The sequence below is a fragment of the Dromaius novaehollandiae genome, chromosome 14 (genome assembly GCF_036370855.1).
Source record: "Dromaius novaehollandiae isolate bDroNov1 chromosome 14, bDroNov1.hap1, whole genome shotgun sequence".
Lineage (NCBI taxonomy): Eukaryota > Metazoa > Chordata > Aves > Casuariiformes > Dromaiidae > Dromaius > Dromaius novaehollandiae.
In genome coordinates this window covers 17,592,453-17,865,223 of record NC_088111.1, presented here as the reverse complement: position 1 = coordinate 17,865,223, position 272,771 = coordinate 17,592,453, and the positions used below count along the sequence as shown (strand labels likewise).

Here is a 272,771-nt window from a genome sequence, read left to right as displayed (position 1 = left end):
TTCCTGGGAACGCTTAAAACACTCTTGTGGAGTTATTCCCATGGTAAGCATTATCCACGTTGCTTTCATTGTACACTCTTAAATGCCCAGTTTGGGTTTCAGTGCTCTTGCCAGGAGTTATTTTTCTTTCTCTCTTTGACAGAGAGGTGGGTGTGTTACAAAATGTGCTGTCTTTGAATGCTGCACTCGTACCTCCTTGGCGGTCGGGTCTGGCCAGCGTGGTGTACGGGGCCACGTAACATCCTCGAGGCTGTTCTGCGCAGCCCGGTGTCGGCAGAGCTTATCCCCGAGTAACAGGCCTGACTCCTAGCAGGAGCGGATGTCGGAGAACTACCTGGAAAAAGTGCAGCTGGGATTTCTTTGGTCTCAACGGGGATTGCCTTTTTGTAGATTGAACGGCATCTAAAGAGAAGTGCCTTTTTAAAAATATGCTGAATAATTGTTTTCTTCTGACATTCACTTTCTTTGCTGGTTGTGATCCTAATCGTTAATATTCATGCGTGCATATGTTTTAAAGGCTCCTTGAGTCAGGATTGCAACCAGATGCAAATCAAAGCGCTTGTTTGTGTGTTACTGAGAGTTGTCTATAGGTTCAGATAAATAAGGGTTTATATTTACAGTCTTGCAGGCAGTGAAGTGTTTTGAGAAATATGGTTTTGAAAATCTGCTAATGCAGCTTGGACAGTTTAGTGCTGCTATGCAAGCGTGCCAGGATTACAGCTTTTGTCACATAAATTTCTTACTCTTTTCCATCCTCCTTTCTGGTCAAAAGCCCTACCGTGCTGGAACACCTCATGAGAAAAAAGCTTTTGAGCATTTTTAAATATCGAATGTCCATCTGTAAGAGCAAGAAGAACAGTGTTCTTTGTAATAAAAATCAGTTAAAACTTTTTTTTAGCCGAATCTTAGCTACAAGGGCTATAATTTCATAATGTTCCTTTTGTAAGTTCATCTTGCCTGCTGCTGCCCTGCACTGCTCATATATTATTCTGGACCATGCAAGCAAGAAGATTCAAGCCTTTTTCTCGGTACTTTATAGTGGTTTTATTCCACGGTGCTTCCCCCACACACACGCTTGTAGGCAAAATATGATGACCTTGGAAACTTTTTCCAGCCTGCCTTTTTTAACCTAAAATTGCAGTGGAAGTGTTTGCTCAGCATGAATGATAAGCTGTATGCATTTGTTTGGGCCAGCCGTATGGTCTTGCTTGTGCAAGCCTAGATTTGCTTGTGCAGATAAAAAGAATACATAGATAAAAATCACTTTTTTTCTTTTTAATTATTTACAACGTGACTGTTGTCTCAAACTTCAGAGTGGCCCTTCCTATGCTCACGGCACCTTACAAGAAGGACAGGACCATCCGCCAAGACATTGCAGGTTCCTTCTAGGTGTGGCACGTTTTGGGGAAGCCGGCAAAGGGAGGACATGAGGTGACGGGACAGACTGTAATGTGAAGATTGCAAAAGTGTTCCATGTAGAGATGCAAATTTCTAGGCTTTTTAGAAGATTTTAAGTTACTTTTGTACACTAGGAGAGAGCCAGAGTCACCCTGTAGTCTTTCAGCATCCATCAATTGGCAGGTGCGCAGTGACCACTCATGGCCAATTTTTAACCTTATTCATTCTCTGTTCATCTGCAAAGCATACGGTGACCTTATGGTTTGTTTTGTTTTTCTGATTGATAAAGTTTTATTCTGGGTGTTATCAGTGATGGCTTAAAAGTTGGTGGACAGCCACCGATTGCTGTCTGAACCAGATGTCCACTGAGGAAAATCAATCTGTAGTCAGATTGTTGATTTTAAGTCATAATCCAGTGCAAAAAGCAAGTCAAAAATCAATTCTTGTACTATGGCCATATACCGGCTCATGATACAGCCTGCTTTGGACACCTCTGCACGTCACGCCTGTATGCTGGTCTTGTGGCAACTGCTCGTTTGGGGAAATAACGCGTTGCTGAGTCTTTTCCAGCAGCTAAACCACGGTAAATCCATCGGCAAGTCATCAGCAGGTGACCAGACTTGTCTAGGGCTGCTCCAGTGCTCGCTTTTAGCATAAGCATGGCTTAGGCCTTAAGTTTGTTTAAAAAAAAAATAATTGTTTTGCTTATGCCAGCTTGCTATAATTATTTTATTAACCTCGTCTGGTGGGTTTCTGAAAGATTTTGTAGATCTTGAATTTCAACGCTTTATGGTTGCTGCGGTTCCACAGAATGAGTCTCTTTTTTAAACAGCTAAGCAAATGTGAAATGGTTGGTGGAGGAGGACACGCTTCCTTCGAGGTGTCTGGGTTGATTATATCGATTGCATTATCAGTTTAGGTAGAGTCTGGCCCAGACACTTGAGCCTGTTTATTAAAATTCAACCTTAAAACCTGTAGCGTGGTTAGCTGAACCTGCCCATACAAGAAGATTTAAGAAATATGATTCATTGGGTATTCTAACAGCTGCCTGATTGCTTGTATAGAGGACAGTGTTTGTGGGTAAGCTGATCTCTTTATCCTGTTGAAGAAATCAGGTTATCGCTGTTGGCTCCCTATAGCATATTCTATGCAGCAGTGTTCAGCCATTGGTCATTTTTAGGCCTTAACTGATGTTTAAGTAAAATATATTGCTTCCTGAAATGCAATCTGAGATTTCTAAAATGAGTTATCCCAGGCCCTTCAGTAGCTCTTGTGCTGGTCATCCGCTTCATCGCAGCAAAGGAGGGTGGAAGTGGAGCTGATTCGATGTCTGTCTTTACTGCTCTATCAATTTCTTTGAGATAGAGCAGTAGTTCATGACTTCCGTGGTAGATTTTTTAGCTTAAATTGTGGTATAATAGAAATGAGTTTGCAAAATGGGGGTCTAACCAGTGAATTGCTGAAGTCGTGGTTGTTAAAACGAAGGAAACGGATGACCAGGTAGTATTCTGCAGCCAGAAGATCTCTCTTGCAATGGCACCGGGAGCCTTCACTGTTCTCACAGCACAGAGTGAAGCTTAGTCTAGTTTCAGTTCATTAAACCACAAAAACATGTCTGAAATGTGACAAGGAAATTGAGAGTAAAGCCTGAGCACACTTGATATCATCAGCAATATACTGCAGGGGAGCGTGCGTGTTACAGGGTCTGTGCACTGCTTCCTATCTGAAGATTTCTGCTTCGGCCTCGTAGTTATATTATGCTGCTAAGGAGATAAGTTTGAAATGCCAGACTGTGGTTGCAAACCAGTGATTTTACTTGTAAAATTCTTAGTCGGAAAATGGTTAAATGTCATAAGTAATCCTGCCTTTGATGCCTCTGGATAGTGTGCATGCGTCCTTTCTAGAGGATGCACTGGGTGTTTTTTTTATAACTTTGCTTGTTTGAACACATCATAATTCTGCTTTTGTTGCTAAAATAATACTGTGCTTTGGTTCTTTCCTGAACTTCGCTGCACCTAGTGAACCGGAACTGCTCCGGGGAGTCACTGCAGTAGCGATAATCTCTGTGCTCTGCTGAGGAGCACAAAAGGACGGCTTTCGTGACCCACGCAAGCTGTCTTGAAGGGACCCGCATCTTTCTGTGAGTGTAATTACTAATTTAGGTGTTCACTGTCATGTCTTCTTAGGTCTTGGGCAGGGAGGGTCTCTGAAAGACATCCTGCTAATTCTTAAAGTAAATAATGTTTATGGTACTTTAGTGCACATGCATGCACGTTAGGTATGTGTATAATTAAATTAGTCGCAATTGAATGTCCTTGAAAATGATCTACAACACTGTAAAACAATTGTAAAATCCAATAAGGAAGAAAATACAGCTCTTAAAGTGTAATAGCTTGAGGTTTTGTGTGTGTAATTTATACTATTAAGTAACTGCACAAAATTGGAAGCAAAAGTTTCCAAGGTAGAAAAGGATGGGACAGTGTAATTTAGTAGAGGGAGCCAAAGCACAATGATGTTGTTTTGTATTAGCAGTTGCTTTAGTATTATTATTATTCCCTATCCACTGGCTATTTGGTAGCACTACAGAAGTGTCCTGCTGGGAGCACTTAAAGCCAGCAGGTAGTAGTTTTGCGTTTTGTGTTCTCCCGCAGTCCCTTTTCGCTTGGAATAGTTGCCCCTGTCACAAGCGCGAGCTGGAAGATGGAGCTGATGCTTGCTTTAGCAAGGCTGGGTAGGACGTGATCAGATCGAAACCTTGATAAGCGGGAGGCGGCTGCGTCGTGAAGGGCTGTGCGAAGGGCTGTGCGTGTCTTGCACTGGTGGTGGCAGGAGACGTGGGGATGGGAAGGGGAACTAGAAGCAGCCTCAAAAAATTAGGAGGCCGGGAGGGCGCTGTGCTGGTTAGAGATCTACATTTTGTACTAATTTACAGTGTGGGGAGGCTTTATGGGCTGGTAGGTGTTAGCTAAGATGTCTTCAGTGTGAAAAGCCTTTGCTGACATTTTTTAGCAGTGCAGGTATTGAAGGGAGGATGGAACAAGAGTGGGTGTCTGAATTCAGAATGTGACGGGGTACAGAGGGTGAGGAGTAACAGCTCCTTAGCGGAAAGAGAGTCCCTCCTGTCTGAAAGAAGAGGAGAGACGTTGCGGTGGGGTTTAGACCTGCGGAGAGGCCTTCTGGGTGTTCAGCGGGACAAGCGTTGTGCTGCCTGCTGCTGAATGAGTTCTCTAATGTTCGGCTTGGTGGTGTAAGCCCCATTTTTCAATGTCAGGAGGAACTGTTGCAGTGCTGCCTGCGGGATGGTTAAAGTCACCGTTGTGACATTGCAGCTGCAGTTAGTATCTTATTTAAAAAAAAAAAAAAAAAAAAAAAAAAAGCTTTGTAGCAGGTTTACCTTCATTTGTCTCAGAGTTGTATCTATCTCCAAACATCTTTAAAAAGTCCGCAACAGACATAATCTGCCCCCCCCCTTACAGTTATCATCGGCATGAGATGCCATATTTAGAGCATCATTGGTATGATCAATACTCTGCTGAGCTGCTAATAGCAAACTTTAAAAGGTTAACAGCTTGCGTTTTTATGGAAAGCCATTAGAGAAAAGCTTTCCTCCAAAAGAAAGACTCACTTTCTTTTTAAAAGCATTTATTTATGAAAGCAAAGCCTGACTGAATCTCTCCTTCCCAGCGAAACTGATGTTTTGGAATTGTCTGAAATTTATGACAATCCTAGATTGTAGGTTTGACCTTGAAGGAAGAAGATGGCAAATAGACTCTGAGAGATCTCTTCTGAAGAAAATTTAAATAGCTTTATAAAGCACTTTAATATTTTCCAGAATGGTCATGTACTTTTTAATGGGGAGCAGGGTATCATCTTTGGTCTGATGCAAACCAAAATTAGTGATGATTAGTCTATTAAAGCAAATGTACAATGTCTAAATTGCAATGCAAAAAACCCCCCTATGTCAAGTTAATGCAGCCCCAAATATTTATTTATAATCTATATGCTGTCATGTTTATTCTTTACGATAAACATATTATACTGTTTTTACTCAGTTTTTCTCCAGACCTGGGTGGGTAACTCATCCCAGCTGAATGTTTTAGTCACAAGACTACAGACTAAAGTTGCTACGGAGTTCTGTTTTCAGTAGCATGGTACAAAGATTTTTCTTCTTCAGAGCCTTATGAGGTAGGTTGTTTAAACTCCAGTTCATTCTAAGATGCCATAACTTCAAATATCTCTCTATATTTTTTTTCTTAATTTACAGAAGTCAGGTAATGGTTCTCATATCTTAAAATATAGTTGAACGATAGCCATGGAATCAGCTGGTATCCCAAAGTTTTGTAGAAAGCCTTTTTGCTACTCTGATGGATGGAGAATGTTTCTGAATGTGCAGTTACTTGGTAACAAATTCTAATTATTTCTCTCAAACAGGTAGCTGTAATCTCTGCTGTGAATCTGTCGCTTTCCTAGCTGCAGCAGATGGGTATTGATGCTTTGGACTTCATAAATGAATGGTATGAGTAGGCATCTACACAGCTCTTGCTTGATGACTATTATAAAAACACCTTTAATAAGGTTCATGAGACAAAAAGGGGGATGGTAAGGAAGTAGAGGGCTGTAGAGGCTGATATCTGCCCGGTCCTTTGTGGAGAGGACTCAACTGAGCAGCATACCCAGCTCCAAGCTGTTCTTTTGTTTTTGTTATCTGGGTCCGTTTTAGGGTAATTCGGCTTCGGGGGGGGGGGGGGGGTCCAAACAGTTCTTGAGCTGGCACAGAGGGAGGCAGTGGGAAGGCAGCTGTGGCTGCGAGAGCCTCCCTCTTTAGGTGGCAGTGAAGGTGTGAATTGCCCTGTCGATTCCCGCAACACCCCCATAGTTATTTGCAGAGTGTAGCAGGAGTTGTTATCGGCACATCTTTGGGGAGGATCAGCTGTGACATGTCTCTCCAAGCTGCTATCTTGAAAACTGACTCTAGGGTTGGAGTATGGGTGTCCTAATGGGATACAGTAATCTGCAGCTATCAGTGCCTTTGCATTTAAATGCACTTGCTTTCTCTCAAGTATTCGCTAACTTCTTCAGCTAACCAAGTTGTGACAGACTGCAGCATCTTTGGCTGGAGGTTTTGCTGAATCTGGCAGCTAAAATCCTTTGTGTGCAGTCTTAAGTTATTAGCTCAATCGTAGCATCCAGGAAACTGCAAGCAGTGGAACTGGTGTAGATAGTGACGTGGCAAATTTCACCTGGATTGTTTTCAGTGAATTGGGAAGCTTTTCGTGGTAAAAAGCTCACTTTACCTGCTCTGCAAACAGGTTTCATAGAAACATACATATTTTTTTCTTCAAATGGTTGTGGAAGAGAGTAAATGTCATTCCTTGAAGGCTTTCTCTGGCCCTGAATACACTGTGGGAGGAGGAGGAGGAGGAGGTCGGATGGATTTTATGACTTGTGAAAATGAGTGGGAAGTATTTCTATCTTAATAAGTTAATGTTTTGCAATGTCTTATAAAGGTGAGCCAAACTGCCAGGCTTTACCCAGAAAATGTGTAGTAAATTTGGCTAATGATGGTCCAGGCTTTGTGACTTTCTGTGAAAATTTGCTTTTGGCCCAAATGGCTACGTTTCAGACCAGACAGAGAAACAAAGTTTCAGTAGTTAGTCCTTGCCAGGCAGTGCCCAGATTTCCTGCTAGTGCTGCAAGGATGGTCACTGACTTTCAATATTGCTAATTGAAAATAAACAGCAGGTTTTTTCAAAGGGGGCGGTGGGGAACAGCACTTGCTTTTCTTCAGTGTGATCACACTGTAGAGCTGTGGAGTAACTGCTGCTGGACCGAACGCTGTCGGTTCTGACTCGCTCTGGGGTTTGATCTTGTTGTACATGTGAAGTCCTGCACAGGACTGACGGATCCTCTGAGGCAATCGTTTATGTATTTGTGTTGCTGCTTAATATTGGGTTTCTTCAGCATTACTCGCTCAGACCCAGGTGGTATTTTCCTGTTCCTTCATCCTTTTCTTCAACATGGGCTCCTAGAAGAAAGAAAACTGCATATTAAAGTGAATGATAATACTGAGGCTCAGCTGGGAATATTAAAGACAGGTACAGCTGCAGGTCTCACAGTACTACTTCTGTCGTGGTCTTGCTATAGATGATCCACTTTCTGGAGTGACTAGATGTGACTATATGTCTAGATGTGCGGTAAGCTTCCTCTGCAGCTGTCTGGTAACTAGGTCGTCACGATAAGGAGGACACATGCCGTCGGTCTGTCTGAAAGGTGGGTAATTACAGCGTGCTGCAGAAACGGTTAACTTGAGGAATACCCAAGGGCATGAGCAAATGCAGAATGTTCCTGTCTCCCTTTTAAGTGGAGCCAAGAGCTAGAACGGGGTGCGCTTGGCTTGGCGCGGCTAGCGGGGAGCACCCCGGGGAGAGCCGGGAGTGCTCCTGTTTGCAGAGCCGCTCGTGGGCTGGGTTCTGATTGCTTCAGACAACTCGTGCTGCTCCACCTTCCCTTGGCAGCGCCTCTGGAACAGCAGGGAGAAGTCAAGTAGGAGAATAAAACAATATCTGAGGTCACGCTGTTTCCTTCTGCCCCAAATTGGTCCTGGCATCTAGTCAGCTTCAGAGCATATAGACCTTTTTCCATAAAATCCTGTTTGGAGATGCCTGTTAAATGTCAGGTGACTTCTTCCCCCAACCCTTCCCTGTCTCTGGCCGAAAGGGAAAATTAGATGTAGTGCAGCTCCGAACTTTGACAAAATAATACAGAGCAAGCGTTTGTCTAGAAGAGTAGTACACCCCTTTCCTACGTGGTGACTAGATGTGTGACAGATGCACCGTGTGACAACTCCATCCACAGCTAAAACATGCCTCTGGCAACCAAACCGTAATGCTAGCTTTGTGCTGTTCCCTTTTTTCCTTTGACACTTTGAACACTGTGATGGTGATATTTTATATTAAAGATTTTAAGTGCATTCCTAAGAATAGGCTCTTAAGTAATGTCATCTTCAAAACCTCAGTGCCCAGGCACTATAAAGTCTGTGGAGGATACGTCAGGTGTTCAGTACTTCTGAAAACTCTGCAACGTACTTCCAAAAGTAGGCTCATAAATCTTGCCTTTTAAGAAGAGCTGACTGTTGTACATGAAAATTCTTGACATCTCTCGACTACTCTTCCTAAAGAAGTGTTGAGTTAACTATGCTAAAACAATCAAGTTGTAGCGCACCTGGGTGAAGAGCTAACGGGACTTTGTGAATTGAGACAGTCTGGGTTGGTGGAGGAGCGGGACAGGAGGAACAGTGCTTCTGGTACGAGGAATGCGGCTTCATCGCGTCGATGTGACCAAACTCTGGCAACTGCGCTTGGGAGGTTTGGTGTCTGAAACTGCTGCTCAGCAGCGGAGCGAGTCCCACCAACAAAGAATTGAATTGCAGGGATTTACTGAAACATGGGATTTGTACGTCTGCTTCTAGTTGGGAACAAGTAGGCTAGGAAGGAATTCGCGATGATATGCTCATCTGGGAAAGAAATGTACAGAAATGGTAATGTGGCTATAGCCTAATAGCATTTAAAAAACTCCACTTAATTAAAATCTTTAAGGTGAGACTCTCATTCACAGTGTTGCTGTTGTCTAGGAAATGGTGACTGATAGAAGGAAGAAACTGTTTAGTCTTTGGAAGGGTCAAGTTGAAGGTGAAGCTTACCGTGCAAGAGACTGTTTTCAAAGAAGCACATACAAATGGATTAAAGAAGTGATAATGGATGTTTGATCTTGCTTAAGATGACAAGGCTTTGATTTGATTGGAGCTTATTTTAAGCCTATTTCCCACTAACAGAATGCTTTTTGCTGAAATGCTCCCTTGATTTCTAGAGCACGTCTTTTTTTACAAAAAAAATGAAAAGGGGGAGAGGAAAGGTAAGATGAAATGCAGCGTTGTTTTGCTAGGTAATTGAAAATGCACAGTGTCCTACAGAACGCCTATTGTCAGTTGTTAGGAGAACAGAGCCGAATTAATTTTCTCGTGCTGTCGTATTGAATTCTTGGTCCTCCTGGGGTGTTAATCTAATGTCAGGCTATTTGAGGAGATACTCTCCTGCTACTTGGCTCTGGCACTTGAGGAAACTCGGTGCTGTATGTGGAAACAGAAACCAGTGGTAGAGGTGCATGCTGTTTCTGCAAGTTCTCACTTGCTAATTTCTCCACAACTAGTCTTTTCCAAGAACACTGCTTGTCATGGATTTTGTTTTTGTTTTTATTTTTTGTTTGAGGAAGATGTTTCGGTTCTCTTTAATGAGTTGCTTTGCTTCCATGCAGAAGAAGAATTGTTCTTGGGACTTGATGCATTTATTATTGATAGCATGAGTTGAAAACGTTAGAGGAAGTCTGGTAGCATAATCTCTTTCATAACAACACTGTTTTCTAAGGCTGTTTTAAGAGTTAGATCTTAAGGAAAGAGCAGAGTGGATGGAGAGGCTAAGCCAAGTGTTGAGCTACTGCTAGAATAAAATTATCCCAACTCCAGAGAGATACCAAAATAAATGGAATGGTCTACTTCCTGCAAGCAGCATTTAGCAGTCACAAAGCTGTAGCAACCTTGCAACTGCTCTATGCTCGTCCTGTTTTTCTAGGACTTCAGTACACTGATTAATTCCAGTAAAAGAGTTAATTTCAGGGGGAAAGCATTCTTCCTAAGTCGAACAACAGAATACTCATATCACTTTCCAGAATTGTGGATGTTCACTAATCTTTCAAGCCGCTTCTTCCTGGGCACCATCAGTGGCGGCGTGGCTGGGGCTCCACGCTCAGGCTGATAGTAGGTGTCCGAGTCCTGCTATCCAGGCTTGCATACCCCGTGCTTTGTCTTGTTACCATTATATGTCTGAAAGCCTGTTCACCTGACCTTGCTGTTTTTGAGAATTTTCTTCCTGGGGTGAGCTAATTTGCAATTGCTAAATGCCACCAAAGAAAAGAAAGAACCGCTCTGAAGTATTTCCATTAGTTAATGCAGTTGAACAAATGGACTCTAAAAATCATCTTCAAAGCTTTCACTTTCAGTGAGCAAATCTTGTTGCTACTTGACTCCATTCTACAGTTTAAACTCCAGATTTTACTTTGCCCTATACTTGGACTTCACTATTTTGTTGGCTTTTGCTTGCACAGATGGCATGAATGATATTGACCTCCAAGTGCTTTGTTTTATGGAGAAATCACTTACACTTTAAATGGAATGCAAGTCAGAGCACCAGTTAGCTTTAACTTTTTCCTTTAAATGTTTTTTCCAGGCATCTGAAGAGGCCTCACTACGGGCTTTGGAGAGTTTAATGACAGAGTTTTTTCACAATTGCACAACAAATGAACGGAAACGTGAAATAGGTGAGTTCATACCATTTTTAATGAATGGTCCCATTTGCTTTCTGCTGCTTGCATATATCAACAGATGTAAGTTGGTGGTCTTGTTAAGCAAAAGTAGTGGATGAAAGTGCTCTACTTGATATCGAAATGGCATCTTAACCTCTCTTGCATATGACCTTGAAGAATGGGAGAATTCCTCAAGAACACTTGTTGCATGGTCTGGGTTTTAGGGATCCTAGGAAAAGTCCTGTTGATAATGTATCAGTGGTTGTTTGCTCTTCTGGGCATGGAAAAGTACCCTCTTACCCCAGAGTAATAACTTGGCTGTCGTATGAGAAGGATGTCTTCTCTGCCATACGTTGTTGGGTTGCCTGTCTTGGAAAAACTTTGCTTTCTGCCTAGAGATGGAGTGTAGACTTCAGATTCTTCCTATATTAAGAAGGGAAAGCAGAAGAATGTCCTAGTTAGTGTGCAATTACAAGTGGACACAAATAGTGAGGTTGTGTTTTGGTTGGCCTTATTAATTGTGTTCTTCTGAAAACTGGCGGAGAACTCTTACAGGTGCTCTAGATGAGCTTCCTGCCTCTGTGGTTAATGGGCATAAATAGGCAAATAATCTGGCTATTTTGCTTTTCCTCTCAGACTTCTGCCGTCTCTAACTTTGGTACCAGAAATATGATCAGCATGAAAGATGTCTTCTAGAAAGTTGGAAGAGGAAAGAATAAGCAACTAACCAATGATTTTTTTTCCTCATTGTGGAGATTACGAGGATGAATCTAAATCAGGCCTTCCTTTTCAGTTAGTATGAATTACATGTATAACAAATACCATTGCTATGTTACCACCACCACGACATGTGAGTCAGAAAGGAGGTCAGACTCATCTGCACTACTGATTTCTGGATTCGCAGAGTAGTTTTTCCAAGTTTCCTAGTTCTTGCAGGAGCTTCTGGGACATAGGCTGTATTCCTTCAAACCTTACTGCGTAACTATTTGTTAAAGCACAGTCTCATTTTATAATTGCTTTGCTCCCCATAAAAAGTTTCTTACTCGAAACTTGAAATGTCAGAGCTGTGGAAAACGGAAAACCCTTCAACATTCCCTGTTCTCTCCAGCAAGTTGCAGGAAAAGGCAAAGATTGCATTCGGTTGGCCTGTAAAACACAGTCCACGCAGCTGCTTTTTTTTTTTTGCGTGTTTTGCACATAGTCACTTGTTGTGAGATGACCAAGTCCCATATCTGCTCTCTGAATCTTCAGAGAAATCTATGTTATGCTGACCTGCAATAAAATTAGTTGCTTTTGGAGCAATAGCATTAAAACAAGAATGTTTTAATACTGTATGTCACCTGAAGTCCTCCCAGTCTTTCACAGTGACCTGGTGTCCTACCGTTTGGCTTTTATAGGTAAAATGGTAATGTTGCCTGTTGTTCAAGTTGTCTGATATTTCCCCGTCATAATTTAATATTTTGTATGTAACTTGTATTTTAATATTAAGCTATTAGTCTAGTGTAGTACCAATGTCAAAACTGCATTTTCTGAAGTGACGTGCCCATTTTGTTTTCACTAAAGTCTGTAGTTAGGCCGCTTTTAATACCTTTGAGCATGATTATTCCAGGTTGTTTGAGTGACCTTCTGAAAATGGGGTTTCTTCCAAGCTCCGTGTGCTATGTGTATGATGTCTTTGATCTGTTTACAGCTTACGCATTTTAATATATTTTTTTAATACTTTATTTTTTCAGAGGAGCTTTTAAATAACTTTGCCCAGCAGATAGGAGCCTGGAGATTCTGCCTCTATTTCCTGTCAAGTACCAGGAACGACTACGTAATGATGTACAGTTTGACTGTGTTTGAGGTAAGCTGTATGCTGTTGCCTGCTTAGTGCTTTTTCTGTGTCTGATGCAATTTTTAGTTGGCAATCGATTGTATTTAAAAATGTTTGTCTAAAACGGCAGTCCTAATAAGTACAGCGATAAAGCTTGCTTTTATTGCTCTCTCCTAAAGGGATTATTTAATGGCTGGTTTAGGGTAGGAGAATATGAATCTCTGCACACAAATTGAAGAATTACTTTCCTGGCTTCTCTCAGTACAAATTACCTACAATTTCAGAGGCTGCTCGAGTCTTCTGTACAATGCTTTTAAGAGTGTTACTGCCTTCATACTTTTTTAGGGTCAGAAATGAATGCATGGTTGCCTGCTACTAACTTCTGCAAGCTGTAAGGCTAAGAGGAAAGGCAAAGTTACTATTATTTTCTGACATCTAGTAGTTGCGGTTGATGGCTCTGTTGCGCTATGTCCAGCAAGTTTATATGCTAGCTGTTGAGGGAAGGCTGCTCTTAGACCACATCCCACTTCTTACCTATTTATAAAAGAGAACAAAGTTATGGTTAGAAGCCTGAATATTGACCTTTTTTTTGTATAGCTATTTGAAGAAACAAAAGTATTTTGTGAACAGTTCCGTTTGCTGAACTGATTTCTCAGTGAGCAGCGCAGTCTTACCCTGCTGAAGCGCAGTGGGTCTGTTCTGGGACGTGGTCAGTGTCAGGCCTTACCTTGGTCCATTTATAGCCTTTTCATTGGGCTCCTGGCTGGGTTGGCAGTCTGAGCCTTGCTCCAGATTCAAGGTTTTTGTTCCCTTTCCTGTGGACCACTTTTTAGATAGTGCAAGCAACTCTGTACTTAATATAAGTTGTGTTGTTTTCACAGATGATGTGCCCAGGTTGTTGTTTCTGACTTCTTGAGTTAAAAGGCTCACTTTATTTATGTGGGGTTGCATAGGGAGGGAGTCTGAAATAATCTGCAGACTGAATCTGGATTACCCCTAACCACCAGGCCATCCTCCCTCTCAAAAGGGGTAAGCGTGACAAAAATGGCACAGGAGTTTGTTCCATCCTCTGGTGAAGGATGTTGCACGGTAGCAGCCTGCAGCAATTGGAGAATTTTTCATGAGGAGGAAAACATGTTTGGTGCCTGAGCCTCTGCTGCTCTGGAAGGAGGGGAAAAAAAAGCACTGAAAAAATAATTGTGCCCAGAACTAAGCAGAACAAAGAAATCACTGTCCAAGTGTAAACTGAGGGAAATGAGTCCACAGCTTAGCTGAGAGATTAGAATCTCTCAACTGAGAACCTGGAATTTCTGAAGTTAACTATTGTAGTGCTGCCTGATCAAATACGTTAGGATTGAATTTATCAGCAAAAATATCTATATGAACACAAAGATCATCCTCAAAACTTCCTGAGAATATTCTATTTTCTAGAATGTCTAAAAAGCAACAGCAGATCTATAATAAAAATCCTCATGTCTCCCTGCCCAGATGAACAATTTTTCCATCTTGCTTTTGGAAAAGTTTCTTTCTTTTTTTTTTTTTTCCCTTCTTCTCCCAAAGTATTTGATAGGTTCAGAAAGCTGTGACTTCAAAGTCAAATGAGTAGGACAAAATTCTGTGGGCATTAAGCATGAATAGCAATGCTGAAGCACTCCATCATTTTTATTGGAGCTTCTGAAATTCTTGTTCTGGACTTGCAGTGAGGAACTTTTGTTTGCTTGGTTTTGTGGATTTAAAAAAAAAAGTTGTTGGTTTTAAGCAGTGCTTCTAGACAGTATCTTCCCAGCCCTCAAAACAAAAAGCAACTTATTTGAGGCACTTCATTTATAAATATCAGTGAAAGCTCTATAATGTGAATTGGAGTTGTTTGTACCATAATTACAGCCTGCCATTTTCTGCAACAAAGCCCTTCACTGCACAGGGTTTCTTGGTTTCAAATTCTCCAAACCATGTGCCTGCAAATGGGTATGGATATTGCCTCAGTAGCAGGCCTCCTGAATAAGTTATCCTGAGAGGCTCAGCTACTAATACTCCAGAGGCCCTAAATGGGATTATAGCGTTGCAGGAAAGTAATTTTGCAACTCTGCCTTCTTATGGATTGTGTCCATTTTCCAGTGGGCTAAAAGCTTTCTGTTAAAGTGGTATCCTGTCACTGCAAAGTTCTTGAATCGTGAGGTGACCTCCCAGCTTAGACCTTCAGGAGACCTTCGCTGCATCAGGTTCACCCAAAGCAGAACTTGCTTCCCCTTTGTTTCTGTGTCATATGGGGTTATACTTTCCCCTTTCAAAGGGTCCAGGGTTGAAAGATGGTGGAAAGGCTTTATTTTATATGTACATGAATTAGTTCTGCATGACCTGGAGCTGGTTAAATTGATGCATGTCAGTTGCTGTCACTTGCCAGTTAATCAAAATGCTGGTCTATTGAAAGCTATATTGGTAATAGTTCCTGGAACAGTGAAGCCCAAATCTTGTGAAACTGCTTAATGTTGGAGGCACTCTACAAATCTGTCATTGTTCCTTTTTCTGTTGTTGTTGGAGCTTGTATCTGTACACTGCGTGGCTTACAAGAGATGAGTGCTGTGAGCTTGAGATGTCACTGTCCCAGTTTTGAGTACCCCATTAGGTAGCAGCAAAGCTTATTCCAAGTTACAGCTAATGGTGCAGGGCTTGTGCCTTCTATTCAGCTGCTGTTGGTCTGCCTGGCTTTTATTGGCTTAAACAACCCCTAAAGGTGAGTTGATGCAAAGGTGTCAAGAACTGTACCAAGCTGCTGAGCAGTTGTAACATCTTACATTTGTGCTCTTTGCCTGGTGAGGCCATGTCAGAGCTCTGTGTCTGTTTGAAGTCAAAAAGAGAATTTTCTGTTTAACCTGCTGATATCTTCTCGTTTCCTTATCTGCAGGTCTGCCCATGGCAGCAGAGAGAGCTGAGCTAATTCAAATGTAGATGCTTAGGTTTTAAGTCATCATGCTCGGTCAGGGAGGAGCATGGGTAGATGTGTGGCTATTGAAAGCTATAGCCTTTTTCCTGTCTGTGTGTTGTGGCAGGCAGCAGGAACCATGGGCCGTATGATGGAGCAGCACTACCTGGTTGTCTATCCCTGCATTGTATGTCTGAATTCTCTCAATGAGAGAGCTGTTAAGGAAGCTATGATGAAGTGTGTTAAGATGCTTTTCGTGCAATATACCTAGTATCTTTGGGTTAAAGTTATCCTATTCAGACATCTAACCGCTCAACTTCAATGAAGCATTTCCTTTCGGCCTGTCTAAGATGTGCTCATTTGGGAGGCCTGTTTCTTTTTCCAGAACCTAATCAATAAGATGTGGCTTGGGGTCCCATCTCAAGATAAAATGGAGATCCGCAGCTGCCTGCCCAAGCTTCTTCTAGCTCACCACAAAACTCTGCCTTACTTCATCAGGAACAAGCTCTGCAAAGTCATTGTGGATATTGGCCGACAAGACTGGCCAATGTTCTACCATGACTTCTTCACTAACATCTTGCAGGTAAGAGTGTATCTTTGGAAAATATGCTGAAGTTTGTAGAAGAAAAAATCAGTTTAATTTGTGGAGAGACATTATGTTGTTTCTTTGAATAATGACTTCTCCTGACAAAGGCTAAATAAGAAACAATTACATGAAAAAAGTTGTAGGTTTTTCTAATTCCTTTTTACTTAGTTTTTCAAATAACTTGTAGCTTCTTACACATCCCCCCCAGTGTTATGTTGAGATTAAATGGAGCCATCTTCTGACACTTGGGGACATTTGTTTAATTCCTGGTGCTATATTGACTACTGGAAGAAAACCCAGAAGGTGGCTCGATGGCAGATCTGCTAATGCTTCCCTGCTGGCAGAGCAGTGTAGACGTGCTGCATTGTATTGCCAGTGTGCTACGTGAGCTGACAAATTAGCTCTCATGAGTGTCGCTGCAGCAGCCTTAATACATCAGAGCCCACTCCACCTCGGTGCCTGTTCTCTGCCACAGCAGCATCAGCAGAAGGGCATGTGTGCTGTAGAGGTTATCTTTATGCTAAGACACTGGCCTAGACACTGAGGACACTAGTTCCCTTGTGCTAACTCTGTTGTCAGGGTGAAATGTCTCAAACTACTGCACCAAGTTTTGCCAGCAAATGTGTCTCAGCACCTTCCATTTTAGTTACAACAGTAGTCCGGGATACGTCTGTGAGATGAGTTGAAGTCTACCAGGAACGCTGAGTAGCTGCTTTACTGTACAGTTGAATGGCTAGGTGCATGAGTAGTGTTTCCCCAAGCTTTGTGGGCTGTTTGCAGCTCACGTGGACCTGTAGTGTCCTAGCAATGCTGTTGCTGGTTCCTAAACCAGCTAGTTTAAAGCTGACTTGGCTATAGTTATACAATGCTAAAGGCAAAGGTGTGACTGAAGTCTTGGCCTGCCCTACTTCTCGTGATCTCTGTGAACTTGAGCAAGGCTCAAGAATTTTCTAAAGTTTTCCTGACCATAATTTGAAATTCTTGGTTAGCCTTCTGTGTGAAGTTATGCAGGTGAAGATCTCAGCATTTTAGCCTTTAGCTCAGATACCTTACCAAACAAATTGCGTAATACTTCTTGACAAAGGAACAATAGTGCGCCACAAGTGTCAACTGCACTTTGAATTTTAAATATTTAAGTGTAATTGTTGAAAATGTGCAGGTTGTGGGTTATTCCATTTAAAGAAAAAAGTCAGTAAAGCCATGGGTGGGTCACTGTTGAATGACTCTCAAAAAGGAAGTTTCTGAATGTAGCTGTTGGAGATTTTTTCACCTAATTCTAATGGCCAAAATTATCCTGAAACACTTTGACACCCAGTGACATAATGTCACTAACTGAATGCTGGCGGAGATTTTTAAGCGGACTCTTACAGGAAGACTCGAATGTGTGTTTGAGTTATGATTGAGACAGTGCCGCTGGTTTGAACGTTATTAGTTTGTGATCCAGCATCTTCACTGTGAAGCTGAAGTCAGATGGTACGGCCTGAGCCAAACTCGCAGCTCGCTGCCGCGGCAGCCTGACCAGTGCCAGCCTCCTGCGTTGTTCGAGTACTTCGTTTCCAGTTCTCTTAAAACTGTTCGCATTTGGCTTAAACAGGCCGAGTGTAAACTGACGTGCTGCACGGTCTTTTCTGCTGATGTGATTACATTGATTTGAATGCAACTGTGCCTACAGACAAGCTGTGAGACAGTTATTCAAATAAGTCCCAAAGTGTTAAGAGTTTATTTGTTAAGACAAATGGATCTAGTATTAATTGCGAAGTCAGAAAGTGCCAACTTTGCCTACAAGGCTCATTAGCAATGGAAGCAATAGCTTTCTGTAATCGTGTAGTGCGATATATTGCTTTTTTTTTTTTACGCTGAGTTGTTAATCTTATAATAAGTACAGTGACAACTGTCTGCACTTTGGGCTTTTTGTTTTGCCTGGATTTGCAATTGAAATGCCCTCTGAGCTTCCGCTTTCTTTTGTAGCACTTTGGAGGTTATCTAAGTGACTGCAGAGCCACTTTGGGTATCTGGCTTTCCTCAAGCACCCCCTCTTCTGGCTCGGCTGCTGAAGGAGTGTTCCCATGAAGTTCATTTCTATAGCACAGACCTTGTAAAAATGTTCTGAGAAAGCAGAGGAAGAATATTAATATTGAACTTTAAGACCCCAAAATTATGAAGAGTAGCAAAGGAGTTGCAGATAGGGCTTATTTCAACTCCTCCTTCTAAGATAATTTGAACTGTTTGATTATTTAGGATTGAATTGGATCTCAGTACTCTAAGTAGTCTCTAAAACTTTTATTGACCCGTTGGAGGAAAAGTATCTTGGGCTATTGTGCCATCATTGTGCAAAAGCAGTAATTCTTCTTAGAAAATGCTACTTCTGTGAAGGTATGAATTTGTTTAACATTAGCAATGCCATGCAGTGGCACTTTGGGAAACTTCCTGGTGTGGTCTGAAAGTATTCTGAGGAAATGGTAAATCTCTTCGTAGTTTACCAGTGTGTTCCATATTTCATTAACTTTCTTCTCTAGCTGTTTGCTTCTTTGCCAAACATCTGCTTCAAATACCTGATTTAGGGTCATGTCTGAAGAAAGAAGTACAGCGTGCTGTTTGAAGAGGAACAGGGATCTGGTTGTCTTGTTTTTTGTTTTTTTTTTCTGCTGCCCTCATTAGAACAACACAAATGTGGAAGAGGTTAATGATCACCAGGCTTACTGGTAAACTCAGATTTATGTATGGATATGGTCTAAAGCTTGGATTTTTTTTAGAGAGAGAGAGTTTTTCCCCTTTGGTTTCTTGGCCTTAGTTAAGTGTAGATCGGAGTTCAGTGATTTGAAGAGAGGGTATAGAGACAGGTTACTTTTGTGAATTTAAAAAAACAACCTTTGAAATGTGAAGTCCTGCTGCATTAATAATATGAACTAATAGTCTCAAGATAAATGAGAAATTATTCTCAGAGTACTGACAAGTCCCGGGAGATCCAGTGGCAACAGCTTCAGACACTACTGTCCTGCCTGAGGCTGCTGCCTTTATGGTCCCGTTTGAGCATAAAGCTTCAGCTTCTGCTGAGGACTGTCAGACTGATGGGGAAACAGCTTATCCTGTGCATGTTTCCGCTCTGCCAGCCCCATCCCAGGGCTGCTAATCTCTGGCTGAGGGGCTGTGGGCAAACGAGTGATAGCAAGAGTCTTAACCTGTCATATCAAAACTCTGCCCTGAACTCTCAGGGAGCTCGTGCATCAGAAGGGCACTGCGTGAAGCTGTTTGTTTACCTTCACCATGGACACCAGCTAGAACTGAAAAAGCAACCCAGACTTTTCTTAAGCTCATTATATGTGCCCTCGAGCTTGCTTTCTGAAAACCAGACTTGCGTATGTTTGGACTGAGAGCTCATGTATGGGCTTTCCTTCTCATGTGCTTTTCTAAACTGTGTAGCCTGAGCCATGTTAAGTCAGCTTGTCTCTGGTTTGGGGGGGGTCAGTATGAATAGGACTGAGGTCAGTCTGCATTATGTAATTTATGATTTAAGGATTACTTGTAATGCTTGTGATTGGCTTTATATTCCTCTCCTTTCCTCTCCCCCTGCCTGGGGTTAGTACATAGGTTGCTTTGGGTATTCCTGGCCAGCAGAAAAGAGCAACATTTTTAAAGTGAAAATAAAACTTTGTCCTACTTAAATTTGTCTCTAATATCCCAGAGTGTAATGAAGGCAAAAATCATTGCTTTCTCTGGCTCTGGTCCCATGTTTTTTGTTCACATTAAAAAGTCATTCTTTTTAGATTTACTGTGATTTCCAGTGTGAGATCTGATACAGATGCAGGGAGATGACATATCTCTTAACCGTGTTCTGTGGTCATTCAGTATTGACTATGACTGTTTATCAGATATTAGAAGGAATAAGATTTTTTTTTTAATGTCGAAACTACTTGGTTGATGGCACAGGCTCCTGAGCAGCTACAAAAGCAGCCCCGTTACATAGTGAAACCGCTGGCGCTGAGGCAGTTCTGAGAAGCGGTGATGTCTGCAGACATCAGGCAGTAAACAAGGAACAAACTGTTACTGGTAAACATGTTGGAACAGCGAATGTGGGCAATGACATTATGAAAGCTCTCTTGAAACCCCAGGGATTCCTGTGCTGTTTGAACTGTTGCAACATTACGCGTTAATGTCTCAGGAAATCAAATGCCCTCAGTTCTCTTCGCTCAACATGTAGCGCTATAAACTGTGGGAACTGATCCTGCCTTGGTCTTGAAACACTGGTGAACTGCTAATGATATTACTGATCTCGTATTTGCGATCTGATAGTTTTGCAGAATGTTATACCATGGTCATGCGGTTTCCTTTCAGTTAATTCAGTCTCCTGTGACCACTCCTCTGGGACTGATCATGCTGAAAACTACTTCGGAAGAACTGGCATGTCCGCGAGAGGATCTTAGTGTAGCCCGGAAAGAAGAGTTACGGAAGCTGCTCCTGGACCAGGTGCAAACAGTACTTGGGCTCCTCACAGGTATGAGTTAACTGCACTTGCAGCATTGAAACAAGTGTCGTCTTTCGCCATCCCTCAGATGCTATCAAGCTCGCGCTTTCGCTGTTCGGTGAAGCAAGGTGAGGGCTGTATGGTGGCTGCTTCCTACTGATTGAACACTTTCAGCTCTACTGATTAGGTGCCTGGCTCAACTTACTTACTACAAAACAAGGTTATGTAGCATAACAGATGTGTAGCTATAAGTGTACCGCCTGTTTATGAAGAGGGATTTAGATTGTGTATGTGGGCACTTAATGATTTCTTCAGGTGCATTAAGAGAAGGCAATGTTCCTTGTCAAAACACTGTATAATCATGATCTACTGAAGTTCTATCACTGTCTCCAATATGTTAGAGGAATTTGTTTTTTTAGCGGGCTATTTTAAAGAATGTCTCTTTGGCCAGGTATTTTGGAGAGCATCTGGGACAAACACAGTGTTACTGCTGCCACTCCACCACCATCCCCAACTTCAGGAGAAAGTGGTAAGGATGGCTAAACTGAGTACTTCTACCTTAGCTTTAAAGTAACTGGAAATAACATCTTCTAGCTTAAGTTGCACATGAGGCATAGTTTCCTTTCTTTACTGTCTAACCTATTGTGATAACATTTTCTTAAAGCTGTGTGTAGGCCAACAAATTTCTGGTCAGAAAGGTACATCTTACCAGAAAAAACAACTTCCACAGCAGGGAATGCTGCACTGAAAATGCCACTCCATTCAAGAGTGCACATATAGCTTCCTGTTGTCTTCAGATGGCAATAAGCTTTTTGAATTGTCAGTTCAAAATGCTGTCACATCAATGAGCTGACATTGTCATCTATGAGTTATAGCTGTAAAAGCACATCAAAAGCCAGAGGAGCAAAACTGCAGCTTGGAAAGGCAGAGAGAGAGACTGGGACTTTGTGCACATACATTGTGAAAGCTTATTTTCTACCTACTTCTGTTACAGTCTTTTTTTGCGGCTGTTTATCTGATCTGTGCTCGTTTACGTATGTAATCCTTAGTTACCTTTGAAATAGATAGCCCATTTCTGTGTTCTTACACTTTGAATACATTTCATTCATTCTTTTAAGGCTAAATAGGGACAGCTGTTGGTATAGACGGTCACCCCGAACATAAAGGTGTTCTTGATGACTACCAGTTTCTCTGGTACATTGATGTAGCGAGGACTTTTTTTACAAGCTCACCCAAGATTTGCTGTCCAGCTGTACGTGGTGTGTTTGTTCCTGCTTCTCAGAATATGAAGCAAGAAGAAACACTGTAATGCTGTGAAATCACCATTTGGTTTAAAAATTCTTATCTTGGCTCTGTCTGCTTTAAACAAGGAAAAAGGAGGGCCTTAGGTTCAGAAATCCTATGATGTCCACTTCCATATGGGGGGAGATGAAAGGCTTTTGGATATGATATTTGTTTCTCCATGGTCATACTGATACAGAGTTGTGGTCAAGGTGTACTGTGTTCTGTGAATTAACAGAACTCTGACAGGTACCTCTGACTCACTTGTCCTTAGGAGCTTAGGTTAATAAAAAGTTGCAAATCACTTCCTCGTGGCCAAATTGCACTAATTGGCTGTCTGTGTTAAGTTTTGGTGTTTTGATGTGATGTAAAATTTTCACATTTAAATTAGAATTGGACAAGAATTTCAGGTGCTTCTGTCCTAGAAGAACATAAGATACTTCCGCGTTTATATACAAAAACTTAAACTTACCTCATTTTTAAGGGGAAAATTCTGCTGCAGTAAGCAAATTTTAAAAAAACTCAATCTGGAGCATTGCTTTGCAAGAGTGAAGTGCTTGGGGATGTCAGGAGTGCTAACTTCATCCACCCTGCCAGCAAGTGCTTCACCATACTGTGATATGACATTAAAAAAGATTGTCTTACAAGGCAAAAAGCTGATTAATGCTAGTTTCAACACTGTTGGTAGCAAGTGACTCAGTGGTCAATAATGCTGTATTTGTACAAAACAGCCTGAATTGCTTGGTAAGCCAAATGCACTCCAGCAGAGTGTTATTTAATACAGTCAAATTCAAGGTCATACTTCCAGAACAGGGTACTGCACCTTGGGCAGCAGTTTCAAGAATTCTCATTCAGTGGGAGTTTTGAAGTGCTAATAACTTAAACTGGTATAATCCACAAACTCTCTGTTTTGTTGTCTGGATTTGTAATAGAAGCATTCAGTGGAACAAAGTCTGGAATCATTTGCAGTGGAAGCCCATTTGAAATGTCCTTTCAGTCCTCAGTGGATCACTGGATGTTACTTGTGTTGAGGCAGTTTCTCCTCATCTGTGCATCCAACTGATGGTGACTTTGTCTAGATAATGTTTCTCAAAGTGAACATGTGCTGAATTTCCTACAGGTTCAAAATTCTCTGGATCTTTCCCATCTCCCCCTTTTAAACAACCACAAAAGAAAGACTGCTCACGCAGCATATTTTCAGGATAATTTCTAGTAGTTCAGACTGCACCGATAATTTAAATAAGGAGAGAGTAGTTAAGACAACACAGAAATAATGGAAGAAAGCTTCAAATAAAAAAAAAAGTAGGCAGGAACTGATGAAATTCAGTCTGGAATTTCTAGAGGAACTACCTGGTTGCCCTTCAACTTCTTGAACTCCAAAATAGAGGGGCATCAAGTGCTCCACACTTCTGTCCATTGATTGCTCACTTTCTGTATTTTGTGACAGACTTCCCCCCCCCCCCCCCTTTGGTTTCTTTACTAACTAAATGTCCCTTGTGTCACTATTTGATTTGATGGGTATTAAGGTTCACAGAATGGAATAAGAGTACCAGTAGGACAGCTAACATTTAGAACTGAAAATGGGCTCTAGACTCCCTAAACTGGAGTTTGATGACAGACGAACAATCACTAGCAGTTGGGTGGCTGTAGTGGCTTTGGGGGCATTTTCCAGGGTTTATTTACAGATGGAAATGAATGCATTTTTAGAAGGTGAAATGTGTGGGAAGCATGGGTTCAGTGATATTCTGCCATGAAATTCTGCACTGTGTATGTTAGTTGTTTCTCTGTCCTTCAGATGAAATTAATGGTGTTCCAAAATAAGCCTTTGAGCTCCTATAAATCCTTAATATTTTCTGTTAGAGCCAAAATCTCTTTAGGAACTTGGTAAATCTATAATGCTTCCTTATTGATTTATTTATTTTTGCACAGGGAAACAAAGTGAAGTAGTTGCTTGCAAGTCTTGTGTAGTTTTTAAATTGTATTTAAGGACTGTGCTAAACTCATTTCTTCTACCACTCAAGCAAAAGAACTCTAATGTCCTGTTTTGGGAAACACTGGAGTTACTGGATCAGTATAGAATTTACTTGTGACTAATCGCTCAGCCTCAAAATGTTTTCTTTGTATGGTTTATCTCTTTACTTGATGAATACCTTCCTTTGGCATATTCACTCGTGTATACTAAACAAATGAGTAACAGAAGTAAATATTTGCTGCTTCGTACTCCTGCAAAGCTAACATGATCCTAGCACCCTCCCAGAGTTTTCTCCTTGTGCATGAATGCAATTGTTCCTCTAAGTTTATTGCCTGTTTACAAAGATAGCAAATATAACTTAAAGTCACTTAAACTCTGAGCTTCAGTGATTTAACTGGGTGCAAAATAGATATTCAGACCAACTGCTGTGAAGTACAGGAACTTAATTTGCAATTGTTTGCTGAGGTTGATGTGTTAAAAGATAAGAATCTTACTTCGTTGTCTGCTTTTGTGGAGTCTGCTGGAGTGGACGTTTGAAATACGTAGAAGCATGTCTACTTTTGCAAAAGCCCAGCGCGCACAGCTCTTGAATTGCAGCATACTTGTGAATGTTATGATGGGGACTCCCTTGATATTAAGGCTTAAAGTGCAGAGTTAACTAATTCAGCTGAAGTAACATGATGCATGAAAAAAACTTCAGGGGTGGAGGGGATGGGAAGGAATCAACACTAAGGTTTGGCAGGAAGCTTTGAATTTAGTGATGCAAGACATTTATCTTGATTGAAAACGAAAGCTTAAGAGGAATCTGTTCATCATTCATGCTTCTGAGTACTTTGGAAGTAGCTCAGTAAATAATATCTCTTTTTCTTATACTGCTACAGTGTTGGGTCACTTCACTTTCCATAAATTTACTCAGATTTTTTTCTGGAGAACTGTAAATTCTTTAATATGGCAAGTGCTTGTGGATTTTTAAAGGTGAAGAGGTTATTCACACTCGGGAGAAAATTATATTGAATGACATGGAGAAGGTGGATCAGTTTTCAGCTTGTGGTCTGTGGAAACAGACAGGCAGTCTAGGTGATATTGTCTACTTGGTTTTCCATAAAGCTTTCACCAAGGCTTCTTACTAAAAGCTTTTGGGAAAGCAAGGCCATCATGGGATAACGGGTGAGTCTCTGCATTGATGATTAATGAGTGAGAAGGTAGGAGGTGAAGGGTGAGTGGAAATGGCCTGCTCTTGCAATGAGGAGGAGGTCACCAGTGGAGAACTGCTGGGGCCTGTGCTAATGAACATGCTCATAAAAGCCCTGTGAAAAGGGGTCAGCAGTGAGACGAGGAGGTTTGCTAATGGCACTAAGATGGTCAGAATAGTAAGAAGAGGGCTGACTGAAGACTTGCAGGAAGATCTTGAAAGTCTCTTGACTGAGCAATTGGTAGGTGAAATGCAATACAGATAAAAGTGTAACTTGCTTTTGGCAGGGAGGAACAATACTCATGCCAAATCATGGGCTCTGAGCTGACCTTTACTATATGAGATCAACATGTTAGTGTTATGCTGGATAGTTCTACGAAAATTTACGGTCAGTAGCAATGAAGAATGGAGCGCTGCTGTGGTGCTGCGTGGGATTGTGTTTCACCTGCATCTTGAATAGCAGGTGCAGTTCTGGTCCTCCCCTTTCAAAAAGGATAGAGCAGAATCAAAAGTCTCATGGAAAGGCAATAAAGATCTTTAAGGATCTTGAATGGCTTTCATGTAGGGAACAAGAAAGCTAGTACTCTTCACTCTCAAAGAAACTGAGGGGGAGGAACTGCAATAGAGAGCTACTGATTGAGTGACATGAAGATGAATGGAAATTCTTTTTCACCGTTTCTTTGTTTTACAGGAAGTAAGAAATGAAACAAGCAGATGACAGGCTCAAAACAAAACAGGGTAGTTCTTCGCTTGGCGTATAGTTAAGCTGTGGAACTCTGTCATGGGACGTTGCATGTGTTGAAAGTTTATGTGGGTTCAGTGGGAGGCTGGATGAATTCATGGAAGATAAATATTGTTAGGCAGTGGGGAATTCTTCAAAGTTCATCTGGCTCAGGAAACCCTTGTACTGCAAGTGGTTGTAGGCTGGGAAATACGATATGTGCTTGTGATAGACTTTTGGTCACTCTGAGAAAAGGCTTTGGTCTGATTCGGTACCCTCTCTCGTATAATCCACGAGCTGTCTTATGCAAGCAAAACCACATTTGCCAAGTTTCGTTCCAATAGCGATGCACCAGAGAATTTTTGCAAGCTTACATCAAGGAGGCTCAGCTTCGTGAGGGGAATGAGTTTTATAATAAATCCCTAAAATGCACCCTGTGAAATTGCTATTATCACCTTTTCCAAAACACTGCATGTGTATGTTACTGAGTAAGGCTAGAAGGGCAGTACTGAGCTGACACTTAAGTATTTGTTTGAAAGACCCCTCCTGGCAACTTGTCTGATCTGATGTGAAATCCGAGCAAAAAATTCAGGAAAGCTTTGAAATACAAAATCACTAGGGAGAGAAGAGGTCTCCCATCTTGCTTTGCAAAGCTGTTAATCATGTATTCATCTCAGACATAAATTTGTACACTAACTTGCTGAATGGCAGAGGCTCCAAATGGCTTTTGATGTGTAGCTAGAGCTTACAAATGCATTATCTGAAGGTAATTGCTTTATTTGGTAATGCAGGTATATGTGCTTTGTTTCTTAGGTGACCTGTTAAGTAGCCTGTTGCAGAGTCCCAGTGCAGCCAAATTATTGAACCAGCCAATCCCTATCCTTGATACAGAGAGTGAATATATATGTTCCCTGGCACTGGAGTGCCTGGCACACCTCTTCAGCTGGATCCCTTTGTCCACTAGCATCACCCCTTCACTCCTCACCACCATTTTTCACTTTGCTCGCTTCGGCTGTGACACTCGGGTTAGGAAGATGTCTTCTGTCAATGGCAGCAGCCAGAACTCAGTATTGGGACAGGAGCGTGGCCGACTTGGCGTCTTGGCTATGTCTTGCATCAATGAACTGATGTCTAAGAACTGCGTACCTATGGAGTTTGAAGAGTATTTGCTACGGATGTTCCAGCAGACTTTCTACCTCCTACAGAAGATTACCAAGGAGAATAATGCCCATACGGTGAAGAGCCGGCTAGAGGAACTGGATGAAAGGTAAGAGAAACCAAACAGCTACGTAGCTGTGCTAGGGCCTCTTGCTTTCTAAAGGATTCTTTATTAATTTGTGGTCATGCATGGTGTGTCTAATCACCTTTTTTTCAGAGTTCTCTGCTGGTGGAGCCAGGCAGAAAGGTAGGTGCACAAAGGTAAGGTGCTGGCAAGGGGCTGAGTTTGCTAAGTGACCATGGTGGCACAGGTTTGTATTCTTTCCTGTCCTCTTCCTCCCCTTCCCCCCGTTCGTCACTGACTGCAGGTCTGAGGTGGCACAAGAGCTGAACCTGCCCGTCATTCAGTTGTAACAGAGCAACAGAAGAGGCACAGTGAGGTAAAGGAATTGCAGTATTCCCTTTTCTGGTTGGTATCTGCCTTCTCTGTCTTAAACTCAGACTTAAAAAGAGTGGGTAGATATTCTGCAAGTCACGACTTGAAAGAGAATAGAAATAGTTTCAAGCTCTTCACGGAGATGTGACAATTCCTGAACACTTTTTTATTTCTACTGTTGTTTTTAACAACACTGGAAGATAGCTTGGGGAGCTCCGTTCGCAGCGGTGGTGAAGGACTCCACCTCAGCAGCTCTCTTGCATGCTTGTTGACTGGAGGTGGTAGAGGGATTAGCAGCATCTTGGGAGGCTGCGTATTCCTGTTTTCCAGAAAGTTACTACCATGCTTGTTGCCTAAAACAGCTTGACTCTTTAATATCGGATATTCCTCCTTGTAGAAGTGAAAGTGAGACTTGTCTTGCTGTTTTGTTGAGTGGCTGAGCCCATGTGTTGACAGGGAGGTGATAACTTGATGTTGCCTTTCATCGCAGCCCTGCTGGCAAGCGTTTGCCTTGGGAAGGCAGGCAGACTGAAGCCAACGTTGGCAAATGATTTGTAACTGTGAATGTGCCCAGCATCTTGTTACGGATGCATGGTGATGGAAATGAATGAGTGTGGTGCTCTTGTATAAAATATTTGTTCCCAGATGCAGCAGCAAGGATTTGAGGCTCTTTTTTTTTTTTTTTTTTTACTTTGATAGCCACCCAGGAGTAAAACCCAGGAACAAATTGTGGGTTCATTTGTAGAGATGACTTGCATGTTTCTTTCTTCTCTAGAACTCCCTTTTTCATATCTTTAGATACAGTTGTAACTTTGGGATAATAAATCTAGATTAATTTTGACTTCTGTTTAGCAATGAAATCTACTTGCTGCTCCTTTTTGACTAACTCACTGTGACTTCAGTATCGCTCAGCTTCCTAAAGCAAGGCGTGATCTAGTACAGTTGAAATCTGTGGACTTTGCATATGGGACATGTGCACAGAGACCCAGTGTTAAAATTCTGAATTTCAGAAACCCTGTCGTGGAAATCTGGAAGTCCCTGTATAATTCTGTTCTCATTTCTTCTGTGGAAAATGTCAGTAAGCGGCCTTCATGGACAAGACTGTGAAAGATCTATAGCTCTGTTGGCCTTTACAGAGATCATATTGCTATATCGTTATGTTCTGCTGCTTATGCATGTTATCCACAGAGACTGACGTCTGTAAATGAGACCCCTTTTTATTCATTACTAAAGTCTGAAATAGGAATGTAATAAGAAGCTTTGGAGACAGTTTGGAAAACCCTAGCTGGCTTCTGCAGGAGCGGAGCTTTCTCTGAGCTGACTCTGTCCTCGGCACGGAAATGGCTTTGCCTTAAAGATGCGAAGACTTTTCCCTTCTTCACTTAATGGGATAGATATACTTTTACTTCCAAAACTAAAGCACTTACTGCATGAAACTCTTTTTCACTTGGACTAACAAAGTCCTCAGCAAAACTGGCACTGTTTAAACTACCTCGCTTCAGTATATTGCCATCTTTGGAGCTTGTCTGCCCTAAGTCTGTTCTTTCCCCTGCCTCTTGTGGTGGCTAATCTTCTGTTTTATTATAAAGTCAGCGTGGTTTTGAATGGATTGTACTGGCAGACTAGTCCAGAAAAAGATTAAGCTCGAACTGTCTTTCACTTTCCTGTTCGCGCTGGCTTGAACTTGATGATTTCAAGATATTTTATGGAATGGAAAATGTCTAGTGAGGTTATAAGCGATAGCTTGGAGATTGCGACTTAGGCTTTGAGACTTGTAGAACAGGATGCCAATTTCGGTGATCTCTGATCAGTGCTGCTTTAAAAAAAAAAAAGGTGTGTTTTGGTCTGGATACTTAGTTTTTGCTAAATGCTTCAATTTTGAAGCGTTTGGTCAGTAATGAAGACATGTTTAGTGATAAGTCTTGCCAAACAGACAGTGCCAAGTAAACGTAAATCTAACCTTTTTGCATATTCCAAACATTGGGTGGTTTTGTAGGCTTAGACTATCGATGATGCACCTTTTTGTTAGCTGGTAATGCTTCCAGTCTTGAGTGAGTTCTGATTTAGAAGGAGCAGTTTTTCCCCTCAAAACAGGGGTGTGCAGGAGGAGAGCAGGGCAGTGTAATAAAACCAGCCTGTTCAAGCATGTCTACAACTTCACTGCTAACCCTATTTTCCTGTTTCTTTAAAAGAAAAACGTGGAATATTCTTATTCTTTAGAACTCTTAACGTATGGGAAAGATGGGCTTCTGTGCATGCAGCCCTGTAGCTGGGTCACTGGAGCTTTTGGTATTTGTATGGTGTTGTAATGCTCTGGTCTTTGTATATGGAATGATGGAATACTTAAATGTTTTCTGTATAGATAAATGTGAAGGTGGTTTCTAACCTTGACGAAGTTCGTGTTGTGCAGCGCGTGTTCTTGGTGCACAGTAGCAGCTTACCTGCTGTGGCCTTTAATTTTTCTTCTAGTAGTGAACTCATATGAGACTCCCTGAAATTTTGATAACAGATTCCCTTTTGGATCTTCACTTTGTGCAATCCCAAGCATCGAATAGTCCTGGCTTTTGGCAGATGGTGCTTTTTAAATTATAATCTAATTCAGTCACAAAATACCAGGCTCAGTATGGAAATTTATGGATGATGGTTGATCTGCAGTGCATAAGAAACAGTCCTTTCCAGCCCTAAACTCCATGGCTGTCCAACCACCTGTTGTGAATTTTTAACACATGTATTGCTAACTCTTGCATTAACTTCTTGCTTTCAGCTGAATCTCCTCAGTGGTACAGTTTATTTGACTAACCCTATATGCACACTAGTAAGATGAGCCTTGCTATTAAATACTTATTTCTCTAAGGTGGGGGGGCTGTACTTATTTGCAGGCCTGATGAAACTCAATTATATTTATCTGAATATTAAAGTTGCTTTTGACTAGACTGTCTTTTCTGCTGTTGCAGGTATTAATGGAATGAAGGGTTGCCCATCCTGTAGGTAATTGTTGCAGGGCTTTATTTTAACTGTCCTACTGGCTATTAATTATAACTTTCTTTTTAATGAAAGGGTTTTGAGTGAATTTATCACTATTTCAATGAAATTGCTTCACCTTGTAGAGTCTTTCATGTTTTCTCAATTGTGTTTTCTTTTCTTTCCTGTGTAGCTACATTGAGAAGTTTACAGACTTTCTCCGTCTCTTTGTGAGTGTCCACCTACGAAGAATTGAATCCTATTCCCAGTTCCCTGTGGTTGAATTTCTGGCGCTGCTGTTCAAATACACTTTTCATCAGGTACACCACTGCAACATTGTTTTTCTCAGTCCTTTATCCTCTTTTTCCTACTCTCTCCTGTACAGTACAGGTAGCTTGTTTTCCCCAGTGGAGTTGATACCTAAAGATAGCCCAGAAAAAAGTAATTAACATGTCTTACCAGGACTCGTTCAATAGTCCTGGGGACTTTTAAATGATGTGATGTGCTGAGTGTGTCTCTTGGATTTAATTGGAGGAAAGTAGTCAGATGTAGTTACCTTGCATGAGTAACTTGTCTGGCATTTAACTTTGGTTCTGCTTTTATTTCTCTGCTAGTCTTTAGAAAATATTATCTGGAAAAATCTGTATCACTTGCTTGTTTTATTTTTGGGGGTGCTTTTCTTTCTCCTGCAACTGCTGCTTTTACTGTTTCTGAGGCTTTCCTTGCGCTTTTTTTTAACTATTTTCAAAAAGTTAAACCCTGTGACCTCAAATAACTGCTACCCTGCTGTGGAAGCTGTCACAGTGCGTTTCAACATGTGAATAATGACAAGGAAACAACCTTATGAAGAGCTAAAAGCTGATGCAACAAGCCATAAAATTGGTAACTGCTGAGACCACCCTTGCAATTTCTGGGTTCCTGCCCTGGTGCTAAAGCTCTTGCTCATCTTCTGAGAGTTGAGACTTGGAAATCTCCCCAGTGATCTTGTGGACATTTCTCAGTGGAGCAAGAATCCAGTGCTTAATGGAAGTTCTTCCCATTGTTCGAAGTGCATACTAATTCATTTTCACTGTGGTAAAAAACAGTCTTGCCATGGTTCATGACATTCCTTGTGAATTTTGGTGTATTTCAGCCTACCCACGAAGGTTACTTTTCCTGCTTAGACATCTGGACGCTGTTCTTGGACTATCTGACTAGCAAAATTAAAAGTCGTTTGGCAGACAAAGAAGCCGTACTCAACAGGTAAGCAATCAGCAGGCCATCAGGATGTGACGGCTGCAGCGAGATTCTCCTGGTCACTATGGAAGAACTATGAGGAACAAGCCATTATTTATGCCAACTTTGCACATGCTCAAGTTGCATGAGACACCAGTTACTTTCTTTTGTTAAAATCCTTGAACTCCTTTTGAATGAGTCTGTGTGATAATAATGGAAACTGTAATGTTTAGGGTTTTTTTATTCAAACTGAGCAAATCAAGGCAAAAAAGGTGTCACTTAAATATTTTGTGTGAACCTAGCAACCAGAGAAAGAAAGCTTTGGAGTCTAAAATAGAACTGAATATATTTAAGCAAATAGACCAGGAGAATTGGAAGATAATTAATTATTTGAGAAATCACAACGGCAGTATGTTTGGAAGTTAAGTTCTACTGACTTACCTCTATGGCTAATGGTGTGTTGTGGATTAGTTGCAGCTGTGGTTGGCAGCTCTTCCTTTGTTGCCTCTTGAAATATGTGACTGTCGTTTTATCGGAAGTCCTTTTGCTGCCGTTTTAGAAAGACTAGTGAATATACTGATATTTTGTTCAAATTTGGCAGGCTTAAAAGCTACCATGGCATGTGCCCTGTAGTGTTTCACTAACTGTAGAAGTTTTTTTTCCCCTTGAGTATGCTAAATACAAGTAAGTGGTTAGTTACTGAAAGACAGCCTGGCATCGTAACCACAAAGAGCAAATGTGGAACTAGCTTACCCCAGACGACTCTCTTCCTTTCAGCATGGGAACTGTGTTTTTTTTAATTTCTCAAGTAGCATGTATTTGCATTTGAGCTAGGTTATAATTTGTTCCTAATTTGCTAGTGTGTCTGCCTAATGCTGGTGAACACTGCCTTGGTATTCTGCTCCCCTTCTTCGTCCGGTAAACGTGCGCATGGAACTTGCGTTATCTTCGTATTAGTCTTCTTGTGATGGAGAAAAAGTCGAAGGAAACAATAGCTGCCTCTCTTGGAGATGCATCAGATCGTAAGAAACGGCATATAAGTGATTGAAACTCGTGCTGCTGTTTTGTCAGAAGTACCTGTCCTTAGCGACAACTTCTATAGCTACACCTTCCTTCATGCTTTAAGACATGTAAACGCTTCAATTTGATAACAGGGGTGTGGTTACACAACAGGAACACCAGATGAAACTTCCTGCTCTGTGGTTTCAAAGCTTTGCATTTTGTACATATTACAGTTATAGTATTGGATAAATTGGCAAATCCAAAGTTACATCATCATATTACAGAAAAGGTGGTAAGTCAGCCTCCTTGCATCGAAAGCTTCCAGCTGCTTAGTGACACAGCTGACTAGTCTGACACTTGGATTGCATCATACTCTGAATCTTGATGTCAGTAGATGTTAATGCCTAGTTTCCCAGCTTGATCTTATTTAGAAAATGACATGACTTGCCCTTGGCTCAGACCAGTTTTTTTAAGAAAGGGAGTTTAAAATGGGGAAAAAAAACAAACCAAAAAAGCCCCATCAAATCCCCAAACTTTGGCATTGCGTTAGCAGGAATGGCTGCGTGCTCAGATGGTTCTGCACTGATTTTGCAATTTGGCGTTATTCATGAGTGATCAAGAGAAAGAAGGATCTTCTGTGCTCTATACCTGCTGTATAGCTCCCGAAAGATGAGAGGACATCTTTCAGTGATGTGACTTTAGTGTTATAGTGCAAGTGGAAAAAGTGGTGGCTTTTACTTTAATGGTGAACAAGGGCCTGGTATGAGCTGCAAAAATACCTGCAATTGTGTTGAAGAAATTGATGTAGACATTGAAGCTACTTTCAACAGCAAGAGGTCTGGGGGGGGGGAAAAAAGGGACCTCTTATTTATAGACCCATTCTCTGAAAACCTAAACCCTGTGTAAGAAATAACCCATGAATGGCCCTTGTTTCACCTTAACCATCCGGCCAGTCCACCACCCTTAATTTTTCACCTCTGTTGAAGAGCTGAGACTCGTGATTTGTGCCACTGTTCCTTTATCTTATCAATTGTTCCTTTCTTTGACTAAAGATTGATTGTAAAACTGTGGCTGAATGAGATGATGCGGAAGATACTGAATTTATTGGTCAGCTGCCTTGGGGAAAGAGGATAGCGGAACAAATTGCCTCAAGAGAGGCCCCCTTTTGCAGAAGGTAGCAATAACTCTGCCCTGCTTCATCAGTTCCTTGCTGCCTACCCAAAAGCCAAGCACCAGACTGAGGCTGCTGCTGAAGCAGGAGGAGCTGCTATAGCCTCCTGTTTTGGCCTCCTCTTCCTCCATCCTGGTGGCAGGTTGAGCAGACTAAGAGGCACTGTCGTGTGCTGGGGACCGAATGGAGTTACCCAGAGATAAGGCCAGCCCAGCTTTCAGCATATCAAAATATGTGCCTGGTGTTTGCAAGCAGGACGTGTGTAATCGTTGTGCATCGGAAAAAGCTCACGCTGTTCATGTGTATGTGCTGCTATTCCTGGTAACTACTCCTGCCTTTCCTGTTTTAAAACTCCTAGGCATGTCTTGTTAAGTTCTCAGTTTGGCTCTCAGAGATATGGGGGTACTGGATATTACCACAGGCTATTTCCTTGCAGATACATTGTAATCTAAAATGACATCTTATTTTTAATCCTGGGATCTCTTTGCTTATTCCTCAACAAGCCTGTAGAGCCGTGCTGCAGGCTCTTTGCAGCGTCCCCCATTAAACAGCCATCTGTTCTGCACCTCTCCTTTGCTGGAAGGGCTAAGGAGAGAGCAATCTCTGCAGAAGTGTTTTATTGGTCTCTTGCTCTGTTTTCTCCATGGCCACAGGTACGAAGATGCCTTGGTTCTGTTGCTGACAGAGGTGTTGAATCGAATCCAGTTCAGGTATAACCAGGCACAGTTGGAGGAGCTGGATGACGAGACACTGGATGATGATGTAAGGAGCAGAGTTGAACAAGGACAGCTGCAGGTCTGGATATGAACTGTTGTATTGGTTAGGGCTGGACTGTCTTTCCCAAAACATGGTCAAGTTTTTGGAGCACAAGCTAGACAGCTGCTTCTTCACTCAATTCTGCATGGGTTTCAAGGTTTAAAGGAGCATTAAGTGTTTTTATCGTACTTAAAGTCACACTAAAAGGATATGGCCTTTGTTTTTAACTTTGTCATGGAAAAAATACAGACACATGTGTCCTGATTATTGGAGGCATTAGGTATCCATTTCCTATGATCTGGAATGTTAATGCTGAAATACCTCTGAGAACAAAAGCTTTAAGCTGTATTTGTTATTGGTGCTTTCATTTGAACCTTCTATTTCTCCAAAATCAGTATTGGTAAGCATAATCTTGATCAATATTGATGTGCTCCAGAAAAGAATAAAAGCTAAGTGGAGTAGGTGACCAGAGTGGATGAGACCAGAGTTGCTGGAAGGGCGGGTTGTACTGTATAATGGGTGCTTGTCAGCAGTGCAGTAACTGTGCTTTAAGAGTGAAAGCTTGTGGCTTATCGCTCTAGGGGAACGTATGCATGCAAGCCCACAACATAGATTGGTAAATTATTCCCCATCAGGCATCCATGAGCATGCAGTTATTGGAAGAACAGTATCCCTTCAGTATTCAGGTGTCCACAAAAGTCAAGCTCTCAAAAAGAGCTAGCTAGACACAAGCTAAAGTTAAGACAGACTAGTCTACAAAGAGCCCTCTGTTTCTGTCCAAAAGTGTAATCCTTACCTTGGTGTTTCTTCCCATAGCAGCAGACTGAGTGGCAACGGTACTTGCGCCAGAGCTTGGAGGTGGTTGCAAAAGTCATGGAGCTCTTGCCAACTCATGCCTTCTCTACACTAGTAAGTAGTTAGGACCAAATGAAGGACCGCACAAAATGAACACCAACCACTAGAGTTTGTTGCAAGCTGTTTGATAGCCACAATGAGAAAAAAATAACAGAGATTTGCTTTTAGATGCAAAAGTTTGGCAAAGGGGAGACTAAAAGTCAGGGAAAAAACTGTCTTTCTCTGGCTTTGTCAGATTTCTTGGGGTATTTTGAAGAGGGCACTGCAGTAAGCATCTGTCTTATTTGCTGGACACTAGGCTCTTTAGAAATTCCCATCTCTCCAGATGTAAATATTTGGTAACGATCCTTCACTGCTGTTTATCTTGACCTTTATATTAGGAGGCAGTGCTGTGAATTGGGCAGATGAGAATCTCATTACAATTTTACAGAGAGGGAAATCTTTGTTTAAATGAAAGGCTAGAGGCAAATGCTAAAGAAAGGGCCTCAGACAACTGGGAATTATATCTAATAAATGCAGATAAGCTTGCTTCTCTCCAACTAGTGTCACTGTTGTTGCTGAGGTTAGTGTTGTAAAAAGTTGCCTGGATTTGTAGCATTTAATGGTTTCTGAGGAGGAGCTCTTGAGGCTATGAGCCAGGGGAGCCCAGAATTCAGAGCAGTTGTTGCCTTTCCTCTGAGTGAGAAAAAAGGCGAACGTATTCAATAGGATCTCAAAGCAAATGTAGTAATTCTGCTGGAGATATGACATAGCTTGACCTCTGAACTGTATTTCCAAGAAGCAGAGAAGTTGAGCAGTTGCGGAGGAAGATGGTGCCTGACTTGGACTGCATCTTTTCTTGCTCATGAATTTTTTTAATAAGAAACATACTGGTTGAGCTAAGCACCAGAAGCGCATTACTGGAAACTCTTAAGCAGTGAGCAGAACGTTTCTGATGTGAATGTAAAAATTCCTCTGCAGCGTGTGGCATGGCGTGAGTCAGCAAGCTGCAAACAACGAATGAAACGGCTGTTTCACTGAGCGCACTGAGCATATGGGTCATATGGTGAAGAGCATGCGCCTTGCTTAAAGCAAGGCGTTAACAAGAGGAAGACTATCTGGTTTTTTTTTTTTTTTTTTAAATAGTTCTGCTCCTGTAGTTATATAAAGGCATTTGACTGTTAATTAGGCATATCACATTATAATCGTGGTAGTGAATGCTTTTGAGCCCTGCGTTTTTTCATTCTTGTACACTGGATAGTCTGGGAGGTACTCAAGTCTTACATGCGATAGTCTTTAAAATGCTGTTGAATTCAGTGGTGAGGCCAGTGGTAGCAAATATCTAAAACATAATATATGACAGCTGCCATTACTCTGTCCCATGCTGGGCAATGAATGGCTACAGTTCCTTCCACTGATGGATGGGTGAGCTTTTGTAAATCCAGCCACCTGAAATGTAGTTTCTGACTTTGCTGATAGAAATTAGGTGGAATTATGCTGGACTAAAATGCTTGGGAAATATTATTTGAGGTGGGATATCTGCAAGGAAAAGGTTAATGTGCAGTTCTGTCTTGTATGTATGGAAACACATTCAGGCAAAAGGCAAATAATGCCCTAATACATTACCACTGAAGTAACTTGGCTGGCTGAACGCTGGTTAGGAGGCTTTCTAGTCTGTGTGTACAATATATTCCACCACGTTAGCACAACCTGTGGCTCAGCTGAGTATCACTAGGAACAGGCATGCCTGCTGTCGGTCTTGAATGATGAAGTAAGGTTACTGCTCTGCATTCCTAGATCAGGACGTGTCATGACTGTTGCTTGTTCCCTTGGCTCATTTCCCCATGGGGCTTCAGCTGCTCCTGATACAGTTTGCAGCTTGCCCGCAGAGCGGCTGCAGTGCCTTCCTTCTAAACTCCGTTGTTGAGGCACTGAACTCAGCTTCTTCAGTTGAATATTTTGATCGCTGCATTTTTTGAAGCTGATGCTTATGAGTTGGGCGGATGCAGTTCAGGTGTCCTGTGCTCCAGGCTCAGGCTTTCCCTAGTTTGTACCCCTGCGTTGTTCAGTCTGGTTATGCCACGTATCACTTGTGCTCATCAGGCCACCAGACTGTGAAGTTGATTGCTGATACCTGTGGGAAAAGGAGCTGTCACAGAGGAGTCCCTTCAGTGTGGTGATCTTCACTGTTTTTATGATAGCTATCGAGACTTGAAGCTGTGGCATGCAGAATCGTCCCAGAACCTGGAAACTTGCCTTTCTTCCAAATGTCTTTTTGAAGGCATTAGGGAGAAATGAAAACCATTCTCTAACAGTGTAATTATAGTTGAGTGTAAACTGTGTCTTGCAAGTCCCAAAATCATGCTCATTCCTTGTCTTCTCTAGTTTCCAGTTCTGCAGGATAACCTGGAAGTGTACCTGGGACTCCAGCAGTTTGTGGTCACTTCAGGGACAGGTAATACCACCATCCATCACTGTAGTCCTCAGTTCTCTGAACAGCAGATTTTGAATGACAAAAATGCTACGTACCTGCTTTAGCACTGCATCCTCCATATTCCGCTTAGGGTCTGAAATTCTTACCCCAACATGAATAGTGTGTAATGGCTAAGTAGTCAGATCTTTGTCTGCTATTGGAGTCTAATAATGAGGTTTAGTATTGCTACATTTCTTATCTCGTTCTGGCACTTGAAGTTAACATATGTGTTAAGAACAGGTATGCCGCATCAAATGCTACAGTAATATGAAGTGATAATGGTTACTTTTTTTCCTCCTACTAAAACTCCATTCAGGAAGAGTTGGTCTCCTGTTTGCTTTGGGCTCAGATTTAAAATGAAGTTGTCATAATAGAAGCATTTTTATTTAGGCTTGAATTAAAACCAGATGTGATGTAATGACAAGATCAAGTATTTAGGATGTAGTAGCAGCTTCTGAAGATTTCTGTCTAGCTGGCATCTCAGGAGCCTTCACATATAAAGAAGTATAAAAAGAAATCAGTACTCTGAACTGAATAAAAATGAAAAATGTGATTTTTTTTTTTTTTTTTTTTTTTTTTTTTTTTTTTTTAAGGAGCATAGCTTGTTGCTTCTTCTTGAGAAGTGAGGAGAGTAGGAAGTAGTAGTGGGATGACTGCGAGATCTGGATGAAGAAAGATTATAGCTAAGGATGTTTTGAGTCTTCCAATATGTCCAGTAAAAGGAATCTGTTCAATCTTAAATACTGTTGTATATATAATATACTGTCTGTAACAAATTTTGTATGAAAGCAGACATTCCTTCTTGGCTCTCTTGATGTAAAGAATGGTAATTTTGCATAGACAGTTCAGGAAAAAGTACTTCCAATTTTAGGATTGTTTCACACCAGGATCACAAGCGATGTGTGCATTCTTTTTTTAATGCTGTAGTCACAGTGCATGTTAGAAGCTTTCATGGGGACTGTCTCTTCAGCTCATGAATTAGAAGAGGTAGCTTAGATGTAACTGCAGATTCAGAACTGGATGATAGGATGCTGGTGCAGATCATATGTGCATAGCAAGTTTGTTGCTGAAAATTAAGATTAAATACGGGCAGTGGAAAGAAAAGCAAAGTTCCTCTAAAACATGATGTTGCAGGCTGTATGGGGGTGTTGCTGGTTTTGAGGGGAGTGAAAGGTCTGGGGTGTTCGGAGATGAGATATACACAGCTGAGCAGTTTAACACTGCATAGCTAATAAGACTGGCAAATCCATTTATCAGTATGTTTCTTGTATTTGAGAAATATGAATTTAAATAACCATATTTCAAATTAGAAGCAAATATACCCTTCTTCCAAATTAGTTTCTGTTGCTGGAGCATTTATTGCACTCCAGCCGGCAGAGGGAGTCTCAGTAATGACCTGCTCCGTGGATCTGGAATTGCTTTTTGAGCTCAACAAATAACCAAAAAGGCTCCTGGTTTTTTAGATCTTCATTCCAAATAGAGGAAAATAAATGTGTAAAAGGCTGAAACATTTGGTAGCATCCACTTCATCCTTCAAGGAGGAATTTCAAATGTGGCCGAGTCAGAGCAGTTGAACTTGCCTAACTCGGTTTGAATGTTTCCGTCACTTGGACAGGGCTCAGATTTGAACTGTGACCCACTGCAGAGCTAATTTAAGAAGAATGCTTGTAATGTAATTAGAGTAAACTTTGCATTTCCTGTAGCTTTGTAATTAGTTTTCCCATCCCAAAGAGCTGTATTTATTAGTCACAAGGTTGTGTTTTCTTTTTTACACAAAATTTTAAAATACGAGTTTCCAGACTGCTAAGCTCTTATTCAGTAGATATTGGCACAAGTGAATATACACACTTGAGTCTTTTGGCTTCATTGCTAATGAACTATAATGTCATTTCAGGTCATAGGCTGAATATCACTGCAGAGAATGATTGTCGGCGTTTGCACTGCTCCCTGAGAGACCTGAGCTCCTTGCTGCAGGCTGTTGGGCGTTTAGCAGAATACTTCATTGGAGATGTGTTCGCTGCCAGGTTCAATGATGCTCTTACAGTGGTAGAGAGGTAGGTATGGGATGGGTAGTTTGCTGTTCCTTTGTCAGTGCAGGGAGCTACTGTCACCACTGCAGTGAATGTCATAAACAAGGTTTCTTTCTGCCTTCCCTTGTTATAATTAAACTGAGAGGCAAACAACTCAAGGGCTGGTGCCTTAGCACTGATGAATGCAACACTTAAGTTTCCCAGATGACTTTCTAACCCATAACCAAAGAAATAAATTACTATTATGATGGGGGGGTTAAATAAAATCAGTTATTGGAAAAGGTTGAGGTACTTGTTTTGCAGTGTATGCGTTTGTGATGCAATGGTAAAGTTTGATAACTTCAGAAGTGCATGTCCTAAAGCTAAATCTCTAGAATCTATTTTGTTAAAAATATTGTGAAAACTGGAAAGCAGACTTCAAGAAACTCTCCAAGAAATTTAATTAGCACTCAGTTGCAAATTACAGAGCCACCTTGGTTACATTTTTATTTCACTTCCACTTAAGAACATTGACTTGCTCCATTCTACCGCAAACAAGGAAATAGTCTCTAAATTACTTTCAGTTAGGCTAAATCTTTTATGTATATTGGCTAAATATTGACATAGACTTGCCAAGAGCTGCATTCAGATAAGATGTTCTTCTAGTGGTTTTGTAGTAGATCTGTAGTGTGTACATCTCACAGTTCCTTTGCACTACTATTTGTGTTCACTTACAGGTTGGTAAAAGTAACGCTATATGGGTCCCAGATTAAGCTGTACAACATTGAAACTGCAGTACCATCTGTATTGAAACCTGACCTTATTGATGTGTGAGTATGAGATATACGCTACAAATGGTAGTATCTAAATTCATTACCTACATGAGGTGGAGGAAGCTTTAGATCCCCTAAATTTGGGTGCACTTAGAACAGTTGCCAAGCAAATGCTTGAAAAATGTGTCTCCAGTGATTGCTAGCTAACCAGGAGAGCATTTTCTTTTAACTGTTAAAGGTTAAGGCTGCTACTAGTATTCATTGTTTCCTCAAAATGATAAACTCGGATTGTTTAAAGAAAAATATACTTGGAGTCAAAAATAAAAAGGCCCATTGTGTTAGCTCTAAAAGCAGACCATTACTCTACTGTGTACTGATGGCCTTGAAAACAGTTCTTTTGCAGTATGATTAGATGGTAAAATAGCTGTTAAATGGTGGTCTTACAAGAAACAGATCTACTATCTGTTTGTAGTTCAGGTTTATGGATTTTTTGCTACCAAAGTCAGATGTATGGCTCGCGTAAAAGATTTTTTTCTTAGTGCAGGGTTTTGAGTCCCTTGGCTTCCAAGACAAATGTATGCCTTCAAGCTATGAATCCTGTTTCTGAAACAAATGAATACCTTCGATCGAGAAGCTGACATTGAATACAAAATCTTGATGCCGTTAGTAGCAGAACACCGCTCTTACCAGCCTTTTAGAGACCTGCCGTTTGTAATGGCTGTATTGTACAAACCTGTTTGCTGCCAGCTGGCATTTTGTGAGCAGAATTTAAACTTATCTTTTTAAACATGTCAAATGCTCATTCCAGTTTGTGACTGCATGCATAGCAGCTCCCTGAGAACCCACACTTGATTTTATCATGTGATTCCGTGGACTTCTCCACAAAACTTAGTGCTAACAACTTGGGATTATTAGGAGATGATGTTGTTTTAATGGTCTGTTTCTCCCTTATGCTTTGAAATAGCTCAGGAGGCTTTTCACATCATCTGTTAGTGAGGGTTTTTCATTCCTTCCTTTTGGGTACGTCCAGTGTTGCTGAAGAAACTTGTGATCCCTTTTTTAATGCAAGTCTAACAGATACGTTGTCTAATGTTTGGAGGACACCTGTCTGTGTGTTCAGGAAGAATTGTCCTAACTTGCATTTTAACGCTGTGCCAAAAACGATATATTGATCTGCCAGTTGATTGTAATTTGACTTTACCAGCTTTCCTATACCTTTGACTTAATGCTGTTGCTCAGTGGATGAGTCCAGTTACACTGCACCTTTAACCAAGCCTAGAGGGTACAGGCTCCGGGACAAAGTACTGTTTTAGGCTATATTATTAATTCTGCCATAAGCAATGCACCTGTTCTCAGCTAACAAATGGGGAAGAGTTTAAGCAGTAAATACACTAAGGGAAGAAAATATTAAGGAAAAGGTTTGTGGTTTTGGTTTTGGTTTTTGTTTTTGTTTTTAAAAAGATAGCTTCATCTTGCTGTTCAGAGGGAAGGTTTTAAATAAAGACTTTCCCATTCTTTCCTGTTATGTGCAAATTCTACTGGACTTGGTGACTGAAAGTGAGGTGTTCAGAAGGAGGCTGATACAGACCTGGGAGTTGGCTGCCGTGAACAATCGAGATCTTAAATCCGATCACTGTGTTGGGGACATGTGCACGTTTGAGAATCTTTATTTTTTGGAGGGAATATCAGTGTTCATAGACTCATCTTTTCAATAAAATCTGCAGGATAGGGATTGGTTATGAACAATTCTTCTGGCCAGGCAATGTATTTTACAGGCTGACTACTGTGTGTAAGTATAGATGCCAAGTGGTATCCATAAGGCAACTATTTTCTAGTCCCCCATCGATCAAATGGGTATGCAGAATGATTCATGTACTGCAAAATTAGGCAACTGATTAGAGGAGTATCTGAGACTGCAGTGTCATAGCACTTGCCATTCTCCCGTCTTTTTAATTTTTTTTAATTGTGTGAGTTCTTGATTGCATTCCATTTTCATGCCTGTTTTTGCACAGGGTTGAAAAGTCTGCAAAACTCAGAACGCCACTATAAATTGCTTTTCTTTTTAATAAGAGCGCAGAACTTTCTAAATCTAAACAGAGATCCCAGACCTCTTCAGGTGCTAAAATACGAGGGTAAAGAGTTATGAAAAGAAATAGGACAGATACCATTTTACATCCTTTATCTAATGTTCACTGGCACAACAATCCTCCTAAACCAGTGTAGTAACAATTTAAAGCCACCTTCTTGTCCCACCAGGGAAACTTGATGATCAGGTTGGACTCTAAGTTTTAAAGAAAAAGCTGCCAGATTTATCTGAAAAGAGTAGCAAACCTGTCCCTGATCCGCCGTCAAAACTACATGCTGTACTGAGGACTTCTGCCCTTCCATGGCTCTTCTGTTGTATGCCTTTTATCACATGCGTCCTTCTTACCGCTGTTTTCCTCCTGCTGTGTAGCCACGCTCAGTCCCTGGCAGCGCTGCAGGCCTACTCGCACTGGCTAGCGCAGTTCTACAGTGAAGTTCACCGGCAGAACCCGGAGCAGTTCATCTCTCTCGTCTCCACCGCCCTGGAGGCAATTACACCTCTCATCAGCTCTAAGGTAACTTTGTCAGTGCTAGCCTCTGCACTGAGACTAAGCTTTCCTGTAGAGGAGCAGGAGACTCTTAAGCAATAAGATAGTGCTTGCTGTTCTGTTTAGGTGTTTAACAGTCTGCTGTGGACCATGGTGTTTGTGACTCTTGATGTGACTCTGTCTTTGAGAGCTGGATATTTGACTTCCAGAGCCACAGCAAATGTTTCATGTAAAGTGGGACTAATAGCAATGCTAGATAGCACCATGGCATAAATGACTGCAAGAGTAAGCAGCTTCTTATTAGGCCCATTAACTAAGTCTAATGATTTTATGGCTTGGAATCCCCCCTGCCCAGTATTAAGTATTAAGGAGACTTACCTGTGTTCTGAATTTTGGCCAATAAATACTATATATAACTGTCTTGCTTACGACTACTTAGTAATGGCAGCTCCCTATGCTGTCTGGTACCAGTGTTGCATCCCGAGGTTCTCTGTGGTGGTGTTGCTGAGGACACTGACCACATGCCCTCTCTGTTGCAGGTGCAAGAGAAGCTGCTGTTATCTGCGTGCCACTTGCTAGTCTCTTTAGCCACCACAGTACGACCAGTGTTCTTGATCAGCATCCCAGCAGTGCAGAAGGTGTTCAACAGGATCACAGACACTTCTGCTCAGCGGCTTCCTGATAAGGTGATTTTTGGCACAAAAACACGTGAAGAATGTAGATTAGACGTTCCTGGGAAGTGGTGCATCAGTTCTTGCTCTGTTTAAAAAAAAAAAAAAAAAAAAAAAAAAAAAAAAAAGCTGTTATCTCTGTGCACTGGATATTCAGGAATCCAAGCTGCAAAGCTTATCAATAGTGATCTATTTTCAACCACAGTATAATTAAAAAGCACAATTGCAGCACTTATATCTTCCTCTTTCATTTACTGACACAGCCCCTGACTCTACACCTGCTCACATTGTCTTTACAGTACTGACATGTTGTTTCTGACATGTGACAATCTTTGCAAAACTAGTAGCATTCTGTATTCCTCACTCCAAATTAATATTTATATTACAGAAGTACCGAAAAGTCACAATGGAGGTTGGGATACTGTTGTATTGTATACTAGCATGGAAGTATAAAGTGATGTACACGCCTACAAGCTTAATGTGTAAACCGGACAAAGAGCAATAAAGGTGGCATCATCTTTATTTTAGAGATAACATGAAGCATAGAGACTTACTGTTTCACAGAAAGACTGATAGTGCTGGGAGCTGACTCCAGTCCTGAAGTCCTGGAGCTCTGCTTCTTTCTCTTGTCTTGTAAAGCTGCTACTTCTTGCTGGGGTTCAACTTCTGCTATTGAACCCTTTGCTCAGATAGTGAGTGCTGCTGCATGTCTTGGACAGCTGTAAATGTCAGGCTGGGGTTGTGCTCTAGTATGTCAGTCTAGTGCGGTGCTCTGTAGCAAGCACCCTAAAGCTTTGTCTCTTTGCTTAATGTCTTGTTGCTTCCAGGCCCAGGTGCTGGTGTGCAGAGCACTGTCAAACGTATTGTTGCTGCCCTGGCCAAATCTTCCAGAGAGTGAACAGCAATGGGCAGTTCGCTCCACCAACCATGCCAGTCTAATCTCTGCCCTCACAAGAGAATATCGCCAATTAAAATCCAATGCCATCTTGCCACAGAGGAAAGTGCAACTGGAGGACAGTGAGTGCTGATCAATAACTATTTTGTCTCGGAAACTGTGTTTAGAATAAGGGGGGACAGGAAAGGAGCAGTTAGATTCTTCTCTTCCGTGAAGAGACTCCTATTCTATGGGTGCGTAAAGGGCACTTTTACATTGCCTGTAAACTATTCCATCAAAGCACAGTCTTCCTCAGCTGTCCAGAGGAAGAGAGATCAAGTTTGTGATAAAACTTTGAATAGCCATGATTGCTTTAACAATACTTAGCAGTCTAACACTAGGGCTGCCAGACTGTTTTATTAGAAACATTGACCAGAGGCAGCACTGGTGAAGATTACAGCTGTAGAAACTTGAAAGAGAAAATAAGATCTCCTTCAAGACTTAGGAAGTCTACAGAGGATGTATATAAGTAGGAGGGAGCCCTGCACTGATAGGGTCCAGGGACCCTTGGAAGCTTCAGTATATGTTTTGGAACTGCTATTTTGGGGGAGGGAGAGATGAGTTTGTTGGTTTGGGGTGATTTGGGGGGGGGGGGGGCTGGGTTGGGTTGGTTGCTTTTGGAGAATCACAGAAAGAATTGTTTAGAAGTCTGCAGCGTCACAGCTCTGATAGATCAGTGTGTAAACCTGATGTGCTGGTCAAATCTCTGCAGGGCAGGAATGAGTGTGGGGGAGAGGGTCATCTGAGCCCTACAGGAAGAATATCAGCAGACTGCTCATGTGGTTTCAACTGAGCCACTCGAGTTCTGCCAACTTTTGGGTTAGTTAATACAGCAATTGTGTGTCACTTGAGTTGTTACTTTTCTTGGCTAGTGTTTTTTAGCAATAGTGTGTTTGAAATAACATAGTAAACATGCACTTGGGAACATTTTATTGACAGCTTGGTGTATATGCTGTCTTGAATGCTTTAGTTACTGCATGCATGAATTTGACTTTTGCCTCTTTTCCTGCCTCTGGTGAGTCATTTTGGTGTATGCAGAAAGTATCCTCTCTCTCTCATTTTGCAGCCAAATTGATCATCCATCAGACGCTCAGCGTTTTAGAAGATATTGTAGAGAGTATCTCTGGAGAATCCACCAAGTCCCGACAGATCTGTTATCAGTCACTGCAAGAATCCGTGCAGGTCTCGCTAGCCCTCTTCCCAGCTTTCATTCATCAGTCAGGTATAACCATAGGACAGGCTTTAATGCTGTGAGTAGCTTTATGACCAACAGATAACATCCAAAGTCCTTCAACGTAGGATTGTGATGTTTGTGTGAAGTGTGTGGGTTTGCTGTGCCAAAGTGTAATGTGAATCGGTACTTCTGGGTGGCTGTTCAAATGGAAACTTGTGAATGGGGCTGAGTCTTCGATCAGGACAGGAAAGGGAGGCCTCGTACTCTGCCATCTAAGAAGTGGTCATAAAGGTTTGTCACTCTCCAAAAAGATGGAGATGCCCCATGTTCCGCAGTGAAACAAGGATGGAAGTGTTCCTGAGCACAAAGCAAGTTCTAAAATGCCCTGTCTGTCTCTAAGGTATGTTTGGCATTCAAGCTTGGAGACAGAAAGGAGGAGTAGCTCTCATCAGATTGGGTCAAACGCTTTTTCTGCAAAGGAGAGCCTGCTGAGGTGTAAACAGGCTTGTTGCTTGGCAGTCTTGTTGCCAATGACTTGAGAGGTTTTGTATCACATCAGAGTGGTTTGAAAGCCCAGGACTACTGCAGCTTCTCACGTGAAGAGCAAGGCACTCTGGGAAAATTTCCTGGAGCTAGGTGGAAGTTTCTCAGTGAAACAGGCATGTGGGGAGGGAAAACAAAGTTGAAAAATAGGAAGGATCCAAGAGAGTGTGCTGAAGCTGCGACTCCACTGAGTTGCTGTCTGGGGAGGAGGCCAGCAGCCTCATGCAATTGTGTTAGCTATAAAAGGCTGCAGAAAGCAAGAGCTGCACAGCTACAGCTTAACATGGTTATTCAATCAGGCGTGTTGGGACTGATGGAGAATTAGCTGATCCTGTAGTGCTGATCAGCTAATTGCACAACCACGTGCTGAAAATTACTTCTGAAATCATAAGGGTCTTTTCAGTTCCTGCCAAAAAAAAAAAAAAAAAAAGAAAAAGAAAAGGTTGGATTCTGTCTCTTAGCTGCTCCAAACTGTATAGATGTTTTGGATTTTCTTGTGTTTCCTGTTAACCCTGTAAAAGCAGGTATCAACTGGAGATTGGCCCAGATCATTGCAAGAGCTTTCTCCAAGTGTTCTGTGTAGGCAGACCAGATTAAGGATCTTCGCTGATAGTATCACGTTTGTTCTGGGAGTTGTTTGGTGCTGGCTGTACTTGTCGTTCCTGGCAGTTTCTGAAATGAATGAACAATCTTTAAGCCCTGTAGTACCAGCTGTTGATTTCCATTTCTAATGGGAGCCCTGCTGCTAAATTTCAAAGAACAAATGGATTTCCCTGTACAGAAGGAACAGATCTCTCATGAAAAGACTTCCTGGTACACTTCAGTGCTGCGCTAACATTTTTTTTTTTTTTTTTTGCTTTCCTGTTCTCATAGATGTGACAGATGAGATGCTGAGCTTCTTCCTCACTCTGTTTCAAGGACTGAGGGTGCAGATGGGAGTGCCTTTCACCGAGCAGATCATACAGACCTTTCTAAATATGTTCACCAGGTATTGTCCCACGGTCATCACTTTCTTATCTCTCAGGATGATTAATTGTGGTGAGCTGCTCTCACAAGTCCGTGTCCTCCAGGAGTATAATGCTTCCAACCTCTTTGTGGCCAGATTTTTGCCATGTGCCAGGACTAAATCTGAGGAAAATGATTCTGGAGTCTGAGACAACCCAGCCCACGCATATCCATCATACAGGCCACTGGGCTATTTCAGTTCTCCCACAGACGTTCTAGTCTTGGAAGTGCGTGATACTGAACTGGACTCCAGCACTGCTGATTAGCTCCTACCCAAGATCTGAGTGTGCCCTATCCACCTCTAAAAGCTCTTGATGCTGGGGGAGCATGTTTTAATCATCAGTCAAAAGCCAGCTTCCTTCTGAGGCTTAATGTACTTGGTCTGTATTAATTGGGCAAACTTAGAGGCACTATGTGCTTTCCGCTATATTAGGTAAACATGCAGATCTCTAGGTGGTTCTTATGCAGTGACTTTGTGTTGTAGGGAGCAGTTGGCCGAGAGCATCCTCCATGAGGGCAGCACTGGCTGTCGGGTGGTGGAGAAGTTTCTCAAAATACTGCAAGTTGTGGTACAAGAGCCAGGCCAAGTTTTCAAGCCTTTTCTACCCAGTGTCATCTCACTGTGCATGGAGCAGGTCTACCCCATCATTGCAGAGGTAGGACTGTTGTCACACTGGGTGGAGGAAGGGGGAGACTGGATGAGGAGGTTGTGTTCGGTTATGGAAGCAATGAGGTTTTTTGCTTTTTCCTGTAAATGTCAGTCCCTGTGCAGGGCAAACTGGGTGTCTAGACAGTGGGAGCTGGAAGCAGAGTGGGCAGAGGACTTTGTCAGGGATTGTCAAAGAATCTAAAGTTACAGATGTGCTCAAAGCAGAAGGTGGAACTCATAACAGAGTGGTGAGTTTTTAGTACTATTCAACAGTCATTGGGTTTGATGCTTTCCTTAGGAGGAAATGCTTTGATATGCTGGTGCCTTTGCTGAAAAGCACTGTCCTGGGTGGCCACCTGACAGGATACTGTTAGCAGTGGGATTCCAGCACAGGAACCTGTTTTGAGTTGTTCTCTTTTTCTTCTTCTAGCGCTCATCTCCTGATGTGAAAGCAGAGTTGTTTGAGCTGCTTTTCCGGATTCTCCATCATAACTGGCGGTACTTTTTCAAATCCAGTGTTTTGGCCAGTGTCCAAAGAGGAATAGTGGAAGAGCAGATGGAGAATGAAGCACAGTTCAGTGCCATTATGCAGGTAACTTGGTTACTCTCACAGCTGTCCAGGACCCTTTCTGTGATGGAACATATGCTGGTTGCAGCAATGTGTTAAAAATGTGGCTCATTCAGATTATCTAATGTCTTGCGTGAAGTGTTGAGTTTAAGAACTGATGAGAATCATCAAAGTACCCGTAGAGTAGCCTAGCTGCTGTTCTCGCAAGGCAGTGCCTCACCAAGGAGGGGAAAATACGAAGTGAGGATGGAATGTTAATTCCTTTCCATGCCTGCATCCTGCATGAGACCCTGTGTCTGGACCTAAAATATTACTGATGCTGACTCATTTACTGTTGTTGCAAGTCTTATGGTTAGCACTAGCATGAACTGTCGGTGCAGAAAAGTTTACATGAGACCAAGATGGTCTGTTTTTTATCTGGGCGTGTTCTGCTGTTCCATTGGATCTGGTGGGGATGGATCAGTGGGGTAATCCTCTAGGCTTTTGCTGGAGGAATAGAGAAGGGAGAGGCAGTATGCCAGCATGTGTGCAGAGCCAGCACCAGTCTTGCCAGGTTAGGGAATTTAAATTTTAAAGAGCAACAGACTGTTCCACATGTTACTGAGGTCAGAGCTGGCCAAATGAATTGCTGTGCAGTTCCTAGATGTAAGAACTGCCTACAAAGTAGCGCAACTTGCAATAAAATCGGAATGGGCCTCCTGATCAGTAGTCTTATCAGACTACTTGGTGCAGATCCCTTTACCTCCAGCTCACCTCAGTGTAAACAGAGGACTTGCAGCATGCCCTGGAAGCTCAGAGCCTAGGACTTGCCTGGCCAAGGGCGCTGAACGCCAGAGCGGAGGGCCGCATGCCTAAGCACCACACTTCAGGTGGGAGGACTTTTTGCAACGCTACCCCAACCCATTGAGGAGTGCTTGCAGGTCCTGGGTCCCTCCTGAGATGTGAGGGAGGAGGGAGCTCTTGCACTGATGTCAATGAGGTTAACTTTTCTCTTTAGCTTTTCCTTATCTTAGCATCTTTTGACATGAATGAGGCCCAAGTTAGTCCCCATGCAGGGCTGTGCATGCATCTTTTTCTTTTTCTCCTGTGGCGGTGTAAAACTACCAAACTCTCCTCAGTGTGTGGTTTGGGGGGGGCACTTACTTGTTAATCTCAGTATTAACTACATGCTGGTGGACAATTCTGGACTATTTGTTTTACTACTTGGCTCCTGTTGTTTTGATGCAGAGCTTTTATTTAATATTCTGTAAATGGTCTCTGTTGTGAGAACAGCCTGTGTTTGTGTTCAGGATGTTACTAGTTTGTGTACTGTTTTCTACTGGACATGGGAGTCCAGAACTGGCTCAGTCTTGAAGAGGCTTGGGCCACTTTTGGCCATCTAACAAAAAATGGCTAATATGGAGGTATACTATTCTGTTTCCTGGTAAATGTCTTGGAGGCTACAAGGGTGCATCAACTAGTAAAATTCTGCTGCACACCTCTGCTTGTCTGTACAGTGTTTCAGAGGAGCTCAGGGCATAAAAGATGTTTTATCCCAAAGTCTACATAAGCTACCAGACTAGCCCAGTGGGGTCCAGCAAATTTTGGGCTCTTCCCCATTTCCGTAATGCCAAGTTCAACCTTCCAGTTCTCATCTCTAATTTCTTTTTAATTTCCTGCAGTAACATGTTAAACACATCTGTGAGTTGTCTTGGTCTCTAGACTTAGATTGAAAATAAAACGTCTGCACATGTGTTCTGGCTTTGTTCATGCTCACGACAGTACTCTAGGTAGTGTCTCTGAGAAGTACCCCAAATCCTTCATGAGCAAACAGCCTGCCAAGGGCACTGCTCGCAGCATCCAGTGTTCCTCTTCAATGAATGCTTGGTCTTCTGTTCCCAGTGGACCTAGCTTAGAAAACCGTTCTGTGAATTTTGGATATGATCACATTTCCACTAAAGCTTCTTCATCCCCATGGATCTGGCAGCAGCATGGTTGATACTAAACAGCCAGTTCTTTTGTGCATCAGCTGCACTGAGAAGCAGCAGAGGCTGCTAGGATCCATGAGGGGATTTGTTCTTCTTGGATATCGGTGCAGCCCACCACCCTGCACGGTGAGGTCAATGTAGGCAGAGCCCGAGTTTTTGGCATGCATCTCAAGCCATGCAATGATATTTCCTGGTGAGAACTGTGAACAGGTTCTGTTTGACAGGAGTGTGTTTGGGGGGTGAAAATGTTCTTGTTCTGTCTGACAGACTTCATATTTTTATGGTATCAGTCCCCTCAAGTCTGCTTTTGTTCATAGGCATTTGGCCAGTCCTTCCTACAGCCTGACATTCACCTGTTCAAGCAAAATCTCTTCTACCTGGAGACACTGAACACCAAGCAGAAGCTGTACCACAAGGTGGGTCCTAGTTGACCAGCGCACGTTCTTTGCCTTGCTTGGTAGGGAACTGTGAATCACTGCCAGGAAAGCTGTGCTAGGCAAAGGGCAGTTAAAGGCTCATGTCTTCCAATCCAAGAAGGTTGGAGAAGCTACCTTCGAAGCTCCCAGTTGGCCCAGAAACTGAAGGTCAGGATTTGAGGGCTTATATACCACAGCCTGTGGTTGCTGTGATCCTGTTGGATGTATTGCTGGTCCGAGTGGCATTGCCATCTCCCTGATACTGTTGCAGTGGACACAGGAGGGATCTGAACTCTAGCCAGTCAAAGCAAAGCCTTGATATGTGCCCTACTGAAAATGAAGGAAAGCAAAGAACAAACCTAGTGACAGCATGATTTTTTTGGCCTGGTGAAGTGCAATTTTGGGTCATCAACAGGACAGTGGCTGAGTCCCTCTGTCATTCTTATCTGGGTCAGCAGCAGGGTATTTAATCTTTACTATGGAGTCACTGCTAGGGATTGTCCATTGCTGTCATGTGAGACCCATCCTCCAGACCCTCTCAATTTGACGTGTTAGCTGCTGTCTCAAAGGGCTGGAGTTGGAATCCATGGTCCTGCCCTTCTGGTTACTCTATGAAAGCAGAGCTTTCAGGTTTGCGTTTGTGGTCACAACTCAAGGACAGTCCTTCATGTTAACAGCTGGCCATTATAGGCGTTCAGGCAGCTAGCCAGATTCCCTGGGAACTTCAGATGCTTTCAGGAACACTGTGCGGGGTTAAAACTGGCTGCAGTTTGAACGGGACCTGATGCTGTTTGCTTAAATGCCAAAGGTTTAAACTTGGGTCACACGACATGAGAAAAATGAGGCCAAATTCACCCTTACGCTAAAGCAGGTATGAATCTAGCTCGTTATATCCATTTATGATCTTGGCCTCGTTCAGACTGGGAAAGCTTGCTCTGTGCGCACAAGGACTTGCAGCCCTCATCCATAGCTCAGAAGCTGCTGTTGGCAAAGTGGCCTGGTGCAGCCCTGCTCGCTTACCCAGTCTGATCTTGATGAGTTGTTACTTCTGAGGCCATGTATTAGCTGCTGGCCTGCTCGCGGGAGGATTGCTGGTGTGCAGACGTGTAACTGTGTGCTGCTTTTACTGTGCAGAAGATCTTCCGGACAACCATGCTGTTCCAGTTTGTGAATGTGCTACTTCAGGTGCTTGTCCACAAGTCGCATGACCTGTTGCAGGAGGAGATTGGCATTGCCACGTACAATATGGCCTCAGTGGACTTTGATGGCTTCTACTCAGCCTTTCTCCCTGAGTTCCTGGCCAGTTGTGATGGTGTGGACTCTAACCAGAAAAACGTACTGGGAAGGAATTTCAAAATGGACAGGGTAAGAGGGGGGAATGCTTCAGAAGAGCAAAAGTGTTCCCAGGACGTGCAGTGTTATTTTACTCCTAAAATATGTTAGCCAACAGCCAGAGGCTTCTCTGTGTGGTGTTTTGAGGCAGTACCCCTTTTGTTACAAACACTTCCATCGTTGGCAGTGTATAGCCTGGGATTTCTCACTGTAGGTAGCCAATCTGCCATCTTATCTAACAGACTGCCTTATGCTGTGGGAGTTTGGGAATACATTTCCTGGAGGGAGTTTTCACAGGAATAGACTGACATTTTCTAGTGGGATGCTCATATCCTTGCTAAAATTTAGCTACAGCTGCTTGCCAGATGTTCGAGGGTTACAGTAAAGATAAATGCAAACAGCTACACTGCTTTCAAACCCCTTGCGAGTGTGAAGCAAATGGTCTATAACCTCCCCACAGAGCATCATGGCAGCGCAGCAGGTCATGGTTTCCATCTACTGAAGTTTGCTTGTCCACCGAGTGTTTCTTCTTCGGTTGGAGATGATGGGGATTTGAGGCCAAGGTTAGGGTGTGGGAAAGGAGCCTTGAGAGAATCACTGGACTCTAGTAAGCAGTTGAGGGAAAATTAGCCCTTGTTATGGGATATCTGGGACCCAGGAGCCTTAGCAGAAGTGCACTGAGCAATTGCCACTGCAGGTGACTTTTATTGCCAGTGTGTTGTGCCTGACTGCATGTGGAGAAGGCAGTGCCATGAGTAGAGCCCAACTTTCTATAATCAGCTCTTTGCTTGGAGAAGCTCTGCAGTCTATGGTCCCTGTACGTAGGGCTGCAAAAACTGGAGTTTCCTGGGCTCAGACTCTGGAGAAAATGGTCTGTTTGTCTGCTGTGAAATATGTGGGTGCTTGTGGCCCTCTCTGTTTCTAACTTCTGCAGTAAGACAGTGCTCGTAGGTATTATTCTGTTTGCAGTACAGTGTGTTGCTTGATCTTTTCCAGGATCTGCCATCGTTTACCCAGAATGTGCACAGACTGGTGAATGACCTGCGTTACTACAGACTCTGCAATGACAGTTTGCCCCCTGGAACTGTGAAACTATAGTTACTGCACTGGACTCGTGTTTTGATCACTGTAGGGAATGGATCCGTATTTCTTTTGCCACCACATTCTCTCCTCCCTGATTTTGTCAGTACTGCAGGACGCGGCGTCTTGCACATGGGCACATGTTATAGGATTCACGCACCACGCTTCCCTTTCTTCTCTCCCAACCCAAAGGCCCCCAGTTGGAGTCAGCACTGTCTGCAGGATGTGTCTTAACGCCCAACCACAGGGCAGTTCAACTGTATGGAAAGTCCTCTCACTGGGGTTTTGTTTTACTAACGTAGCACTTTGTTGCGTCCAGAGATTACTGTGGAGTTGTCTCGAGAGATCTTGTGCGTATCAATCATGAGGCAGAAGCGCCAAAGACTACTTCAGACATTCGTACCTTCATGTCATTCCACCTTCCTGCCCCTGCCCAGCTCTCAGAGGAGGAGACTCATGATGTTGGGACTGTTTTGGCACTTCTGTCACTCCCTTTGTTTTTAAATTGCCTTGAAAACCTCCCTGCTGTTTGTGGGGATTAGAGACTTTTTTGTTTTTTTTTAAACGTTTTCTCATCATTCCATTGTGATACTAAAACAACATGCTTAATGGAAATAAAGTGCTTACTTTGTTGTTTTAAATAACTTGTCTTGGTTCCCTTGTAGGCCTGTCTGTCAGCAAGCCCAGGTCATGTTCCGTACTGTAGACAGTGGTCTCTGCAGCCCTTGCCCAGGCTCCGCACGAGTCAGCCTGTGCTCTGGGAGCAGTCTAGCTGCTCTGGAAAGATGCTGTACGTAGCTGGGGCTGATCAGTATTGGCTACTTTCTCCATTTTACCCTCGTATTTACAGCCTGTATTGCCTGTGTTTTCTATCATCCATTGTGGTGTTCTGCTTATTCCCTCCAGCAGTCTGTTGTCCCAGGTGATCAAGAGCTGATTGTAGATAGAAAAACTCCTGACATTCATGATGTTGCGTCATAGGACACCTAAGCTGGAGGCCAGCTCCTGTCCAGAATGACCTGTTATTGGCGTTTGAGCACAAGGTTAAAATCCCAGTCCCCACTCACATCGTGCCAGTTTTCATGGGGCTTACAAAGAGCCTTCGATTGGGCAACTGGGCGAGATTTTTCCCTGGTGTCAGATAGCTAGTATAAAGTGTAAAACTGGTCTTAATCCTCTGCTGTTTTCCTCCCTGCAATTATGGGGGCAGCCACAGCAAGGGTTGCATGGTGCCTGTCATTGTGAAGGGAGCACACCTGGAGCTGTTCAGATCAGTGTGCGTCCTACTATAACATGTCTGATAGACGTGGGCTTGAAGTGAGATGGCTGCATGAGGGACATGTCTGAGTGGTGAGATGGAGTCAGTGAGCACTTGTTGCATAGTTTGCGGAGTTCAAATTTTGTGAAAAATGACAACAGCTTGCAATGCACATGTTTACCATTTGAAGACAATGTTTGCTGTCTGGATAGCCTGTTTGCAGTCAGAGCCCTGCATCCAGGTCGTCTGAACTGGGGCTAGTTTGATGTTTATGGGCTTCGTACCCTGCAGTGAGCTGCTTGGGTTGGAAGACACGCATGAACCAAAGAATCCAGCCTACCAAGGACATGCTTCACCAGGTATGGTCCATTCAACTGAGCTGTGTGAACTGTTGTCTGCAGAGATCTGTCAGCTATGTGATGATCAGCTTGGAGGGGGGTGGTGATCTGTCACAGAGGGACCTCCTGACCACCGCCGGACTGCAGATCTGTGACCTAGTTGGAGAGGATTGAAGACACTGAGCTCCGTGCAAGCTAGAACTTGCAGGAGGAGCACATGGTTCAGGACAGCCTGCTCTAGCAGAAGTATTGCGTGGATGCAGACAGTGCCCTGATCAGTAGTAACCTGTGCTGCAGCGCAACACACGGAGACAGTCGCACTGTCGAGTACTGCAGCAAGGGATGGTGGTGGCCACCTGCCACCTTCTCAGCCAAGCACTCTGTGAGTGTGGCTTCCTTCAGACATGTGCTAATGGGAAACTGGTTAAGACCTACTGAGTCCTGACCTTGATAAAACAGCGTGACCCATGCCAGCCCTTCCCTGCCGCGAGTACTGTAGCTGGCGCTGCCTGGTCCCTACTGCTTGTGCTGCCAGCTGCCTGTGGAGGATGTTGATGTGTGCCGGAGGCTCATGTGAGTGCTGAGACCTAGTGATGTTAAAGTCTAAAGGCCACAGACAGTCTTGCTGGAATACTAGAGAGCTCTTGTGCATCCTTTAACTGTTTGGGAAAGTCCTCTTGCGAAGAAACCACTAAGCACTAGTGTACACACTAGAAGGGGTGCACATTGACTCTGACTGGCCTGCTGGAGCTATACAAGTTAGCAGGTCTCTCGTTGGTCTGTTACAGCATTCCCGGGGTGCAGAAGTCTCTTTCAAGAGCAAAAATGGTCTATATCCCAATGCAACAGGAGCTAGTCTTGTCCTGGCTCTGGGACATCAGCTACCCCAGGGTGTTTCTGCAGTCCAAGCAGGTCACTTGACAGTAGTGCAGGCTCTGGGATTGGGGAAGGAAAGGACTCTACCCCAAAGGACAGCTGTGGCTTGAGACAGATGCTTCATTTGTTACTGGCACAGCTCTGCTCTGAGCACGGCTCTCCAGGCTGGTGGTGATTCTGTTTCTTACAAAATCTTTGGTCGATCTGGTCGGTTTGCTAATATAAGGTGAAAGTGCATGTTTTTCCCCCTCTCTGACTTGCTGATCAAGGGCAGTGGGTTGGAAGCCATCCAAGCCTGGACCTCGCAACCTGCAAGCCCTTACGCCAAAACCGCAAAGTGCTGTTTGACCCTTGCTGTGTAGAGAAAGTCATTTCTCCTTTGCCAATCACTGACAGCGTGTACAACTTCCAAACAAGTCCCTATGCATAAACAAAAATGCTTCTGGACCTTCCTTGCCCTGGAAGAATCTGCCTTTAGTGATGAGCTCTGTCGAGGTTCCTAATTTCAGGTCAGTAGAGGAGGCAATAAGAGATCAACCTAGCTCTGTTACTGCTAGCACTGGCTCAAGCTGCTGTAGTCTCTCCACGTCCCAAGAGGCAGGGGAGGTACAGCACTGTATCCCAGGTCAGCTCAGAGCTTGATAGGCACCAATCCGGGGCTGATTAGAGCTCTTTGCTGTCCCCCTCTGTCCCTCCTGCCATGCCAAGGCCTGTAAGTGGTGGGAGAAAGTTATGCTCAAGCAAATGAGCTGGAAGAAGCCAAAGAACTGAGATTAAACATGATCCCTGGAGCTTGCTCATAATAAGGCCTTTTCTAATGGAATAAAAACTGCAACTTCTCTCTTAGCTTCCTCCTTCCAACTAAACCTACAGTGATGCTTTGCAGAAAGGCATCATCTCCCTTGTGCGGGAGCAGGGAGAGGCGTATTCACTAACACAGGGGATGGAGGGGAGAAGTCAGCATTTTTTCCTGACCAGGAATTTCCCCAGGTCTTAAGGGCCATGACCCAGGGCTGCTGCCAGCTGCTGATCCAGGGTCTGAAGGGACAAATCCATCATGTCCTGTCCTTAATGGCTTCTTTTACGAGAAAACTGCTCTCCTGGCACGTGGCTGTTGTGGAACTGGAGTCTTGCTGCGGCGTGGCATGGTGGCACTGGGGGTGGATTTGCTGAATGGGGGGCACTTTCTAGGGATGGACACTGGGACAGCGGGGCAGTATGGGAGGCGGCTGCCCCTGCTGCGAGCGCCAGCGCAGCCCCGAGCACTCGAAACCTGGCTGTGTCGGGCAGAGGGGCCAGCGCCTGCGGGTAAAGTCCATGTCCCATGGGGGCTCAGGGCCAGCCACAGCGCAGCTGCCCTTGGCGTGAGCAATGCAGTTCACTCTGGGCAAATACTGAAGGGCACCTGATAAGAGGCTGATCTATGTTTCCAACTACCTTAGTCTTCCTTAAAGTGATCCCTTCCTCCGTAGCATCGCCACTTCAGTCCCGACCGCAAGAGCAGCATGGGCACGCGGCCTTATCAGGCAGGGTATGTCGGCAGAGCTGACCGCTGCCTCGGTGCCGTGGTGGGGCAGCGTGGTGCCGAGGAAGGAGCTCGCGGAGCAGGCGGCCCCCCTGCTCGGGAGCACTGGGCTGCGCGTGGGAGCCGCGCGGCTCCAGCCAGGTGTTGTGATCCTGGGCCTCGGTGTAGACGCTGGGTTTCCGATGCACCCGCTGTTTGGAGAGTCTCTCGTGCGTCCCAGGGTCTATATAGGCATGAGAACAGCGGTTGCTTTGAGCTGCCACGTGTCAGGCACCTTCCTGGCCTCGTGGTTCAAATTATCGCAGGCCTGAAAAACAGACTCAAAGCGACGATGGTTTTCCATGAACTTGCAGATATTTTAATAGCAATGTTTGCATCAAACAGCTACCCAAGAAGCATCTCGGGAGTTCTGTACGTAGGGAAGTTCAATAAGGAGCGAGTTCCCAGAAGCTGGCCTGGAAAGAGACTGCCTTTAAAAACTAAAGCGCTGCAAGTGGAAAATCTGCTGCGAGTGTAAGCAGTGTCGCGTGTCACACCTGGGTACAGGGGTGCTGTCAACTTCGGGACAGGAACAGCAGGAGCTGTTTCTGCTTTGGCGCTGGTTTAGGGAAAAGTGAAATCTGGACTGGAGCAATACCCACCCCACCACGGGGCCTCGCCATGTGCGCGGGGCCCCGTCTCCCTGCTTCCCGTTTCTCTAGCGATGCTTTGGCAGCGGAGGGGCTCCTGGCTGGGCTTCTGCTCCTGTCCCTGCCGGCGGTGGGCAGCTGTCCGGGACGCAGCGGGGAGCGGGGCAGGGGAGCCCTGGCGCAGCGGGGCCGGCGTAGCGGCTGCGGGTGGGCCAGGGGCAAAACATGAAATACATCCGTTTCCCGATCCCCTGGGAGGGGACTCGGTCCTGGTGCTCTGGGTACCTGGGCCTTGCCTAGAGCCCACTGCATCACGGGTGCAGCCACCCACTGTGCCTGGGCACTGTGCACCCAGTGCTCCTGGAGGGACCAGTGCTGGGACTGGGGCCCTGCCGTGCCACGGTGGGTGCAGGGCTCTGCCTCTCTGAGCGGACAGTGTCACCTGTGCCAGAGCCTGCCTGGTGACAGCACCGTGCCTGTGTCTGGGGCAGCTCATGGTGGGAAGATCTGGGGACAGGCAGACAGAAAGGCATGGGATGTCCCCTGCCAGGGGATGCTTCATGTTGGGATGCCTGGGCTTGGGGGTGCCTGGGCTGGGGAGATGCTCCGTGCTGGGGTGCTCTGTGCCAGGGGGATGCCCAGGCTGGGGATGCTCCATGCTGGCATGCTCCATGCTGGTGTGATGCTCCATACTAGGACGCTCCATCCTGGCGATGCTCTGTACTGGGAATGCTCTGTGCTGGGACACTCCATGGCAGGATGCTCCGTACTGGGGATGCTCTGTGCTGGGATGCTCTGGGCTAGGGGTTATGCCTGGACTGGGGGTGCTCTGTGTTGAGATGCTCCGTATTGGGGATGCTCCATGCCAGGGGATGCTCCATGCCAGGATGCTTCGTGCTGGGATGCTCTGGTCTAGAGAAATACCGGGCTGGGGATGCTCCGTACCAAGATGCCCCATGTCGGGATGCTCCGGGCCGGGATGCTCGGTGCAGGCAGCGAGCCGCGGTGGCCGCCCCGGCGCTGGCGGCTGCTTTAAGGGGAGGGACGGAAACTTGACCCGGCCCCGGGCCCGGCGGGACCATAAAGCCGCCGGCGGGGAGGCAGAGCCCCGCTGCGGCCAGGTCCGACCCGCCGGCCCCGCCATGGGCTCCCTGGGGCGCTGCCTGGCCCGGAGCCTGCTGCGGGGGCAGCCGGGCCCGCGCCGCCCCCCCGGGCCGCCCCGCCGCCACGGCTCCGGTGAGACCCGGCCCCGGCCCCAGCGCTGCCCGCTGTCCCCGTCCTCTCCCCGAGCGCTGCCCGCTGTCCCCATCCTCTCCGAGCGGTCCCTGCTCCCCTCCATCCCACCCTCAGCGGTCCCTGCTCTCCTCCATGCCACCCTCAGCGGCGCCGCTGTCCCTGTCCCCCTTGAGTGGTCCTCTCCTCCCTCCTCCCGCCCAGCAGTGCTCCTTGTCCCCTGTCCTGCCCTGCGTGGCACCGACTGTCCCGGCCCCCTGAGCCCCCCAGCAGCCCTCCACAGCCCTGGGCCGGGGGCGCCGGGCGGGCAGGGCGTGTGGCTCACGGGCGCTTCGTGGGGGACGGTGTCCGGGGTCCCCTGTGCTCCGGGTCAGGGCCGGTGGCTCCCCTCGCACCTCCCTGCAGGTCCGAGGGGCTCCGTGTGCCCACGGGGCCGCATCCCGGGAAGCGCTGCAGCCGAGGGGTGGGAACGGCACCAGTGACCGGGACTAACAGTAAACCGCTCTTGCTTAAAATAATCTCTCTTTCTCTCTCGCTCTGTCCCCTCTGAGGGACGGGGCAGTCCCCGCGCGCTGCGCCCCTGGGGAGCTTCAGCCTCCCTCACCCGGCTGCTGCCCGGCTCCCGTCCCCCCACCCGCTCTGCTCTCCTGCGCCTTGCGGCCGGGTGCCTGGGGAGGCTGAGGCCTGCAGCGGGGGTCACGGCGCTGCTGGACCGACAGGGCCAGGCATGATGGAGACGCCGACCCCTGCCACCCCCCACCCCGGAGAGCAGCTCCGGCCGCAGGGCTCAGGGCTGCCTGGGGCTGGGGGAGCTGCTGGCCTGCAGCTCACGGGTTTGGTTTTCCACCAACGAAACGCTGAGGTTTGGGAGCCGCTTGGTGCCGCGGTTGGGCCCCGGACTTGGGCTCTCTTTGGGCAAGCAGCAGCTGTTCATGGAGCCCAGCATCTCCCCTGGCCCCGGGTGGGGGACGGCAATGGGGCTGGCGGTGGGCCCTGCTGCCGGGATGGCACAGCTGGGTACGTGGCTTGCGGAAACCGGAGCATTCCTGTCCCACTTTGGGTTCAAAGGGGCTGTTTTCCTGCTGCGGACACGTCCTTCCAGCATTCCCAAGCGCTCGCCGCTCCCTGTGTTGTCCGCTTGCAGCGCGTCCCTTGGGCCCAGCTGGATTTGTGGCGCTGAGCCCCCCCGCTAGCACAGCCCAGGGCCGCGTGCCCCTTTGATGCTCGCGGGCTGGCCGACCCTGGCGTCCCCGGGGAGCTTGGGACGTCCGCCGGGCCCCGCGTGTGTCCCTCCCCACGGCAGCTGCGGCAGCACGGCAAGAGCCGAACCGTCCCTCCCTGCCGCAGGCACCCCCGAGCTGCAGGAGAAGACGCTGGTGCTGGTGAAGCCTGATGCCGTGCAGCGGCGGCTGGTTGGGGACGTCATCAAGCGCTTCGAGAGGCGCGGGTTCAAGCTGGTGGGCATGAAGCTGCTCCAGGTACCTCCTCCCCAAGGAGCCGCTGGGGCCCTGCCGTATCCGCCATGCCCCGCAGACACCCGGCGGCTCCTCCGGCTCTGTGCCTGGATCGGGGCGGCCTTCCGCCCCAAGCCTGGGCGAGGAGGCGGCCGCTGGCGGGGTGCGGGCGCCCGACCGACCCTCACCCGTCCCTCGCCCCCAGGCCAACCACGGCATCCTGGACAAGCACTACCACCAGCTGCGCCAGAAGCCCTTCTACCCCGCGCTGCTCTCCTACATGACGTCGGGCCCGCTGGTGGCCATGGTGAGCCCGGGGGGGCCGCTGCGTGGCTGGGGCCGGGTCGGGCTGGGTGGGAGCTGCCGGCCCCATGCTGGGGTGAAGCAGCTGCCACGCGTTCCTCCCACCGCCGGCACCGACACTGCCGGGCGCCCGCATGCCCCGCTTCGGCGCCGCTCGGTGCCGGCGGGATGGTCTCGGCCTCACGCGGCCCGCAGGTCTGGGAGGGCTACAACGTGGTGAGGTCCACCCGCGCCATGGTGGGGGACACCGACTCGGCCGAAGCCAAGCCGGGGACGATCCGGGGCGACTTTGGCATGCACGTGAGCAGGTAGGGGCGAAGCGGGGCAGTGGGGGACGATGGCGGGGCCGCCCGCCCCACGCCCACCACCGCTGCCGCCGCACAGGAACGTGGTTCACGCCAGCGACTCGGTGGAGACGGCCCACAAGGAGATCGACTTCTGGTTTCACAGCAGCGAGCTGGTGGCCTGGGAGTGCAGCGACCAGGACTACACCTACGGGCCCTAGCCCGGCCGCCCCGCTGCCCTGCCGTGCCATGCCCCCATTAAAGCGGCCTCCTCCGGGCCTGACGCCCGTCTCCGTCCCCGGCAGGGGCCATGGGGAGGGGGGGCAGCCAAAAGGGGCTGCTGGGGCCCGCGGGAGCTTCCTCGGGGGCTCTGTGATGTCTCTAGGGGGCACTGGGATGCTACTGGGATGCCACTAGGGACACTGCGAAGACTTTGAGGATGCTGGGATGATGCTGGGGTACTGGGGAGAGACTGGGATGACACTGGAGGGCAGTGGGGACACTGGGATGACACTGGGGTAGTGAGGACACTGCAATAACGCTGGGGTACAGTGGGGACACTGGGATGATGCTGGGGTACTGGGGACACTGGGATGATGCGGGGGGCAATGGGGACACTAGGATGATAAAAGGTCAGTGGGGACACTGGGATGATTCTGGGGGACAGTGGGGACACTGGGATGATGCTGGGGGTACTGGGGACACTGGGATGATGCTGGGGGCAGTGGGCACACTGGGATGATGCTGGGGTACCGGGGACACTGGGATGACGCTGGGGGAAGTGGGGACACTAGGATGACAAGAGGGCAGTGGGGATGCTGGGATGATGCTGGGGGCAGTGGGGACACTGCAATGACACTAGGGTACTGGGGACACTGGGGGGCAGTGAGGACACTGGGATGATGCTGGGGGGTACGGGGAACACTGGGATGATGCTGGGGGCAGTGGGGACACTGCAATGACATTGGGGTACTGGGGACACTGGGATGATGCTGGGGGTAGTGGGGACACTGCGATGATGCTGGGGATACTGGGGACACTGCGATGACGCTGGAATGACGCTGGGGGGTACTGGGGACACTGGGATGACGCTGGGGGCAGTGGGACACTAGGATGACAAAAGGGCTGTGGGGACACTGCGATGACGCTGGGAAGACGCTGGGGGGCACTGTGGGACACTACTCGCGCCCCTGCGCGGTTGCCAGGCAACAGCTCCGCACGCCGGCGCATGCGCCGCGGCGCCTTCCGCGCGGGAGACAGGGAGGCGGCAGGACGCGCCCCTCCGGGATGCCTTGCGGCGGGCGAGGGACTACAGCTCCCGGCATGCCCTGCGGCGGCGCGGCTACAGCACCACGGTGTGCTGCTGTGGCAGGACTACAGCTCCCGGCATGCCCTGCGGCGGCGCGACTACAGCGCCAGGGCGTGCTGCGGTGGGCGGGCGGTGGGGGTGGGGCTTCCCGGCGTGCTCTGCGGGGGCGGCGCGGGTGCCGGGCCGCGCGGGTCGGGTCGGGCAGGGGTTCAGCGGAGCCGCGCCGCCATGTCGCAGGCCGGCGCCTGCCAGCCGCCGCCGGACGTCGACACGGACGACTGCCTCCGCGAGTACCGCCACCTCTTCAGCCCCGACATCCTGGCGTGAGTGCCCGGCCCGGGGCCCGCCGTGGCCCAGCAGCTGGAGCGGGCGGGCAGCCGCGGCTCAGGCCCCGGCCGTTGGCGGCCTCCGTGGCGCCCGGGGCTGCTGGCAGGCTGGGTCTCGCGCCTCCTCCGTGGCCGTGGGGGGCTGAGGCGGGGGAGGCTCTGCCTGGGCCCAGCCCTGAGCCCTCTTCTTTCCCCCGCAGCGGCAGAGTGGCACTCATCACCGGCGGCGGCTCCGGCATCGGGTTCCGCATCGCGGAGGTGTTCATGAGGTACGGCTGGGCCGCAGGGCCCCGCAGGGAAGCCGCTGCGCTGTGGTGGCGCACAGGGAGACGTCCTGCTCTGCCTCTTCAGGTTCTGTGGCCGAGCTGGCTTAAGTGCAGGATGCTGAAGGTGATAAAGGCCTCCTGTCCTTTGCAAAGGCTGTGGTAGCAAGGCCTCCTCCCTGCCGGAGCAGCTGGGGACAAGGTGGACCTGCAGTGGGGTGGGAAGCTGGAGGCAGCAGTATCTTTGTGAGGAGTATGGGCAGGAGACACTGGCAACCTAGTCTGCCCCAGGCTCTTGTAGGTTGAGGTGGGGTGGGAGGTAGAAGCAGGCCTCAGGCATTCCTGCTCTGTCACAAGGCTGCAATAGGGCTCCAGTGCCTTGTTAATCTGCCCCTTCTTGAGTCCTGGGCTTTGCACAGTTGTATCTGGCCTGGAGAAGTGATGTTAATTCCAGCAGCATTGCTGCAGCTCCCATGACTTGTGGACTGAATTTTTGGTAATCTTCAGGGGTCTGAAGTGACTCTAAGGAGTCAGCCGTGTATGGTCTTTTTCACTTGGCCCTTCTTTGCAGGCATGGCTGCCAGACCATCATCGCAAGCCGGAGCCAGCAGCGAGTGTTGGAGGTAAGTCTGTGGGCTCCAGTGGGACCTGCAGGCAGTGTGGAGATGTGTGAGCTCCTGGAAGTCTTCTGCTCTCTGCTAGAGATCGAGATGAGAGCCTTGGGATTAGCGTGTCATGTGAAATGGCTTCCTAGCACTGTCCCATCTTCTTCCTACCTGAAGGAAGCGCTCACCTCTGAACAGCTCAGCACTATCAGGGAACTGCATGAGGTGGGTGGGATGGGAGGGGGGTTAATGTAGGATTTCACCTAGGACACCTCGAGGTAGAGCTCAGTTAATCACTGAAATCACCACCCCCCTCCACCACCCCCAGTCTCGGGAATCTCTGTTATCTGTGGCATGACAGAACAGGCCGCTGAAAGCCTCATGCAGCAGGTCTGTTGCTCTGACAGAGCATTTCTATCCAAAGTTGTTCACAGGAGCCTGGTATTGCAATGCCTTCTGGTTGATGAGGGAAATGGGATGCCAAGAGGCAAGCTCTGAAGATTTGTCAGTAGGATATGACAATCTTAGGTTGAACCTGAATCTCAGCCTAGACTAGGGGCAAATCCTCCTGACCCTAGGGTTACGTGGGTTAAGTGGGGTATCTTGATCTTCAAAGTCTCAGTTATTTTTGTGCTTTGAGGAGTGGAAGATGCAGGCCTAGAAAGCAGACACTGAAAAAGCTGTATTAGACTGCAGCTGCCCTGCATGCAGCTGGGTGGGACAAACACCCACCGCCGTGTGTCTGACCCTGACCTGGTGTTTGGCTGATCAAAGTTTCTGTTCGTCACCACTGGCTTGTACTGTACCCTCAGACTGAAAGCGGCTGTGAGAGAACTTTGCAGTAATTGTACAGAGTTCACTGAAATATATAAAAGATCAAAATCAGAGCTCAGGAGTGAATTGGTATGACCAGTTGCCTCTTGGAGGTGGTTAGTACTGTCATTTTGACATCCCTCATGCTCATATCCCAGAAAACTAGCAGCAAGACTAAGCAGCCTTCCAGTCCTCAGGGACACTGGGATCTCCTGAGCGCAGGGACTGGTTTCCCAGGCTCTTGTCACTGGGTGTGCTTGTGTGGTCACCGGGGGCTCAAAATTTCTCTCAGAACAGCCAGATGAGCCTGCGCAGGAATGTGAAGTGTCACTGGATGTTGTGCAGTTACGTGGGTTGCTATTGAGCCTGTGTGTCCTCTATATTTAATTTCCTGAAGCTGCCCGGGAGAGCCACGTTTCTTAACAAATGCCTTGGAGGTGGTTCCTGGCAGAGACGTTGAGCTGCAGAGCTGGCCCCGCTTCATCTCGCGGGCAGAGTCCGCAGTGACAGTTGGTTTGCATTTGCCCTTTTGCCTAGTGAAATAGGTGAACATAGAGACAGAAGCCTGACACCTTAACGTTAACTGTGTCTGGGCTCATGCCAAAATACTGTGTTGGGTCCAACCTTTGTATTTGCCCTGCAAAAATTTTGCTCAGGATGTGCTGTTGCAATGCGAAGCCATTGAGTTGACTGGGTTTAGTGAGTTGTGGCCTCAGTTCTTGCCTGATGCTTGTTTGGATGCAACATGCAGGAGCTTCCTGTGGCACTGCAGGGCTTTAGCTTCCACAGTGCCACCAGGATGAAGTTTGCTGTGCTTGGGGAGGTCTTTCTCCTCCCCAAGGTGAGAGAGGGGGATTTTTATAAACAGAGAGGCTGTGCTGGCTGACAAAATGGAGCTGCTTCTAGGATGGGATGTGACAAGTGTTTGTGCAGGCAACGCCAGCATCTGTTGTGTGCTAACAGGGACACAGCTCCTGCCTGAATTGTAGCTCACCTGTTATGAGGTCCAAGACTCCCCCTTGCTGAAGGAGAGTCCCAGAATCTCTCCTCTCTTTTCCAGGCCTCGAAAAAGCTGGTGGCAGCCACGGGCCAGCGATGCCTGCCTCTGTCCCTAGATGTCAGGCAGCCCCAAACCATTGTGGCAGCAGTGGATGAGGCACTGAAGGAGTTCGAGCGGATTGACATCCTTGTAAATGGTGAGTCGCTGGAGTGGGGATGGGGAAGATTTGCCACAAACTCACTGCTGAGCACAGCATTTCCCTGCATGTGGGCTGTATTTTGCTAGTGTCTGGCTTTTGCTCCTGTAGCCTGGGAGCGTCCTTGGCAGCTGATGGTGTGAGCTGCTAAGGTTTGCAGAGGGAATGGTCTTGCAGAAAGCAGAGACTCGCTCTAAGTGCTTGGCCCTCCTTGCTTGTCTCGATGTGGGTCATCCCTGCACCAGCAGCCTGCTGCCCCTGCGCTGGCTGTGCTGCTGCTCTGCTGCTCTGCCCCTTTGTCAGGCCTGTTTACACACGCCTGGTTCCCTGCGCTGCTGCCCCAGCTGAGGGCAGTGGGAGCCCAGCTCATAAGCTGCAGGAGGGTCCCCCAAAAGTGCCCGTGGTCATGTGGGTACAGCTTTAGCAAAGTGCCACACTCCACTCAAACCTTAACTGCAAAGCAAGGGAGTAAAGCAGCAAAGCAGCCTTCTGGCAGGAGCTGCAGGGAGTAGAGCACTCCTTTGCTAGCGTGTGTCCCCCCCTTACCTCCTCTCTGATCTGGATTGGCTCTAGTTCAGTAACCTCTAGGTGTAGGGTCTGTGTGCACGTTCATACTTGCTCACTGTCCCTCCTGCAGAGTGCCCTGAATCCGCCTGATCCTGCCGCAGCCCTGTGCTGACTGTACCCTGACTGCTTGTTCTCCAGGTGCCGCGGGAAACTTCCTGTGCCCAGCCAGCGCCCTGTCCTTCAACGCCTTCAAGACAGTGATGGATATCGACACTGTCGGCACCTTCAACACCTCCAAAGTGCTCTTTGAGAAATGCTTCCGGGTAAGTGGCTCCTGAGCCACAGGACTCAGTGGAGGAGCTCCTGGTAAGCAGGGAGTTAAATTCAAACAAACCATACCTCACTCCTGAGAAATGCAGTGAAATGTAGAGGGCAGAAGAGCTCTTGCTTCTGGGAGCATGGTGCACAGTACCCCACTACCCAGGGCTGTGCTGTCAGGCTCTGGACCACCTCCTGGGAGTCAACCCTGCTCGGATCAAGTCCATTCCCTTTCTGGGATGGCAGCCCTTGTGCAGGAAGTGGGAGTTGTGGACTCCGAATTTTGCATGTCCCTAGGCTTTGACTTTTGTAGCACCTTTCCATGCCCTGCCCTGTGTTTCCCAAGGGAAGTGCTACCTGGGAAGAAGCCGTAAACCTCCTGCTGCTTTTCCAGCTCCTATCCTTTCCCTTGGCCCTTGCTTGTTCCATGCTTCTCCTGCCTCTCTGGAAGCTGGCTGTTGGCCAACTTGGCTCAGTGAGGCTGGATGGGCAGTGCTGCCCTGGTGGTGAGTTAGCAACTTGGAGGTGGCTGTGCCCATGTGTTACCCTCCTCTTAGCCCAGTTCCCTTGTCCCACTAGACTCTTCTGTGTGGTCCCTTGTGGTGTTCCCTGCCTAACACTGTGTCTTGTTTCCTTCCCCAGGACCACGGCGGAGTCATTGTTAACATCACAGCAACTCTGAGCTACCGTGGGCAGGCCCTCCAGGTGCATGCTGGTGCTGCTAAGGCTGCTATAGGTACCAAAATGCTTCTTGCTGGGGTTCTGCAGGCTATGTGAGGCTGGTAAGGGAGCTCGTTGTTCCACATATTGTGATAGGAACACCTCCATAGGAGAGGTACGTATGAATCAGAGTGGTTACTGTGCAGCGTTGCACATGCCTGGGATTCGGTTGAGGCTCTTCTCTCCCCTCCAGGCTGTTTTTTCCTGGGTCCTTTGCTCTTGGCCGGAGTGTCTCATTACTTTTTTGGCTTCCCTACAGTTGGTTCAATAGTCTTGGTCTGTTTCTCATTCCTGTTGCAATCTCTTCCCCTTCCCAGATGCTATGACCCGTCACCTTGCTGTGGAGTGGGGACCCAACAATATCCGAGTGAACAGCCTGGCACCAGGTCCCATCATGGGCACTGAGGGCTTCCGACGGCTGGGTGAGGCAACCTGAGACGCTCTCTGTCTGTGCATCGGAAATGGCTTGCTGGCATCTTTCTGGGGGGCTGGAGCTGCCTGGCACTGGTGGCCTGCTAATGGGGTGTATGGTGTGGTCTGGGCCATTCCCACTGGGCCCAGTTGTCTTATGGCTCAGCTGGCATGGCTTTCCAGGAGAGCAGGGAGCAACCACCTCCTCGGCTCTTAGGGTGCTGATTTTTCTGTCAAGTGGCAGCTCTTTTTGGTCTCTGTGATGCCCTGATGTAACCAGCTCCCCTGCCTGATGGTTCGGAAGTCCATCAGCAGAGCGCCTATTCAGTCGTAGAGGCTGGGAAAGCTCTGTGAGATCATGTGAACTCACCGTTGCAGCATCCAGCACGTATCCCACTGCTGGGCTTGACTCCCCCCCCCCTTTTTTTTTTTAATCCCTTTTCTCAAGACTTTCTCTAGGTTGTTCCCAGGACTGTGCCAGCATCTCATCTAGGTTTCCTGCAGCTTTCATCAACTTGTCCATGCAAGCAGTGCTGACAGGTTGCAGTGTCTGGCAGGCTGTGATGATGGGCAGATGGCCCCGTGGTCCTAGCCAATACTTTTTCTTTCACTGTTTAGGTGGGAAATTTGCCGAGAAGGCAAGCTACTTTGAGATGATCCCCCTGCACCGTGCGGGGAACAAGACGGAGATTGCCCACAGCGTGCTCTACCTGGCGAGCCCCCTGTCCTCCTATGTGACAGGCACCACCTTGGTTGTGGATGGTGGGAGCTGGCTGACCTCTGCCAACGACTTCCCTGCCTTGCTGGGTATTGCTTCATCCTCTGCTAAACTCTAGGTGACGTGCATTTCCCCCTCCGTGCGATTGGAGCAGGGCTCATGTCAGGAAGCCTCTTGCCCCATGGTGTAGGGCATGGCTGCCATACCAGAGGGTGTCACGTTACCTTCTTGCCCAAGTGCCTGGTCATGTTGTACCAGTCCCAGGCTCTGTCCCCCTGCAGGCTGCCAGCCATGCAGGCCGTGTGCGTCGCAGCAAGCTTTTGGGATCCTGGGTGACTGGGACTGGGACTGGGTCTAAGCACCCACAATACATCCCTGCCTTGTGCCCAGTCCCGGCACAAGCAGGTGAGTCTGCGCGATGGGGCCTAGGCTAAGCTGCCACATGGGCAGCACGGGGGGTCGGCTGTGATCCCTGCAAAGGCGTCCCAGGAACCCGGTGGGAGGTAACGAGACCCCTGCCCAGCGCCATTGTGGGCAAAACGGATATGTCCAAGGGTTAGTGAAGACCATAGTGCTGCGTGGACAGATGAGAGAAACCACCGCAGCACCAGGGCTCCAGGAGGTGCTGTGGGGTGTGCCAGCAGGAGTGGGTCTGCCCCATGGCAGATGCATGGCGCACATACAGCTGTGGGGGAGAAGGGGCAGAGGTTGGGTGTTAGTGTCTCTGGGCAAGGGCAGCCAGTCCAGGTCTTGAATCAGCAGCACTTGTTCTCAAACCTTCCTCTGCTTTTGGGAAGGTGGAGCAGGGTCGCCCACCACACTGTCACCAGAGCAGGCACTGAGCAATGCAGGGAGCGTCTCCGAGTTCTTGCGTACTTGCTGCATTGTGTCTGAGCAGCTTCAGCTGTCAAGGAGGAGGCCATCTTTGCCTGCAAACCCTATGCACGACCCATTCATCTCATCCTGTGTGGAGATACACATGCTAGCAACTGCCTGCGCGGTGTCCTGCCTCATGGCACTTACAAGGCAGTTCCCCCTGTTCGGAGCCAGCTCACCCCTTTCTCGTACGCACTGCAGAGTGAGGGCTGGTGCACAGCCCTGCTCACTGCTGGTACCTGCTGCTCCTACACCTGCTCAATGAAGGCTGAGCCAGATCCTTCATGTCCAAGCAAGGGCTGGATGGTGGTGTGGTGTTGGCTGTAGCAGTGGGCAAGATGAGAAGCCTGGGGGTCAACAGTCCCTAGGGATAACTTGGGAAGGGCAGGAGAGCTTGCTGGGTTTTGCTTCTGAGCCTGTGCTTGGCATAGTATCTCTTGCTGTTTCTGCTGGAGGATACTTGTGTGGACACCTCTGAGTGCCTCCTGAAGTGATGCGGTGCCCCTCTGCGCCCCAGCCAGCAAGACTGGGTGCAGGAAGTCTGACTGTTTCTGCCTCCCCTTTCCTCCTTGCCCGAATTACTGCAGCGTATGTTGCATTGCAGCTGAATTGCATGCAGGACTTGTTTTGGCAGCATACCCCTGCGGAGGTGGGAAGGGAGCTGGCACTTGGTTGCTAGGCCTGTGCTTTTCTGAAGAGGAGGACTCCTTTCACCCCCTCTCCCCCGCCTCGTTCTCTGGCTCGGCAGGCTCCTCGGGGCAGGGCAGGCTTGGCCAGGGCTGTGCGTACCGACCTCCCTGCTGTCTTGCAGATGTCTGGGCTGCAGGAGCAAACACAAATCAATGATGGAGAGCCTGGGATTGACTGATGGACAGGAACGTAACCGAACGCTGCTGCTCTGGGACATCTCGGGGTCACATCACCTAGAGTCCGAGCTGATAGCGGCTGCCTCTGTCTGACAAGCAACTGGTGATGGTGACACTGCTGATCCTGCGTCCGCCTGGGGGAGGGAGCACCAAGGATGCTGGGTGGGGAGCAAGCCTACCCCAGTTCTGTGCCGTTGTTTTCTTCCGCGCTGACATGGCTGAGATTGCAAGGATAGTGAGGGGTGTGCAGGCTGTGACATTCTGTCCAGTTTGTGTGCCCCTTCAGGTTGTTCTCCTGGCCTTTCCCGAGTTTCAGTTAGTGCTCTCCCAGGATCTCCGTCCCCTTCCCGGCCTCTCTCCTGTGTCAGAGAGCTGCCCGAGATACCCAGCAGCACCCCTTTTTGGGAGGGGGTGTACCTCAGCCCATTCTGGGTTAAGCAAAGTCGTGTAATTCCTCACTGTCACTGCTAGCTGCCACGTCTGTGCCTTATCCTTCTGTGGGGATGAGATTAGCCATGGTGCTCAGAGCATCTCTTGCTTTGTAACAGGCGCTGGCAGCTCTCCGAGGGCAGGCAGGTACTGAGCCACTTCCTGGCCCCTGGAGGGAGGAGGAATGGCTTTGTTACCTCCTGTGATGCTGGTTCCTCGATGAGGCAGTGGTCCCTTGAGGCCGGCAGGGATGCAGCTGCGGTGGCCATTATCCCAGGAGCAGAGACGGCGTGTGTAGGCCAAAGCCAACGAGAGCATCCTCTGTACCGCTGTGCGGAGAGCCTGAGATGTCCGGCTTGCTGTCAGCCCTGATCTGTCTGTCATGCTAGTCTCGTGCTGTCTCCTTTCTTAATACAGACACTACAGATGAGGGTAAATCAAGGGCACACTGAGGTCTAGCTGAAATTCAGGCCTTTCTGAATTGGCCACTGAGCTGACAAGCTGCAGGGGGCTGCAGCAGTTCTGCGCTGGGCTGCTGGAAGCAAACCCATTCCCTGTGCTGGAGCCTCGCGGGGCGCGCGCTCGTCGTGTGCTCGTGGCTCTCCTCTGCAGTATTCAGTGTCCTCCTGCTGCTGACAATTTTTAAGCTTCTCTATATAATTTTTAACTCAATTTTTGACTTCTCTGAAGTCTGTGTTAGAAAATTGCATTTCCTACTTGATTGTAGACTTGACACGTTTTGCTCCTTCTTCCAGGCCATGAATAAAGAACTTCCACACTCAGCTGTGACACTTGTCATCCATTCACCTGCTTAGGGGGTCGATCCTGCAACCTTTGTTCTGCCTTTACTTGCTGTGAGCTTGGGAAGGGTTGCTTGTTTCCCTTTTTCGCTTGTGATCTTGCAGTGTCAACAGCAAAAGGGCTAAAAGGCCAAGCCACATCTTAGGTCAGAGCGTCCTTTCCACCAGGGTCGCTATGCCAGCTTACTGCTGCATGGGCAGAGCAAACAGGCCGTCTGGGGGGCACCCTGGGGTGCTGGCTGGCACTGGCAGTCCCAGTCAAGCCCCGAGGGAGGATGGAAAACCGCTACTCCTACTTAGCAATGCTCTGTGCCACCTCAGGCCTTGGAGGCTCCTTGGCACTAGCACCCCAGGTCGGCGCTGTGCGCAGACCTACGCCCTCCTCAGCCCCAGCCCAGCTCTTGGGCGGATGGTTGCAGGCAGCTGCTGGGTTGGGGCCCTCAGTGGAGGTGCTGGGGAGGTGCTGAAGGATTCTGCGTGGGAGAGACACAGACACCCCAGCTCCTGCAGGGATGTGTTCGGACTGGGATCCTCAGGCTGTCCCAGGATTCGCACCAGCAACGTGCTGAACCAGGCCCCACCTCCTGCCCCAGGCGCCTGTGCACTGGGGAAGGGGATGCTGTTTCTTGCAGCTGTAGCGAGCACCATGGGCTGTTTCCCAGCCAGGCCTGGGGACCCAGTGCAGCTGTGATCCCAGAGTGGGTGTGTGGACCGTTATGGCCAAGATGCATCTTCCAGGAAGTCACCCGGCCCTGCTGCACTGTCCCCCGACGTCCTGTCCTGCAGTTCACTGCCCTGATGCTGAGGAGTTGGCCTAATCCCCCCTCGGGGTGCAGCCGGCTTCAGCCTCTGGCCGCAGGCTCTGGCTTTGCTCTTCCCAGGTAATTCTGGACGAATATTTTCTCTTGGAGACGCTTTTTGGTCCTAGCCACCCAGGAACGGTCTGTTCCCTCTGGGCTGCCCCCTTGTTCCCGCAGGGTAAATGTATTTGCCTGCGTCTTGTTTAACTGTGGCCAAGTGCGGCAGGGGCTGGCTGTCCCCGCGGGGCCGTCGGAGGTTTTCCTTTAGCCAGCCCCACGGTGCGTGCGGTGGGCACAGTGGTGCTTAGGGGCTTCAGCGGGCCACGCGCGGGGTGGCAGTGCCCTTCCGGGCCTTCGCGCCGCCGTCTGCCAGTTCTGCGCCTCCGATGCCTCCGCAAGTGCTCTCGCTCTCCTCCCGTCGCGGCTTTGGAGGCTTTCTGGTTGGCAGGACCACAGGCAGCCCTGCGCACCGCGAGTAATGGGTCAGGGGAGATTTAGGCTAGGGAAGGCGGTAGGTGGAGCCGGGCAAGGCGAGGAAGGTGCGCGCTCTCCGCCAGCCTCCGGTGCCTCTCGGAGCGGGCCCAGAGGCTGGCGGCCTCCGCGCGCCTCTGCAGCAGGACTTGGCCGAGGCGTCGTGCCAGGGCCGAGGCTGGTGCTGCTGCGGTGACACCAGCCGGGCCGGGAGCGCTGCCTGGGACATGCTGCCGCCTGGCACCGCACAGCGGGGTGCTGGGAGCAGCGGCAGGACAGCTGCGCCGCCCACGGCGAGCCTGGTGGCACGTGGGGAGGCCGATGGGATGCACGGTGCCTGGCGCATGGGGAGGCTGGTGGGATGGACAGGGCACGGGGAGGCTGCTGGGATGCTCAGGGCTCAGTGCACAGCGAGGCTGGAGGGATGCACAGGGCCTGGTGCATGGGGAGGCTGGCAAGATGCCTGGGTCATGGTGAGGCTGGTGGGATGCAAGCGACATGTGGAGGCTGGTGGGATGCTTGGGTGATGTGGAGGCTGGTGGGATGCATAGGACATGGGGAGGCCGGTGGGGTGCATGGGTCACGGGGAGGCTGGTGGGATGCCTGGGTCATGGTGAGGCTGGTGGGATGCCTGGGTCATGGTGAGGCTGGTGGGATGCCTGGGTCATGGGGAGGCTGGTGGGATGCCTGGGTCATGGGGAGGCTGGTGGGATGCTTGGGTGATGGGGAGGCTGGTGGGATGCATAGGACATGGGGAGGCCGGTGGGGTGCCCGGGTCATGGGGGCCGGGGGGGTGCCCAGGCCCGCTGCCCGGCGGCCCGGGGGATGCTCGGTGCGGGCGGCACGTGCTCGCGCGCGCCGGGGCCCTTTAACTGCTCCCGCGTCCGGCGAGCGAGCTCCGCCGGCGGCGGGGGGCGGGGCCCCGCCCGGTCCCGCGGGGAGGGGGCGCGCTGCAAGGCGAGTGACGTCACCGCTCCAGCTACTGCGGCGGCTACCGGATTGAGCCCCGCTGGCGGCGGCGGCGGCAGCGCCCCCCTCCCCCCTTCGCCCCATCCGGGAGCGGCCGCGGCCGCGGAGGGCCGTTGTGTCGCGGCGCCGCCGCCGGCGGGGAGCGGTCGCGCGGCCCGGCGGTGCCGCAGCGCCGAGCGCGGCGCGGGGCCGGCGGCAGGCGCGGGCGGGCGGAGCCGGCGCCGCCTCGCACAAAGCCCTGCCCGGAGCGGGCGGAGCCGGCGCCGCGCTCAGCGGTGCGGCGCGCCGGGACCGCGCCGGGAGCGCAGCGCCATCGCCGCGCCGGGAGCCGCCGCCGCCGCAGCGCCGGCGGGGCCGCCATGTGAGGGGCCATGGCCGCGGGGCATGGCCGCGCCGCCGCGGGGCTCGCCGAGGAGGCAGCGGCGGGGCGGGCGCCGGCGGCGGCCGCGGGCTCTGAGCGCCGCCGATGAAAATGGAGCCGCGTCCCCCGGCGGCGCTGCCCCCCCCGCGGGGGGAGCCGCCGCCGCCGCCGCCGCCGGGCCTGCCGCCGCCTGAGGCGGCCGGGGCGCCGCCGTGGGGGCCCGCGGAGGAGGGCGGCAGCCCCGAGCCGCCGGCGCTGCGGGAGGACGAGCCCCGCCTGCGCGCCGTCTTCGACGCCCTCGACCGCGACGGCGACGGCTTCGTGCGGGTGGAGGAGTTCGTGCACTTCGCCACGGCCTACGGCGCCGAGCAGGTGAGGGCGGGCGGCGCGGCGCGGCCCCGGCCGGTGACACGGCCTGGCCCCGGCCCCGGGTGCCCTTCCTGCCCCGCGCGGGCCGGGCGTCGTGTGGCGGTGGGTCAGGCCACGCCGCGTGACCGCCACGCGCCTCCCTTCCCCGGGCGCTTCGTCCGCGGGGCCTCTGGGCTCCCCCCGGGGATGAGCCGCCGGCCAGCCCCGAAGCGCCTCGGCAAGGCGGCCGCCCGCGGGGCCCTCGGGGGTCTCTGGCCCCCGGAGCGGTGACGAGCCAGCACGTCCCGCCGGCACGGGAGCAGGCGGGCGCTCCCCGGGAGAGCTCCCGTCCCCGCCAGCAAAGGCGGCGATGCAGCGCCGGGTCGTCCCGGGCAAAGGATGCTCACCGGTGTGAGCAAGGGGTGGCGGGACGCGGCGAGGGCAGAGCCGGCCTCGGCCAGGCCCATCCCCGCAAGTGGCACCTCGGCCGCCGCCGTGCGAGCGGGCGTCCCCAGCCTTTGTTCTCCGGGAACAAACTGCTCCGTCCCTCCCTCGGCTGCTGCTCCCGTCTCGAGGGGACTGGCCTCCGCGCAGCGGCACCCCGGGGTGCCAAACCGCCGGCCACGCTCGGAGCCGCGCTGAGCGCCGAGCAGCCCGTCCCCGATGGCTCAGGCGAGCCTGCACGGACGCTTTCTTCCCGTTTCCGCCGCACCACGGTCAGCTTGTCTTTGCTTGTGGCGGATCAGATGTGAGGTAATTTGAAGCCACCTGCTACGACCCAAAACCGAGGGACGGCTAGTAGCTGACCGGGGGATGGAAATGGATTCGTTGCACTTCTGCCTGTTGGCCTGTGTTGTTATTGCTACAAGAAACAGTGCTACATCAAAGTAGGCTTATTTATTTATTTAAGGCCTGTGGGTACCCTTGGGGAGGCTGCGTTTCCCACCCGGAGAGCCGCTTTAGCTCTGTAGCTGTCTCCGCTGTGCATGTGTTGCAGCGGCATGACAAAGCAAATCACCATGTGTGAAGGAGTGTTTTGGGTGGAGGAGGGGTTTGGAATGGTAAAAGCACCTTTTAAGAGAGGCTTCTGCTTAAAATACGCACGTAGAGGGGAGGTGCGCAACTTCTTGGTCTGCAGTTCAGACCTTGGCTAGGGCTCTGGTGCGGAGCGCGGGGCGCGGGAAGCGTCGCTCGCTGCCTCGTCGCGTGATGAAGCAGGTAGCGGCGTAACGGCACGGAGGGGAAGTTGTGAGCTCATCTCGGCAGCGCGTTCCTTGCGTCAGCGTGCGAGAGGGCTTATTCTGGGTAAAGCCACCGGCTTGCGCGTTCCCCGCTGTGGTCGGGGCTCTCTGCGCCGGTGCGCGTGTCCCCGCGGTGGCTGCTGACAGCCGAGAAAGCGGAGCCAGGCGGTGCTTTCCCCTCCGCGCTCCCGCAGGGCTGCTCGTGCTCCGCCGAGGCTCGCAGCCCTTGTCTGTGCGCCGCCGGTTGCCTAGGCGTGAGGGGAAGCGTAGCGAGGAGAGCGTTGGTCTTAGCGTGGCTCTCCGGCGTTGGTAGGAAGCAGTCCCCGCGCCTAGGAGACGAGGGCGGGCAGCCCGTGCCGCGGGAGATGCGTGGCAGGCGCCTCCTGCACTCGCCGGTCCGGCAGCTCGGGCACCGAGCACGGACCTGCCTGTCCGACCCGCGCGGGTCCCGCAGCGCCGCGTGCCTGCCTCGGGCTTGCTCGCTGCTGAAACGGCAACTGTGCCAGCGCTTCAAAGGTGCCAAAATAAGCCCGTAAAGTGCTCTGGGATTTTGCACCGAGCAAGGGCTGCAAAGTGTTAAGGCCTATCCAGATGAGGCTGTGCAAGGAGTTTTTGTACTGCTGCGGACAGTCTGAACTGACCCAACTTGCGAGTGGCTGTGTGCAAGCTTCTCGCTTCAGCTCTGCCTTTGAAGTTGCTTGTTCTTTCCTACGGAGCACAGTTATCGCTAATGTTGTCCAAGCTATGTCGTGCTTTTCATGTATCTAGATATAAAATGTGTGTATATACACCTATGCACACACTATAATATATATTTGTACATACGTGTTGCTGAAAATGCATATATTTATATAGCTAGCTCTCGATGTGCTGAACGACTCTCTCTCAGCACTGTAAGTCCTGGAACATCCTGGTGAGATTGATGTGGCAACTGCTGAGCCAAGAGGTAACGGGCACCCCGGGGAATGAAGCCTGGTACCTTTTGCAGAGGCATGCCAAAAAGGAAAAAGTAAGCTTGTGATGCTTTTGCTTGCAAGAAGACTTAATGTTAGCTCGCAGCTCAAAAGAAAGACAACACACCGAGTGAAGGCAGGGAAAGGGTTGTTGGTGGGATCTCTAAGCTTCCAGCAGATGTGTTGAGTGGTAAAGGAAGGAGTTTTGGGAAATTTCTTGACCTCTTTTGCTTTAAGCAGATGTAACTTGGGCCAAAAATGGGCCCCCTGAAAAATGAAAATCCAGCTCAGATGAAAGCTAAAGGACAGGAATACCACAGGGTGGGTAAGATGATCTAAAGGTGACTAAAAGGAAATTGCAAGAAGTCAACAAAGATTACACTTAAAACTGGAACTGGGAAGCCTGCCAGGGGCTTCCCGGGGGTGCGATGGCTCATGAGGTTATCGGGTAGCCGTTCAGTTGGCAAGGAGCTGATGAGGAGCTGCTCCCAGTCCTCTTCACCGTATCCCTCGCCTAGCGATAGGAGGTACCTGCTTCCTTCCCTTCTGCCCCTGCTTCCTCCTAACCACCACCCACTCGTGTGGCTGCGTGGAAGGTATGAATGAGGTGTTGGAACAAACTGCTAAATTTAAGCACAGCAAGTCATGGGAGCTAGCTGATTCATCCAAGGGTTCAGAGGGCTGAAGGGTTAAGGAAAGCATGTGTGTAAAACAATATGTACCAGAGAGCTGGGGAGTAGCAAATGTTGTGTTTAGCATTCGCTAAAACACCAGAGGCGTTTATGGGCTACTGAGCTCAGTGCTGTCGGATTATTTGGCTGAAACAACTATTAGCTAAATGTCAAAGGAAAGAGACCAACTGGCATTTATTCCATGAAAGATTAAATAGATTTGAATTCCTATTAGGGTTTCTTCTCTGCATGATGAAAACCATGTGTAGAAAAATTGGGGTTTTTTGGTTTGGGTTTTTTTATTGTTTTTGAAGTAGCTTGGGTTGTTGAAAGGCTGTCTTAAACTCTGTGGCTGTGTAATGGGAGATAAAGTGCGAGTATGGAGTAGAAGAGATCAAGGCATGGAAAGCGAAAGACTGCTTGCTCTTCTTTGAAGTGAGGAAAGCTAATAGGGATCAAAGCTATCACCAGCACCTTTGTCTTAGATGTGGTACAGGAAGGATGGACGCTGAGGTCCCGGTGTTTGATGCCCTCGCCCGGGGGTGGCCTTGGCCGCAGGAGACGCAGCCCCGCGCAGGCCTCTAGCCGTCCGCTATGGGCGGCCGCGTGTGTCGAACGCAGACCGCCGCACCGCTTACGGTGGTACAGCCACTTACGGTGGTACAGCCGCTTACGGTGGTACAGCCGCTTACGTGCGCCGCGGACTTGTAAACAGGACGTGTGTGTAGGGGAAAACAGGTCTCGAGGACGGCTTGACTTCTCGCACAAAACCTCCGTGGACCATTCGCTAGTAGCGTGCGAGGCAGTTCACAGCAGCACTGTCTTCATCATCTCCCCTCCTCGTACTTAATGCCCTTCCTAGGACCTGGCGTTCACCTGGAGCTGCTCCGTATGCTGTCGTAGCAAAGGGATTCCCCGTGAGCGGTACCTGAGAGCAGAGTGATGGGCAGATCCTGTGATGGAGGGGGAAGAAAAGCACTAGGATATCAGTTTAGAGAGCAAGTTAAGTAGTAGAGAGTCACGTTTTCTGTAACTTATATGTCGCCTTGTAAAGCAGAGGGTTGTATCTTCCGCTTATGTGGGTTACTCGTAGTCTAAGGCTATTACACAAGATTTCAGAAGAGCAAATGCATAATTTGTCTTGCTTGTTTTCCAGTTGCAGTATGTGTGTCTGATTGCAGTGAGACAGGAGGCAGAGCCTTTTCTCACCAGCTTTGTTACTAGCTAGAAATGGGAGAGCGTGTTGGAGGAGGAGAAACAAGTGTTTGTGATGCACGAGCAGAAGCTATCCTGCTGTCTTTCTTTTTTTATCCAGAAGATAATTGGAGATGGAAAAGCCTTTTGCACCACATGATCTTGCTACCTCAGTTCAATTAAAATAAGTCCCTACAGTTTGCTTGGCATATTTGAAAATAGGTTAGACAATACAGCTTCTCTGCTTTTTGTGTTTTGACAGAGATCTTTGGCGTCCCCCCACGCCCCTCCCAAATGATCAGCTGAAGCTTTGTTTCAATGTGCTTTGTCTCCCTTTCTTTAATATTTACATCCTTTAAAAATCTGCCCTTGACTACCAACCTTTTCCTGCTTCAAATCAGCTAATCCTTAGCTGAACTCTCCATATTTAGCTTTTAAGGTTTCCTTGTGTGATTTCTCCAGTTTTTTGCTGTGCTTTTCTGGCCTCCCATCACCTTATCAGCTTCTTGGAAAGAGGTGCCCAGCCTGACCTGGATGTTGCAGAAGGAACTGGGTCTCGGGGGTAGCAGGTACTCTGCCTTGAAAACTGCAGACAGCAGATGCAGAGACATGGATTTTATTTTTTTAATGAAAAAAAAATCTCCGAGACTTGGCAATTACTTTCTGGAATGAAGTCTGGATACTGTCAAACTGCAGCTTTTCAGTGTGCTTTTCTTATAGTTTCAAGATCTGGGTCACTTTGCGCTCAGGTAAAAGCCAAAAAAAGCCTTCCATAAAACACCAAACCTTAAGGAAGTCTCTCTCCCCCCCTCCCCCCCCCCCCAAGCTGCAAACCACTAAAACTTGTGCAGTGTAGTTGCAGACTCCTGTCTAGTGAATCCAGGCTTGTTTTTCCTTCTCAGCTCTGATGGACCCCCCCGGATCTGTTTGGAGCCCCTGGGTCAGAGCTCTTACCTCCCGTACAGCTCAGTCTCGCGGCTGCTGACCACACATGTGATCCTCCCTATTCCCCTTCTCCCACATCCCCAGAAATCGAATATTTTGGAACTGTGTCATGGGGAAACCTCAATTTTTTTCTTCACTTTGAGGAGTGTTGTGGGTCGTGTACCCCCCCGAGGAGAGGAAATACTGGCTTTGCCTATAAAGAGATTTCTCAAAGTATTGTATGAGGGTTCTTAGACCACGTAAATGTGAGCGAGGCTCTAAATTGCTTCCACCTGTGCTGCTGCTGCTGCACCTTTCAGAGGCTTTAATTGCTGTCGAACTTTGGTGTCTGCTGGTTGAGGATGGAGCTGGAGTTGCAGCGAGAGTGGTGCCGTGGGTATAGCCGGGGCGTGAGCCTGCCTCTGGACAGGCCGACTGTCACGCTCACACGTATGTGTATTTTGGAAGAGGCGCAAATCTGAAATATGTTGCTTGCATTGACTGAGGGCCCAGTTTTTTCACCATAGAAATCTGTGGCAAAACTCCCATTTGCTTCACTGAACCAGGCTTAAGCTTTTGCTCACCTCAAATAGTCGGCTGGTTTGGCTGGAAACACGCTATAGCGATTAGTCTGTCTCCTTCCTCCTCCCCTTTCAAAAGATATATCATCATCATTAATAACACATCTGTATTCTGCGGGAACTTGAAGATTGAGTTTTTCTTTCTCCCTCTGAGAGGAGAAAGCTTCCAAGCCAAAATATTTCTTGTAATATAGTTTGGGTAAGGTGGTTGCCGGTTAGCTGAAAACGAATTCTCAAATAAGTTTTCTCATTTGAAGTGTCATAAAGACTCTTTAGAGCCTCTTTTTGAACAGTGCCTGTGTCTCTCGGTGTTTGGAGAGCAGCGGGTTTTTTGTTTGCTTTTTTCTTCCCTCTTAAGTTCTGGTTTTCAGCTTGCTGAAAGCATCCCTTTTCAGAGTGGATGGGGACAGCTGGGGCGGATCATGCAGCAAACAGCTCTTGCGTTGCAAAATGGCACAGCAACAAAAAAATCCTGTGTTTGATAATTTTTATTGGCAGTCATAATGAGATTGAATTGTCCCAGGTAGATCAAATCTGGCAGGACTGTGAATACTCAATGCGATGGTTTGTCTGCACCGGTCGGGAGGAGGATGCTGATGGTAATTTTATCCGTAAGACCAGTTTCCTTGAAAAACCTTTTATTCTGCCCCTCTCCTTCAGACTGAGAGTACAGCTACTGCCGCATAGCTTGGTGATTTCCCCCTCCCCCTTTAATTGCTAATTTTGATTTTTGTGATCACTTCTCCAAATAAATACGCCTGTCCTCTTTCCCCCCCCACCCCCCCCCCCGCCAAAAAAAGGGGGGCATCAGTGTCCTCTTTGGAGAGTTTGCAAATTCTGTGGACAAAACCAGGGAGGGAGATGAGCTGGGAGCGGGGCGTGGAGGAGACACCCAGTAATCCTTGGCTGCGAGCGCGGCAAGAAGTCACCTTGCAGGCTGGGCACGGGGCGCTGCCCAGGGGTGGGACAGGAGCGTGGCTCCACGCGGTGACTCTCGGGGCTCGTGTGGGAGTTTCACATAGTTGTCGATCCATTTGGTGTCTTCATAGATGGGAGGTTGGGGCTTGGCGTCTCCACAGGTGGGATGGCTAATGTGGTAGTGGTTAGCCAAGTCCTTTTGCGGTACGATAGTCAGCCTTCCGCAGTGCCATCTCTTCTCAAAATAAGCTAGGCTTCAGGACGTGAGCAATAAAATTTGGGGTGTAAAATGAAAGCAAGGTTGTCAGAGGCAAACTTCTAATGGAGCAGCTGAGGCTCGAACATGGGAATCCCTGACAGTCCTCGGCCATGTCACCTGAAATGGGGACGTCCTTTCTCAGGCCTCAAAGAATGGTTATTGGTTATCTGGGAGGAAGGTGGTTGTGTGCTCTACACCTCTGAGGTCCTGCTCTGGCCTCTCTGGTGATCTGAAAGCTGGTTCTGCTCCTCCTTCAAGCACCGTGATGCTGAGATAGGGACACCTTGGGGACACTGTGACACGGGTATGTAGTTGCCCGTTGGACACCAGCTGCATAGATGAGCTAGAGGAATGGAGGAGGGTCGTGCTGCGATGCCCACCAGTGCCGCCGGCAGAAGTGCTGCCAGCTGCGGTGGAAGGAAGGCGGCGTGCTGCTGTCCCCAGCTCTGTGCCCAGCCCTGCCGCTCCTGCAAGCGCGAGGTGGAGCTAGGCAGGTGATTTGTCATGGGGTTACGCTTCGCGCTAGGTAGAAGTGCTAATTGCAGAGCAAAGCTGGAAAGCACTTGGAAATGCTCTTGTAGAGCAAGAAAGGTCTTTTTTTGCTGTCAGTAATGCTTGTGGGTCTAATACTAAACAGCCTATTCCCGTGTGTTGCATGGACCTTCATCACCCTGCGGTCGCAGTGCCGCGAGGCGAGAAGCGTGCGGCGCTCGGTGCAGCTAGTCCGCGTGCCGCCGGAGGCCGGGGGCGGCGTTGGGCGGCCGCTACTGTGCGAGATGGACCTTGCCGAAATCTGCACGGCTCTCAGGCTGCACAGGAGCCCTAGCAGAGTAAAAGCAATTCTTCTAAAGTTTTTCAGTGCTTCCTGTTTTTAGTGCTAAATGTTTTAAAATACTTTTTTTTTGTGCGTCACAAAAATGGAGGAAAAGGGGGGAAAAAAGTTCTTCCAAAGTTTTGCCTAGTTTTTGCCATGCTACTTGGGGCTGTACTCTAAAAGAATAAGGTAGAGGTTGATTTATGAAAGGATTTTTCCCCTTTGAGCAGAATGTTTCTAAGGATATAACTAATAAAATTGTATTGAGGTCATCTTAATTAACTGGCTGAAATATGATACTGTATCTCAATGCAGTGGTTCTTCCAGAGTCGTTCCAGTGCAATATCACTTTAGACAGTAAACACTTTCAAAGCACTTCAGAGGTGCTTGTATCATTATATAACTCAGTATAGCCAGTAATTGATAGACATTACAACAATTGCTTACAGATCTTCTCTCAATTTTATTCTTTTGACTTTTGTTTGCCACTTGTCAGGTAAGACTTGCTTTGAACCCAACAGCATTTTTCCCCCTCCCAGCTGACTTTTGATTTTGCAAAACAAATGACTTCCTATTAGCTGCAAAGCACAGCTCTGCTTGGGTAAAGAGTAATCTACCTTTGCTGGGTCACGCTTGCATTTCTCTCTCCTCTGAGATAATTGGGCTTCTAGCACTAGAAGTGTTGAATGCTTCTTTTCCCTTCCCTTTTATTTCTTCCCCCACACGGCTCCATCCTTTTGAAATCCTGTTGAGCAGCGTCCGCTTGGGTTTCTGGTGTAAAGGCGCAGGGCTGGTTTCTCGGCATGCATCTGGAATGAGCAACGCCATTCTTTGTTTGTTTGTTTTTCCTCTTATCACCTTGGAAAATGTAGATACTTCTCCGCGCTCTGGTAATGCCGTCAGACTGGTTCTGGTGTGTGTCTCTTTAGAAGCAGACTTTCTTATCTGGTAGCATGGTTTATTTGACGCTGTGGTCAGACTAGTGCTAGTTTGGGACACAGCAGAAAGCGAGTTCAAACAACTTTAAGCCTAAAATGCCATCTGACTCATCAGGCCTCTAACTGATCATTTGGCAGAAAGGCATGTTCATAGGGATGAACAGGATTAGGTAACAATTTGGTATCTTGCTACTGTGATCATATTGTTAAATGTGCCTGCTGACACAGAGAGTGAATTTGTCCTTGGGGAATTGTGTGCTTTGGACTTTCAACAACTCTTGCGCTCCCACACGCCAAAAGCATTTCCATCTCCCGTCTGACAGCAGTGTGCATTCTCAGCGCAGCGTTAAACCGACTGGAGCCGCTTTCCCGACAGCGTGGTTTTGCGCTACATCTGCACTACAGCTGTCTGGCTTAACTAGCTAAATGACGTCTAAGGCAGCGGTGCTTCTCCGGGTGTTCAGCTGACAAGTTTAGAAGTCCATGCTGTCCAGTAGCACCCCCCAAATCCTTTCAGTTTTCATTTTCCATTTTAAAAGCACCGGGTCACTTATTCACCTTTCAAATTGATCTTTAGCAAGACGCTTGTGCGTAGATGAGGCTTGTGCTGCCGCGTTGCTGGTGGAAGCACGCTTGTGATGGGCTCTGCATCGCCGGGGCTGCAGGTCGGAGCGGCAGGGGCCACGCGTACTGCGGTGCGTGGCCGGGTCGTGCAACGATGGTGAAACGCGCAGGGCGCTCTGCTCAAGCCGAGCAGGTACAGCTGGCCTGCAGGTCCAGGTTTCAAGCTTCCCAGTGTAGACAGGGCTCTAATTCCACACAGTGAGAGATCATGGATTTAATAAGGCATAAAAATTGCTGCTCAGTGCTCTCTGTATGTGTTACTCCTCCTGTTTGATAGTGGGAAGATACTGGAATACCTACAGGCTCAAAGAGAGCTTATTCTCCGTGTGAGCAGGGCAGTCATGACTGATAACCATGCCGCAGCGGGACCTGTTTTAGGAACCCAAAACACCTAAGCCCAAGGAGTAGCCCAAAAGATTAACGAGACAACGGAAAATCTGGCTTAGGCCTTCTGCATCGCTCTTGAGTTGAATGGAAATTGTCTCTTTTCTTCCTGAACTTTGGTTCATGATGGGTTTTCCCCTTCTTCATAGTCTCCGTTGGAGCTGATACGAGGCAGAAGGGATTTGCTGGGGAGAGAATAAGTTGGTAACTGCCCTATGGAGGGAAGAGGAGGAAACATGACCAAGGCCAACCTTGGGAGCAGCTTCCTCTCGAACTGCTGGATTTTATGGCCAACCTTGGGGTGATGGGATTCGCTCCGCTGAGAGAAAAGCATGTTGAAAATGAGTTTAAGCAGAATTCAAAGAGAAAATCAGTGGTGTCAATGACAGTCGGTACTTCCGCAGCGCTCTGCTGTTGTGGTTTTGGGGGCGGGCTGGGGTTTTTTCCTCTCAGTGTAGATGAGGAAATGAGATGTAAGTGTGGAGAGGCAAGTGCTCTCGTTTTCAGTGACTTTCCGTGCTCCAGGAAACCCACCTAATGGAAGAGTTGCTGGCCGTCCGGTCCTTTCACCTTTGTGCGTGTGCTGAACGATCTCGCAGCTGCGTGGTGGGTTTTCCTACCCCGTGCCCCACTGTAAACGCCTCGAGGGCGAGGCCTCCTTTCTGGGCTCTGCTTGCTTTAGCCCTGGTTTTGATCAGGGGGTTCTTCCTTCCCCTTCACTAGTGAGAAACTGCTCTGAGAAGTGAGATCTGTGGAAGCCGCTCAGGAGAAGGCGTCCAGGCTGCACTGAGCGTGCTGTGAACTGCTCTTAACCAGCTCTGGGTCTAAGGGCTTCTTGTATTAACAGCAAACCCCCGTTTTAATAGAGAACTGCTGACAACACCAAACTGACAGGAGGTGGTCTTGAAAGTACTACATTTGCTTCCTTGGTGTTACCTTAAAGCTTGGAGGTGGTTAAAGGTAAAACAAGCAATGAGGTGGTAGTGGTATTCAGCAAAAACTTTAGTGCTTGGTTAAATGACATTGGCTAATTCTGTTAGATAATGTTTGGAACAGCTTGGTAGTCATCTGTGATTTTATAATGCGTTGTATTTCCAAAAAAAGTTACTGTTCCCTCTGCTACGATATCCTTTGGTAAAGTACCAATAGTGTTACACTGAGTTTGAGTCACTGCTAACTTCTGAAAGGGATTTTCAGTTTGCAAATCGCAAGGCTGTGCTTACTTTCTTTGCTCCCCGGAGAAGGAATAAACCCAACCAGAGAGGATCTGGTGCTGGAAGCTGTATAATCTGGCAAGACTAAGCGGAGCCTGCGAAGGCCCTTGGAACCAGGTCCGACAGCGCTGCAGAAAATCCATTTGCCGGTGTCCAGTAGGAAACTCGGCTTGAGGAAAACGCGCGAGAGGTAGGAAGGAGCCCAAACCAACAGTTTTTAGTGAACAGAAGCTTTGAAGGGCAAGAAACAAATAGTGAGTGTTTAGTGCAGCTTGAAGGCACTTCTGAGAGCAGTGACACGGCGCCAAGCTTGGGATCTGCGCGGGCTGCTCTGGAGGCCTGCAGACTTGTGCAAAACGTGGCATGAAACTGAGAGCTCTTTGAGGGGTGTTTTCTTGCTTGGAAAAAAAGTATAGCTTTGAAAATGAAACCATTATTATTATTATTTTAAATGGGAAAATAATATTCAGTTCTACTTTTGCTTTAAAAGTCGATATCTGAAGAAATGGGGAAGCTTTGGCTTTCAGCGCTGCCTTTGGCTGTGGCGAGCCCTTTGCATGCCTGCATTCCTTATTTTTCCAGAGGAGTGGCAGTTCTTCACCCTGCTTGCAGTGTGTGTGGGGAAATTATAGCTGAAAAAAATACTTGGATGTCCTTGCTGAATTTTTCCCCTATGCCTGCTAAACTGATGCAGCCAGTAGCTAATCCAGGCATGGCTACTTGGAGCTCTGGGGACTACTGTGCTGGCAGGAAGGCAGTGAAAGGACGTGGAGGGAGAGAGGCAAGGCTTGTGGGAGCTGACTTGCATAGAAGGGGCCAGGGTAAGATGCTGGAAAGCTTGATGTGCAACAGGAAACTCGTTCTTGGATTTCGTGCTGCATCTCTTCAGGCTTTCTGTGGAGCATTCGCCTCTCGGTGGTCTCCGGGGGGAGCTGACAGCGGTAGTGGGGTGGCAGAGGTAGTGGGCAAAGAAAGGATGCCGACAGGGGAGGGGCGGGACTGAACGTGTGGAGAGCAAAGGCAGCTCCCCTGGGAAGCACAAGCAATTTATTTCGCTGCCAGCTGATACAAGTCTCTTGGTAATGCCTGGCCCAGTCCAAGGTGACCAACCTCCCCCTGCCTTTGGGCTCAGGCAGTGAGCTGGGCTTTGCTCCGTGCTGTGTTGCAAAGGATGTTGTGTGCAGTGCAGAGCTGGACGCACCTTAGGCAGAGACCTGCAGAGCAAAATCCAAAGCTCTTGCTCCAGAGGAGCCGAAGGGTGGGGGATGTGGTGAGCTAGCTGGGCGCTGGACCGCTGCTGGAGATGCATTGACGCTGGAGTTGTGGCGTTACGCTTGCAGGCCAGGTACTTACAGTCTCACCCTGAGCTTTCAGTGCTGTGCGTTGCATCTCAGCTCATTCTCCTTTTTTTCTGAGAATTCATCTCTGAGCCCGGAAACCATTCTGGGCTATTTTCTGTCCAGCATATCTGCTTTGTGTACTTGCCTGTGTGCAGACAGCACTTTTTGAAGACTGGTTGCCAAAGGAGGGGAATAATTTGATGCAGTTCTGAAGAAGTAGTGAGTCTTTGTGCTTTGGTCTCTGAATCACACTTGTTTATTTAAGATAATCTTAATTTTGACAGTACTTCAGTGTCAGTCTGGCTACACTGAGCTGGCTGACATTTAACTGCCTGGTGTGGGGACAGACTCATGTTTTGTATTTACCAAGGCTTTACCTCTGTAGTCCGAGAGAGGCTTTCCGTTCTTGCTGACTCTCCAGGTTTTACAGTCTGTGAGATCTGCATCTGCTCCGAGAAGTGTGAGCACCTCTTGTGTGGACAAATCCAGCATAAATATGCTGTTGAGGAGTTTCCACTCTTGTAGTGGCGTTCGTTGTCTTGTGTCCATCTATGAACTAGTTATGGCTCTTCAAGTGATGCTGCTGCTTGCCTCTAGCTTTTCTAGTTTGCTGTATTTGTGTATTGGCAGCAATTCCTGTTACTGGTTATTATGATCCTACCCGCTTTGAAGATTATAGCGTGTAAGGTATCTTTTGGAGAGGGTGAGTTAATAAAAGCAAGCCCCAAGATAGTGAGAATGTATGTTCTAGGGCATGCCATGAATTTTCCTTGTGCTACTTTCTGCCCTGCTTTGGAGGGAATGAAAACAAAATTTTCAGTTCTGGATTTATAGTCCGGACAGTCTGTTCTGTAACCAAACAGGAATACACATTTTTTTATTGCAGGGAGTTTGCATGAAACTAAAGGAGGCATTGAAAAATGCTCAGTCTTGTATAATGCCTGCTCTTGGAAGTGTGGCCTCCTAGCATGTTTTATTAAGTTACCTGTTGTCTGTTCAAATCAGCTCTAAAATCTTGTGTAGGCTTTATGCCTCAGTGCTGAATTTCAGCAGCATGTAGCCTTCCCGTCTCAGATCCTAGGGTTACTTAGGTTGCGGTGTTTGTGCCTTCCCCCAAGGGTGGCCACAGCCTTGCATAAAAATTCCTGCATTAATGTAGCAGTAACCCAGAACAAAACCTGGTTTTGGATCCAGTCCTCTGCCTCTGAGCGGTGTGTTTGAAAGGGTGGGAACAGGCTGCCTGTGCCGTTGAAAGAACAAAAGCTAAAAACCGAAGAAGCCCTCAGTGCTTTGGGGTGTGGAGGAAGAGCAGTGTATTCAAGCTTGCTTAGGCAAATGAATATACTTGTAAGGGAGCATCGCTGTTGAACTCTTTGAGCATTTAACTGGAGAGGCAGGAAATCTGGAACACCTGAGAGAAATGCAATTAAATTCTGTTAAAACTATTTCAGTGTAACTTATGTTGTTATTAATGTTTTCAGACCATCCTTGAAGTTTTCTTTAAATACAAGTTTTTATGCTTCTGTAATAAAAATGGATGGGCAATTTAGAAGTCATCATACTTATGTTTGAGACAATATTAAAAACATATAATGAAACTAGGCTCCTAAACCATGGTTAGGGTGGGGTTTAAAGGCTACCTGCTGATTTGTCTTGGAGCTGGTAAGGGTAGTCCATGCAGGCCTTCTGCTCGCTCCTGTTACACAGTATAGACTAGATGAATTTCTGCAAGTGTTTAAAGACTACTGGTGAGGCTCCTGCTCCAGTGAATGTGCGTGATCTGGACTGGTGAAGACTCCCACAGTTCAGATCAATACAGTGGGTTGGGGGAAGGTCTGGCTGGTCGTGCTGAATTTACTGATTTCTTTTGGACACCTTGGTTTTGGTTTCTTGTGAGGACGGGCAGAAAGGATCTGGGTCCTCAGGCTTTCTTGGCTGCAAGCTTATTAAAACATGTTTTTTGGCTTCTCCTTCCTCCTGTTGAATTTTGAATGTTGGAAGGAAAGCGTTTTCCTTTCTGCTCTCCAAATCCATATGGCACTTGTATAACAGACTATCCCAGCTCTAGGAGTGGTATGCAGGAGACTTACTCACCTGAATCAGCTTTGGGTTTGTTCTTGGTTCCAGTTAACTCGGAGACGTCTTCCTTCCCCTTTCAGAAAGGGAAGATAATGATGGAGCGGGAATTCTCTGCACGTTGGCCCTTGGCCATCTTGAGATGGTCCTGTGCATTGCACGTTCACATCTTTCTCCTCTGGTGCCGCCTGCCCCTGCAGGAGGAACCTGCTGATGCCTCCTACAGCAGTGCGTGACCCTGGGAGAGGCTGGCTGGTGGCATCCCGCCCTTCGTTTCAGGGACAAAGCTGCTTGTGTGCAAGACTGGCATGTCATGGACTTTATGTCACCTACTTCAGGCAATTTCTGTACCAAACAGCTTTAGTCTCGGCTGAATAGGAGGAGGGAGGAGAGGATTTGATATGCAAATGGGTTTGTTAAATTTTGAGGGTTTTGTCTCCTTCCCTGGGCGGGTAGGAAAGGAGGGAAACTTGTTCTTGTTGGTGAACTTGCTCAGTTTATTTCAGGCAAACGATCAAACTGCTACAGCTTCTTGCACTTGGTTTGTGGATGCTCCCTTCCCTGTTCCAGATCTTTACCTGCAGGCTGATAAAAACATTGGAGGGTCCCCCCTCCCCTTCCCTTAAATAGGCTTGATTTTCCTGTTGCAAGAGGAGATGAGAATAAAACAGGCCGAATCTCTCTCTTCCTCTCCTTTTCAGAAAGATTTTTTTTCCCCCAAGTATTAGATTGGTAGCAGAGGGCCCTGCGATTTTTGAATCCTTTGAGACTGAAGTGATGACAGATGAACTGATGTGCCCACAAGATTGGGGTGGATGGAGGTGCAGATTGCAGAAAGCTTCTTCTCTGAGTGTTGCTTATGGTAGACCTTTAAAGAGAAGCTTGACCAGACAGAATGTGCCTGCTGCTTTCCTTCTGGACTTTTTGAAAAGGCTCAGAGAGCAACATACTTCCACAGCAAACCTGGATAAGTGCCACCACTTACAAAATAAATAATGCAGCTCTTGCATTGCTCGCTCACAATTGACCAGTGCTTCTTCCTGTAATGAGATCTGCCCCTTGAGGATATTTTAGAGGTTGGTTAATTAGGTGTAATTGCAGCAGAATAGAAACCTGCTCTAGGGTTCTGCCTGCTCTCTGTAATGCCAGATCCTTTAACAAATTGCTCCGTCGGTTCCTATAAACATTGCTGGAACAAGTGCAATCCCAAGTTATCAACCTTGTGCTTAGCCTGCTTGGGTATGTTGATGGAGCTGCAGGAGTGACGTACTGGAAAGGGTGCCTCCGACTTTGGTACCCTGTGCGACGGTGTTCGGATCACAGCAGGGCTCTGGGAGCTGCCTCGCAGCGTAGCGACATAGTTATGCTCACGCACCGTCTGCATGTTAACGCTCTCTTTCCACCCAGCGCAGGGAAAGACGTGGCCTTAGCCCAGACAAATGCTGTGTTAATGGAGATTGATTCATTTCAGCTGATCACATTGCAGCCCATTGATCTGCAGAGTGCATGATCTAAAGAGAAGGGCTGTGTTGTGACAGCCTGTGTCTGTGGCAAGTTGTGCAGCTGCTCTGGTACGTGGCTGCAGGAGGTCCAGCGGTTTCAGCTGTAATTTGCACATATCCCAAAGATAAATGATACAGCTTCTCACTTGAGCAGCTAGCGTGGTTTTTTTTTTAAAAAAAAAGGTTTAGCCTTAAGAGACAAAGTGTGTGGGAGGGTGGTTCTTTCTTTTTTTTTTTTGTGTGTGTGTGTGTGTGTGTGTGTGTGTGTGTGTGTGTTTGTGTTTACAAACACCTGAATACCTCCTCTTTGTGCTTAACTGAAGAGTATGAGTCCAGAGATGCTGTGTCCATCCTTGCAAAACCATGAGAGGTTCTTAAGTTGAATATGCTCTGTCTGTTTAATCCCTGTGTAATACTTCAGGCCAAAGATCCAGCTAAACATAAAGAAGAGAAATCTGTCTTGAGCCCTTTCCTGCACTTTAAAGCATTGATAACTAAAAATCCCCTATATTTGGCGTAAATGCAAATGTGGAAAACTTAACTTCTGTTTTGCTGGAGTTCAGAGTTTGACTTACCATATTATTTTTCCCCTGAAGATAAAACTTGTCCAGAGTGGACTTAGCTCTTTACAGAAAAGAGCGTATTCAGAGCTGAGAGGTGCCTGGATTTTTCACGTCCCGTCTCGGTCAAGCAAGCTTTGTTGGGTCCCGTATACGCAGAATTGATCTGGAACCTGATAATTCAAAGGTTTGTTAAATGACCCTTTTCTGTGTTTAAAATAGGGCTGGCATCTACCCTGAGGTTAAATTAGAAGGCCTGTACAAATCATTATGCAGAAATTGGTCTCCAAAAAGATTTGCAAGCTACAGGCTGATCCTGCATTCTGCTTTCTGCCCCATGACCCACTGAGTTTGGGACTTGTTTTGTCTTTTCCTTTGATTGAGACTCCAAATCATACATGGGCAGAGCGGGTAAGCTGGTACGCCCAGCAGATACGGTCTGGCAGGTGTCTGCTTCTGTAAGCCCGTGTGTTGTCTCCTTGAGATCCTCCTTATCTGCAGTGCAAAGCAGACAAGCGCGGTACTGCTGGATGCAGCAGGCTGCCTGTAAATAGACCCTTGCAAACCAGGCTGCTGCAACGCAGAGACTTCAAATGAAAAGAGGCGGTTTGGTGTGTGGGCTTTTTTAAGGCCAAACAGAAGATACAGGCCAGCTTTGGGCATGGTTAAATTAGCACGGAGCCTTGCACCAAGCTGGGCTGAGATCCAAGCAGCAGAGTGCAGGCAGCAGAGGGGAGAGCGGGACAGCTGGAGAAAATGAAAAGTAGAGGCTAATAGAAGAAGCCTAGCAGTTGGATTAAAAGCAAAGTTTTATTTTCTCTTTGTAACACTTCAGAGTTTTCATTCGAGCAGAACCTCCGAATGCGTGGGGAACGATGTTAGCGTGCACTGTGACTTGCAAAGAAGCTGATTAAACAGCTACATAAACACTTTGGAAACCTTTCTGGCCTGTTAACAGAAATGTTGAAAGGCTGCATTTACTCGCTTCCTCTTCTGCATACTTGACGTCCTTGCCCACAGAAGGAATGGATGGCTGCTTGCCTTCCTCAGATTTTCCTCAAAGGCACCAGAACGAAAACAGCCCTCTGGAGCCGGAGCTTGACTAGCATGGACCCTGCTTCTCTGCCTGGTGCTGCCTTGCTCCGTGTTAAATTTGACCACAAAGGCTCCCTTTTCTTCTGAAGGGGAAGAGACAAGGGTAAGGTCTATCTGTTGGAGTCTGCTGTGATACTCATTTCGGGAGAGAATGATTTTTTTTTTTCCCCCCTCCTTCCTGTTGAGTCTGACAGCTGAGTGGGGAGGCGGTAATGAATGCATGAGGCTGAAGGTCTGTGGAGGTGGCTGGTGTCCAGGGTCTCGCTATTCTCTTTTAACTGTCCCCCCCCCCTCCCCCGAGAGCTCTGCTCCTACCTGAGCCGTGGTGTGTGTGATGGTCTTTCCCCTACCCTGGTCCCTGCCTTGTGTTCTGACAGCTCCGTACGCTCATGTCGTCGAGGGCTTGTGTGAGCAGCTTGGTGTGCTGGAACTGGCAGGGAGCAGCGGAGGCACCCGGTAGCGGGAGCTGGCTGTGGTGCACACGTGTGACCCCGCAGCTTCTCTGCGCACCGCAGCCTCGCTGCTGGAGTGCCCGCCCGAGGCAGGGGCACCCACCCCGTCCTTGCTCTGAGCAACTTTCCTCGAAGCTCCAGCTGGAGTGCCTAAACGCTCTCTTTCTAGGCTAAGCCTTTGTGTTTTTGTAGGAGTGGTTTCTATAAAGTGAAATACGAATGCGTTTTGAACTGCTCATGCAGCTGCTGCTTTTTGCAACAGCCCCCAGCCAGCTCTGGCTGCTGCCGTCAGCTCAAAACACGGTGGTGGGTTTGTGGGTGAAGGTCTTCCTCTGGTGGTTGCATTAGTGGTGTGTCTGTTGTTTGGAGGATAAGTCCCAGCCAACAATAAGTGTCCTCTCTGTGGCCCAGTGGAAAATCTGGACTGGGCTTACTGGTTTTGTGAACTTTTCCCTGAAGGAACTAGTCTGTCCTTGTTGATTGCTCAACTGGGCACAACGTACTGAGCCAGATGCCAAGTGCAGACAAATCGGGCTCTTGCTCAGTCTCCTGTGTGTTGTTTCTTATCTCAACAGGTCTCTTGTTAACTGCTTTCTCCAGTTTCTAGGTTCATTTTTCATGTAATCCGTGTGGTTGGTCCCCCTAGGGCAGTTATTTAGGTTCAAGGTAGCACAAAGTGTAACAGGAGGTGTACCTTTTCATGGCTCTTAAATACGACTAAATTACGTTCCCTGCCTTTGTGCCTTCTCCTTCCATCTTCCCCCTGCTCCCCAAAAAACAGCTATTGTCACCAGTGGCAGGCAAGAAACCAAGCCTGAGAGCAGAAGTTACCTGTTAAGCACAATAGATCTGATATCTTCAGTTTTCATCCTCAGTTTCCTGTGACTTACCTTGTCCTATAGCTCAGAAAACCAAGGAGACTGCAGAACGAATCCCTCCCAAAGAAAGGAGAGAACAATTTCAAGGCAAATGTATCTCAATTTTTGCATACCTCTGCATGTCTCAGAGCACAAGTTTGGGATGAGAGGTGCAGCCTGCTAGCTGGCCTGCCTTGAGGTGTGTTACACATGAGATCACCGACTCTGGTGGTCACTGGCAATCTCTCGCTTTCACCTCACCCCTCGAACAAACCTCTTTTTGAAGCCTGACTTAGTCTCAGTCTCTGTCAGAGCATGGATGAAAACTTCTGGCAAGCTCAGAGGCTATGAGGAACGTGTCAGCTGGCGATCGCAGCCCTCCCTTCCTTGGGAGACCAACACTTAAAACATCCACTGCGCTTGTTATATGGAATCCATCCGCCACGTGGTGGAAACGTGGAGCATCAATGAGGCTGAGAAAAAAGGCCTGGAGCTTCCTTTTCCTTTCCCCCAACCTGTTTGACAGGGGCACTTGCAGCTGGGAATCCCTCATCTCCCTGGAAAACTTCCATTGTGCAGCTGCCAAACCGTTATGTTAACTTGAATTTGGAGTTGTCACTGTCAGTTTAGGTGAGGCTTGAGAAATCATTTGCTGAACTTAAATTCTTTGCTTCGAAGCAGGGTTTTTTTGTGTTCTACATCTTGGGGAAGTTGTTAACAGACGGTGCAGCACTGATCCGTAGTGCTGGCATACGTACTCGGAGGTGGCTTGGTCAGAAGGGGTTCTTGGAGATGGGTGGTGTTTGGCAGCAAGTCTTGTTATTTTTGGAAGGCAGAACGCCCTTCCAGTATGAAGAGCTCTTGAATACAGAAGATGACATGTTAATGTGGTTGGTGTAATAAGTAGTTCTTGCTCTGTTGTTGAGATGTAAGATGACCCTCCTCCTCCTCCCCAATCTGCTTTCCTCTCCTTGTCCCTGGCAGATTTCTATAGAGGCTCCAACTAGTTGAATGCAACCACATATCACCTGCCTGCAGATCCTTAGTACTTGCTTGTCGGGAAGGCAGGCTGGATGGTGGCCGAGAATCGGTGCTCGTGTAAAATAGATGCTGCAGTGCCTTCCCGTGATCATTATCTCTGCTGAAGGGTGCAGGAATGTTCATGAATTTAGAAATGAAGATGCTTTCCTGTAGCAGCCCTATGCTTATGATGGTCTGTCTAGGCATAGGGGAGCATTTCAGGCATCTGACTCTTCAAGGCCTGTATCATGGCATGTGGGTGGATGCATGAAATTTGGAGCTGAGATAGTCAACAAGAGGTGGGAAGTGTATTTAATTCAGCCACTGTGTTCGTGGGTCAGCGTGCATGTCTGTGTCTTGGATCTTGCTTATGAGATGGCGCTAGGTGCAGCTTGCTGACTGGGCTCTTAAGCTGATGTTGCCTTGATTAGCCAGTTTTCACCTACTCTCCTGAGAGAGGTCCTGTACGGACCTTGTGCCCGTAGCCTGTTCTGGCTTTGGTCTGCAGCCTGGGCCTCATCCCTGCCACGGGAGCAGGCAGAGCTGCTTCCTCAGTTCTTACTGTGGTGTTTTGCTTCTGCGGATTTGTGTCTGCTTTCAGTTCAAGGTAGATTGACTTAAAGTAGTTTAAATCTCTAGGTTTCAACCAGGATTTAAATTAGCTATTTAAACTAAGTCATCCTCTTTGCTCTTAATCCTCTGTGTTTCTAGCTGCTTTTTCCTCTTCAAGAGGAGTTTGTTCATAATGAGCTACAAACAAACACTTCCAGCAAAACCTGTTTTAGATGTTCCTAGCTCATCTGTGTGTGTTTTACATCAGCGGGAGTTTAGTTTAGTATTGGAATTTGGTGGAGTGTAACTTTTGGGTTTGAGCTCATGGGAATGGGGTGTTGACTGCTCTACTTCTATCCAAGTGAGTGCAAATAAATTAGTTTTCAGCTAAACACAAATCTGTAACTTTGAAACTGTTCAACAGATTTGCTAATCCAAAACTATATTTAGCCATAACTCATGAATTTTCCAACCTTTCTAATAAGGTAACGTTTGTTTTTAACTTAGTCAACAAAATGAAGAAATAGAGAAAACTGGCAGTAACAATTCATGAGAGAGATCTTGGAGCTGTCATGGGCAGTTCCTGATGTGATTGACTCTGCAATGACAGCCAAAAACTGAACAACGCGATGGGCCTCCTGAGGAAGGGCAGCAGGAATAATGCAGAGGGCTTCTGTCTGGCATTGTTTAAAAAAGTCTTGATGTATCCCCATCTTGAGTCCTGTGTGCAGTCCTGGTCTTCATCCCCAAAAAGCATGTGGGGGGGACCTGGAGAGGGTACCAGAAGAATGATTTGAATGATCAAGGGGATGGAGCAGCTGCATTAAAATGATTAAGGAGAAAGGGAGAAGGCTGGGACCCTCTGGCTAGGGGAGAAGGTATATGATCAAGGTCAGTAAGATTACAGAGATGATCATGCTTTGCACCTGACCACATCTTGCAGTGCTAGGACTAGGACACCCTTGATAAACTAGCAGGAGAGAGGTTTAAAGAGTTAAGACAGTTCTCCTGTACTGAGCAGGCAGTGACCTCCTCGGGCTTGCTGCTGCAGAGGCTGTGGAGGCAAGTGGCAGGTTCAAACAGTCCTTGGACAGATCTGTGGCCACTGGAAGGATGAAACAGGGTGGTACCAGCTGGCAGCTGGGAATTCATAGTTGGATGCTAGGAGGTCCCTGTGGGCTCGCTGTGCTCTAGACAGCCTCGCTCAGGCAGAACAGGCACTAGGTGGGCCTAGGGAGGTATTTCTTATCTTCTTGTCCTCCCTGTTTTTTGAGCTTCCGATTGTCAGAAATTCTTTGGCACTTCAGAATCTGGGTATGGGACCTGTGTCTCCATCGGTTATTTTACGGTCAGAGGTCCTTTCAAACCCAGAGAGCAAGTCCCTGCAGATTTGGATCAGCATAGGCATACTACAGGGTACTTCATCTGGAGCTGTGCAGCATTTATTTGTGTGCATCTGTAATTTCAGGGCTGTGAAGTTTTGCTTAGTAAAAAAAAGAGGGGAGAGGAGTTGAAATACTTTAATTTAAATACATAGGTGACTTTCCCTTTTGCATAAACAAAATATTTGTCCAGGTGTTGTGGCACCTGTGTGGGAGGGGTGGTTGGTGGGGTGTTAACATGAGGACTTGGCTCCCATTGCTTCTAAGAAAATCCGCTGTATTGCAGCAGCACTGTGAGCATCCCCTGCCCATCGTCTCACGCGGCAATGGGGAGGATCGTTATAGCAACTGTACTCTTTGGGTGTCATGATAAACCTTTTAGTCTTATGAAGTGCTCTCGAGTTCGATTAAATGTCACTTGCGCTTCTGTTATCTCTATACGCAGCGAACAAATTAAAAGTTACTTTCAGCTTTTGAGCTCGAATCTGCCAGATGCATTAACTGGAACTGACATGTTCCCATGAGTTGTTTGTGTTACTCTGAAATACCTTTGTTTGACTTACAAGAAGTGTGACTCATTTGAGTCAGTGTGCCATATGAGTTCAGCAGTTCTGCTGTTATCTCTCTGCAAAAAAAAAACCCCTACCCCAAAAACCAGTGTTCCCCACCAGACTGGAAAAGATGCTCTTGTTTTCCCCTCCTCATTCGCAACAGGGTAAGCTGACGGGCAGGCAGACCTGTGTCATGCCAGGGTTTGGGCTCTTTCCATCTCCCTAGTCTTCTCAGAGATGCGCATCTTAGTATTTGTGGCTTATGCCCTGCTGCTTCCCCTGCGCTGGTGGGATGCTTGCGGTTGCTCTGGGGAGGTGGGATTTTGGGAGCCACGACTCTTCTACTGTCTTTCCCCCACCCAACCTCCCCCCAGGTTGGAAATCACGTGAACATGCGAGTGAACCGCAGACAGTTCTGATCGTGTGTTGCAAATGTGATTACGTGGGTGTTTTTTCCTGTATAAACACAGACTTGGGTTTCTTAAGGAAAAAAAACCAAAAAGCAAAACTGCATTGATGAGACGGAAGGCTCTAAGCGATGCAGCTGGACTCGGTGCTGTTTAGATAGGGTGGCTACTTCTGTCCTCCTTGCCTTTGGATGTTAAAAATATCTTTTTAGATGCAAGGTGTTTGTTTCCTTCCTTGCAATAAAAGGCTCAATGAGTCACCACCTTTTCGCCAAGAACAAACAAAAATAGCGAGATTGCCCGAGTGCGGCAAAACGGCTCTGCGATGAGTTTGTGCTCATGAGAGCTGAACAAATTCAGCACTACAGAGCGCCTGAAGACTTTCTCCTGTATGTCAGCTCTGGCGGAGGAGGAAAGGTCAATGCGTATCGTGGTGGCGAGGGCAGAATTGTCAGCGCTTCTCGAGTACAAAACTAATCCCGTGATTTCCTTTTTCAACTCATAAATCGTGCTTTTTCCTTGGATTGTTTCTGAGCTAAAGGACGTGGCTCTAAAATATATGAAGGTGCCTCAGTATGTCTTGAAATGAGAATTTGCTTTAAAGAAAGAAAAAAAGGCAGGAAGATGTCCAATTGTTTCGGCAGTCTGCAAGCGAACTGCCGGATAAAGGCTTTTCTGGAGGGAGGGCTGTGCAGCAGCCGGGAAGGAGCCGCATGCACCTTTTTGAAGTCTTTGTTTGGACCGCGAGGAATGACTTCAGTTTTGCCCTCTGATTGTAGCTGCTCTGTTTGAAGTGCCAGAATAATCTTTGCCGGTTTTCAGAAGCGTCTCTTGCTCCTTGCGTGTGTCTCTGCTCCGATACCTGCATCCTAATCCTTGCTAGCTGACGTGATTTTTTTCCCTCCCCCTTAAGCATTGCCTAACTGTGAAAATGTTTCAATTATAAGGCCTAAATATGTAACATGGAACAGTTCATTATTGCTGAAGCCTGTTAATTGGGCCCTCCCACTGGGCAGTCTATTAATGAGCTTTCCCAATTAAGATGGGACCTCTTTAAATAAAACAAAACAACAGCAAAAGAAACCCCCCACACCAGAAACAAAAGCCTGGCAGAAAAGACCACATTGCAAGAAATACTGCACCGACCTATGTTTCCAGGCTGGCACTGAAACTATTGCTTAGTCCAGTCCCGATTAACCCTTCTGTGCTGATTCCTTATTCCCCCTTTAATGAGAACTGCTGCAGTTTGGTGTCAGTTTGAGCAGTTTGACGCTAGCTTGAATCTTTCTTTTGTGGGAGGAGAAGAGGGAAGGAGGAATTTGTTGAAAGATGCTTCTTTGATCGGAAGCTTTCTTTAATGTCTGGAAAAGAACTTTCTGAAGAGTAACGCTGCTCTTGTGGTTACAGGTAAAGGACCTAACGAAGTACCTCGACCCGAGTGGACTTGGAGTCATCAGCTTTGAAGACTTCCATCGAGGGATCAGAGCTATCAAAAATGGAGGTGAGTTTGCCCTTGTGCTGTGAATGAGGACAGAAAGACACTAAAACTCAACACCAAAAGGGTTAACGGAGCTGACAAATCGCTTAGTGAAAACAAGCTTGGCTTGGCTTTCTGAGTGTCCTTACTTGGTGTGTTGGGCAGAGAGCAAGGGGGAGTAATCGGGTGCACTTAAGTTTGTCAAAGGTAATATCAGAGTTGCGGTGCTGGTTGCATGTTTTCCTATTTATCAGGAAAGTTGCTTCCTAAATATATGTTGGAAACAGCAAAGCATTGAGGGAAAATCCCTTCTCATTTGGTATCTGCTGTCACCTACAGTTTTGTGGGAGTTTGCTGCTATAACAGAACAGTGACTCTTTGCTGACACCCTGCTCTAGATGTCTGTCTGACTGCAGTAGGGTGAAGCATCTCTAGACTCTGGGCACTAATGCATTTGCCTTGACTCCAACTGTTTGGAGGATCAGCATGCACAAGTGATTTCTAGCAAGAAGCGCACGAAATAAGAGCTTTCAACTCACTGGTAATGTTTAAACAAACAGGTCAGTGACAATGCTGATGTTGCTCTTGATGTGATTATTTCATGTGCTTCCAGAGCGGTAGTTTGGTGAAATGTTAAGTATGTTTCTGGTTGGTTGGCACTTGCATCGCTTTGCAAGAAAAAAAACGATGGTGCTTTTTCAGGGGATTGATCTCTAATGCTAGTGCTTAGAGGTGCATTTTTGGGGCAAGTGTGATGTTAAGGATAGCGTATGGAAAAATACTGGAAGTGTGATGTTGAGCACGTTTAATCTAAAATGTGCAATTATCAGTTGTCACATGATGCCTTTGCACATTACTGTAAACAAAGTTATTGATTAATACTTAAACTTCATTGCTGCTTTCATGCAGCAAAGAACACGCACTGTTTTGTCAGCCCTGTGGACTGAGCATGTTTTTGAGCATCAGCAGTAGCAAAGGTGTGAAAAGACTGATGTTCCTGTACAAGGCATCTTGTTTCTCGAGTAGAAAAAACCCTCAAAAGTAGGAGTGACTGGTTTCTGTGTAGAATGGTCCCCCCGCCCGCCCCTCCCTCCCTCCCTGCTTATTCATACTCATCTCTTCCTTGTACAACTAAGACTGTATCATTTTATGACACCTCCAAAGTTTTGGCTGTCTGGCTGTCGTGCCTTGATTGTGCAGCTGATTTTGAGATCTCATGGTGTAGTAGGAAATGTGGCATGCTATTAATTTGTAATAAATTGCTATTGGAGAAGAGCTTGTTTCTGAAAGCTCTGGCTTCTATTTCTCTTCAATAATTCATTGCTCTAGTTTTGTGTTATATTAATTGAATGGAAAAAAAACAGGTCCAGACAAAGCTTTTAAGACCACTATTTATTAAACTCATAAGGGATTGCTGTGTGTTTTTTACTGTGCTTAAAGGCAAAGCACTATAACATTTCACATCTATAAAAGAAATGCAGAATAGAGTACGGAGAGGGTTTCTTTGAGTTTTAAGAACTGAGCAGTTGTTTGTTGAAATGATCTTGAGGATTTATTGCTGCTCTTGAGAGAGTCAATACTGATTATCTTTTTGTAAAGAGCGAAGAGGCTATGCTTGCTGCTGGGCATCTCTAACACAGCTTTGTTAATTAGCCTGGCTTTTTTCAGCCAGATATGGCTCTGTCGCATTGCTGGTAGTCTGTAGTTCAGTCAGTCACTGAAGGGACACCTGACCTGGGATTTGTGGCTGTTACCAGGATTTCTCACTGTTCTTAGCTGTTCCTGGGTATCTGCTAGGCCTTGGAGCTGACTGGAGGTAATTGCAAAACCAAAACTGAGGTAGGCCCATTCAGCCGTGCAGGCTAGCTCAGAGAGGTCTATGGTCTGGTAGAGCCCTGTGTGTGAGAGAAGAGACTACGTGAAGTCCAGTGCTCTGGAGAGCATCTGAGAGCTGTGCAGTCTGCCAGCGATGGTGTGGTGTCGTCCCAGTGCTGAGCGCTGCCCGGAGCCTGTACCCAAGGGTGCTGTGGCTGGAGTGAAGGAGCGGTGGGAAGCAGGTGGCATTGTGCCAGACAATGTGTCCCTGGTCTGAACGGTCTCTTCAGACTTTCCTGTATGGGTGGTAGGCTGAGATGCAAAAAACCTGGGCTTGAGCGCAGGTTAAATGACACTGATCTTCTCCACTCTGCTGGAAAGCATGAGCAAGCAGGGCTGTGGCAGGGTGCATATGATGAGCCTGAGGCTTTGCCCCTTTGAGTGGGCCTGGAGGAGATGTAGGTGCCCTGCTGGGACCCCTCAGCTGACTGTCCTATTGGAGGAAAAAATAAGTGTGGTTGGTTTTTTTCTTTTTCTTTTTTTTTTTTTTTTTTTCCTCCTCCCCTCATTGTTTTGAGTCAATGGACCTAATTGGAGGAGAGCAGCTTTGGTTCTCTTCTAGATGTGATGTTAAAATGAAACTGTTTGCAGACCACGGGGACTTTGTGCCCACTGATAACTTCAGCCAGTGCCTCTTGTCAGTGTAAGTGGGACAGCTCTTGCAATGGATCTTAAACCACTCGTTGGGTAGTACAGACAGTCCCCTTCCTCCTTTGTTTAGGATATGGGCTGCTTCATTCTTCTCTTCTGTTGACGTGCTGTCATGAGTCACTGCTGTTCAGATCCCTGTTCAGTTGTGCAAGGCTGAAACTGCAGCTACAGCTTTCTGAGACGGCTGGCTGTTTTCCCTTCTGCATTGCACCCGACTTGTCGGTCTCTTAAAGAAATTCTAAAATTCCATCCATGTAACTAAAGCGACTTTTCTGCAGCTCTGGACTTCAGTTCTTCCCACCTGGCTCCTCTGTTGATGTGTCCTTGACCTGTGTGATGGCATGTGTGCATAATTTCTGCAGGTTTTCATGTATGGCAGTCTCACTAATGAGAACGGTGCTGATTCATCAGTGGATGATGTTCTCACAACTGTTTTTGTGTTCAGTTGGCCTTTATGTCTGGGGAGGATACTAAATTACTGAATCGTATTCTTGTGCCAGCTGCTTGAGGTATGTTCCCACTGGCTGAAAACACGCTGGTTTAGGACTCCTAGAACTTACCTCTGCCTTCAGTTGCAGAGTAAAGCACAGCTTAACCACTCAGTCAGTACTGAAGGTGGCAATGCCACCCATCCATTGCAATAAAACAGCTCTTTCCAAGTCTGATCTTTCCATCACTGTAACCCCACCCTAGTTTGGGGTGGTCCAGGTGGGTGTGTGGGGGGGGTGTGGGGCTCGCTATCCTGGGAGATGGCTGTGCTTCCTCCTCTCCCATAGAGGAGGGGAGAGTGCAGGTGGGTTCCTTCAGCTAGCAGGAAGGTGTGCTGGGGGATTTGGGGCGACCTTCCTGTGCTGTTGTTAACTTAACCTCTTAAGTTTCAAACACCTTTTTTTATTATTTTATTTTTAATGAGGGCATCGTGACATCCAGTAGGACATATTTAATATCTCCCGTTTGTAGCTGACCAATGCTTTTACTGGAACTCAGAAGTAATAACGGAAAACACCATGTAATTAGCACGTGTGCTCTGATCTGAAACATGTCTTTTTAAAAAACAAAACAAAACAAAACACCACAAGGCTTTGCCTAGGGGATGGGCTCTGTGCAGGTACCCTATTGCATGTAGGGAAAGGACTGTCGGTGTCAGTTCAAATTACCGTTGGCTAAACCGGAGGAAGGTGCAGTCCTGCAGCCTGTGGCCTCGTTCGCTGGTTCTGCCTTGCGTTCTGATCCCTTCACAAAAGGACTTCTGTGTACTGAGAGCGGACGGTGCATCCACTGAGAAATAGATGTTTGTGAGCTCAGGGGAGGGCCTGAGAATGGAAAGAGTCAAATCTTTTCAAATGCTTCAGCTAAAAAGCTCTTTGGATTTGGAAAGATGGAAAATAAGTCCCCAGAGCCAACATCCGAACCTGGAACTCCTCTCACGGAGTTGCCGTTTGCAGGCGCCGCGGGCCCTCGGCAGGAGCGGGAGGGGTGCGGGAGCGCGGGGCGCTACCGGGAAGCGCCGCCCCGAGGGGGGCAGCTGGCGCAGCTCGCGGCTGGCAGCCGTGCCGAGCTAACGCGCGGCCTTTCAGGGCAGGGATCCCTGTCGGGCTGGAGAAGAGGCATGCAGCAGGAGCGGTGTGCTCGGCTTACCAAAGGCACTTGAGAGCTTTCCAAGCGCGAGGCTGGGAGGACCAGCACGGGGCCGTGGAAGGAGGCAGGTCCGGGTCGCGGCTGGGATCGCTCGCAGGGCTGGCCGAGGCTGGCCGCCCTGGCACCGGGCGGCTGGGCAGGTGTGAAGACCCTGCGTAAAAGCGCTGTGCAGCTGCTAATCGCAACTGGCACTGCTGCGAAGTCGAGTAGGTCGAAGATCCGTTTTCACGGGGCCGCCTTGCTTTCGGTGGCGGCGAGTAGCCCTGTTTCTGCGCCGGCGTTTTGCACCTCCAGGTGCTTGGGGTGTTTCTAGCAGTTGGGTGCCAGTTCAAGAATCCCTCCTTTCCCTGAAAGGAAGAGCGTGCATCTAGCCCTCCTGCTGCATGAAGGCTGTTCGTGTTGCATCTTAAAAGCTTGCAAGTCCAAAGAGAACTGCAAATCAGTTTTCAAAACCAGATCTGAGTTGTTATCCCTGCATTGCCAACCCGTGTATCAGGTATGTGCTCTACAGTCTTGCTTTAAACGGAGCCATGTTCCCACCTCGCGTGGATGCAATACCTGCGCTGCACTTACAGCTTTGGCGTCTGCGAGACGCCCCTGCATCTGATAGTGCTAGGTGACATCTCTGTTCAGATCACGGTTCTGGCTGCCCGTGAACCACTTAACGTTTGTATGAGCCTGCTAGACATAGCACGCCGTGGCTCTGACTTAATTTCTTAAGAGCCAGGCTGACTGCTGTCCTTGTGACATGGCTCTGCTCCGGCTCTGCAGCGTGTTTGAAAGTGCAGAGCACATTAGATATCTGGCTCCATCTGGTAACATAAACCGCTGTTGGTTTGTGTGTATTTTTTTCCTTTGTAAGATCTGCATTGCAGATGGCTTTTGCTACACGAAATTAAAGCTTTCATTGCACAGGGATAATTCCCGAAGCCAAAGCTTGCATTCCCTTACACGTTTCCAATCCAGTAATTATCTTCTGACGCTGTGTTTTTGTGGGTCTTCAGTGTTCCTTTCTCCAGGCTAATGCTGTAAATATGGCAGGACTTGCAACAGGCTGCTGGTAACATCCAAGCACACTTATGTTGGTGGGGGTGCCTAGGCCCAAATTAATATTTAAGGCATTTGCTTTTTTAAAAAGAAAGCTTTTAACTAAAGCTTAGCAGATGGAGTGAGATCTTGCGTGCACATTTGACTAATAACAGTGCCTGTCTGGTGCTGGCGGAAGCACTTCCTACCTTCCCTTCAGATCTGCTGATGGCTTTATTCACGCAGCGTTGCTGCAGTGGAGACTTTCTTGTTGGTCTTGCCTGTTCCTAGCCCTGGCTAAACTGTCACCCGCTGGGGAGACGGCTCGTTTGCTGGCTGAAGGTGGAACAGATGCCTCTCTGTTTACAGCTGTTGCTTGGAGAACAGAGGCTGCCCTGAATGGGAAATCAGTCTTGATTCAGGAGCAAGAATAAAGTTAAAATCGCTCTGATTGCGTTCTCTGCATTTCTTTGCATTGCATCTTGCTCTGCCCTGGCGTGTGCTGCTTGCTGGGATCAGAGGCAGAATGAACACTTGTCTCCATAGACCTCTTAAAGAAGTAAAGACTTGTATGTCAGGTTGAAATTTATGTATGTACTTAAAGGGAGGAAAAAAACCCTTTGCTGTTCTTTGTAGCGCTGATCTTTGTGGATCAGAGCTCTCCTCGTCCCCGCAGCAAAGGGGGATCCATACGGTGCTGCTATGGTGCCTGTCAAGCTGGGAGCCCATGCGGTCCCAGTCTGACCTGTTCCGCTAGGTGCAGAAGCGGCCGAGCCTTTCTCAGAAATACTGAACTTTAGTTTTCTCTTGAAATAATGGCACTTTAGCACTTTTTCTTGGCAACTGCTGGGCCCGCACATGAAGATATGCGAGGGTCCTCAACTGGGTGGGTTTAACCTGCCTCGCTGGCAGGGAGGGAGGAGTTAGGAGTGGGGCGGGCTGGGCTGTGTTGGAGGTGAGCTGCTTCAGCAGCATCCTGCTGGTCGAAATGGTGTGAGGTCTCTCTGTCCCTCTGCTGCAGAGACCTCTCTGAGAGGAGATGACCGCCTGTCAGCAGGGGCACCGAGGCGTTCTCCTGTGAAATGCTGGTTCTCTCATGCAGGGGTGGGGTCCCCCAGGTCTGGGGAAGAGTAGCCGAACTTCATGCTGCTCCAAGGCCCCCCAGCATGCTTCTCAAAGGGGATGCTTCCTCAGATGCCTATTGCCAAACCCCTTCTTCAACCTTGTGAAATTAAGACAAAGCCCTGAAAGCCATACCTGCTCAGCCGCCTGCCTCTGCAAGCATAGCTTGGTTCTCCACACTTAGTTTCAATAGCTGCTTGTACCCCTGCCGTGGCTTCCGCATCCTTGCCGCAGAGCAGAGCACGGTGCTGTGGCCGGAGGGCGGCGAGGCTCCTCCGGTCTCCTGGGGACCGGAGTGGGGCAGGGAGCAGCCCCTCTTCCCCGGGAGAGCAGCAGAACAAACCTGCAAGAACTACCAAACTCTTTCTCTCCAGTCACATAGCTTCTCCGATTACAGGCTGCTTTCCCCGCATCCGCATAAGCAGTGGGATTTGGCCGAGCATCAGTAGCTGTTTGTTCTCTTCCAGAGCGCGGGCTGTGGCTGGAGAGGCAGGGAAGAAGTTAGCGTCGCTCAGCTGCGAAGCGTGTCCTCTCCTGGTCGAGGTCTGGAGCAGCAGTGAGCCCAGCTGCCAGACAGCGCTGTGCTCAAGCTCTTTCGAGTAACTGTTTACTTCTGCTATAATGTGATAGGGAAAAAACCCAAATGCTAATTGGAGGGGGGGAGGTGCAGAATGGCACTTTTGGCTCATGAGAAATGTATGGTGGGGGGGTTGTGGGTTTTTTTTTGTTAGTTTTTTTTTGCATCTGCCTTTCAATTCAAATAAACAATTGGGGTTATTTTTTGTAACTTGGCAACATGGTGAACTGTTACATCAGGACTGAAGCTGGCCTACTATCTGTAGGCCGTGCCTGAGCAGGGAGGGTGTCTTCCCAAAAACAACCTCGCAGATGACATGCTGCATTGACCTACTTTCACGAGAAGCGCAGGAGTGTTGTAGGAGCTATGTCCGTAGGCCTTATCACAGCTCTGGAATAAGGATGGCAGTGAATTGCTCAAATGTGCTGCCATAAAACTGCTGCTAAGGCTTAGCAGCCCTCAGGGTCCAAGTGAATGAGACGGATTTACACAAGAATCTCTTGCAATTTTGAGAATTCTTTCTTTATGAACATTTTTGATGCATATGCCAGAGAGATCTTGCTGCATCCTGTCACCATCCGAGTATAACAGGCTCCAGGTCCAAAACGGTGGGGGGAAATCTAGAGGAATCCCTTTAGTTCGTTGCAATGCAAAACTGCCCTTCACTTATTGTGGCAAGCGTTTATCTTTGATCAAGTGTCCAAAGTGCCACCATTTACGCACGGTTCCTCGTGAGGGAAAGCATTACTGCCTGGCCAGATTTCTCACAAAAAAGCGAATTGCAGATGAGTAGGGAGGATAACCAGGGACTTCCCCGTGTTGTTCTGATGAAGTAAAATAAACTTGTGGTGGCTGCTTAGATTCTCGGATCGTAACCCCAGGCCTGACGAAGGCAAGCTGGAGTGAGTTTAAACTGCAGTTGAAAGGGCTAAGTTTGGGCCTAAAAGAAAAGAAACCATTTTCCTCTGGCAAAGGAGAAGAGAAGGCAAGGCAGTACAGGGACTACTTATTTTCTTGGAGATGGTCAATATAAAAAAAAAATGCAGAATGGTGTTTTATTAGAGCGTTGGAGACTCTTAGAACTCTCTTGTCTATGGAAAAGGGGACTAAAACCAAATGTAAACTTCTGTTACAAAATAGACTTTTCTGATAATCCATTTGCTGTCCTAGTACTTCTCCATCATATTTTTCCTTTCTGCGTACTAGTATGTTGTTTTGTTCCACATCTGTTGCTGCTAATCCTTCTGAGAGCACTGGGCTAGCTGTCGCTTGGCGGCTGGGGAAGGAGGCTGGGCTGGGCTGCGCTGGGGACTGCAGATGCGTGGTGGTCACGGTCCAAGTCCTGCGTATTTTGGTTTTGCAGGTTTGGATGTTTTGAATATGCTCTGGAGTGAGAGATTAGTAATTTTTGGTTCATCCAGGAAGCTGAGGAGTGTCTCCTCTGTCCTCACCAGAAATATTTGGCTAGGGGTCAGGTCACATTTTGCATGACGAATGGATTTTGGTTCCTAAGCTTAGGTAGCAAGAATATATGCAGCCTGTCGTTCTGCCTCTCTGGACAGGCTGTCCATCCAGAGCTGTCAGACAATTTCTCGTTGGGAATCCAGTCAATCTGGTGCTATTAGTGAAGGGATAATTACTCATCTGCAACTTCTGCTTCTCTGAGAACACCGCTTGACTCTCACGGCCTGGAGGCTTGTGACTGTGCAGTGAGTGTACTCTTGTGATGCCTTGACAGACTGATGTGGCAAAAGCTTGTTTCTTTCAAATGTTTTCTGGTCTCGTTCTCTGTTACGACATGTGATGTGGCTTTTCTGCTTTGCTGAGAAATTGGTTGTAATTGCACAGCCACTGGATTCAGGCTATGATGTGTGAGCAGCAGGTTGGGCCGGCTCCGGTGGGCAGCGCATCACCCAGATTAAGAGGTCACCTTGGCAGAAACCATCCCTGGTATTCTGACGAGCCACTTCTGATTTCTTGTTGACCTTGATCCCTTTCTGTCTGCACCAAGCCATGTATCTCCTCCTGAACTGCTGTGCATGTCCCTCAGATAGCTTTCTGGCTAATGATCTCTTTATTGGTTCCCAGGTGAGTACAGACTTCTCTTGTAAATCTGTCCATTTAGCAACTGGGCAACTTATTTCTCCTTCAAAGAGGAGGCACTTCTGCTAACAAGGTGACCAGTGCTGAATTCATTGATTAGATGGTCAGAGGACTGCACTGAAGCCACCTCTGCTGAAGGATTATCGTCTGTTCAAAGCCAACCGCGTGCATCTCAGGGACTTTGCTTCCATGCTGTTTTGTGAGCGCTTGTGACTTTGAGGCCATGACGCAAGTTCTCAACTAACTTTTTCCACTTCCTTGCTTCTGAAACCTGTTTTATTTTGAATCTAGGTTGTAACACAGCCAATAATTATAGAGAAGTCAGCAGAAACAATATGACAACTTATTATAAAAATGCTTCTATTAAGCCAGTAAGATCTTGGCAGCATCGTGTTTGGCCCTTTTGGATCCATTCTAACAGGTACTGTACTGATGAATTTAAAAGCGTGAACGCTTCAAATATAGTAGTATTTCTAACCTGTCATCCTTTCAGCTGAAAGAGAATGATCAGACACAGACAGTTTGGACTCCCTTCCAGAAAACAAAATATTACCAAAACCTTTGAAAACTGTCTGAAATGAGGTTTATTAAAAGCTTATAGCTCAGTGACTGCATTAGCTTAAGTGCTGATGGTCCCTGCTCATGTGTGCGTTACATAGTTTGGGGGGCTTCTGACTGCTGTGTTAGATCATTCATGTATTTTTGTCTTCTCTCAATAATGACAGGAAGGAAGGAAGGTTGACTGGCTGCCTCTGACACTGTCCCCCTTGCTTTGGGGGCTCTTATGCTGGATGAAGGATTTGAAAACAACCTTAGAGGACTCCCCATTACCTCTATTTTTCTCTGGGCAATACTTTTTTACATAAGCCAGTTTGAGCAAAAAGTACTTCAAATAAAATATAGTTCCCCTCCTCTTTAGTGGTATGTAGTACATAGTTTGGCTCATTTCAGAGAGAACTTTTTGGCAGTGTCGCGATTTCAGGGGAGAAACAGGGAAGGGTGTTTAATCATATGAGCTTTAAGGAGCATCTTCCTATTAACCTGCATAGCCTTCAAGATACTTTGAAGGAAAGGGACTCCAAGCAGCTCTACTACAGCCAGCAGCAGGGTAACCTGCTGGCTGCTTGATATTCGCTGTAACGGGCAAGAAACTTCTCAGCAACATAATCATCACTTCTAAAAGATGGCTCAGAACTCTGAAGTGTCACACTGGGAAGAATTCCCCTTTCAGGCATTATTTAATGGCTCTTCTACCTTCCTGTATTTTCTTTTCCCCATGCTTGCCGGACAGATCATGTTCTGGTCTGGAAGCTGGCTGCTTCTAGTCTCTGATTTTAGACCTGCATGTAGTTTTTACTGATGGTTTTGCAACTCACCTTTTGGTGTCAGAGCTTTGGCTGGAGTGGAAAGTGCTTTGCTGTATAGTTGTTGGCCAACTTTCCAGTCCACCTGTAGATCCCGTGTTGCCTGAAGGTGGGTGGGTGGCTCTGATCTGAACTGCTTGCTGGGACTTGGTGATTGCTTTGAAATGGTTCTTAGCCTCAGCTTCCCATTAGTCGTCATTAGCTTGTGACATGGCCAGTGGAAAGAGAAATGGTAAGGAAGACCCATATGTGCTGAATGGCAAACAGACGCTAGCATCTTCCATGATGACTTGCAAGCGCTTTAGTGATTTAGGTATTAAAAGGAGTTATCGTTTTGATGCTTGCATCCAGGCCAGGAATTCTTCTGCAGATAAGTTCTGTCTAAATTCAAAGAGACCATGCATTCATATTAGTAACTGGTTTTGCTCGAAGCTAAGCCCATTATAAATGTTTGTCAGGCACAGGATTGGGAGCTGGGACCTGGACTGAATTGGCTTTAACTCTGTCATCTTGATGTCTCCACGTGGGAGCTCTGAGCTGGAGAAGGTGGGGAAGGTTGAGAAGTGCTTGGCATGATGAACAGTGCCATCCACTCGCTCCCACAGCCTGTCCGAGGGGCCCACTAACTAGTGGGCTAAGGAACAACTGTGTTTGTCGGTTATCTAGCATGTTAAAAGCCCTGGTGCATCCAGGCTCTTGAGCCAGGGTTTTCTTTATTTTTATTCTGTGTGGGGCCATCTTATCCAGAAGGTGCCTCTTGTCATTTGTGTGCTTCTTCCCAAATTATGCAAGATGTTGAGCCCCTAGAAAAGTTTCCATTGGCATGTACTCAGAGCAGCAGCTGCGTGTCCCACAAGTTGAATCTGCATAGTGTGCTCTGAAAAGCTGAATTAGGATATTCTGGTATCTACAAAGTTGCATGTGATCTTTTTTCAAGAGGTCATGCAATGCTCACCTGATCTCCAAGGTAAAGCAAAGGTAGTTAGGTTTATGCTTCCAAGGTGCTTGCATACCATGAAGTTGATTCTGTTTATGTTTTTAGATGGTATTTCTAAATAAAGCCTGAGGGTCTGTGCTGAACTAAGAGGATAAAAAGGAATATTTGATAGCATTGCTCTATGGATTGATACCTATCCAAGAAATTAAGAACTGTTAAAACATTATTTGTGAGGGGATCAGGTGAGGGTTGTGTAAGCAACCTTAATTCTGACACTGCTTTTTACTTGAATATTCTGTAGTTGTAACTTGTGATTGTAAAACAATAGTCTTCAGTAAGTGCTCTGAGCCAGTTGTGTTTTCTCTCTGGAGGAGCCAGCATGTTGAGTTGTAGGAATAGCAGATTTGCCACTTCATACTGCAGTCATGTGCAAGGAGAGGGTCTGTGGCGCTGGGGAGGAGTCTTGAGGTTGGAGAGATGTGTGCTGCTTCTCCCTGAGCCTACAGAGACTAGGTTCCTTGTGAAGACACGGACATGTTGATGGAGGTCTGGTGTTCATCTTAGGGGAAACAAAGATGCCACTGGTGACACGAGAAATCTGATGTGGAGGGGAAAACAGCTTCTCCTGTTTCCAGCATTTTTATATGAAGACAGAAGACATCAGATTGTAAATGTGCTCCTGTATCGCTTACTGAAGGCAAAGGTGAAAGGGAGGGTGGTTGGGCTGGTGCTAGCTTAATCCTGCAGTTACTAACGATACATGGATGCTTTGGACTAAAATGAAAGTACATGACCCTGAGGTACCTTTGGCAATACTAGTTTTTGCATAGCGACTTTCCCTCTGATTCTTTGCTGTGCATGCAAGGTCCTCCTAAATCCCTGTAGCCCTCAGTGCTGACCTGGACTTTTTTTTTTGGACATATTCCTGTCTCCTGTATTGCTGTGCTACTGCCAGGCCTCTTACTAGGGCTCTGTGTTCCCTATCTGTTTTTTGTGTGCATGTGCATGTTCATGCAGGTCCCCAGCCTTATTACTGTGTTGAATAATTCAAGTGTGTTGGCTGCACGTAATCCATACTGTTCAGCTCACTTTGAGTTTGTGGCTCTGTGGCTTGCAGCAGTAAATGCAGTGTGTGTTGGCAGATGACTTAAATACTTCTGAAAGGCTGTTTTTCTAGGTCACTCCTATATGAAGTAGATAAAACTGGCTCTGTTTCTGACCTGTGTGTCACTACTGTACCCACGGCTCTTCGCTCAAGGTGCCTTTTCACTCAAATCCTCTGTCTTCTGAAAGCAGCTTTTAGAAGCTATTTCAGGAGCCTTCTGTGCTCTGTGGCTTCCTTTGCTGTAGCTCTGTGTTGTGTTTCTTGAAAAGCCTGAGTTACTATTACATCTCCGAGCCCTTTTGAATAGCGGCGATTCTTCTGATGGAGCGTGTCTGAGGCCACTGTGGAGCTCAACAGAAATCCAGGCGGTCTGACTTCTTGCCCTGCGGAGAGCAGCCTGTGGCCTGTTCCGCTTGTTCCCTGGCTGTGCGTGCCCTGCCAGGAGTCTGCCGCCATCGTGCAAGTGGTTGTGTGCGTCTGTCAGCAGTGCTGCCCTAGAGCTTGCCCGGTGGCTCCAGGTGCTCGCCAGATACCGGACCGAGACCGCGCTTGTCCTGTCGCTTGTCCAGACTGCAAGCCAACAAATGTGCTGTCAGTGGGAGAGCATACGGATGTGCTCCAGCGGAGGTGGTCCATGTCACGGGCTGTACGTGACAGTATTTGGACAGTGTTCTTAAAATGCTGGGAGGAGTGAGGGCATCTTAAGAGTGGAGGGAGATGTAGGATATAATTCAGTGCCATAAGTCTGGGGCTCCCTATGCATAAGCAGGGTAGCAGCAGGGAAAGCAGAAAATCGGGTATGTGGGGGGGAAAAGACAGCTGCTGTGGCTGACTGGTCAGAGCTGGATTCGAAACTGTCTGTACAAAGCCAAGAATTTGCCCAAATACAAATCTCGGTCTCCCAAACAAGTGATGCGGTTGATGCGGTGAGCTTTTGGAGGGTGATCTTTTCAGTGGGGTTTGTGTGGGTGCGTGTTGGGCAGCAGGAGACTTCTCAAGGTAGAAGGAAAGTTTAGTTGCATGCAGGTACAGGAAAGGGTGTTGAAGGGATGCTAGAGAGGACAGATTGGTGGGGTTACGCTAGCATACAAATGATGCCAAGAAAGTGTGCAAGCTGATGCCCATATAGTGGGTTTAAGCAGCAGGAAAGCTGTGAGCGATGACTGTAATCGTAAGGGAGGTGGCAAGCAAAAACAAAACCCAGGAGCTGCGTGTTGTGGCCAGACGGAGACTGATGAGGAGGAGCCAAAACGGAGGTTTAGTGTGGGCAGAAAGAGACTGGGTTTGCAGGAGAGGGTCTGACCTAGAGAACGGGTTTGGCTTGTGATCTGGGGCAATGGGATCATCCAGAGAACGTTAGAAAGAGCAGTCGGGGTACGACCAGGCAGGAGGGACGGTCGGGTTAGAGTCTGTGTAAAATATCCTACTCTGGTAACAAAGCCATAGAAACCTACCACGAGTTGAAGGCTAGCTGCGTTGTTCACAGGTATGGGTGGAGTTGTTTTTTCTGGCCGAAAGCCAAAGGCAGCTCACTGGGAGCTCTTGTTCCTGCGCTCACAGCTTGTTTGCGAGGCCTGGTGGCTGGAGCGGCCTATGCACCGTTCCCGTGGCCATGGGACGACTGCAGGAACATCCCTCTCCACGTTTAGTCCGCCTTTTCTGCCTCTTCCAAATTCACTTTAGCTTTACTAAATGATATATTAAATGTTCCTAGTCTTATTGGTTACAGCAATTACTTCTGTAAATTCTGTATGGGCACCATCACCTTACTTAAATTATCGCAGCAGCAAAATTTTATCACTGCTTTATCCAAATGCCTGGTACCCTGCCCACACATTCCAGCCAAGCAGTTCGGTGTAATTAATCTGGAGAAAAAGACGCTACATATAGCTTATAGCCTTTGTAGGGTGACTGGGTAGTAAAGCTCCCTGTGGAGTCTCTTGGAGCCTGATTTTTTTGGCTTTTAGATTTTTAGCTCTGCTCAGATGCAACAGGACCCGCAATGGGAGTGACTGATACAGAACTGAAAATTTGGGCGAGGTCCGTCACGGCCGCTCAGACGGGAGCAGCAGGCGCAGGGGCAAGCGCTCCTCAGGAGGAGGTAGCAGATCCCAAAGCCCATGACATCTGAATCTTTGGGGAAAAGGAATGGTTTTCAGTGGTGTTGGCAAGAGGTGGCTTCAGATGTTCTGACCACATCAACATTCGGAGGAGGAGGAGATGGAAGCATGCTTTATGTTGTGAGAGGCACGGAGGAGGGGGTGCGAGGGAGAGGAGGGGGTCAGCTGAGATTTGGGTTTGAAGCCAGAGGAGGAGAGAGGAGTGAATTTGCACGTTCGTCCTCCTTTTCCCTTGCTGTGTGTCGCTGTAGTTGGAGCAGGGTTATGTGGTGCTAACGCTGGTGCCCCATGTCCGTCCTGGCCAGAGCAGCAGACAGAGGAGAGAGCAGTGAACGAAGCCTGCCATGCTCCCGCTGCGTGGCACTTTCTGCATCGGGAAGATGGTGCTTTTCATGTGTACGGAGCACCAGTGGAGCAGCTAAGTTCTCCTGGGCTTTTTTGGCTCATTTGGACAGGAATTTGAAAGCTTAATGCAGCCTATTGTGCTGGAAGACAGGCAGGCAAGCTCTCCATGGCAACTCTCCCTATATACAAAGCACCATATGGCTTTTTAGGAGGGGGAGGGAATGGATCAAGTAGAAAAGTCAACCTTTGCTTGTTTTGTTCGTCTTTGCTCTCAGAGTGGGGCAAGTGGCTCTGACTTGGGTGCGTGGGGATGTGGAAACACTCGGTGTTTCCTGCTGTCTCCTGGTCACAGCTTCTGCTGAAGAGGCCACCGGGAAGTGTGCAGCTCTAACCTTGAGACCTGGAAAAAGGATCTCTCTTTCTGAAGTTCTCAGCTTGCTGTGAAAGTAGATGGTGTGTGAAGAGAGACCCCCTGCTCAGCACGCTCGCTCTGCCAACAGATGGAGCGACCAGCCGTCTCATTCTCCCCTGCACCAAGAACCACCCGAAGGGCTGGGAACGCTCCAGGAGCAGTGTAGGAAACACTCGATTTAGGCAAGAATTATAATGGCGGCAGTTGCTGTCGGGCCGTAGCGCGGAGCTGTTTGTGTGTTGGCTGCCCACGGCTTTCTACCTCAGCTTCCAAAAGGAACTGGAAGCCTTTGCTTGATGGAAAATCCTCCCTTTGCAGCTCCCTTTGGAAGGAATGAGCTGAATAAATAGCTTTATCTGTGTCTGTAGAAAATCTGGACCCTTCTGTGTATGTCGTTTTTTGGCAGGGGGAGTGAGCAGAAGGGGACAGCCCCATGCCTGGCTCCTCCTGCCTTTGGAGTGCTCTGACCCTTTCTGGAGCTGCCGTGGCGGTGCCACCAGTAGCACTGGGAATGGTCTCGCAGGGTGGACACCAGTAAGACTGCGTCCGAGTTGCCTGGCCCTGCAGGGAGAGGTGCTAGGTCAGATAGCAAGCGCCCCTGGCAGCCTCCCAGCGCCCAGCTGCTTGGCTGGAGTCTCGCCACTGTCAGCTCAAGCATTCAGCTGTTAACTGTGCTGAAGAATGAGTCCTTGTACTGCTCTGAGGCCGCAGATGTGTGCGGAGAGCAGAACCGGGACCCGGGAACCCCGGGGGGCAGCGCCCTGGCCGGGGTGCGGGAGCAGCGTGTGCAGAGTGGGTCCCTGTGAGCCGATCCAGCTGGGACCTCCCAGTGGCATTTGGACATTCCCATTACTGGAGCACATTAGTCCTCCGCTTAGAGGCGGCCATCACCTGTGCGGCATGGTCTGTAGTCTCTAAGAGGTGTGGCTGTCCCCTCTGTTCTGAGGGTGCGACATAAATTGTTGGATTTTCCCGAAGAAGTGGGCAAGGGCTCCTCTTTGAGGCTGACTCTCGGGTGTTCCCGCAGCGTTGCAGCCGGCAGGTCCCCGTCCCCTGTGGGACAGGCCCGGGTTTCCTGCTGCCAGCAAGGAGGCTCTCTAATGTCAGCACAGAGCCTGCAATCGTTAGTGGCGGGTCTCCTCTCGAGTGCAGGCTGCAGCACGCTCCGTCCAGCCTGGTCGCGTGGGTGTCACTCTGGGCAAAGCCCAGCAGCTCAGACGGGGGTGGAGCTGAGGAGGTCGGGATGGAGGAACGTTCGTTCGTGGGGAGGGAGAATGCAGTCTTGGATACTTAACGTGCTCGAACTGCTAGCGGGGCAGGTGGTCCGTACCTCCAACAGCGTGCTTGTGCACCGGCTTTTTCACACAGTCTCACTGCCTTGCTCCGGGTTACAAGCCAGAATACCCCCACAGTTGGAAAAACAGCTCATAGCAGCACTGCTTGCCCAGTGCTGTGATGAAGGGAAGCAGTGGGGATATTGAAGTCATAAATTGCAAACAAGAGCACCTTTCATCCACTGAAGCTATGACCCCACTGTGTGCTTGCTGTGGAGCACGTTGTCATACACCAGTTTCTGGAAAAGTAATTCTGCTTATTCCTGGTTCTGATTTATCGTCTTGCCACCGAGCTGCGTATCCAGGTCAGGAAGGTGTCATTTCTGAGAATGCCATCTGTTTGTCTTCGCCCCACTCCCACAGCTTTACCGCCTGTAGTCTGGGCTGGAGGTATCCATCAAGGTGGCTTCAGCATCTCCTGGAGCCTTGACTGTGTTTGCATTTAATGGCCAGCTGCAAGAAGCACTGAGGGTGTTTGGGGATGGTGTGGGGGGTTTTTTTGTTGTTTGATGGGGGGGGAGGGGAAGTGTCACTGCAAGCCTGCCTTGCTCTGTCCTGTGCCCTAATCACTTGATTTTGTACTGGCCACGTAGATCCATTAATGAAAATGGTCCTTCTTGATGTTTGGAGATGGACTTGAAGTGGGAGCAGTTCTGAGTCCTCGCCGTGACTGCATAAGGAATATGCCCTTTGGAAGTGCTCACGTCTGATCCCATCTGGGTGGCTGGGCTGCTCCACTGCAGCAAAGCTTAATGTGACTTATGTGCCCCTTTGGTTTGGACTTCAGCCTAGAAGCTCTTTGAATTGGCTGCGCTGCCAGCCTGCTGGGAAACCACTAGCCTGATGGACGCTGAAAGCAGGCTGCGCTTTGTAGCTCTTGTCTCATCATCTGCCCCTATCAGCCGTAAAAGGAAAGCCTGTCCCTCCCAAAATCCTGCGCGGCTGCAGAGCCTCCCCGGGAGCACTGACATAATGACTCCCTCTGCCTGGCCAAGTTTATCTACATCAGACAGACCTAGTGCCGCAATGTATGCAGCTCCTAGGCATGCGGTTTTGAGCCTGCTATTTATTTTGGGACTACAGCATCTGATCTTGATTTGGTGTTTCCAGGCTGTGATCTAGGTCGTGTGCTGGATCGGGCATTAGCCGTTGCTTGAGGGAGCCCGGGGAGTTTACGCTCACTTCCTCAGCGCACGGGCTCAGAGAAAGTCCGCTCTGCTCCGCTGCGGATGTGTGTTTGAGGGTAGGAGGGGTAATTTTTTAAGAAGTCTCCTTGAAAGCCTCCTATTTTCCTATCCTCCTGTGAGGGTGGCTCCTGAAGCGGCTGGTCGCAGGAGGAACGGTGAATGATAAAAGCTTCAGTGCAGCCTGCTTTCTCTACTGTTCCCATGGTAGTTGGCTGTCGCACGCAGAACTAATGTATTCCCTGCCCACAGCAGGATTAAAGCCTTCTGGGAGCAGAATAAGAGGATGCAGGAGAATAGCGATAGGGAAGGAATCAGGAAAAGAAACGGAGACCATGGCAGAGCTGGTGCGTGGTGAGAAGATAGGGGAGAATCCAGGTGCTAGCCCCATCTGAGCTGGAAGGGGGCTCCTGGGACCGCTGCCAGGGAACAGCATCTGAATTGCCTCCCTACCTTGGTCGTGTTGGGATGCCTGGAAACCGAGGTCCTTTCTGAAAGCTGAAGGCACCGGTGCGTGCAAAAGGCAATTCTTGTCCTTCTGCTTCCTTGGCTCCCAAGGTTGTCCTTTATTTGAGGGTACAGGTTTCCTTTTGGTGATTCTCTTTCTTTTTTTATTTTCCTCTGCAGATCCTGACAGCCAATTGTATGATATGGGATATACCCCTGAGGAGGAAGCCTCGGCCTGTCCTGATGAGTTTGATGACTTTGTCACGTTTGAGGCAAGTATGGAGCGCTGTAAACACCCACGAGTGCTAGCTGTGTGTAGCGTGAGGCTTGAACGTGGAGGGTATGGCCGGTGGAGAAGAGCGTTTGCTGTGACAGGGCTCAGGGGCCTCAACCCATCGTAAAGGCAAATTCTTTGATCTGTGGGTGAATGGGCCAGGGAACTTGCAGCAAGCATTTCATGCTGTTTAACTTAAAATTGGTGTTAAAACAAAAATCCAGTCAGTGCTAGTGCTCTCTGGGCTTGCAGGATGCCAGCGCGTGGTGCCCTGGCTAAAAGGAGATCCTCTTTGTGCTGAAACGCTAGTGATGTGGGAGAGTGCCTGCTGCTGTTGGGTGCATCTTGGTGCTGGGATTTCAGAGACTGAAGAACGTGAGCCCAGGTTTGAGATGTACCAGCTGGGAGCTGGCCTCAAAGGCACAGTGAAGCTGTCGGGCATTGGCACTCACTGCCGTTCTGCCAGTAAAAGGCAGAGCAGAGGGCAAAATGTGGATTTCCTCTATTCTTGGGGTTGATGAAGGATGCTTAATTGATGTACTGATTTTTTTTCCTTTTTAAAACAAAAAAATGTGGCCTCTATCTCTGTTCCCTTCTGGATTCCTTAGCACAGGAGCATATTGCAATACGTGTCCTTTATCTGTTCTCCCCATCTAGGAAGGCGGCTGCTGTCACACTGACCTGTTTGTTGTCTGTAATTGGGACTTTTGCTGTTTGCTCTGTGGCTCACTCTGTTCCTGCTCTGTGCTTTGCAGCCTGGAGCCCAAGGCTGCTGCAGCTGCCTTCAGAGCAAAGGGCCTGCTGGTTCCACAGTCCCGCAGGGGGCTGAGTGTTTTCTTTCTGCTTTTTCTTCTTTTAATTTATTTTGTTTTTTAAAATTTTCTCTTTAGGTTTCTGATTCCTGTGTCATGATACCCTGGACTCTTTAATCATACAGATCTTTACTTGCAAAGGGACATCCTGCTGTCCCAGCCTACTCGGCTTGTATTTACATGTAAATATATATGCCATGTTTTTTTGTTTTTAATAATTATTAGCCTGTGATTTGTTATCTTGGTCTTGTGACTTCCTGATAAAAGGCTAAAACTATTCTTTTGAGTTTCCTAGTGATAAGTTGGGTGTTGGGCAACTTGTCTTCCCCATATCGGTGAGAAGCACAGGTCCATCACATGGGATGACTTGAAGCTCTCACTTGGACAACTTATATTTAACAAAAGAGTAAGCCGTTGCGCTTCCAGCCAGTTGTAGGGTTTCTGTTGAGCCAGTTGGCTGGCTCCTGCTCTTCAGCAAATCAACGGACTTAAGCTGTCACCCTGAGCAGGTCACTTAGTCCCTTGGGAGAACTCAAATGAACATGGCCTTAATAGCTCTGTGATGCTGGGTTCCTCCACCGGAAGCTTTCTAGGCATGTTGAATCTTGCATGGTTTTCCTGGAGGCTGAACTGCTGTAGCTGTCTTTGTCTACAGTTTCTGCAGGCAAGGGTGAAAGGAGTTCTGCTGTCTTTTGTTTTTTTTTCCATGTGAGTATTCTAATAAAGCTCACAGGCGTCACTGTTCTCTTTGGAAAGAGCTTACAAAAGCCAAAAATAGCTCCATAGGAGGGAGGCTAGGAAGGGAAGTGTGTTTTCATATTCCTCCTTCTATATTGTAAAAGGTTATAAATATGCTTTCTAACGGCTGGATGGAGTGAGTTAGAGGTTGGCAGACTGAGTCATGGCGCTCGTACCAGCGATGGCCTTAGCTTCTTGCTCCTCAGACCTGTGTCATGGGGTGCTCATCTCCGAGACTTGGAGGAGGAAGGTTTTCTCAGGGCTCATTTAACATAGATGAGCTCTGACAGCATTGCAAGCTAATGTGCGAAGGAGTGCCCACTGGACGGGTGTGCCACTGATCTCTTGAAACAGCAAGATGAACCAGAGGAGGAAGGCGATGAATCCCAAAATCTCCTTTTCAGAAAGATGTAAATGGGCTCTTACACTGAACTCTGGGTAATCTTCAAAGCATCAGAGCTCTGTTGGTGTCTATGTATGTTTAACATGCTGGGTAAGAATTACCCTTGTTGTCTTGGATACATGATTCGAAATAACTTCCAGCCTGCAAGGATTTCATAGAGATTCAGCAAATGAGAACATGATCGAGAAATACCGCTCAGCGTTGTGAGAGTAAAAATAAATTGGCGCCTTGGGGCGTGTGGCTTTTTGTTCTCGTTTAGCTGAGCGGTGAGCTCCCAACGTGCGTTTTCTTCCACACGTCCTGTAGTGTTGTACCTTGGAAAGCTCCAGTTGTTTCGGAGAGGCGGAGCGCGAGAAGTCCTGGTACGGAGCAACCTGCCGGGAGCTGCAAACCAGTGCTTTTCGCCCGCGCGCTGAGCTGCTAGCCGGCAGAGGAGCCTGGCAGGCCGTCCCTACGTTACGTGCAGGAGGGAGATGCTCTGCAAGCCATAAGGCTTCCAGACACAGTATAAATGGCCTTTCCCAGTAAATAATCTGCCTGGCCTGGATTCACCTGGAAGAAAGGAGGGGAAGATATCTTCCCCGAAGTGACGGCGTAGCCTTCCTGCTGAGTAGAGCTGTCATCCCACTCCACCAAAAAGCATTTTGCATTCTCAGCCGTCCCTGTTTTGGAAATGCAGTGCACAGCAAGCATGCAACTCTAAAATTTGCTACTACTGTTGGACTGCCAGGCAGCTAAGCTGCCTCTTTAAGCTGACTGCTTCGTTTTAAGCCTCCAAAACATAGTCGGTGGGCTTTTAGACAGCAGGTGAGCCCCTCTTGCTTTGGCAGGGTCCGGGGCCGAGGTGCACAGCCAGCTTCCTTCCTGTTGGGTCATGGTAATGTGACATCAGAAGGTGTTTTAAAGGTGGCCTGAAGGACTGATGCTGAGTTTGTGGCACTGTGCTGGTCAGAGTAATCGTGTGCGGTAACTCTATTTGGGGTATCTGCTCTAGTCTCCCGTGCAGCACAAAAGCCCCCTCAGTTGAGTGCTCAACTCTGATGTGTTGAGGTCTTGACAGAGAGCTTTTCCGCTAAATGTTTGTTCAAATAAGTGTAAACAAGTGCTTAAACAGTCTAAATGAAAATGTCTTCCCTTTGTTGATAAGGCCGCTCTTGGTGACTCATCCCCTCTTCATTCTGGTGGTTGTCATCAGAGAAAGCTGAACATCTGAGGAGAACCCTGAACACCCGGTGCTGGTGTCTTTGAGTGCATGTTTGATCTGCAGAGAAGAACCAGCACTCTCCATCCAGCAAGGGCAAAAAGCCTCTCGGTGGGAGCAAGATCTGAACTTGGACACTTCTCACAGGGATCTTTGTAGTGTCAGATACTTCTGCAATTCAGCCATGATCATCTCAGCTTGGGAATAGACAGACTTGGTATAGGAAGGAGGGGGAGAGATGATAGGTAAAAGCTGATGTGGTGGAGAGTGCTGTGTTTTTATTTCATATTCAGGTGGGGCTTGATCTTTCTGTAATTAGGTGAAGTCCCCAGCAGAGTTGGCAAACCTCAGACACGAGCTTACTCCCGAGTCTCTGCCCTGGTGCCACGTGGGCCCTTGGGGCAGCGCAGAGGCAGGTAGGAAGAGCTGAAGGCGCATGTGCGAGGGGAGCACGGAGCGCCTGGCTCTCCTTGCATGTTGCCAAGTATGTTTGGCAGATGTGCCTTGACTGCTAAACTGTTTTCAAAGAGGATTTCTAGTGACAGAGCTCAGCTGAGACAGCTGCTTGAAGGGGATCAGAAATGCAGGAGCCCGCGTTCCTGCAGCCACATGTGGCTTTGTGTGTGGCAGGAGCTGTGCTTGCAGGGGGCTTGTTCCAGTCCCCAGCGCTCCACGCCACGCGTGCAGGATGGATGTCATGCCCCTGACCCCCAGTTCCAGGGCAGCAGTGCATCGCTCAGCCAGAGGGCTGGGTGCCCGCTTGCAGTCCCAGTCGGTGCCCTTCTCCCTGGCCCCAGGCAGGAGGTGTGTGGTGGCTGCAAGGGCGCAGGGTGACAAGCTTCCTGCATCCTCCTCCTGCAGGGAAACGTCACCCAAGAATAATTACCATGGATTTGGCTAGCCTGCCTACTTTGTGCATTTGAAAGCTACATAAATGGAGCTTGGAGTCTGTCCGTCCAGACATCCAGGTCCTTGTCCATCTCCCCCCCAGGCTGGGCTGCTGCAATTTTGCTGCAGACTGGTGGGAAGGTAGGAGTTATCCTTGCCTCCCTTGCAAGCTGAGGAGCATGAAGCTGTGCTCTGCCTCAGTCTCGAGGTACGCGGACTCGTCTGCATTGCCCAGGGGGACGGGGGTGAACTTGGAGTTTGCTCTCCGCGTGCCTGCTGCGCCTTCCCTGCAGCCGGGCTCTGCCCAGGCTGTCCTCTCTCCTGGGGATGGTGAGCCCATTTGAGCTATGCAGACCGGGAAGGCTGACACTCCCCAAATGAAAGCAAACCACAAAAATTGGGTGTGCTGCTGGAGTTTCGCTGGGAGTGGGGAGGGGTGTGTGTAGACCTAGGTGGGCCGGAGGAGAGGCAGAGCCAGTGCAAGGCTGCGCTCCGTAAGAGCTCGCCAGGAGCACGATAAATAGCACAAATGCTGATTTAGCCGTGAGAGCTCTTGCTTTGGCTCAGAACATAGCAAGACTCAAGGCCCTTCTCGAGATCTGCAAAATGGGCAGCCAAAAGCCCCGAAGGCGAGGGGGGAGCAGCGTGGCCCGCGGGGGCCGGGCGGGCAGCGAGGCTGGCGGCACTGCGCAGGTGGTGCGCGCCCCGCGCGGGGCGGTTGCCATCTGCTGGCGTCACCGCGGTCTCGGCAGCAGCGAGGGACCCGGGGTGTGCCGAGCCGTGCGCGGCCGCGAGAGGGGCGTTCGCTTTCCCAGAGCAGTCGCGCCAAGCAGACGTGCAGGCGGGCACCCTGCAGTCCTCACCCAGCCGGGCTCGGGTCCCCTGGCTGCACGTGCAGCAGCCAGCCGTGCGGCACAGCTGGCCTTGCTGGAAGGACTGTTACAGCTGTTAGAGCTGGAACTTCTCCTCGCGTGGAGTAATTTAACGAAGGGCAAAAATGAGCGACCCAGGCAGTTTAAATCCATTTGTGATGCAGAACCTGTCATTGAGTGTGTGTGGTGTATTGCAACTTCAGTGCGCAAGAGCAGTTCTCCAGAGCCATCAGCTGTCGCTCCTCTTGGCTTGCGTTTTGCGATGGGCCCTTGGTAGAGTGGTTGTACGCTTCCACCGTAGACCCCCCATCTCTCCTCCTAGGAGCCCAGTGGACCTTTGGAGCCCTCTTTGCAGACTCGCCTAGAAATGATTTCACTTTCATTGCAGCACAGAGCAATGTGTGGGACAGCAGATAGCGTTTGGGGTGCAGGTATTCTTCCTCTGCTGTGGACCCACTTTGCAATTTTCAGCAGTTCCCATGAGATCTTTCCTCCCTTGCCTCTCCACAGCACTGCACTGGTGGAGCTGCGTATGAGAGTGGGGTGCAGGTCTGCAAAGTCAAGTTTAAGCTGTGCAGCTTGTAACAGCCTGCACGGCCCCCGCCGCACCCCGGCAGAGCCTCGGGGTTAAGCTCTCCTCGGCAGCTTGCCAGCTCTGCTGGGGGCTTTGCGGGCTGTCACCTAATGATCCCCTAACACAGGTAGGAAGGTCTGCAAGCCTCTGTCACGCTGGCTTTGCTGTAGTGCTTCAAACAACGGTGGTGGTGCGACTCTGGGATTAAATGGTGTGGGAAGACTGCACCTCCTAACCCCTCAGCCCCGGCAGCAGGAAATCCTCCGCGCGGTTCTCCCTTCTGGAAATTCCTGGCTTTTTGATGAATCTTGTTAATTTTTCCTGTTTTTTGTAATACGGCTTTCTATTTCAAACATCTCTCTCCACTCTATGAAGCGCAGCTTACCCTCCTTTTGCAGCCTTAGTTCCTGTTTTGGCGAGGGGAATTTCTCTCTTTACGCTGCGCACTTAGAAATCCCGTCCTCTCTCTGCTGTTGGGAGAGCTTGTGGTGTTCTTGCGATGGAGTTTGTAAATCTTTAACCACTTTACTTCCTCTTATGGATGCAGTTCGTCTGTCTGGACCGACGAGCCTCGGAAGGCTTCTGTCCAGACGCCCCGGACACCAGCCCCGAAGCCTTTGCGCTCCTCTGCGGGGAGGAGCTGGGGAAGCCGGCAGCCCCGTTCACGTGTGCGGGGCCCGTTTTCTCGGCAAACAGGGGAGCAGCATTGCTGAGAAGCGGTGTGAGTTAGCGGGAGAAGGGAGCTCTCAGCCTCCCTGCTCCTCTGATCAACTTTCCTGGCTCCCTCTCCACTAGCTGCCTCTGTAGCTCTGATTTTGCAAAGGATTTGCTTTGAAAGAATAATACATATTTTAAGTCTATGCATAATCTCTATTGATCGGTTACAAGAAAACATGGTAATTAAAAAAATGCTGGATTTGGACTTCAAAATCAGTCTGCGTTGATAACTTTGTATCAAAAAGAGGAAATACCAAGGAAATTCACACCTTGTCTAGACCTCGGTAGTGCTTAGAGGAGAGGATGGGAGGTGGGTAAATCGGGTTAGAGTGTCTCTCTGAAGCAGGACTCTAGTTCAGGATTATGGTAAGAGAAATGTTCTTTGCTGGTTGAAAAAGATCCCAGCTGGAGTGTTTGCCTTGTGTAAGATGGGCTGAAAAGAATTTGGAAAATGAAGACCTTGAAGCCTTATCTTTAACTCGGAGCACAGTGCGTGGGACCAAGAAATGTGGGAGCTTGACTGCAGCACACAGCGCGATATGGGGCTCAGGGTGATAGCAGGCATCAAGTGGAGCATGGCTTTGAGCAGATCAAGCAACTTTTGGAAGCAAAATTGTCTTGGTAAGAGTTGGAAAAATAAAATAGGCAGGTGCAGGTGCTGCTAATTAATCTTACTGCAGCTTTCTTTGACTTTGGGTTCCTCCTGTGCTGGGCGTAGTGCAGCTGTAGTAGAAATTCCCTGACGCCTTGCAGCACAAACAGAAGTTGAAAGAAAGGGGCCGTGACCTGCTCAGTTACATACCAAGTCTGGACAGAGGCTGGAAGACAACTCCAGGTTAAACCATAACTACCCCCTTGCTGTACTCATTACCAGAAATCCTTGCCTGTTTTAGACTATGTGCAGCAGGTTAACTGGTTATCAAGGGGCAAGACACTTCCACGTAGTGTTGTTGGAACATCTGGAGCCGTACGTCTTGTTTGGGACCCTGTGCTTCAAGAAGGTTGTGGCCTGGAGAAGAATGATCCAGAGAAACTGAGAAAATATAACTTGTGAAGGTAATTGAGAGAAATAAGTTTGTTCATGCTAGAGGACCACAGCTAAGAGAAACCAAAGTTCAAAGTACATAAAGGGTTTCTGCAGAGAGGAAAGGAGTAAATTCTTCTCTTGTGTCTTGTGCGTGAGGCAAGAAACTGGTATAAACTGCAGTGGGGAGGGTTAGGTTAGACATCAGGACCAACTCTAATCACTAGTTTAAGTTTAAGCAGGTGTTTGGAGAGGAGGTAAGATCTTTGGGAGGAAGTTTTAAGGATCTGTTGGACAAACTGCTGGAAATGGTAAGTTTTCTGTAGCTGGTACTGACTGGGAGCAGAACAGTGAACCAGTGACTTCCAAAACTCCTTGTTTTGTGGCTGGGTGTTAAAAAGCGGATTGCAGGTCCTCCAGATTAGCCAGGTCCTGCAGATTAGATGTGGCAATTCTAGTAATGATTTGGCTGCAAAAGATGAAGTTGGCGCTCTCCTTGCTCAGAGTAATGATACTGGGAGTGAGGGGACGAACTCTGAAGACCCCCTAGCACATTCAGTGTTGGCATAGCCAGAGCGCTTCAAGCATTGCTTCAGGGCTCATCCCTGGCTCTTCCAGGGACAGGCATCTGGGTGACATGCAGCCGAGACATTCCTGTCCCTAACGGACACTCGGGGAAAAATCTCCAGGAAGAGATTTTGGGAGGTGGTTAAAATGAAGAGAACCTGGTAAAGATGCTGTCTTTCTTTTTATTATTATTTTTACTTTACTTTTTCAAGTATCACTGTGATTCCAAATGTGGAAATATGTAAAACAAAACCCTCAACTTCTGGGTTTGAGCAGTGCATCACAAACCTTGCATTTTCAGGGACTTTATCTCTTTATACCACTGGATTTTGGCTACCTTGGGGAAGGGGAGGATCCTGAAGACCCAAGGAGCTTCCTCCCCTTCTTGCATCACTTAATGTCCGCGGCTCTGACTGGGCTCTTGTGTTGGCTTAGGAAGCAGCTGCTTGGGTGGGGGCAAAACAGAGCTCAGGGAAGAGGTGGGTGCAAGTTCGTGTGTTGATAAACTTGGTTGTCACCGATTACCGAAGCACCAGCCTTTCTCTGGGAGTAATGGTATCGTGTGTATCATAAACTGCTGTCTGAGTCACTGAAATGTTTTTCACTTATCAGCAATAAAACGCTTCTGATTTTCCTGTAGCGAGCAAGACAAGTCTCTTTTTTTTAAAATTTATGGCTATAAGGAAGGGGATTGTCATTTAATGCTTTAAAAAAAAAAAGAAAAAACAGAAAAGATGCGATAGACCCCGGGTGCCCCTACAGCAAGAAGGGTGCACTTGTCCTGCTTGCGATGAGCTTCTCGTAAAAAAGGAGCTGCGCCCACCTTGCAGCGGGCTGCCGGTGCGTGGGGGGTTGGAGGAATACTCGGGTTTTGTTATCCGCGCAGCTAGGACGGTTGCAGTCACACGGCAGGGAAATGTGCATTAGCTCACATATTGTTATCGCGGAGGCTGGGAGGTCAAGAACAAAAGGAACTCTGTTTAGAGACCTGCGCTTAGTCAGTAAAGCCGCGCCGAATCCTTCCTGAACTTTGCTTCCCTCCTCCCTCCGCGGGATAGCTGGGAGCCTCCAGCTGGGCGTGCGTATACGGAGCTGGATTTCGCTTGGGCAAGGAGGCAATGTGTCCTCAGGTGAGTGCTTTTTCTGCTAAAAACACAATAAAAAGGACTAGATTTTTAGAAGGAGGCAGGTGACTGGCTTGGGGCCCATGCTGAGCCCCGGAGTGTCAGCACGAAGCAGCACGGGAGGCTGGGCACCCGCCTGCCCGAGCAGCGTGTTTTCTTACCGAGTCTGTTGGAGCAGGTGGTGTATTTAGAAACCATCCTTCCTCCTGATGCTTGGTGGTTGTGTGAGTGTGTGTGCTGGTACCTTCGTAGCTCCAAAGCGAGTGCGTTTTCTTGGGCAGTTTCTGCAGAAAGGACCGTGGCTGGCAGGCTCTTCTGAGGTGCTGAGGACACTCTCTGAGAAACTGGTGTCTTGGGGTTTTTGGTTGATGGGTTTTTAGTTTATTTTTGATTTGCCCTGACAAATCCCGTGCGGGTTCTGTCGCCCAGCCTCCGGGGGTGTTGCTGACTGTCAGAGCCTAGACACCTCTGCAGGCAGGTTCTTCAGGTGACCAAAACTTGCTCTGCTGCAATGTTTGTGTTCAGAGATCAACTCCAGGGACCGTGTTGGGGCAGGTGAGTAGTTGTCTTCACCCCAGGCTGAGCGTGGAATCTCCAGCTTCTCTGAGAAACTGTATATTGCCCAAATGTGCCTCTTCCTGCATGTATGGTGGCAGAGATCCATGTCTTGCTGCTGCTGGTGGCCCTGGTGTGGGGTCTTGGTGGCCCGATGGAGGCTGAGCTGCGCATGGCTCAGCACAGGGGGATGTTTCGGGGTTTCGGAGGCGACTCTATTAATGCGGACTCCCGGGGGACCACAGGCATGGCTCCCCTCTACCCTGTCCAGAGCTCGAGCCCGTTTAAGCGTAGGCTGCGTAGGAGGCCGGTGCTGCCAGCCCCAGGGCCTGCCCGGCTGGGCTGCCGCCACCACGGAGGACGTGGCACCCCCTTTCCTGGCAGCAGCTTCCCGGTGTTTGTGGCCAAGGACAGCCGTGCTTCAGGATTTCAAGTCTGCCTCCCAGAACCAGGGGCTTTTTGGAGGTGGGGGAGCAGCTCTGCAGAACAGCGCTTCCTGGAAGCAGCTTCCTCTGCAGGCTGCTGGCTGCTGCTTCAGCTGTGCTTTTTTCTCCTCTCCAAGGCAGTGCCTTCCCAAAGCTCAGGTAGGAAAAGGGAATTTGGATCTATCTGGTAACATGCACACCGAGGTGTCTCCATAGGCCCTGCCTTAAGCATGGCATGAACTTTCCTCCTGTAGGGCAGGGGCCTTCGAGGTTGAAGCACGTCTGTCGTCTGTGCTGAGTTCGCTTCCTCTTGGTGCAAGAGCTGCCTTGATGTGCACAGACAGAAGCTTTAACCAGTAAAGCAGATTCTCTCAAGCCTGGGATGTTTAGTGCTTTCTTCCTAATAGACATGCCTGAAAATGCAGAAGCATGCTTGATCACTTGCTGCTTTTCTTCTCCCCAGACTGAAATCCTGGCATAAGCTTGCAGGGCTGTGCAGCCCTCCAGGCTTGGAGGATGTACAGTGTGTGTTTGGGGTGGCCCACACTTGAGTCTGTGTGGTGTCTTTTGGACAGCTGAGGATGTGTTTCTGTCTCTCAAGGCACTCACTTGATTTCAGAGCCTTTCCAAAGCTGGGTGGCTTTGGTATATCATATAGGAGAGATTTTTTTAAAAATGCTTTTGTGAGTGCCTCTGTGCTCCTATGCTCCACAAGCCTACGAGGTGTACGGTGTGCACAGTAATCTTCTGCCTGCACAATAAGGATGCTAAACCGGAGGATTTAGCTTTTGGCTGTGCTACTTTGGGATGCCACAGTACACCGAATCCTAAGATTTGATTTTGACTCAGGTGTGATTTACTGTAAGTGCCACCAGGCCCACAGTTGGTCGGGTCTTCTAAGAACAGCAGGTGTTTGGCCCCTCTGGGAATCTGTGCTGCAAACCGTGCAGGCACAGCACCCAGACGGACAGGCTGCTTCTCAAAACTGGGGTTAAAAGCGAACAAAACACCTGCAAAACTGGCAGGTGCCCTAAGAAAAGCAGTGGGGGGAGAAGGCAGGAAGCTTTGCATGCTCGGCCTTACTGACTTCATACATCCCCATCTGGAGAGAGGCCCTTGAAGTTCTCTGTTTGTTGAAGGGTATGTGTTATGTCAAGTGCCAGCTGCTTTTGTCATTGCAGAACGTCATCTCTTAACTGCCCTTGAGCGGTCCCCTCCCTGTGCTGTTTGCAGTAGCTACTGGGCTAGTCACTTAGATAGCAGTGACAAAGTACCGTGATCTCTCAGCTTGTCCCTGCTCACGTGCTGCAGATGACTCCCAACAGGCTCGTTGCCTCTCTTCCTGCTAAAAATACTTCTGTAATTAAAAGTCTGAAATAGAGGAAATACTGGTGGAGAGATCTCCTAGAAGTGTTTCGTTGGCTCACCCTTTTTATCAGGCCACGTTACATCACTTCTGATGCTGATTTCCTCTGTTTATTTCCTTTCAGAAGCGAGGCGACTCAGCCTTTCCAGGCTTTCAAATCCTCAACATTTGCCTGAATATCTCTGAATAAGCGGAGATGTGCCCAGGTGGTGTGAACTCCACTTCAAGCAGGTCCTCGGACCTGGGGGACGTAACTGTAGGAATTGGTGTGGCCCTCAGGTGCTCAGAGATGAGAGCCTCGGGCTTGATGGGGATGTGCGGGTGTAAGGAAGATGTATTTTAGTAGGTGCTGGATACCATTGTGCGACTGGTTTAAAAAAATAGATGAGGAAATACAACTTCAGTAACTTTTAAGAATTCTACTCCTCTTGTAGAGGCTGTTAGAGCCCACGGCAGAGCAAAGAGGTCTTTTGGGCTTTCTCATAGATGACATACTTGGCAAACGCAGGAGACCCTGCGTGCGCCCTGCACACAGCCCTCATGGCAAGGGTGTTGTGGGGCGGAAGACCTCTATGGAGGAAACCAGTGATGCCACCGTCCCCAGAGAGGAAGTCCCAGGGCGTTGGAGCCCATGGCTGTGCTTGGCCTGAGGCTTTGAGCAAGGCTGAGCATCCCACTCGGGCACAGAGAGCACCTCAGCTCCATCACAGTCGATGTCCCACACCCCCGTGCTTGTTGTCACCCAGGTTAAGGCTGCCGCAAGGTGAGTTGCTCCCAGGGGGTTGCGCGTAGCCGCTCGGAAGCTGGTGGCAGAGCCCAGCAACACCTTTGCGACGTGCAGCGTTGCCCACGGGACGTCGGGCTCTGTGCGAAGACACAAGTCCTCACCGATAGCCCTGCCAGACCCTTCTGTGGCCTCTAGAAAGATGTGGTATTTCAACTTCACTCCTGTCCAGCTCTGTTTCAAGACAGATGATGCTTCAGTCAGTCTAAACGTGATTCTGCTTTTGGGAGGGAGGGGGTGGAAGCATCGTATGTGTGTGTGTCCCCCAGTTCTAAGGTCTGAGGTTTAAAGCGTTTAAGGATATGTTTTATTTGATTAAAAACTTAAAACATCCCAGTACTGGTGATACTGCTCCGTTGCGAACGTGGCGGTTGTATCGATGAGTTGCCCGTGCAGCCGCAGCAGCCTGGCTGTCCCAAACCCGAGGAGTTGTGAAGCTTGTGTCGTATGACCTGCCGTATCGTGATTTTTATCTGAAAAATGTGCTTGCCTTCTGCCTGCTAATGGAAGGGCAGACTTGGCTGAGTGAAAGATCTGGCAGAGGGTTTTAAATGGTCAGTGTACAAATCAGCTGTGTATGCGAGGCCATAAAAGGAGCTTTCTGCAGATCTGTGGGTTTCACCTTTGCTCAGGGCAGAGGGTTTTGGTTTTGCTTTATTTTGCTTTGCCAGGCACTTTGTAATATCTTACCTTACTCTGCTGGTTTGCCTATCTCTTTTTGCATCTTTTTTTGTGAGGTTTAGTTATTTAATCTGTAACGAAATGTAAAGCAAAGTTCTCCATGCTTGTGCTCAGGACTCCAGTTTAAAGTTTCAGCTGCTCCATAACTCATTGACTGGGTAGGTTGAATTTTAATGGGACTCTTGCATTTGAAATTTCTTCCAGGTTAGTATGAAAAGAGAATAATCTAGGTCCAGCAGGCTACTGTATGGTTCAGTCTGAGGGAGGAGCAGGGTATCACATGTATGCAAAAGCAACCTAAATCCCAGTGTTGCGCATATGGTTTTCCTTTGATATTATGGGACAGAAATGTACGTGCTCCTTGGAGTACCTTTTAAGAGAACTTGATCAGGTGGCCTTATGGTGTGCTGCTGGCTTGGGTGTTCAGGGCTGCTCAATTAACCAGGAAAATGGGAGAAAGGAAAACACTTCTTTCCTATAATGTGGTTTCCAGTGCCCACCGCAGCTGGCCAAGTGGCCATTCACAAATTGGCACATCTACCTCATTTGCTAGTGAGATTTAACCTTTATTAAGTATTGTGGAGGTGTTTTCCCTGCGGCGGTCCCAGGACCGTGGCACTCGGTCTCCCTGTTCCCTGGCTGTGTCGTTGCATGCCGCGATTGAAGTCGTCTGTTCTAGTGCCCTGTTCTGGCTCTCCACAAGTGCCGTGTGGGAAGTGGCACTTTTACAGCAAAAGAAAATTTTCTGCTTTGCTAAATGTGAAGAAAATTTGCTAAGTTGTGCTCCAGGTCATCTTAAAAAGGGAGAGGAAAGGAAAAAGGCCATACGTCCTCCATGCGACTGAAGGGGGACAGTTAATGAGTGGTTCTGGCGACTGCTTTTAGCTGTGAAAGCTGGCTCCCTCCTTTGGGCTGTTTGTGCAGATATTTCCTGTCAACAGGATGTTTCCTAACAACTTGATAGGTAAATCATCTAATCGAAGGACACTGGGATGCGCTGAAGCCCTGAGCTGTTTCACTTCTGATTATGCTTCGTGCTGGGAGGGCCAGCAGCAACAACTGTGAAGGAGTGTCTTTAAACCAGTTTACTCTCGGATTTTGTTTTGGGTTTTGGGGTTTTTTTTGGGGGGGTAGGAGGGTTCTGGTTTGGGGTTTTTTTTCTGGTTTTGGGGGGATTTTGTGTTGTTGGTTTTTGTTTGGGTGGTTGATCTTTTTTGTTTGTTTTGGTCTATCTGCAGTAGCAGTCCTTATTTTATGCTGATTGCAACACTTCAACGTATGCTTAAATTTAAGCCTTTCCAGTGGGAGGCTTTTTTGCCTGAAAAAACACTGGAGTTTACTTTGGAGTCTGCAAGCGAAATTATTTCCAGTTTGGCTTTAAACTCTTTCTTCAATCCAGTGAAAACAGGCAAAAAGTATCCCTCTGAAAGAGGCAGTTAGCTCCGCAGATGTTGCCGACCACGGCTGTCTCTCGGACCCGCGCTCTCTCCTGGATCGAGTTGCCGTTGCTTCCTGCGTAGCAGAGCCGCACCAGTCCGGCACGGCGTCTCGGCGGCCCGCGGGACCGGCTCCACGAGCACTGGGGAAGCGCGGTGCATGTTGGAGAGGGGTTTTTCCTCCCTCCAAAATGAAGAATAACCAGTTCTGGACTAGTGTTGCAACACAACGTTGTTAATTATGCTGAAGTCCGGCCTCCCCTGAATTTGGCTTACATTGCAAATAGCTTGGAAAGGTACTTGAATTATGTGAGCATGCCGTCTTCTGGGGGCTCCAGAGCAGCAGCGCGCAGCTTAGCCTTGGTGTGAGTGCAACGGTAGAGGAGCACCGAGAAGTCTCTCCAGGGTGCTGTCCTTGTGTGTCCCTCCTGCAGCAGCCTGGAAACTGTGTTTTAGTGAGCCAGGAGATGTGAAGCCATCGGTTTGAAATCTCCGTGTCCTCATTCTGCTCGAGCATTAAGAGCCTGAGCAGTGTTTCTAGGAAGTACAGCATAAATCCAATAAAGCAGTTAAGCATGTCCCTAACTTTAGGTATATAAGTAGTCTTGCTGGATTTATACTTTCTAAAGAAGGTGGATATATATATATTTTTGGAGGCTTTTGTTTCTATTTTGAAGGCTAGTGAAAGCCACCTCCTCCCTTTCCTCCCTGACCTTGCCGCTGGCCGTTCTCTGCAGCAGCATCTCTCTACTTGAGTAGAGCTCACTTGCACAACCCTCTCTTCTCCTGATGGTGGCTTTAGACTCTGGTCCTTTAAAGATTAATACAATGTTCAGCTTCAGGATGATGTCTTGGAGAGAGCTGCTGATGTCTGTAGGTCAACATGGATCCATGAAAGCTGAGCAAAGCTTCAGAAAGAGGGTCTTGATGTGTGTTGCTCAGTCTCCATCTCCCAGCTGCTGAACTCATTTGCTTTGCTACCAAATATGTGTAGAATATGAACCACTACTGAACTGTTCCCATGTACCTCAGAAGAAATTACCTGTTTCAATAGAGACAATTCATTGACACGTTTTATTTGGTTATCCCTCCATCCCAAACCTGCCTGCTGTGGGCATAGATCTTTCTGTTCAGACCACTTGCATAAATTCACGTTAGCCTTTTGGCCTCATAAGTATTGAGGTAGTCTGAGAAATCGTGGGTGAAGATCATTAGTCAGGAAAAGACTTTGTACGTGGTAACCGCATCTTGTAACAACCTGGAGGTGATTATGCACCACAGAAATGAACAGGTCTGGATGAGGACCCGCATACAGCAGGTAAAGCACATAATCCCAAATACTTTTTGGAGAGCGTGTGTGTAGAAAATAGTGGTGGTAGGATTATGAGGGGGGTTTTTTTCTCTCTCCACTGAGTCTCAGATTTCTGGATGGCAAACAGAGACCTTGGTTGTATCTCAGGCCTGTTTACACTGGTGAAAAATGCGACAGATCTTTGGTTTGTGAAGTCTTTATCTGAAAGAGAAGAGAATCAGGCCTTGCCTCCTCTGCAGAGCTGTCCCAGCGTAGGCTGGTAACAGCTGTGTTTGCTAAGTCTAATCAACGTGATGGCAGAAATATGTTCGTCTCTGTTGGTCAGTACTTTCCTGCTGCACAAAAATGGTGCATGCCTTAAAAACTGCTGTTGCACTAGAGGGCAGCAGCTGCAGTGATGGGCAGGACTATTCCGTCCTGCCATATGCATACCCTACCTTGAATCAACAGCTATTAGTGTGTGTTTTTATTCTTTTGTCCCTGTGTGTTTTCTTTCCAATTACTGGTCTTCAGTAATGCAGGACTTTGAGAAATCTCAGACAGAGAGAAATCTCTACAGAGCGGGTTTGACCCTGTTGGAGGAACTTCAGATAAAGCAATGGCTTTTTATGGGTGTCTTTATTTTTGAGGTCTGTTCGAAAAATGGCCTTGTGCTAGGAGGGTGCCTGGTATGTTGGTTGCAACAACAAGAGCTTTTGAAGGGGATCCTGTCATTTATAACGTGTGAGGTGTCCTCCAGTACGTGCTTGTGTGCAGCCTTCAGGATCTCCAGCTTTTGCTTGCCTGCTGGTTCTTTGCCCCAAGAAACTTTGATTTTCTTCTGTGGGTAAGCACTGGCCTTCCTTTGCCAGGATGCTCAGCTACAAGGCGACCTGGATGCCTAATCGTACTGCTTCACATGCAGTCTGCACGTGGGCCAGGCCCACCTTCCCTTGCTCCGGCTGCAGGTGGCCTTGTGCCAACTCCTGTGTTGCTGTGGGTGCGAGTTGTGTCCCCGCTGGTGGGGTTAGGCAGGAGGGCTCCCGTCCCTCTGCCCTCGCCCTGCTGCGTCCACAGGACTGCTCTGGCGACAGGTGACCAGCTGGAGCTCAGCACTGGGATTGACTGATCCCAAAATGATTGATGTCCCAGAGACAGAAATGGTTAGATTTGTTCTGAGCAGGCTGCGGTGCCCCAGGGAAATCCCATAAATGCTGGAAAATGAATTGTTGCTTTTATTACTACCATGAGCTTTTGCTTTAGGAGAGTATCTCTTTTAGTGGGTCCCACAGCTCTCCTCCTAATGTCTGAATGCTTCTGGGCACCGTGGGTGTTCAGAGAGGACCGTCCCCATCATGTGTAGGGAAAAACAGGCAAGACTGAAGATAAGCGACTTGCTGAAGGGTCTGAGGCAATGGCAAAAAGGGGAGGAAAACCCAGCCCTTCTGGCTCATAGCCCAGGGTCTTAAAAACCGACCTGTGCTTCCACCCTAGACGCTGCTGCCTTGGTGCAGGTAACAGATGTTAGTGAAGCAGTGGGAAATATCTGAGATGCTGTTCCAGCTGAAGTATCATCGTTCAAGTGTTCTGAAGACGTAGGCTGGCGACGCACTCCTTGTAAATTATACGTTGTAATAATGATTTATAAACCAGCTTTTTTTTCTGTTGAGGGATGGATGTTGTCCTCATATTACTATAGGAAGAAAAAAAGTGCTTTAAGAGCTAAAAGATAGCTCTGAATGGTGGTCCTGGTAGCGAATCCAGATTAGTAACTTTGTCCTCATAACATGGAGTGGATGAAATAAATTGTGCCCAGAACTGCTAACTGAGCAGTGGGTAATCGCTCCTGGACTTGACAAATCCATACTTGCTCTCAACAAAGTCTGTATTCAAGCCTTATTTAGTATATCTTTATTTCTACAGTCTGCTTTCCAAGTACTGATGTTTCAAAGCATGCGCGGTCTGCAGGCAACAGAGCATGTCGGGAAGCCAAAGCTCACCACAAAGCCAAGGTGGTTTTCGGCTAGCCATGGAGCAGGCAGCCGCTCCATGTAAACGGAGACCAAAGAGCATCCTGGACGTGGCATACAGCTCACGGTGTTATTAAGAGGTTGAATTTCTGTGCTTAGAAATGAAATGCTGCAGTAATGAGCTGCCCCATGCGTGTTTTGTCCTGCTTCACAGTGAACCCGAGTGGCTAATGTCTCATACGGTGGGTTTTTTCCCCTCTTGTGTTTTGTAACAGGCAAATGAGGTGACTGACAGCGCGTACATGGGCTCAGAGAGCACGTACAGCGAGTGTGAAACCTTCACGGATGAAGACACCAGCACCCTAGTACATCACGAGATGCACGACGAAGTCGAAACGGACAGTGCCATCGATTCCACGGTGCATTCGGAGTTCACGGACCCTATCGAGGAGCCCGAGCATGGGTCAGTGGTGTTTGCTGTTGGTCGCTGTGGGGCAGGGGAACGGAGGAAGAGGAGAATTAAGTGTGGGGCAAGACGTGTAGCACACTGCAAGTAGATGACTGAGGGAGATGTGTCCTGAGGATTTCTCTTCCCTCATCTGTGAAGATAAAGCGTGCTGAATCTGTCTGGCTAAAACTGGTTTGTTCTTAGTATTTATAACTTCATGCAAGACCTAAATATATTTTCTTTAAAAATAATAATAATAATTAGACCACACCATGTGAAGGCTTTTTTTGAAGCTCAGCCTGGCCATATTTTGAGCTAATCACTACTTGCCTGGGGAGGACTTCTGTTGCCTCATTAGCATTTTTAACCTCCAGAATAACTACTCAGATGATTTAAACACCTGAAATATTTGCAGTTTTTAATTTATCATTTTGTGCAACATATAATTTTCAAGTCATTAGTGCAACTCATCACAGTCTTGTTTTTCCTAAACATGTGTGCACCCTTTGTGTAACCACCTCCCGTAATAGCCGGTTTTAATCTTTTGCCTGAAGCACAGCACTGTGAACTAAGAACTTCTTCCCTGTGGTGTCTGAACCGTTGCTGGCAGAACTGCTCCTGAGCCCTCCCCGTTTCCTAGATGTTACTGGGAAAGCCGTTTTGGGGCTAAACTGGGATGCTAAGAAGGCAGCAAGGCAGGAGGGGATGTAATAACTTTATTATCCAGGCCTGGTGCTCTGCATAATATTTACATTCTCCTTTGCTTTTAGAAAGCAACAGGCTTTTTATGGCTTCCCTCCCACCCTAGAAACGCATCTAGGGACATAGAGGATACAGCGAGCAGTTGATGCTTCTGGGCACTCTGCACTGGGGCTGAAAGAGTGCTTGCGCTTCGAGGTGCTGGATTAGAGCAGAAACGAGATTAGCTGGCTCTGCTCTCTTTGCTCAAGTGCATTCAGCTCGGTGACTGTTAAATCAAAGTATATAATCAGTTCCTGAGCTCTGAGACAACTGCGTGGAGTGTATTTGGAGGGGCTGCAGCAGCCTGAATGCGCTCTCGTCCTCTCGGGGAAATGACGTGCCTCGGAATCACCTGCCTGTAGGTACAAAATACTTTGCTTGGGAATTTTTTAACATTGTTATCTTTGAGGCTTCCCCCATCCCTCCCAGTATGGGCTTGGGAAGGTCAGGTGTCCTTCAGGTGCTCTGTCCAAATGAAATGCTATCTACTGCTGGGTGTGTTAGACATGTGCAAGTTTGAGGTAGCCAAATAATTCAAAGCAGAAATTCATTTGAATTTGGACTTTTACCTTAAAGATTGGAAGGCTTGAGGTTGAAGACTCTAGAGATCTGCTCCCAAGAAGTTGTAAGGCTGTTTTTGGTGCCTTCAAAGCCCAGGCAGGGCAGCAGTTATGCACCTCTAATGTCCAGAGCTCTTGCAGGAAACAGTTTGTAAGTAAAACTCAACTATATTGCTGATGGACTGACTGAAAACTTGGACATTGAACACCGGTTTTCAGCAGCTGTTAAAGTTCAACATACCTGAGACGGTTGGAGCTTAAGTGAGTATTTCAGCTGTGTATAATAAAGATTGGTTGGGCTCTAGATCTTGCAACTGATAAAGCCCCAATAGGTGTATCTGAAATACCTGTGCTGGTGCCTGAAGCACCCCTGGCTCGGGGATCCCACCGGTGCTGCTTTGGTAAGGTGCTTGTCAAATCGGAGCCCTGTCGTTAGAGATTCGGGGTTGAGTTTTGCTTGCCTGAGTTAAAAATTCCACCCCCTCCCTTCTATTTCTGGGCAGATTTCTGATGCTTTTTAAAACAGTCTGATGGGTGAAGTGTCTGATTCATTGCTTGGGAGATTCAGATTCTGACAGATCTCATTACAGAAATAATAGGGCTTCTCAAGCGGTTGGGAAGATGTGCCGATGCCCACAGGCCGGAATGGACTTGTCGGCTGTTCAGTAGAGATTTGCTGCTCTTTTGTCTTGAGAGTTGATGTGTTTTTATTAGCGGGATAAGGGCAAATCCTTCAGATGTTGCAGATTTTTATCCTAAATGGCTTATCTGTAATCTTTTCTCTTTTGGATTTAGTGCAACAGTGTAGTTGTACCTCCTCCCCAGTTTTCCCCTCCTAGTGAATGGATTGAAGATGGGGGTATATCCTGAAATAGCAGATTTTACTTTTCTTTTCCTCTCCCCAGCATTGAATTTTAGAAAGGAGAATGGTATTAATTCCCCCATCCCAAACACACACATGTGGCTCGTACACGTGGGCTTGCTCGTGGATAAAGCCAGGCTTGTTTCACAGCTTGGCCTTACAAATCCCACCTGCACCCTACCAGTTTCATCTTAAAAACTCCGCAGTCCTGGGTGAGGTCTTCTGATTGTGGGTGCACACCGTCATAATGAACTGCTTTTATACAGTACTGCTCATTTTAAATACTTACAAAAATGATCACTTCTATAAGGACAGCTGTGTCCCCTCTAAAGCAAGGGAACCCCCCGGCATCCGTGCCAAGCGTGCTGTGGGTTTAGACTTGATGCAGTACTGTCTTGTGGAGCCAGTGTCCAAAACACATGAAAAACATCAGTCCTAAATTGCTGTGACTGCATAGGACATCTTCCCAGAAGACGCTGAGGAAGGGGCTCCTTTGCGTTGCCGGGAGGCTGTGCCGGTGTTGGGAAGGGCAACCTGCAAACGGCCGGGATTTGTGTCACCGGGGGGTTACAGTGCTAAACCCCGGTACTGGGCTCTTGATAGGATTACGCAGCGCTTGGTGAATGCGAGCCTGGCGTGTAGGCTGACTCTGTAACTCTGAACACATTTAGCGTGTGTTCGGCACACGGTGAGCTTTTTGTCTGCCCTGCTTTTGGTTGAGCCGTGCTGTGCAAGGGCCTGCCAGCAACGCTGGATGTTGCCCTGCCAGTCTGACTACCCCAGATACTACGCTGCAGTTGCCAGGGGAGCTTGTGTGAAAAAGCCCTGGTTTGGTTTGGAAAAACTTGCTGCAAATTTCCATGTGGTGCCTGGGCTGCCCGTTGAGTGCTCGAGGCACAGGGTGAACTGTACTGCCAGGGAGAGCCAGCCCTGCCTACCGAAATGGCAGCTGGTGGTAAACGTGGCTTGAAAAAAGGCTATAGTGTGTACAATTGGGAAGGCTGCTGTGGCCACCCTGTAACGCCTTTCTCTTTGCTCCCGCAGGTCCCATCCGCACGACCTCCCCCTGGGCTCCGACCTCAGCCACTCCATCGTTACGATAATTAGCGGAGAGGAGCACTTTGAGGATTATGGAGAAGGGAATGAAGCGGATTTGTTCTCGGACAGCTTGTGTAATGGGGAAAGCAGCTTTAACAGCTCCTCTTTCCTCTCTCCCAGGTAATACTTAGCCCAGCGTTGGCGATATTTTAACCGGTTTCCCTCGCTTAGCATCTTCGTCCAGGGTTTGTGTGCGTGAGTTGTTTCCTTTGGGTTTGCACCTCACTTGGCCTGCAAGAGAGGGTTCCTGGCTAAGCTTGGATACAAAGGCTTAATCAGCTCTGAAGTGGAGAGAGCTGCCTCTCTCAATCTTTAGTTTCCCTGAACAGTTCCTATCTTCTCACCCTGAGGCAGTAATGTCTCTAGCAGCAGTTTGAAGAATAGTCTGAATTTCACATGCATCCGGGACAATGTCATATTTCCTTTCTTCTTAGAGCTGTGGCTCCTACCAGAACTTTCTGGTAGAGAAAACTGCCATACAACTTTATTCCTGATCCTGTTGGATGATGACTAATTCTTTTCTTTCCTTTTCCTAAGCCTGCGATTTTGATTTTGGTATGATGCTCGGCTGGCTTTGCACAAGCTGGTGCAGCCTGTCTTCTCCAGGCAGGCTGAAGGGATACTTGGAGTAGGAAGGAGGCTGTAGTGCTTCCTGCAGGCTTTGCATTAAGGCCTGAAACCTGACAAAAGTTGGTTTTGAGCCTCTGCGGGGCGGACTGAAGAGCTAGCGTGACTACAAACCAGTCATTGCTTCGTCAGGAAAAAAGTAAAAGCTGAAACAATCATCCACTACTGCAGCCCTGAAGGTCTCTGATGACAGACAAGACATTTGTCCATCAGGCAGTGAGTCTCTGTGTCAGGAGTGGTCCCTGACAGCCCCATGCTTCTGCTGAGGAAGAGAAGAACATACTTTTTTCCTTTAAGATGATACCACCTACAGCAGTGCTACGGAGGGAATATGATTGGGACTTTCTACAGCACTATAAACCTGCCATAACTTTTTTGCTGTCTGCCTGTTTTTTTACCAGATTCCCAAAGCCCTCTGTAGAGCTTAGGCAGTTCTGATTTGACAGGGCTGAGAAGAACTGTTGTGAAATCCATGCCCATGGGTTTTGCTGCAGGTCAGGGTTGTCTTTCCTTTTTGCTCGTGAGGCAGCAATTTTGAAGACCTTACAAAACCTGCAATAGAAAACTGTTGCTGTTATTGCAGTAAAGCACGACTAACCCATGACCTCAGGAAAGCAGTGCTCCAGCTCCCCATGTGATGGGACACTTCACTCGCACATGCTTTTCCTCCCATCAGACCGTAGGGTTAGGGAGGCTGGAGACAGCTGTCCGTACTGATGCTGCAGCATGGGAAGTACTCTCAGATAAAAACCATTCTTGGTGTTTGTTTGGAGTTGCTCCTTATGTGGGCCTCCAGCCTAGTCCTGGCAACAAAATGCTCAGCTAGGTAGTTTCGTAATCAGTTAAATTTTTTGTTCAGTATCAGTTCTGAGCTCCCCAGTTACATGTGCTCACAGCGTTGAAACAAATTCTGCTCTGCTGGGGCACGCTCTTCCCTGTGCTGCGCTCTCTCTTCTCTGTAAGCTTGTGCTCTGCAGCATCTTTGCTCTGCTGGGAGAGGCTTACTCAGCAGGCAGCCATACGCTTTCTCGTGGTCAAACTGCAACCGTACGGGACGCTGTTTCCCTCTCAGCCCTGGGGCGAGGTAGCACCACCCTAGCACCATTTGCAGTGTCTCCCTACGTTTCTCTAACTTGAGAGCTAACGACTCTTTGCAGTAGCTCCTCGTATATTCTTGATGGGTGTGCCGGGGCCTCAGCGCTGGGGCTTGCTGGGAAGGCAGGCTGCAGAGAAAGCCCTGCAAAACCGTGAGAGTAAAGAACGTCCTTCTGTTTGAGGCAGAGAATTTTCTCCTGCCTTCTGGGTCCAGCCCTTACCTCGGACTGTCATCGTGGGCTTGAAGTTCCTTAGCTGATATTTCCCTAAGCGTGTGCTGTTTTTCTGAGCAGAGCCCTGCCTCCTCAGTGCGCTTAAGCATAGTGGGACCTTGCAAAGAACTGCAGAATCTCAGTGGTTTAGACCAAGTTCTCTTGATGAGGTTTGAGTACGAGGAACAGTTTGACTCGTAAATGGTCACCTCACCATGTGCTGCTTCCACATTAGTAGAGTCTCTAAATGGGAAGAAGCTCAACAAAGTTTCCTGCTGCAGCTCCGGAAGATCTTCATGAGAGGGCTGATATGAAAACCAAGAGCCTTAAGGAAGCATTATGGAGTGCTGCGTATTGCTCTTTAGTCCTTGGGTGCACGTTTGTGATGCCTCCTCTTGGCTCGCACCTCTTCCTTGGTACATTCCTACAGTCAGAGGAGTGCCTCTGCAACACTTGCTGAGAAATGGATGGCAACTGCAAGTAAAAGCTCCTCGCACGTACCCGTCCTCAGCTGTCAACACGCTGCGCGTCTGTCAGCGCTGAACGAGCTATAGGAGACCAACCTTACTCCATGGGATGCAGGAAGGAGGCAGCATGACTGCATATGGTGCGGAGTATGGCAGTTTGCCACAAGCGGTACGTGGGGATGCCCTGCAGCATAGCGCGGTTAAGCCTTCGCCCACTCAACTGGCAAAAAACCAACGCGGCCAGTGGCCGAGTGAACTTGTATGCACTTGAAAAGTTGAGAGGTTGGCCTGTGGATTTTCTTATGTGCTTCTTGACTAATGGCTTTTCCTATCTTTGTTAATGCTTGTTAGAGTAGAGTTTGCACGTCACACAGTGATTTGTGAATCGAGTGAATTGTTTCTGCCTTCCGGGAGTGTGATGGACTAGCTGCAGCGAGGAGTGCTTGCTAAACGGGGCTCGTGAAGCTAAATGTGAAGTCAGACCCCAGAAAAAGGCACATTCCTTCTTCTGGACACAACAAAGCTGCTGTCGGCTCTTACCCTGTGCAAAGCCCAAGCAACTGGAGTGACTGCTGGTGGATAATGATTTTCCTGAGACCAAACCTGCTCTAGAAGCTTTTTCAAATTTTTTCCAAGCATGGAAAGAGACGAGGAATTCAGTGCCTAATAATGTCCATTTATCTATTCTAAGGGGGCTAGGAAATACTGTACAGAACGGCATGAACTCACGGGCCTGCCCTGGGGGTGGCTGGGCTGCTGACCCTCCCCAGGAAAGCCAGGGAGGGATGATGCAAAGGTGCTGAGCCTGGGCACCCCTCCTGGGCAGTCTGGTGGGTGGCACAGGCACCCAGCCTCTCCCGGGGCCAGGACTTCCCAGTGTGGATCTGTATCACGGGGTTGACCGGTCCTTTCAGATGCCTTTTGGTTTTAAGCTTGTGTCTGCTCACACCTTTACCTGTCTTTCTTATTGAACTGCTTTGTTTTTTCACTATTAACCTTACTTTGATTAAAGTCTGTGGCTTCCAGAAGCATGTTTGTTGGCCGAAAGGCTTTGTGGCATGTGTTTGGCCCTAAGAAATAGAAACTCTTTGCTGTTCAGGATCTCTTGGCCGAATTATCAGCCAAGTTGTGCCAGTTGGGGAAAACAGCTCCCTTGTTTGCCAGGTGTCCGTGAACACCTGAGCAGCTTGCTCTCCATGGGAGCAGCTGAAACGGAAAAGCCGTTAGGGCATATTAATTAGTAAGGCAAAATAAGTCCTGTAGAACTTCACATACCCATACCAAGCTACGAACTTCAGGCTTTCTCTTCCCTAACAGCAGGGCCGAGTTGCCTCGTGAGAGTCTGTGTGCTTCACTTTGTGAAAGAAGTGACGAAAGTTGAATCTTATCCCCCTTTTTACGAGTTTAGCTTCAAAGAGCAGCTCTTTGAAATGAAAATCTGACTCTCTGGTGTGCATTGCAAAGAGCAGCACTACGGCAACGCAGCTGCTTTGTTTCTGAAACATTCCCGCTGGAAAATGGTGTGACTGACCAAAGACATTTCACTCCCAAACTCACTGCTGTGAGCAGCAGTGTGTCAGTTTGGGCTGTGTTTGACAGCGCAAGCTGGGAAGATCCCTGGGGCCATTTGAGACAGGTTGCTTGGAAAATGATGACAGCTTATAAATGTTGTAGGTACATAGGTTTGTGCAAAGCATACATCTAACATTCCCGGGGCTCTTGGAGGATATTCCACAGGGCAGGCTGGCACATGGGTCTGGATATGTGGGCCAAATTCACCAGCTGCAAAAAAATTCCTTTGGTTGCAAATCTCTGCAGCTTTTGTGGAAGGGGAGTCATGGAAGTCCAGCTAATTTATAGCAGCTTCATATTGACTGATGCTGTGCTTCTAAAAGTTCATAGATGGTTGAGTGGGAAGGTAACCTGATCTGCCCTGAAAGTTTTAATTGCAAGTCTTGTATCCTGTACAAAAAGCTCCCCTGCCCAGAGACCCTCCCTTTCAAATGTGCACTTAGCTTGTGGAAGCCACAGCTGAAATCAGGTTAGTCTGTTCTGTCCTGTTAAACTGACACTTGTGATTTCTCTAGCACCAATCCGCTCGCTGCGAAACTGCACAGCATTATCGCAGATGAAGCATTTGAGTTTTACTGTAGCCAGTGCCACAAACAAATCAACCGCCTTGAGGATCTTTCTGCTCGCCTGAATGATCTTGAAATGAATAGGTAATTGATCTTGTGCGTGGCAGCCTGAGTGTCTGGAATGATATCCTTGAGAAGGGAAGACTCTCATTGTCTTGCAAAGCTTTCCTGGGCCGATGCGTTGCTTGATGACCCTTTGTGAAAGGGGATGAGTCCCACTGAACTGAGTGAGCCTCTCCAGGTGGCAAAGTCCAGAATAACATTATGGAGGGTAGGCAGAAGTTTCATTTAATCTGAACCTTGGAAGCTGACAGACAATGGGAATCTCTCGTTCTGCTTTAGTCAGTCTCTTTGCATGTCCTGTCGAGTGTTATGTGAATGCAGCACTTTACCACGCTCTGAGTAATGGGGTCCTTAAGACAGAATTTGAAGTCTTAAGCTGGTCACGTACAGTATTTCTGTCACCAAGGAAATGACTACCTGGTCTTTTGGCTGGCCATAAACAACCGAGAAGTGCTTTTGAGTTGCTGATTCAAATCTGGAAGGGCTGGAGTAGCGCTTCCTCCCACTGCAGCAGTAACCTGGGAACATCAGCTTGCTCGCTAGGACCTGGGACCTTGTCTATAGGCACTCAAAGTTGCAGCAGTAAAAACTCGTTTCGGCTGGCTTATCTAGGTGCCTGTCTGTCTGTCTGTCTGTCCACCACGAGCAGTGTAGCTATGGTAAATGCTGGCACCTTTGTATAGCAACTTCAGGAGTTTTTAAATGTAACTTTGAGCTCTGCCAGCCAGCAGTTTGACTTGCTGATTTGACAAATGCAGAGGGATTTCTATTCGTTTGTTCTAGCCTGTTTGCAGTCTGCCGTGTTGAAGGATAGCAGGACTACTGTTAATGATTCTTCTCACACCCACTGTGCTCTTTCAAGCTGAGTTTTTGGTCATGCTCTTGGTCTGTGTCTGTCCTGTATAGGGACAGCATGAAATGAGAACTCTCCTGCGCTATATAGCTAAGGGAAGAGAGCTGGAAGACAAATAGGAACTTGCCCTTAAGACTTGTTTGTGGAAAAAGTACTTCTCTGCCTCTCTCTCAGACAAATGTTTGCCTCTGTTGTTACCAGTCTCTAAGGGAGGCCTTGAAGACTGGTGCCGCAGCTCAGGTTATACAAATAAGGAGAATGCTGGACTTCTCTGAAGTCTGTCACTCTGTCCTAGGCTTTCTCCACCAAATCTATGTTCAAAGCTGAATTAATACCCTCCGAGCCTCCTGGTGAAGGATGGGATTTCCAGAGGAGGCTTCCAGACCCCACGGTGGCTCTGTGGGAATGCCACAGGTTTTGACTTGTTGGAGCAGCAGTTTCTTCTTTACCTTGTTCCAGGGAGGTCTGTGTCATCACTTGGTGCGAATCAGGCTGTTTGCACGTTGTTTCGCATTTAACATGTGTCCTTTGGGCTTATGGCAACTAGATGTGATTCCTCCGTCCGTGTTCAGGATTTCCTGTGTGTAAATTTGCTGCTGTTCCAGCAAAGCATTTCAGCTTACCTAACTCTCTAAATTGCGAAGAGGAAACTGGTCTTGTTGTAAGTGTAACTGGTGTGTTGAAGTCACACAAGTACCACTTAGGTCCCAGAGGCTTCTGTATTTTATCTCAAAACAGCTTTAGTGCGTATTGTTGACCATATGGTCATGGTGTATTGCTGACTCTGCCTGTCTTGCTTCTGAGACCTGGATTTCAGCCTCTTGCTCCACAGTTCTACTTGATCTGAAGACTAGACCAACAAAAAGAAGATACTTGGAGGAAGTGCCTCTCCTGAGTAATACTTGCTTTGGTCTCAGCTTATTGTTTAAGCTGCAGTTTTCTCACCTAAATTTGGCATCTGACAGAAGCGGAGTGTGAAGCCTGGCCTGAGCACACTGATGCTGTTGGGAGTTTTGCTTGCACAAGTTCTCTGGAGTTGGGAAGAAGGCCATGGACAAGAAACGCAGCAGGCATGGCTGAAAAATGTCCATGGCATGGGAATACTCCCTCCGAGGAGAAAATAGAGCATGTCTGAAAGACTGATAGAGATTGAAACACAAAACTGTTCTCCAGGAAGGAGCGTCTGTCTGGGTGTGAGCATCTGGCCCAGCAAGAAGAAGGAGAACTACAAATTTCCAGGAACTCCTCAGACCTGAAGAAGTGTAATGAGGATTGCAGGAGCCATGTCAACCTCCGGGCTCACCAGAATGAAGGCCATCCAGTATGCAAGCTGTGTCCTGGTGAGAGCAGCAAGGAGAAGGGCTGCTGGCCCAGTGGGAATTGGGGCAGCCGTATCTCGGAGGAAGGCAGCAACTGAAGCTAATGACAGCTTGCTGCTCTTCATATTGCAGAGTGAGTGGGAATAGCAGTGGAAGGAGCAGAAAGGAGCTGATGAAAAATGGAAGAAGCCTCAAGAATGTAAAGAAGTAGGACTGCCAAAACCAGATTGTTTTGGACTCAGTGCCTAGTCCTCCAGGATAACTCATAGGTTTGTGCAAAACGAGGGAAGAGTTGTGAACCAGGAGCAGAGGGATAAGTGACACCTGTAACTGAGCTGATGGAAGTTGGATTTTCTGCATTTCCTACAGTGAAAGCAGATGAGAGGTACCCTGTATAGAAGCAGCACTTGGGATGTGTCAGGATCGATTGTTTGCTCCCGGCATCGCTATCAGGGCGAAGACTGCAATGCAGGGGACAGAAATCCTAGACTGCAGGCTAAGAGAGCAGCAGAAATGGGACAAAAATCTGAACAAAACAGCCTTGCATTGGATCTGGGAAGCTGCCAAGCCCTGGGGGTAAATCCTGAAGACAGCCAGTCCACAGCTTACTTGCAGCTGTGGTAAAGCCCAAGTTGCCGCTGTGTAACATCCTCACTCTTAAAAACTTTGGATATATTATCAGTATTTTATGCACAGAAGAAAGTAAGAAGACAAGGGAGGAGCAATGGCCCAAGCTCTGGTAAGCGTGCCCCTTCCCAGCCCTGGAAACCCTCCAAGGGAGTTGGTGCTGTGTTGCAAACTCCCAGCGTCTGACTGAAGCGTGGCCCTGGCCTGGCGTCGGGTACCGGCTGCCCTGAGCCCACCGCGCAGGAAAGCAGGGAAGGACTTGGCCGGGAATCTGGGAGGAAGCCGTTCTGTAAAAGTATATTTGGCTATGGTGCACTTGAACCAGAGGTTACATGTTGCACCCTCTCGTGAGATGCATCCGAAGGTGCCGGCACTGGTTTCTGATAAACTGCTTGCAGAGAAAAACAATTTCTTTTCTTCCTCCCTGATATGAGGGCGATACGTGACTTCTTACAATTGCTGGCAGAGACGGGGGCCTGACCTCCTCCCCGCAGGCCTGGGAAGGAGCGTGCCAAGTGTCCTTGAAGCCTGGCCAACAGGGATGCCTGCCCTCCTTAGAGATCGCAGTTTTGAGGATGTCCTTTTGACACGAGGACTAGCAACCCTGACGACGATCTGGGGCCAGGCATTGTTTCCCAGGAGCTGTTCTTTAAAGAAACTTATCCTGAACTATTTTTAATTTCTCCTTCTAAGAATTAATTGCAACTGTTGCATTTCTCTGGTCAGAAACAAACGCTCAGAGGTCGCTGCGTGGATTGCATCTTTTTTCTTTTCTTTTTTCTTTGCCAGATGCTTAGCTCAGTGGATGTGATTACCGCTTCTTGACTCGGGCTTGGTTTTTTTGTTTGCTATCATAATTCAGTGATGGTATTGTATCAATAATGGCTCCAAGTGGCATCCGCTTGACAGTAGTGTGCGTCTGGGTAGAAGTTGAGGCGTGAGCCTGGCATGTCAGTCGTGGCTTGCTTTGGAGTGACGGGAAGGAGCAGCTCGCAAGCAGACGTTTCCGGAAAGGGTCCGTTTCCCAGCGGAGGGAACCTGCAGCAGCTGCCGTCCCTCCTTGCTGATAGCAGAGTCATGGGGGCACAATAACGCTGACCTTCGCTGTTCATACCATGTGTCGTATTAAGTGTTAGCTAAACCGTAACCTTTGTGGTGCAGTAATAGCTGGCTAGGTCATATACACAGTCATGATCTCGCTCAGCTATCTGTGCAAAAGAGAGCTTACACCTATCTCCAGTAATGACAAAGGTGACTTTGCTCCAAATCCAGAAAGCAACATGGACCAACAGCCCCTAAAATCTTTGAATTACAAGTAACCAGCCGTCCTCTGGTGGTCCAGAGCCAAGTATGGTTCAGTGAGAATAATCTGGGACAAGCGCAAAGCAGGGAGCACGCAAACGGATGGAAACACTGATTGAGACGGGGAGCGAGAACTAAATCGTTCCCAACAGCGCCTGCGAAGGGACCTTCCTCCGGGGCAGCAGCGGAGGGAGAGCTCGGGGTGTTTCGGAGCTGGGCTCCCTGCGCAGAGCTGTCGGGTGCAATTCAGGCTGCAGTCACCGGTGGAACTGGGCTGAGGCCCACCAAACTCACGTCTATTATTAGCACTCTCCTTGGGGATCAGCTTTCGGGACTGGAATCAGCCAGTCGCAAGAGGAAACCATTGCTGGAGTCGGTGAGGTTTCTGCAGTGTTATTTTATTTGGTTCATTATCAAAACATTTTTAAATATGTGAACAGTTTCAGCACCTGCTTTTTAATGTGGATTGCTTCAGCTGTGCTGGCCGTGCATGGTGTGTGTGTGTGTGTGTGCGCGCACTGTGCTGTGATAGCAAAGGATGTGCCCCACAGTGTTCTCAGTTTCCTGTTTCCCTTGCTCTTCGCCATTGGTTTTCCTAACTCTTTCCTGTTTTTTGGTTCACTTCACAGTCCAAATAAAAGACTCTCAAGCAAGAAGGTAGCAAGGTAAGCTCATATTTGTATTATTGCTTTGCTAAGAAACGTGCCCGTACGAGCTGCCAGGCCTGCACAAGGCTATCAGAACCGCTTCGCAGTGTTTTACTTCTGGACATGCTGCATACTCCTGGGGAAAAGCAGGGTTTAATTCGCATGTATTTCATAATGGACTTCTTTTAAATGGAGACTTCTTATTTGTGCTTGTTGCTGGAGGCTGCCTTCAACCTGATTTGGGGGGGAGAGGGAGGCAGACAAACCAAGGGGTGCTTTTTCCCCTCCATCCTGCATGTGCCCTCACAGGGGCATGTGGAGTGGGGAGGGGGTCCCTTGACAAGCACGCCCCTCTCGGCCGCCCTTGCCGGACCGTCCCCTCTCCGGCGTTGTGGTGGCAAAGCTTTGGAGCCTCTAAAGAGCTGGACCGGTCCGTGCTGCTGTCTGGAGGGATACCTCCCGCACCCCAAAACCGCCAGCCCTCTGAGCCAGCTGCCTGGGCTGTGGTTTGCTTTGCACCGCTTCTGCGCGGTGCTCCCCAGCACTCGCTGCGTTTTGGCATCACGCAGGGGGTTTTCAGAGTTCCTGGGGGGAACCTCGTTGTTGGCTCTGAGTCTCTGGGGTAGAGGGTCCGCTGTGCCTTGATGAAACCTGGTGTCCATCTCTCCTTTCCTGCCCTCGCAATCCCTCCTCGTTCTCTTGGCATCATGGCTTTAAGAATATGTTGAGGCTTACAAAAGCTGCCCAGCCTGCCTCGTCTGTCCGGCTCACGATGGCTATTGCCTTTTGAATTCTTCAGCTTTCTCTCTGCTTGTTTCTGAGCTGGGGAGGAATGTTTTGGAGAAATAGGCAGCTCTTTTGAATAGTGCTTGGTGTAGCCTTGCTCCCTCTGGAAGAGCGTGGACTCGCTCACTTCGGCAGCTCAGTCAGTCTCTGGAGCACGGTCCAGGAAAGCTTCTCTCCCCAGCCCTCAGCTTGGTCCCTGTAAGTCATGCACAAGGACAGCTGAGCTGCACTGAATTGAGCTGCTTGTCTAAACCTCTCCCCAACTAATTCTCTCACCTTTCCCTTTTTAATTTTTCCTGTGGTCAGCAAGTCTCCCTTGGCATGATTTCCCATCCTGGAAAGGAAGTGGGTCTTGTATTGGATTTCCTAGTTCCAGTCCTCTCACTTTCAAGATCTTTATTAAAAACACTAGCAGGAAAGAAGGTTGAATGGAGCAGCCTGTCTCCAGGCTTCCTGTTTTAGGACTAGCTTTTGTCCCTTGCCCTCATATTGCTTGAGCTTTGTTGCCCCCTTGCTAAGGCAGATGGTGGAGCAGGAGGAGTCCACAGATGAAGAAAACTGAGGAGTTTTCACTTAGAATCAAGCTGGCCTCTTATTCTAGCTTCTTGCATTTAAAAGTCCATTTCCTCTCTCCTATAAATGAAGGAAGCAGGAGGGTTGATACGCTAAAGCTCACAAGTAGCAAGTTCCTGCGTGCAGGAGCTCCTGCAGTGCGTAGCTGTGCCAAGGTCCATCTGCCCGTTCTGGGAGATGCTGCTGGCTTTTCCTCGCGTGCTCAGTGGGAAGTGTAGTGATGTCCAAGCACAGATGGCTCTTTCCAACCGGATGCAGCCACTTCTCTGGCACAGCAAATTTGGGGAGGATTTAAGTTAAACTTCTGGGAATAAAGATGCTCTCTCTGTGGGGGCTTGGACCTTCTCACCCCTCTCTGTTTGCAGGCTGCTGCCCTGACGGCACTGCCCTTTCCGTGGCTGAGACTCCTCAAACCACCTGCAGCAGCAGGGCAGGTGAATGAGGAAAGCCCTGAGAAGCTATGTCCTGTGCTGTGTTCCCACATAGCACTCAGGGCACTTATGGATCAGTTGTCCATATTTAAGGATCAGATTAAGAAATAGGGTGGTACTTTCGCAGAGGAGATTGACTTCAGGGATTCCACTTGGCTCCGACTCTCTAACTCCCTGAATTAGAGTAGCTGGAGAATTTACATACAGCTTTCATTCTCCCCTTCTGGCTTTACATACAGCCTCCTTCCTCCCCTTCTGGCTTGGGAGCCGCTGCCTTTAATGAATGCAAATTCAGGTAACCCAGCAGCTCGCGAGGGCTGCGAGTAAATACTTCTGCTGTATGAGCTGGTTCTGTGCTGCCAAACGTCTCAGCCAGAAATCCCACTGGGCTAATGTTTCCTGGGTCACGCTGCAGTAAAGGGGTTGTGCATTTGGTTTTCATTGGGTCTTGTAGGCACAGGCAAACGCTGGTTAATTTGGGAGCAGTCAAGGCTGGTTTGTGATAGTGACAAAGGTAACAAGGTTTTGCTACAGAGTAGAGCCAGATCTTTAAGATCAGCCCGAAGAATGCACTTTGCAGATCCTGTAATTAGGGAATAATACCAAATGTTTGCTTTAAAGAAATTGATTTTACTTTGGTAAGGGCTCTTTCCTAACTTTTGTTATCCATATTCTGCTTTTACCAAAAAACCTCAACTGTTTAGGCCCTTTTGTTCTTGGTATGACTTAAAATGACAACTGTTCCCGAGCCTTTAGACTCTAAATATACACTCAAGATAAGGATGCAAAATAAACCTGGTACCCCAGCGGTGGTCTCTTTGGTCAATGCCAATTAAGCTTCATGAATATTTGCATGAGTGTATTGCATGGGAGGAATTTTAGAGCCTATACTACATATGCATAGGATAATTTAGGGTGGAAGGGACCTCTGTAGTTCTCTAGATCACCTCCTGTTCAAAGCAGTATTAGCTTCAAAGGTGGATCAGGTTGCTCAAAGTTAAATCAGGCTGTTTTGTAGTGAAGGAACAGAGTGCCAATGTGATAGGGATGCCAGAACAGGGCAGGATCCATCTGGAATATCTTCCCTCCCTGTTCACCAAATCAGTGAACGTAGTTGGCCTAGGACAGTCTCATCTTCTTCACCAAACTTGAGTGGATTGAACCAGTTGCTGGCCGTCCTCAAATATGTGTTTCTCTTTGCAAGGAAAAAAGGCCAGTGTTCGCCAGCAGACTGTTCATCCAAGTGCTTGGGAACACCGACTGTGGTGTAAGCCACGTTACTGAAGTCACTGGCTAGTATTAGAAACTGGATTTTACTAGGAACATCTGTGGTTTTTTCCAGGCAGCATCTGTCTAAAGTTCACAGTGAAATGTAATAGCCCCTCACTGTAGCAATGGTTGTTTCATTTGCCATGCGAAGATGGAGCTTATCTTCAGCGATAATATGACAATTAAGAGCCGATGAACTTCTCCACGGAGCATTCTGAGCCGTGTCCTTTAGATCAAAACAAAGCCATGTGGACAGGGATGTTGCAAGCCCTTGCTAATGATTAGCTTGTTCTCAGCTTTTGCGGCTGGTGGTGGGAGGCCGTTTGGGGTGTTTCACAACAAGTTCAGGGTTTTTTCACTCCCTTCACTCCCCTGGCACCCCCTGCCCCCGGTTCTTTTTTAGTGTTATCAGTGACGAGAGCAGAGTACTCTGTCCTTTGCTGGGTAACACAGCCTTAGTAAGCTCATAAAGAAAGGAAGTGGAGAAAGTGAGCTCTTATCTTTTCTTATTCCAAAGAGCAAGAACAAGTGGTCATAGCATGAAGTCTCAAAGTATTTGTCCACTTCTGTGCTTTGCTTATTGGGCAAGTTCATTCAGCTAGTAAGCAGCCACCGATTCAGTCCTGTAGTCCAGGAGCGCCGAGGTGGTGGCCTTGTTTGCCCGTTGGAGCCTGGCTTGGTGGAAAGGACCGCTGCTTTGTGAGGGGCCAAACCCCCGGCTTCCTTTGCTTGTGAATCCTGTAGCCCAAGAAGGAGCAGTGCTATCAAATCTCATTTGAAAAGGAGGCAGCAGCTGAGGAGGCGAGAGGGGATCGTACTCTGCAGTAGCAATTGTCATCTTAAATCTCTGTTCTGCAATGCTCTCCCTAATGTTCATGTTGCTGTGGGTTGGGGTGGTTTCTCTCTGTTACAGACAGTTGCATCAGACAGGCACGCTCTCCGTGGGTGTGATGGAGGAGTCTTACCGGGATACTCTGGATTGTACAGAAGAGGACATCACGGACAAGGTAAGAGTGATGGTGTCCATGCTGTTCTGGAGCATCTAGTTCATGGCTTGCAATACCTTGAGATCCCCAGGCAAGAGCTGTATTAAAGCTTCTCTTACTGCCCAGCTGCCACAGGGTAGATGAGTGTGGGTAAGATATATGAAGCACTCTGAAGGGATGGAAAATGAGAGTCCTCTGGACTGAATTGTGGAGTTACTCTGTTGGGTTGGGGAGTCTAATTGATGTCTTCTCACTGGGAGTGAAGGTTTGCTGTTCAGCTGGCAAACAACCCTGTGTTGTGGCTTGACATTATTCCCTCCCAACTTCTGAGTGGTGCCTGTGTTGGGTGGCCTCTCTGTTATGGCAGGGAGCAGAGAGGGAAGAGTCCGAACCACTGCCAAAGCCACTGAGGTGCCACCAACATGTGCCTGCTCTGGAGGAAGTTGTGGCTGTTTCCAGAGCGACACTAACAGAATAGTATTTTCACTTCTGCTTCACATCTCGCAATAAATTGTTGTCAAATTCTGCTTTTCTGAGATGAACAAAGTCATCTGATTTGAAACAAGCTCTTCCTTTCCTTTGTTGTCTCTTGCTACTGCTTGTCCTGCCGTGAGGATATAAAGCCGGCTGTGTGCTGTTTCTGTTCACTTTTACTGGGGAGCTATGAGCAAAGGATTATAGGGCAAGATGGGAGCTGGGCAGGAGGACAAGAAAGCTTTTGTTCAATCACCACTAGCTAAAAATAGCTAAGGGAAAGTCGGAAAGTTAAAGATGAGGTGAATTGTGACTTGTGTAAACATTTGCTGCAGTCATGAATATCTTTCAAAATGGCTTTTTAATTCTAGAATCGTGAATAGAGAACTGCATGGAGCAGTGATGCCAGAGTACGCGTGTGTTTGACTGCATGCTGGTATAATTATAATGCATAGAAAACCTTAAAGAAAGAAAAAAATCAACCAACATTTTTCCAAGCCTAAATGTTGGCTAGAACACTCTAAACCTAACGTTCCTGAACAGCCTCCAGGCATCTGTCTGTGGAAGCTGTGCATACAGTAGTTCTAGCAAAGACCTTACATCTTTGGACTTTTTTTTTTCTTCTTTTCTTTTTTTCTGGGGGGGGGGGGGCGGGGGGTACACTTGAATGTAATTTACCCTTCCCACCAAAGTGATGGGAATCTTGTGGGTTTTTTGGGACTATGTACTCTTTCCCCTAGGGCTTACCCCCAGCATGCACGCACACACGCACACACACACACGCGCACACGCACTTCATGCTTGGGTGTGAAATACAGTGGCACTCCTGGCCTGTTTTGCTCTTCTGCAATATGCAATATTGAGGGAAAGCGACTCAAAATGAAAGTACAACTGAAATAAAACATATATAGGTACAGGTAGAAAATACTCATCTCTGATCCTTTCCCACAAACAAGCATCGCTTCCTAGTATGTGATTTTATTTACATATGTTTTTGATCCAGGCTCTCTGTGTTATGTCCTTTCTGAAGTACTGGGATAGTTATTCCCAGGTCATGGAAATCTTGACGGTTGCACTTGAACTCAGCAGAGCTCTGATCTAGCTGGGATCTTTCCCTCTGGACTTTCCTGCGGTACCTTGCCATGAAGTTTCTGAACAAAGGAAAGAGTGAAGCGTCTGGCTTTCTATTGGCACTTGGGAGATGCCAAAAATTCAAGAACTAGCGTAAAGGAATTTTTATTAAATCAAGGAGTGGCTATCAGATTCCAGTAGCAGTTGCCCAGTTTTTAAGTAGCTTGCCTGGGAATGAGGTCGGCTCCAGCGGACATTCCTGCAGCAAGGGATGGCTTGCATGGCATGGAGCGGGACGCGTAGTGCCGCGAGCTGTGCGAGATTGGCAAGGTCGGAGGTAGCCGGTTGTGAAGGGACTGCAGAGCAAGCGGGACGTACCTGCGTGGGGCAGCGGAGGCGGGGAATTGCTCTGGCACTTGGTACTGCTTTGCCAGCTGGTTTAAGCACCTGAACCTTCCCTCTCTTGTCACACAGGTTGTCTTCTTGGAGAAGAGGGTGACCGAGCTGGAGAAGGACACGGCTGCCAACGGCGAGCAGCACAGCCGGCTGAAGCAGGAGAACCTGCAGCTCGTGCACAGGTAGGGGAGCCTGGCTCGTGCCGCGCGAGCAGAGCCGGTCCTTGCTGCACCGTTCAAAGTGCAGCTTAGCGTCATCTGCGATGTCTTGCCTCCCCCCGCACCCGTGTGCCGCGGCACCGGTGCCTTCCCCGCGCTGGCCACCTGCGTGCCGAAGGGATCTGTTCTCACGAGCCACCCGAGTGCGTGGGGAAAGGAGGCAGCAGGAAAGGAGAGAGAGTCAGGCAGAAAATAGCATTAAAGCTTCACAGATCTGCCTTCGCTGATCCAATCTCTCCCTGGCAGAGGGTGGCTGCAGTGAAATCCAGCAGGCATTCAGGCTGTCTTCTCTGCAAGAGGGCCTCTCGTGTGGGATCGCGGGATCTTGCACATGGCTTTCTGGGTCACTGGCAAATTCCCAGGAGCTCAGGAAATTGCCTGCAGCTCTGCAGGTACAAATTGCCCGCCTCCTGGTAAAAGCGCCAGCTTGCACGCCACTCCTTTGCAATCTTCTGTTCAGTTGCGTGCAACTCTTGTAGTGCTTTTTCATGCTTTTTAACTTTTTTGTTTTAGTAGCTCTTTAATATGTGCCCCCAAATCCTTCCTCTCTCCAAGCTCACTGGTGCTCTAGGGGTTGGCTCAGAGGAGCACAGAGTGTTTCATGATTCTTGGGAAGCCAAATATCCCTGTTTGGGAAGGGAAACACACTCTTCCTCTTGTGGCTCTCATTTTATTCAGCAGATCTGGATGGGAGATGCAGCGGGGCCTGTACTACGCATCTCCGCTCTGCCCTCCCCACAGCCGACCTTGATCCTATTGCTTTCAGAACCTGGCTGGGGTGTAGCCCTTTGGATCCCATTTTAAGATCACTGTCCTTATTAATCTGACAGGCCTCTCTTTTCCAGCCGTGTATTTACACTCTGCAGGTAAAGCCGGCAGGAGTTTATCTGTAGAGCTGTAAGACTGTTAAGTAATAATCATGCCATGGAACTGTGCGATTCAGACAAAGGTTTCTCTAAGCCCTGATAAACTTTGCAGCAAGGAGAATGTTTTTACTTTAGTAGCTTGGCCCAGAAGTGTCAGCTGGCTTTATTTGATTAAAAGTCCTTAGTTTACTTGTTGCTCGTTGAAGAATGAGTCCATCTGGCAGAAGGCTTCCCTGCCTGCCTGTGCAAAGCGATCGCATAAGCTACAGCACATCGGTCTCCTAGCAGACGGGAGCTCTCTGGCTGCTGCTGGGGTTCCCTTGCTGGGTGGATGGGTGCTCTTACATCCAGCAGCTGTAAACGGGGCAGCCAGCTTGGGCTGTCTCTGCCTGCTTCTGAGGGCTGGGAGACATGCTGCCAAATGCGTGTGCCCTGCCTGAGCACACAGGACCACTGCCTGAGCTGAGCGGCGGAGTCTCAGGACTGCACCGAGATTGCTGTTGATGCTGGCACATAGAGGTTTGACTTGCAGATCCCATGTTTTTGGTTAGGGACATTAAAGTGTGAAAAGCAGGAGGATTAAGGGACCAGGTTCAGATTAAATAGCTCATTCTGGATGGTGCTGTGACTGCAACCCACCTGGGTGTGCGCGCTAAGAGACGATCACTGTGCTTCCCCTTGCCCTCACCCTTGTTGGCCTCCCCTTTAAAATGGGTTTTGATGCAGTCTGGAGACTTACAAATGGGAGGAGACAGTACCAGCATCTCCCAGATAGCTTATTTTATTCAAATGTCATGTTGGTCAGCACTAGTTCCCCTGGTCCTAGTTTCACAGTCTGCATTGCTTTCCCACTGCCTTTCCTGGAGCAAAGTGAAGCCCTGGTACGCCTGCTGCTTGAAACTCTTACGGATGTACTTTCCTTTGAAAACTTGGTCTTTGCATTTTGCAGTCTACTTCTTCTAGTGCTGTTGTGGGGTGGGAGAAAGGCTGGGAAGAGAGTCTGATCCCTCCTTGGAATGTCACCGTGCCGTGAGGGCAGCCATCAGGAGTGGTGAATCCTCTCTCTTCTCTGCAGAGCAAATGCTCTCGAGGAGCAGCTGAAGGAGCAGGAGCTACGAGCTGACCAAGCACTCCTGGAGGAGATCAAGAAGCAGAGGGAGCTGCTGAGCAAAATGGAGAGAGAGAAGAGCATTGAGATTGAGAACCTGCAGGCCAGGTAGGGTTGGGACAGGGTTGGGTGGTGGCAGGTCTCCTGGGCTACATGGACATGCTGATGCTTTGCAACTGTGGCTTCTGGGGAGACAAAATGCAATAGAAAGTGAATTTAACTTGGTTAAAATTGCAGTTAAAGTCATGGTGAACCCTGAGTTTTGGCTACTTTTCCTTCCTTACCTTTGTACCGAAATAGGAAATCAGGCCTCTCCATGGACCTAGTCTTGAGCTCTTTGTTTGGATTTCACTGATTAATCTAAATATAGCTCACTTCTCCATATGTGGGCCTCGCCTGCAATGTATGCATGAAGAGGGTGTTCATTTGAGTGCTTGTTCACATGAACAACCCATGGAAGTCTGTTTGATGTTTGGGTGTGAGTCACCTTCATGTAAATAGGCAAATGTCTCACCTGCTTCTAGAACTGCAATGAGAATTGACCTGAGCTGAGCAAAATCAGGTCTAGAGGTAATGGATTTTCCCTCTTTGACTGTAGGAACATAGCGTGGTTGAAGTTTGGGGATTTTTTGGAGGAGGAGAACTAGACCCCAGCTCCTACTGACCACCTCAGACCTGTGACACAGGCAGTGTCCTGGACAGGATGCTTCATGTAGCCTGTTGGCTTTTTAAGAGTGGCACGGGAGATGTTAAACTTGTTTGAGAGATTCGGGGGATTTTTTTGTTTTTTTGCTGTTTTTCCAGAATTTTTTCTGCTATTGCTCAGCCCTTGTTGTAAATGAAAGATGAAGGCAGCATCTTTATCAGGCTTTTGTAATAGGCAATTGCCACGACAGATGATTGCTGCTTTACCTGGAGAATGCGAAGCTGAAGCCTTCTCTGAACCCCTGGCTCCGCCTAGGCAATGTGTTTGCTCTTTGGTGCCTAGTGCGGAGGTTTGAGGGAGCTGATGAAGCTTTTGGCCGGAAGAATAGCGTTAGATCTGCTTGAGGAGGGCATGCATTGGGCAATGGCCTCACCTGAGGCTGTGCGGATCCCCCCTGCTTTCCCCACAGAAGTGGAAATAGTGAAAGTCTGAGGGTTTGCTTTGTAAAGCTAGATCACTGCTGGCTTGCCTTCAGCAGATGCTGTTTTGATATTCCTAGTGATGTTTCAGTTAAGTCCTGTACATTTGGGATGTTTGGAGGATTTTTTTTTAACATGTGTCTGTATTGTTGCAGGCTGCAGCAACTGGATGATGAGAACAGCGAGCTGAGATCCTGTGTCCCTTGTTTAAAAGCCAACATTGAGAGACTTGAGGAGGTGAGGACAGTGTGCGTGTGTGTGTGTGTGTGTATATGTGTGTGTGTGCAAGAGGCCACTGTCTGTCCCAGCCCCCGGAGATGCCTCAGGTGTGCCATGGCCACATTTGATAGTGCCCTGTTCATTTTGGAGCTGGGACCTGCCAGGTTCTCCGGATGCTGCTCTCTTGGCAGGTCCTGCTTTGCCCACCTGCAGCCCTCCGTTAGAGTTAATGTGCTCGGTGCAGACCCTTCTGCTGTGGCTGCAGAGTGTGTGCGCGTGCTTTGGCCAATCCGTGATTTAGGAAGCTTGTGCCAGAGCTGTATTTCTGGGTTTGCACCTGCCACCTCACGTGGCTGAAGCTGAATTTCTCAGGTGCACAAAGGGCCCATGCAGAATCTGATTTTATGTAACAAGCAAATCCTTTCAGAGCCTCTTCAGTCTTCCAGTCCCTGTAAGCCAAACATTCAGAACGATCGCTTAATGCTATAAATGCAGATTCATGGTGTTTAGCCTGGCGGCAGATTGACAAAACCCCCTAGAAATCCCTGGGTGACGGTGCAGCCTGTGTAAAATGGAGCCCCAGTTCGCTTTGCTCGCTGCAGTGTAGCCTGCACGCGGTGGGGCCGGGCAGCGCTTCCTGTGCTGGCTACGAAGGTGCTCGTGCCCTCTTGTGGAAGCTCGTCCCCATTCCCATGCAACCGCTTCCTGGAGCGGGATGTGGGGCTGCTGGCTGCACAGCGCGGCTTTCAGAAGGAAGAAAAGGGAGCGGGAATGTCTGTCTCCCTTTCCTGCCCGCGCAGATCTGCCGTCACTGGACTTGCACGCTGAGTCTCCAAAGCACTGGGGTATCTGCAAGATCCTCTCACTTGTCGCTGGACGTGGGATTCAGGACTAGGCATCTGTTAATGGGGCCAAAGTGGGACCCTCACCAACATAGCAGAGTCCCTGTAGAGCTGGACAAGATCATTGTTTCTGGAGAGAGTGGAAGGGGGAGCAGATATAACACCTGGTACAGAGTTGGTATGTTATCACATTACTGTTCAGGCTTCTGGCAAAATTAAGATGAAAATTTAAGTGAAATCAAATCTCCATCCTGCCCAGCTTAAGGCCTTCAAGTATTTCATCCATTCATGGCTTCTGAGCCTGCAGGAGACCTTTGTCAGCCCAGTCTCCCGCCTGGCGCAGCCACACAACCTCATCGTCAGGACCTCGTAAGCAGCGGATGTTGAGACTGTGGGTGTGAAAAGCACTATACGAGTAAAAGGAAACCCCCAGGTTCCAGCACCAAGCTTGAGAGGCTGTGTGGAGTCTGAGGATGTTTTTCTTGCCTAGGTGTGTTCAGCCCTGTGAAGTTTGTTTCGGTTCTTCGTCCCTCTGCAGAGCAGTGCTGCTTTTCTCCGCAGTTAATGTGGTTAATGAGCAGTGAGAGGTGCAATTACTGCTCCTCCCCTGCTGAGAAGAGAAACCCCTGCTGATTAAACTGATATCTTGCCTGTTGTCTGAAATGGGGATTTTGTTGTTAACGTTGCGTTTCATGCTCGCATAGTGCTATTGGCGCTGCGCTCCGTGGACCAGAGCACCCCAGACACAGCACCTAGCTGGGGAGTTGGAGCTCTCCTTCAGAGCTGGTTCTGGCCTCTTCATGGCATGGGCCATTGGGCACCAGCATTGTCTGGTGTCTTTTTGGTGTTTCTGGCTTTTAGAAAGGTTTGTGTTTGAGGGGGGTAGCCCCCACACTGGTCCTTGGCCCCTTCCCGCCCAGGCAATGTCCCACACCAGCACCGGGCTGCGCAGAAGGCTGCACAAGTGCAGGTGTTTGCCTGTGTGGGGATCACTGCTGGATTTGTTCTTGATCATCTCTTACTATCTTACTCTCTAATGGTGCTACTTTGGTGTGTGGCTCTTCTTACTGCTGCCAAAGCACTCGGGCTCTGAAGTCCTCAGACAGCAAATGAAATCACAGCAGGCAAAGCATCCCAGTACGTCAGCGAGAAGAGCGTTCCCCGCGGTGCTTGGCGTGTGCAGCGTCCTTGAGCAAATGGGAAGAGTGCTGGCAGTGCTGGAGACGGCCCTTGTGACTGTTGTGCTTCATGTCATTGCAGGAGAAGCAGAAGTTGCTGGATGAGATCGAAGACCTCACCGTCCAGCTCACAGAGGAGCAGGAGAACAAGAGGAAGATGGGGGACAAGCTGAATCAGGAGAGACACCAGTTTCAGAAGGAGAAGGAGTCTACGCAGGAGGTGAGTAGCATACAGGTGCTCCTTCAGCCTGTCACAAGCTGCCCGGCTGGTTCACCCGAACAGGGGTGCTGTGCACCCAGCCTGGGAGGAGCCGGCCTCGCTGGCCTCTCCAGAGATAGGTACAGCTCGAGCATTTGGTCCTGCCGGGGCAGAGAGAGAGAGTGTGCAGCACCTTCACTGTGTGACATCTGTCACTTCTCGCTTTTGCCTGTGTTAAAATTCAGCCGAGTGTGTCCGTCCACACCCGCGAGCCCAGGCAGGCTGTGCCTCCCTGGCCTCCTCCCCACAGGGCCTGCTTCTCTCCTGCTTCAGAGGAGCTGTGGCAGAAGCGCGGGGATGATAGTGTGCGGCACTGGCAGGCATTGGTGGGCGGGACGGGGGCAGGGATGCGAGGCTGCTCGGGTGAGAGCTTGCCGTGCTTAGCGGCAGCAGGAGTTTGTGTGCTGGCAGCGCTCCCAGCTCCCGTGTACGGGGGGGGGAGGCGCAGATGCCCCTTCAGGGGCCTGTGTGGTTGCTAATTCCAGCTAGAGGCTCAAACAGCGCTTGCCATTGCTGTAGGAAAGGAAGTTTTGGCCTCAAAAGGGAAATCAGAGTCATCTTTGAGGCTGAGAGCGCTCAGTTGTGACGGGCATTCATGGCACTTCTTCCCCGGCCAAGGCTTCCCGCTGTGGCGAGAGGGAGACCAGAGCTGTGGGAGCTGCCAGAGCAAATGCCCGCGTTGCTAGGAGGGCCTCTGCCTCCTGCCGCTGACTTGGAGCCAGCGTCTGTGGTGCTCCGACAGAGCCCCTCCAGGGCCTGGGGCTGCTTTCACATTTTTAAGTAGCTCCCCTGCTCCTGTTTGCTGGGGAAGAGAAGCCATGTGCCTCCCAGAACCGGTCTGTTAATCCTGCCGCAGCAATAACAACTTGTTGCAGCAGCAGTGACCAGTGTGAGCGGTTGGACTTGCAGGAGGTGTGGTGCTCACAGTTGTCCTCTTCCTTTGTGCTTCAGCTCATCGAGGACCTCAGGAAGCAGCTCGAGCACTTGCAGCTCTTCAAACTGGAAGCTGAGCAGCGAAGGGGCAGGAGCAGCAGCATGGGGCTCCAGGAGTACAACAGCAGGACGCGGGAGACGGAGCTGGAGCAGGAGATCAAGCAGCTCAAGCAGGTATCTGGGGCTGGGCAGGGAGGGACATGTGTCAGCTGCTTGACTTGCAAAATGGGATGCAGATTCCCTGACGGACCTAGGACTGTCGCCCCTGTGTGTTGTTCAGCCTCCCCAAGTGCTGCCACTGCATTTGACAGCCCAGTGCCTGTCCCAGCAGTATCACAGCAAGCGCTGGGAATATGGGAAGCAGGGCAAGCGTGTGTGCTCCCTTCGGTCTTCCCAGCTGCCGGCACGTGAGGGGGATGGCTCATACTGCTGAGGCTTTGCGCTGGGGAGGACGAGCAGAGCAGGACGGTACCTGGCACAAGTTCTGCACTAGTCATGGCTACTAAGGGCTTCTGGCATGGAGGCTGCTCGTGGGTTGGCCATGCCTTCTGCAGCCTTCAGAAGCAGACCAGGCCGTGTAAGGCTGCTGTGCAGGAGTCTTATTTCTGCAGCTGGCTGTGCATGGCTCTTGGGCTGCTGTCCTGGGACAGGAGAGGTGGCTTTCTTCCTCTGAAGGATGTCACGTCTCTAGAGCCCCTTCAGATCTTGGTGTCCTCTGGATTTCTCCAGGACATCCCGTGTCTGTAGAGATTCTCGAGGCTCTGCCAAGTTGGACTGTATTCCAGCTATTCCTGCTGCTCTGTTAGCTGCTTGCATGGAACAAGAGCCTCTGTCTTCCCCAGCCATGCAGTCAGGCTTGAGCGATCTGCTCCAGGGGCGCCACATGCTTTGGCAGCATCTGACAAATGTCTGTTGTGAACAGGATAACAGGAACCTGAAGGAGCAGAATGATGAACTGAATGGGCAGATCATTAACTTGAGCATCCAGGGAGCCAAGAACCTCTTCTCAGCCTCCTTCTCAGAGTCCTTGGCTGCAGAGATCAGCTCCGTCTCCAGAGACGAGGTACTTGCTGCAAGAGAATTGCTTGCTTCAATCTGCATCTGGGGTGCCTGGTGTGTTTAGTCTCCCCTCAGTGTACAGAGGGCCTGGGAGGAGCCCTGTCTGTAGTACTGCTCACTCCCAAAAGTCCCTTGAAAGCTATCACAAGCAAAGAAATATTCCTGCAACTTCTTCAAGAGTTTTCAGGACAGTCCCCGTTTGTGGGAGTGGAGGAAGCAGTGCCCTTCCAGTTTGCTGGCAGTGCTCTCATTGGAGGGCCGTGTGTCATTGCCCTTTGCCTGCCCTGTGACAGTGTTCCTCTTCCTGGGATGGTTCGCAGAGGATGGTGCACGTGTGTGTGCGCACATGTTTAGTTGCGATCTGTGCCAGGGATATTGGTTCCTGCCTCCTCCTCTGGCACGTGCTCTCCCTGCTTCGATAGCTGTATCCCAGATACTGGTGTGAGAGCATAAGGATCAGAGTTAAATCTTTAGGATCATGAGATGTGTTGGGAAAACGCACACAGATATTTTGGGGGCCAGAGGGAGATGGGATGTGCCCTACTTTCTCCAGGCTCCCATCTGGCCGAGAACTTGAGGAAGGACAGGAGAGTTAAGGAGCTGGGCCAGTAGCTGAGGGCATGTCCTCGTGCTGTTGGGCCAGAGGCCCCTCAAGGGGAGGGAAAGGCTGGGGTGAGCTTCAGAGGTACCATAACATGCTCTCCTAACAGTGCGAGTCTGGGAGTTGCGCTCAGCCTGCTGTGCCTGTGTCCCCAGCCCAGGGCAGGCCTCTGGCTTTCGCGTCTGAGCCCCCAAATGCATGGTGTGGCCCCTGGAGCATTGGCTTTGGAAAGCTTGGGATATAGGAGCCTCCATCATGGGGAGACTAGCCAGAGCCAAGAGATTCCTGCAGAAGCATGGAGTTAGTCTGGGTGTTAAAGAGCTCACGAGACTCAATGCAGTCCTGCCAGTCGCTCCCTGAGGTGCTGTTGTACCTGATGAGGAACAATCCAAGCTAAAATGAAGAAGAGGGAAATCTCTTCAGTCCCATGTGTCTTTGTGTGCTAGTCGTGGCCACTTACTGCCCTTCTCTCCTGCTTGCAGCTCATGGAAGCAATTCAAAAGCAAGAGGAGATCAACTTCCGCCTGCAGGATTACATCGATAGGATCATCGTGGCCATCATGGAGACAAACCCCTCCATCCTGGAAGTGAAGTAAGGGCGGCCAAGAGCCGTGGGTTGCGCGCTCTTCTTTGGGTTTGGATTTGGTGCTCTGAGAGGAAAAAGGACTCGAAAGGTCTTTGCTCTTGATGAAGGCACAAGGAAGCATCACGTCAGATTGATAGGTCAATTGTCCAGTGGACCAGGGAAAAAGAAAAACAGCAGCATCGCTTTGTTGTCTGACTCTGTTATTTTGAAACCCTTCTGCCTTTGGAGGGTGAAAGGGAACCTGGAGAAGAAACACAGGCAACGGACAGCGGAGGAAGGACCTGTATTGTCCCCGCTACCAGTGAAGCTGGCAAGTGGCTGCGCACGGGAACTGTCCCTGCTGCGAGTGTCAGAGCCTCTGCTGCGCGGGGCGTGGACAGGAGCTTGCCGACGCCAGGGCTGTAAGCAGAGGGTTTCTCTGAACCGTAGGATAAAGGGATGGAGAAGGAAGTGGTGGAGCTGACGTTTTCCCTTGCTGCCCTGTCCAGCCCAAGTATCTGCTTTGCCAAAGTGTCCGTGACACACTCACTCACTGGGGCAGACCTAGCAAAGAGGGAAACATGTCCCGGACTTGTAGAATTTTTTTTATTAACTTAATGCGAGTTTGTTCATCCAGCTGGCACAGTTGATGCTTGCCCTGCTGCTTTTGCTTGGGAAGGGGGTTGCGTGCAGAGAGCTAGCTGGCTTCTCTCTCGCTCGCTGGTGGAAGGAAGAGGCAGGGGAGCGGCCTTCTGGGACAGGGCGTCAGTGCAGTTTGTCACCTGTCTCCTTATTTATTTTTGCTGTCTGTGGCTCACTACCCTCGGCACACCTTTGCGGTCACAGCTCTGCTGGGCGGTTTGGCAGAGCGGCAAGCAGCTCTCCTCCCCGCTCGCAGCTCCCCTGCTGTCTGTCGTACAGGTCCCCCAAGGGGCCCGTGCGCTATCCGTTGAGCCGGGGGACCTGGCTTGAGCTTGCAAGGCAGCAGCTTTGGGGGGCAGATGTGCCCCTCTGCCCCAGCCGTAGACACACCGGTGCTGTCTTTCCAGCCTGCAGGGACTGGAGGAAAGGCTGTGACTCTTCAACTTGCACTGGAGGCTGGTCCTGGCCAGCTCTCCCCACCCCACCCCACCTTGGCTGGTCCAGCCTGGCGGTACCCAGCGCCTGGGCACGCGGTGTCCGAGGGCAGTCAAGGCCAGGCCTGGCCGCCCGCACCGAGCAGAGAGGGCTGCCGCTTTCCGCGTTGCCTCCCGGGGCCGGCCGGCGGCCGCTGTGGCCCTGCGTTGGCCCCGCAGCCTGGGGACGGCGTCGCGTGGCCGGCGGGGCACCGGCTCGGAGCAGGGCTCTGCTGGTGATAGCTGTAGCCCTGGAGGGAGAGCCCGCTCCAGCCTCCCCGCCTTGCTCTCGCCTCTGCCGGGGAAGGGCATGGAGCAGCTGCTCCGGTTTCCCGGCCCGCGGAGCCTGCCTGGGCCGAGATCCCCATGCCGTGGGGAGAGGAGGCCGCTGACCAGAGGATAAAAACCAGCTCCCTGGGAAACAAAAGCCATGTTTACATCAGACAGCTTTCGGCTTGCTGGCACAAGCAGGCCTCGCGCAGCGCCCCGCGGGGAGCACGGGAGCAGCTAGTTAAACAACCTGCTTCCCTCCGACTTCCAAGAGAGGACGGAGGCCAGCAAACTCCCAAAGGTCTGGCTTCACTTAGTGTATTCAGCCCCCAGAAGTGGTTGGTTTTCCTGCTTGTCACATTTTGGAAATGCCAGGATGGCCTGAAAATAGAAGGCACAAGGAACTGGCTCTTGGCTGCTGGCTGGGGGGGGTATTTTCTTGTCCCCCAAATGCTTCCAAGCATGGCTGTGTTGAGCACGCAACAGATTTCTTTCCGAGCCGGAGCGCTGGTAAATCAGCCAGCTTGCTTTTCTCCTGAAGGGTGCCGCTAGCCGGGAGGGATGGCAGATGCCGCAGCCATAGTCTGCGCTGCGTCCCCGGCGGCTCGCTGCTCCGCAGGTGACGTCCCCTGTGCCAGGGCCCCGGGGGAGTCGGCCCAGGAGTCCGCTGAGCGCCTGTTGCGATGGCTCCCTGCCCCACGCTCCTCCCCAAACCCGGCTAGCCCGGGCGCTCGCTTGCCGTGGCCTCGCGCGAGGCAGAGCTGTGCAGATGCAGCAGGGAGCCGGCGCCGCTCGGCCGGGTCGGCACGGCGCAGACCTCCCCTCTCCGCACAGCGCCGGCCTCTCTCCGAGGCTCGCTGCCGAGCTCCTCCAGGCAAAAACGCGGGCGGAGGGAGCGCCTGCCAGACGGAGCGCGGAGGAGCAAGGCCGCGGGCTCACGGCTCGCGCGGAAGGGCGGGTCGGTCGCCCTCGGTCGGGGCGATGTGCTGCTAACGCCTTCCTCTGCCCCGCTGCAGCGCGGCCCCGAGCCGCAAGCTCTCCGCAGCCTGCAGCGAGCTGTGCCCCGGCGCCCGCTCCCCTCCCTGCCCGAGGCTGCGGGAAGAAGCCACGTAATGTACATTTCCAGAGAAGCTTTGGGTGTAAATCAGTGTATACTTGGAGAGGGAAATTTTTCTATCTTGTAGAGTAGGTATTTTTATAGAATGAAGGTTGATCATTTTTTTAATACTTTAAAGAAGAGAGAAATGTATCTGTGTATACACAAAAGCATATATATATATATATGTATAAATATATAAATATCGGAGATTTGCCTTTCTCAACTCGGGATCATGGATCCCCAGTTAAAACAATCGTCTTTTTTCCTGTCGCTCACAAAGAGGTACTGTAACTGTAAATAAGCACCGGGAAAAAGTTTTAAGCAAACAAAGCACTGACTTGCACATTCACCATGCTTTAAAGTCCCTATGGAAAAAACTGTACTTCCCGAAAATGTTCCTCTTTCCCTACTGGTATGTGAAGGAAGTCCCAACCAAGAGGCAAAAACAGTATTGTCTTAAATGATGTATCAATTCTTGTCAGATTAAAAGCTGTTACTATTCCTGCCCAGAGGCCTGCTTTCCTCCGGGGTGGCTCCGATCGCCGGGGAGGGCTGGCTGCGTCGCCCGTGCCGCCGCCGTCGAATCCCCAGCGGGGCCGGATGGGACCAGGCTTGACGGAGATGGCGAAGGGGCTGTGGAGGGCAGGCGGGGGCTGGACCCGGCCGGCTTTGGCGGTGCTGAGGGCACAGGGAGCCGCGCCAAAACTTCCCTTTGACCTCCGCTGCGGCTCAGCGCCCGCCGGACTGGGGGAGGATTTGCCCAGGTTTTTGGCTTTGCTTTCCAGAGAGGGCTCAAGTGCGGTTAGGGACCAGGGGCCGTCGGAGCTGGCAGCGTCCCCCACCAGCATCTGGCTTTTCAGGAGAGAGAGGAGGAGGGCTGATACCTGGACCACAGGCTATGGCTCAGCACCTCCTGGGACTCGTTTCAGTACGCTCCAGGTAAGGACATGGAGGGCTTTCCCTTGTCTATAACCTCTTTTATACTGTTCTAAAAGTGCTAAACGCTAAGCTGCTCCGAGCCGCTCAAAATCCTCTGCAGCACTCTGAGCCACTGCTGAAGTGCTCCAGAAAGGTCTAAAACACTTCAAACTCTGAGCTGCTCAGCACTGCTTTACGCTGCTCCACGTCTCCTCTGAACTCCTCTAAGCCTCCAAGCAACTCCAAACTGTTTTAAATAGCTCTGCGGTGCTCTAAAACTCCTCTCAGCAGCTCTGAAGCACTCGAAGCAGCTCCAAAGAGCTCTGAAGGCCTCTGAATGCTGTAGAATGTCTCAAAAACACTCTGAACTGTTCTAAATACTGCAAAATGCCCCAAATCATTCCAAGCCGGTTTATGCTGCTCTGAACTCTCTTAAGTAGTGCTAAACCTCCTCTGAACTGCTTTAGAACATCTTGCTTTTCTGCAAGACCTCTACAGTGCTGTAAACAGCTCTAACATCTTCTAAAACGTCTCAAAACAGCTCTAAAAATCCTTTAAAAGCCTTCTAAAAAGGAACGAGCCCCTTCAGTCAGCTTGAGGCTGCTCCAAACATCTAGCAGGGTCTTTGGACAGCTTTAAAGCACTTAAACTGCTCAAATAGCTCTGACTCCTCTAACCAGCTCCAACCGGCACCAAGAAGCTCTAACTGTTGGAGCAGCTTAAAGTAGCTTTTAAAAGTCCTGCAATTGTTCAAAATGGATCAAAAAAATCTTGCAACAGCCCTAAACCACTCTGAAATTCCTCTGAATGGCTCTGAAATGTCTTTAATCTGCTCTAAGGTGTCCTCTGAAAGCTCTTAGAGTACTCTGAAAGTCCTCTAAACTGCTCTAAAAGGCCTCAAAAATTCCTCCAAACCATTCTACTATTCTTCTTAGCAGCACTATAACTTTTCTGTACCATCTCTGAACTCTTCCAGACAGCACAGAAAAGCTCTAAGCAGCTCTAAAACAGCTCTAAACCACTCTAAGCAGCTCTAAACTTCATCTAAGACAGCCTAAAATTCTTCTAAATGTTTTTTACAATGTAAATGCTTCTAAATACTCTTCAACAGCTTTGAAGTGCTCTAAGGCACTCCAGCTGTCCTACATGTCCTCTAAAAGGTGCTCTAAATCTCTAAATGACTCGAATCCTCTCAAAATGCCTCTGAACCGCTCTAGAAAGTCTTAAAATTCCTCTGAAGTTCCCTGAGCAAACAGCTCTCAATGACTCTAAAAGTCCTGCAAACAGCTCGGACCAGCTCTAAAGCTTGTCCAAGCTTCTTCTGAACAGCTTCATGTCACCTCGAGGTGACTGATGAACCCCCGAGCGCCTCCGGGCAGCTCTCCTCAGCTTTGAGAAGCTCTCCACGTTGCCCTCAACACGGCCCTCCGCGCAGCTCCCGGAGCCTGTGCGCGTCTCCGGGCAGCCCCACAGCTCCTCGAAGCACTCGCGTTCTTCCGAGCCGCCGCTGCGGCGCTGGGCAGCTGCAGAGCTCCTCCGGGCAGCTGCAGAGCTCCTCCGGGCAGCTGCAGAGCTCCTCCGGGCAGCTGCAGAGCTCCTCCGGGCAGCTGCAGAGCTCCTCCGCGCCGGCGCCGCGCAGGGGGCCAGGGCCGGGGCGAGCGGCGGGGTCCCTGCAGCCCCGCACCCAGCCGGGGCACGAGCCCCTCGATGGCACCGGCAGGGAAAGGTGCCTCGCGTGGATGCCACTTGCCGGGACCCGTCCCCACCGACGTCCTCCTCCGGGGCGGCCGGGAGAGAGCCGCAGGCTCCGCTGCCTCGGTCCCCGTTTCTGTTCGTTGCAGGCGGAGAGGGGCCCGAGCCCGGTCGGACGCAGGCGGCAGAGGGGACCGAGCCGGGCCCGTGGGCCCAGGAGGGGCGGGCCGCCGCCGCCGGCTCTCCCCCCGCGCCCGCCGCCGCTCTCTGCCTTTTTTGGGTCGGGCACTCGGCAGGCCGAGCCCGGCGCCTGGCTCCGCTCAGCTGGCGCGGGCAGCGCCGTAAATCATCCCGACTGCTGAATACACAGCGCGCTGCCGCGAGCGCCGGGGCCGGGCCGCCTCTCCCGTGCCCGGCGCAGCTCCGGCTGGGCCCGGCGTCCGGCTGCGAGGGTGCGGGGCGGGGGCCGCAGCGGCAGGGCAGGCGGCGTTTGGGGCCAGCAGCCCCGGGGCACCGGGCTGCCTGGGGGCTCGACTGCTCCCCTGGGACTCAGCCCCCGGCGAGGCCGGATCCAGGCCGTGATTTGCAGTCCCTGCTGCCCCCCCGCTGGGAGAAGCCCCGGCAGCGGTGCCGGCTCGGGGCGGTCCCTGGCACCACGGGAGCTCCGGAGCATCCCCCGGCGGGCACGCTCGGCCGGCCGGGATCGCCAGCACGGAGCAGCGTGCCCGTGTCCGACACGCCAGCCGGGGCGCCGGCATCACGGCGCTCGCTCCTGGATCTCGGGGCGGCTCAGCTTAACCCTTCGGCTCCGCTCGCTGGGGTGCAAGCTGCCCCCGCGGGGTCCAGCACGCCGGGAAGCCCGCGCCGGCCTCTGCGGCCGGGGGACGAGGGGCAGCGGGTGCCGAAGCGCTCGGAGGCGGCGAGCGGCCCCGCGGGGAGCTGCCTTTGGAGGGCGGAGCGGGAGGCGCCGTGGCAGCGAGCGTCATTAGCCGAAATAGCTGCTGCGGCCGCACGGGTCCCCGCGCCTCCGCCTCGCCCTGCCCGCGGGGCTGCCCGGCCCCGCTGCCCTCTGCGCGCGGCCGGGGGCACCTCGGGGCCGCCCCGTCCCCCCCGGGGTGCAGGTCTGGCCCCCCCGGGCGCTGAGCAGCGACGAGGGGCAGGATGCAACCTCGGGGCGTTGGGCAGCGGTTTGCAGGAGCCGAGCTGCGCTGGGCTTTGGCGCCTGGGGTTGAGCCCCCGGGAGCCCGACGGGAGGCCCGTCCCCCTCCCTCGTAGGGCTGCTCTGGCCCTTGCTGCGGGACCGCCGGGTGCCGGGCAGCGCTGGCGCCCGTCGCGGGGCGGACGAGGGGAGCTGGGCCAGCAGCTCGCGGTCCCCGAGCGACGGGACCTGGGGGCCGCCCCGGGAGCCGGGGTCCGCGCAGCGCCGTGCGGGGGGGGGGCCTCGGCTCACATCTGCCCAGCAGATGTTGCCGGCGGAGCGGGCGGCGACGGGGGCCTGCTCTCCGCCCCGGGTCCGGACGCGGCACGGCGCTCGCCGGGGCTCCGAGCCGCGGGGGCGGGCAGCGGGGGCGGCCGCGGCCGGGCTGCCCCCCCCGGCCCGGGCCCAGCCCAGGAATGCGCCGCGCCGGCGGCTGTTTACTTTCGGCGGGGCGGCCGGGCGGCGGAGCGCGCTCGCCTCGGCGGGGGATCGCCTGTTTGGGGAAGGGATTTCCAGCTCCTTCCCCATCCGCCCAAATCCGCGCCGGCAGCCCGGTTAACCCTTCACGCCCGGCCCGGGCGCCGGCAGGCCGCGCGGGGCTGCCGCGGGGGAGCGGGCTCTGCAGCGGCGCGATGCCAGCGCCCCGGTGGCCGCCCTGCGAGGAGGTGATGACGGGTGGCCCTGCCTGCACCGGCGCGTTTCTCCCCTCTTCTGCCAGGCAGGAGCTCCCTGGCCCCCCCGGGACCCCCTGAGCGCGGCAGTGCAGCCCGGCGAGTCCTGGCTCTGCCTGCGCCGGGGCACCACGCACGGTGCTGGGCGCTGGTGCAGGGCTGAGCAGACGCCCCTGCCCGCGGCGCTGAGCTTGCCGGCTCCGGCCCTCGTGGCCCACCTTTGGGGCACGGACAGGGAGGCTGGGCGGCCCCTTCCCCTGCAGCACCCACAGGTCTCCCCCAGCCGCTGCGGAGGCGAGGGGCTGCAGCATCCCGGGGCCGGCAGGGCCCGTGGCACAGGGACAGCAGTGATGGGGCCAGCACGGCCTGTGGGATGGGGATGGCAGTGATGGGGACAGCAGAGCCAGGGGCAAGGGGATGGGGGCACTGGGGACAGCAGAGCCCACGGGATGGGGACAGCAGTGATGGGCTGGCAGAGCCTGTAATGGGCTGGCAGAGCCCGTGGCATGGGGATGGTGGCACTGGGGATGGCAGAGCCCATTGCATGGAGATGGTGGCATTGGGGATGGCAGTGCCCGTGGGATGGGGACGGTGGCATTGGGGATGGCAGTGCCAGTGGGATGGGGATGGTGGCACTGGGGATGGCAGTGCCCATTGCACAGAGGTGGTGGCATTGGGGATGGCAGTGCCCATTGCACGGAGGTGGTGGCACAGGGGATGGCAGTGCCCATTGCACGGAGGTGGTGGCATTGGGGATGGCGGAGCCCATGGGACGGGGGCGGCAGTGCTGGGGCCGGCGAAGCCCGCGGCGGGGCGGGGGGAGCCCGGCCGCGCCTCCCCTTCCCCTCGGCGGTCGGAGCGGGCCCGGTGCCCCCGCCCCCTCCCCTCCTCCCCGGCCTCTCTTTTCTCCTCCTCCTTCGCCGCTCTGCCCGCAGCGGCCGGGGCAGCCGCGCCGTCCCAGCGCGGGGCTGCGCAGCGGCTGCGGCCCGGCCCGGCCCGGCCCGGCGCGGCGCGGCGGGGCGGCTCCCATGCGGCGGGGCCCGCGGGGCCCCCGGGCGGCGCCCCCGGCATGGCGCAGCTCTCCGTCAGCGAGCACCTCGACGGCATCCTCTCCGACTTCGAGGGTAGGCAGGGCCGCCGGGGACTGCAACGCGCGCGTGTGCGTGTGCGTGTGTGCGTGTGTGTGTGCACACTCCAGCCTGGGTGTGCATGCCCTAACCCGTGGGGGTGCATGCAATAACCCGTGGGGGTGTGGGGGTGCATGCAATAACCCATGCGTGTGCCTGCTCTGACCCGTGTGCGCGTGCATGCTCTAACCTGTATGTGTGTGTGCATGCTGTAACCCGTGTGTGTGTGTGTGTGTGTGTGTGTGTGTGTGTGTGTGTGTGCGTGCATGGGTGTGCGTGCGTGCTCTGGCCCGCGGGCGTGGGTGTGCGCGCCCCAGCCCGTGCGTGCGTGCTCCAACCCGTGCGCGCGCCCCGTCGCCGCGCGGGAGGCCGGAGGGGCGTGCGGGCATGCCGCAGCCCCCCTGGGCAGCATGTGCGTGCTCTGTGCCTGCGCCGCAACACGCTGCCTGCGGGGAGGCTGCCCTGGCCCCCGCGGGTGCAAGCGGCGCGTAGGTAGGTGCCCGGGCTGGGTTTTGGGCTGGGGGCCGGGGGGACCTGGCTCCCCCTGGCCAGGGCACCGTGCCAGGAATGAGCGGGCATCGTGGGGAGCCGGGGGCGCGCGGCGAGGCTGGCACCCAGGGGTGCCGCAGGGCCCGGGTGCTGGGGGTTTGCTCCCTGCACGCAGGGAGTGCTTCCCTCGCAGGCCGGTGCCAGGCCGCGGGAGGGACGCGGGGCTGGGGAGGGGGCCGGGGGGCGCCGCAGCCGGGGAGGGGGCTGCAGAGGTGGCTGGGCCCTGTCCCGGCCCTCGGTCGTCCCGCGCTCCGCACCGGAGGCCGCGGCGGGTCGCGGAGGGGCTTGGGAAGGGGCAGGGTGGGGAGGAGCGGGCGCCGTAACCTGACGCTGGGGCTCCTGCCTGCCGCCGCGGAGGAATGCGCGCACCTACCCTGGCCGCCTTAACCCGTCCGCTCCCGCCGCCGCCGGCCCCGGCCCTGGCAGCCCGGTGCCCCCGCGGGGGCGTCCACGGGGGTCCCGGCCAGGCCGACGTGCCGCGGCAGCGTGCTGTTCCCCTCTCCTCGCTCCCGCACCGCTTGGCTGATTTCCACCCACGAGCAGAGGGGCCGCACGAGGCTGCCAGTGAGAGCTGCTGGGAGCTTTTCCCTGGGGAAGGGCTGGCCTGGAGGGAGCCTGTCCCCAGGGAAGGTGACGGAGGGCACTTTTCACTCCATCTGCCATGGGGCATCCCACTGTCGTGCTGCTGGAGGAGGTGAAAAGCCCTCCTGGGCATTGGGGCAGAGGAGACTCCTATGTAGACACTGTTGCTGCTGCATGTGTTGTGATAGTGCTGGCCTACCTCGCCATTGTTAGCCTTCAGAGTTAACACTTAAGAAGCAAAATGGGGCAATAATCCTTGGCAGCAGCTGTTGCGGGCTGGCACAGGGCATCAGCTGCATCTGTGTTTTCAAGCTTTCTCACCACTCCAGGGCCGGGGAGCACAGGTGGATCGTGCCCGTGTGGCAGAGCCGAGCCCTGCCGTGCCGGGAGGCGAGGGGAGCGGATCCGGGCAGGGGATCCGGTTACGCGGGCTGCCTGAGGCCGGCTCCCATCCCGCCGCGGCGGGGAATAAAGGGGTCAGTGTGCTGCACGGGGGAGCGCGGCCCCCGCCAGCCCGGCCCCGCGATAAGCGCCGCGCAACAATGCGCCGGGGGGACCCGAGCCCTGGGCTGCCGCCGGCCCCGGATCCGGTTTCCCAGCGGCCGGCGGCGAACAAGCAGCCCTTTGGTGCTGAGGCCGCGCAGTGGTGGGGGGGGCGCGGGCCGGGGGCGCCCGTGGCGCGGGGAGGCCACTCTCACGCCGCTCTCTCTCCCCGCAGCGCTGCAGAAGTCGTTCGAGGCGGAGGATGGGGCCGAGGCACCCCACTCGCCGCCCCGCTTGCCGCCCCACAGCCCCGGTCCCCCGGCCCGCCGCGGCAGCAGCCGCTCCCTCGACGGCAGCGTCCGGCCCAACGGCACCGCCGGCCTCGGCCGCGTCGCCTCCTTCCAGCGGAGCCTCCCCGCCGCCCCGGCGCCCGCCGGCCCCGGCCTGACGCAGGCCTCGTGCCCCGGTGGCCCCCGCGCCCCGGCGGAGCGGCCCGGCCCGCTGCCGCCACCTGCCCTGCACATCGCCGAGGAGCCGAGCGCCCCGGTGCCGCCCCACGCGCCGCTCCGCCTCGCCGCCGGCCCCGGCCCGGCCCGCTGGCCCCCGCGGCCGCCCCGGCACGACGAGGCCGCCCCGGCGCCCCGCGCCGCCCCCTTCAAGCTGGTGTCTCAGCCGCAGACGGTGCAAGTGAGCTCGCAGCCCGCCTTTCTCGGGGGGCCGCCGCCGCCCCGGGAGCCCCGCGGCACCGAGGCCCCTGCACCAGCCTTGTCGGAGATGCCGTGCAGCCCTGCACCCCGGCACGGTAGGACCCCGCTTTCTGCCCTTTTCATCCCTCTTTTCCTTGGATCGGCGCCTCCCTTCCTGCGGCAGCCCAGGGGCAGCAGGGCTCCTTGGCCCTGGCACCCTTTGCCGGAGCCGCGCGTGCCCCGCGTGTGCCAGCAGCCCCGGCGTCGCCCAGCGGAGCGGGGTGCAAGGTGCCGCGGCCTGCCCCGGGGCCAGGAAGAGGTGGGGACGCGGCGGTTCCTCTGCCGGCCGGGCCGGTGGGCCGGGGCCCGCTCCACTTTCGAGGAAGCGCGAGTGCCGGGCGCGGAGGCAGCGGGCTGCCTTTCGCTTCCACGCCGAGCCCCGGTCGCCCACGCAGGGCCCGGGAGGCGAGGAGGAGGAGGAGGAGGAGGAGGAGGAGGAGGAGGGGTGGAGGAGGAGGAGGAGGAGGAGGGGTGGAGGAGGAGCCGCGGGCCGCAGCTTCCCTCCCTGCCTTGCACCCCGGGAGCCATTTGGCCCCGGTGGCCGGAGGGTGGCCGGCTCTCCGCAGCAGCAGCCTGGGCCGGGGCTGGCCGTGCCCGCGGTGCCGGAGGTAGGAGCCGGGGCGGGATGGGCGGCGCGGGGTGCACGGTGCTGCGGGGCTGGGCGGCCGGGCAGGGCGAGCGCCCCGACGCCTCGCTGCCCAGCTGGGACCTACCCCGACCCCTACACCCTGACCCCCACCCTGACCCCTATACCCTGACCCCCACCTCGACCCCAGCCCCCTTGACGGGAGCCGGTGGGCAGGGCCGCGGCGCTGCGGTGGGGTTGCTGCTGCTGCCGCGCAGGCGCCTGGCCCGGCCCCGCGGTCTCACTTCTGCTTCTGCAGCGCGGCAGCGGGAGCCAGCAGGCCGGGCGCCCTCGCGGCGGCCCCCAGCTCCCCGCGCAGCCCCGCGCTGCCTGCACCCGCCTCGCAGGCCGGCCGGCTCCGTGTCCGGCGTTCGGCAGCGCTCTGCCCTGGGGACGCGCGTAGTGCCGGGAGAGGTGCTCCCGGGTCGTGTCCGGCCGGGCAGGTAGGGCCGGCCCCGGCCGCCCCCGTGCAAACCCAGCCCGCCAGCGCCAAAACCCACCGCGACGCAGCCGCCGGCTCCCGCAAGCCGGTTGATGGCTGGGCCAGGCGCACTGTGCCGGGCCGGCGTCTCGGGGGCCGCCGAGGCACCAGGCAGAGCGTGGGAAATGGGGTCATTGCAGTGATGTGGTGAGCGTGGCCCGGCCGGAGGGCTCGCGTCCAGCCTCGTCCTCCTTCCCAGCGCCCGCAGGCCGCCCCCGAAGCTTATTAGAGGCGTCCCCGGGCAGCGCACGCCGATTAACCCTGCATCCGTAATTAAGCCGCTGTGGGAGCCCACGGCCGGGATTGCCTGTCCCCGCCTGGAAAATGAGACACCGGCAATTAGTCCTGGAACAGGTCTGGCCACAGGGCCCCATCGCGCCTGGGCACGCGGAGGGGTAGTGAGGGGCTCGGTGCGCCGTGCGGGGGCTGCCGGGCTCCGCCGCCCCCCCGGCCGTGCCGCGGCCCCTGGGCGGAGGGCAGCGCGGGGCCGAGAGGCGGGCGGCCCCCACGGGCAGGCGGCACGACGCCCAGCGCCGCCGGCACCTCCGCCCTGCCCTCTCCCCGGGCCGGTGCCGTCTGCGCCGCCGCGGCGATGCTCCGCGGGAGCCGATGCTCTGTGGGAGCCGGCGGGGCGATGCCCCGGGGGGCGGCAGCTCCGGGGCAGCCGTGGCGTCGCCCGGCTCTGCACCCAGGGACTCCGCCGGGCGCGTGGCCGGGAAGGCGACCAAGGCCACGCTCCCGCTTGCCCGCGCATCCAGGGGAGTGTCGCGCGGGGCCCGGGCACGCTCGGGGGATGCCGCGGCGGGAGGGAAGGGGAGGAGAGGCGGCGAGCGGAGGAGAGGGGAGGGGAGCGTTATTCCCATTCTAGTCATGTGCGAGAGCCGCCGGGCTCGCAGCCCCCGTTTGATCGCGGCGGGGGAGCTGGCGGAGGGGAGGGGACTGCTTCTCCGCGCTGCGAGCCGCCGGGCGCCGGCAGCCCGCGCCGCCCGCAGCCGAGGCCCGGGGACACCGGGCGGGCTCGGCGCGCCGCGCATGGCACCCGTGGGCACCGCACCGCGCTAGCGCCCGGCGCCGGCACCGCATCGCCGAGGTAGGACCGAACAATGGCTGTGCCGGGGAGGAGGAGGAGGAGGAGGAGGGCTCCGGAGGCTGCCGGAGCCGGCAGACAAAGGAGGACGAGGGAGCTGGCCTCCCCTCCGTGCGGCCGCGGGGCTCTGCCGGGCGGCTCGGGGCCCCTCGCGGGAGCCTCCACGCGGGATGCTGTGGGCGCGCTGCCGTGGCCGGGCACCCGTGGCAGCGCCCGCCGTGGGGCCGGCATGGTGGCATCCCCCAGCGCCACTTTGCAGGCGCGAGCTGGCCCAGGCGGCTGCTGCAGCCCCGGCCCTGGCGCAGGAGGCAGGAGCGGCAGCGCCCGGGCGGATGCCGGGGATGCGCCTCGGAGGTCGGGCTCGGCGTGGGGCCGGGGCCGGGCAGATCCGTGCGGAGGGGCCGGGGACGGTGCCGGTGGCCGCCCTGGGCGGGAGCGCCGGGCTGGCAGCGCCAGGCCCCGTTGCTGGGCCGAGGGCGGCCGGCGGCGAGGAATGCGCCGCGTCTGCTTGCCCGCGGGCTTCAGGCCGGGCTGGCTGCTGCTGGGGAAACGGCGCCGGGAGCGGGGCGAGGCGCGCGGGAGCCCTGCCCGGCACGGGGTGCTCCGGCGGGGTGAGTGGGCGCCGCGGCGGGCGAGGCGGCGCGGTCTCACCCTGCGCCGTGCTGCCGCGCAGGGAGCAGCCTGGAGCCCGGCATGGAGCCGCCGGCGGCAGCGCCCGAGGGGCCGCCCCCCGCCGCTGAGCCCGAGCAGGGGGGCCGCGAGCTCTTCGGCTACGTGGGCATCGAGGCCGTGCTCGACCAGATGAGAATCAAGACCATGAAGACGGGCTTCGAGTTCAACATCATGGTCGTAGGTGAGCGCTCGCCCCCGGCCCGGCAGCACCGGCACGCGGCAGCACAGGAGCCGCTTCCCAGGAGCTGGCTGGGAGCCCGGAGCCGTGGGAGGGGAGGCGGCGGGACGCGGCGGCCGTCTGGCTCCCGCGGGACGGGCGAGCCGCGGGGGAGCTCCCACAGTGCCGGCGCTGCTGCCCCGGCGCATCCCGCCATCTGCTGCCCTCCGCCGCGGGAGTTCGTCACGGCACGAGTTGGACGTTTCGGCTCAGCGCAGGGGCGGAGGGGGCGAGCGGAGCCACCGGCCGGGGGGGGTTGAGCCTCACTGGCGGACGGGCGGCCCTCCCTCACCGTGCCCGCGGCCTCCCCGCAGGGCAGAGCGGCCTGGGCAAGTCCACCATGGTCAACACCCTCTTCAAGTCCAAGGTGAGCCGCAGAGCCACGCAGCCCGGCCGTGAGGAGCGCATCCCCAAGACGGTGCAGCTGCAGTCCGTCACCCACGGTAGGGCCCTGCCACCCCCCCGCCGCTGTCCCACACCCTGGGGACAGGTGGCATCGCCGCTGCTCCTGCTGCCGGGGCCACTGACGCTGTGCCCCTCTGCCCTGCCAGTCATCGAGGAGAAGGGCGTGAAGATGAAGCTGACGGTGACGGACACGCCGGGATTCGGTGATCAGATCAACAACGAGAACTGGTAGGTTGGTCCTCGGGACGCAGCTGGGACCGGGCGCTGGGGCCAGCATTGGCACCCAGGGAGGCGCCCAGCCGTCATGCGGGGAGCGGGGTCCTCGGGGTCCGCACTGAGGGTGTCCGTCCCGGGGATCGCCCCGTCCTGCCGTCCCCCAGCGCCAGGCGCGCAGCCCAGGGGGTCGGGCAGGTTGGCTCATTGCACGGCTGCGTTTCGGGGGGGGGACACCGGCTGCCGGGTGCTGCTCCAGACATCCCCAGGCTCCTCACCGCCCCCACTCTGCCCCCCGCCAGCTGGGACCCCATCATCAAGTACATCAACGAGCAGTACGAGCGGTACCTGCGCGAGGAGATCCTCATCACCCGCAAGAGGAAGATCCCGGACACCAGGGTGCACGGCTGCGTGTACTTCGTCCCCCCCACCGGACACTGGTGAGTGTTGGCTGCAGAGGCACCCGTGGGTGCCCCGCCGGCACCCCGCTGCAGCCCGGCCGCGCGCCCAGCTCCTCGTCCTCACCCTGGGCAGGTCTGGTGGGCTCGAGCGGCGGCAGCGTGGCTCGGGCATGGGGGGCCTCGGGTTTCGGCGCGCGGCGGGGGCTCCGCGGTGGCGGGGGCTGCAGCGGCGCCCCGCGCCCGGCACCGACGGGCCTCCCTGGCAGGCTGCGGCCCCTCGACCTGGAGTTCATGCGGCGGCTCAGCAAGATCGTCAACGTGGTGCCCGTGATCGCCAAGGCCGACACGCTCACCCTGGAGGAGCGGGCTGAGTTCAAGCAACGGGTGAGGGCAGCTCCCACGGGGTCCCAGCTGCCCCGCGAGCACCCGCCGGGCCCCGGCCCCGTGGGCAGGGCGCTCTGTCTCCCGCCACCCGGCCACCCTTGGTCCGTGGCCATCTCAAGCCCCCATGTCCTGCAGATCCAGAGGGACCTGAAGGCCCACGCCATCAGCGTGTACCCGCAGGAGGACTTCGACGAGGACCCGGATGACAGGTCCCTGAACGACAGGATTCGGGTGAGTGGTGGGAAGATGGCTGGGGGGGGGAGATTGGGGCTGGTGGAGCTGGCAGCACCCCCGGGTGACCCTCCTCTGCACTGGCAGGAGAAGATCCCGTTCGCCGTGGTGGGGGCGGACCAGGAGCACCAGGTGAACGGCAAGCGGGTGCTGGGCCGCAAGACCAAGTGGGGCATCATCGAAGGTAGGAGGAGCTGCTTGCACTGCCAGCCCTTTTCCACTTGGGCCCCGCTAGCGGGCACCTCGTGGGCACCTATGGTGGCACCGGGTGCCCAGGCCGGGGTGGCCCTGCTCGGGGCAGCTGTCGCCCGGAGGGGCTCCCGGCCCGCGCGGCAGCAGAGCGCTCTCGGTCTTGTCTTGCAGTGGAGAACCCGGTGCACTGCGAGTTCCCCATGCTGCGGGACCTGCTCATCCGGTGAGAGGCGGCCCTGCCCGCGCGGGGACGGTGGCGGGAGCTCGGGGCGCTGGGCACCCCACGGCGTGGGGGCACGTGGCCTCCCGCATCACCGTGCCGCGGGAGCAGGGCAGGCTGGTGGGGACGCCGGGGCAGCCGTGCCGCGGCACTGGCCGTGCGTGACCGCCTCCTCCATCCCCTTCCCTCTGGCTGCCACCCGGGCAGGTCCCACCTGCAGGATCTCAAGGACATCACCCACAACGTGCATTACGAGAGCTACCGCGTGCGGCGGCTGAACGAGGGCACCCGCCAGGCGCTGGGCCCCGTCAACGGGCTGCTGGGCAAGGACGAGGACGAGAGCAACCTCTGAGCCGCCGGGCGGGCGCTGCCGCGGAGGACGGGCGGCAGCGGGCAGCAGAGCCGCGTCCCGCCGAAAGCCGCCGCCTGGACAGAGCCGGCCCCCCCGTCCCCCAGCCCGGGCGCCCCGCCAGGGACTGTGCCTCGCGCCTTCGCCCCACACGGGCAGGGGACACGGGCCCCGAGCCCGCCTGCACCGGCCTCCCTCTGCCCTGGCCTCCTGCGTCCCCAGGGGGTAGGGGAGCCCCGGGGGGGGCGTGCGGGTAAGCAAGAAATGGGGACCTTTCTCTGGCTCTCGGGGGGTACCGCGCTGCCCCAAGCCCACGCGGGTTTGGGGAGGGGACGCGGGCAGGGCGAGCGGTGCGGGGGCCAGGCTGCGCTGGGCCGGGCCCCGGGCGCTGGGGGGGCTCTGTCCCCAGGCTGCCCCGGCCTCGGTGCCCGAGCTTCGCCGTGGGTTCACGCGCCCCTGGAGCCTGCTCGCATTAAAGATCTACCTGGAGCCTTCGGCCTTCATCCTCATCATCCTCCCACTGGAGCCCCCCCCGGCTGGTGGCTGCTGCCCTCCCGTGCTGCTCTGTGCGCCAGCACCCGCCCGGGTGCCCTGCTGCCCCCGCCTCGGCACCGGGACGCTGGGGGGGGGGGGGCGGCGGCGGGGTGCGGGCGCCCTGCCGCCCCACTGCCCCCCCCGCCCTGCCCGGGGGCGGCACCCGCCACCGCCCGGACTTTGAGCCGCTTATCGGGGCCGGGCTGCGGGAGCGGGGCTGCGCCCGGGCACCGCGCTGCCGCCGCTGCCGCCCGGGGGGCGCTGAGGCTGCGCTGCCCCCGCCGCCCGCCCCGCCAGGGCCGCGGCCCCGGGCCCCTCTGGCCGCGCGGTCCCGGGGAGGCGCCGCGGTATCGGGGGCGGCGGCAGCCGCGGGGGCGGCGCGCGGGGCCGGGCCCGGCGGCGGGGGCGGGCGGCGGCGGGGCCCCCGCGGCGGCGGCCGGAGCCTCTCCTGCGCTCCGCTCCCCTCCCCGCGCCGCGCCGCGCCCTGTCCCGCCCCGCCCCTCGGGCGCCGGGGCCCGGATAAGAGCTGGCGCCGGCGGCGCCACTTCCCGGCACTGGGCGGGAGCGCGCGGCGCGGGCGGGCGAGCTCGCCGGGAGCGGGCACTGCGGGCCGGGCCGGACCGGACCGGACTGCCGGGCCGGGGCTGGGGCTGGGGCTGGGGCTGGGGCTCGGCGCGCCATGGCCGTCGTGCGGGCGAACTCGCGCGCCCTGACTTCCCGGGTGGGCGTCGCCCGGCTCTTCGCCATCGTCCTGGCCTGCGCCGCCTTCAGCCTGGTGGCCTCCACCGAGGACTACGACGGCACCTACGGGACGTGGTGCATGTTCACCTGGTGCTTCTGCTTCGCCGTGACCGTGCTGATCGTGCTGCTGGAGCTGCTGGAGCTCTACCCCAAGCTGCCCCTCTCCTGGGACGACTTCACCTCGGCCTTCTCCATGCTGGCCGCGCTGATGATCTTCACCACCTCCGTGGTGTACCCCTCCGTCTTCATCAGCAGCCCCTGCCGCTCCAACAAGTGCGTTCGCCAGGCCGTGGCCACGGCCATGTCCTGCCTCTGCTTCCTCGCCTACGCCCTGGAGGTGGGGCTTACGCGCGCCAAGCCGGGCGACATCAGCAGCTTCCTCTCCACCGTGCCGGGGCTCCTGAAAGTGTTTGAAGCCTACGTGGCCTGTCTCATCTTCTCCTTGCTGGATGATGTCAGCTCCGAAGCTGGTCTGCAGTGGTGCGTGGCCGTCTATGCCATCTGCTTCGTCATCACCCTCCTCATCATCATCATGACCATCGGCCGGTGCCTCGCTTACATGCCTTGCCCCCTGGAGAAGATGCTGGTGGGCTACAACGCCCTGGCCCTGGTGATGTACCTCACGGCCACCATCCTCTGGCCCCTGTACAGCTTCCACAAGAGGAGCCGGCCCAGCTCCTGCGGCGTGAACTGCTGGTGGAACAGGCACCTGGGGGTGACCTTCCTCACCATCTTCAACTTCCTCGCCTACCTTGTAGACCTGGTGTACTCCACCAAGATGGTCTTCTTGACGGTGCCTTCGTAAGGGCTGGGGAGCTCCCGCCGCCGCGCCCTGCCCCGTGCTGCCCGCCGGGCTCGGGGTGCGCAGGGCCGCGGCGTGCCGGGAAGGGGAGGTGGGCGCCTGGCCGCGGTGGCCAGCAGCTCCCCTCGCGGGGCACGGGGCCCGCCGGGGTGCTTCGTCGTGGCTGGGCGCTTGCCGCGGGAGCCGAGGAAGAGGCCGCGGGCCGCCCGCTCCCCAGGGCGCCCGGGCGCCTCGGAAAGCTCCTTCTCCCCTTGCTCCACGAGGGGAGCGCCGCGGGGTGCAGCGGAGGGTGGGTGGGGGCGTGGGGGGATGTGCCAGGGAGGGGCAGGGGGCAGCATGGCTTGGCCCGGCCCGGGAAAGCCTGGGGGCTTGGGGGGGGCTTTTGGATTAAAGCGGGCTGTTTTTCACTTGCTTCTGCCTCCTCTTTCTTTTTCTGCCCCCGCTTCCCGTGGGCTCCTGCCCTGGCGGGTGACCAGGGACGCCGGCGTGCCAGGGGCTCCTCTCGGAGGTGGTGGGGCATCATGTGGGGCCGGGGGCTGCCCCCGGGGGTGACGGTGTGGGCACCGAGGGGGCTTGCCCGGGGGGGACCCCGGAAAGCCGGGGCTGCAGCAGCGGGGGGCGTTGGCCTGCGGCCCCTGGGGTGGCGAGGCGGGTTGGGAGCCGCGGCCCTGGTGCCCTCAGCCCCCCCCCCCCCCCCCCCCCGTGCTGTCCGGCCATGCCTGGGGCGCTCCCGGGGCCCTTGACGGTTCGGCCCCGTGAGGGGGGGGTCGGGGGGGCTGCTCTGTGCCCGGGGGAGCGGAGCGGGCTGCGGGGGGCTCCCCAAAGCCGCTGCTTCTCGCCCCTCCGGCCGCCCGCTAGCCGGGGGGGGGCCAGGCGCCACCAAAACTCCTTTTCTGCTGGCCGTTCATTAGGTCTCAGTGTTAACGGGACATGACCAAGAAAGGCAATCGCGGATGCCTTCGGCTTGGCAGCCGCCCAAGAGCCTGCAGAACGAGTCGGGGGGGGGATGAGGATGCGGGCAGCAGCGCCCCCCCCCCGCCCTGGGGCGCGCCCGCTCGCGGGGCCGTCACCGCTGCGCCGGGGCCGTCACCGCTGCGTTTGGTCGCCGCCGCCCTCCGCGGGGCCGCCGCGGGGGCCACGGGCGGGCCGAGCCCGGCCGAGCAGCTGCTTTCTTCCTCGGCCGCGATCCCGCTTCCGGCTGGGCGGCGCCGGGGGCCGCTGCCAGGGGCCGCGTTCCCGGGGGCGGCGCGGCGGGGGGAGCCGGGGCCTCCGCGCGGTGCTGCCGGGCGCCCCGCGACGCAGCGCGGGCGCGTCGGCCCCGGGGAGGCTCGGCGGGCGCCGGGGGCCGGGCGCATCCCTCGGGCAGCGCGGAGCGAGGTCCCGGCGCCGCGAGGTGACGCAGACCTGCTGCCCAGGAGGGAGGGGGCGGCTCGGGGGGAACCGCCGCCCGGCCCGGGGTGCTGCCGCCACCGGGCCGGCCCAGTGCTCGGGGTTGCGGTGCCAGCTGGGCCTCCCGGGCCTCCAGAACTGCTGCCGCGGCCGGGAACCGGCCATCCCCCGGGGCCGGGGCCAGTGGCCGGGGGGATCTGCCGCCCGGCAGCCACCCCGCTGCGCCCGCACCCTGGCACGGGCGGGCGGTCACCGCGGCCCCCCCCCAGCCTCGGCCGCTGGCCGCGGGGATCCCCTTTGGACGCCGTTTGCAAACACGAGCGCTGCAGGGGTCCCCGGGTGTGACCCCCCCCCCGGCCGGGACCGGGACCGGGTGCTGAGCACCCTCGGGCCCTGCCGAGCCCAGCCAGGAGCAAGGGCGAGGGCTGGGCCTCCGGCGCCTGAGCAAACACGCCCAGCGGGGCTCCGGCCCTTCCGCCCTCCATGCAAATCCCTTCTGCTGCCGAATCCGTGGCTTTGGGCCAAAATTTCCCGGCAAGTCCCCGCTCCGAGGGGGGGCGATGGAGCGGCGGCTCGCGAGTGGGGCGCGCCCAGGCGAGGGGCCCGTCGCGCCGCGCTGCGAACGCGAAGCCGTGTTTGGGGCCGCTCCTTGCTGCCCCTCCGCAGACGGGAGCGCGCAGCGGGGCCCGCCGGGTGCCGGCGCGGGGTGCTGAGCCCCGAGCACCCCTGGCTGCAGCGCTCGGGGTGCGGAACAGCCCGGACGCGGGAGCCGCTCGGAGCCCCGCGAGGCACAATGTTTTTTCAGCAAATGGGAGGAAAACCGCCCGCGCCGCGCGGCCCTGCCCAGCCCCGGCGCCGCTATTTTTAGCGAGCGAGTCGCTTGCAACGGAGCGAGGGCAGCGGCGCGGGCGAGCTGGGCGGCGGCGCAGCGGGTGCGTGTGCGGGCCGGGCCGGGCGGCCGTCGGGGCGGGCGCGGGGGAGCCTCCGGGAGCAGCCGCGATGGGTGCGGGCAGCCCCGGAGCCGCGCCGGGCCGCCGGTGCGCGGCGGATTCCTCCCCCTAGGGGTCGGTGTGCGGCGGCGGCGGCGGCGGGCCCGGAGGCGGCGCGCTCCTGCGCACGGCCCGGGGCGGCCGGGCACGGCGGCGAGCGGCATCGCCGCGGCCCCGGTGAGTGAGCGCGGGCGCGGCGGGGCCGGGCGCGGCGGGGCCGGCGGAGACCCCCCCCCCCCGCCGGAGCCGCGGTGCCCCGTGGCCGCCGGGGATGCCGCGGCGCGGGCAGGGCGGCGGGCGCAGCCGCGGACCGTCGTGCCGCCGCCGGGGGCAGCGGGAGGGGAGGGCGGCAGGCGCCGGGGCGCGTCGGCTGCCGGCGGCCGGGGGGCACCTGCCCGCGGCTCCGCGGCGGGGGGCGCCGGGCCCGGCTCGCCCCTGCCTCCCGCACCGGCAGCGCCGCCGGCCCGAGCCCCCGCAGCCCGAGCTCCCGGGGCAACCGGAGCCCCCGGCAGCCCGAGCCCAACCAGACCCCCCCCGACCAGGCATCCCCCCCCCCCCCAGGGGCACGCTGCACCCCCGAGACCCACCGAGCACCCCAGGGTGCCCCGAGCACCCCGCGGGCCGGAGCAGGTCACAAGGCACCCGTGTGCCCGGCGGCTCGGGGTGCCCTGCTCGCCCCGCGCCGGGGTCACCCACGCGCCCGGCTCTGCCTGCTCCGTCTGCTCGACCTCGCCCGTGAACGCGTCTCTTGGCGAGGCAGCGCGAGGCTAAGGAAACCCTGCTGCAGAGCGGGCGGCCGCCGCGGCGCCCACGGGCCGTTCGGCCAACCTCGCCCTGCCCCAGCCTCGCCCCGGGCCGCCCGGCTGCCGGCCTCATCCTGCCCGCTGCCGCGGGAGGCCTGGCCGGAGCGGCGCGTGGGCGTGCGCGGCGGAGGATGCCGGGTTTGGGCGGCGGGATGCTGCCGCGGCTCCCCGGCGGGAGGGCGCCGGTTTGGGGCGGGGGCGCCGCCGCCGCCGCCGCCCCGCGCTCACCGCCTGCCCCGGCCGGCGCCCCGTCTCCGCAGGATGCGCCCCCCCCCCGGGCGGCCGCCCCGCCGCGCCGGCCTCGCCGCAGCCTCCGCCTGAGCCGCGGCCCCGCCGCCTCGCCGCCGCCATGCTGGTCAAGGAGTACCGCATCTGCATGCCGCTCACCACCGAGGAGGTGAGGGGGCCGGGTGGGCTCCGGGCACGGGCAGCGGGCAGCGAAGCGGGTGCCCGGCTCGCGGGACGGTGGCAGAGCCGGGGCCGACCACGGTCGTGGAACCCCCCCCCGCGGCGCCCGGCTCCGCGGAGACCCGGCCCCAGGGGTGCTCGAGGTGCCGCGCGCGTGGCGGCCCCGGCCCCGCGGCCTCCCCCGAAGCCCCCGGCGCACCGGGCGGCGGAGGGGCCGCTTCGGGCGAGCGGGGTCCCCGCGGCGGCCGGGCCGGCCCTCGGCGGCGGCACCCGGGAGCGCTTGCAGTTAGGCGGAGCGGCGATAAGATCGCGCTGGCAATTAGCGGGATGAATAGGGTCGTCGGAGGGGCAATAAAACAATTCTTACGCCGCCGCGTCATCAGATACATATATATATATATATATATATATTTTTTCACCCTTTCCCCTGGCTCCCACGTTATTTCCCGAGCGCAAAGGCTCGGGGAGGTGCGCGGCGTGCTGCGAAGCTGCCCAGCGTCCCTGCGAGACGCTCAAAGGCAGCGAGGAGCAGGTGGGGGGGGCAGACGGGGCTGCCCGGGCGCTGGAGGGAGCCCGAAACGGTGCGGCCCCTTGCTGCTCCCTGCCTCGGTTTCCCCTGCGCCCGTCGCTGGGCCGGTGCGTGTGCGCTGCGGGCGGCCGTACGCCGGCCTCGCTGCGGGGCCGGAGCTGGGCAGGGAGCACGGTGCTGTCGGAAACGGGGGGGTCGCCGGAGCGGCAGCTGTCGCCTCCCTCCCACTTGCCCGGCGGAGGGGAGCCGGGTCCCCGTCACTCCCAGGTCCCCGTCACTCCCAGGTCCCCGTTGCTCTGATGTCCCGGTTGCTCCCAGGTCCCCAATGCTCTGATGTCCTGGTTGCTCTGATGTCCCCAGTGCTCCGATGTCCCAGTCGCTCCCAGGTCGCTGTCGCTCGCAGGTCCTCATTGCTCTGACATCCCCATTGCTCCAAGGTCCTGGTCACTCCGATGTCCCCATCGCTCCCAGGTCCTCATTGCTCCCAGGTCCCCATCGCTCCCAGGTCCCTGTTGCTCTGATGTCCCGGTTGCTCCCAGGTCTCTGTCACTCCCAGGTCCCCGTTGCTCCGACATCCCCGTTGCTCCCAGGTCCCCATTGCTCCCAGGTCCCGGTTGCTCTGATGTCCCCATTGCGCTGACAGCTCGGGCTGCCCGGCAGGACCCGGGGGGCTCTCGGGCAGGGTGCCAGCCGGGGCCGGTGGAGGGGGCTCCCTGGCCGGGCTCCGGGCTTGCACGAGCAGGGAAAAAACCCCGCAGCACCAGGGGCTGCACCGCGCCTCGGGGCAGAGGGTCCGCCGTCGCGGCAGCCTGGTCGGGGACGCCGGGCGCTTACCCCGGGGAAGAGAACGGGTTGGTGCGGCCCGCGGGGCCACCCCGTGTCGCCGCGGCGGGGCGGAGGCCGCGGCCCTGCCGGGGGGGGGTGCCCCGGCTGAGGCCGGGCGCGCTCGTTGCAGTACCGCGTGGGGCAGCTGTACACCATCAGCAAGCACAGCCACCAGGAGAGCGAGAAGGGCGAGGGCGTGGAGGTGGTGAAGAACGAGCCCCACGAGGACCCCGTGCACGGCGCCGGCCAGTTCACCGAGAAGCGGGTCCACCTCTCCAGGTGCCAGCCCCGGCCCCCCGCGCCGCCCCCCCCCCCGAGACGGGCTATTCTTAGCCGCGGCGCTCACGCTGCGGCTCGGGGAGGTTATTTATAACGCCTGCAAATTAATCACAACCGCCGCCGGCCTCGGTGCCGGGCGCCCGGCGAACGCGGGGGAGCGCCCGCACCGTGGGGCAGCACCGGCCGCGGCGCCCCCCCCTCCCCGGGCCCCATGCTGCCCTCCTGGCGGGGAGCAGGGACGGGGGGGGCCGGCCTCGGGGTGCTGGGCAGGGGCGCCCCGGGGGCAGGCTGCTCCGAGCACGCGGCAGGGGGGCTTGGTGCTGGGGGGGCCTGGGGGGGGCTGAGCTTGGGCGTCTCGGGGGGGTCGGTGGGGTTGCGGTGCTGGGGGTCCTTGGGGGGGGAGGTGGGGGTGCTGGGGGGGGTCCCTGGGGGTGCTGGGGTTGGGATGGGGGTGCTGGGGGGGTCCTTGGGGGGAGGTGGGGGTGCTGGGGTGAGTCCCTGGGGAGGAGGGGGAGTGCTGGGTTTGGAGTGGGGTGCTTGGGGGGGTCCCTGGGGAGAAGGTGGGGGTGCTGGGAGGGGGGTTCTTGGGGTGGAGGTGGGAGTGCTGGGGTTGGGGTGAGGCTGCTGGGGGGGGCCCTGGGGGGGTCCCTGGGGGGGGTCCCTGGCGATGGGGCTGGGGTGCTCGGGGTGGTCTGTGGGGAGGAGAGGGGGTGCTGCGGTTGGGTGGGGGTGCTGGGGGGGGTCCCTGGGGAGGAGGTGAGAGTGCCGGGGTTGGGGTGGGGGTGCTGGGGGAGTCCCGGGGGGTGCTGGGGTTGGAGTGTGGGTGCTGGTAGGGTTCCTGGGGAGGGAGGGGGGGTCCCTGGTGATGGGGTGGGGGTCGGGGGGGGGGGACATCCCTCCATGCCCAGCTGTGACCGGCCCCCCCCCGGGGCTCCTCCGTGCCCCCCGCAGCAAACTGCCCAGCTGGGCCCGGGCAGTGACCCCCCGCATCTTCTACATCACGGAGAAGGCCTGGAACTACTACCCCTACACCATCACCGGTGAGACCACCGGCGGGCAGGGGGGGGGTGGGGGGGCCGGGCACAGCCCCGCGGCACCCGCCGTGCCCCACGTGGGCTGCCCGGCGCAGGCTGTGGCACGGCCCCGCTGCTGCGCCCCTCTCACCTCTGTCCCCGTCTGCTGCCCGCCGGCCGTGCCCGCCGCCCCGGCAGAGTACACGGTAAGGAGGCGCCGGCGTCCCCCGGGGCGGGTGGCCGTCCCTGCAGCCCTGCCGCCTCCCTCGGCAGGGACTCGGCATGCGGCTTCTTGCCCGCCATGGCCCTGGCCCTGCCCGGGGTGCTGGCCCCCCTGCCCCACCTGCCGGGGGGCTGAGCCCCTCCTTGGGCTCCCAGCGTGGCCATGGAGGATGGGGCCCTGATGTCCCTGCGGCCCCCAGCCCGGGTGTCCCCCCAGCGTGGTCCCCATGCCCCCGAATGTCCCCTCATCCTGGTCCCCATCCTGGGCATCCCCTCATCGTGGTCTCCGTGCCCCCATCCCAGGTATCCCCCCCATCCTGATCCCTGTGCCTCCATTCCAGGTGTCACCTCATCCCAGTCCCCATAACCCCATCCCGGACACCCCCAGCCTGGTCCCTGTGCCCCCATCCCAGGTGTCACCTCATCCTGGTCCCCATAACCCCATCCTGGGTAACCCCCAGCCTGGTCCCTGTGCCCCCATCCCAGGTGTGACCTCATCCTGGTCCCCATAACCCCATCCTGGGTACCCCTCGACCTGGTCCCTGTGTCCCCATCCCAGGTGTCCCTCAACCCAGTCCCCAAGGCCCATCCTGGGTGTCCCCCCAACCTGGTCCCCATGCCCCCATCCCAAGCACTCCCATCCCAGTCCCCGTGTCCTCCTCCCAGGTGTCCCCCTGTCCCAGTCCCTGTGCCCTCATCCCAGATGCCCCCACGTCCCACTCCCTGTGCCCCCATCCCGGGCACCCAACCAGCCTGGTCCCCACCACCCCGGCCTGGTCTCTATGCCCGCGGCCCTGGCCCACAGCCGTCTCGCCCCACAGTGCTCCTTCCTGCCCAAGTTCTCCATCTACATTGAGACCAAGTATGAGGACAACTGCGGGGACAGCGAGAACGTGAGTCTCCCCACGCCGGGCGTGAGCTGGGCCTGGCCCCAGCCCCTCGCTGCTCTCGGGCCGTTGAGACCTGGCAACCTTGTGCCCATCCCAGCGGGGCATCCTCACCGCCCCTTCCCCCCCCAGATCTTCCGCAGCGAGAAGATCCTGGGCGACCACGAGGTCTCCTTCCTGGACATCGCCTTCGACGAGATCCCCGAGCGCTACTACCGCAGCCTGGAGGTAAGGTGGGCCGGGGGGGTGCTGAGCTGCTGGCGCCCGCGCCGCCCGGCCTCACGACCCCCCCGCGCCAGGACCCGCGCTACTTCAGCTCGGCCAAGACGGGCCGGGGGCCGCTGCGGGAGGGCTGGCGCCAGCACACCCAGCCCATCATGTGCTCCTACAAGCTGGTGACCGTCAAGTTCGAGGTGTGGGGGCTGCAGAGCCGCGTAGAGCAGTTCGTGCACAAGGTGAGGGGCGGCGGGGGCCGGGGGGGCCGGGGCGGCGGGGGTCACCCTGCCCAGCCCGACCGCGCCGTGCTCCGCAGGTCATCCGTGACGTGCTGTTGATAGGACACCGGCAGGCCTTCGCCTGGGTGGACGAGTGGTGCGGTGAGTGCGGGGCGGCCCCGCTCCCTGCCCCGGCAATGCCGGCGGCTGGCCGTGTTTCGGCACGCCGTCTCCCGAACAACCCCGCTGACCGCCCGGCCCGCGCCGCCGTCCCTGCCCGCTGCACCACGGTGGGGTGCAGCGCCGTCCCCGCGGCCAACGGCTCTCTGCCTTCCAGACATGTCCCTGGAAGAGGTCCGGGCCTTCGAGTCCCAGATGCAAGTGGCCACAAACCAAAAACTGGGGAGCCAGCACCCCTAGCTCCCGCCCGCCCCGGACTCCCCGTCTATGTACGTGCCCTCAGCTCTCCCGCTCAGCACGCACAGCCCACGCGGGGCGCTGGGGCAGGGCGGCAGCTCAGCGCTGGGCACGCAGCGAGTTGCGCCCATGCGTACGGGGCTTGTGCACATGGGGATCCCCCCGCAGCTCACCGGCGTGCAGCCTTGTGCTTCCCCGTGCACAACTCCCTCCCCGTGCACAACTCCCTCCCCGTGCACAACTCCCTCCCCGTGCACAACTCCTGCCCGTGCACAACTCCCTCCCCGTGCACAACTCCCTCCCCGTGCACAAATCCTCCCCGTGCACAAATCCTCCCCGTGCACAACTCCCTCCCCGTGCACAAATCCTGCCTGTGCAGGGCTGGCATGTCCCCCGCCACTTGCACCACCCATCCCTTTCCTGGTGGCCGCGGGAGGAAGGGCGGCGGGGGGTGCGCACGGGGGGGCCTGCCCGCTCTCAGCAGCCGCCAACGCCGCGGGCGCCCCGGCAGGCATGACCATGGAGGAGGTGCGGCGCTACGAGCGGGAGACGCAGGAGGCCACCAACGAGCTGGTGGGCCGGCTGGCGCCCGCCATCGCAGTGAGCGAGGCAGGGCGGCCGTCGGCGCCGCGCTCGGCCCCCGCCAGCGCCCCCTCCACCCCGCTCGCCGACGACGCCCCCGACTTCCTCGCCGCCCCCAAGGCCCGGCCCCGCAAGAAGTCGGCGCCCGAGACCCTGACGCTGCCGGCGCTGCGGGAGCGCGCGGGTGCCGAGTGAGGCCCGCGCCGCCCGGGGAGAGCCCCGCCGCCAGGCCTCGTCCCGCGCCTCCGGCCCGGCCTCCCGTGACGTCGGGCGCCCGCGAGCCGGCCCAGCGCCAGGCTCCTCGCAGGGGGCCGTGCCGCCCCGCAGCCCCCGTCTGCGCCGCGTCCCGCTGCCGGGCTCCCCCGGCCGCCCCGTCGGCAGGAGGGGTGCCGGGCCGGCTCCGGCCGCCGTTTTCTTTGGGAAAACAAAGGCCTTTTCGGAAATAAAGCTGAAGACGCGGTGGTCGGCGGTGGTTTATTCGGCGCGGCGGCAGTGGCAGCGTGCGGTGTAGGCTGGGGGGCAGGGGGTGCCGGCGGGGGGCCCTGGCGGGGCTGCGACGGTGCAGGCAGGTTGCTGTTCAGAGCCAGCTAGTCGCCGCCGTCCTCCTCCAGCCCCCCGAGGCAGGGCGCCCCGGGGGCCGCCGGCCCCAGCAGGGCGATGTAGTAGGCGCTGCAGTAGACGGGCGCCTTGTTGGGGCTGGAGTAGACCTGCTCGGGGCGCCGCGAGGCGAAGGGGTTGGCGGCGTGGGCCGCGACGCGTGCCTCCAGCTCCGCCAGGATCTGCAGCGAGGCCTTCAGCTCCTGCTCGCTGCGGGAGAGGCGCGGCGCCGTTACGGGCCGGGGGTGCCGTTACGGGCCGGGGGTGCCGTTACGGGCCGGGGATGCCATTACGGGCCAGCGGCGCCATTACGGGCCGGCGGCACCCTGCACAGGGCCGGCACTTACTTGTAGACGGTGAAGAGGGTGGGCAGGCGGTAGTCGCGCAGCAGCAGCAGCGTGGGCAGCCAGCCCTCCATGAGGTCGGGGCAGGCGTGGAAACCTGCCGGGGGACAGGGTGGTGGGCCCTGGGCTTCCCGGGGCCCTGGGTGGTCCCACCCCAGCACGAACCAGCATCTCCCCGGAGCGCGGGCCGTGCCGGGGCCTGTCTCGCCTTGCTGCCGCCCAGCATGAAGCCCCCGCTCCCGAGGCGAGGTGGCGGGGGGGTCTCGTTTCCAGGCCCGGGAGCGCTGCGGCAGGAGCTGACAGAGCCAGGAGCCTGCCAAGCCCCAGGCCCGTCCCCAACCCCTCGGCCCAGGCACTCACCCGGGTGGAAGCCCACCACCAGGTCGGGGCGGGCGGCCCGCTGGGTCTCCACGTGGTCTTCCCAGAAGTCGTGATAGAGGCCCTTGTAGCTGCTGAGATAGACCTTCCCCCCGGGTGCCGGCGCCGCCAGCGGCGGCCTCATGATGGGCCCGTCGACCACATCCGCTCCCACCATCACCACCTCCATGCCCTGGTGGCCCGGGAACATCCGCGTCAGCTCGTCGTAGTCCGTCACCCGGGTGCTGAGGGTCTCGACGTGGGAGGCCCCCACCACGTGCACGGTGAGGGGCCTGGCGAGGGGCTCGAGGCCGAAGAGCTGCAGCCCCAAGCCAATGGTGACCGGCCGCGAGTGGAAGTCCGTGACGAGGCGTTTGACGGACTCGCACAGCTCTCCCTCCTCTGGCCTGGGCTTCCCAGCGTTGGCCCACAGCAGGGTCATGTAGCGCCCACCCAGGATGGCGCCCAGCTTCTCTTCCAGCTGCCCCTGCATGGCGAACCAGTCCTCCCAGCCCTTCACGTCCTGCACCGGCTTGGTCCAGGTCTCCGTGGGGAAGGGGATGTCTCCTGGGGGCGGAAGCGCGGTGGCTTTCAGCAGCGCCCCTGCAGGCAGCGGTGCCCGGCCCCACCGAGACAGACCTGAGCCGGCACCCAAGGGTGCAGCGGGATGCCCTGGAGCAGCGGGACGAGGAGGCCCCGCGGCGCAGGAGCAGGCTGTCGTGCAGCCGGGGCGGGTTGGGACCCCCTCCGAGTCCAGCCTGAGCTCCTGCGGGAGCCGGGCCCCACCGCGGGGCCGGGGAAGCGTCCCTCGCCCTACCTGTGAAGACGAGCCACTCCACCAGCCGGTCTATGGCCACCAGCTTCAGCTTCTTGCAGAACTTCTTGTGCAGCGGCCAGTTGGCGCGCTGGCATGCCACACCGCAGTAGTACACGTTCTGGCACCTGGGGAGGGAGGCAGCGTGCCGAGGCTCGGGGTAGCCGCCCACTGAGCCCTGCCCCGGGCGGCCTGGCTCCCCCATGGTCGCCCCGGGGCCACCTCATTTCGGGCAGCTGAGCCCTGCGTCGGGGAGGAGCCTGGCTGGGTCCCGCAGACCGAGGGAGGCATCAAGGCTAGACGGCACATGTGCAACACCCCCAGCTTCACCCCACCGCCGCTCCCGTCCCCGCTGGGCTGCAGGGTGTCCACCACGCTGAGCTTGTCTTCTGGGAGCCAGAGGTCGCGTCCAGCCTCATGTTGTGGGACCCCCTCCCCCCGTACCTCTTGCATCGCCGGAGACTTTTGGGGTCGGGAAGGGCATCGGGGAGTTTCTTGCACTCGACGCAAAACTTGAAGGTGTCCTCCATCTTCTGGAACATGTCAAAGTAAGTCCGGATGCCAAAATCACTGCCCTTCTTCCTCCCATCCATGGCAGACCTGAGGAGCCCACAGACATCAGGTGACGAGCATGGTCCAACCCCACCACGGGACAACTTTCACCCGTGGTCTCACTGCCACCGTCCCATCAGGGGCCCCACGCTGCCTTGCCATCACAGCAAGGCTGGTGTCCTCGCTAAGGGCTGCCCAGGGTTTCAGCCCTAGCGCGGGACACCCTGCTCTGGGCTGGGCTGGGGATGAGGAGCGCTACGTGAGGAGCTACATACCCTTCGCCCTGCCCTGGCGAGAGGTGGGATGCGTGCGGGGTACGTGCTGGCAGAGGGGTGCAACCGGGACCCTCACAAAGGAGAGGCAGGTAGCCCTGGGCAGGCGCAGGGTGCTCCGGCCGGAGGGACACACGGGTGGCTCCGGTCAGTGGGGGGACACTGCCAGGGACAACTACCTGAGCAGCGCTCACTCACTTGTAGTCATCGTAGCTCTTCATGTTGAGCTTCTGGAGGATGACGCGGGACAGGCCCGGCACGTTGCTGTCCATGGCCTGGAAGCCCAGGGAGTCCACGTCGGGCCCCACGGGCCGAGCCGCCGGCTTCTTCGTGGACTTCTTGGAGCGGCCGGTTTTGGGCGCAGCGCCGCCGTGCCGGTGGGCCATGCCTGCTCGGGGCTGCGAGGCAGAGGGGTCCGGGTGAGGGACCAGGGCTGGCTCCGCGTCCCCCCGGACGTCACCGCTGCCACCAGCTCCGTGCGGTCTCGACGCACCTCCCGGAGCTGGCAATGGAGGGCTGTGCTCAAATGTCAGCCCCAAGGAGATGGTGCCCCCCCGGAGCGCGGCAGCCCCTCCGGCAGGAATCCGATAGCAAAGCTATTCCGGTCATCCCCTCCCCGCCGACGGGCCAACCGCTCCGCTCCGGGGCCAGGCGCCCGCCGGAAAGGAGCCAGGGGCGGGCTGGCGGCAGCAGGGGCCTCGGTAACCCCTTCTGCCCTGGGTGTCCCTGCTCATGGCACCCAGGTGCTCCCTGACCCGGGCTGGACACCCCCACGCAGGCCCCCCCCCGAAGCGCCGTCACCCCGGAGCACCATCCTGCTGCCGGGGGGACGCAGCGCCTCGTCCCCACACCGCTCCTCTCCGTCAGCTTCTGCCTTCCCCTCCGGACCCGTCTACGGGAGAGGGACATGCCGGAGGGTCGGTTCGGGGGGGGCAAGGGGAAGCGGGGGCTCACCTCGTCCGCCGCCCGTCCCCGCCTCGCCTGTGCCCGGCAGCGGCTGCCTGCGCCTCTGGGAGCGCTTCCCACAGGCAGGAACGCCGGGAGGCAGCTCCCAGCTAAGAATATCCCGCGGCGCGGGCCCGCGCGGCCACATGCATCGGCGGCGAGGGCAGGGCTGCGCTGGCACCCCGAGCGGGCACCGCGCTGTCGGGCTGCCGGGACCAGGGTGCTGTGGGCACCGGGGGACTGGGGGGCTGTGGGAACCAGGGTGCTGTGGGCACCGGGGGACTGTGGGAACCAGGACGCTATGGGCACTGGGGTGCTATGGGCAATGCGGGGCCATGGGAACCAGGGTGCTATGGGCACCACGGTGCTGTGGGCATTGGGGGGCCATGGGAACTGGGGTGCTATGGGCACTGGGGTGCTGGGGGCGGCTGGGGGACCATGGGAACCGGGGTGCTATGGGCACCAGGGTGCTGCAGGGGCCGTGGGAGCTGGGGTGCTATGGGCACTGGGGTGCTGTGGGCACCAGGGTGCTGCAGAGGCTGTGGGAACGGGGGTGCTCTGGGCACTGGGGTGCTGCAGGTGCCGGGGGGGGGGCGTGGGAACTGGAGTGCTATGGGCACTGGGGTGCTGCAGGGGTTGGGGCGCTGTGGGAACCGGGGTGCCATGGCCACTGGGGTGCTAGGGGACTGTGGGAACTAGGGTGCCATGGGGCTGGGGTGCCAGGCGCTCCACTCCTCCAGGGCCCCCAGCCCGAGCCCAGCCACGTGCCGCTTTGCCCCCATGCCACCATGGGCCAGCGCGTCACCCGGCCCTGCTCTGCGTGGCCCCACGCGTCACCCATGTGGCACAGCTCCTGTGGTCAGCGGCGGGGAGGGCTCCCGGGCTTGGGCGTGTGCCCCTGGCCAGAGACCTTGCCCCTGAGCGGGGACACGGGGCACAGGGACGCAGGACGGGGGACACAGGTCACCAGGACGTGGGATGTGGGGACATGGGAAGGCAGGGTGCAGGGATGCAGGTCACGGGACACGGGGCACCGGGACGTGGGGCGCGGGGAAGTGGGGCATGGGGAGGCGGCTCCCGGGGGGGCGGGGCGCAGGGACCCCGCGACGCAGGTCACAAGGGCGCGGGGCGGCGGCAGCGGCGGCCGGGGCTCCCGGGGGTTTCTCGCCGTCTGCCGAGCGCTGCCCTCACCCAACGTGGCGGCGCCGGCGTCAGGCAGCGCCCTCAAAAGCACGTGGTCCAGAGGCGGGATCTCGCGAGGCTGGGAGCCCTCGCGAGAGGAGCCGGGTCGCCGTGGTGACGGGACGCGGCGGCGGCGGCGGCGGGCTCTGCCCCGGCACGCAGGTAGGCCGCGGGTTCGCGCCCCGCCGCCGGCGGGACCCCCGCCCCCAGTCCGACCCCGCCACGACACCGGAGCCCGGGAAGGGGCTGCAGGCCTGCGGCTAGTGCCCTCGGGGCTGGGCCGGCCCGGGGTGCTGGGGGCGGCGGGGCTGAGGCGAAGGCCTCGGGTGCCGCTAGCAAGCGCGTGGTGCGGCTGCCTGAGCTCTGTGGGGCGGCGGCTACGTCCGGGGGGTGAAGGCCCAGAGCGGCTCGGGGAGCGCGGCCGAGGCGGGCTGCCGCTTCTCTCCCCCTCTCTCCCACAGGGCCATGGCTGCGCCGGCGGGGCCGCCCAGCAGGAAGGGGTCCCTCGCCCCGCCGGCTGCCGCGCTGCTCCTCGGCGAGCCGCAGCCCAGCCACGCCGTGCGCGTCGCCGTGGGGGAGGCATGCGGCCTGGTAAGAAAAGAGCTGTCCTTGTCCCTGGGTACAAAGCCAGCTTTCCATCCCAGCTACGGCAATTTAAGTTGTATTGAAGTCTATGGGATGGCTCCAGTTTTAGAAAGGCAGCGGTTCCAGTGCAGCCACGGTGTAAGAATAAGCGTTCAGATCAAAACCTGACCATGGTGATTTCCGTGTGCCGCCTGATACCCCCGGCTGTCCTTAAAGGCTTCCAGAGGACTCGGCGTCTAGGAGGGAGTGCGGAGGAGAAGCTTTGCTACTGCAGCAAACAGCAAAATGCAAATCCCTGCTTCTGCCCCGGCAGCAGTCAAAAAAGCAACCCAAAACCCATCTGTCTGTTTTCCCGAGATTTGTACGTTGTGGTGTTTGAGTGCCTCTCACGCGGGGAGATCCAGCAAACAGCACCTTAGACAGGAATTAGAAGGCAACAGGAGGGAAAACGATACTGAAAATAGTAGACCAGTGGTCTGATTGCATCTGGAATAGCTGCTGTGGTTTTGATTGCTCCATCTTAGCAAAGGCTATAGCAAAAAGAACGAGGGTTACAAAGGGCCAATGGAAAGAACAGCAGTATGGAAAAAAAATCCAAATTCGGGAACTGTGGGAATCCATTTAGTCAGAGGAGATGTAGAGGAGGATGAGAGAGGAATATAGAAGAATTCAATTAACCTTTTTCTGTAACATTCATTATTCTATTTAGCTGTTCAGATAATATATGCTCAAGGAGACAGTCAAAAGGACTGAAAATTAAAACCAAGTGAATGAAATCTCGTTTGGTGCAAGAGCCAATGTGGAATTAATTACCTCAGGGAAATGGAGATGGGAAGCTCAGGGATAGACCCAGGGACCTCTGTGGCTCTGGATTAAAGAAAAGCTTGGCTTGAGCAGGATGGTCCTTGTGTTCAGGGTATTGGCCACTCCCCTGGATGGAGAGGGAAAGCTGCATTTCTTCTGCAGGACACTCATCCGTAACTGCTTTTTTCAGCACTTCCGAGCAGCACCGTGGAAATGCCGGGTGCTGCCCACTTGGAAGGGGCTGCCTGGTTACGTGGACCCCAGGCGCGGTGTGCTGGGCTGTCAGCATTCCTACTCACCTGTGTTTAAGATCCTCCACGGAGACATTTGAACCCCCTCATCTCTTTTAAGCAAGTGATATGAAGTTTAAAAGCAAATTCTGGAGCTCTCCAAAGCACTTGCTGGACCTCCTACTTGATTTCAGGGCATTCTGCAGCCACACCATGTACAAAAGTGTTGTGAGCTTAGCCACGCGGCTCAGGAGCTAATTTCTTAGGAGACTACAAAAATCTCAACCTTCCTGTGAGCGCTCTATCAATGTGATCATTTGGGTTTGCTTTAGATAGGTCTTTCATTGCCTTTCCTGAGGTGAAGCCCAGACCTCACCTTCCCCCCTGCCTGTTCCAGCCGCAGGTATTAATAACCCCTTGGGCATCACACCATGGTGGAGCAGAAGATTTCCCTTCTAAAGACAGGGAGTGGTGAGCTCTTGGCGAGGGCAAGCTTTGTTCCACTTCCCCATTCCTGTAGTGAACAGCCAAAGAGCCCAAGGTACTCTGCCATAGGCCCAGAACCGAGCTTCCCCCCAGAGACAACTTTGATCATGGGCCTCTTCTGCAGAGCCGACTGCTTAATGGGCTGTCTGTCTGCCTTTGACAGAAGGGTAGCAAGAGCGACACGCCAGTCACTGTGGTGCACGCAGAGTTCAATGGCGTGCTCTTGGGAGAGTCCTCCAAGGTTGATGTCTTGCCAGACGGGACAGCGGAGTACAATTTCACAACCAGCTTTGAATACAGCCCCGACGGGCCCAACTCCTTGGACAGCATTGCGCAAAGTCCTGTGCTCTGTGAGTACCTGACGCTGACTCTCACCCCTCGGAGGGCTGGAGGTGGGTGCTCCCAGCGGCTCCGCTCTGCCTGCCTGCCGCTCGTTCGAGAACAGCACTTAAGCAGCAGTGGGGGGATCTCAGCACTTCTGTTCTCATCTCTGCCAGCCAGAAGAGCCTCCTTTCATGGAGGTTGGCCTGTGCACCTGAGCTTCGCTCTTCCTGCCAGCCTTGGGGGATGAAGCAAGAAGGCTTGCCAGAGCTGACAAAGGCCCTTTGCAGCCCCTGTCTCATCTCACTGCTCTTAACCGCTGATCCGAAGCTGACTGAGCAACTCTGCCAGCTCCTGTCTATTTTTCTCCCTAGTGACAGTGACAGAAGTGTTGCCAAAGGAGAAGAGACAGAAGGAGGAGAAGACCGTGCCTCTTGGCCAAGCTGTGGTGGACCTTCTACCTCTGCTGCAAGGTACAACATAGACTTCCAGAGTCTCCACAGCCACTTCGTACTCTCCTGCACCTTTTGATCCTTGTTTATCAACACCTCGCTATAACGTACCTTCTGTTGGCAAAATGGGCTTCATACTATCTTTAGAAAGCTGGCTCTTGGGGGAGAGGGGGTGACACCAGCATCTCAGCTTCAGGAGTCAGGCCATGATTTCTCTACAAGAGGTCTCATTTTATGCTGTTCCCATTCCTGTTTCTTCCCAGGCCAGTGTTCATTTAAGGTCTTGGCTCCTTTGTATGCGGTGCCTACCTCTCCATTAGAGAGCCTTCCCCCGGAGGCCAAGGTATGTGGAATTTGGAGCTGTTCCTTCACTCATTCATCTCTGTGCTGCTTCTTAATGGGAAGGCGAGCATGACTCAGCCACCCAGCACATCGCGTGTATGTTACAGCCCTATATATTAAAAGCTTGGGGGCTTTTCCGACTCCTGTTGACGTCTGTCCCAGGTTGCTTATGACAGCCGAGGCAGAGCTAGGATATGCTAATGTATGCAGCTCTCAAATTGCCTTGGAAAAAACATCCAAGAGGCAAAGTGTATTCCTGAAAAAACACTAAAAGGCAAAGGCAGGATTGCCTGCCCAACTTCGTTAGTCTTCCCTTCTGCAGATGAAATGTCTCAGAGTCTGTTATTATACAATTTCTTACTGCTTTTCCTGCAAGGTCCTCACTCATTCAGCAAGTTGAAAACTGCCAATGAATAAAGCAGTGAATGAAATATGAAGCTGGGAAAATGTGTCTAATTTTGCTCCAGATTTTGCATGCAGTACCACTGCAAGTGGATTGGATTGTGGATATTGCATTGACTTTTCTGCATTTAACAGATGTTACATAATAAGTGAGGCATGGGCCTACTCATTAAGGAGGGAAGATAATAAATGCTGAACAGCTGCTTTTTCATTGCAAGCCCATCCATCCATCCAGGGTTGGGATGGATAATTAAAGACTGTTCGTGGTGTGAAAGGGCAGAGCTGGAGTGCGCCTCTAGCCCTGGCACGCTCTGCACCGTGAGGGCGGTGTCTACCATCCCCAATGTTCTTTCCCCACGGCTCATTTCATTAGACCCTACTAATACATATCCCGTGCCCTGAGCAGACCCTGCTTTAAACAAACAAGTATCACAGTTCAGACGTGTGACAAACTGATCATGAGATTCCTTTCCTGTGCCAGTCTGTTTTCTTTTATATCTGAAGTGAAGAATAAGATAATATACATTCTGGCCTTGGTTTTCTGCTTACTTCTCCCTCGAGAGCAGAATTACAATTGTCTGGCTATTACCTCTAGTTTATCCTTGTCTCACAGTGTGGCCTTGAAGTGACTGTGTGCGTCCAAGAGCCCCTGCTTTCTGCAACTCAGCTTTCAAATGGTAATCTCTTGAGTGTCACCTTGGAGGCAGCTTATTCTGTCCCTGAAGCGTTTGTTCCCACTGGACCCCTGCAAAACTACATGGCATGTCTGCAAGTACCAGCAGTTGGGGAGGTGAGAACTGGTCCAGGCACAGTGAGATGGGTCTTGGCTGCTGCGAAGCAGGTTGTTATCCCACACCGCACACCATGGAATGAGCGACCAGGTCCATGGGGCTGTACGGCTCCTCCTGTGCTTGTGCCACAGCAGTGTTTGTTGTGATTGCTCATGGTCTCTGCCATGTGATGTGTTTCTTTAACACAAATGAAGGTCTGTGTGACAAGATCTGGATTGAAACTGGCAGGATTTTTCCATGTGGCTATCTGTTTTTTTTTTTTTTTTTTTTTCCTCACTTTTCTGTGTGCATGTGGTGGAGTGTCCTTTCCGAGCCAGGCCCCTGCACTGCTGCTTTGCTTTGTTGGACCCAGCTCAGAGCAGCTGGTATTTGCTCCTGCTCGTGCTGGGAATGAAAGTCCTTTCACTCTCATGCCCCTCTAGAGAGAATTCCCCTTGCTCTTCAAGAATGGTGTCCCGAAGCTTGGTGGTGAAAAGGAGCCATTACCCCGGCCCAAAAAATGGCCACTTGGTAACATCATGGCCCCTGGTGCTCTGAGCATACCCAGCTCCTTCATCGTTGGTGGCCCCTATGAGGATGAGGATGGAGAGCTCAACAGAAGAGAGGTGAGAAAGGACTGACAGTGTCATGGTTGGCTCTTAATGCTAATGGGCTGTGGTGCTGCAGGGCGGCTGCTACCTTGCTCTGCTGGGATGTCGTGCGTATGGCAAGTTGAATGCCTCTCTGGCTGACCCAGGTTCTCTCCCGGGGAAAATCTGGAGGGGTGGCGATGCAGGCTTTGGAGTTTGCTCTCCTGGCTCTGACCACATGCTGTTTCTCACAGGACAGAGAGTTCAGGATCCAGTCAGAAAGCGTGAAGAAGAGAATCGTATGGGACATGGAAAGACGTTGCTACCTAGATCCTGCTGCAGTACTTGTGTAAGAGAGCTGAAAACCTCCCTTCCAACACTGAGCGGTGGGGAAAAGCCACCCTAGAATTCACTTAGTCGTGACTTGTCTTTCGCAACGTGCTGATGTTCTCAGACCTCTTATGTGGTCAAACCGTGGCTCTGCCTTGTCTCCGGATATCTGCTGGACGAAGGTATTTACGTGAGCAAAAAAGCAGCTAACTGCCTTTCATTGCTGGCAGCAGCTCACTTCTGCCACGATGAGAGAAGATGATCTTCATGACTGGTCTTGTTCCTTCCCATGACCTCTTCGGGGCTGTAACATAAAGATTTGAAGGAAGGGGTCAGCAGATGTTGAGTTGGGTGGCCCAAACAGCTCTCCTCTTAGCTGCCAATTGAGCTTTGCTAAATTCTTGATAAATTAAAACCCTCTCACTCTCTCCTTTGATTTTTTTATTGGATAAGCGTTACCTATTATGGCTCCAGATAGTCTCAAGATCAGGATAAATATCCCATTTCTCTTTGAAGGCTGCTATGTTCTTGGCCTCAGCCTCATCCTGTGGCCATGACTTTCACAGCCAAATTACTTTGTGTGTGGAAATACTCCCTTCTATCTGGTTTGAATTTTTTCCCTACACTTTTGTCAGCCTGCCTGCCGGTTTCAGAGTTATCGGGCACATTGAATGGGAGCTCAGGGTCTGCTTTCTCTGTGTAATTCAGGATTTATACCAACGTTAATCATGTTCCGTTTTATTTGCTTCATTTCTGAAGTGACCAGATGAGGGAGAAAATCTAGCGTGTCGCTCTTGCCATTGTTTTATAGCTATTAGTGCCATAAATTCACCCGGCACTGGATGGAGGGGAAAAGGTGCCAGACAGGCCCTGCCGCAGAGTGCGGCTCTTCAGAGGCCCAAGGGTGCTCGCGCTGTCACATGGGAGTAGGCGAGAGCGAGCACAAGGGGGGTGCTTTGGGGCTGCACGGAGCAGAACGGAGGGCGGTGTGGCTGGTGAGGGAGAGCTCTCTTGCTTGGTTTCTGCAACTCCTCAGTGCCCTCCCCTGTATTCAGCCTGCAGAATCGCATTGCAGAGTGCTGCTACTGGCCTGTGGAGGTCTGCAGGATGCCTGTGGTCTCTTCCAGTAAAGGGAAAAACAGCAAAACTGACAAGGTAAAAATGGGGAGTGATATGTTGTTCTGGCTAGCGGAGAAGCATTGTGTTATCATGCATTTTCCCTTTAATGTCTTTATTATACCTAAGCCAGCCTTGAACCAACTAAAGGGAGTCAGAGAGCTAGTGGCTTTCTTAAGGGAGTGATCAGCTTTATAGAGCTGTTAAATAAACAAGGAAGAATATTTTTTCTTATAGCATGCAGATCTCTTGCTGATGGTCTGAAGTAGCTTGGTGAAAAGGGAGGAGGCACTTTTGGAGAGCTGAAGTAATTCGCTGAGCTTATCCAAAGGGGTTTTTGAGCATCTTGAAGAAATTCATGCCCTCTTTCTCTGGGTGTAAATAAGTTATGCTCTTGCACTTTAACGGGGGTGCTTCAACAAAGAAACAGCTCCTTAGCTAATGGTTCTGGTCCTTGTGGCTGATCATGGGAGAGCTCCTGGTCTGTTCCAGCACAAAGTCACCCAAGTTAGTGTCAATCCCATTCAGCACTCGCTGGTGCCAGCATTTTGCAGTATATGTGTCTGAGCTCCTCCTCCCTCACCCTCACTAGCCCAGTGCTAGCCCAGACTCTCAGATCTCATCAGGCATCTGATTTCTGTCAGACCTGAAATCCTTGCAGATCTGGTAGGGTTGTTTGGATTTCTAACTGAAAAGTCAATAATTTAGCAGCTGTATCTTGAAAAGACCATCCTGGGTTATGGCACTGTGTGGGCATTACTAAGAAAATCTGCCCTGCATAGGTTGGAATAAAACTGGGATTCTGCATATAGAATGACTCCAGTCTTTTCTTCCAGGCTGTCTCGGCTCTGTGCCAGCGACATAGAGCCACTGGCTCATCAGGTGCATCAGTTTGCTGTGTGGCCTTTGCTTAATGGGATCGGTGACCTTGTTTGCTTCAAGAGAGTAACAGGCAGTCCAGTAACCCTGTCCCTTGCTCTGCGTTTCCAGGGAGATGATGACGGACAGATTTTCTTCCACGGTGTGGCATATGTCAACATGGTGCCTTTGCTGTACCCCGGCGTGAAGCAGATACGAGGGGCTTTTCGTGTCTTTGCCTATAAAGACAGCGAGGTGTTTGAGAAGGTGAGCGCAGGGCAGGCTCCACGCCAGCTCTGCAGCCCGGGCTTGGGCGCAGGCAGCCCGGCCAGCGTGGTGCATGGGAGCAGCGGCAGTGTGGGCAGTGCCCTACTCAGCAACTGGCTGTGAGACTTCACTGCCCTTCCAGTGATGGAGAGAAATAACAACATGAGCTTTTAGAAGCAGGCTTCTCAAAGGCAGGATATTTCCATGTAGAGGCTGTGAGTGAGCAGGTTCGGGGGCTGAGGGAGGCTCTGAATCTGACTCCACTCCCTTCCCTGGCAGCAGCTGAGCGGGGAGAGCGGTGAGAAAGCTCCTCACTCCCCAGCCGTGAACATGGGCAAATGAGCTGTGCTGCTGAGAAGAACAAACAGTGTACGCTGTCTCCCAAATGATAGCGTTACCCCAGGCAACAACCAAAAAAGCTGTCACTGGATCTCTTTCAGCTATAGCTCATGGAGGTTTATTTGTCTTTTTGTTGCTCCCCCCGTGTTACTAAAAGTGAGAGTTACGTGTCTGTTTTCCCACAGTACTCCTGGAACAGATCCGAGCTTGTTTCAGGAGGGCAGATACACAGCCTGGTTTTACTGTCCACTTCACCCTCAGGGCTGCTGTCCGGTCCGCAGGAGCTGGGTGAATTGCAGCCCTTTTCCTTGCGCCCATGCCCCTGCTGGGTGCCGGCTGTTGCAGAGCAGGGCTAGGCACACGGCTGCGCTCTGGTCTCTGCTTCACAGCATCCCGGCCGCAAATAACGGCCGCTTGGCTGCACGGTACTGCCTGTCCTCTAGCCTTTATCGCAAGTGTAGTCACACATTCTCATTTCCTGCTTTTCTGGATGCTTCGAGCTGGTCCTTGGACTTGGTCTAGCTGGTACCTGGTACAAGTGCTCCATTCTCTCCCCAGCATCCCCTCAGTTCCTGCTAGCCCAGCTCTTACTGCAGTAACAGCTGGGAGGCAACAGCCTGTCCTGGTGGTCAAGCAGCGTGTGAATACACAACTCAAAAAAGCCAGTTCCTTGTGATTCACTGATGTGTGTCAGGGAAGCTGCTCCACAAGGGAAGGTGAGCCAAGAATCACCGCAGGGCAGGCACGGCAGCGACCTCGCCAACAAGAAGCACGATCCCGCAGTACCCAAAAAAGAGCAGAGCATTGCTGGTGGGGGTGGCCAGGTTGATCTAACGGTCCAGATCACTGGGCAAGTTTGTAGGGCTGAGGCAGGTGCAAGATCAAGCCAGGAAGTCAAGTCAGTGGGTTAGGACCAGGGAAATACCTAGCTGGTGCTAGCATATCTACTGTGAAGCTCAGGCAAGAATTGAGGGCAAATGCCTCAATTTAAATGCAGCTCTCAAGAGAAGACAGGGAAGCCCCCACTGAGGCTTTCTCATGCAGCTCTTTTCATAGCAGTCCAATCCAAGGTTACACAGCTGCATGTATCAGAGCTGGCCTTGAGCACTGGCAGCTAAACCCCTAGGAAGGAAGAGGTTGCGGAGCTTCTTAGCATGTTCAGGCCCTGAGAATGTGTTTTGCAATGTGAGCAGTGAAGGCAAAGAGGTGGGGAAGCCCAGTTTGTGGGGCGTTTGAAGGTTTTCCCTCTGTTCCCTCTTTTTTTCAGACTAAAAATCAGCACAGTGTTTTCCGGGATCTCAAGCCTCAGATCAGTCTGATCAAGGAAGGGCAATGGGTCCCAGGAATCGGTTCTCCCCTTTCCAGAGCTGTTCCCAGTAGGATCCAGAGGGAAGATAAAGAAAAAATCACCAAAGATAAGGAATCTGGCAGGAAGGTAAGGTCTAGAGAGGCATATTACAACACGGTCAGCCCATTTCCACATCAGAGGTAGGTGGGGAATGCAGAAAGCAGGGGGTATAGGGTGTTGATGCTGCACTGGGAGAAGACGATGACTGCTCTGCAATTGGTGAGGAAACCCCAGTGCATGATGTAAATTGTGGCAGCCAGGCCTGCTCCATGAAGACTTGATGGTCTCTCCCCCATGCCCTGGGAGCAGCAAGGAGGGCGTATGCCTCTTGCTGGAGGAGTCCAGCTCCAGATAGCCATGGCATCTCCTTCTGAGAGCAGGGCTTCAGAGCCAGCTGCACAGCCACTGCTGTCCAGGAGAGGCGCATGCCGGGCTCCTGGAATAGGCTGCTGAAGAAACCCCAGGAGCTAGGGCCGCAGGGGGAGATCCACTGGGGCACGGGGCCAGTCTTTGCAGTTCGGCTGCTTTGCAAAGTTGAGATCCATGATACTGAATGAGGTTTGCAGGCCTGTTTTCTGGGGATCAGTGTCTCAAGATAATCCCTGATTAACTGTACCCTGCCTCAGTCAACTGAGAGATATTCGTTGTCTCAAAATTTCAGTACCTGCTGCCTGAACAAATTGTACAGCATGGAACATGGCTCAGCTGCTTCAGACCCATGACTTGCTGATGTGTTGCGCTGCAAGCACTCAGCAGTCATATGTGGCTTTAAAGCCAGTAGTTGTAACTCCACTCCAGGTCACATCCTGAATTTGTGAAGGCATGAGGTTCGTTGAATGGCAGCAGCAGACATCTTCTTTTCTTCAATAGATGTCCAGTGCAGTAAAAATGCTGTCATCAGATGTTCCGGTAGAAGCTGAAAATGTCACATATCTCAACCACAATGGACAGGTATCTCCAAAGATGTGGAAAGAATGCTATACCATCACTGTGTGTCTGTCTCACCTTTCACATAACTGACTTCTGTGAGAGTGAGCTGGACGAGGGACATCTTACGCAGATGCTGTCCTGGAGTTCTTCCAGTGACATCTGGCTGGAGCATTGGGCTAGAAGATCTCTAAATAATCAGGCATTTATTTAGAAGAGTTCCTTCATACTTTGACTTCTTCCTCAAATCATCTAGGATGCATATGCATTCTTCAAGATTAACTGTTTGGCCTTTCTGATTTTTCCTAGGCTGATTTTTGAACTGGATTTTGCTACTGTAAATCGTTTTGAGGGCAGGTTACAAAACAAGCTGTATGTAGTTTCAGGGGGATTTGCTGAAGATCTGTAGCTGTATGCTTAGTCTTTCATCATGCCAGTAATGGCTCTAGACAGCAAGATTTTGAGAGAGCAATGTTTATCTTCACAGCAATATGTTGAAGCAGGAACATTCCTGGTGATGGAGATAAAGCTGGAGAAGGCCTTGGTACCAAAACGATTGCCAGAGGAGCTCACCAGACGGTGCGTAAAGACATGATGTAACTCTGGGACTGCCGTCTTAATTCTTCCACAGGATAGACACATGGCTGTACAGTGATCCACCCCCTGGCAGACCAGTTGAGGGCCTGATCCAAAGCCCACTGAAATCAGGGGGAGGATTGGGCCAGACCTGTTACAGCGTATGTTGGGTTTGGAAAAGAGTCGTGTTCATTCCAGCTGGCATCTCTCAGCCATTCATCCCCAAAAGAGAGGAACCGGAGCAACACAGCTTTACCCTATGTTCCTGTCCAGGTGTTGTTTCCCATTAATGTCCACGTGCTCGTCTCTTGTATGTGATACTCAGTTCGTTGGTCAGAATTGTCTACTAGCGTGGTAGGGCTCCTTGTAGCATCAAAATAGTATTCTTCCATTTTTCCTCTTCCACGGTTTTTGTACAATTTTCTACTCATTCCTCAGCTCTTACATTAGTTTTCACATCATTCCACTGTAGAGCTGCTGTCTCTCATCTCCGCTGCTTCTAGCCTTCCACTGTCTGTTCAACTTAAGGCAGTTGCTTCCTGTCCACAAAGTGATGGCCTTGCTGTGTTACAGCCTAGGGAAGGCCTAGCATGTATAATTTATTGAATAAAAAAGAGAAAATACAACAAATGAATAAAGTATAACACGTACGGGCTGTATATCTCTCAAACAGAAACAGCAGAAACAACACAGCAAGAGCCATCCTTTGAAAGGAGAGTATGTGTTGTCTTCTGTTCTTCCTGTTGTCTTCTAGAAAGAGTATGTTTAATGAAGTTGACCCTCCCCCCAAAACAGACCTTCTCCTGACCTTTCTCATACCATTCCTACCCTGCTGCAACTTGCATAAATTCAGTGTAATTCCTCCTCATCCAGCTGCCCTGTGCAGCTGCAGATGTGAGTTCTGGAAACCTAGTCATTCTGAATCTTGGGAAGGGCCCTGTCTTGGGGGGCTCCAGCTGATGACACATACATATGTTATTGCAGTATCATCAAGAGTGATTTTTCTTTTTTTCCTGAAAGGATGTTTAAATACATGTCTCATTAGCAAACACAGCTCTATTTCTTGGGCTGCATTCAAAATTCTCTGTCAGCCTCCACTTGGCTTTATTTGCTCGTTTGCTTTCCCCTAGGTTCTTGTTGTGGTTGGTTTTCTTTTTCTCATTATTAAGTGAAGCTGCCCAGTTTTCATCTGTCATAACACATAGCTGTGTTACAAACACATCAATGACAGGTGCTTTTCAGAGACCAGGTGAGAGTGGGACTGAATGTGGGAGCTGCACTCACCATTTATTCAAGCTTTGTGGCTTCCCAAGGAGTGACGATGGGTCTCTGCAGGGAGGCACCAGAGAGGTGACCAGTCAGGGCCACAAGACTAGATAGCACAGCACAGCTGAGTCTGGGAGAGAAGTGTGAGGACTTCTTGCTGTTCACGGTAACACCACTTTACACAGACCAGCATCTTCTCTGGTGCATGAGGCAGCCCCATGCTGAGTCAGGTGACAGGTTATCTCTCATGTGGGGCAAGGGACCAACAGGAGTGGCAGCAGGGACAGCGAGAGAGTGGCCTTCTTATGGGGCTCTTTCAAGAGAGCAAGAAAGGGGGAGCTAAGTCTTGTACTCAGCACTGAAACCTATCAGGCCTTTGACTATGCAGAGGTTTTGTAGCTGTGAGTGTAGAAGTGGCCAGGAATCAGGACCTGGAGAAGTGAGCTGGTCAGAGGCTCTGCAGGCTGGCAGAACTGTTACAGGAGTGATTCTTCTTTGGTGCAGAAGAAGCAATTTGCTTTGCTACTTGGGTGGGACCCAATATGATGCCTTCGCTTGGTGGGTTGGATGGCGCTCCAAAGATGTATGGTGTTTTGGTACCAGCAAGGAAGAAATCTTGCTAAAGAAGCAAGTGAATTGAGGCCGTTTTGAAGCTAAGGACTTTTATAAAATATTAGTAAAATTACTGTAATCCTAAAGGATTTTAAAAAATGTTTGAAAGGTCATTGTAAACCGAGTAATGCTTCAAACAGGAATGATATAGTATAAAGGAGCCAACGCGTGGCCAAGGCATAAGGTGCCCCAGCTGCACTGTGGGATGTCAGGAGCTGATGGCCTGGGTAGTCGGGGTACATAGTGATAAAATTCTTCCGACCTTTCCTCAGGTTGGTGCTTTTTTTACAGCTGTTCTGGCAGACCAAGGAGGTTGTGAGTTAAAGGAATAACAACTTGGTAAGAAGGTCTGGTTCTGTAGGAGAGTGGTTTGGATTGTTAGCAATAGCACATAGAACTCCACCTGCTGGGCTGCGCTGAGTTTCTAAAGTAGTTTTTGTGTGACAGGTCAGTCAAACCTGGTGAAAATAACAGCTAAATAAATCTTTTCTAACCTCCATCGAGTGTGATCATCAGCAGGGAGCAAGGCAGTAGTTAGTTCTGCCGAGACATTATGGTGAGCTACAAGGATTGATTGTAGGCGCTCTGGGCTTTACAGCTCATTCTTGGTCTGATATTTTGCAATTTTTCCCTTATTTGTCCCTGCGAGGTATCTCAGGGATAAGATGACAGGCCTGGAGCCCTCATGCTGCAGGCTTCCTGCGCCCAAGACAAGTGAGCATCGCTGGCAGCCTGTTATGCTGATCTCCTCTCCTCTCACCAACAGGGTCAAGGAGATGATTCCTCCTCGCCCTCCGCTGCCTCGCCGGACTGCAGGAGCCAAGAAGGTATGTGCCTTATCACTACTCCGCCACCTCATTCTGCCCTCGTCCCTCTCACACAGAGAGCTTCATTTTCAGTCTGACTCCCCCCCACCCCCAACAACACACAGATGGGATTTGCAGAGGAAACACATGGAGAAGAAACCTTCTGGAGGTGTTATCTTCACAATGTCATGCCTTGGAAAACCATTCATGGGCTGTGTTACCCCTGCTCACAGCCCATCCAAGAGGGAGAGATCTAGGAGAGGCAGAGAAGAGAGGAGCAGTATGGGGGTGGTTGGAAGGGAGCTGGATGCTGGAGAAAGAGGCTACCAGAGTCTTGTATTTACACCTGGACAGTCCCAACCATTTCTTGTCTCACACTCACCCATATGCTTCTTCAGATCCAGACAAATATGAGCAGAGTCAGTCCTTGGCTTCCCTCAAGTAACCGAGAATTTTTGAGGATTTTTGTGTGTGCGACATACCGACTCCAGAAAATGGCCTGAGAGCACTGGCTCATTTTCTGTAGGCACGGAGCAGCTATTAATGGAGAATGTCCTTGGATGGCCCCTGGCCAGTGGTCAGTTCAGAACAGCGGTAGGGAAAGAAGCAGTACTTAGATGATTGACCCCAGTGCTGCTGCAGAATTGATTTGTGCTGGACTGTCTGGAGTGCATAGAGTGATATATTTTGATCATTGCAGTACATGGAATCTTCTGCCACTGAGATTATGGAGATTATAGACTCTGCTGAAGAGCCCTGGCCCATAGGTTTAAAGGGCTCCCAGAAAATGAGATATATTTTACTTATGGCCAATTATGCTGCTATGAAAGAGACAATGATGACTGAAATACTGGGTTCGGATTGAAAAATATAGCAGAGCAAAATCTACTTATAAAGGAGCTCTCTTGTATTTACATGTAGATATTTTCATAGCCCTCAGGCACGGAAAGAAAAGCGTGCGTGACAGACTAATTGAGACTGAGTCAGGTGGAGTTTATGCAAGGTGTGGGCTCTGGCAAATAAAATACCTTTCAAGATTGATGGCACAAGTAACTTGTGAAGTTTTCTTATTTATTTATTTATTTTTACTGTTGATTCTTTCTAGGCTGTGGAAGATTATCACAACCAGATCACAAGCATCGCCGTCACCATCCTGAGTGAATACCATGAGCTGTTTGGGAAGCAGCTGCCTGACCGAGGAGCAATAAATCATCAAACCCTGGAGGAACAGAAGTGTCAACTCAACTTTGAGCTCAATAGCTCAGGAAAATATTTTGCCTTTAAGGAACAGCTAAAGGCAAGGATTCTGTGGTACTGATATATTTTTCTACCTGTTCCTGTCCTGGCAGTTTCTCAGTGAGCAACTGCTGCTCTGTGGCGGTACAACAAGTGCCGTGTTATCCCAGAATCCCTTTTAGCCATCCAGGGCTGTTGCAGCTGGCATCAGTACAGTCAGGTTTTTGCTCTAACAGGGCAAGGGCCAGGCTGCTTTGGTCACGGACCAGGAGAACCTTTCCTGTCAGTGGGGGAAACCCAAATCATACACGTTTGCCCTGTGGTCATAGCCTGAGGAAGGCAAGGGTGACTGTTCTTGCACCCTAGCAGTCCTCTTCTGGCAGTCCCACCCTCCAGGCCTCCCACATGGGTGGAAGCAGAGGCCACCTCTCTCAGCTGGTCCCAGCCTCGGCCCACGCTCTGTCTGGATGCCCCGTCTCTGTGCCGAGGCAGCCGGTCTTCCCCAGGGAGAACAGCCTACTCCACATGTTGTCCTTCAAAGAAGCACGTGTGTGATGGGAAGAGGCAGGGCTGAGAGGCAGGAAGGGAATTCACCTCTGTTTGCTTTTCTTCCTTTTATCGGTGCTGGACTGGATTTCTTCCTTAGAGCTAAGCTGGAGCTTCAGGCTAAACTTGTGTGTTCTGGCTCTGTATTACTATGATTACAGAGCTGGTGGAGGAGGCAGGGGGGACCTGCCTTGTCCAACAGTTGCATGTCTCTACAGTATGTGGTGGTGAAGATTGTGAGGGAGAAGTACCTGAAGACAACAGCATTTGAGTCCCTGGAGCAGTTCCAGGCATTTCTCAGTGAACTCTATGTGTATCTTGTGGATCAGATGCATGTTGCCTTGAACCAGGTAGGCAGAAATCTTGACATGTGTCCAGTAAGCTGGGACGGGGGGACCTGGGACAATAATGGCTTCATTGTGGAGCCAGGGCTTGACGCTGCTTCTGGTGAAGGCAGCAGGACTTTTGCCTTCAAGACAGAAGCAGGGTTATGCTTTCATTTGCTGCAGTTATCGCATGTGGGCCCTGAGTCACTCCCTGAGGCCCATATTTAAGCTGCAGGATTTGGTGCATCTGTGTCCTGTTGCTATAAAATCCAGATGGTAGGATGTGTGTGAGGTGCCACTAGTGAAAGCTGCTGTACCTGGCTCTCACAGTAAGTCTGGGTCCGTGCTCTCTGGCACAACCACCCAGGCAGAGGACAGAACTTCCAGTGTGAACTGGGGTCACCAGTAAGTGACACCACAAAGGAAGTTTGAAATGGTTTTGATCTAGGGATGCTTTTACTTGTCACAGCTGCAGATAACACGTATGCCCCTTCCCTGTGTGATGGCGGTACCTGGGAATGACACAGGTAAGGCTGTGTCCCACCACAGACAGCAGCTGGGACAGCTTGACTTTCCAGCCTCCCCAGTGTGGGCGCACCAGAGCGTTCTCTGCACAGTGCAGGAGTGGGGACCGCTGCTGTAGCATGATCACATTAATCTTCCTCACCCTCCCCAGGGCTAACTCACTCTCTTGCCCCTTACCAGGTACTCTCTGAGGAAGCTGCTGCTCCTACCCCTCCGTCCTGCACGACTGACGAGCAGCTCTGGCTCTTTGCTCGCGAAGCTCAAGTCAGCAAGGACTACAAACTGGCATCTCTCTACCACCAGCAGGTGAAGCAGCCACTGCTCTTCCCAGTCTCCCTCCCACGTGCCAGGCTGGCAGCAAGCACACCACCGCGGTGCCTGTGGGGCCTCTGCTGCTGACAGCTCCGGTGCTCGCCAGCCAGCCGTGCATGCTGTGTACAGAGGGAAGGTGAACGTGACCAGGATGCTCACGCTCAGTGTGAGGGATTTTCTAGGCAAATGCTGCTCTCTGGAGGACTGAGGCAGAGGCTGGCCAGGTCACTGAGGACTTCAGCCTCAAGGCCAGGGGAAATGGGATGAGCTGGTGCAGAAGGCATGCTGGGTGAGCACTGGGGACACTGGGCCCTCTAACAGGAGGCTATGAGGAGGTCAACTGAAGCTGAAGGACATTGTGTTAGGTGAAGGAGGCTTAGAGAAAAACAGGCACGATTCCAGTTAAGGGAGACCCTAGCATGTGATAGACAAGGGCTTGATTGTCACAAACACAGCTAAGGTGGCCGGAGGAAAGCAATGGTTGTTCCAGAACTGCCTCCTCGGTCTTACTGAGTGTGATTTCAGGAGTCCCCACTCCAGCAATGATCTCTTGTGTTCAGAGGGTAGCTCGGGACCAGCACAACATCCAGTACTGGCTGGACTATGGAGCGTTCTGCCTCTTGCTCGAGGAAACGATCAAAGCCCAGGAATGTTTTCGGGAGGCTCTTCGCCTGGACCCACATCACGTGCAAAGGTACCGGGTGTTCCTGGTGTGTGAGAGCGAGGGTGAGGGATGTCCCCCACGTCACTGGCTGGGGCCTGCAAGGCTAACCTATTTGACCCCTTCTCCAGCTTGTTGCTCTGTGGGATTGTAGCAGTCACGCTGCAGCGTTATGAAGAGGCAGAGATTTTCTTTGAGGATGCCAGCTGCTTGGAGCCATCCAGTGTTGTAGTCTGGACTCTTTCAGGTACTGAAGCAAGCCAGCCTACGTGCCCCAGGCACTCCTGAAGAGCCAAGCATTGCTCACTCCCCTGCTTCTCTTTCCCCTGCCCTAATCTGAGGGATAATGGGATGATTTCTGCTCAAGTTGCTCTTTCTTTCTCTAGGTCTGTTCTATGAGCTGCAAAATAATAATATTCGTGCAGAAATGGCCTTCCGTGAGGCTAACAAGCTACTGCAGGCACAGCTTGCCATGGAGAGGAGCATCCCTGAGGCTGCTGAGGGAGAAGGAAGGAAAAAGCAAATTTCTGCTCAGTGTGGGAGGCCTCTCAATCCATGCCCAGAAGCGTCCTTGCCAGGTAATCCCTAGCAAAACCAGCAGGTAGCCTGGTAGTGGCAAGGAGAGGGCTCAGAGCAGTGTGGGAGATAGTGAACAGTGGGACCTAGGTGGAGAAGTAAAAAGGGTAAAGGGAGAAGATGTGGACCAAGAGCTAGAATAGCCTACCATGAACCGTAGGTATCAGAAGCAGAGAAGAGCAGCAAGTGTGCTGTTTTAAATGATGAAGCACTCTGAAAGGAGCAATGCCTTGTCTTACCCAGAGCCTAGGAGAGGAACCAGTCTTTGCTTTTATTGTTTTGGCACAACCCAGTGCTGCTGATACACCAACACGTGGGCAGCAGCCAGGGCGACCAGAAGAAACAAGCTTCCTTTTTGCGGCTTTGGAAAGGCAGAGCTGCCGTTGTGACAGTTGTACTTTGTGGTCATTCAGGTTTGGCTTTAATAAAAGCTGCCACTTTGAGTTTGCAACACAGCTTGGAAAGCACAGTCTGACCTATGTGAAATGGGCAAAACAGCAGCTCAGTGGTGGCTGTGAACTGAAGGGCTCTTTTGGAGCCTGTCTGAGCCCAGACTTACCTTGAGCCAGGACTTTCTGTCCCAAGTCCTAAATATTTGGCCAGGCTGTGGGAAATACCAGCTGGTTTTATTTTTAGCACTACCACTGTTCAAAGCAAAGTGCCTCAGGCAGGCCTACGATGTCATGTCTTTTTTAGCCCAGTGCATGTATAAAGAAAAGGATGTTGTTTTACTTATAACTGTTCCTAGCTTCACAGTCTCCTGTACTCAAAACTCCATCTCCACAGCTTGTATCCTGCAAAGCCTTTTCACCACAGTCCTAGAAACCTGATGGTTCTTTTCTATTTTGTCTCTCTCCCCATTTCTGTGGGATTATGCTACAAACTGGCCAGTTTATGCAAACTCTTTGCACCTAATGTTCACTGCGGGGTTTTGTTCCAGAGGAGGTTGAAGACAGCGCAGCCAGTGTGGTGCCTGAAGAGGATGCTACTGCTCAGCAGAACAGGAAGCCTAAGAACAAGGAGGCAGCCCCAAAAGGTTAGGGTGTGGGGGCCTGGTAAAGAACGGACAAGATCTCAGTGCTGGGAGAGGCCCTCCTGCAATTGGTGGGCAGGGGGAGTAACTTGGGAGCACACAGCCGTGGCAGTCTTGAAGCCAAGGCAAGACATCAAGTTTTGTTCTCTCTCCCTGTCTTGGGAATCTTCAGCAAAGCGAGTTTATCCTGATTTTCAGAACGGTACACCTCATGGTGAACAGCCAGTGGGTAAACACAGCTCTGAGGGGCTGGACCAAAGGAAGAACATCTGGCTTTCCTCTAATGGGTTTCAATTCACTTAAAGCTAAGGAAGATCACCTTCCTTTTCCCCTCTGTGTCTCCATCTGCTTGCAATCCGGTATTTTTCCCCTTTAGCATCACGTGATGCAGTTCTATTCCTCCCTGGGACAGGCATCGCATCAGCGAACACAGGAGCCCACCTTCCTGCATAGCGACGGCTGCTGGACGGTGCCCGGCCCCTCTGCGGGCCGACTGCCGGCTGGCCTGCGCTCAGGTCTGCCCAGCTCTCCTTGGGGAGCCGTGCGGCTGCTGGTGCAGTGCTCCAGCTGGTCTGCCCCACCCGAGCTCACACACATCTTCAGCAGGCAGCTGGAGCTCACCTCTGCCTGAAGCTGTGTAGACTTCATCTTCATCGTGTGGTTCTCTCCTGCCTCCTTTCAGCCTTGTTTTGTTTTGCCTTCTCCCCACATGGCATGGCACTCGGCTGCCTTCATGTGCTGCTCTGCTGTCTCTCTCCTGAGATGCCAGCTGTTGAACTGTCCCCACTGATCTCCTTTGATCATGTGCTGTGTGATCTGCCTCCTCTCCAGCTCTGCCCCCCCATGGATGGCAAAGAGATGGCAGTACTGGGTGCTCCAGGCTCTGCTGGATTGGGTTGGGCAGGCAGGGGCCTTGCTGTAGTTTACTCTGACAAGTTGCAATTATAAATTCCTATGTTTTCTTCCTCTGGTCTGGAAAATTAGCAAGTCAAGAATGTAGTTTCCTTTCACGTCTCTTACAAAAACTTAAGCTCTTCAGAAAGAAATGCTGAATTAATCTTTGCTTCAGCGTCTCCTGCCACCTCCTGGGTTTCACACTTGTGATGCTGAAATTCCTCTGCCCCCCAGGGTCTCCCCCCCTGCTCTTGTTTCAGAAATAAAGAGACCAGCTAGACACTGATGGAGACACCTTTTCTTGCAGCACCACCCCCTGTTTCAGGACTTAGCCGACCTCCCTGCACTATCTTCATGAAGACAGTGGAATTCCTGATGAAAGTCAATGCCATCCAGGTCAGCCCAAAATGGAGTGGAGGAGAGGGAGGGGAGGCTCGGTCTCCTTCCCTGGGTTATTACAAAAGAGCTGATGGCAAGCTCCAAAAAGCCCCTCTCTTGGGCTCGGAGAACAAGCTGTGCCCACAGCAGATGCCAAGTGCGAGAGGGAGCAAAAACACCCCTGGCAAGTAATACAAAACCATGGCCAGGGAGAGTATTCAGACCAAAATGCTCCCTGGGGATTCAGTCATCCCAGGCAGGCAAAGCTCTCGGAGTGCCTTGGATCAGCACTGCTTGCTGTGGAGGGAGCAACCAAGCTGCAGAAGGTCCTTGCACATGTGCTCTTCTCTGTACATTTGGAGACGAGATGCATTATTGTGATGCTTCCCATACACCAGCACTCCTTTCTTGTTTTAGACACTTGTGTATGCCAGAGCAATTTTTAAATCACCGGTGGGATGTCCCTTTCCCACACAGCAATCTCTGTGGGATTTCTCTGACTGCCACATTATGCTGTCTGCCTTGATTTTACATGGCAGGGAGAGCTGCTTAAAGCAACACATAACTAAAAGCAATGGGAGGTAAATTTTCAAAGGAGAGAAAAAAAATCTCCTGCCTGTCTCGTGTTCATGGAAGTCAAATAGGTGCAAGGCAGTTCTCCTGAAGTGTGTGCTGCAGGCCACCATGTGTAGCAGCGAGTACTGGCTCCAGGCCTGCTGCAGAGGGGTCTGAGGGTGCCTGTGCTCTGCCTGCTCTCCCAACCATGCCGCTGTGCCCTTCCTCCTCAGTTTGTTCACATGGCGCTTGCCCACGAGCTGCTGAGCCTTCAGGGAGGTCCCAGTTGTGACTACTACCTGGCGCTGGCCCAGACCTACTTGTTGAAGGAAGACTTCTCCAAATCTGAAGAATGTCTCCGCGAGGCCATTAGACTCGACTATGTGGTAATTCTCTGTGTCTTAACATGGTGCAGTAAGGTGTCTTAAGGTAGGAAACTGGTCAAACACTGCGGCAGACTCTGCCTATATCGTTTCTGCATGTGAACCTAAAGCCCATGCTTTGTTTCCACTTGGGCAAACTCTCATGTTAGTCTGCAGCAGTTTCTCTAGGAGGGGACAATTGTAGCTGATTAACCACATCAGGATGTGGTCTGCAGCGCTGCCCTTGTTACCTAGCTTAGTGTTTGCATTTCTGCACAGAGATGCAGCATTTGAATGACTCCTCTGTGTGCATCAGCTGCCTTTCTATTTCCTCTGTACATGTATTTCCTGATCCTCTTTCCCTGCGTTGGTGAGTCAGCCTCGCTTTCCTGAGAAGCAGAGTTGCTACTCAGTAGAAATGGAAGTCAGCTTTCGAGACTGTCAGGCTGAATGGAATTCGCAGAGGGCTGTAAAACAGATGTCTCTGAATGCTATCTGCATAGTCACGACACCTAGGGAGCCTTGCACGGGTGAGGACACCACGCAGGGAAGGCCAGAGGCGGCCTCCGTTGCTGATGCTATGCAGACAGCCCTCTGACGTGATTTTTATTCTGTACATAAAATCTGCTTCTCTGTAATCAAATACCTGTCAGCTCTTCCTTTCTGCTGATTACAAGGGTCCCTGCCCTTCCCCCAGCTCGCTCTCCCTCCTGTTTCTCAGCCATGTCTCCTGGCTTTGTGTGCGCAGAATCCAAATGTCTGGGCTCAGAAAGGGCACCTGTGCTACCTGAAGGGAGACCTTGCAGAGGCAAAGGGGTGCTACGAGCGAACTGTCAGTTTTGTGGTGGATGCTGCAGAGATGCACTTCGTCTACCTGCGCCTGGGCTCCATCTACCTGGAAGAGAAGGAGGTGAGGAGCCAGCAGGAGTGGAAGAGGGGAATTTTCCACAAAGCAAATAGCTATAGATTACAGATCTAACAACATACAAAGCCTCCTGGAGCACTAAGCTCCTCAGAGCATGACCATTTTCCTTTGCGCCAAGCTCCAGACAGTGTTGATCTCAATGTCTCAGGGCGCTAGTGTAGCGGTTCATTATCATCATCAGAGTGAGGAGGACTTTTAAGTAATTGTATCAGTTCCTGTCAGCATAGAGCCACCGCTGTGGGGGCAGCGGGCAGGGTCTCAGCCTCCCAGCAGCAGGGAGCAGCTTCCCCCAGTGTCTGAGCCCCACTGGAGATGGGGCATTTGGAGAATTCCTGAGGAGTGGGGCTGGCGGTGGCGGGATGCCTATGCTGCAGACAGACACGCTGCTCTCTCCCCTGGCAGTACGGCATGGCGAAGCAGACCTACCTGCTAGCCTGCAGGAACTCCGCATCCTGTCTCACCTGGCTGGGAGTGGGAATTGCCTGCTATAGGGTAAGTGCAAATAAGGTATGAGATCCAAAGCGTTCAAGTGATCCGTGCTGTAACCGGCTCTGTGGGACCTGTGGTGCAGGACTTGCTTTTGCATGATCCCTTTTAATAAAGAAAAACTTAATGTGTCTATGAATCTGAAGCTCCTTAAGGCCATCTTGTGCTGCGTGCTATCGTGGTCCCAAGGGTGCCACCCTGGGCTGTTCACATGGGAGATGTCAGCAGCTGCCCTGAGAGCAGCGATCTCACCCTTCCCCGGTCCCTTTGCCAGGCCTGGCGGAGCCTCCTTCCCCAGTACGTCACGGCAAGCATGTAACCTGGGCCTGGGCTTTGCTCCGAGCGCCTGCCAGCACATGATCTGCACGTCACCCCCGAGGAATTGAGCAGAATGCCAGCAGAGAGGAATCGCAGTGCGTTCCCTGCCCAGAGGAATCCAGTGCCTCTGAAAGGCTGCCAAGGACACGCAGGCACAGCCACCAGGACTGCAGCATCTCCCAGAGAGACACCTTACAGGAGATTCCTCTAAAGGGGTTTGGCTGCAGAAAGCAAACAGGGGACTCAGACTTCTCTGTTTTCCCCTTTGGCCAAATTTAGGCCTCCTGGGAGGTTCCAGACTCCAGGCCAGGGGTGTCTGAGTGGTGGCCTGAGAGCTGGATATAGCCCATGGGGCAGGTAGTCCGGGCACCAGCTATCCCTGCCTCCAGGAAGCTTCTGCAGCTTTGTGGGAAGAGGGATCAGGACCGGAGTGATGCTTCAAGTGGCGCTTGCACACAAGGAGGTGATCAGAGCTCCCCATTGAGCACCACGGTGGTTCCCAGAGGTGGAGGTGAAGCAGTCAGTGCTGCTTTCCTTCAGGAAAACCCTTGGGGGCTGATTTGCAAGTAAAGTGGACGTTCCCACAGGGATTGGGAGTCAGTGGCAAGAGGCTTGCCCTCCTGGCCAGAGAGCTGGACACTGGCACTGACACTGCGTTTTTCTCTGCTCAAAATCTTTTCCCTGCATCCCTGTCATGGGCAGTGCAGAGCAGCTCGGTGCCAGGAATCCTGCTAGATGCTTTTGTTGCACTGATTTCTTTGGCTTTTGGAGCAGGTGGTTGATGAATTCTGAAGCATTTTCTGTCTGCTGTTTGCCTTTTGTTCACACCTCTTCATCTCTCTCTCTCTCTCTCTCTCTCTCTCTCTCTCTCTCAAGCTGGGAGAGATGGCAGAAGCAGAAGATGCTCTTGCTGAAGCCAACGCCCTAAATAACAACAACGCTGAAGTGTGGGCGTACCTAGCCCTCGTCTGCCTGCAAGTGAGTGGCCAGCTAGCTACTTCAGCCTTAAGCCTCATACAGTGGGGTGGGTTTTGTCTGCAACTCATAGGTCTCAGTGGTAAAAACAGACTAAGGACTGTGTTCAGGGAAAAACTGAGGCACTCTGACAGCACAAGAAGCACTTCACTGTTTGTCATCACCTACCACGTGTTCCCGTCAGGCGTCCTTGTTGAGCTTTGTTACAATATGTCATTTTGCTGAGAACCTGTTCCCTATAATGTTGTTTCCTTACTGGCTGCTGTTGGGTTGTTTTTTCAGGGAGGGAGGCAGCTGGAGTCAGAGCAGTGCTACAAATACGCAGTGAAGGTGAGTATCTCTGCGCTCCCTCGGGTGCGGAGAGCAGGGCAGGCAGGTCAGCCTGCGGGCTGCCCGCGACGGAAGCCGGCTCCATCTCAGTCAGTGCAGGGTTCCCAGTGTTCCCGCAGTGTGAACCACTTGCCCTTTTAAGGCATAAGTTTAATTGGAAAATAAGATATTTAATTAAAGCTGACACTTCCGAGGCTCTGGCCCTTGGCTCCTGCCCTCAGGTCGGTCCCTGAGCTCATTCCTCACCGTGGCATTCATTGGCAGGGCATGAAAAACGGCTATTTCTGTTCCTGGCGGGGTTTCCAGGCGGGGTGAGTGGGCGGCCTCCCCCCAGCCCCGGGCTCGAGGCCGAGATGCCCGTGAGCGCGTGCAGCCCTGCCGGCCGCGCCTGCCTGACGCCCCTCTTCTCCGCAGCTCGGGCTGAAGACGGCCGCCCTGCTGCAGGAGCTCCGCGCCGCGCAGCAGCGCCTCGGCTTCGGCGACCCCTCCTTCAGCGCGGAGCCCGCCCAGCAGCCGCCGCCGCCGCCGCGCGCCGCCACCCGGGCCGCGGCGAGCCCCGGCGGGCAGCGGGGCTGCGAGGCAGGGCAGGACGCGGCCGCACGGCCTGCCTCCCCGCTGCGTCCCCCTGGCCGCGCCGGGCCGCGGGCTCCTGACCGGCCGTTGTGACGGAGCGGCCCCGAGCGGGGCGGCGGCGCGCGGGACCCCAAACTGCCGCTATAAAAGCTGGAACCGGGCAACGCGCCGCCTCTTTTTCCTCGGCTCCCGGCGGCCTCCGCCGGGGCGCAGCGGACGGCGCCCCGCAAGGGACACTCCTCCTGCGGCCGCGCCCGGCGCGGCGGGCCCCACGTGACCGCGGGGCGGGGCGGCGCGCGCGGATTGGCGGCGGGCGGGCGGGACGGTTGAGCCGCGCGGGCCGGCGGCGCGCGCGCGCGCCATGGCGGCAGGTAGCGGCGGGCCGGCGGCCTCGGGCAGGGGGCACGGGGGGGTGTCACCGGGCAGGGGGTGCCGGGGGGCCTCAAGGCAGGGTACCGGGGGGCGTCACCGGGCAGGGGGTACCGGGGGGCCTCGGGGCAGGGGTACGAGGGGGTGTCACCGGAGCACGAGGCAAGGGGGGGGTGTCACCGGGCAGGGGGTACCGGGAGGCCTCAGGGCAGGGGTACGAGGGGGTGTCACCGGGGCATGAGGCAAGGCGGGGGGTGTCACCGGGCAGGGGGTACCGGGAGGCCTCAGGGTAGGGGGTACGGGGGTGTGTCACCGGGGCAGGGGGTACCAGGGGGCCTCAGGGCAGGGTACCGGGGGTGTCACCGGGGCAGGAGGTACTGGGGGGCCTGAGGGCAGCGTACCGGGGGTGTCACCGGGGCCCCCCAGGAGCTGGGGGTGTCAGCGGGGCGGAGGGCTGGAGCAAGGGGCTGCTCTGTGGAGCTGGGGGATGACGGGGCGCTGCTGGGCTGGAAGGGACTGTGGAGGTCCCGGGAGGAAAAATGGGGTGCGAGGCTCCCCCGGTGGAGCCTGGGGGGTGAGTGACACCGGGGGTTTCCGAGGGGAGAGACCGGGTGAGGGGCTCCCCCGTGGGGCTGGAGGGAAGGGACGCCAGGTCACCTGTGAGAGCCGGGCCAAGGCGCTGGCCCCTGGAGCCGGGCGCCTGCAGGGCTCCCTGGTCCCTGTCTCGGCAGTGTGGCAGAACCCCTACCTGAACGTCTTCAAGCACTTCAAAGTGGAGGAATGGAAGCGGTCAACGAAAGAGGGGGATGTGACAACCTTCATGGTAACGCGGGGCTCCGCTGCTTTCACCGGTCCGGCTGCATGCCCTAAGGAGAGGGACGGCCTGGCACCCAGTGGTGCTGCGGACGGGGGAGTCCCCGTCTCCCTGGACTTGCAGTGGCTGGGATAAATCTCGGACTCTCTGGCTCAGTGCCACCCAAAGGCAAAGAGGTGACCTCCTCTTCTCCTGCCTTTTGCTGGTTACAGCAGAGCTTTTGAAGCTGTCTCCAGGGAGCACCTGAGAGTATCCCCCGTGGGCCAAGTGGGGCTGGCTTCCATTTCTCACTTCTATACCACGTCAGGAGCAGCTAAAACAAACTGCTTCCTCCAGCTGCTTTTCTAGCTGAGAATCTCAGTGCTTACCACAGAAATATTGTGCAATATAATGGAAAGGACTAAGATGCCTATAAAAAAGCCTGGTGCTCCCAAAATAGATGAGATCCCTAATGTAAAGCACCAAGGTTCCCCAGCCCTGTTGTTGCCTAACTAGCTGATCTTGGCATGCATCTGTGTGAACCAGTGCTCTGATAAGGAAACAGCTATTTGCCTTGAGCGGCAAACAGAAATCCCACCTCTGTAGTCCTTTTTTCTGTTATTATGTGTGTGCTGACGCCTGCTTTTGTTTCTGAAGGACAAGACGCTGAAGGGAACGGTGTATCGGATCCGAGGCTCCATTCCTGCTAGTAACTACATTCAGCTGCCAAAGACCAGCACACAGTCGCTGGGCCTTGTTGGGCGTTACCTCTACGTGCTGTTCAGGCCTATGCCAAACAAATACTTCGTTGTGCATCTGGATGTTGCTACAGAGGTATGTGATACGGTGTTGTCTGGCTGCTGGTGTAATTGGCTCTGTAACCTGATTAAAGGACTGAGGGCAGCAGTGGTTGTTTTTATAGAGGCCTGAAGCTGCAAGACTTGGACTTTAGGACATGAGACTGTTCTGCTACAAGGTAGATGTCTGCTAGGAGTCTTTTATGCTGAAGTTCCCCAACGTGCTGTAGTAGCTGTTGAGGTGGAGTTAAAGGAGGAGGTGACATCCTTCCTGCAATTTTCTTGCCCGATTATCCAGAGAGGTCCAGGAATTAATCTTCAACTCTCAATGTACTTCCAGTGAAAGCTGGTCTTTGTGATCAGTGGCGATTGCCCTGGGCCTGAGATGATTTCTGTTCTTGTGCTATCTCTGGACTCAGGTTTCTTAGTGTCTCTTCACTCAGGACTGTATTGGATGGGACAAGAGACTGCTATTGAAATTGCCTAGGCTTTGAGCCGTGCTAGCCAAAGGATGCTTTCCTCTCTGCAGCATTTTCTTGCTTAAGCCACCAGGGTGACTAAAACACCATGTGTATCTTTGTCCTCAGGATAACCAGGTGGTTCGCATCTCTTTCTCCAACCTATTTAAGGAGTTCAAATCCACGGCCACATGGCTTCAGTTCCCCTTCATCTGTGGAGCTTCCAAAGGGTCAGTTTATGAGAGCACAGCCAAGACTTCCAAGCAAGGTAAAGAGTACTGCATATGGATAGTGGCATTGCTCATGTCACAGTAGAGATTGTGCTGGAACATCATGGCCAAAATAAATTATTAGAAAATAAACTGTGTTTAAAAAGGGAGTAGATGGATTCAAGGACGATGAGTGCATCGCTGTTGAACAAAGTGGTATGGATGCACTCGCTTGATCCAGAAGACCCTTAACAGCTGGCTGCTGGAAGCTAGGTGCTATGGCTACTGGGAAGGACTGTTTCTGCATCCCCTGTTTTAAGTTCTCCCTAACTAATGGAGGATGTAATGTCAGGCCAGGTGTGAGTCTGGCCTGAGACAGCATGGCTGGTTGTCTGTTTTTTTCAGACCTATGCATTGCGATTGTGAGCTATGAGGTGCATTTTCCAATCTCAGATACTCTATTCTAATTACTATTGACAAGTCAAGCCTGGTGGAAATCTTGAGTGTTAAATACTTAGTTTTTCAAGGGCTTTAGGGTTTCTTCCTTTCTACATGCTGCAAAAAGAACCTGGGGACCTCATTGATTCAGGGTCCAAGGAAAAAGGTGAAGCGCGTTAAGTGGATAACATTTCCTGCAGTTGCATCAGCCAGGCTAAAGCTGACTAGTGCAGTCAGTTCTGTAGTTCAGGGCACCATATCAGTCGATTGCCAGTTGACTGCAGGAAGAGATTCTATCACGGCATAACATAGCACGTTTTGTTGCGTTTTTGTTCTGGCGTGAGCATGCAAGCCTGAAGTGCCAGCTCCCACTAAATTAGTGACTAGAGCATAGTAGCATTTATTGTCGTAAAGAGACAGTTCATTTGGACCATCGAGTTGGGCGTATTTCTGACAGAATTAAATTGTTAAATTGTGTGCTCTGAGGCCTCCGTTTGAGGGGCTGAAGATCACAGGTTTATACGTGAAAATATGCATAGAGTCACAAATCAGACTGTGTTTGCTAGTGTTGGTAGAAGGGTACCTCAGAGCAGAATGGTGACTTGGATGTGCATGTTAAGAGACACCATTAGCCACATGCATGCTATTAATCTTATGTCACCCATTCTGCAAAGATCACAGCCCAAGGTTTGTAGTGTCTTCTGACACGTTCCCTTAGTACTCGGTGCTGGTTTTGCAACAAGCCATTTTGACCTCCAGATCTAGTGGGAGCAGCCCCTGCCAACGTGCGCTGGACCTGTCTGATGCTTGATCTCCACTACATCCTCTCCATGTATCTCAACCGACGTTACAGCCATCTGAAGAGTGTCAAGCTCTGTTCCAATCTACTTGTGAAAAATCTCTGCACAAGTGACTTGCTGTTTGACCCAGGTAAGGAGCTGAGAGCTTGGGGTGGCATGCAATTTCTCATGTGGTGTAAACCAAGTCTGAAGGTAACCTATAGGTTCTTAAAACTGCTTTTACAGACGTGATTCCAGCAGGACTTTTAGCCTTTACACTTTGAGTTCTTAGTCTATAAGCATGGGAATATATCTGTATCAAAAGCTAGATTATTTTTCCTGTAGCAATGATAGGAAGCAGAAAGGTCAAAAAACTAGGTGCAGTATTAAAAGGTTCCACCTACACTGGTGAATAAAATTGCCCCACCTCTCTGAGAGGAAAGTGTTGCTTCTTATTTTCCAGCTGGAAAAGTGAATGACTGGAGAAAAGTTAAATATCTTACCAACATTAGATTGTTGCAGGAAAAGAAAAAGCTGTAACCACACTTCACTTTTCATAGGCCTGTACTTTTATCTGCCGGAAGAGCTTGGTTTTTTGTTTTTTGGTTTTTTTTGTCACGGCTATTCAGAAATCTTCCAACATAGTCTTTTTTTTAATCTACCTGCTTAGTGCAGCAGAGATACTTCAATCAAAGCCTTTGTTTCTGACTTTTTTTTTTTTTTTTTTTTTTAATTTCTGGAAATCTGCCAAAACTGACTGGCCCACTTGAAAGCATCAGTGAGGAAGAATTTATAGATGCTATGTACCATGAAAGAAGTCCCCCAAACTTTGAGGTATTAAAATAAAGATAAACTCTTGAAGACTCATCATTTTCATGAAGTTGTAAATGCATCAAGGAAGGAAAACAAGAAAATCAAAACGGAGTCCTAACAGATTGTGTGAAGCTATAGAAAATAATATCAAACTAAGTCAATCTTTGGCACAGGGAATTTATAACTTGATACCAAAGGTTTAGGCTCTTGCTGCTTCTTTGGAAGGTGAGAGTTACAAGAATATTCCTATGCAAAGGCATATTCATTTGTTACAGGCATCAGGGTACTTCAGTTGTAGTCTTTGTTTTTCAGATGTTTTCAAAGAGGGAAGTTGCTGTTTGTTTCTGTGCCCCACTAGAAACACATTTCGGCTAGTTCCACAGGCTCCTTCAGACCTTGGAGAACATAGTTTTTCTGTCTTGTGTGCTACCAGGTGTGACTTTCTCTGAAGCCCGACAAGCTAACCTGGCCTGCCATGGTATGTCTCCCATGCCACGGGAAATGGCATTCCCTGTGCCAAAGGGAGAGAAGTGGCATGACCGCTACGACTATATCAGGTATACTTGCTAAACGCTACTTTTGACATTGCTAGAACTTTTAGATCTCTCTGTTCTTTTGGGCATGTCAACATGTGGTGTAGGAAGGCAGCAGAGTTAAAGCCAGCTAAGGAGTGCCAGCTTTGTACAAAGTGGGATCCTACTTAAACCATCCCATTCACCTCAACTGTAGTGTTAAAATGTTGTGAGCACATTGTGGTCTGTGTTTAATTGTTGATTGCTGATATTTTGGGGCAGGCAAAAGGCCTTATGAGTTTTCAGTCACAGAGCACTTCCTGAGCCCCAGGCCTGTAAAGTGATACAGTTAATACCAGTCCTCTTGCCCCACAGAAGGCTATTGGAGATGGGCCCTCTTTGCTGGGATTGCTTCTGTGGCTAGCTTAGCTAAATGCAAGCCTTTTTCCTTGGTGGCTATTTGGAGCAGTTCAACTTCTTGCTAGTTCTTTGTGCTTTAGAAGGTAGACTTACAGTGGCTGCTGAACTGTCATCAGCCTTAATGCCTCATCAGGCAGCAGACATAAGCGTACCTTCCTCAACAGAAGCACAGCTTTAGTGCTGCGATCCCATCTGTGCTGAGGTTTTTGCCAGATAGCTGTGTTGGCCATAAATTGCAGCTCATCACAGTCAGCAGCATAGTAGAGGTGCTTAAAACACATCGTGTAGACCTGACCTCTGAAAACTAATGCCGTAGGTCAGATGAAGGAGATGCTTTAGTATCCGTGTGTCTGGGGGAGGAGGGAGTGAAAGAGGGAATTTTATAGGAGTCAGCCAGCTAAATCTGCTTCTGTGAAGGGGCTTTTGTGCCAGGCAGTTATCAAATAGGATTTCTGGGTTCCTGTGCAGAATCATAATTAAAAGATGCCTTTCCTCTGATTTTGTTCAGGTTTCCATCCGATGGGTCCAAGCTGCCATATGACTCGATCCAAAAGAGCTGTTCCAGTCTTGCAGCAGGTAGGAAGGCTAGGGTCAGCAAGCTGAGGCTGGGCCGGTCCCTTGGTGTGTGCCTGAGCAGTGTGCTGCCTGCTTCCTAGGCTCTGTCTGAGGTATTGATCAACTCCTGTGTGTTGTCCAGAGCCCTTCGCATTACTCATTTAACGTACAGCTCTGGAAGAGCATCTCCCAGAGGTTTAGAAACACTTGAGAGAGGCCCTGCATTTTGCAGAAGATAGATCTTCTCACCAGGAGCTGGCTAAAGTACCTTTACTTGTTGCTTAGAAGTGCTGAGAAGTTTTAAAAGGTGATCAGAGCACAGACCTTTCTTGCCTAGTGAATTTTGATGAGTCTTTTAAGGAAGCTGCATTGTGGATTCCTCTTACAAAATCATTACTGAGCAGGCAGCCCTTAGTGAGTCTCCTGGGGTTGGAGTCCATTCCCATCTCCAGGGCAGCAAATCTGCAGGGTGTTTTTTCTGTTTCAGAACTGTTGTAATGTGTAGTTTCAGCTACTGCCTGATCAGGGGACCTGAATGGATTTTTTGTGGCAGTTCTCTCCCACGCTTTTCTAGATTCCAAAAGCAGCTGCCTGTTTCCTGATGCAGACCACTCTGGAGGTTTTCCAGGTGCTCTTGACCTGCAGATAAAAAAAAAAACCAAACAAAAACCCCGTGGAGAGTATTGCTTACAGCAGGCATGCCAAGTGTAGAAATGGGTCTGTGTTTTTCTGTTACAGAATAGCCTATGTTCCTTATTTGTTCCTAGACCTTTTTTAAAGGAGCAATAAGAAGTTGAATGAGGTGGCTGTTATTTACTCCATGCAGGAGTAGGTAGTTCATAGGTCAGAGGGTTACAGAGTCCAACCCTCTCTTCTTGTGATCCAGGTGGCCAAGTTTTGGAAGACCCAGTCCACCAGCTGCCCCAGCCAGTAACACTCACCAAAGCAGTCCGTGACCGACTGTCCCTCATCCAGCAGATAACCAGTCCCAAAGCTGTAAGTATGCTTTGGAGAGAGAGTGCAGCTTCTTTCTTTCTGCCTCATGGAGTTTTTCACACCTGTCTCGCCTTTTAGTTTCTTTATTTAGGATGTACAAGCTGCTTTTTGTCATTCACAGCCTTGTCTGGGCATGGTCTGTTGACTACAGCCCCATAGCTAATGACTTTGCAGTTCAGTCTTGCGTAGTACAGAAAAAAGACCAGATAAATGCCAAGTGCTTTGTAATCGCTAGTCTTCTATCCTCCCCATCTCAGCTGAGACAGCGAATAGTTTTTCTTCAAATTACTGATATGAATTAAGGACTAGAGACTAGGGAGCTTGATCAAGTGCCCTTAGGGTGTCTCTAGCATAGCAGGGCATAAAATCCAGATTACTGGGACTGCGGGCAGCTGCCCCTAACCACTGAATTCTCCTTCCCTGTTGCTAGTGACACAGGTACTGGTGTTTGGACCCTTTCTTGCCAGAAAGGTAGTAAAGGTGTAGGAGAGTGATAGAGTTATGGAGAGAGAGCTTTGGGAAACGTATGCTGCTTATGCTGTGGAGGGGGAGAAAACAATGAATGCAACCATTTGCTGAATCAGGATAAGCCAAGTTAGCTGGCCAGTGGATTTCAGCTTCCTCTCTGCTCAGTGGAGAGGCTGTTAAGAGATAGATCTTCCCTAAGGCTCTGGTTTGTCATCTGGAGGAGTGGAACTGTTCATGAACAATATTGGGAACACAGGGAGACTGACTGGTTAACATACCTGGCCAAGTTAGCTACCTACAGTTAGGTCACAGGAATGCTCTTCCTCCAAGTTACTCTGTCATTTGTATCCCTGCATTTCTCACTTACATGAATGTTTGGAGTTTTTATTAAGAGTCACTCAGGAATGATGATGGTTTCTCCCTGTCTCTCCCTTTGCAGTGGGTGTAAGAAGGTGGGAGGGAAGTCAGATCTGTGTCTGAGGCTTTGTTCTTTCTCAGATGCCACGTAGGTGTCCTCTAATTACAAAAAGCATTCCTGAGGTTCACCTAACAACCCCAGGGCCTTTGGAAACCATGCATGCTGGGGAGCAGGAGGTAAACAAGAAAGGGAGACTACAAGGTGCTGGCGACTCTGCTGGGCAGTCACCAGCAGTCACTGATGGTGGTATTCACGTGTATGCTCACAAGAAGAGTGAACGAACTATCCATGCTGTCAACACTAGCTTGGAGAAGGTAGGTGAAACACTGAGGAATCACAGCAGCCTGATATTACACTTTATGCTTGGCACAGCTCTGCATTCTGTTTGTTTGGTAGTGATTCTTGTTAATGCTTCCCCCTCATTTGGTCTTCTTGTGACTTTAATCGCAGGATGTTTTTGTCAAGAGGAGAGTGGGCCTTGCCCTGAGCTCTCAGGGCTTGGGGCACAAGCTATTTTGATTCCTGCATGTGGGGCTCCTTCCCAAGCCAGATCCCCAGTCAGCATATGTCACTGGTGCAGTGGGGCCTGTTTTTCCCAGCCACAGATCTTTCCCATGCCTTTTGCTCTGTCTTGTGGGACTGAATGAATACACTAGCCCCCATTTGGCACCCTTATCACACCTGCATGTGTGCGTGACCTCGTGACACTCTGGGAACGCTGAGACATGGGCATGGGTCAGTCCTAGCTGCTGGGACTGATTTGGGGTGTAGGGAGCCTAAGGCTGGCATCCAAACAGCTGAAGGCTTGCTTGGGTAAGGTAGCTTTGGGACATTTATGGCTGATGCTTGTGATGCTTTTGAGCCCAGCAGAAGCAGCAGAGGGAACAAAAGCTTTGGGCTGGAATTTCAGTTAATGTCAGTCCAGTCCTGTTGCTGGAATTGTTTTTTCTGACTGTCAGTTCTTCTTTCCACTAGTATCTTGTATTTCTTGAAAGAGGGACCATATGTCTTGTTCAGAGATGAATGTGCTGACATAAAACCAATAATGTGTGTTTGCTGATTTTTCCAGAGTGTATACATGAAGGTCACTGGACCAGATGTGCTGTCTAGCAGGAGAGCCTCTCACTGCAGGGTGAGATAACAGATCTTTCCACAGCATCAGCCTGCTCTCTAGGAATTTTCAGGGCATTAGGAAGATCTGTTTGTAACCCCCTTAGCCTAAGCAGGAGAACTTCTTAAAATAGGATGTCAGAAGATCCCAGCTCCAGTTTTCTTCCAAGTTTGAATTCTGACAGGTCAAATACTTTAAAACTATCCCCTTAATGGGAGAGAATTCAAAGCAGTCTCTGTGCTTCCAAGAGAAACTAGGAATAGTGGCAGAGTGGCCCTGTGCTCCAGAGGAATGTGGCGGAGCAGTTAGGGGGCTGGCCTTAGTTCTGCAGTAAGTGTGACAATGCTGTCTTTTTTTCAGAGGCTCTTACCAGATCCAATCCTGAAGCTGAGGACAATTATTGGCTTTGGAGGGTGCAGCACCAAATGGGTCAGTAACTGAAAGAGTTTGGGAATTTATCTGTAATCACATGACTAGGATAGTGATTTTTCGGAGGCATAAAAGGCAGTTAAGTGCCAAACTTCCTTTACTGTTTGATGGGAAAAGGGCCCCATAACAGATGGGCACAAGCTTATGTTTGGGTATAGGCCTTCCACTATTCCAGTGGTGAATCAGGGGCCCTTTCAGATCTCATGTCTTCTGCATTTTAACACATCTTGTGCCTCTAGAACCTGCTTTGCTGGAGTCTAGAAAAGGGCTGTGGTTTGGGTTATTTCCATGTGGGACTTTGCCTTCTGGGATCCCATCCTATGGTCTGTTTTAGAGTTAGAATGAAGAAAGAGTCTTTTTGGTCATCCAGTTCAAGGCTCTGACAATAACATTATTTTCCATGTATCTGCAGTACGTGTACTGGATGTGATTTGGATGGTAAATACACTGAATTAACTTGGATATCAGCTGGACACTTTGTTTTCTGTTGCTAGTTAGAAGCACACTTGTATGAGAGGGCAGTCCTCTCACCTGCACATTTGCAGCAGATCTCCAAGTCTCCCACGTATCTGAGAAAGCTCTGCATATCCAGTCCAGGAACTGGGTCACCTCTGTGGGATCTCGTCCTCCCTCTCATTCTCGCGTTTGTCCTGCAGGCGCTGTGGACTCGGGACAACTCTGCGGTGGTCTACCCCTGCCATGCTGTTATAGTGACCATGCAGATTCAGACCGGAGAACAGAGGTTCTTCGTTGGACATACAGATAAGGTAGATACAACTGTCCTTACAGAGGCATACCACAGTGCTGTGCTTGCCGATACCTGAGAAGATACCTTTCTGCTGTCCCTGCCCAAAGTGCTATGGTAAAGCATCAACTCTGACCCTGGGGAGGCAGTGACAAGTCCAGCCCAGGCTCTCCCATCCAGAGTGGGTGTCAGGAAGAGCCCTGGCTCAGTGGCAGCAGGACTTAACCACCTGTCCCAGTTTTCCCAAATGCTGGACACCTCTAACCTGATATTTCCCACAGGTGTCAGCACTGGCATTCAATGGAAACAGCACCTTGCTAGCTTCTGCACAGACTGGCCCCTTGAGCGTGGTGCGCCTCTGGGAATTCCCGAAGGGGAACTGCCTGTCAGTGTTTAAAACCCACGTCCGGTCGCTCGCATCCCTAAGGTAGGTTTCAGCCCTGGAGCAATGTGTGAGGGAGGAGGAGATGAGTGTCGGTATGCATTCAGGTGGGCTAAATCTTGCTGCATGGCAGCTTCTCTGTGCTGTGAGTGCATGATAAAACAGGGCTGATTTACAGCTCTCCTTTAGCTGTGTTGTCTTTATCACTGAGACCTGCTGGCAGTTATCTCAGAACATCTGGTATGCTGCCATCTTACTCCCTAACTTATCCCTCAGGACTTACTGTCCCCCCATATCCTTGGCTTGTCTCATTTTATTCCCCACTGAGATGCGCTTGGGCTATGAGGTACTGCATTTCACTGAGTGTCTTGTTCTTGCAGCTTTTCCTACAGTGGGGCAGTTCTTTGTGGCATTGGAAAGGACGGACATGGCAAAATGGTGAGAGCTAAAACTTCTGACTTTCTGGAGATTTTCTTACCATGCAGAACAAGTGTCACAAGATACCTGTTCTCTTAGATTACACAGTTATTCTGCAGACAAACCACTGATACGGGCTTTCCAAGACATAGTGACTGTGAAACATTCTTAGGAAAGACTGCTCACTGGAGATAGAGAGATCTCATTCTCATCAGTTGGTTAGAAAATTCTTTCCTTCTGTCTGATATGTGTGTGTGTTTGAATGCACATTCCCCAGTTGGAAGCAAATAAATGATTTCTAAAGTAACTTGTGTGGAGACCTGCTCAGGCTGAGCTTTGGGCCTATTTCTTTCTTCTGGTTTATGGTCCCAGCTAATAGTCTAGCTGGGACTACCAAGGCAGTTGTGTGATTCTCCATGTGTCCTGTGGGGATCACTGCAGACTAACATACATCGTTCCCTGGCATCTCTGCAGCAATTCTGGCCCACCTGGTTGAGGGTGACACATGTTTGTGTGGCATTTCAAGCTGGAAGGCTTGAAAGCACTTAGTGGAAGAATGGGAATTGAAATGGGAGATTCAGGACTGGAGCCCAAAACCCTTTTGTATAGCGTGTAGGGCAAGCAAGGCAGATGTGAAGTTAAATCTTTCAGTTCTGAGCATTGCAGGCATTGTGTGTTGAAAGGGATGCTAGGGCACTCAAACTACCACCCACTGATGTAGCTAGGGGATGACGCAGATCCTGCGTGTAGTAGTCAAAAATAAAATTGTTTTGTGGGACTCAAGGTTTTACTTTATCAGTATAGCTGTTTTCATCTAGTAATCCATTACGGAGAACTAATGGTTTGTTAGCTGTGCTATTGCTAACTGCGTACTACCTGCAGGAAGAAACAAGCAGTCAGAGAATTGCTCCAGCTTTTTTGCAGCATGAAGTGGCTGTTTTATATTCAGGGTAGGGGTCTGAAGAACTGAAACTCAGGGTGGTGGGGGGCAGGGGGCAGAAATCAACCAGCTGAAAGCAGCACTTGGGCTAGGAAACAGGATGTGACAGTGGGAGATGCTGTGGGAATGCTCAGGAGCATTTCTCCTAAGGTGACACCTGCCAGCCCAGACCTGCAGGGGCTGAGCTGAGTCCATTTTTAACACTATCCTAAAAGGAGGAGTACTGAATCCCTGAATCACTTGCATTTCTTCAGTGTCCTTCCTGTTTCCTTTGGGGATGACCTCTCCAACTTCTTGTCAGCTCCCCTAGTCAAAAAGCTGCAGAGACCACCCCATGAGGTGAAGTGAGGCTCTGTGCACATCCCTGAATCAGAGGATCCATCACCACTGCTTTCCTGCATAGACTGACTTTTGTTGCCCCTTGGGATGGGTGTCACAAGCAAGCAAGGTTGGAACTGAGCAAAGTGCTTCAAGAACCAATGCAGCAAAGGAGAGGAGTACGGCTGGACACATTCTACCTCCAGCTTTTGCAGAACATCTTAGGCCTAGTATAACTCTTACAACTGAGCAGGCACAGTTTTCACTCTTCTGTGTGCAGCTACTGCATTTTCTTTCCAAACGTGAGCCTCGTTGCCAGGCAGCTCTGGGATTTAGAACCTGTAATTATTGATGACAAAGAAGTATATTGCAGTAAAGGTTTGCCAAACTGTTTGGACTGTCCTGAACCCTCCGTGTGAGGGCTTTTTTACCCTCATTCAGTTCTGTAATCGGTACTGTGTGCACAACCCCAGAGCACAGTCTCCCATATGTGCAAATGTTCACCTGCTCTGGTGAAAAACTCTTGCTGGTAAGGTTTCCACATTTCCACAGCTCTGCCGTCACTATCCTCTTTCTTCAGATGGTCATGGTGTGGAACACTGCTCAGGTGACCTGTGGTGGAGAGGTAGTCGTGCTGGCCAAAGCACACACAGATGTGGACATCCAAACTTTGAAGATTGCTTTTTTTGATGATACCAGGTAGTGTGCGAAGAAAACCCAAATTCGCAGTGCAGGATCTGGCACTGCTGTGGGGAGGCTCATGGCACTGCTGCAGTTCAGGCTTGCAGGCACAGGGCACTACTGTTAGCATTCCTGTTTTCTGTTCTCGCTATCAGCATACCTCAGCCTGCTGCCCTTAGCGCATTAGCCTTTTGCCAGGGGCCGAACAAATCCTTCCCAGTTCCTCACGCAGTCTCTTGTGTAACAGGATGGTGTCGTGCGGCAGGGATAATGTGAGGCTGTGGCGAGTGCGGGGCGGAGCACTGCGCTCGTGTCCTGTGAATCTGGGCGAGTACCATTCCCTGGAGTTCACCGATCTGGCCTTCGAGGAGGGGCACTCGGCGGAGCGGGAGCCGGAGGACCGCACGCTGTAAGGGGCTGCTGGGGCCTACCTTCGCCTTTTCCTGTCGGGGCAGCCTGCCAGGATGGAGCTCTACAGCTTTCTGTTGATGAGTGGGGGAGGCCACATGTGGCCATGGCCTTGACATCCTGCTTTCCCCCTCTGTCTGGGAGTACAGTATTTTGTTTGGATTTTCTCTGCGGAATACAAGTGTCTTATGGAAGGTGGGAAGGCCTCTACCCTCCCTCAGCATGCTTCACTTCCCAAAAGAAATTCAGATACTTTGCAGAATAGTACAAGAAATGGTTCTTTCCTCTTTCGTGTCCTACTGATATTTTGGCAGTCAGATATTTAGTGATTCCCTCCCCCTGCCTGAAGCTTTTGGTTAATTTTCTGTTGGCAGTGGGAGGAGTATGGTATAACACATCCTCTTGGATATAGACAAATGCACACTCTTTTGTGTTATTTTAATCATCAAACCAAGGCTATTGTTGCTATCACACACTGTTCCAAAAAGGCAGAACTGTCAGCTCAGATGACCTCTGCCTTCCTCCACAGGCTACGTCGTATGGCAGAGATAATTTTCTTTTTGAAGTCTGCACTGAACTTTTAGCTCTTTCTTGGATTAGTGTTTCAAAGGGACAGAAGAAAAATAGGGAGCTCTAACTTGCGCCCTTGGTTGTAGATTCCTAGGCTGGCTCATGGGAAGTCAGTCTTGGCCCCCTGCTTAACCTTTTATGTTACTGTGAATTGGAATTGCTTTTCATCAGGCAAACGGAGTTTATCAAATTATTCTGCGCCTCTTGACTAAAGCATGCTGAAACACACTGTAAACCCTGGGGTTTTACAAAATGATGTCTGTACGGATCCTCTCATCCTTCAGCTACCGGAGTAGGGGTCTTTGTCCTTTCCAGCTTTGTCTGCAGCAAGAGCGGTCACGTACTGGAAATGGACTACAAGAATGTCTGCATCAGGAGCGCCCGGCGGCTCCTGCCCTCCCAGCCCCAGCACTGTCACCAGCAAGAAAAGCAAGCCTGTGGTGCAGGTAGGGGTGTGAGGAGTGTCTCCTGGCATGAAGAAGTGGGCTAGCACGGGATCAGCTTGAGAATGACCAGGATCAGAAATGAATTTAAACAAATTTCTGGAAAATAAACCAGCTATTTAGCTAGTGCTAAAGATTATTTTGGCTTGATTAGATCATTGCTAGCTAACTATTTTCCTCAAGTACTGCAATAATCTTAGTACAGCAAAGTATCATTTTAAGACAGAATATTGGCATTTTAAATGCTGATTGCTCTTTCAAAGAAACACTGCTTTTAGAAACATGAAACAAGGTCTTAATTTGCTGACAGGAATCTTATGTAGAGATGTAAAAAGAGCTAAGCAGATCAATGAAAAGATAGATCTTGGGATGTTTTCATTATTCAGCCTGTGTGAAGTGTTTGGGAATTCTTTGATGCTGTATAGCAAGTAGTACAACTTTCAGCTCTTCCATTGATTTTAGCAGCAGGAAAAATTCACTTTCAAGTGTGACTGCTCTGGTATCTTAAAACTTAGTGCATGTTTTGCCTTGGCAAATTGAACTAATTAATCTAGAACATGCCCCTTTGAGAGGTGTGTAATTCCAGTTCCCTCTTCCTGGGTGATAAAAGACTAATAGAAGATTAAACATGGTCTCTGGGTTTCTCAGTGGCAGCATTGCTTGCTGTATCCAGTGCTTTGACCAGTGGACTTTGTGTCAGAATCAAAAAATCAGTTGTTTTTCCAGTTTCTGTAGACATATAGTTACCCACATTTATTCCTCTCTCTCACGTCTCGCTATGCCGCAGAGATGATTTGAGACATGAAAGGAAACAGTTTTGTATCCCAAACAGCTACCATAAGCATCCTTGCCACAAGATCTTGTTCAAGCTAAAAATGTGGCACAGTTTAAAAAGTGATAAGAAATGCGTTGCCTGGCAAGAGTAAGTAGAGTTGCACTGACCGTAAACTGATATGCTGGAAGAGGGACAAGGGAACAAATGGATTTTGAATTCTCAGAAGGGGTAGATAAGATTTTTTTCCGTAGAGGTAACTTATACTGTCATTTACAGTGGGATTTCTCGCATCTTTTTTCTAAGATGTTCAGCTGCTGGTGCAGGTGGACCGTTGAACTCTGCTCTTAGATGGGGGAATCCTTAGTTTGAGTTCTCTTGTTTCTACTGGTGACCTAGGTAGCTTTGTCTTCTGGGTTTTCAGGCCCTGGGATTGCTATAAACAGTATTAGCGTCTCCTCAACTTTCTGTGCTACGGGTTCAGAAGATGGTTATCTGCGGCTGTGGCCACTGGACTTCTCTGCTGTCATCTTAGAGGCAGGTGAGTAGAGCTGGGACTTGTGCTTCTGAGTTCTGTATCTGTATCAGCCTGTTCTTATGAAGCAAAGACTCCACTGCAGTGCTTCTGAAGCTATTCTCATTTATGAGTGCATTTTTATGTCTGCTATAGTCTAATCTTGGGATGACTATCTTGGAAGTTGTTACTTCAAGGACAGTTAATTCATGTTCATTCTTATGAGTCTGAGGAGAAGGATGGGAACTCCTGGGTAAGAACAGGCAGTCCAACTTGGTTTCTATGCTCTTGTACCCAGGGCTCCTCTATCCAGTGAAAAATTAGAGAAGTCAAGCAGTTCTTCTCTTTCTGAAACAAACAGCATAACAGCAGAGCCCAAGAACTTCTAGAAGGAGCACAGGTTAACTTGTCACTAAACTGAAACGTGCAGGCATTTAATCTTGAGGTCACGTAGGATGTTCATTCCTGTGGCCGGTACTTTCCTAACTGTGAACCTGGTTCCATAGCTTTGATCCAGATGCTTCTCTTTCTTTTTCCTGGGCTGTGTACTGACTGGTATGTCTTCCCCCAGAGCACGAGGCTCCAGTGAGTTCTGTCTGCGTCAGTCCAGACAGCCTCAAAGTTTTGTGTACAACCACCACTGGGAATCTGGGCTACCTGGATATACAGTCCCGAGATTATAACACCCTCATGCGCTCTCACACGGACTCAATTTTGGCATTTTCTGTGGAGGGGATTCGGAAGCAGATGGCAACAGTGTCTCAGGATAACACCATCCGAGTCTGGGACCTTGTGACCATGCAGCAGGTAGGCAAGGAGAGAGTTGTTAGGTATCATAGATTTATTAATAGTTTGCCTCGTCTTTGTTCAGTTGAGTTGTCAAAGTTTCACTGTTTAAGAGCCCTTAAACATCCTCCCTGAGGCATGAACTTTAACATGGGTAAGAAATCCTTCTGAAGTGTCGAGTTCTGAGACGTTTTGCTTAATGTGTAATTTGGCCTTTGCTTCTGAAGGCATAATTAAACAAAATAGTAAAAAAAAAAAAAGATTTCTTTTCCTCCATCTCTTGAATGTAGCTGATTAACACAGGATGTAATACCCAAAGGATTTATCCAAATCTCCCTGAAGACGCTGGATTTCCTTGGGCTTTAGGGGCAGCCACGCAGGATTAGATTTGCATTGTGGGAACAGGCTCACAGCGGAGGTCTGAGATTGTTTTGCTGTGTTACCTATGCCTGCCAGGTACTGATTTATGCAGCTTCGTGCCTGTGGGTATGTCTCTTCCCCGCAGCTGTATGACTTCACAGCTGCAGATGAAAGGCCATGTGCTGTGGCCTTTCACCCCACCCAGCAGATCCTTGCCTGTGGCTTTGACAGCGGGGTGGTGCGAACCTTCAGCCTGGCTGCCTCCGACCTCCTGGTGGAACACAAGTAAGTGTTTGCAGCGGCAGCTGCACCCAGGCATGAGAGTAATTGCTGGGTGTCCTGGCAGTAGCCACAGTGATCATCTTGGAGGTGGGCCTGTGCTGGAAAGGCAGTTCTCTCAAGCTTGACAATCCTCATGTCCCAGTTAAGTAGTTTTCGAGCAGGGAAAGCCTGGTGTGCCAAGGCTTTGGGTGATAAGAATGTAACCTCAGAAACCTATAAGAGCTTTATATTTGGGGACTTACCAGCTGAGAAATGCCTAGGGGTAGGGAAGGGGCTGGGGAAAGAGACACTTGTCCTGGAGATTAGCTGAGGAGGAAGCACTTGTGAGCCTTGGCATGGGAAATGGAGGATGCTCCAAAGGGGGAGTGAGTGAGGGGGAGTGTCCATCCAGGGACAGCAAGGCTGCTGTACTTGCTGCTTAGTTTTCCAAAAAGCCGGAGTATTGATTATCCTGGGCTGCTGCAGGGGAAAACACAGTGGGGTTCTCTTCCTGTCTCCAATTAAATTCATTGCCAGTGTGCTTAACTATGTTGCACTCTTTTCTCTCTCTTTTTTTTTCTCCCCTCCTCTACCCCACCTTTCTTGTTTTCTGCCTTTTTTTAGGCAGCACCGTGCTGCTATCACTGGTCTGACCTTCTCTCCAGATGGCAATTTCATGTTCAGTTCCTGTTCACAGGGAACTCTGGCTCTTTACAACTGTGTGGTACAGAAAAGCCATGTCCTGAGAGTCCTGGGTAAGACTTTGGGGTTGTTGTGGGTTGCCTTCTTTTCTTTTTTAAATAGCACAGACATCCTGCCCCAAAGTCGAACCAGACACAACCTGCCCAGGGAGAGAGAATTTCTGAAGGATCTTTTGAGCTGTCATTTGCGTTTATATAGTGTACAGTAGCAAATCTTAGTGACTGTAAACCCTTCCATATCAGTCCTGATTCAAAAGCTTTCAAATTGCTTGGTATTTCAATTTTGTGAACGGACTGGAATTGCATAGACCTGCCTTTTCAGATCTGGATTCAACCATATATTGTTTAGAAGCAATGCAAGCATAGTGGTCATACTTATTCATGCCCAAGCCCCAACTCTTTGAGTTTTGTGTATGTGCAATTTGATTTGTTTAAGTTGGATCACTTCCCTAATCCTGCCTGTAGCGCAGCCGCACAGGGCTGTACGGATAAACTGAGAAGGTGGAGTGCTGCAGGCGGGGGTGAGCAGTGCAGGGGGCAAGGATGTTTAATGTCGAAATTAGCTGTGGCAGCACAGGGAAGCTTAGAGAGAGAAAGGGAGCTCTGTTGTGCAATGCATTATACAAAGAAGAAGAGCCTGCCCCAATAAGTTTGCAAAGTATGTGGAAAAGGAATAGGGGCTCAGAGACATCAGAGAACTTGTCCAAAATCATCCAAGTTTGGTGTCAGTGCTGCGACTGGAACTGGGTGTTTTGATTCTGCTCCAACCTCGGTGTTAATCACTGGTTGTGTTCCCAGGGTCGTAACAGTGGTTGTGGTATAGATACAGAGCAATCGCTTTGATTTCTGTGATTCTGTGACCTTTGGATCTATCCACCCACTAGAATGACATCAGTGGAGTGGGGTTGTGCAGTGACTTCATTCTGTGTGGGGTTCAGCCACCCATGCTGTAGCTGCAAATCCACATCCATAGCTGCTTGTCGCAGCTTCCTGTAGTGTTAAAAAATAAACAGTAACATCCATTTTATTCCCATTACTTTTTTTTCTGCCTTCCTTGAACGTACCACGTGCTCAGACAGCCTACAAGTCATGTATCTAGACTTTGTCTCTGAGGTGGTTCACTGCACACTTTGAATGCTGCAGATGAAATTTCCGGCATCTTCCACAACAGAGGTTGCTTCTTCCTCAGGCCAAAACATTAATCCAAGGCTGATTCAGAGGCAGGAAAAAACACAGCTACCATGTCGGCAGCAGCATCACAGAGTGAGCTGGCTGTGGCACGTTCTCTCTGTTTCTCTCCTCACTCTTTTTCTGTTCCTGTGGCCCCCAGGTAATGTGGTGGTCCGGGATGCTGGGAGTGGTCCTGATGCTTTGGTGCTTAGTGAGGACAGCCGTCTCCTGGCCTTTGTGGGTCCCTCTAAGTTCATTGTGACTGTGATGGAGGCCTGCTCTCTTGATGAGGTACCCAGCAGGTTTCTTCGTGTTCCTGTGGGAGGATGGGAAGGGGGGAACACACTGCAGGGTGCTGCAGGACGGTAGAGGAAATTCCTATAGACTGTACTAAATGGGATAGATCAAGAGCTTTGTACACCATCAGAGTTGGAGAAGGCCCTTTACTGCACAGCAGATGCTGGTTTGGGGTGCTTGTAATGAGGTTTGTTTTCCATTCTGTGAGGTGGAAACAGTAAATTCAAGGCTTCTTCTTCTCCAACTTCATGCCCCTCTAGAAAGATAGTTAGGAGAAGAGCTGTGTGGACAGTAAGTTCTGTACCCTCTTTTTGAGCTGCTCTGCTGGGTAATGGGGACATACTTGGCCTGTACCCTACAGCCTCTCATTAGATGGCTGACTGGACTGTGGGAAGGGAAATGGCTTGGAGACTCCATGGCTTGTGCTGGAGGAGCTGAGGGAGAAATCCTTGAGGCTGCCCAGTAGCTGTTTTTGAGGCTTCCACAGTGTTTGCTCTGGGACGTTTGTTCAGTAGCTCCTTGTTTCACAGCTGCTGAAGGTGGACATCAGCATCTTTGATTTGGACAGCGTGGCCCTGGACTCTGCGGTGAGAATCTGCTTTGCTCCTGTGCCTCAAGGCCAGCTCCTGGTATCCACTTCCTCCAATAAAATCCTTGTGCTTGATGCAAAAAGTGGACGACTGGTGCGAGAGGTAGGGCACTATGAAATTCATGCACTGAGGTCTTGCCCCATCTTGCTTTGACATTTCATGTCAGTGTGGGGGGACGAGTGGGAGAAGAGATCATCCTGGAGTTCACAGGCTCTGAAGAAAAACATGACTGACAAGCAGATAGCTATCCTAATGTAGTCATGCCCCAGGTGAGCTTGAACTTGTCCTTATTTTCCATGCTGTCACGCTCTTGTCATTTTGCTGAAGCATAAGGCACAATGAATTGCTAAAGACAGTTAAAGCAAACCTGGTTTACTACACTGCAATGGACTAGGTGTGCATATGGGACTAGTTACCCTATCTCACAGGTGGGCTAGTGAAATACCCAAATGAGCCCACCAGAGCGTTGGAGATGATCTGACTCTCTCATAGTGAGTCTGTCCAGATCATAGTGTGTTCAGTTCATCTGCAATCTTCATACATCTTGTGATGCAGAAGGACTAGAAGAAACTACAGACCTGTGTTGGGAATGTTGGGCATCTCTGGCTCATGTTGTTTTAAACTATTTTATCACTAGAGGCCAAAAGTATTCCCCTTCATTCTCCTCCATTCAATGAATCTGTCTTTTCTTGGTGCTCAGGCAGTGACTAGCTTGCTGATAGCAAGCTAGCTCAGTAAAAGCTGATGGTGCTGTGTCTTATCCTCAGGTGCCTCCTGTGCACAAGCTGTCCTGTTCTTCTTTGTCATTAAGCAAGGATGCCAGGTACCTGCTCACTGCTGGTGACAAGGTTATCAAAGTGTGGGACTACCAGATGCGCTTTGATGTCAACTTCCAGGTATTGCACACAAAGGGAGGGAAGAGGGCTGATCTTGCCTATGTCCATCAGTTAATGTATTTCTGAATCCCTGGAGGAGGAAGCAGCAAACGCACTTTTGCATGATTTGGCCCAGTGCCATCAATCCCAGTATGTCTCCAATATGCCCAGCAGCTGAGAAATGCAGCCCTGTTCCCACCTGGAACACTCTAGTAGTTACATGCACTGAGCACACACTGAGATTGCCAAATCACTGCACCTAGTGAGAATCTCTGCCAAGGACCAGAGGCAGGTGCAACCTCTGTTTTGGGGACAGAGCCATGCGGTGAAGAAAATGGCTTGCCCAGGATTTCAGAAGAACTGAGAGCTAGGATAAGGCTTTGGGGTTTTCCAGCTTCTGCTTGTTTCTCCAGACCAGTATGTTTAAGATCAAATGTAGCTCTGAACACTGGAGATGTAGTGCTGATCTCTGAAAAGATCCTCTGCTGAAATAGTGTAGACAGAAGCTTCCTTCACTGGGTATTCAGGGCAGGGAGTCTTGTAATCACAATCCTAATGGGACAGAGGTGGTGATGGAGTCTGGGAAGTTCAAGACATCCTCTCGCTCAGGTATACATTGGCCACTCGGAGCCAGTGCGACACGTGGCCTTCACCCCAGACCAAGAGCATGTTGTCAGTGTTGGAGACGCCATCTTCCTCTGGGATTTCCTAGCTCTGTCTGCAGAGGGGTCACCCCCAGCTGTGTAAGTGCCCCATGCTGGGCAACGCTTTCCCCTGCTTCTCTTTACCTCCTGTGCACCATCCCCCAGCACTATAACTGGTCTTGTTGCCTTTCCAGTGCGCATTCTTCCAAGGCTGATCTGCCTCCCAGAGTAGGTGAGTTTGCCTCCTCCCACGAGCTGCACTGGTCAGCATGTTGGCAGCTTTCCCCAGCTGCTTGTCATGGCACAGGGTAGCGGTTGGGGGTGTGGATTTTTGGTTCCTTCCTTTGGGGGGTCAGATAGTGGGGGCTAATTAGCTGATTAGCCTCAGAGACTATCTCCAATTGACTAGCACCTCTCAGTGAGAGTCTCCCAAGGAGGGGATCTTCTGAGCAAAGCAGCTCTGGGTTTTTCTGCTAGATTTTTCAGTTCCTACCTTGTGCCTTTCCCTGCCTCCTGGCTCCTGCCTCCATTTCTTCTGTTTCTTTTTTTCTCCTGCCCTCTGTGTGTGTCCCTCTCTGTCTGTCCCTCCCTTTCTTGAAAGACAGAAAATAATGCACTGAGAAGCGGCTTCTGTACAGGACGAAGCTGGAGAAATGAGTTTGAAGACGCACCATCAATCGCCTCAAGAGGATTTAAGGGATGAAGAGAAATGCACAGAGCATTTTCTTTTCACAGAAAGGAGCTCTGAGAAGCTGAAGGATGCCACGGAGATACCTCGGCAGACAGCTCCTCTTCCATTGTTGTCCTCACCACCATGTCTGGGTGTCAGTTCTGTCCACCAAGTGGGATGTCATGGTAAGAGGAACTGCTTGCAGGAAAGGGAGAGCTGATTTAGGGAAAACTCCCTGTCACCAGCAGCAGCAGCCAGTTCATGAGCAGTAGCAACAGTCTCTGTCCCCCAGCCCCTTTTTGTAGGCTGAGAAGTACCATTTTGCATTTCCCTCTCCTAAATTGGACAAAGCCAGTCAGAGGTGGTGGTGGTGGGGTTCAGCACCATTTTATCCTTCTCTCTATTCTATATAGTAAGCTGCTGGCATAGCTTTTCTGAGGGTTATGGTAAATACTTTGTTGGACATACCTAGTAGGAAATGTCTGCTTTGCACTCCACTGTAGCAGATGGACTGTTACATAGAGCAGGAAAATGACATTGCCAAAAATCAAAGGGTTGGTCACACATAAAGCAGTCCTGAAGGACACGGGCAGTTCTCTTTTCTCACCAATTTTTCTCTTAAGGTATTTTCTCCGAGTCAGATGAAGAGGAGGAAGCAAATCTCCCAGGCAGCAGCAAAACAGTGGCAAATGGAGACAAAGACCCGTCGGTCCTTGTGGTGGAGTCAGTCAGGAGTGAGGAGCCTTTTGTTGTGAGGCCCAAAGTGAGACAGGAGAGCTCGAGGTCTCCCAGTCACTCAGGAAATGGTAAATCAAGGGGCATTCTCATCTTCTAAAGAGCTTGGCTCCTTAGGGGCACAGCGGGCACAGGCCTGCATGGCAGCACAGCTCTGTCCCTGAAAAATGAGGGAAGATCAGTGTAAATACAGGTACAGATAGACCCAAAGCAGCACTTAACACACTGGTGGCTTGCTGGGCCAGACACGTGCTCTAAGTTGCGAGATGAAGGGCAGTGTGTGTTCCTAGGGGATCTTCCCTTGTCCTGGGTGTAATTTGCCAAAGGAAATCAGTGTGAAGAGAAGCTTATGCTGGTCCCTAAGACTGCTTGTTTTTCTGGCTCTTTCCCTACTGCTACTTCTAGGCATGCCAGAAGCCCCTCTTCAGCTTGTAACTGCTGTCATCTTTGAAGTGGCACATTCTATTAAACCCAGCTGAAATTAAAGCTCCCAATGTCTCTATTAATAGATGCACAACCTCAAAGCTGCAGCAATTTGTGGCTAGCTGCCAGAAGCATGCAGCTGCCAGCACTCACAGCCTCGGGCAGGATTTGTTGGAAAGCTTCAGCATAAAAGTATGGCTGCTGGTCATATTAAAGACATCTTTCTAACTGTGTGGCTTATGCTTTCGCAGCAATGCCCAGAGTGCACAGGGTGTTTGCCTTTAGGCTGTTTGCAGTGTGATGCGGCTGCTTTGAATAGGATGATGGAATTAGATAGATATTTGTTCTTTGCTGCTTTGCTGCTGAAAAGTTGGTGCCTTTCCTGCGGCCAGTCATATAATCATGTAGGAGCATATGTGACTCTGCCATCGAATTTTCTCCTCTCCCGTGTGCTTGTGTGTATGCACACATGTACCTCTCCCCAGTGTCTAAGAGCACAGCAAGGCACAATCTAGCTGCTTCTCGCAAACCATTCCCATGAGCAGTGTTACACAGGTATTTTCTTCTTTGTGTGGCAGCATCTAGAAAGGAGACCAAAGGTCCCAAATCCCAGTGCTCCATCCGCCCAGATTCCTATCGGCATTTTACTCCTCGCTTTAAGGCATCAGTGCTCCCCCAGGTGAGAATTGTGGCACTGCTGGTCACCCCAGCAGATGAAGAGCAGGCGTTTTGGGGCTGGGGTAGATGGCTTTTTAATATTGTTTGCATTTTGTACTTCAGTTGAAAGCAATTTGTGAAATATACCCTTGGGTCTAGTGTTCAATTAGAAACCCTTAACATTAGTCCCGCTTTCTCCTCTGCATGCTGCTCTTTCCAGACTAGTAAAAAGTGAGTTGTGCTCAATTCTTTTTCTGTTCAGCAAATCTGCATAAATTTTTATTCAAAAGAAATGGAAATGGCATGTGCTATAGAAAGTGAAAGACGAGTGAGCAATGAGGTGATTCATCGTGCACGCATATTTGCGAGCAGATGCGTTGGCAGAGCAGGCTGGGGAAGGCAATCCATCTAGTGTAGCGGAGATAGTCAAGGCATAGCTCTTGATCTGTTAACAAACAGAGCAATAACAAAACAGAAACTTAACTCAACCTTTTTCTAAGCTCTGCTGTTCACTGCTGTAGCAGAAAAGCTACGTTTGGTTTGCACCTTCAATTTTCTCCTCTAACCCCCCACCTTGTAGCATTTTTCCCCCCACTATCTTCCTATTCAAACATCTACATCACTAAGTCAGCAAAACCCGTTGAACTCTTTCCCAGCAGGATTAGCAGCTGCTCATAGGTTGGGCAGTTGCTGCCAGCCTGTTTTGTGCCCCCTCTGAATGCATCTGTGCCTGGTTTTGCTGGTGCGGTTTCTCTTTTGTAGGTATAAGTGTGCACTTTGGTATTCATGCATTGATTCGTTGAACTTGTATTGAATTGTGTGAGCATTAGCATGAATTTGTGTGTATGAACATGTGTGTTTGTGCTTGCATGCATCCTTCCTCCTGTGAGGGTCTTGTATGTACCTGAATGGGACATCCTTCTAGAGCTTATTTTAAGCCTGTGTCTATTTTTCTTGCAGAGTTTCTCATCACCTCCAGCTGGCTATGAGGTCTTGAAGCTAAAAGCAGTGATCGGCTACAATGGGAATGGCAGAGGGAATATGGTGTGGAACCCAGACACAGGTACACTGGGAAGGCTTTGGAGAGGTGGGCAGTGCGTGAGCCCTAGCTGTCTGTACACATACACTGAGCCAGCTTACAATCTTCTAGCTGTCGGGTTAAGGTCTTTGCTTTAATACAGTGATTCTTTGTGTCGAGAAAATCCAGTAATCCTTTTTATTTGCTATTGGCAAACATTAGTTGATACAGGCATTTTTGAGAATGCTGTTGGCAGAGCAGTCTCAGGCTTCAGTTGCTGAGTGGCTAGAGCAGGGGGGAAGGCTGTTACAAAGGCCATCTCGCCTCTTTTTTTCAGAGCTGGAGTGATGCCCAACAGCTTTGCTTTGCTCAAGTTAGGGGAAGAGAGATTTGTCCTAACTCCCCTCTCAACCTGATAGGAAGCATGCTGCATTGGCTGTGTAGAAGAGTCAGCTTTTATGTATCCCTGAAAAAAAAAAAAAAAAAGAATTTTACTGGATTGTGATGTAAGTTGTAGTGGGTGCTGTATGTGAAGCCTTTACATGGAGAAACCCCCATCTCCTCATGTTACGCTATCAAATAGGCTTCTTCGCCTACACCTGCGGTTGCATCATTGTGGTTGAAGACCTGCACTCAGGATCACAGAATCACTGGCTTGGCCACGCTGAGGAGGTCTCTACACTAGCTGTCAGCCACGATGCCCAGGTAAGAGTGACTTCCACTTTCCTAGAGCTGTGTTTTATATGTATTACTTTGGGCTGGAGGAATGTTACTGACAGAAATCCCATTCATCTGTTGTTCCTTCTGCCTGTTGCATGGATATGTGGGATTATTGGAATAAAATAAACATCTTTTGAGCCTATTTATTTGTTGTGTTTGATCAGTGTGACAGTGAAGGTTGCTCCCTTCCTCTGGGTGATTCCACCATTCCATCCCCGCATTAGGTGATGGTGGTTCTTGTAGAATTTTTTTTTTGATAACTTTCTGACCTTAATTTGGGACTAACGGTTTTGAAGATTAAGCAGCTAATGAACCATCCTCTAATTACTTGCTAAGGTCTCAGTGACAATGTATTGTTCTGCTAGGTTCTTGCCTCTGCTTCGGGACGGAGGAGTGGAGACTCACACTGTCAGATCTGCATCTGGAACATCCAGGAAGGGGTTTGCACAAGACGTCTCTCCCATCATGAGACGCAAGTGCAAGCCATGGCATACTCTCGGGATGACAGATTTCTCATTACATTAGGTCAGTATATCTGTAGCTGCAAGGTATAAGTGTGTAAGTATGCCCCAGAACAGCCAGTTCATGGAAGGAACATGCTCTAAGTATGTAATACCTGCAAGATGTGTGCCAGGCTCGTGTGGGTATGAAGTTGCTCGGTAGCCTTGGCACTGGGCACTGTTTTCACAGTGAGATTGCCAGGAAGTTTAATAAACTGGGGAATGGGTAATGCAGCAAGTGATCTCAAGTCCTTCTGTGAGCGACCACATGCAGATGTGGTCTTTTCAAGTGAGTGTGTTTCCAGGGTGCTTTGGCAGCACTGAGAGGTGGAAGCATGTGCCCCGTCCATCTCAGCCATGAGTATGAAGGCTGGGGTCGCACCAGCTCATATTCAGTTCTTTCTCATTGCCCCAATAAGCTTGTTTCTGAGTAATAGCGCTCTTCTGGCTCACTAGGGCTTGTTAAGCCTGTGTAAATAGTTTGCAGTTACTATATATAGTATCCAAAGGGAAATGCCTTCTTCTGGACTTCTTATTGTTGCTTAGCTGGAATTGCACAGAAGTAGCCAGGCTTCAAACTGTGAGCCGCCTGCCAAGCGGTGATGCCAGCACAAGATGGACGCTCAAGCTGTCTGTTTTGTTTAGGCAGGGGACATTTAAAGGACAAATATGCAATTAGTAAGCTCTTGTTTTGCATGAGAGAGGACCTGTGGAGCAGGCGACACATTCTCTCTGGGCTGGTGAGTCTGGCCTTGAAAAAAGCAAGCTTTGCTTTAGAGAAAGAGAAGGGGGTTCTGCAGCTTTGTGCTTTCCACGTAGCACAATGGGAAAGAAGCTGTCTTTCTCCAGCTCTGCTCTGGGCTACAGAGAATAGAAAAGCTGAAAGTCTCCACTGAGATTTTGGAGCCTGGGAAAGGCCAGTGAGGCACCCGTTCCTCAGAAACACCCCCCTCCTCAGAAGCAGGAGGACATTCTCCTCCAGACTTGCCTGAGAGCTGGGGATGCTTGCTGTCATCAAGGTCCATGCCATCTGCTGCCACCCAGATACTGTGGCTTCCATTAAGATCAATTCCCATCTCAGCATTGACCTCAGCAACAGCTACATCTCTTCTTTATTTTGAAAGTGTTGCTAGCACTGAGAGCATAATATCAGTGGAGGGATTGTGTGGGATGTATATTGAGGTGTCTAATAGCCACTAAGGATGTAGAAACAGCAGAAAATCTGCCCTGCCTGCTGTGATCGCTACCACTCCATCCATCAGCCGGTTCAAACGCTGGCTAGAGGCCCTGCAGGAGGACTAGATTTGCTACAACCTTCAGCATGAAGTGTTGGGCTACTTACCTGTCCTCAAAGCAAATAAGGATCCATCACGTTGTGCAGCTTTTGCTGTCACTAAAGCACTTTCAGTATATAGACTAACTCTATCTAGCTGTGTTCTCAGTCACTTGTCTTCTGATATGAGGGAATTCACTCTGTTTCAAACCTGCTTCAAAGGCTTATGTCACCTTCTGTCTCGAGCAGTAGTTCTGTCACAGGAGTTGAACCTCATTCTTTCCTGGCTCCTGAGGTAGTTGTGAGGCTTATCGCTTCAGTGCTTTCCCTGACAAAATACAAAAGAAAGAAGCATTTTAGTGGCAACATTCCTCCGAAGCGTTTAGTTGCTGCAGCTAGCTGGGTAGGGCAGATCCACAGAAGATAGGAGCACCTAGGGAAGGTTCCCAGAACATACAGAAAGATCATCCTGAATTATTTCCTAATTTTTTTCCTCAGAGTACTTTATCGATCAGTTCAGTGCCAGCTTCTGCTGGGGCCTTTTAGAACAGTGGATAGATAGAAGGCTGTCAAGTGGTTTCCCTTGCATATCTTCTAAAAACGTTAGGTTACAGTTCAGCTATACTGATTTGCCATGTGTTTGAGAGGAAGCCAGTCCTTTTTCTCTTGTTCTGCTTCGCTCCTGCAGTCTGTTCCTTGGAGCTGTAACAGCAAGTCCGTTTAGCAACATGTCCTGGTGTGGAACCGAGTGAGATCACGATTCCCCTGGGGATTTGCTCTTGTGCTCATCGCTGTTACAGGTTCTCTCTGCCTGTTCTCATGTCTTCAGAGAGCCCTTTGAATGCTTAGCTTCGAAGGAAGAGAGGGGGAGTGAGCAAAGCCTTTGCTGGAAACACAGGGAAACATGTTATATGTGTCTCTGCGTGTGGCAATGCTTGCAGCAGTCGTCTCTGAACAACTGGATAATGCAATGACAAACTTGGTGCATACGTGTGCAATGTGTATGCTTGGAGCCGTCCTGAAGAAACACACAATTTCTTCCTACTGTCTTTCTTATTCTACTTAGGTGACTACAGTGATCAAACTATTGCACTGTGGGATACCTACACTTATGAACTCATGTCATCGACTCACATCTCAGAGCCAGTCCATGATGTGGCTTTTAATCCTCTTTCTCACGGAGAACTGGCCTGTGTGGGGAGGGGAGCAGTGACGTTTTGGCTGTTGGAGCAGCGGGGGGCTGACATCAACCTCAAGGTAAATCTCAGTTTTACCTTCTTTTAAAATTCATGTTCAACATCTCTGACTTCTTTTCCCAGCCCCCCTGGTGAGCAAGATGGAAGCTCTGCCTCCGCAAGGCTTTGTGAGAGTTGGTTTCCCTTAGTAAGATGATGCTGACTGACTGTGGCTGGCTTTTGATTGCATCTGATGCATTAACTAAATTAATTGGGTGGGAGGATGACTCTTTTTTCCTATAGGTAAAACAGCTTTCTCTTTGACCCTTTTGTTTTATGTGGCTTTGGCAGGTTCATCAGGCGCCTGTCCCTGATGCGTTAGGACTGGTGGAACTGACCTCACTGTGTTACGGTGACGACCCTCTTCTTTATAGCGGGACCAACACAGGCCAGATCTGTGTGTGGGACACAGAGACTAATCGCTGCTTCATGACATGGGAGGCTGATGAAGGCGAGATCGGTGGGTGAAGATGTCCCAGGCATCCGTCAGGATTGTAATAAGTTTCATGGAAACTTGTGGGGAAAGAACATCAATGAGCTTTTGATTTCAGCTGTGTCCCTATGCTCGGAAAAGTTTGTTGCTGTGTTGGATGCAAGAAGGGGTGGCAATGGATCCGTGACCCAGGTTTCCATGTCAGAGCTGGGTAGCCTGAGGTCCACCTCTAATCTGTAAAAACACTGGGTATCGGGTGCAGCTCCCTGCTGTGGTAGAACCACACTGCCCACCCCAAACAAAGCAGCAGCCTAGCCAACAAGCACACCTCAGACGATGGCCACGAGCTGTGTGGTTATTCACGGGTGCTGTTCGTTCCCTTGTGCCCTCCCAGGTGTGCTGGTGTGTCAGCACAACAGGCTGGCCAGCGGCAGCAACACGAAACGCATCCGTCTGTGGGCAGTGGCAGCCGTGGAGGAGCTGAGGCAGAAAGGTTCTGACGCCAGGTAGGAGGCTCGTGGCCGCAGCATCTTCGCTGTGCTTGCACACGTCTCGCCCGCTCGCTGCGCTCCTGAGAGATGTTCTTTCCCCTGTCTGGCTGCTCCCAGGATCTGACTGAGAGGTGGCTTTTCACAGACAGATGTCAGCTCTGACTACAACCATGCTTTCTGTGCTGCCCTTCGTTCTTAGCTTTTCCTCTGCATCCCATGACTGCTGATTCGTCTGGTCTGGATCTTTTTCTGAATTTTTGCTACAGATAGCTGGACCCTCTTGGTCTGGAAATGGAGTTTAGTATTCCTGACACTTGTTTTAGTGATTTGTAGGAACTCCTTTAAGAGAATTAGTTAAAATATATTGGTTTTGTTTCTTCTCTTGCAATGTTGCATCCCTATTTTCTTTCTCTTTCCTGTAAAAGATAGTTTCTGTGCAAGTGTAACAGTAGCAACTGTTCTATGTACAGGTGTCTCTCACTGAATTATCTAGCTGCAAATACATCACAGAAAAGTGCTAGGGGCAGCCTTTAAAGAGAGCACAGTGGCTGTCTGTTCCAACAGCTGAGCCAACCTTTTTTGGATCCTCCTTTCCTCCAGGTCTAGCTCCGTCCTGCTGGAACATGAGATGACCCTCGATGGGACAATAGTCAGTGCAGCCTTTGATGACTATCTAGAAATGGGAATTGTGGGCACCACCACAGGAACACTGTGGTACATCAACTGGACAGAGAGCACGAGCATCCGACTAATCAGCGGACACAAGAACAAGGTTAGATGGTCTGGGAAGGAGGTTTGTCCTGCAAAGCAGCACGTGTTTTGTATGCTACCTGTGTTCAAGGGGCCATGCTCAAAGGATGCCCATGCTGCAGAAGTGTTCCGTGGAGCTGCAGGGCTTGTAATGCTGCCAGGACGCTGTGAAGGAGGTCTCCCTGTTCTCCTCCTAGAGATAACTTTGCAGCTAACACTGAGGAGTCAGACATGAAGAAATCTGGCTCATCCACTTTAGCCTAACAGCCGTAGGCCTTAACTGCCGTAGCCTGTTAATAACTGTGGGCCTTTCTGTCCGAGTGGAAAAATGATAGTTCACAGAGTCACTAAGGTTTAGTTCCTGAGTACTGACTGCTGGATGCATCCTGGAAGCAGTCTGGCTTATTAGCTAGACATCTATATTGGATAAAGTGGTCTTTGCCTAAAACATAAACAGGTCTGAAGAGTGACTATTTTGAACGCTGCAGTTGCTTTGAACAGTCTTTAGTCTGCAGAAGAAAGTTTTCAAATGGTGGAAGAGAGGATATTTAGCTTAAACCTATGTCACATAGTACCTGGTCCTACCTTTGTGGTTTTGTTTACCAATTTCCTTTACAAACCTAGTTGTAAGCCCCAAATTTCTTTTAAGCACAGAAAGAAAACAACCCACCTTTCTTAATGTCTGTGACTTGTTGTCTGCTGTTTCCTGTGAGAAGAGTCCTGGGGGATGAGAGGGGCAGAAGAGTAGATGTGCTCTAAGCTGTGGCATTTGTAAGGCCCGTTTCCTCCATCTCCATTTTTGCTGCAGGTGAACGAAGTGTCCTTCAGTCCTGATGAGACTCACTGTGCCACGTGTGCTGAAGATGGCAGTGTGAGGATTTGGTCTCTGGGCAGCATGGAGCTGGTGGTACAGTTTCAAGTGCTGAACCAGGTAATCATTTGCAGTGCATCAGTCTTTTCGTCTTGGAAGTAGGCACTGTCCACTGCTGGGATTACAAGGACTGCTGCATCCTCGTAGAGGCTGAAGCTGTGAGAAATACTTGCAGGTGGAGCTGTGCTTTGATGTGCACAGTCCTGCTGTCTTATGTCCTCAGGTCTCTACTCTCGTTCCTTTGCAGAGCTGCCAGTGCCTGGCCTGGAAGCCTTGGCCCATTGGTGCCCCGGGAGCTGAGAGCCAGCACGTGGTAGCAGGGTACAGCGACGGCACCATCCGTGTGTTCAGCATTTCCAGGACGGAGATGGAGCTGAAAATGCACCCACACGCTGTTGCACTGACAGCAGTTGCCTATACCACAGACGGTGAGGTCGCACCCAGCTGTCCACCACAACAGCGAGGAGGCACGGCTTTGGCTGGGCCTCGGTTACCCGGGCACAGGTCTGACCTCCAGCAGCTCTGTAGACTGGTGACCTGCCCAAAAACCTGGGGCGGGGGAGAGCTGGGGAGCTCATATCAATGACCTACAGTAGATCCACAAGCTGAACATCTGGTAAATGGGAGATGGCAGGTACATTGGCCATGGTACAGGTGAGGGCTTTGAATGCAACATACATCCCTTTGTGTCCTCCTGCTGATAACCTACATCATCTGCTCTTCAGATGTGGTATTTTAATGGATGTCTCTGAGACAGCTCATCTTACCCAGCCCCTAAACCAGCTGTTTCCAGCTTTTCAGTGTTTTGGGACATCCATATCACATGATCTTGGACCTTTTACCTATGGGCTTTTTCTTCTCCCACAAGAAGTGGCCCATTCTGTCTTCTTCTCTGCTCACAGGAGAAATCGTCTTATCAGGGGGCAAGGACGGAGTTGTGGCTGTCAGCAGCCCTCGCACTGGAATGACTATTCGCATCCTCACTGACCACAAAGGCTCCCCCATCACTGTCATCCAGTGCACCAGGAAGCAGGTGAGACTTCACCCTTTCTGCCCTGCTGCTCTTCTGTAGTGAGTCTCCTGTGTGTCACTGCACAGCTGTAGGAAGGAGCTGCAACGTGGCAGGGTTGGTCACTGAGCAAGCTTGGTTGTCCCTCTCTTCCTCTTTGGGTGCCCATCACCTCCAGTAACTCTTGTTCAGTTTCTCTAGGGTTATCGTCAGTGGAGTAAAGCCACAGGCTTTGCAGGTGTAATCCTTAGCACGTCTGTGCCTGGGAGATGGGGGGACCCTTGGTAACTGTCGTAGACACAGTGCACAGATGCGATGTGTGCTGGTGCTTGCGTGCGTGCTGGAGCGCTTGCCCCACAGGCTCTCCCACAGGCACCGCTTTGGAGCGGCCTGGGCTGTGAGCGTTCAAGCCTGGGCAAATAGCCTGCGTCTCCGAGAAGGGCCTCTGGGCCTCGCTGGGGTCACTGTGCTTTTCTCTACTGCTCAGCAGCAGCCTTGCCTTGAGTGTGCAGCTGGCTGTTTGTGTGGTCCCTGCTGTGTGACTAGGAATCTGGGGCTGTACAAGTGTGACGTTATTAGCATTTCCTTTGACCTTCTCTTCATGAACAGTCTCTTTTCCTTTGTGCAGTTTTTGAGACAAGAATAATTTTGCCTAAGTTTCAGGCTTTAAAATCATCCATGTTGTAAGGCTGCTCTCTCTGATAGTTCTGGATTTACTTGATCCTCCTCAGTTTTAGATGAAGGACATTGTTAGGACAAACACGATACCTACAAACACTCCCCTAGGAGGATGTGCAGATCTGGGGTGTCCTAGAGAGAGATCTGCATCATGCAGGTCCAGCCCTCATTCCTCCTCCAGTGGCCTCTTCTGCCAGGGGCTGTCAGCCCAGAACGTAGTGCTGGTTTTGGTACTGGCAGCTGCCTTGTGCGGCTGTGCAAGGTCATCCCCACAGGGCAGGACAGAGGTGCCTAACCTATTTCAGTCTGATAAGAGACTTTAAGGACTGTCAGGTGAGAGACTCTAGTAGGTTAGTCCTGGCATTAAACCCCTTCTATGTAGGGTCTGCATTCCCATAAACTTTTGCCCTACACCAGTCTGTTCTTGTTGGCAGCTTTCTTTCAAAGATTCTGTATTGCAAGAGTGGTAATGTTGCTTTTTCCCTCTGTAGTACTATGACTTTGGGGTGGAGGGCAGTGAACTCTGGCTGGCCACCAGCTCAGATCGGCGGGTCAGCGTCTGGGCCTCCGACTGGCTGAAGGATAAATGCGAGCTCCTTGACTGGCTCAGCTTCCCTGCTCCTGCAGTTCCTGAGGTGGGAATAAGACATGCTGACTCGTGTGTGCTCATGTCGTGATCTTAGCGCTGTGCAGCCCCAGTCCCTTTGGCACATTCTGCCTATCTGTGAATGAGATGAAAGGCCTCCATCAAAACTCATATTAAACTGTCAGCGCAGTCTAATGCATCTTAAACTTGTCATCCAAATCTGAAGGAGAGGTGTTTCAAGGTACTGGTTTCATACTACTTTAGTGACAATTGTTGTCTGGGTGCAAGTGAAAAACCCAGGTGGGTGCTGCCACGTGAGGGGAAGGCCACACAAGTTGGGTGTTTTGTGTCTGGCTGGCCAACTGCCAACATGCAGCCCCAGGTCACTCCAGCACTGCTGATCCTTTTCAGGATGAAAGAGTCTCCTTGGGGCCCTGGCAGGGAGAGCTGGGGTTGTTACAGCTGAGTGGGACAGGTACAAAGAGCAAGCACTTAGGAAAGGGAATTTCATTAGTTCTGCTGCTCATGGGATAAGTTGCTAATGTACCTTCTAGGGTGTAGATTTGCAGCATGAGTTGCGGCACTGCCTAAGCGCTGGGAAATACTGCCTTTGTAAGCATGAGGAGTCAAAAATTGCATTTGCAAAGAGCTGATACACCTGTTCTATGCAAAATAGAGCACAAGCCAGGAATCAGCGCACTCAGTACACAGAAGAGAGACCTAATTACGAGCATGCTGCTAACTTCAGCACTCCCAAACAGCATAAATATTCTGAGCCAGGAGCCCAGTGAATGAGGAGGTTAATAGAGCCAAATATACTTATGCTATCCCTAAGTGCCTGTGATAATTTGCAGAACACTTCAGCTCCAAACTAGGTGTGAGATTTGGGACAGCAGGACAACTGCTAGGAAGTAGAGGAGGGTCTGTATAGGATAGGACGTGAAGGCAGTCCCAGATACATGCAATGTTGTCATGCAAAAGGAAGTTGGATCTTTTCAGAGGAACAAGTAGCGGTACCTCAGCCTGCCACTTGGGCCCAGACACTGCCCGGGCTGATACAGCAGCTGGGTTCTGTTAATGTTTCTTCTATTCGTTCCCAAAACACCTTTCTGAAATGATGAGTTTTTTCTTCATGAAGAAAATGCGCTGTAGGTCTCACCATACTAAATATGGGAAGGATTGATCTTGCATCCAGTACTGTAGATCTGATCTTCTGGGCCCTGTCTGCTCATGCTGAAGCCCATCCACAACCCACTCCCACCTTCAAGCCCATGTAGGAATAATGCTTTGGTGAAAATCCAAGCTGCTGAACCCTGTATTTCCTGCTCCTATGAGTCAGCAATACAGAGACTTGCCTTAGGTTCTCATGATAGTACGTGTTTGCTCCTTGCTGCTTTGCAGTGAGCAAGTTTGAGACCACAATGTGAGAGGGAGGAAGCAGTCTCCATCATACTAATATCCTGGTGCTCTGCCCACGCACTGCTCTCCTTTCAACCCCTACCCCACCCCCAGACTAGGCATGGCTGGAGAAGCTAGCCTTATTTTTGTTGCTTTTGGTCTTCCCTCCCAGGGTCTCAGCAGCCTCCCTCCGAGCCTGGCAGCATTCTGCCCTTGGGAACACGGTACTCTGGTTTACGTTGGCTTTGGGATGCAGAAGGAAGTCTTGTTTTACAGTCTGCGCAAGAAGCAGGTACTTGTGCCCTCCCTGTGCACCCTGGAGCCCCTCCAGCGCAGCGCGGGTGTGCCTCTGCCGTTGCGCTGACCTTGGCTCACGATGTACAACGCGCAGGGGAGGGTGAGGCAGCGCTGCCCTGTCTCGACCTAGGAAACCTGCAGGCCAAACCAGGGTGCTTTGCAGACGAGCCAGTCTTTCTGCAGGGAAAGATGGGTGGCTCTAGAGAGCAAGACACCCTCTTGGTGCATGTCCTACACAGAGTGGCACCCCCACGCTAACCGGGGCCCGGAGGTGAGCAGTACACGTAAAATGAAGTCTGAAGGTGGGAGGTAGGTTCAGCTGAGCAGCTGGTTAGTGCAGCAACTTTTTACTTTCAAAACTCTGAATCTGACCCAGGTAAGCAGTGAAGAGCAGGGGACTCTACACCTCCTTGGGCTGCTAGTCACCACTGCTGCCCTCCTGCTTTTCAGGCCGGCGGGGGGAGGCGTTGGCTTTCGGAAGCACTAGCAGTCTCTAAATTGAGTCTTCTCTGGAAACTCAATGCCTTGGGCAGGGTTCTGAGCTCAGAGATGCTGTGCATCTGTCAGCCTTTCCTTTGAGAGGAGCCCTTTACCTTCCTGAAGGGTGTGAGTTCAGCAGCTGTTCTGCTGCCTGCTCATTTTTGCGGTGTTGGTGTTTCTCTTGATGGAGTGCAGGTAGTTGGGAAGATCTCCTTGCCGTACTTTGCCATGTCGCTGAGCCTGTCTCCCGCAGCGCGCTTCCTCGCTGTCGGCTTTGGCGGTAAGTACTGGAGCGCGCCGTGGGCTCTGCTCCCCGGGCAGCCTGTCCCCAGGTTACCTCTGGCAGGGAGGGATCTCCCATTCTCTCTGCCTGCAAGTGTGAGTGGACCAAGCATCCCTGTCTCTTCACTGAGAGTTAGAGATGGGTGCACACATCCACCACGTCCACCGAGCCTGGCGTGACCTCCTGGGGGGAGCTACAGCCCCAGGAGCGCAGGGAGCTGCCCCCTCTCCTGGGCAGGGTGGGTGTCAGGCCCAGAGAAAGCCCTGTGAGACTCGCAGCTTAGAAAGGAGCTAAGATGAAGTCAGGCCTGACGGATGGGGCACGTGCTTATTCATGAGCAAGATTTGTCACTGGAATGACTCCTCGGGGTTATGGGCTGTCTTCATCTCCTCTGCCTGGGAGTGAGCAGCTCTGCAGCTGTGTGGGTTAGAGGCAGAAGGGACCTTCCCACAGCACAGGGACAATCTGTGCATCAGTGCCCTCCTTTTGGAGGACACCTCACTCCACTAGCTGTTTGTTTGTCTCCTGGCGGCGGTGTGTCCGTCTGTCCTGCTCTGACAGCGACTCGAGAGCCCAAGAGCATGATGTGCTGCACAGCCGAGCGCCGGGGCCCTAGTGCTTTGGAGGGCGTGTGGCTCCCTGGCTCCACTGCTCAGCAGGGCTGCAGGGACGTGCTGCTGCGTGCATTGCTGCAGCGTGCCGGTGTGCTGTGTGGAGCGGCCCCCCTCGATTACCAGCTGTTAATTGCGCACTCACTTCCACGAGAAGCTGTCCCGTCACTCAGCTTGTCAAAAAGCTGTTCAGCAGGGGGCAGATCTCCTCCTGTGCTCGGGGAAGGGGGGGGATTATCAGTAAAGGAAGCTAAACGGAGAGGAGGGGAGGTCTCGCTTTCATGAGGAATGCTTCACAGCCAGAGAACGGGAATTCAGCTCCTCATTACTGCCGGCTCCCTGCCAGCCCCCCAGCGCCCGGGGTCCGCACCCCCTCCTGTGCCCCAGGCCACAGGGGAGAGGGGTCAAGCCTGCAGCTCCTGCACACTGAGGTGGGGTCCCAGCTGCAGGGTGGGCAGAGGCTGCGGCAGCCCCCCCGCCCCCGCCGATGCTCCCCGCTTCCCCCCAGAGCGGCTGCTGCGGCTGCTGCGCGGCCCGGCGGGAGCGGAGCAGGACTACGCTGGGCACGACGACGCCGTGCACCTCTGCCGCTTCACCCCCTCCGGCCGGCGCCTCTTCACGGCCGCCTACAACGGCATCCTCGTGTGGGAGACGGCGGGCAGCTGAGAGGCCAAGGCCGCTGCCCCCCGCGGATGGGGCCCGGATGGACGGACGGATGGACAGACGGGGTCTGGGGGACCATGCACCCTGGTCGGCTGTGCCAGGCCCCTGGGGGCCGCGCAGGGCCTGTGGTGCCGGCAGCGGCCGGCCGGGTCCCTGGGCCGCTCGGCGCGGGCGTTGCCGCGTTTTCGCTTGTTTTTTGGTAAAACAAACAGAAAAAAACCGAAATAAATAAGAAAGAGCGAGCGAGCTGCGCGGGGCGGCGCCGCCTCCGGCCGGCAGAGGGCGCGTGGGGGCGGGCCCGTGGGGGAGGGCCCGTGGGGGCGGGCGCGGGGCGCCGCTCTGCTCGCGCCGCTCGCTGGTGCGGCCGGAAGCGGCGGCGGCGGCCCCGGAGCGGCGGCGGCCGCCATGAAGCGGGACGTGCGCATCCTCCTGGTGGGGGAGGGTAAGGCGGGGGGGTGGGGGACGGGCCCCCGGTGCGGCCTCCGCGGGGCTGGGGCCGGACCCCGGCACGTGGCGGCGGCGCGCAGCCCCCGCCGACGCCCGCGCTCTCCCCTGCAGCCCAGGTGGGGAAGACGTCGCTCATCATGGCCCTGGTGGGCGAGGAGTTCCCCGAGGAGGTGAGTGCGCGGCCTCGGCCCGCTCTAGGGCGGCGGAGGCAGCGCCCGGCCGCTCCCCTGGCGAGGCCCGGGCTTGGCGCCGCCGCTGGGGCCGCTGGAAGGGGCTGGGCCGCGGTCTCTGCCCCGCGGGCCCCCGGAGCCGCAGGCCCCGCAGCGGGCTGGGGGGGCGCGGGGTCGCTCGGCGCCGCTGGGCAGCGGTCCCTGCCCGGAGCCGGTGGCGCCTGCGGTGTTTGTGCCGCGCCGGTGCGAGCTGGCGGCGCGGGGGGAGCGGCCCTGAGCCCTCCCCGCCTTGGCACGGCAGAGCCCGGGCGATGGGCTTAGGGCCCCCGCCGGCTGCCCCGAGGCCGGGGTGGAGAGCTGGGGCGCGCTCCCGGGCTCATCCCGCGGGGGCGGCGGCGACCACCTTTCCAGCTCTGCTGGCAGGACGCGGTGTCGTCGGGAGCTGCGTCTTGCGGGAGGGCTCGGGCCCGCGAGGCCGTCGCTGCGGAGACACCAGTTGTCGCGAGCTGCACCGCAGTGTCGGTCTGCTGCTGCTGCCGCTTGGGTGCTGCAGCCCCTTCGCGGTGGGCTGAGGGCGACTCGAGGCCTGGAGTTTGTCCCGCCCTGGCAGGGAGCTGCCCTGAGCGCTGGCCGGCGGCTGAGCTGAGCTCTGACATCCCGCGTTACCCGCGACCGGCCTGTCCTTGAGCTGCGTGGCTGGATGAAGGCTGCTTGCTTTGCAGGTGCCTGCTCGCGCAGAGGAGATCACGATCCCAGCTGATGTCACGCCCGAGAAGGTCCCCACGCACATAGTGGACTACTCAGGTAGGGCCGGGCCCCTCCGTGCGCCCTCGCAGCCTTGCTTCTCCCCTTCCTGTGCCCTCGGCACTCCCACAGCCCAGCTGAGGCCAGCGGGAAGGGCTTCCTAGTGCAGCGGACGGGGTTGTGACGGTCGGTGACAGCTCTTTTCCCCTCTCAGAATCAGAGCAGACGGAGGACGAGCTGCAAGAGGAGATCGCCAAGGTGAGGGGGCTGGACGAGGGTGCTGCGGGACCTGAGGCTGGGGCCCCGCTGCAGTGCCCGTGGCCCTGCAGCTTGCGAGTGACACATGGCTGATCTCCCCGTTAGCCGCCCGGAGATGCACAGGCAGTTGGTTATCTGTGGATTAATGCTATCAGCGTGGTTAGCAGTTTGTTTAATCCTTCTCTGTCTTGTAAGCTGTTGTGTGTGGCTCGTCCCAGCCCTCTGGGGCTCCAGAAGGAGAGCAGTGGGGGGTAGCTTGCTGCCTAGCAGGGGGCGGAGGGGGCTACTGAGCACGTGGTGTGCTTCTAGCCTCAGGACAGACTGTCAGGAGGGGAGGAGTGGTTGCCAAGCTCGGGTGAGACCCCCGCTCCCAGCCTGAGGCCCTGCGCCTGCCTGATGAAGCAGCAGCACAAAGGAGATGGTTTGAGAGCCCTGGGGAGCACGGGGAGGGGGGGACGCTGGGCAGGGAGGGGGGCTCCCACGTCACTCAGCAGCCACGGAGGAATTATCCAGCTGGCTGCATGGGATGGGCCCAGCTGTTCTCTGCTCTGGGATTAACCTTGGCTCCGCACTGAGGAAGACCTCTTGATATGGGTAATAAAGCGGGCGCTCTCCTGCACGTCTTGCATGAGCAAAGCCATTTAATCGCTCCACCTTGGGTATCTAATGGCCACGGAGGTGGGCCAAAGGGCAGGGGAGCCCTGCTCCCTCCACCCAAACAGTGGGAGTGTACAGGGGCTTAAAATGGCAGCAGGAAATCCTGCCTAAACCCTTGTGTGTTCTTAGGATTAGCAGTAAACTCTCTCCTGAAAGGGCTAGTGATCCCTCCTGTCTGCTTTAAATAAAGCGTTGATGTCAGCGCTGTCTGAACGGGGTCGGGGAGGGGAGGGCAGCGGCTGCTGGCCCAGGATGGAGTGTGGGCAGTCAGAGCTGCCTCGGACAGCAAGGTCTGGGAGCTGGGGAATTCAGGCTGCAACATCAGAGGGAGGGGAAGAGCCCAAGGCAGAGAGGGGCTCCCAGCCCTGAGCTACCTGCCACGGGGGTGGCACCCCCGAGAGCGCCGCTCTGGAGGGCGCAGCGTGGAGGGGTTTTTGCCCCAAGCGGGCCGTCGCAGAGCCTGAGTTGGTGGCAGGGGAGGTATTGCTGTCTGAGGGCTCTGCCCTGTGCTTTAGTCCTCCCTTTGCTCTCTGGCTGAGCAGCTCTCCGTGCTGCTAACTCCCTCCCTTTCTGCCGGGCTTTAACCAGCCACTCGAGCAGCATGGGTGGAACAGCTACACGTGTGTCCCCTCCTTGGGAGGTGCCCCATCCACGGAGGAGGGGAGATGGGGACAGTGGAATTGCCCCACACAAGCTGTGTGTTTGCTGAAGAGAAATACCCACGCCAGTCAGAGTAGGACTGCTGCGAGGGAGGGCCTGAGCGCCCGCGCAGGGCGGTTGGGTCCTTAGTAAACATTGCCTGGCTTCTCGGGGGGCTGTAGGCAGAGTGTGTGTGTGTGTGTGTGCGTGTGTGTGTGTGTGCGCGCGCGTGCAAACACACGCTGCGGTGTGGGGATGCTGGAGCTGCCTGTCTGCTGCCTGCGGCAGGGCTGCTGGGACCCTCGCTTACCGCCCTCTCCCCCTTCTCCCTTGCAGGCCAACGTGGTCTGTGTGGTGTACGATGTCACCAAGGAGGCCACGATCGAGAAGGTAATGGCTCCTCTGCGCAGCCCTGTCCAGCCCCGCTCTGGCGTTGGCACCGGTGCTGTAGGGAAGGGAGGGGGCTGCCAGCAGTGGGTCCTTCCAGGCCGCCCAGGTTTTGTTAGTGTGAGTGGGCATCGATGCCTCCCGGCCCTGTGGGGATTTGGGTTTGAGACTCCTGCGAGCAGAGGCAGGCCGAGCAGAGCTCAGGCTTGCTCCCACGCTGGCGATTATCCTCACGTGCTGGGGGCAACAGGCTTGTCACATCCTTCTGCTGGCAGGCAGCACGCCTGTGTGTGCTCTGCCTCTTGGTGCGGGGGAACGCCGGGGAGCAGATGGCTGCAGGGCCCTGCTGACTGCACGTCGCGTGTGCCGCTCGCTATGCTGGGAGCTGCCTCTCCCTCGCCAGGCTGTGCTGACAGGGCTTTCTCTGTGCTTGTCTTTCAGATCCGCACAAAGTGGATCCCCATGGTGAACGGGGGGCTCGAAAAGGGCTCCAGGTACCATGTCCAGTGTGGTCTGTGGGTGCAGAACTGGGTGATTCTGGAAACTGCGGGGTCCCCCCATCACCGTCCTGTCCTGCAGCGGTTGCTCACATCAAACTGGATTTGCAATCTGTGGCCAAACCACTTGTCGCAGAGGAAGGTGGAGGCTTTTCTAGCAGCGGCAGGAGGGTCAGCGGAGACGGTTCCTTTTCCCCGCACCTCTTGCCAGCCAGGCAGGGAGAGGAGGCTGCCAAGGGAGTACAGGAGGGCAGAAGCCTCAGTCTGTGTGTGGATGGTTTAGGCAGAAGGCTGCTGTGCTGGATTAAAGGCTCCTGAGCATATTGTTGCTGGGTGAAAGCATAAGCAGGATCAGGCAGTCTGTGTCTCCAGATGGGTGCTCCCGGCTGTGGGAGGCAGGAAAGCTGCTCTGGACCTTGCAGAGGAGGGTTGGGAGTCTCCCCGGCCTGCTGCCCAGGAGTGCGTGTGGCCGGGGCAGGGCCAAGATGGAGAGGGGTGGCCTCGCTCACAATCTCTGACACCCCATGTCTCCTCCCCAGGATCCCCATTATTTTAGTGGGAAACAAGTCTGACTTGCAGGCGGGGAGTTCCATGGATGTCATCTTGCCCATCATGAACCAGTTTTCGGAGATTGAGACTTGCGTGGAGGTGAGGGAACTGGAGGGTGTTTCTGCAAAGCCTTCCTGAGGGGCAGGAGCGCTTGTCTGGTGTAAGCAGGGGAGACCCTCGTGCTTGTGGAGAACTGTGCTGCTAATGTTCTGCAGAAGCACCCCGTCTGGGTCCTGAGGGCCTGGAGGGGATATTCTGTGCTTTAGGCTGTCCCATGCCTTCCCCGTAGGGAGCAGGTTTCAGTGTCTGCTCACTCCTGCTCTCCAGCTGTAACTGGTGTTAGAGCCTACATGCACCTCCTGTTGGCTCCTGGGACTGTGAAATGGGTACAGCAGAGCCGGGGCGTGAGTAGGAGGTTTCCCTTTTATTTTTTCCTAGTGGTGGGCAGCTGTTGCTCTGTGCTTTGATGGATTACTAGTCTGGCTCAGGGACCTTGAATCGTCCTCTTGTGGTCCCTGTCTTCCCTCTGCCCCCTGTCACCAGCCTGTTGCCTGCACCTAGTCACAGGACTTTCTCTCCCCTTCGTATCCCCAGTGCTCTGCCAAGAACCTCAAGAACATCTCTGAGCTCTTCTACTATGCCCAGAAAGCTGTGCTGCACCCCACTGCCCCCCTGTACGACCCAGAGGAGAAGCAGGTAAGAGGTGCTGCCCGGAGCCCCCGCTCTGCCCTGCCCCCTCACAGCCTCTGCCAGGAGTCTCCTTCCGTCACACCTGCAGGGTCACAGTGCTCTGATCTGGTGCCACACCTCTTTGGGGGGCAGAGAGGGCGCGAGGGGGTCTGTAGGGCCTGGTGCTGGCTTAGCAGTTAGCACTTCCCCTCCAGTCACGTGTACCCTCTTAGATGTGGACAAGGGTCCAGGCTCCTGTCTGTGACCGAGGCCAGCAGTCCTCCCGTTACGTTAACCTGCCCTGCCGTGGCTTCGGTGCCTGAGCCAGCTCTCTGCCGGGCTTTTACTCCTGGACAGGAGGGTGAAGAGTTTGAGCTGAGCTGCCAAGAACAAGGGGGAAGCAGTACCCCTGGGGGGAGCCTGCGGAGAAGAAAATACCTGGCTCCGCGTGCTCAGTGCAGCCAGCTGAGTGTATCTGGGCTACAGAGAGATTTGCAAGGACCAAGGGGACGCTGGGGCAGAAGCTCTTGTGCTCCAGAGCATGTGGCAACCATGGTGAGAAAGGTCAGGGAGAAACCTTCCCCCAGGGCTGCCCTACCTTCTGACTCCCAGCTCCATGTGATACTGGCCTTGCTGGACCATGGTCCCAAGGCAGTGCAGGAAGGGCTCTGTGCATGGGGTTTCAGGAGGTGGGAGAGAGTCATGCTGAAGGTGGTGCCACCTTGTCACCATGGTTGGTCCCTTGCAGCTGAGACCTGCGTGTGCACGAGCACTGACCCGGATTTTCAACCTCTCGGACCAGGATAACAACCAGATCCTTAGTGATGATGAACTCAACTACTTCCAGGTAGGGCTGGCTGTGGAGCTGAAACACCCTTAGCTCTTTGTGGTAGGAGCCTGCCTGTTTGCTGGAAAGCCCCTGTGATCCCCTTTTTCCTAACAGCAGTCAGAAAGGTAGCCCCTCTCCTGGCACTGCAGACCTGTTTCTGTTCAGCCCTTCTGGTGTTACACAGGCAGAGCACAACAGGGTGCATCTCTAAGCAAACGGGGATCCACGGGTCTTCCAGCATCCACTGAGCTTGGGCCACGTTTGCTCTGCAGTGGGAAGAGCAGGAGGCTCTGGAGATGTTGAGAGAGTCACGGTGTACTGAGATGCCGAGGGACAGGGGCTGGGTAGGATCTGAGGCAATAATGCCCAAGATGGGTGGGTTTTCTCTCCTAGAAAGGTCCTTTCTCCCCTTGCCAGGGGAGAAGGGTGCTGGTGAGACAGAGGCCTGTGCTGTCTGTGTGCTGTGCTCACAGTGACCTTATTTCTCTCGGGAGGTAGAAGTCCTGCTTTGGAAACCCCCTGGCCCCCCAGGCCCTGGAGGATGTGAAGATGGTTGTGTGGAAGAACACTACAGACGGAGTGCAGGACAACGGCCTGACGTTGAACGGTAGTGGCGCAAGGGCTCCATGCTCCTTCCAAGCAAGTAACAGAGGGACCTATCTGTGTCAGCACATTGCAGGGGGGCTCTGTGCTCACACTTAGGCTTTGAACAAGACTGAGGAGACCATCTAGTCCCTCCTGTCAAAGCAAGCGTGAGCCTGCTGTGGCTGCTCAGAGCTGTCCATCCGAGCTTCCTGTTTTCCCAGGGGAATTGTGGTCCTGGGGGTGGATTCCTGAGGCTGAGTGCCTATCTGGCCCCACTACGTCTGAGCTGCCTGATTTCTCCTGCAGGCTTCCTCTTCCTCAACACACTCTTCATCCAGCGGGGCCGACACGAGACCACCTGGACCATCCTTCGTCACTTTGGGTACGATGATGAGCTGGAGCTGACGGATGACTATCTCTACCCGCCGTACGTATCCTGCCGTGGAGTGGGGCAGGCATAGCGTGATGTCCTCATGATATGTGACTCGGGATCCCCAGCACCTTGCTCTTTGTGGCCCCCAGGGCCAGCTGCTTTCCTCAGCGGGGTCTGAAACCTGCCTTGATGTTGGTACCAAGCGCACAGTCAGGTTCATGCTCCTCACCTTCCCCTGTGGGTAGGAGCTGACACGTGGGATTGGCAGTGAATATAGTGGCCTTGGAGCTGTTGACTGTGCTGCTGGCTCTGGTGTAGGCGGGCAAGGAGAAGGGAATGAAGACATGTCCCTGACTTCCCCTGACATCAGCAAGGGGCTGTTGAAGGCTGTTCCGTCTGTGTCTGAGCTGGGCTGTCGAGAGCAGTAAGTTGTCAGCCTAGCCCTCTCGGCTGACTCTACAGCTGCTGTCTCTTCTCTGCTCCCTGCCACCCCCAGAGGTGGTGATCTGGCAGTAATGAAAGGGTTCAGCTTGTGAGCTGCCTCATCCTCTCCTCGCTAGACAGCAGGCCACCCGGGGAGACAACAGGCCTTGTGCTGGTGGGAAGCACCAGGGGAGTCTGCTGCATACCATCAGGGCCTTCTCAAAGCGTGGGGGCTGTGTCAGGAAATAGCCAGACTAGAGACAACCACAGGCCTTGAGCAGGGAGAGGGAACGGGGAGCTGCATGCCCTGGGTGAGACCTGGCATTGCTGAGGACCCAGTCACACGTTGCCCTTCATGCAGGGCTTGAAGACGAGAGGTGTTGGCAGCTGGTGTGCCCCACGGGGCCGTGCAGACAGTCTGCTCACTTCAGTCTCTTCTGGCAGGTTCCGCCTGCCCCCCGGCTGCTCCACGGAGCTCAACCACTTGGGCTACCAGTTCCTGCAGCGGCTGTTCGAGAAGCACGACAAGGTGGGCTGCGTGCAGCGTGGCTGCCTGGGGAGGGGATGCTCCCTGCTGGGCCTGCACGTTTGGGCATAGTTGCCCTCCCATCTGCCCTTGTGCTGCCTGACTCGGGGGCAGATGTGGAACCAGCAAAGGGCTTTCCCCTGTCACAGCAAGCGCTCCCTTCACGGCCTCTTGCCAGGGCGTTGGGAGGCGTTCGCAGCGAGCTGTACGTAGGGACAGCGCCGCAGCTGCGGGTCTGACTGCAGCAGCCTGTCAAGGGCACGGGGCTGTGGTCACTACCCTTGGCCAAAGGGCAGCCAGGAAGGTCTGGGCCTTCACAGACTTTTGAGCAGCTGGGCCTGAGTTAACATCAAATTGGCATATGCCCTCCTAGTGCCTGGTCGCAGCACGCTGAGTAGCAGGGGAGAGCGGGCAGAGCTGCTGGCCTGCAGCCATGGAGCAAGTGCGAGCAACCACACAGCTGACAGCCCTGTGGAGGCGAGCGCCAGGCCTGGAGATAGGGAGAGAAAGCAACTGATTTCTGCCATACTCTGGCTCTTTGGAGAGCAGGAGAAAGGTGTGTTGGATCTGCATGCAGCTGGGGTACCGTCAGCTCCGTGGCCACTGGCAACTGCAGCAGTGAGTAGACACACATCCCTGTGTGCTTAGATGCTGGCAGATCCTCCGTTGCGTAGCCCTGTGGCACGCCAGCCTGAGGGCGCTGCGCTTGCGTGCGGTTACCTGGGGCTGGACGCACCCGTGGCGTGGCAGCCTCAGCTCCTTCCCGGCTGCGCACAGCCCTTGGGTCATCCTGCAGCGCAGAAGTCAGGCTGGACCAAAGCAGGCTGCCATGTGGCGCCTGGCCCCAGGGAAGCCAGGAATAGCAGCTCAGGGCTGCGGGCTGAGTGTGAACAGGTCTTGCCTGCTAACAGGGCTGGCACCGGCTACAGCCGCAATCACAAAGCAGAAAGACCCCTGCCGTAGCCTGCCCCTGGCGCAGTGATGGAGGTGTCCCTGGGGCTCAGGCTCTCTGCACGCTCAGACAACCCTGGCCTTGCTTGCAAGTGGTTTCTGCCATTCAGAGTGTCCCTGTGCCATTCTGCAGCAGTAATCAAGGTGGTTCCAGTTGTGTCAGGGATCCTCTCTGGACCCTGATGATACTTGGTGCAGCTGTAGAGAGATGCTAGTGTACATGTAGGCTTTGTCGTGCCTTAGGTGCTGACTCCACTTTGTTTTTGCAGGACCAGGATGGAGCCCTCTCGCCCACAGAGCTGCAGAACTTCTTCAGCGTCTTCCCCTGCGTGCCCTGGGGCCCCGAGCTCTACAACACGGTATGCACCACTGATAAAGGCCTGCTTTCCCTGCATGGATTCCTCTGCCAGTGGACGTAAGCTCAGTCCCTCTCCCCTGCCTTTACTCCACTTTGCTTAGCGCTTACTGATGTCAGCTTCCCCCCGATTGCTGGTTCTCTCTCTCTCCAGGCTCATAGCCTACCTGGATGCCCAGCACTGCCTGGAATGCCTGGGCTACCTGGGCTACCCCATCCTCTCGGAGCAGGACTCCCAGACGCAGGCCCTCACAGGTAATGGCAGCACCCTCCCTGCTTGGCGCAGCTCCAGGGCCTTCCTACCGCTCACCCGGCCTCTTTCCTGCCAGTGACCCGGGAGAAGAAGATTGACCTGGAGAAGGGTCAGACCCAGCGAAACGTCTTCCTCTGCAAGGTGCTGGGAGCCAAGGGCGCAGGCAAGTCCGCCTTCCTGCAGGCCTTCCTCGGCAGGAGCCTCGCGGTGAGTGGCTGCTCCCCTCTCCTGCTGCGCTGCGGTGGGGCGCCCCGGACTGGCACCCTCCGCCCGGCGGAGCAGGAGGCAGAGCTGTGACACCATCCAGTGATCTGCCATGTTACAGCACCCCCCAGCCCTGGCCAGGTGTTAGGATCCCATCTTTGCACAGCCCTCCGAGCCGGTGGCACCTGCGTGTGTTGGTGCTGTGTCCTTCATTTTGTGTAGGGCAGCGGGCCCCCTCCCTCCATCCTCCATTTGCCCCGAGGATCTAGAGGGGTTGTGCCCTTCCCAGGCAGCAGTGTCTCCCCACTCCTGCTCTGACCGAGGTGATGCTGGTTTTTCCTGCTTGTCACAAGTGACCCTGTGCTTCTCAGCAGAGCCTCGCTGGCCTCCTGGGGCAGTGGCTGTCTCCTTGGGGGCTTGGGGCAGTGTGAAATGCTTTCGCTTCCCCAAGAACGGCTCTTTTTCCCTGCTGCCTGAGATAGTGTTTTCATTGGTGGCAGGCCCAGAGGGAGAACCGAGGAGAGCCATCCCTCTATGCGATCAACACTGTGCAGGTCAACGGCCAGGAAAAATACCTCATCGTAAGTCTGGGAGAGGAGGGAATCGCTGCTGTCTCTGCCTGCGAGCAGAGGGTCGCAGCACGGTTGGCTCTGTCCCTGCCTATTGCTGCTGGGCTCCCGGCACCCCTGGGCTGGGCTGTGCCTGCGGCTGTGTACGCGCTGGCGCAGTCTGTGTCCTGGTGTGAGAAACAGCCTGACGTCCTCGAGGTGGTGGTTTGCCACGTTCCCTTTCCCTTCCTGCTCCAGCTGTACGAGGTCAGTGCTGACACGAAGTTCACGAAGCCATCAGACACAGCCTGCGATGTCGCCTGCTTGATCTATGACCCAAGGGACCCCAAATCCTTCAGCTACTGTGCCAGTATTTATAAGGTAATTAGCAAGGGCTCTGTGGGCTGTTAGCCTTTGAGTGGCAGCCCTGCATCCCCCGGGAGGGTCTCTGGTGCCCTGGGGAAGGGCATGGGAATGGCAGGGGAGCTGGGCTTCCTCTGCCCTGGTGTTGGAGCCCATGCCTCTCAGCGGTAGCGTCTCTGCTGGCAAAGTTACCCTCTCTCGGTGCGTCCCAACCCGCCTGGCCGGGATTCCTTGTGATTGCTCCTTTCCTGGAGATCAGCAGGGCAGTGGCCGGTTGCCTGCCTCTCGGTGGGCCTTCTGCCTCTCTCTGCAGCAGCACTACGTGGACAGCCAGATCCCCTGCGTCTTCGTGGCCTCCAAGACAGACCTGCCAGAAGCCAGTCAGCAGCCTGGGCTCTCCCCCACGGAGTTCTGCTATAAGCACTGCCTCCCGCCACCCTTCCTCTTCTCCTGCCACAGCCAAGGCCCGCCTGGCACTGCCATCTACACCAAGCTGGCCACCGCCGCCACCTTCCCGTTAGTATCCTTGCCGGGGAGGGGGCGCTCAGCTGGGAGCAGAGCACGGGGAGGAGGGCTGGGTCTCAGCTCTGCATCCTTTTTGCCCTGCTTTTGTCTTGGTTTCTGTTTAGCTTTCAGTGTCATCTGCTTATGAGAGTAATTGAAACAAAAGAAGGCCAATTCTTCCCTGCTCAGAGAGGGCAGAAGGGCCTAGGCTCTTTTCTGCCCTGTGTGCCTGTGTGTCTCTGGCAGATTTATTAGATAAGCTCTTGTGGTAGGATCTTTACTTTTAAAGGCTGAGATTAAAAAAAGCTGAAGGGGAGTAACCAGCCCAGTTTGCTAAGGCCTGCAGAAAGGAGGAGGCAGTTATTTTCTCCTAAGTGGATCACACTGATAAAGAGGTCAGTGAAGCAGGACCTCTGTTCACACAGCCTTCCTTTTGGGAAGGAACCGCACTTGGAAAGGGCAGGGAAGGGAGGATGGTGCAGCAGTGAGGCTGGTCACGGACAGGCATGGGGAGACCTCCTGAGGAGAGCTCTGTGCCGGTGGCAGCACTTTACTTCAGGAGTGGAGGGGGCTGTAAAGCAGGATCAGAGCGGTGCCGGGGGCAGAGCGCTCTTGGGGAGAATGGGTGGGTGCGTTGGAAGACAGGACAGGATTAGTAACGAGTGGTTTTCCCTTTAGCTTCTTCTCAATAAACAACTTTATTTTTAGAGCCGACACTTTTTTTTCCTCTGCAGTATTAAAATTTAAATATTCTTAATATATCTTAGGGTATGTGGTATAAATAAATAACAGCGTAATGGAGGAGCAGGGATTGGCTGCTCTCCCCTCATTTAGCGGAGGATGAATAATGGATTTGTCTTTCCTCCTTAGAGAGGAGCACGTTAATGCAGGATAGCGCATGTTTAGGGAGGGAATGTGTACGCTTAGAGAGGACTGGTCCACTTCCCTTGCTGGCCTCAGGTCGGTATCGCTGTGGCTGTGCCAGCTTTCCCACCCCTGCGAGCCAGCATCGCTGCCTGCATCTGCTTCTGTGTCTGTGTACGCTTGGAGATGTAAATGCAGCTTGACCTAGAAAGGAACATATATACCCCCTTGCTTGTACTAATTATTTAGATGTTGGTGTGCTATTTCGAGACCATGGGAGGATAAAGCCCACATTCGTTCCACCGGTGGGCGGGGAGCCATCGTTTGGCCTGATGACGATGCTGGGTGGCGGGTGCCCCAGCTCGTGGGGCCGAGGAGGCCCTTTGGGCTGGGGGCTTTTGGCTGGGTGGCCTAGAGCTGTGCCACGTTCACCCTCGCGCCCTGCGGGGCCACCCCAACCTCCCGTCCTGCTGGCGCTGGAGCGCTCGGTGGCTGCCAGCGCTCCTGGCCTAGCTGGGGAGGCCAGCGGTCAGGGAGCGCGGTGTAGGACAGCCGTCTCTGCGCACGTCCCTCACTGGCCCTTCTCTTTCCTTGCAGCCACTTGAACGCCACGGAGCTGGGAGCCACGTCCTTCTGGGTCCGGGTGGCCCTGGGGGCGGCGGTGACTGCCCTGGTAGGGTTCACGCTGTACCGTGTGCTAGCCAAAAACAAATGAGAACTGCTCTCCCCCATCCTCCCTGTGACACCAGCCTCCCCCCCGAGTGACGCCCCAGCGAGGGGCCCTGCGTCGAGCTGCTCCCCGCTGGGAAACCCTCCTTCCGCCCAGCCTTGACTGCAGAACCAGCGGAACCAGACCTCAGCACCAGCAGCACAGAGCCCGACAGGCGATTCCCTGGCACCAGCCCGCCTGGCCCTGCCGGCCTCTGCGGCCTACTCAGCTGCGTGGCTCCCGTACCCAGCCGTGGCCATGGGGTCCGGGCAGTCTCTGCCTGGGGGCCCAGCCTCACTGGGAGTCGGAGGATTGTCCCCATCTTTTATTCTGGTTATTTTTTAATGCTTGTTTTTATGCTCAGACATGTTTCAGTATCTGCCAGGCCAGGCACATCTCTTCCCCAGAGAGCTGTGCTGGGCCCCGTTGGCGCCCTCAATTTTGCGGGAGATGTTATATATACCTTCCCAGAGCCCCCTGGGACTCGCAGCCCTGGCATTGAGGCTGTGCCAGTTTCTGGGCTCCTGTGGGAGAGTTGCTGAACAGGCTAAGAGCCCTGGTCCCATGGGGCAAGTCTCCAGCGGGAGTCCCCGTGTCCCTCTGCCAGCACGGCCCATGCTGGGGTTTTGGGGTCACTTGGCTCCTGACCCCTTCCGCTGTCCTGCTGGGACGCTGTGGCAGCAGCCCCCAGCCCTGGGCCGCAAGGGGAGCGAGCGATACCGCGACCTGTCCCAGGTCCCTTCTGTTTCTCGTTTCTGTGCAAAATGTTTGGAGTCCTGCAGTGTGCCAGGATCTCAGCCCATCTGCCCTTCCTGCCCCAGCTGGCAGCTTGTCCCCTCCGCTCCCCACCCCTGCCCTGGCCACCAGTATTGGCAGGGGTGCGGGAACCATGGTAAGCGAGAGAGGGCAGCGACGGCCTAGGGTGGCCCTTGTGCTGCTGAGGGCTGCTGTTCAGGCACTGATCAACACGAGCTGCCGCTCTGTCCTGGCAGTGTCACCGTTGAGCTGGTGCCACATGATGCCATCATTGGCTCATAGCCGTTGTCCTGCTGTCTTCTCCATGGGGCCCTGGCCTGGCCTGGCTTTGCCGTTCCGAGGGCTGTCCCAGAGCAGGGTACTCGAGGTGCCACATCTCCTGGTACAACTGGAAGCCGTTTCCCCTGGGGCGGCCCTGTCCCCCTGCCCGGCTGGGTGATGGTGTTAGCTGCCGGGCAGCTGAGGTGACTTCAGCCCAGCACAAATCCGGGGCCACCCCTGTCTCCAGCATCCCAAAGAGCGAGGCCAGCCTTCGCTGGCCCCTCCAGGCTGGCTCCCCACTCGGCTTCCCCCCTCTGCTGGTGCCCTGCCAGTGTGGGCGCCCAGGTAAGCTACTGATTAGATAAGTGACACTAGTTGTTACACTTTCAAGCGCACTCAGGGTAGGCTTATTTACAGGCAGCTTGTGGGGCAGCACCGTGTTAAAACTAACTGCTTTTCTATACGTTTGTCTATTTATACCTTTTGGGGGGGCCTGGAGCCAGTGATGGGTTTGAGAGGTCTTGGCTGCACCCAGCTACCTCTGGTGGGGCGAGGCCTGGGGTGGTGCCCCGGGCCGGGGCGCTGAGCTGAGCCCCGGGGAAGGTGCTGAGGGCAGCGCTGGCCCCACGTGTGGCCCCTTCCTGCGGTGGAGCCAGGCTGCCAGTGAAGCCACCGTCGGCATCCCTGCTCGCTGCTGCGTGCCCCTCGGCTAAGCAGGCGCCAGGGGTGGGCGAGCCCCCCAGCGCAGGGCTGACCCCGCTCCCAGCACCGCTCCAGGCCTGGCAAAGCTGTACTGTTTTAGGAGGTTTGTTCTCGACAACAAAATAAATTTTTACACACTTTCTGTCCCCTTTGCTGTGTCCCGTGCTCTGTTGCTTCTGTGCAAAAAGTCTGGCTTGGTGACCCTCCAGCCCTGGTGCTCCTGGCCCTCTAGCCTCTCTGGCCAAGGATGGGCTCCTGCCCCCCTGGGGCTTTCAGGGAGTGAGGAGCCCCCCCGGGGCCTGGCCTCCCGCTCCCCTTAGGGGGTTCAGGCTCAAGCCCGGCCCCCCGGGAAGCAGCTCTGGGTCGCTCTGGGGCTGTGTGGTGCTGGGGACCACAGACACCTCTACAACAAGCGAACGTGAGCGCCCGCCAGCTCGGAGAGGCAGGGAAGGAGGTGACGGGTCTCCGTGGGAGGAAGGCAGGACCTGGCACTGGCTCCGTGGGGCTTGCTAGCTGCTGTGGCCCAGGGGCCCCAGCTCTCCCAGTGCAGGGCCAGGGGCTCCCCGCAGCCCTGTGGCTGCCTCCCCCGCAGCGTTCAGGGCCGTGCTGCCGCCCCTCTCTGCTCCCGTTTCCACGCTGCAGCTCTTCCCTCGGCTATTTCTGTCTCTGCAGGCTCAGCAGCAGGCGCTGGGCACCAGGAGCGCGGGCGCAGCCGGGAAACTGGCTCTTCCCAGCGCCTCCCTGGGACCCCCTTGACCCTACGGCTGCTTTAGCAGGGCCGCACCCTGTGATGGCGGGGCCAGGCCGCCCCGCAGGCCTGCTCAACCTCGCTGAGCCCCGGGGCGAGGTGCTGGGAGCTGCCCGGGCCGGGGCAGCTGGCGGAGGGGACGCCCGGGGAAAAGGCAGGGTCCCAGCAGGCTCAGACCAAGGGAAGGGGAGGAGCGCAAGCCCCAGCATATGGGGGGAAACTGAGGCAGAGAGAGGGCTAGGTAGGGTAACAGGTCACTGCCTGCACTGCAGGTTGCCGTTAAGGGGAGCAGCACCGAGCTGCATGCCTTGGCCTTGCTGCGGGGACCCTGCCCACGGGCATGGCAGCTGAGAGCGGTGCCCAGAGCCACTGCACGTTCCCGGGAGGTGGCCGGTGCTCAGGCACCGAGCATGGATGGGGACGGAGCCCAGCTGGTTCAGCCGCAGGGGACGGAGAGGTGATGCCAAGGTGGTCGGGATGTGCAATGCTCTCCGGTGAGTCCCAACCGGGCCGGGGTGCCGAGGGTGAGCCGGCCCCCGTGCTGCAGCGGGGCATTAATAGTGCCGGCGTCCCAGGGCAGGCTGCGCACGCCATGCTGGAGCAGACGTGAAGCGGGGGCCTTGCAGGGACTCCACAGGGCTGAGGAGTGTGGGGACATGCAGAGGAAGGTGCCCAGGCATCGCTCCACTGCCGGCGCATCTGCCCACCCTGTGCCGGGCTGGCACCGTGGCCGGCATCCCAGCAGCATCTCTGTGCTCCCACCAGCCTGCGGGCAGTGGGAGGGAGCGGACAGAGGGCACATGGGGACACCCAGGCTGCCGCTGCCGGCCAGGGCCACCCTGACACAGGCCAGAGGGTGGGCGCTTACCAGTGGGCTGGGGCAAGGTGTCTCGCGCTGGGAGGCAGGTACCCGAGAGGGTGCTGGCACCCTGTGCGGGATGCAGGCGCCCGTGCAGGGAGGGAGGTGGCCCATGTGCCGTGCAGACAGCCACTCTGGGCTGGAGGTAGCCAGTGACGGGATGCAGGTACCAGGGCTGGGATGCGTCATGGTGGTGGTGCAAGTCCAGGGATGCCCCATGTGTCGGGATGCAGGGAAACTTGTCAATTTGCAGGTGACCATGCCAGACACACCATGTACCTTGTGCTGGGATGCAGGTACCCACGGTGGAATGCTGATACACCTGCTGGGATGCAGGTACCCATACCAGCATGCACGTACCCATGGTGGGATGCAGGTACCTGTACTGGGATGGAGGTACCCACGGTGGGAGGCAGTTACTGGTACTGGGATGCTGATACCCCTACCGGGTGGAGGTACGCATACCAGCACGCAGGTATCCATGTCAGGCTGCAGGTACTGTACTGGGAAGCAGGTATCCACAGAATGATGCCGGGATCTGTACTGGGATGCCTGTACCATACTGGGACACAGGTACCAGGATGGAGGAAACAGAGTAGGATGTAGGTACACATGCTGGGTCCCCATACCAGGAGGCAGGTACTCGTAACACGATTCGGGTAGCTGTTGCTGGGAGGCAGGTACCATACTAAGATGCAGGTGTCCATGCTGGGATGCAGGACCCGAACATTGGGATGCGGGGACCCATACTGGGATACAGGCACCATACTGGGATGCAGCTACCTGATGCTGGGATGCAGGCACCATACTGGGATGCAGCTACCTGATGCTGGGATGCAGGAACCAGACCGAGATGCTGGTGTCATACTGGGATGCAGTTACCATACAGGAGATGGAGGACGCAGATGCTAGGATGCAGGTGCTGTACCAGGATGCAGGTACCCGTGCCAAGGTGTGGCAGGTCCCATACAGGGAGTGGGTGCAGGTACCATCCCAGAACGCAGGTACCCACACTGGGATGCCGATACCGTGCTGAGACGCAGGTGTCCAACACCAGAACGTAGGTACTGTACTGGGATGCAGGT

At 52.2% G+C, this 272,771-nt stretch overlaps 11 protein-coding genes across 27 annotated transcripts in view; 10 read left to right on the top strand and 1 right to left on the bottom strand.

Annotated features, from left to right (window-relative positions):
- The window catches only part of XPO6 (exportin 6), a 61,006-nt gene extending 6,960 nt beyond the window's left edge, over nt 1-54,046 (top strand). Inside the window, exons 2-24 of one of the 4 annotated variants that reach the window (XM_064520501.1) lie at nt 10,677-10,767; nt 12,486-12,598; nt 15,874-16,071; nt 20,407-20,566; nt 20,988-21,065; nt 26,516-26,969; nt 30,451-30,577; nt 31,390-31,499; nt 34,299-34,407; nt 35,221-35,310; nt 37,621-37,690; nt 39,603-39,762; nt 40,455-40,547; nt 42,946-43,090; nt 43,603-43,749; nt 44,562-44,751; nt 45,735-45,890; nt 47,259-47,373; nt 47,875-48,046; nt 48,470-48,631; nt 50,892-50,990; nt 52,125-52,355; nt 53,319-54,046. In XM_064520501.1, the coding sequence (XP_064376571.1) occupies nt 10,677-10,767; nt 12,486-12,598; nt 15,874-16,071; nt 20,407-20,566; nt 20,988-21,065; nt 26,516-26,969; nt 30,451-30,577; nt 31,390-31,499; nt 34,299-34,407; nt 35,221-35,310; nt 37,621-37,690; nt 39,603-39,762; nt 40,455-40,547; nt 42,946-43,090; nt 43,603-43,749; nt 44,562-44,751; nt 45,735-45,890; nt 47,259-47,373; nt 47,875-48,046; nt 48,470-48,631; nt 50,892-50,990; nt 52,125-52,355; nt 53,319-53,420 (3,372 nt within the window). In that variant the 3' untranslated portion in view covers nt 53,421-54,046. Of the gene's footprint in view, nt 1-10,676; nt 10,768-12,485; nt 12,599-15,873; nt 16,072-20,406; nt 20,567-20,987; nt 21,066-26,515; nt 26,970-30,450; nt 30,578-31,389; nt 31,500-34,298; nt 34,441-35,217; nt 35,311-37,620; nt 37,691-39,602; nt 39,763-40,454; nt 40,548-42,945; nt 43,091-43,602; nt 43,750-44,561; nt 44,752-45,734; nt 45,891-47,258; nt 47,374-47,874; nt 48,047-48,469; nt 48,632-50,891; nt 50,991-52,124; nt 52,356-53,318 lie in introns of all 4 variants that reach the window. The other 3 variants (XM_064520499.1, XM_064520498.1, XM_064520500.1) reach the window with 3 other exon arrangements.
- A 5,073-nt stretch (nt 54,047-59,119) lies between these two features.
- NME4 (NME/NM23 nucleoside diphosphate kinase 4) lies at nt 59,120-61,580 on the top strand. 2 transcript variants are annotated; one of them, XM_064520502.1, is made up of 5 exons: nt 59,120-59,264; nt 60,609-60,739; nt 60,921-61,022; nt 61,214-61,326; nt 61,403-61,580. In XM_064520502.1, exons 1-5 carry the CDS (start codon nt 59,171-59,173, stop codon nt 61,521-61,523), a joined length of 561 nt encoding a protein of 186 aa, XP_064376572.1. In that variant the 5' UTR covers nt 59,120-59,170; the 3' UTR covers nt 61,524-61,580. The 2 variants fall into 2 exon arrangements, with proteins under 2 accessions (XP_064376572.1, XP_064376574.1); XM_064520504.1 differs by lacking the exon at nt 61,214-61,326.
- Nucleotides 61,581-62,728: 1,148 nt separating this feature from the next.
- DECR2 (2,4-dienoyl-CoA reductase 2) lies at nt 62,729-71,441 on the top strand. 2 transcript variants are annotated; one of them, XM_026106484.2, is made up of 9 exons: nt 62,729-62,934; nt 63,138-63,206; nt 63,772-63,823; nt 65,679-65,814; nt 66,520-66,644; nt 67,282-67,375; nt 67,677-67,781; nt 68,389-68,577; nt 70,176-71,441. In XM_026106484.2, the coding sequence occupies exons 1-9, from the start codon at nt 62,840-62,842 to the stop codon at nt 70,208-70,210; spliced, it is 900 nt and encodes a 299-aa protein (XP_025962269.1). In that variant the 5' UTR covers nt 62,729-62,839; the 3' UTR covers nt 70,211-71,441. The 2 variants fall into 2 exon arrangements, with proteins under 2 accessions (XP_025962269.1, XP_025962270.1); XM_026106485.2 differs by having other exon boundaries at nt 62,730-62,934; nt 68,389-68,606.
- Nucleotides 71,442-73,928: 2,487 nt separating this feature from the next.
- Nucleotides 73,929-165,343, top strand: RAB11FIP3 (RAB11 family interacting protein 3). 4 transcript variants are annotated; one of them, XM_064520496.1, is made up of 15 exons: nt 73,929-74,432; nt 98,325-98,418; nt 116,815-116,906; nt 134,612-134,799; nt 137,992-138,165; nt 142,534-142,668; nt 147,378-147,413; nt 151,368-151,461; nt 153,460-153,563; nt 155,541-155,681; nt 156,854-156,935; nt 159,020-159,157; nt 160,148-160,303; nt 161,052-161,192; nt 162,272-165,343. In XM_064520496.1, the coding sequence occupies exons 1-15, from the start codon at nt 74,166-74,168 to the stop codon at nt 162,383-162,385; spliced, it is 1,956 nt and encodes a 651-aa protein (XP_064376566.1). In that variant the 5' UTR covers nt 73,929-74,165; the 3' UTR covers nt 162,386-165,343. The 4 variants fall into 4 exon arrangements, with proteins under 4 accessions (XP_064376566.1, XP_064376567.1, XP_025962255.1 ...); XM_064520497.1 differs by lacking the exon at nt 142,534-142,668 and having other exon boundaries at nt 73,930-74,432; XM_026106470.2 differs by lacking the exons at nt 73,929-74,432; nt 98,325-98,418; nt 116,815-116,906 and adding an exon at nt 124,430-124,448.
- Nucleotides 165,344-170,227: 4,884 nt separating this feature from the next.
- On the top strand, nt 170,228-178,770 carry SEPTIN12 (septin 12). 3 transcript variants are annotated; one of them, XM_064520493.1, is made up of 11 exons: nt 170,228-170,441; nt 172,294-172,860; nt 175,671-175,850; nt 176,201-176,329; nt 176,438-176,519; nt 176,807-176,944; nt 177,172-177,289; nt 177,425-177,520; nt 177,608-177,704; nt 177,884-177,935; nt 178,140-178,770. In XM_064520493.1, the coding sequence occupies exons 1-11, from the start codon at nt 170,387-170,389 to the stop codon at nt 178,282-178,284; spliced, it is 1,659 nt and encodes a 552-aa protein (XP_064376563.1). In that variant the 5' UTR covers nt 170,228-170,386; the 3' UTR covers nt 178,285-178,770. The 3 variants fall into 3 exon arrangements, with proteins under 3 accessions (XP_064376563.1, XP_064376565.1, XP_064376564.1); XM_064520494.1 differs by lacking the exon at nt 170,228-170,441 and adding an exon at nt 170,825-170,936; XM_064520495.1 differs by lacking the exon at nt 172,294-172,860 and having other exon boundaries at nt 170,239-170,441.
- Nucleotides 178,771-179,480: 710 nt separating this feature from the next.
- On the top strand, nt 179,481-180,652 carry LOC112986889 (myeloid-associated differentiation marker homolog). Its single transcript, XM_026106446.2, has one exon. The coding sequence runs from the start codon at nt 179,495-179,497 to the stop codon at nt 180,359-180,361; it is 867 nt and encodes a 288-aa protein (XP_025962231.1). The 5' UTR covers nt 179,481-179,494; the 3' UTR covers nt 180,362-180,652.
- Nucleotides 180,653-182,619: 1,967 nt separating this feature from the next.
- Nucleotides 182,620-189,599, top strand: LOC112986893 (cytoplasmic phosphatidylinositol transfer protein 1-like). Its single transcript, XM_064520485.1, has 10 exons — nt 182,620-182,679; nt 183,800-183,936; nt 185,432-185,580; nt 186,532-186,620; nt 186,792-186,799; nt 187,637-187,708; nt 187,835-187,930; nt 188,002-188,157; nt 188,235-188,298; nt 189,065-189,599. Exons 2-10 carry the CDS (start codon nt 183,889-183,891, stop codon nt 189,328-189,330), a joined length of 948 nt encoding a protein of 315 aa, XP_064376555.1. The 5' UTR covers nt 182,620-182,679; nt 183,800-183,888; the 3' UTR covers nt 189,331-189,599.
- MSS51 (MSS51 mitochondrial translational activator) lies at nt 189,591-193,771 on the bottom strand. The gene is made up of 7 exons (XM_026106491.2): nt 193,026-193,771; nt 192,270-192,469; nt 191,692-191,847; nt 191,251-191,375; nt 190,437-191,000; nt 190,080-190,173; nt 189,591-189,942 (listed from the first exon to the last, which is right to left on the bottom strand). The coding sequence occupies exons 2-7, from the start codon at nt 192,455-192,457 to the stop codon at nt 189,723-189,725; spliced, it is 1,347 nt and encodes a 448-aa protein (XP_025962276.2). The 5' UTR covers nt 192,458-192,469; nt 193,026-193,771; the 3' UTR covers nt 189,591-189,722.
- A 499-nt stretch (nt 193,772-194,270) lies between these two features.
- CFAP70 (cilia and flagella associated protein 70) lies at nt 194,271-218,813 on the top strand. Of its 3 annotated transcripts, XM_026106490.2 has the most exons (28): nt 194,271-194,360; nt 194,660-194,789; nt 196,467-196,653; nt 196,999-197,097; nt 197,340-197,419; nt 198,434-198,610; nt 199,034-199,216; nt 199,435-199,529; nt 200,566-200,665; nt 201,617-201,751; nt 203,358-203,525; nt 204,309-204,389; nt 204,853-204,944; nt 207,586-207,646; nt 208,731-208,922; nt 209,626-209,757; nt 210,439-210,564; nt 211,131-211,264; nt 211,363-211,478; nt 211,618-211,809; nt 212,748-212,843; nt 214,042-214,130; nt 214,901-215,053; nt 215,778-215,939; nt 216,357-216,446; nt 217,635-217,736; nt 218,016-218,063; nt 218,478-218,813. In XM_026106490.2, exons 2-28 carry the CDS (start codon nt 194,664-194,666, stop codon nt 218,727-218,729), a joined length of 3,468 nt encoding a protein of 1,155 aa, XP_025962275.2. In that variant the 5' UTR covers nt 194,271-194,360; nt 194,660-194,663; the 3' UTR covers nt 218,730-218,813. The 3 variants fall into 3 exon arrangements, with proteins under 3 accessions (XP_025962275.2, XP_064376548.1, XP_064376549.1); XM_064520478.1 differs by lacking the exon at nt 204,309-204,389; XM_064520479.1 differs by lacking the exon at nt 194,660-194,789 and having other exon boundaries at nt 194,290-194,360.
- Nucleotides 218,814-218,920: 107 nt separating this feature from the next.
- WDR90 (WD repeat domain 90) lies at nt 218,921-256,102 on the top strand. 3 transcript variants are annotated; one of them, XM_064520476.1, is made up of 43 exons: nt 218,921-219,007; nt 219,737-219,828; nt 220,456-220,632; nt 221,183-221,321; nt 222,460-222,630; nt 223,726-223,849; nt 224,733-224,800; nt 225,666-225,775; nt 226,742-226,975; nt 227,731-227,793; nt 228,133-228,201; nt 228,858-228,968; nt 229,228-229,373; nt 229,709-229,766; nt 231,584-231,702; nt 231,932-232,093; nt 232,978-233,108; nt 234,302-234,418; nt 234,963-235,198; nt 235,683-235,822; nt 236,423-236,553; nt 237,830-237,960; nt 238,497-238,658; nt 239,324-239,452; nt 240,041-240,174; nt 240,270-240,307; nt 240,811-240,930; nt 241,369-241,551; nt 242,482-242,582; nt 243,521-243,623; nt 244,162-244,283; nt 244,664-244,823; nt 247,138-247,328; nt 247,598-247,766; nt 248,134-248,245; nt 248,831-249,002; nt 249,789-249,911; nt 250,099-250,279; nt 250,754-250,884; nt 252,030-252,173; nt 253,695-253,814; nt 254,495-254,579; nt 255,702-256,102. In XM_064520476.1, the coding sequence occupies exons 1-43, from the start codon at nt 218,998-219,000 to the stop codon at nt 255,857-255,859; spliced, it is 5,577 nt and encodes a 1,858-aa protein (XP_064376546.1). In that variant the 5' UTR covers nt 218,921-218,997; the 3' UTR covers nt 255,860-256,102. The 3 variants fall into 3 exon arrangements, with proteins under 3 accessions (XP_064376546.1, XP_064376545.1, XP_064376547.1); XM_064520475.1 differs by having other exon boundaries at nt 254,495-255,776; XM_064520477.1 differs by lacking the exons at nt 218,921-219,007; nt 219,737-219,828 and adding an exon at nt 219,845-219,995 and having other exon boundaries at nt 254,495-255,776.
- A 64-nt stretch (nt 256,103-256,166) lies between these two features.
- On the top strand, nt 256,167-270,221 carry RHOT2 (ras homolog family member T2). 3 transcript variants are annotated; one of them, XM_064520482.1, is made up of 19 exons: nt 256,167-256,298; nt 256,415-256,473; nt 257,196-257,277; nt 257,432-257,475; nt 259,108-259,161; nt 259,600-259,652; nt 260,195-260,303; nt 260,799-260,900; nt 261,622-261,720; nt 262,201-262,309; nt 262,594-262,714; nt 263,528-263,612; nt 264,830-264,975; nt 265,070-265,170; nt 265,245-265,375; nt 265,873-265,953; nt 266,179-266,301; nt 266,600-266,799; nt 268,249-270,221. In XM_064520482.1, the coding sequence occupies exons 1-19, from the start codon at nt 256,262-256,264 to the stop codon at nt 268,364-268,366; spliced, it is 1,854 nt and encodes a 617-aa protein (XP_064376552.1). In that variant the 5' UTR covers nt 256,167-256,261; the 3' UTR covers nt 268,367-270,221. The 3 variants fall into 3 exon arrangements, with proteins under 3 accessions (XP_064376552.1, XP_064376551.1, XP_064376553.1); XM_064520481.1 differs by having other exon boundaries at nt 266,597-266,799; XM_064520483.1 differs by having other exon boundaries at nt 256,190-256,288; nt 266,597-266,799.
- The last annotated feature ends 2,550 nt before the right edge of the window (nt 270,222-272,771 follow it).

What these genes read in the sequence shown, in the direction of transcription:
- LOC112986889 (XM_026106446.2), top strand. Translation starts at nt 179,495, where the DNA reads ATGGCCGTCGTGCGGGCGAACTCGCGCGCCCTGACTTCCCGGGTGGGC.
- CFAP70 (XM_026106490.2), top strand. Translation starts at nt 194,664, where the DNA reads ATGGCTGCGCCGGCGGGGCCGCCCAGCAGGAAGGGGTCCCTCGCCCCG. An exon ending in TGTAGTCTGGACTCTTTCAG is followed by an intron (nt 211,479 to 211,617) that starts GTACTGAAGCAA and finishes TTCTTTCTCTAG; the next exon opens with GTCTGTTCTATGAGCTGCAA. An exon ending in CCATTAGACTCGACTATGTG is followed by an intron (nt 215,054 to 215,777) that starts GTAATTCTCTGT and finishes TTGTGTGCGCAG; the next exon opens with AATCCAAATGTCTGGGCTCA.
- SEPTIN12 (XM_064520494.1), top strand. Translation starts at nt 170,855, where the DNA reads ATGTGCGTGCTCTGTGCCTGCGCCGCAACACGCTGCCTGCGGGGAGGC. An exon ending in GCTGCAGTCCGTCACCCACG is followed by an intron (nt 176,330 to 176,437) that starts GTAGGGCCCTGC and finishes CTGCCCTGCCAG; the next exon opens with TCATCGAGGAGAAGGGCGTG. An exon ending in CAAGTGGGGCATCATCGAAG is followed by an intron (nt 177,705 to 177,883) that starts GTAGGAGGAGCT and finishes CTTGTCTTGCAG; the next exon opens with TGGAGAACCCGGTGCACTGC.
- MSS51 (XM_026106491.2), bottom strand. Translation starts at nt 192,457, where the DNA reads ATGGCCCACCGGCACGGCGGCGCTGCGCCCAAAACCGGCCGCTCCAAG. An exon ending in GGAGTGGCTCGTCTTCACAG is followed by an intron (nt 191,001 to 191,250) that starts GTAGGGCGAGGG and finishes TTCCGCCCCCAG; the next exon opens with GAGACATCCCCTTCCCCACG. An exon ending in GGTGGTGGGCTTCCACCCGG is followed by an intron (nt 190,174 to 190,436) that starts GTGAGTGCCTGG and finishes GTCCCCCGGCAG; the next exon opens with GTTTCCACGCCTGCCCCGAC.
- DECR2 (XM_026106484.2), top strand. Translation starts at nt 62,840, where the DNA reads ATGTCGCAGGCCGGCGCCTGCCAGCCGCCGCCGGACGTCGACACGGAC. An exon ending in ATCGCGGAGGTGTTCATGAG is followed by an intron (nt 63,207 to 63,771) that starts GTACGGCTGGGC and finishes CCTTCTTTGCAG; the next exon opens with GCATGGCTGCCAGACCATCA. An exon ending in CGACTTCCCTGCCTTGCTGG is followed by an intron (nt 68,578 to 70,175) that starts GTATTGCTTCAT and finishes GCTGTCTTGCAG; the next exon opens with ATGTCTGGGCTGCAGGAGCA.
- NME4 (XM_064520502.1), top strand. Translation starts at nt 59,171, where the DNA reads ATGGGCTCCCTGGGGCGCTGCCTGGCCCGGAGCCTGCTGCGGGGGCAG. An exon ending in GCCCCGCCGCCACGGCTCCG is followed by an intron (nt 59,265 to 60,608) that starts GTGAGACCCGGC and finishes TCCCTGCCGCAG; the next exon opens with GCACCCCCGAGCTGCAGGAG. An exon ending in TGGGCATGAAGCTGCTCCAG is followed by an intron (nt 60,740 to 60,920) that starts GTACCTCCTCCC and finishes CCTCGCCCCCAG; the next exon opens with GCCAACCACGGCATCCTGGA.
- LOC112986893 (XM_064520485.1), top strand. Translation starts at nt 183,889, where the DNA reads ATGCTGGTCAAGGAGTACCGCATCTGCATGCCGCTCACCACCGAGGAG. An exon ending in TGCCGCTCACCACCGAGGAG is followed by an intron (nt 183,937 to 185,431) that starts GTGAGGGGGCCG and finishes CGCTCGTTGCAG; the next exon opens with TACCGCGTGGGGCAGCTGTA. An exon ending in GCTACTACCGCAGCCTGGAG is followed by an intron (nt 187,931 to 188,001) that starts GTAAGGTGGGCC and finishes CCCCCGCGCCAG; the next exon opens with GACCCGCGCTACTTCAGCTC.
- WDR90 (XM_064520475.1), top strand. An exon ending in GACCGCTACGACTATATCAG is followed by an intron (nt 223,850 to 224,732) that starts GTATACTTGCTA and finishes GATTTTGTTCAG; the next exon opens with GTTTCCATCCGATGGGTCCA. An exon ending in GTGGACGACTGGTGCGAGAG is followed by an intron (nt 238,659 to 239,323) that starts GTAGGGCACTAT and finishes TCTTATCCTCAG; the next exon opens with GTGCCTCCTGTGCACAAGCT.
- RHOT2 (XM_064520481.1), top strand. Translation starts at nt 256,262, where the DNA reads ATGAAGCGGGACGTGCGCATCCTCCTGGTGGGGGAGG. An exon ending in AGGAGGCCACGATCGAGAAG is followed by an intron (nt 259,162 to 259,599) that starts GTAATGGCTCCT and finishes CTTGTCTTTCAG; the next exon opens with ATCCGCACAAAGTGGATCCC. An exon ending in GGGCTCGAAAAGGGCTCCAG is followed by an intron (nt 259,653 to 260,194) that starts GTACCATGTCCA and finishes TCTCCTCCCCAG; the next exon opens with GATCCCCATTATTTTAGTGG.
- RAB11FIP3 (XM_064520496.1), top strand. Translation starts at nt 74,166, where the DNA reads ATGAAAATGGAGCCGCGTCCCCCGGCGGCGCTGCCCCCCCCGCGGGGG. An exon ending in AATGATCTTGAAATGAATAG is followed by an intron (nt 142,669 to 147,377) that starts GTAATTGATCTT and finishes TTCACTTCACAG; the next exon opens with TCCAAATAAAAGACTCTCAA. An exon ending in AAGAGGACATCACGGACAAG is followed by an intron (nt 151,462 to 153,459) that starts GTAAGAGTGATG and finishes CTTGTCACACAG; the next exon opens with GTTGTCTTCTTGGAGAAGAG.